Raw genomic sequence first — 218,334 nt, forward strand, 5'->3', positions numbered from 1 at the left:
GATCTGGGTGCCTGCACTGCACATGGAGGCCGCTAACACAGACCAGTCAGCGACGGCAGAGAAGCAGAGAAAACTCTTGTCAGGTATGTGTGGGTGTGTATAACAGTGTGGATGGGCCACATGCAATCAGTTGAAGGCCTTAAGGGCAAATATACACATATACATATATATGCTTTTAAAATAATTCTTTAAATTAAGACTTCCTTTTTTTTCAGAGATGTTTTTTGTTCAGAACACAATTGAGCAGAAGGGACAAAGATTTTCCATACCCTTCCTGCCCTCACACACATAGAGACTTTCTTATTATCAACACCTCCTACCAGCGTGGCACATTGGCTGAGGGAGGACAAGGGACACATCATTATCACCCAAAGTCCATAGTTTATCTTAGGGTTCATGCTGGTGTTGCACATTCTATGGGTTTGGAGAAATGTACAATGACATGGAACCACCACTGTGGTATCCTACAGAGAATTCTAACACCCCTAAAAATCCTCTGTGCTCTGTGTACTCGTTCCCCACCCCCAAACCCCGGGCAACCCAACCCCTGATCTTTTTACTGTCCCCATAGTTTTGCCATTTCCAGGCACCGTAGAGTTAGAATCATGCAGTATGTATGTAGCCTTTTCTGACTGGCTTCTTTCACTTAGTGATATGAATTTAAGTTCCTCCATGCCTCTTCATGGCTTGATAGCTCATTTCTGAGAGAGAGGGATTTATTTGAAGGAACTGGCTCATGCAGTTTTGGGAGGTGGCAAGTCTGAAATCTGCAGAGCAGGCTGGCAGGCTAGAAACCCTGCAGAAGTCAATGCTGCAGTCTTGAGTGCAAAGACAGTCTGGAAGCAGAATTCTTCCTCTTGTGGAAGTCTCTGCTCTTAAGACCTTCCAGTGATTGGATGAATTCCGTCCACATTAGGGAGGGTAATCTGCTTTGTTCAAAGTGTACTCAGGGTTCATCACATATAAAAATCGCCTTCACAGCAACATCTAGACTTGTGTTTGACCAGAGAACTGGACACCATAGCGTAGCCAATGTGACACATAAAATTAACCATCACAACCCCCAAGAGAGGACAGCAGTCAGTTAGAAAAAGACTCAGAACCTATCTCTCCCAGCTGGCTACCCTAATGTACCCAGGAAACTGAAGTACAGAAGAGCAGGGAGCCTCCAAGGTAGACCAGAAGCCCTCTCCTCCATTCGAGGTGAAACAGAAAAGAGAGGAAAACACAGAACAAGCTCCATCTACCTCCACATCCCTACACCATAAGCCTGGTGAGTTCCGGGGTGGGGAGGGCAGCAAGTGGAGGGAACAAGGCACATAGTTTAAACAGGAGCTATAAACAGCACTGGGCTTGTATCACAGAAAATGACTTTGAAATGATGAACTCTTTCTGGGACGTCTCTAAGGGACAGGAAAGGAAGATGCAAGACAAATGGGTGAAGGAAGGCATGGATGGAGCAAAAGAAACAATTTTATGTTTAGACCTCACTGTACTGACATTAATTAATCAAAATGGCAGTATCTTGTTTAAGAGATTCAAGTTCATGTTTTATATTCCATTGTGTTGACACCATTAAACTGGTAATATATTGTCTGAGAGACCCCCAAGTTAGGACACACTGGTTTAATTCATTCCTGTCACTGTTACCATAAGAAAGGCAGGTGAGGGGAAGAAAATGAAGAAAGGCAGGTGAGGGGGGAAATACAGCTTAGTGGTTGAGTGCATGCTTAGCATGCACAAGGTCCTGGGTTCAATCCCCAGTATCCTCTAAAAATGAAGAAAGAAATAAACCTAATTACTGACTCCCCCCCCAAAAGAAAGGCAGGTGAGCAGAGGAAAACCTTTTTTAAATGTATGCATATGACTAAAAATAGAAAAATATTATTTTTATTCCAATAACTAATTGGATGTGAGTTTATTTTCTCAGGTATTAGGTTTAGGAAAAATGTCTTTGAAGAATCTGTAGAGAGTTGATGGTGGCTGGGGGCTTTCATGCCATGCCAGGCCTTAAATCTAAAACCTGGAACCAGGGAAAAATCATATTTGTGATGCTGTGTGGCTCCACTCACTCTAAAACTCTGTTCTGTATAAATTTCTACAAATCTCCAAAGATCAAAGGGAAACAGTACAGAGTGTAACCAAGATACATTCCAGGAAAGAGAATTAGAATTTATATCCAGCCCTTATTATCCAATTGTTCATGTCTTTAGGGCTATAACACTTAAAAGGGAAGCATGGCCAAGGAACATTTTAAAGAGGAAATTGGGATGATAATGAGGACATTTAAAATCTCCCACTCTTGTCCTTCTTGTTTCAACTAGCAGCTTGACTGAGATTTATAGAATAGTTACTGTAAAAAGCACAGAATTAAACTCTGAAGGAAAAAGGAAGGAGCGCCCAGCAGGGCTTAGATCTGCTGCCAGGAATTTATTCTAAACATAGTACTGGATAAACAGTCACGTCTGCGTGGCTCACTGCTGTATCGCTGACACCTAGAACTAGTAATTAGCCTGATTCAGGTGCTCAAAATAATTTTTTTCCAATGACCACACGAACAAATGGATCCATGTCAAAGGTGCTGCCCGTGTTACAAAGACAGCGTGCCTAAGCTAACCATGCAGACATGTGTCGCCTCTGTTCCTAACTTAACAGCTAACAGCCCCACTTTCCTCTTGCAGCACCGAGCACCTGCCATGCTCGAGGCTCTGTGTTGAGTGCAGGGAGACAAGAGGCAACAAGGAGCCCTGGCAAATCAACGTCTCATCTCACCGACTCGCCCTCAGAGACACCAGCCAAGTAAGCAGGTAACAGGTGGCCAGGAGGGTAAACGCTAGCACAGGAGGGGCAGGGAGGGCCGGGGAGCACGAGTCGTCATGACGGAGCTCTGATTGAGTGGGACGACGCTGCCCCCTCCCAGCCGCCCCTAGAGCTAGCCGTGGGGAGCAGACTGCCTGCAGCTACAGGTGCCGGGGAGGCTGCTGAAAGGGCTCTGACTCACTCTGTGACTGTGTCTGGGTCTGAATTTGTAAAGGGGACCGAGTGATGAGGTGGAGAGACTGATGCTGTTGGAAGAATTTATTACTTACAGTTCCCAAGAGGAGGGGGCTCACCGGGCCCCGGAGGGCCCTGTGGGGAAGCACCAGTTTCAGTCAGGACGCAGAAGCAGGAGCAAGGGGAAAGCACAGGCCGCAGCCTTGATTGTGTTTTCCGGGGGAAAAGCAAGCTGAGGGTTGGCCCCTTGAACAGTTCCAGCGGGCTTTGGGGCCTAGGGCTCTCCTTCGTTGTCTGGCGCCTGGCCCTGGACTGATTAGGGCAAGGGAAATGTTGGCTTGGCGTGGGAGAGCGAGATAAAGGAAGTGGCTCAGCGTCTGGGCTCTGGATCACAGGGGAGACGCAAACAACTCGGCCGTTAGTTTAATCTAGTGATTAATGGATGCCAACTAGACAAATACAAAATCTAAAACACTTCGCCTGTAGGGTGGATTGATGACTGGGACGTCAGCCTGGACCATGAGGGGACCCATGCTAGGATGGGGTTAGAGAGGAGCCTGGGTCCCCATGACTGCAAAGCTGCCAAACAGCCCTGGGCCATCTATCTCCACACTCAGTTCACAGGAGAAAGAAATCGAATTTCCACCGTGTTAAGCCACAGTAGTCAGGCCTCTGCACTGAGCAGCCAAAAATCATCCTGAATGATAAAGAAGCCTAACTCAAATAGGGTAAATCAGCGAAGGCTGGCCTGGGGAGGTAACATCAAAGGCGGGATGTGGGCAGACAAAACAAAGAGGTGAAGAGTATTGGGTTCGGGGAACCAGAGTGAGTGAAGAGGCCTGGGGATGGGAGGGGTGTCTCATGCTGGGGGGAAGGAAGTGTCGAGCCTCCAACCCAACGCAGCCCCCTGGAGCCGGGGAGGGCGTGGGAGGCGGGGTGGAGATGAGTGAGGAAGCCACGGAGACAGCAGGGGCAGAACCATAAAGAAGACCTTCCACACCCGATTAAGGGGCTTAGCTTTAATGATGCTAGGATGCCGTCAAAGGACTTCCAGCATGGGAGTGACGGGACTGGATTGGCCTGAACTTTCTGGCTGTTCTGTGGGAAACCGATCAGAGGCGGAAGCTAGCTGAATGCAAGGAGACCATGTAGGAGGCTGCTCAGGGTGACTGATTCATCCTGGTTTGCCCGGGACTTTTCCAATTTTAGCACCGGGAGTTCTGCAAGCTGGGAACCTCTCTCTCCACCCACTGCCCCTGGCCAACAGGGATATCTGGTCACCCCAAGGCTGCTGCAGGACTCCAGGTGAGAACTGTGGTGGTAGGGACGAAGACACGGGGCGGCTCTGGATTACCTCACATTGAGACGAGAGCCACTCACTCAGAAATCACACCACACTCAGCCATAGAAAAGAACGAAGCCATGCCATTTGCAGCAACACGGATTGTCATACTAAGTGAAGTAAGTCAGAAAAAGACAAATATCATATCATATCTCTTATATATGGAATCTTTAAAAAATGATACAAGTGAACTTATTTACAGAATAGAAACAGACTTGCAGACATTGAAAACAAACTTACGGTTACCAAAGGGGAAGGGGGGCAGGGATAAATTAGTAAAACTTTGGGATTAACAGATACACACTACTACATATAAAATAGATAAACAACAAGGTCCTACTGTATAGCAGAGGGAACTATATTCAATATCTTGCAATAAACTATAATGGAAAAGAATCTGTAAAAAATTATTTTACATATATTTACATATGTAAGTGAATCACTTTGCTGTGCACCTGCACCTAATACAACATTGTAAACCAACTATGCTTCAATTAAAAAAAAGAAAAAGGAAAGAAAGAAAAGAACTCTCACCAGGGAACCCTTTGTGAGCAGAAAGCTAGGTAGGCAGAGCTACAAAGCCACCAAATTGCAGGAAGAGGACAAATCATGATGGTCAAGGTCTAAAGAAATTCCTTTTCTCAAATAAAAAATAACATTTTGCTTTGGATGTGAAAAATCTTATTCAAAGTCCCTTTTATTCTTGCTTTCCTGTTAGAATTACTCTCATTTGATGGGTGACGTTATTTGACCTGTTCACGGCCAGGACACTGAGAACTTAATGGAGCCCCTAGGAGTTCTGACCCCCTGTTCTAACACCACGATCATCTTTTAAATAAGAGTGATGTAGATACATAAGCTTCCAAACACTTAGGAATTCTGTCTGGCTTCAGCTGATCCGTCCAGGTCTTGTCTCATATTTTATAATGCTTCCCTGGAGATGTCTGGAGTTCTTGAGAAAGCTGTATCAAGATGAATAGTGTTTAATTATTATTTTATTTACATAGTTTATACACTCCCTGGAAGCCAAAAGAAAAATAACTGCAATAATTCATCTGAGAATTATAGCAAAGGGAAAAAAATGGCATAAGGTCACAGAATCTAGGAGGTTTTGCTGTGCAGCAAAATGTTTTATGGGGGTGTCAGTTGTTTGCTGTCAAGTAACTAAGTTTATTACAAAACACAGAGGAAATGTTTGAGATAAAATTGGACTAAGACTTCAAGATAAACTGTTTTGGAATTTGTATTGGTAGAAATGGAATAAATAGTGGAAGGGTAGTTGATTTAATGGGAGACGAATGATACTTAGGAATTTTATTTCAATCATCACTTAGTTGGCCAAACCAATTCTAAAAATGTATTTTGGAGGGAATGCAGTATAAAAAGTGCTAATTTAGTTTTAATTGTCTCAGCGACACCTAACCAATAGATCTCCAAGTATTAGCATTTGAAATCACAGAGTTAAATGCATCAATCACCACATACTTGTCTAAAACCTGCTGTGCTCCACTAGCAGGAATTTCTAAACTGAAAAATGTTTGGTGAGAGAAGAAAGGGGAGGCCTGTCTGGGGGTGTTTGTGGACAGGGCCTAGAAGGAGCATACATCACTTCCACCCATATTTCATGGTCCAAACTCAGGCATAACTCACTTAACTGCACGGAAACCTGGGAAGTATGATCTAGACGTGTGTGCAGAGGGAAGGGACTGGGTTTGGTGAATTTCTGTTCAATCTGCATTCAGTAGAGCACCTGGCCTGTGCTCCACACTCAGTAACTGTTTGTTGAACATCTGTCTGGTCTGAGGTCTCAAAGCCAGGTCCAAGTGCTACAGCTTCTTCCCCGCGAGGCCATGCTGTCTGCCGTGACACCAGCCTGCACATTTGTCACTCACGTGTTTAAACAATTAGAGGAAAAGGAGCCCAGTGACAAACTTCTGCATCAGCAAAACTAATCAGACCACATAGCGGACTCTGCCGTTGGATGCTAACCCTGTAATGAAGGCAAGACGCAGAAGTGAGAGCAGGTCGCAGTCTGAGCCCTACGAGGGGTTGTGTAAGGAGGAGTGGGGAGGAGGCAAAGGGCCACGTGAGCAAACACAATCAACTGAGGTCTTCTCCGTCTTGAAAGAAGTTTAGCTTTGGATTCCTGTTTGCATTTTCAAACTATTTTATTTCAAAACATTTTACTGAGGTATAGTTGATTTACAATGTTGTGTTAATTTCTGGTGTACAGCATAGTGATTCAGATACATACATATATATATTCCTTTTCATGTTCTTTTTCATTACAGACTATTAAAAGGTATCGAATATAGTTCCCTGTGCTATACAGTAGGACCTTGCTATTTATTAATTTTGTATGCTAGTTAGTATCTGCAAATCCTGAACTCCCAATTTATCCCTTCCCACCCTTTTCCCTCCTGGTAACTACAAGTTTCTCTTCTATGTCTGTGAATCTGTTTCTGTTTTGTAAATAAGTCCATTTGTCTCATTTTTTAAGATCTATATCACATGATATTTTTCTTTCTCTGTCTGACTTAATTTAACTTAGTATGACAATCTCCAGGTCCATCTATGTTGCTGCAAATGGCATATTTTATTCTTTTTATGGCTGAGTAGTATTCCTGTGTGTGTGTGTGTGTGTGTGTGTGTGTGTGTTTACCATACCTTGTTTATCCAATCATCTGTCAATGGACATTTAGGTTGCTTCCATGTCTTGGTTTTGTGAGCTATTTTTGGAGGAAAGCAGACCTTATATGTTAGTGTCATGGGTAGAAGCTCCAACTCTAGAGTCAAGACAGTTAGGGGTGGGTAGATTCCTAGCACTACTACCTACTCAATCTGGAACCAGCAACCCAAGCTCTGTGCCTTGGTTTCCTGGATGTGAAATTGGGCTAATAATTGTACCTACTTCAGAAGGTTGTTGTGAGGATTAAATGAGTTTTTACATGGAGAGTAGTTAGCAAGGTGCCTGGAATACAGTAAGCTTTAGTTGTGTTGGCCATTATTATTATTATTATTATTATTATTACTACTACTACTACTACTACTACTACTACTACTACTACTACTACTACTACTACTATTCACTAGAGGAATCTGGTCTCATGGGGCCAGAAGGCAGGTGGCCTCCTCCTCCCTCCTTTATGCCACTCCAGACTATTTCTCCTCCACTTTCTTGTAAAAAGTCCCCATCCTTTGAGGTGCATGCCATCCCACTATGCCCTTGTCCCTACCTCATCGTGGACATCTACCCAGGGCTGCAGCTACCCTCTGGGTGAACACAGCCCCATGCTAGGGTGCCTGGCTCTTTGAGTGGAGTGTGGGCTGGGCTTCAGCTCCAGGCTGCCCAGGTGGGCAGAGCACACGCACCCGAGTACAGGGCATCCTGCATCTGCCAAGCACCAGCTCTCTCTCCCATAGAATTGAAGGCTCTGGCCCCTGGTTTACAGTCTTCCCCTCTAGCACATTTGTCATCATCCCAGGTGACCTCCCATCCATGTGGACAACTCATCCAAGTCTCTGCCTCTCAATCCCTCGGCCCTTCTTGCGACCCTCCCCCCAACACCTCTATGCCTGCCTCCAGAGCAGCCTCCCTGGCCCAGCGTCACCCTCTGTCTGTCAACTCCATCATCCACATGGGCTGCTGAGCAGACTGGCTACCCACAGAGACCCGACAGGCCATCTCAGGGGGCCCCTCAGTCCCACCTGAGAGAAGATACCACACCTACACACGGATGCTTGTGCCTCTGGAGATACCTGGGGTTTTAGTGGAGCAATTGTCTTTAGAGGACAGGGGTGCTGTTCTTCTGAGATTCTGTGACCCTCTTGCCAAGGACACTCTCCTTCTGGGGCCCAGGGCCACATGGCAGACCAGTTAGGAGGGAACAGCCCCCTTAGCTCTGGACAGAATCCAGCCCTGCTCTGTTCCTGCTGGACGGGTGGGGTTTGGAAGCACCGGGAGCCCAGCCCTGGGGCTAGGTGCAAATGAGGCTCCTCTGAGCTGCCTGGGCACCAGTGGGCGTCGTCAGAGCAAGAGGGAAGGAGTGGGAACGGGAGGGATGTGACGAGCCTGACGCTGACAGGCTAGTTGTCAGCAGGAAGAGGCTCCTCTTTCCTTCAGGTAATGGGCGGGGACACACAAGAGGAAGGAAGTCCCCTAGAAGCCAGAGCAGGAGTGTGGGACTAGTGCTACTGATGTGACTCAGAACCTGGTGACATTTGGGTCTCATGGTGAGAGCACCCTAGGATACAGCTTTCCATGTCTGGTTCTAAGGCCCAGGGAAGGCGGAGTGCCTGTTTCTTAATCTACTTGGGTTGTGGGGATGTGGCACAAAGTAGTTATCTGGAAATGGGCTGAAAGACCTCTACTAGCTGTTCCAGATGGCCCCCAGCACCACTCACGTGAGGCAGTCCTCCTCGCCCAGTCTCAGCCCAGCCCGGGTGCCATATTGGAATTGCTAGCATCAGAGCTGAGGGGTTCCTCCCATGTCTCAGCGAGGTCGTCTCCTGGTCTCTATACAGAGTATTAGGGCTCTCTCCTCCTGTTCTGCTCTGCACTGTCCCTAAACCTAAAAGAAACATGAAATGTTCTCGACCATGCATCCACCCGCAAACAACGTGGACTGCCACTGGCTCCTTAGAAGCGGGTATGTTTTTCTTCTCAAACACTACAAAACAAATGTTTACTGATTTTTTAACTTCTGAAATACCTCATGATATCCGCCAATCTTGCACAGTGTGTCAGTTCCTGAGAGATCGTAATGAAGAATGTATTGGTTAGGTAGTTTAGATAGAAAATGAGCACTGGGCAGGGGGCGAGGAAGGGGAAAGGAACAACCCAGAACATAAGGAACCTGAGCTGTCAATCAACCAGAGCACAGGGTACCTGAGCTGTCAATCAATGAATCAATTAGTTAATCATTCATCATGAAACCAGGATAAACAAAGGAATGGCGCCATTTTTCCTCTCTTGGACTGGCCCACTGCCAGTTCTCGGGAGGGTACTATTTTTTTACTTCACTAATAAAAATTTTGCTTATATCATGCTTTTTGTCTCTCATCAAAAACTCTTTTTTTCAGGTGACTAAGAATCAAGGTAATTCTCATTTCCATTTTCCTGGTAACATATTGATGTTACATTGAAAAAAAAAAAGTGGCAAGGAAATTGTTACCAAAAAAACAATTCCAAAAAAACTGTAATATTAAGTAAACTGTAAAATAAAAATTGCCACATAATGAGCATTTTTCTTGGAATAACAAAGTCTTAGTGAAAAGGCAGCAAAGAGCTGAGTTAAATGAGAAAGACATTTGAAGTTGAAACGGCATATTTCTTTGCTTTAAATCTTTTAGCCAATTAAAAAAAATTTATATATATATAAATTTATGAGGAATTCAAAGGGGCCATTTGCAACATGATAAGCAAAAGACACTTTGAGGAGTATCATGGATTCACTTAATTTATTAAAATATGTATTTATCATATTTTCATTAACTCACAAAACATCCTTTTCTCTCTAAAGATGATGAACCTAAGTAACTTGGCACAGGTGGTGCCGAAGTAAGTTGAGTTCTTCAGGAATTTTTCGCTTAGTGATTATCTGAGCACTTAAAAAATTTGTCTAATATTGTTTTGAAATAATTTCCCCTCTCATTATAGCACAATTCACTTTTTTATCTTTGGTTTTTTTAAGTAAACTTTATTTTTTAGAACCATTTAGATGTACAGAAGAATTATGAATATAACCCAGAGGGTTCCTATGTACCACACACTCAGTTTCACCACTTTTAACATCTTACATTAGTACATTTGTCCTCATTAATGAACCAGTCTCGGAACATTACTGCTAACTGAAGTACACACTTTGTTCAGATGCCCTTAGTTCTTCCCTAATGTCCTTTTCCTGTTATAAGATCCCATCCAGGGACCACGTTATATTTAATTTAATCTCCTCTTAGCTGTGACAGTTTCTCATTTTCCTTGTTTTTGAGGACCTTTATGTTTTGAGAATTACTGGTTGGGGATTTTGCAGAATGTCTCTCATTTGAGATTCAGTGATGCTTTTCTCATGATGGGGTCAGGGTTACGAGTGAGGGGGATGCAGACCACAGCAGTGAGTGTCTGTCTCCTTACATCACATCAAAGGTAGGTACACACCATGCAGTTTATTACTGTTGATGCTGACCTTGAGCGCCTGGCTAGGGTCGTGTTTGCCAGGCTTTCTCGGAGTCACTCTCTTCCCCCACTTTCTATACTGTGCTCTTTGGAAGGAGCTGCCCGCCTTCACAGAGGGGGAGTTTTGCTCCATCCCCTTGTGGGCGGAGAATCCACAGAAAACTATTAGGAATTTTCTGTACCAGGGGATTTATCTCTTCTCCCTCATTTGTTTATTTATTCAGTCATTTGTTTATATCAGTATGGACTCTTGGATACCAGCACAGTTCATTTTTTAAAGTACAGATACATTTTTTTCCTCACGGGGAGAACAGGAAAGGCTGCCAAACATTTCCATAAACAAAGTGCCCTCAGCCTTTTCTCAAGCACATCTTGGGAATGTGTTAAATCCTCCGTGTCGCCAGGGACTTGGCCTGGGTGGAGAGAGATTGCTTGGTGTAATCACTAAATGAGAATACCCTTGTGAAGACGCCCCGGTAGGTGCTTACTCTAAATCCCTTATTTCAAGAAGTCCTAACATGCGCCACATTTGCAACAACACAGATGGAACTTGAGGGCATTATGCCAAGTGAAATATGCCGGGCAGGGCAAGACAAAATACTGTATGATCTCCCTTACGTGCAGGGTGTAAAAACAAAACGAAACTGACAGACTAACAGGAGATCAGACTTGTGGTTACCAGGGAGGTCGGTGGTGGGAGGGGGACAGGGAGTGAGGCGGTCAAAGACACAAACTTCCAGGGACAAGATAAATGAGAACCAGCAACGTAACATACAGTGTCTGTAGCTAACACTGATGCATGATACACGGGAAAGTTGTTACGAGAGTAAATTCTAAGAGTTCTCATTACAGGGAGAATTTTTTTTCCTTTTTTCTTTTCTTCTCTCTTTTCTTTTTATAGTAGCTGTATGAGAAGATGGATGTTAGCTGAACCTATTGTGGTAATCATTTCACAATATAGGTTAATCAAGCCATCAGGCTGTATGCCTCCAACTGACACAGTGATGTTTTCAAACGTATCACTGTATCAGAGTGATATACTGACAACTGTTTTTCAATAAAATTAGGAAAAAACTTGTAAAAAAAACTGCTTAAATCCTTCATTTCAAGAAAATGAAATTCAAATGTATTCTTTGTTTCTAAGTATTATTTAAACCACAGCAAAAGAGAAACAAAGCAATGTGTTCAAACAAACAAACCACCTCCCTTAGGATATAAAAGCGAAAATAAGACACACCACCACCACCAGTGCTCGGGGATGATCTGCACAGCGAGAAAGGGCGGAGAGGCAGCAACTGTCTGGCCCCACAGCTCTCCCGGGCCCTCAGAGTCCTGAGTGCCTAATAACTTAGTGTCACTGCAGGCCATTCCAAGTCCTCAGGCCATTCAGCCTCCCCACAAAGCTCCTGGCTGTCAGGGCGACCCCACCGGCAGCGCTGCCTCCGATATCCATGGCCTGTCGTGGGCCTGGGCACGGTCACGGGCCTGGGCACCGTCACTAGGCCTCTCCTGGCCTCTGCTCTCTCCAGGCTGCCCACTACCTCCAGCACCTCCGGCTGGCTTTTCTCAGCCTGCGCTCCACGCTGACAGAGAGCTGGCCCTCCCCTCCCAGTCTCTCCTCCTTACTGGTTTTGCACAGTAATGCTCTGTGGAGACAGAGTTCTAGCCCTGACACCGATGATCTGTGTGACTCTGGGTAAGTTGCTTCACTTCTCTGGGCCTGTTTCTCAAGTGTAACATGAAGACACTGGTTCAAGTCAGCTCCAAACACCTTCCAGCTCTGAAATACCATGATCGGGTTAAATCCTTAAGAGCTGGGATAATACTGTTTCCTAATTCTCTGGCAAACTGGCTGAAACAGCAACGCAGTGGTTGAACGTCCTCTTACCTTTCCCTCGGTTCCCACTTCTGCCCGGGGGCGTTTTTAATGGTTGTCTGTGTGTACTCAGATATAATAAATTGTGTTTCATTTTCTTTAAGAAGTATGCTGTCTTGATTTTGCCATCAAATTGGTGTCTTTTTTTAAAGTGGGGTTTTCATGGTGATGGTTTCTAGCTTTTTTCCCAGGACTCATTTCCTGAGTTGCAAATGTTGACTCTTTCAAGGAGGAAAATAGGACGAGGGAGGGCTGTGCAGGAAGCTTGAGTCTGTATCTGTAACATTTTATTTCTTTAGAAAAAACAGGGAGCGGAGACAGCAAAATCTTAGAATGTGATGGAATCTGAGGGACAAATACAAACATTGTTAGTTACATGATTGTGAATATTTTTCACTCTACTCACATCATTTTCTTAAGAATAAAAACTTCACTTCTCATATCTTTCTTTTTCCTTTTGTTGGCCTTTTAATTATCTGGTATTTGAAAACGGATAGACAGTTCAAACAGGGCGGAAGAGATAAAGCAGACCCCCTATCTAAGTTCCTTCTTTCCCTCCACAGCTCTTCTGAGGTCCCATTATTTGGTCTTAGTTGGTCTCCTATGGGAACTTTTCAGCCGACTCTCTGGTGCCTTAGCTAGAAAGTGACGCTTTGGTGCACTTAATCCACTACTTTTTAATGCTTTGCTTATGCAACAACCCACCTTTTTCTCCTCGGCGCACTGACATCCTGTATCTCAGGATGGGCAAGTTCACTGTGCTAACAACCCGACAAGTCATTTTTTGCCCACAGTGGGTTGGCTGTGGCTCTGAGCCATGTCGTTGTCACTCTGGGATACTGACGGAGTGGTCTTAACCTGTCACGTTGCCTATTTCCAGGTAGAGGAGTAATAACCTGGTAACCATCGTCGAATTCTTAAAACTTCCACCCACGTGGCTTCTGACCGTATTTTATTGGCTAAAGCAAGTCACTGGGGACTCCTGAGCTCAAGAGGGCAAGGATGTCTAATCTTCCTGGAGGGAGGGACACCATGGAAAGGGAAGCAGACTTGGGCAAACGGTTCAGTAGAACCATCTACCATACCTTTAGGAAATATTTCTTCTGCTGAATTGGAACTTTCATCTCTCAGCTGACAGACAACCTTTCTGTGATCTCACCTGCTGATGCTGCCCGATTCCAGCAGTGCTGCCTCTTAAGGAACAATCTGTACAAGACTTTAAATATTTCACTGCATTCTAGCCCTTATTAATTTATAACCATGGATGGAAAATGGAAAATTAAAGTGCTGATATGAGTCATATGGAACACAGGTCTCATAAACTTCAAACCCTGGAGAGGAATCCTTGGCTGTGCCGGAAGCGGGGAATATCTCAATCAGAGGTTCCCCGGACAATCTAAGCTAACTGACTCTGCTCTTTTGCGAAGGAAACAAATTAAGAAACTTGTAAAAAGCTAGAGCAATATCATCAAAGCTTGTGTTTAAAAGTTGTAATTAGAAAGATTTTTCACTCTCTGGGAACAGACACTGTTGTATGAACTTTGGGACATTCCAGTTTTTTATATATAATTTTTTTTTCAGGAACATATTAGGTAGGGCCTACCTGTATTAGCTGACATTTTTACTGGGTGCTTCATGCATGTGCTCTGTTTCCTCAGATTGGAAATCCCTGAGGACAGGATCTATGGTGCCTCACGGAGAGCAGAATGCATTTAAGTTCTGCAGAGGGACCATCCTGTGTCAAACCCTGGCACCAACACTGCCTGGCAGCAGGACTGAGCCAGTGACTTACAGCCTCTGACCCTCAAGTTTTCTCATCTGAAAAAATGGAGATTTTAATGCTTAGCTCATGGGATTGTTGTAAGCTTGACCTAAAACATGAGCAGGTGCTACATCATGTTAATTTTGTCTAAATCTACCATTGACGACATTTACTGTGTGCCAGGCATGTAACATGTTTTATTTTGTGATAACCTCCCAGCAACTATAACAGCAGAATTATCATTCACATTTTGTAAAAGTCAGGGAGCTGAAGAGATTCTATATCAATTTCTCGTGTACAGCATAACGTTTCAGTCATACATATACATACATATATTTGTTTTCATATTCTTTTTCATTATAGGTTGCCACAAGATATCAAATATAGTTCCCTGTGCCATACAGAAGGAACTCATGCCTTTTTATTACAAAATTCTACAAACTGAAAAAGCGGTGATGAACAACTGGTCTTCCTGTTTCATGACCTAAGGCATTGCAAGATCCTATCTCTCTATATCTTGAAAGAAGATAAATTATCCTTGATAACATTTCAGGGTTAGATGTCCCATTGCCCTCAATTCATTCCCTCCCTTCCGTGCTCCTTTGCGTGTGCGGCAAAATAAAGAAATAAACCTAATCCCCCCATGCCCGCGCCCCCCAAAAAGATTTGTTTCTTTCACTGGTGGGACATAACGCAAAGACACTCGGACATATGAAAGGCAGGACTCCGCTACTGAAATCTCCACAGGGGAGAAGGTGGCCAGGCAGGGCCACGTGGGGGCCGCACCCCGCACAGCAAGGTGGAATCGCAGGAAGCCGCTTCTGTGCGGCAAGCGGGGTGAGATTAGCGAGGCTCTGAGGCTTCCTGGGATGCGGGTGTTTTGAATAACTGCGAACCCGGGGAAAAGGGCGCCACCCAGGGTATTAGGTATCCGAGGAGGCTGGCCTTGCGTAAGTGTGAATTGTCCCGTGGCTTGTTAGAGCCTGATAAGGGATGTCGTCTGGGTGGGGACTTAGCAAACTGCCTGCGAAGATGAACTGAGAGTTTTCAGCCATGGCTTCAAAACTGGGTCAGGGAGGCACTTATGAAATATTTTATTACAGCACGCCATCCGCTGCACTACGTTGTGTGAGATATCTAGAATGGCTTCTGCTTTCCTGTGCCTGAACTCTGACGGCTACAGATGTGTGTGCTTGCATTCCAAATCTTTAAACATTGATAAATTCTACTGAGTGCCATGTTAATATGGCCATTAATCAGAATACTGTGGCCCCATTGTTAGCCGGACTATGCACCGCAAATGACTCCCTCTGCCCATCTTTGTTGTCTCATTGTATTATGTTTCTTGGAGACAGGGATTGTGTCTTAGGCTCTCTTTCTCACCACCTCTAGTCCAGAACCTGACCAAACCCCACATGTGTTCTTTAATAAATATATGATTCATTACCTGGGTCTCAGAACGTATCAATCACCATTTTGGACTTCCTTCTTGGCTGCAGTTCAGGGCTGGAGCCAGCTCCACGTTCTGACCTTCCCAGTCCTGACCCCTGACTGGGACAAGATCCAGATTCTTTAATGAATCATCTGGCATCCTACTTACTTGCTTCCACACGCTCTTATAAAATTGGCATTGATCGCAGCCTCCATAAAGCACTTCTTTGTTATCTGACAGAAACAAGAGACAGCTCTCACGTTTTTTGGTTGGTGTTTAGTTTTGTTTTTAATTTCTAAGAGGGCTATGGGGACTATCCCTAGGGCCACTTCATGGGCGTGTGACCTGGGCCATAGCACATGGTCCCACGCCTGGTTTTATGTCCCACTGTTGCCATCTTGAAATTCTTAACACTCTTTAAACAAGAGGCCCCCACATTTTCAGTTTGCACTGGACTCCCTCCACCCCAAGTTATGTGGTGGGTCCTGCCTATCTCATTTGTCTGCATCTTAGCTCATGACATTAATTTTTCAAGTCATATGGATTTAATATTTATGAAACCCTCAGTGAATTAGAATTTCCCCCATTTTCCTCAAAAATAGACTCCAAACCTCTCAGTGTAGTGTGGCATTAAAAGCTTTTCATCTTCCCCTACCTCTACTGACACCCCTAAAACTTCCTTAGCCCCATCTCTCTCTCCTCTGCCTCTTTTCCCTCCAAATGTTAACTCCCAACTATTGTACTATGTGCTATTTCTAAACTTGTGAGTTCGCCAGCTGCTGGGAATATCCTGTTCCCATCCTGCCCGGGATGGTCCTCTGTCTCTCTCCCTGGTTGACTCCAATTTATCCTACAGGTTGGAATTTAGATGTCACCACCTCTGGGAAGTCCTCCCTGACCTTCCCAAACCTGAGATATGGGGCTCTCATAGCCCCCTGTGCTAAACAGATCCTAGCATATCCTTAGCTTGCTAGGATGTTTTTCTGTTAATTTCTCTATCTCCCTTGTTAAATTGTGAGCTCCTTATAGACAGAGATATGTCGTGTTCTGAGGTGGCAGCCAGGCTCAGTTCCAAGGAGTAATAAGATCCCTCTCATCGAGTGAATGAATGAAGGAAGGAATGAATGGGTCCCTGGTTTATGTGGCGAATGCATGAGGAGACTTATGAGGTTTTCTTTCATCCCACTAGGAGAGCAGTACTTTCATTATTGAAGAAGACATTTCACAGCCTGCTCTGGCAGAGGCATAGGGATTCCTTTTCCAGTGCATCTAGGGAGGGCGTTGACCCACTCCCCCCTGATTTTTGTTCTTTCCAGGACAGTTAGATAGTAGCTCTTTGAATTTCTCAGCTTTGAGAGGGGTCCTGAAGTCTCTCCTGGGACCGCCCCTTGTCCAGTTCATGGAGGTAGCTCAGGTGAGACCTTCTCTACCCTAGAGGACTGTCTGGCTCAATACAACTCCCAGATCAAGTGTTTCTTCCTTCACCTTTCCTAGTCTATGTTCTAGTCACCCTCCACCCAGCCCCACTGAAACACTAACTCCCTACAGTTTTCATGTAATTAATCCCTCCCTGCTTTCCCACTGCATTTTGTTTTTACCTGTAAGGATACTGGCGCATGGTCTGACTTAACATTGCGTGACTTGTGAAACAGACTAGTCGATACACTTTGGAAGCAGGAGCAGAATGTTCAAATCTTTGTGGACTTTGTATGTCTCTGTGACTTCCACACAGTCACCACTCTAATTAACATGGCGCAATTTGGATCTGTAAAAGAAAGACTGAAATACACTCATCTTAGAAAAGAGCTCTGACAAAGGAAAGAGAGTGGCATTATCTGATGGAAAGAAAAATCTCCCCCAACTCACTGAAAAACACCTGAACTTGGAAGAAGGGGGCCAGGGGAGGATCAGGAAGAGAAAAACTGGAGAAGAAGAAGACAAAGGAAAGGACCTGATGACAAAGAGGTTGTAAGCTCTAAAGTCCTAGAGGTAAGAAGGGTTTAACGTTTGATAATGAAGGCACCACGGAGAGACTGAAGACTGGAGAGGAGGGATGAGCAAATTGCAGGGCAACCTGACCAAGGTCGTGGAGGCTGTTTTCCTTTGCCCCAGAGAAAAGGAGCAAGCGTGGCCCCAGACGCTCAGGCTCCACGGGATGAAAACAAAGTGACTCGTCTAAATAGCTGTCCTACTGCAATCAATGCTCCAGTTAAATATGGCGCTGTTTGAAAACGAGTGACCAGCTGTGACCAAGTTCCTTGGGAAGCTGTGACTTCCTTGGGAAGCCTCCGGTCCTTCTTTTGCAGCAAAACCCCATAGTCTCTTGCATCCAAATAAATACAACTTCAGAGACACTGACGTTAAGTTTTATTCAACAAACCTGGCTCACAGACGTATCATTTTTCTCTCTCCCTCGCTCCTTTCTCTGGCTAGGTTTTCTCTACTCGCTCTCTCTCCCTAGCTAAAGCAATTTGGCAAGTGTCTTGCAGTTTGGATCTTGAGCAGGAGGTTCTCTGAAATATAAACTTTTCTTGAATCAATGAGTTATTTGCCTAATGAGCCTGAAATTCTGGTGGGAGGGCATAGCTATGGAAACTTGCTGGGAGTTTGAATTTGAAAAGTTGCATTCCCCATCCTGATTCTCTGTTTCATTCCTTCTCAGAGTACAAACGCTGGTCCTATAGCTGGTTAAAAGTGGCTATGAGCATGACTAAATATTAAGTGGAAGATCTGTTATTATTATGAAAATGATCTCTTATGTGGAAAAAAACCGAACTTTGCAGTGAGAAAACTAAACAAAAACTGAGCTTTTCTTCTTCAGTATTTCTGATTAACTCCCACAATCATGTTACGAGATCCAGCATTTGAGTCCTCTCCACAGCTGATCAGCAAAGCCAATTTATGGGCACCCGGTTGTGGTGAAAAGAGTATTGGTAGACCAGAACTCCCTGACAGCTTTCAGGGAAGGATTTTTAGAGGCAACATTTGGGTTGAGGGCTATGGGGGGCATGGCTTTCTTCTGATTGGTTGGTAGTGAGGTAACAGGGCGACGTTTCATGAATATTAATCATCTGGGGTCCTGTGCTTTATAAAGTTAGCACTAGTCACATCCTCCAACGCAGAAGGGGGAGCATATGTCTTAGTTTCTGTGTTACAACTCAAAGATATGTGTCAGATTGTTTTGTATATCCTTTAAGAGGAACTAGGAGTCCTTTTTATCACTGAACTATTATCACTACTTTTTTTACTTAACAGCTTTTCCTTTGTTTCTGCATTCCCTCACTTCCCTAATTAGTAACTGCTTATACCTGCTCTTTGGAACTCAGGGAAGGCTTAGGAGACAAGCCTTTTCACACAAATAAGAAACGGGGGACACAGAGGCGGTTTCTGTACTCAGGAGGGCCCTGCAGGATCCTGCTTGGTTTTAATGTTTATTATTTCCGATTAAGGGCCCGCATCTGACATCTCTGGAGATGACTCTTGGGTCCCTCAGGATCCAGGTTTAAGTGACACAGTAAGAATGTTACAGCTTTACAACTTTGTAAAACTAACCAGTCTTGCACTTAAACAGCCTTATCTAATATTCTTTTTCCTTCCTCTATAATCTGTCTTTGAGAAATGTAAATCCAACCAGTTTTCCTCTTGTTCCAAGTTTGAAACTTTGACATGCTATAATAATCTTAACTTGTCTGAGATGCTTGGCTTAAAAAGTCATTAGAGGCTAACCCAGAACAAGGGCGCTTCCAGACAAAACAGCAGATGGGAAGAAATAACCCCAGACTGGAGTTCTGTCTTTCAGCATCTAGTAGTGCTCTGTGTTGTACCTTGCAGATGTTACCTGAAAAACTGGGTTCACTTCTTGGTGAGCATCAAGCCAAAAGACACAATCAAGTCAAAGATCAGGAGAAGGAAAGATTTATTACTTTATTTATTACTGAGAACACCCTACTTGCTGCAAGGGTCTTTCTCAAAGCAGCAAAATTGGGGGAGTTCATGCATATTCATAAAGAGGCTTGGGCAGTCTGGTCCCAGAGTTCAAGGCTGAGTTGATTGAAGTCCTGAGAGTCAGAGAAAGTCAGCGTCACCATTCCTTAGGTTCCAGTTGATTTGGTGGTTGAGCTCTGAGGGGGGTTTAAATCCTTCAAAATAGCTCAAGAAGTGCCTTAAGCTAGTCCTTATCATTGGAACAGAACTGAATCTTTACAATTGATTTGTTATCTTTGCTATTGTTACTTCTCTTGCCTGATAACAGTTTGTTCTTTTGGTCCCATAAGATTATATTATTCTTAAAATTCTTACTATTCTTGTCCCATAAGACCTGTTCAAAGACAAGCACTGTGGCCAGGCTTACATTACAAAATAGCTCAGGCCCAAAATGGCTTCTCTTATGTCAAGAACGCCAGGCCTGGTTCTCTTTAAACATAGATGTCTCCGCCCCAATCCACTTACACAGAGACCTTGTGGCAGTAATTGGCTTGACGACTGTTTCTTTAGAGTTACAGTCATGATTAAAAATGCTAGGAAGCACAGCGAGGACGTCCTTGACACACGTCCTGTTTTCTGGGAAAAGATTACTACCACAGTAATTGAGCTATGAAGCAGAGACAAATTGCTCTTGGCAGCTTCAGCAGTGGTTCAAAGTACTGCAATTGACCGGAATCACCCCTACTGCTTTCCCTCCTTCAGTCTGCAAGATAAGGGCGATGGCATTGCACCTACAGATTATCTGCAAGATTCGAGTGCAATGAGAGAAACCCACAAGCAGCTGGACTATAACGGGATCTCAAACCCGTGACAGAGTTACACAAATGACCAAATGAAAGAGGAAAGGCCGGGAACTCCGCTGAGGGCCCACTCTGAGACCAGCGAAGGGTGCAAGACGATTTATTTATTTATACCCGTCCCGCGGCGCCAGCAGCTGGCCGGAGCCCGCGGTGACATCACGGCCCAGGCGCGGATCACGTGGTCCGAGGACCGCCCCGCCCCCTTCGGCTGCACCTCCTCCTCCCGCCGCCCACGCAGCGCAGGGTCCGGCCCGCGGTAGCCGCTCGGAGCTCTCCAGGCAGGAGCCAGTGCGAGGGCCGGCGGGCGGCAGACGGCGAGCGAAGCCGGGAGCCGAAGTGGTTGCCAGGGCAGCCGAAAAGCCCCCGGAGCGGCGCGGCGGGCCCAGAGCGACGCGGCCGAACCTCCTGCAAACTTGGGCGCGCGCTCGCGCCACTGCGCGGGCGGCCGGAGCGATGAAGATGGTGGCCCCCTGGACGCGGTTCTACTCCAACAGCTGCTGCCTGTGCTGCCATGTCCGCACCGGCACCATCCTGCTCGGCATCTGGTACCTGGTGAGCGCGGCCGGTCGCGGCCAGACCCGGGGCGCACCTGCCGGGGAGGAGCGCCGGCGGCCTGAGTCCCCGGAGACCCTGGCCCGCGCCCCAGCCTTGCTTTTCACGCCCCCTACTTGGCTCCTGGTTCGGCCTCGGGGTGGGCTGACGCCGGCGCTAATCCGCCTAAAGTTGTATTATTAGAAACTTAATTCTCTGGGTGAGCCTGCCCGCGAGGCCCCCGGCTCGGCCAACCTGTGGCGGGGGTGCGGTCAGGGCCCGGAGCTCGGGGGCGTTTCGGGGGTGCTGCTGGGCCGGGGGCGCGGAGAGCAGGAGGCGCCCGAACGCCCTCCGCCCCCGGCCGGCTGTGGTTTCCGGTGAAAGTGCACTTGGTGGTCGGAGAAGTCTGATCCTGTCTGCGGAGCACGTGTTTCCCTTTCTTTCTTCCTAGCCCCCGTTGGGCTTTGTGTTTCCACGGGTCCCGACAGCCGTCGAGGCGCAGACTGGGCACCCTGTGCTGCCCCTAGTCGTCGGGCGGGGTCGCGGACCCGCCGGCCCTTTCTCTCTGCCCGCATCTCGCCTCGGGTTTGCTGTCGGGTCCCCGAGGCACGCTCCCACCCGGAGTTGAAATGATTGGGGGTTCTTTATCCACGCGTTGCAAAGCTCTCACTCTGGAATGGATTTGCTTGTGGTTTACTGCGTTTCAGTCTGCCCGGGGCAGCCATTTTACACCCACTTACTTCCTGACCATTTACAGGTGATCCCGGTGTACCTTAATAAACGACATCGCAGGCAAACCTGATTTTTTTTTTTTCGGTTGGAGCTTTTAAGATCTTATTTGTATGGGAAGCAGTGGTTGTCAGGGGCAGGGAGAAAACCTGATGGAGTCTTGCCCTGTGCCAGCCCCAGGTTGAGCGTTGACACCCCAGGACTGCACTAACACTGACTCGGATTCCACTGCATTTTGGTTTTTGAGACATCATGATGGAGAGTTAGACCCGCGCCACTTTGCGGTGAATACCTACCTCTGCATCGTGAGAAAGTACCTTAAAAGGGGTAGTAAGGTGCCATTTAGAACTTTTTAGTGGGAAACAGTTCTTATTTTCAAAGACATGAGAGTGTTTTGGTCTGTTCGTATTCAGTTTGTGTGTGTGTGTGTGTGTGATGGAATATGGACGTTACGTCGAATTGTGAACTCGTTTATTGTGGGTCATTTTAAGCGGAACATCCCCCTCGCCCCCCAGACATATGGTGTTCTCTGCGCTATTTTATAGTTTCAAGTTTCCTTTAGTCTGTACCTGTCACAGGCCACGCAATAGAAGTATTTGGCCTTAAAAGCTTTCCAGCAGATCTTTGGTATGTATGTATGCAGTGTGAATGCAGATGAAACATCTGCGTATTGGCTCAATTCTGATTTTGCTAAAAACTAAGAAATCTTTACAAAAATTTAAAATTACGGCAAAAGGATGGTAGATCGCTTCGAAATACTGTTTTTATGGATGGTCCAGACAGATAATTTTATACACGTCTTGTGTCCTCCTTGAAAATGTTTAAATCTGCAGACTTGCAAGTACTTCAGTGAATGTAATTTGTAAAATCTAGGGCACTGCATTAGGCAAATGTACTACATGATCTACAGGGAAGATAAATCTACTTGAGCCCTGTTCTTGGCTGTAATCCAACCAGACGGCATTGCTGTGGTAAGGGAGTATTCTGCAAGCTTTGTCTATGGTTTGAGCATGCTCTTTGGGGAAAGTAGTTATTGGTATGCATGTTTTAGCATTTGGAAATACATGGCTTTTTGAAATTAGAAAGCTTTCTAGCAGATATGAATAAGAATACCACTTCAGGCAGATCTAACATATGGGAAACCTAGTATTGGTCATCTTTATGGAAAGACTTTTGCATTTCACAAAACAATTGAAACTTTTAAAAATGAATTTCCCTCATACCTTTAAATATAATTTGATTATCCAAAACTTTGATTTACATGAACGTTTTTAAGATAAGGGAGCTGAAGAACAGGGCATGTATTTCTTCCTCCTTCTCCTAACCCGTCACTCCACCAGCCGTCTGGACGGGATGGAGTCACTTATCAGGAAGGGGTAGAGTTTTCAGGAAAAAAAAGAGTAGAGGTATAGATAGATATTCAAAAAAGAATCCACTAGAAAGACTCTTCCTTAAACTAATAAATGACGGCCTGCCGTGCCAGGTAGGTCAAGTGGATCTTTTTTAATGCATTTTCTGACCGGTTCCTACATGACCGTCCTGGGTGCCAGATACTATACTAGATATGTTGACTTCAAAAAAAAAAAAAAAAGAACAAGGTAAGAGCTGTGAGTTGAGTTTATTTGGTGACTTCCTGAGGAATCTAGCTCAGAAGACAGACTCACAGATAGTCTGAAGGGGTCAGGATGGAACCGGGATATTTGATTTTTTTTTTTTTTTTGCTGGAAAAAATCCGTAGTCCAACATCAAAAGATGACTGCTCATCATAAAGAACAGACACCTCAAGTTAAAGATTTTAGTGCGTTTCTATGTGTGGGAAGATGCAAGAATCTGGGCCCACTGAAATTTTTCCTTAGCTAAAAACCATCAAAGCACAAAAGGCTTCCTTTTTTCCTGCATCCTGAATTCCCCTCAGGTCCACCGTCGGTGGGTGACTGCAGGGGCTAATGCAGATCCTTGTAGAACCGGAATGGCAGGCAACATTTTTCTTTACAGTGCTTTGCATAAGCTTAATTTTATTCCCGGTAAGGTAGATTTTCTTATTCCCATTTTATAGATGAGAAAACTTAGGCGAAGAGAGCTCAGGTGATTTACATAAGGTTGGCTTAGGTTGTGTGTGTGTTTTGTTTTGTTGCCTTGGAATTGTAAAGGTTTCCTTCAGTCCAGTATAAAAGCATATTGATTTCAGCTATTTATCCTAGAAATCGATTTCTGTTTGGCTTTGTTTTGTTTTTTCGTTTTTTTATTGAGACATAATCTACGTAGGGTGAAATTCACAGATATTAAGTGTACAGTTCACTGAATTGACAAATGCATGCACCTTTATAACCCACAGCCCTAGAGACCATTTCCCAAACCCCAGGGAGTTCCCTTGTGCCTCTTCCCAGTGGGTCCCCTCCGCAGACACCTCACCCCACCCCATAGGTGAGTTGTGCCTATTCATATAAATGGTGTTATACTTTATGTATTGGTTTGTATTGGGTTTCTTTCACTTAGCATAATGTTTTTAATTCATTCAGGGTTTTGAAGCGTATCAACAGATTGTGCCTTTTTATTGCAGAGTATTGTGTGAGCATTCCACTAGTCTGCTTCTCCATTTGCCAGATGATGGACATTTGGGTTGTTTCCCGTTTGGGGCTATTATGGATAAATCTGCTCTGAACATTCGTGTTTTTGTTTTTTTTTTTAAAAGAATGAAATTTTGCCATTTGCAGCAACGTGGATGGACCTGGAGGGCATCATGCTAAATGAAATACGGCAGACAAACACCGCACAACATCATTTATATGTGAAATCTAAAAATACAACAAACTAATGAATAGAGCAAAAAAGAAGCAGACTCACAGATAGAACAAACCAGTGGTGACCAGTGGGGAGACAGAAGAGGGGAGGGGCAAGATAGGGGTAGGGGGAAAAAAAAACCAAGAAGCACACAGTGCTGTCCTGGAGGGTGTGTGTCTAGTGCTGAGCGAGGTGAGGGTCACCACCGGGTTCTTACTTGTATTTTTGATTTGGTGGGTCTTGCAACGTTACAGTTTCCCTCGCCAATGACCTTCTGCGGTACTGAGTGGCTGTAGGACATGGCAGTGTGTGTCTGAGAACAACGCTGCTCTGAACATTCTTGCAAAAGACTTTGTGAACATATGTTTTTATTTCTCTTGAGTAAATACCTAGGAGTGGAATTGCCCGTCATTGGGTAGATGTGTGTTTAACTTTATAAGAAACTGCCAAGCGGTTTTCCAAGTTGCCATTTTACGTACACGCCAGGCAGCAGTGTGTGAAGTTCCCGTGGGCTTGGAGTGGTGGCTCTGGTGGCTTCAGTTTGCATTTCCCGGGGACTAATAAGGTGGAACAGTTTGTCTTTGTTGGCCAGTTATCTTTCTTCCTTTGTGAAGTGCTGTTTACTGCCCCCCCCCCCTTTTTTCGGATTTTGTCTTTCTTTTCTTACTGATTTGTAAGGACTCGATATTTTGGATACCAGTCCTTTGTTAAGTGCATCTTTTATGAGTATTTTCTCTCTGGATGTGACTTGCCCAGTCATTTTCATAATGGTACATTTTGATGAATAGGAGTTTCTAATTTCAATTACATTTAATTTGTCACATTTTTCTTTCATGGTCAGTATTTTCTATGTTCTAAGAAGCCTTTGCCTATCCCCCACCGTAAAGATATTTTGTGTTTTCTTCAGAAGCTTTATGGCTTTTATATTTACATCTGTTATCTAAAATTAAGTTTTGTGTTACAACATGAGATAGAGGTTTTCATTTATTTTAACACCTTTATTGTGGTATGATTCCTGTACAGTAAACTACACATATTTCAGATGTACAATTTGGTGAATTTAGATAGATGTATACACCAATGAAGCCACCACCACAATCAAGATAGCTGACATTTCCATCACTCCCCAAGAGGTGCAAATTTCAAACTCCCAATTTATCCCTTCCCACCCCCTTTACCCACTGTATTTATTTTAAAGGCAGTTTAATCATCACATCTAAAAGTTGATTTATTATATGTCCTTTAATAACTGCATACATTTTTAAAAAGACAAGTAAGTGCTTATCCATCTTCACAGAGAATGAGGACTGACTTGTCCTCGCTTCCAGAGGAATCATGACATGAAAGAAATACTTAAAGCACACTGATTGCTATGCAGGCTTCCGGGGTTCCTCTTTCTTCAGCAAAACTTAATATTCTAAGCCTGAATCCATTAAGTTCCTCCTCAAATTTGCCCAGACTCTAGTCTCTCTCTCCCCCTCTACCTAGACTCCCCAGCTAGTTGCCTCTGGTCCCCTTGCATCTCAGTCTCTTCCTTTACTCCATTCCCCTGGCCTGTTGATTTTTGCTCTCCCTCCTGACTGCCTTCTTATTCTGTCCTGTTCTTACTCTTGCTACCATTTCCCTTATTTAGCACTCACTTGACTATTATAATAGTATCGTAACTGGTCTCCCTGCTTCTAGCCTTGCTATCAATAGTCCATTCTTTTCAGTCTGTTACAAATGCAATTCCCAGAGGTTTTTTTTCCTCAAACACAAATATGAGCTTGTTATCCTCCTCCTAGAAATGTTGGCTCACTGTCTCAGGGAGATGGATTTCAGGAGCTGTCTGTTTCAAGTCAGCTTAAATTGGCTTACACAGTTAACAGATGGAGTAACTTCCACCGTAACTCTTTCCCCCTTTCTCCCATCCCTCCCCCCTTTCAGGTTATCTTCCTGCATTTGCCAAATACTTTAAGCCCTGAGGCCTTAGATTCATTCTAATTTGACAAACTTATGTTATCTGTCCACCCCTGAAACAAACAGGCCAGGGTTATGTGCCTAGAATATACTGATGAATTTAGGTCCGGGACATTCCCCTGACCCTGAACTATTGGTTAGGGGGGAATGGAACCCTTGGGGTGGGATTAATTTAAAACTCCAGGTTGAGGGCAGCGGGATGAGGAATTGGAGGCTGTTACTGGGAGGAGGAGGAAAGAATGTTTGGAGGACAATAAAAAATACTTGCTACCCTCCTTACGCTGAAGTCCACATATGTTATGGAATATGTTTTGCCATCGGGACCTGAATTTCTCCCTACACACTCAAGCATTCTTTTTTCTTTATAATTTCTTTCATCATTTTATCATGTGATTTTCTTAGTGTGTTTTTAAAAAGTAGGGCTGATAATTGGAAGAATCTGTCATTGACAACTGGGATATTCTCCTTTGTGCAAATCATCCTTTTTATTATCCCAAGTGTATTTTAGGAAGTTAGTCATTCAGCAACTACATACTGAATGCCTCTTTGTGCCAGACACTATTCAGTAGGGGAGTTGGCCATATATCAGATTATAAAGGATGAAAGAGTTCAGAGTAGCTGGTCTCATTGGCTTTATGACCTGGCCTGTCAAATAATCAGCTAGTTCACTTTGAAAATCACAGCTTGCTTGTGTACCCTAGCCTGGTGGGCTCTTTCTGTATCCTTAGAAGTTCTGGTGCAAAGCTATTGATTTTTGTCTGGATAGTAATACTGGATAGTAAAACCGACGTCTTGTATTTGTGGAGTGATTGATAGTTTTCAGTGGACTTTCACATTTGTTCTTATTTAGACCTCAAAGCAACCCTGGGCTCAGGCACAATAGGTGGTGATATGCTCAGTTAAGATGAATAGCTTCTTCCCAGCGGTCACATTCTACAAGGAGAATCTGTAAGTCCAGGGAGAAATATGGGCTAATTCATAATACTTACATAATCTTTATTACCTAGTATTTTCCCTACCATGTTAGATTGTAAAAGACCGAAATTCTAAGCTAAAGAGTAAGAATTTTCTTCTGTAGGCAGTGGAGGGGGCACTGAAGGGGTTATAGGGTGAAAGCAGTTTTTAAGGATGGTTGAAAAGGCAGGTTGAAGACGGATGGCTGGGAAATCAGCGAGGGAGTGTTAAGTCTTCCAGACATGAGATGAAGGAGTGCCAGTTCTTCCTAGCACGAGTCTCATTTGCTAATGGTGCAAATAATAGGATGGGAGCTTTTATCAGTTAGTGAATGATACAAGTCTCTCTTGCCATCAAGACTTTCTCCATCTGAATTTAGGAATCGAACGGATTTGGATAGAGCGGGATACTGGAGTTTTGAGAGATGTCTCATGAGCCCCTTTTTAGAGCACAGGCCCTCCCCATGTAGAGAATCCAGGAAAGTTGTATGAAATATTGTCTGGTGAAGATTTCAGTGGTAGTTAATAAAACTTTTTTAGCTTTTGTTGCATGTTACAATAGATGTTCATCAGAACATTTTAAAGACAACTGACCAAGAAATACAGATTGCCATCAAAGCAATTTTATTAATATCAATTTCTCTGGGACCCACTTTAGATATATCAGGTATTAAAGTGGTTAACATGAGTTTTGCACCAAGATGTGTATATATTAACTAAAGGTGTAATATATTTGTTTTGTTGACTCACTTTGAATCTTCACCATAAAAGAAGAAGTCGCAGTTGTCTCTTGCATGTACCCCTTTTGGGGCAGATAGAATATTGTTCATAAAGGGATGCTGGTGGAAGTAATGGATGAGCTCTAGCAGCATAACTCACTGCTGTCTCCACTTCCTCTGAGCTTCCTTGAGTCTAAATAGAGCTTATGCAGCCTTGATGAGAGTTCTTAAAGAGCTATAAACTGGTTTTTTACTTGAAGCAAAATAAAAGTTAAGCAAAGATCACACTTCTTCATTTGCTCCTGACAAACTTTTAGAGGTTAAAAGTCTCCTCTTTGCAGTTGCAGCTTCCAAGGGAAAGTTATTTCTCAGGGACGTGTGTAGGGGCCAAAAACTGCTTGAGAATTACAGTTTCAGGTTATTAGTTAAGCTGAGTGTTTATTTCTTAACCTTGGGCTGCTAAAGTTACATAGCTGGTTCTGTGGTGAGAGATGGTGAAGCAGTAACATTTGGCACAAGTAGGCACTGACATCTTTGTTGACTAACAGTAGAGGACTGGGGGTTGCAGAAATGGAGGTGTTACAAGTTGGAAAAAAAGAATCACTTAGCGGGTCACCTAAGTGAGGCCAAATGAGATGCACTGGAGTCTGGTCTTTCCTTAGTGAGCCCTCAACCTTGTTGGACCAGAGATTGGATTTTGTCAATATCCTCATGTGGAATGGCTGATTCAAGCTGACTAAATTTGCAGTAGATGGACTAAAACCAGAATGCCAATTTATTAATATTCGATGGGGAAGTATAATCCTAGTCAAGACAAATGCTCCTGTCCTTAGCCCTGTATGCATTATTTTTCTGTAGCGGGCACTAAATGATGACTGTCAGTGATTTGAGTACTTACAGCTTTTCGTTAAGACCTGGTGAGGCCAACTTCAGTGTGTCTTCTTCCAGCTATGCTTAAAGAGAAGGATTTGCTTCTTGGATAATCCTTTTGAGGTCTTAATTTTTGATCTAGCATGACTCTGCCTCCTTTACCTTTTAAGGTAGCACTAGATTAGCTGATACCTGTTCTTTTTTATGTTAATATTAGCTTTAACGCCTGTGTTTGCTATGGTACGGATAAAGTGTTGTAACAGAGATACAAAAGATGCATTTTGTTTCTTGCTGTGTTAATAGTAGGGGAGGATTGGCAGACTATTCCAGGAGGCCATTCCTTCCGAGACCCAAGCTGGTCGAGCAGCCGTGCCATCCTGAATGTGCGACTTCTCTGGTTCAAGGGGGCTACTTCCTTTATCCTCATCTGTGTGGTTGGAGGTAGCTCACCAGCACCATGTTTGTGTTCGGGCCTGCTGGAGGGGAGAGAGGGCACCTGGAAGACAAGCAGCTTCATCTTTTTTAAAGGATGTGAAATGGAAATTGTACAGATTGCTTTCACTTACGACCCAGTAGCCAAAGATAAGACATATGACCTAGCTGCAAGGGAGGCTGGGAGATGTCCTCTTTAGCTGGGCATTGGTATCTCCAAATAAGCCTGTTACTGTGAAAGAAGAGGAGAACCAGTTTGAGGGGCATCTGCTAACTGACCTGACAAAGGACACCAGCACTAACTACGAGAGGCTTTAATTCCAGTCTGCAAAACACTACTTATTAGTTCTCAGTACTTCAATTTTCCTCTCTAAACTGGAGTTAATAATTCTAGCAATAAATAATTGTAAGTAATTATTTAAAAATACCACAAAACAATTTAAACAAGTCATAAAATAGTTACAACTATGGATCAAACTAAGTAGTATTCAAATGCAAATGTATTTTCCCCAAGGTGTGCTGCATTAATGGAGTTCTTAATTGAGTGTTAAAAATTTTTTTTAAAGATAAAATGAAGAGTAGCATTTTCACTATAAAAGCTCATGTTTTCATCTAGTAAAGCATGAAATGCAGCTGGTTTATGGATTAGAAAACTGTAACTGGGCTTATGGGTAAGGACTTCCTATCTCAGAAGAAAATAATTGTTAAAGATTTAAAAAGGAATGTTGATACTCATCCAGTTTCTTTCTTCCCTCCTTTCTTCATTCCTCCTTCTTTATCAGATTTGAGAATGTCCTGTGTGTTAGGAACTGTGCTGAGTGCTGGCAATACAATGATGGTTCATGATAGACCCAATCCTTGACAACATGGCGTCTGTGGTCTAGTAGAGGAAATTAACAGTAATTAACATGTATTAATTAGTAGTCACACAAATAAATATTGCAACATAATTGTGGTAAGTGCTGCAAAGGATCGTGTGGGGCACTGTGATAAGGCATGTGGGAGAGTTTGGGGATGAGTGGCTGTGTTGGAGAGCCTGGCATTCTCTGTCTTTAACCAGAGAAATCACCCCATTTACATTAACAGTGATAATATATTAGGGCTTATTTCACTCATTGTTTGTTTTTCTCTCCTTGGCATCTTTCACATTACCTGAATTTTTCTTATCCATTTTTTTGCCTGTTTGCTATTTTTCATTTCTATTATTTTAGTGGTTCACTCAAAAAAAAAAAACTTTGTTTTTAAATGGAGGTACTGGGGATTGAACCCAGGACCTCATGCATGCTAAGCTTGTGCTCTACCACTGAGCTATACCCTCCCCCACTCAAGAAATTTTAACATGTGTATTTATCAAAGTCTAGACTTAATAATATCTTTGTCTTTCTTTTGAATAATACAAGTCCTCTAAGTCCAATCATTTCTTACCTTTTAGTGTCTATTTTTTAAGCTCCCCAAAACTTGGAGCTATACAATCCATGTTTGCTTCGTTACCCACATATTTACACTTCTTTGTTCATTCTCTGTCTCTCTCTCTTTTTTTTTTTTTTTTTGCAGTCACTGTAATTTTTACTTAAAAAATGGATATTTTAGTGTGGAAAGTACATGATCCATCATTTTCTTTTGTACCTCAGACCTGCAGTCTAGGATCTGTCCTTCTCTTCTGTCTGCATATTAAAAAAACTTCCTTTAGTGAGGATCTGTTGGTGGCAAACTCTGACAGTTGTTCTTTGAAAATATCTCTGGCTCTCATTCTTGAAAGGTATTTCAATCCTTGCTTGACAGTTAGTGTCCCTTAACACAGCGAAGCTCTCCTTCACTGTCTCTTGACTTCTGCTTTGCTGCTGAGAGGTTGGCTGTCAGTCTTACTGACCTTTATTCCTGAGTTAGGGCAGGTCTTGTGGTTCTACGTGAGTAACAAGCTGGGGATGGTACTAACGCCGCAGGTCAGCCGAGCACACTTTTGGTAGCAGTGGCTTGTGGGCCCACTCATTTCTGGTGCTAATTTCATTTTCTTAGAATCTTGCCCATGTAGTTAAAACTTTGACTGTTAGTTTTTATTCCTTCAAAAAGTATTGAACAGGACAAGTAACTGAAGGCTTGGTGAAAAGAGTCAATGTGTAGTTATGAGGAAGAAGCTTTAATAACAGAAACACCACAGAGCTTTTAGGAAAATGTTTTCAAAATTTAGTAAAATTTAAATAGGTATTTTCTTTGATTCTTTTGTTATTTTTACCTGAGAATATTTCTTTGCCTAGTTTTTGTTTTTTCTCTGTCAGCAGTTTAGAAACTAAGTGGAAGTTTCTCAGATAATGTTAATATTTGTTTTAAAGTAATTATGTAAATTTGTTTTAAAGTAAGTATGTAAATAATTTGTGAATTTACGTTAGTAACAGTTAATTAATAATTTACTAGATAATCTTTTCGTTAGTTTACTTTGAGAATAGCTAAGAACAGTGATCTTCAGAGGCTGTCTACGTTTGAAGCAGTCTAATGCTACTTTCTTTTATTGGAAAGTAACAATATCAGATATTAACTTCACCTTTAAGAATGTTCCATTACCGAGATTCATAGTAAAGAATATTTGTCTCTGCTTAAAAGAATATAGTAATATTTCTGGCACACACTTTATGTATGGAAAGGAGAAGATATTATTCAACAATCAGCCTTATGATTACAGAACATTTCTTTGTCTACATATAGTTAAATTATATCATTGCATTTTATTTTGGCAAGACTTTAAAAATTTAGCTGTCAACTTATACTTTAGCAGATTTTCATTCTAAATTACAAACCATATGTGTAAACTAGAAGTGTATTTTTTGTCTTTAATTTCAAAATTTGTTTTTGTTTTTGGGTGTATTTAATGTATTGCTATTTTCGTAAGCAAAAAATTTAGTTCTAAAATACAGTGTAGTAATACTCTTCTTGAATGGAATGCAGAATTTATATTCTAATGGTTAAGTCTGTGACTGCCTCTTTCTTTAGCAAAGACACTGTGTTATGAGTTTCACTTTTGTCTTTGGTGAATAGCTACAGGAATTTTCTTTTTTATATTAAAACTAAACAGGGAGAAAGTAATATAATTGCTTTAAACAGTCTTTAAAAGCACAGGGCACATCAGAACACAAAGAACACCGGATTTGCTGCACTAAAAAATTAGTTTAGCCATTTAGCACTTTACATTTCTCTTCTTTTTTCCATATGTCGGCCTTCTGACCCTCTAGTAATTGACCCTTCTTTCTGCACAGTTTAGCTCTCCATAGCCCACTGTAAACTAGGCTTCTAGAGGAGGTCTAGCTCTTTATACTCAGAGATCCAGAATGTTCTTTAGGGTATAAAAGGGAACACGGCTGTTCTCCCCATCCATGCCCCCCTCCCAAGTCTCCCAGTGGCTCTCTGAACAGCCCTCTTTCTGGCCTCTGCAAGAGGACCATCCTTTGCTTTCTGTCCACCGTCCAGACATCTTTCTCATTATTCTGAGAGCATTTAGTGGTGTCTCAGCCCGGGAGAGAGGATCAGAACCCGACCGAGTCCATTCAGGGAAACTGGGATTGCTGCTGCTGGGGTGGCAAGTCGGTTTTACTGTGCTTGTCAGCCTCCTGGCACATTGCGAGTGGAACACTCCCTGAACAGAACCCCGAGCCTGCTGCCAGGGGGTTGTTTGAGGGCCTGGTGAACTGGGTGTGTTGGCTTCTTGGGCAGAACCTGGGTGGCTGGAAAGCGCATGTGTGGCGTTTGTAATCAAAGGACCAATGATTGCGTCTCGGCTGCAAGCATGACCTGGTGCAGGTTTCCCCTGCAGTCTGAGAGTCCTCATCTGTAGAATGGCAGTGATAATCACACCACGAGGAGGGAGGGTATAGCTCAAATGGTAGAGCACTTGCCTAGCATGCATGAGGTTGTGGGTTCAATCCTCAGTACCTCCTCTGAAGATAAATAAATAAACAAATCTAATTACCTCCCCCTAGCAAAAAAAAAAAAAAATCACACCACGTAGGGGAGGCAAAACTGCTTCAGTGATGTAAGTCAAAGTGTGCAGTGGTGGTGGTCTCCTGATTTAATCCATCACCCATGAAGAAGACGTGCCCTAACGATGGCAGTGTGGGCTGCAGGGTGAATCAGAATGACTTCATTGAATTTGGGGGGGAATTCTCTAATGCATTTTCTAAATTTTGCCTGTTGAAATGGCTCTAATAAAAGATACAACTTCCATTTTAGTGCTTAAACCTTCTCCTGCACAGTGTATAACCTAGAGGAGTCAGAGCTTCTACAGTTGAAACCATTGGCTGAAATTATAATTCAACTCAAAGGACTACCAAGAGTCGCTCATTTTTATGTTTTTATTTCGTTGGACTTTCTCTTAACACCTAATTCTTAGTCACTTAGTCTAATTCCCTGAAAGTACTTGTGCTGTAATTTTTGTCTCTCAAGACTTCCAAAAGTCTGTGACTTTCTCGTGTTAAGAAACTCATCTTCCTGTGAAGGCCTTCGACTGCCCAAGCCACCAGTAAAGCTGAATTCCTTTCCACTTTAAGTGGAACAGCTAATTTATTTGACTGTGTTACCCACTAGATGATAGTCTACCTTGAGGGAGGAATAATGTATATTGATGTTAGCACAGTGCCTGGCATTTATTTGTAGCCTAATAGATAATTTTTGAACGATTCAATAGATGAATTAATGAATGTTTAGCATTTATCCTACATTTTACTGGGCTGCTGTTGTGTGTTTACTCCCTGGGCTACCAGTACTTGAGGGCAGGGACCATGCCTTATTCATCTTACTCTTCATATTCATCCTTTTGAAGGAGGATGAATAAAATGGCCGAACTTAGGCGAACAGATTGCTCATTCTTACGCTTTCTTTTAAAACAGTCAACTAACCTGACTGACCGGTTGCTACTCACAGTTCCAGACCCATTGTTAAAACTAAAGCTATTGATCTCACTGTTTCTACTTTATTCCAGTAACTGAAAGTAATAATCACACTTGGTCTCTGAGTCCTCACATAATCACAGGACTGTAACCTTACAAAATAGCCTGAATTACCAAGAAGACCACGCTTTGAGTGCTTACGAGATAAAGAAACCTAATGCTGGCCTCTGTAGAATTGGTCTCCTGGAGGCATCATGTTGCCACTCAAAGTCTTCTGATGAGAAAATGAATCTGTTGCTTGTTATAGATGCTTTATTGACTGAGCTATGGCTGTAGAGCCACCCACCCCGTCCCCAAGGTGGGGTCACAGTGTTGAAGGCACCAGCCTGCTGTGAGTCCCCTTTGCCCAGCAAAGCAATAAAATTGCCTCTTTTCTTCTCAGCTCCAAGACCTTGTCTCTGGGTTATTTGGCTCGTCAGGGACGGGGGGGCCGATCTTTAGACATCATTTTATAACCCATTGTCAAGCAGAGTGTTGGGCACATAGTGGATGAGCTGATTTGGTCAGTTTCTTAGGCGGGGTGGGATTTTATGGTAGATCTGATTTTCCCCAGAATATATTCAGCACAGTTGTTTGAATTGACATAGCACGTGTGAGAGATTTATTTTAATATCAGAACAGGGCCATGCAGACAGGGGCTTATTTGAATAAAAAGCACGTTTGGATCAATTCTAAAATTTGATTTAAATAAATTTCAATTAAAAAGTCTAAAATTAATTTCACCTTGATTTGCCCATTGAAGTTGGACCCAAGTGAAAGGCACATCTGCTGTTAGTAGTTTTTAGAAAAGATTTCCAAATACTGGAGTATAAAAACTAGCCAGCTGTCTGAAAACAGCATATCAGATTATAATTTATATGTGTATTTTTATTTTTAACCATTTTGACTGTGAATATGGCACACATACAGAAAGTGCACAAAATATAAACACCTTGGTTATCACTAAGCAAACGCTACCACGCAACTCTGACTGTTCTCTAAGATGACCCTGGAGGTTACAATATACATCCTTGACTTTTAAAAATCTTGTATTAATTGGTACTTTAATTCTCTTCTTGGACAATGCAGACACCATCGATCAGTTCTGTTCCAATCATCCTCTTGATCTATATGCTGTTATTGTGTGTTTTGATTCTGTTTGTATTTTGCACTCACAAGTCATTATTATTGTTGTTAATATTTGTTAGTAGTATTCACAGTTGCCAACATAATCATCATTCTGTTGTTCCTAATTTCTTTGTACATCTTCAGTCTTCCATCTGGTATCATTTTTCTTTTGGCCAAAGAACAACTTTTAATACCTTCTTTACTGCTGAGCTGTTGGTGACAAATTCCCTTGGTTTTGTCTGAAAATATCTTTGTTTCATGTTCGTCCTCGAAGAATAGGGTTCTTTTTTTGATTTTTTGCTTAATATAAAGTTGTAAGCTGTCCTTTCACCCCTAGCATTTTGTAGATATTAACTCCATTGTTTTCTGGCTGCTTTTGTTTTTATTAAAGCCAACTGTCTAAATAGGTTAAATTCATCCACTAAGTTCTTGATTTAGCTACTGTATTTTTTTCATTTTAGAGTTTCAATTCTTAAAAAAAAAAACTACTCTCATATCCCTTTTTCTCTTTCTTTGTTTTCTTTTCTTTCTTTTCTTTATGTGATTAAAGTTCCCTGCTGCGATTCTTGTTTGGTTTTTTCTTATCTCCTTGAATATTGTAAACATAATCACTTTCAGCATCCAGAGCACCTGTGGCCTGTTCCTGTTGGCAGCTTCTGCTGGTTCTTGTTCTTAGCCTCCTGCCTTCTCCTGTTTGTTTCTTGTATTCTGGACATTGTGTTTGAAAAAATTGAAGAATCAGTCTGAGGCGTGGGATGAAATCTTTCTCCAATAAGTATTTTAATAGCTTCTCACAGGGGCATAGCAACTGGCAATCCCCACATTCCAGTTTCAGCATTCACATGAGGCCAGGCTGGGCTGTGTCTTCTCTGGTTCTCCTGACTCCAGTGGTGAGGCCCTTATGAGGGCTTATGACAAAGCCCGGGGGAATTCTGCCCTCCACCCCCACCCTCACCCCCATCCAGCAGGCCTGTGCACCAGCTCTCAACTCCCTGGCCCAGCAAGACGGTCAAGGGTGCTCTCAAGCTCTCATCCATCTCTTCTGGAATCAGCAAATGCCCTCAGGGGTATTTCTGCGTTCTGCTGGATCTTGGCCTGTAATCCATCACTGACTTAGCTGTCTAATGCCTTTCACTTGTGTTTTGTCCAAATTTTCTGGTTGCCCTCGGCGAGAAGGTTGGTTTGTATTACCTAGTTCACCATTACTGCAAGTGGCAGCTCTCTTGATTATTTTTATTTCTCTCTGACTCTTCTCCTCTGATACACCTCTTCCCAAGTTTTGATGGGAATGCCCGGCCAGACCTGCTTATTAGTTGGTCATCTTCTTCCTAGTAGTTGTTTCCCTTTAGAGAATCAGGCTTAATAATGATATTCTGTATCATATTTTATATTAAAAATATTTTTGAAGCTTGAAATAATTTTTCCCGATTATAAAAACAACTGTGCTCACGTTAGACACTCAGGAAAATGCAAAAAAAGATATAATGTAATTAAAGGAACAAGGTGTCCGCAGACCTCCCACGTGGTTTATAACATTGTTTTCGTGTTTGCAGTCTGATTTATACATGTGAACATAAATTATAAATTGGAATAAAAAATGTTTATACTGCACTTACTGTTTAACATTATGCCATGAACATTTGCTTGTTTTTTCTTTATTTAAAAAAATTTGGGGGGCTTTGGAGAAGGTAATTAGGTTTTTATTTATTTATTTTAAGGAGGTACTGGGAATTAAACCCAGGACCTTATGCATGCTAAGCACGCACTGTACCACGGAGCTATAACCTTCCCCCTTGTCGTTAATATTTTTTAAACGTGATTTTTCATGCTTGCGTAGCATTCTCTTATTTTGTTGTAATCTTATTTAGTCATTCTACTTCTGTTTCACATTTTCATTATTATAAATTAGTCTACAGTGATCATTTTTAGACATGACTTTCAGTGCAAAATTCTGATTGTTGTGTAATTATTATCTCAGTGGGTTTGAATGGTCTTAAGATTCTTATTGAGGCTTTTAAAAAGTGATCTGATAATTACATTTTACATTTTCATTTGTTTAGCTTCAAGCTGCAGATCTCACTGTTCATTTAGGGTCTGATACATGATTTAAGGGTGAAGAGCACTTTGGATCCCTGGAGAAGATGCAAGGGCCTGACACCACTCAAGTCATTGGACAGGCGTTGAATGTATTTACATGTGGAAATAACCGTTGTCAAGAACAAGGGAAAAATACGTGACAGCACAGGAACACTATGTAAATAAGAATGGGAACAGTTTGTACGTGACCTCCCAGAACACACAGGCAAGCCCACATGGAAGGGAGCGTTGCGCCTCTTTCTTTTACATTTAGATTAGCTGTGCTCATTGCACAATCTGCCCCTGGCAAGCCTTGCCATCTTCTTGGTTCCCATTTGTGGTGACGTTCATTCCTGGTCAGACTCGATGATTGGGTGATTGCCATTTTCTCTCTTTCGGGAAGTACTTCTCACCCACAGTTCTTGGAGGCTTTGGCTTGTGTTTGACCTCTTCCATCCGACCCTGTTTACCATGGCTAGTCCTGCCCCCGACCCCTTGCACAGACCTGGGCCCTCATGGGTGCTCCTGTCATCCTGCTGTATTCACATCCTCCGTGGTGTGCCACATTCCCATCCAGCAGTTGAGAGGTTTCATAGAATAACACAGGAACTATGTGCCAACACACAGACCTTCTATCATGAGAATTTCACCCTGTGATTAAAAGAGCACAGTGGTGAGTCATTTGTGATGTGTAATGACCCTCCCATCACATCTTTGTATTATCTATGCCTCCTTTCTCTGGACTGTCTCTTGAAGAGGAAGGGCAGCTGGAAGGGACCTTGGCCCCCGGACTGTGGTCTGTGGCTTGTGAGCACCGAGGGAAGGGCTGCAGGGCCAGAGCTACAGGGAAGAGGGTGATGGTTACTGGAGCAGCTGGAGCGCAGCCAAGTGTGGCAACCAGGACCCACTCTGGAGCAAGAAGAACACACCGAATCTGGAGCCAGCACTCTGACCCAGGAATGATGTGCTGTGTTCAGAGGCTGAGCAGGAGGAAGCACTGATGCACACGAGACTGCACCAGGCCGGTGGAAGTGGAGTTGGGAAACAAGACATGGAGGGAGGGCCTAAGGTTGCATGAAAAGGGGAGGCTCAGAGGCCGGATGGACAAGCTGAAAGCCTGATTATTCGGACATCCTGCAAGTACTTTTCCTATCTAAAATCAACCTTCTCATAGTCCTTCGAATGATCTTCCTTATTTCCGATTTTTTTGCACAGGCGACTTGGAATTTCAAAGTCTCGTTTGTTTTTTTTATCTTTGCATCTACTCACTTACTATGTCTCTAACAATTCTCCCTCCACGTGGAAGAGCCCTGAGAGTCAAACCTTGGCTCTGCCACGCGTAGATCTGAGACAGAGTCACTTAACGTCTCAGAGTAACACCTCAGACGACAGTCTATCAGGTTTGTCCCAAGAACTGGAGATGAGTGGACCCTCACTGCCTCTCAGCCAGACCCTTGGGACACCTTCCAGGTCAGTTTCCTGCCTCCATTCCAGCCTCCAGCTTGGCCCTCCTAATGATGGCTGATCACGTCATATCCCGCCTCAGAAACCTTTAAGGTTTCTTCATTAACTACTGAGATACAGCCCCCAGTTCCTATCCTGGCTTCGAGGACTCGCCACCACCTGACCCCAGCCTGCATTTCTGGTCTCATCCCCGAGCACTTCCCTTGGTCTGCTGTGTTCTAACCAAATTGAACTGCTTGCTATTTTTAGCACAGGCCCCTGTCCCAGTGGCCTTTCACAGACGTGAAATTATTCTTTTCCATGCCTCTCAGTTTCCAAAATTTTCTCACGTCTCCAGTCCCTGTCCAAATGCTCCTGTGTCTGCTGCACGCCCCTGTGACTCCAGGCTCAGCCTCAGGCTTCAGTGACATCTTTCTCTGAATTTCCATTATTCTTTCTCTGAACTCTTATCCTGCTTAACTGCTTTGTGCTTTCTGTTGTTTGGGTTCATGATTTATTTATCCTCTTGTTCTAAATCCGGGAGAGTTCTTCCTGAGCACTTAGCAAAGTACCTACTCCGTTTTAGGCAATGAATAAATGTATAATAAGTAAACCAGGTGAGGGGGACACTGACAAGCTGATCAGGAGCTGACGGGCCTGTTGGCACTGGGAGGACAGGACCACAGCTGCACAGCGCTGTCTCGGAAGACCTGCAGCCAGGTAGATGTCCAACACCAGCACGAGCTTATGTAAGGGAACTAACTTGAGTCGCTGTTATATGCCTGTCACCCATCTGGGCATTTTACATAATTTAGTCATTTGAACCCCAATCAGATCACGTACTTCTCTTCCTTGATATTCTCCACTGACTTCTTGTTACACTTAGAATAAAATCCAGCTCTGAAGTGGCCCTACAGGATCCCCACATCCGGCGCTCATGCGCTAACCAGGCTCACTGCACGGCTTCCTCCCACTTCCATCTTTTCCTCTTTCCCTCCCTGCTCCACCCCTTGCTTCATTAAAGCTCCGTCCATGAATCCCAAATTTATGTGGGTTTTTTCTTTTTTTCTCCAAACCTTGATCACGGTGACAGCAGTGAGTGCCTTGCCTTTGTGTGGTGCTTTGCTTTTCAAGACACATTCTTAGCTTATTTCATCTGATCTTCTTTCAGTGCCTAATCTTTGGGCTGCCTTTTCCAGAGACGAGAATATAGAGGGAATAAAATGCCAAGAAAACTTGGTGATTTATCCGAGAGCATCTTTGCCAAGTCATCTGCCCGTTGTAGGGCCAACTCATGCTTTCCCATGGGCTGTAGATACTTTCTGAAGGGTTTTCTTCCACTGGAGGCTTGCTAATCACACTCTTTAAACCGTGCTATGAAGTTTCTTGGGTCTTTGGAGAGAAGTAAGAAAGTGGCTGTTCCAGTAGTCACGGTAGGAGGTCGTGACAGATAGGACAGGAAGAAGACTTGATCTTCGCTATGTACTTTTCTGTATATAGGAAAAAAGTTACCCACACATTTGTGATGTCCATTTAAATTAGTAATACACATGTGTGCTCTGGGAAATTGCCGTTCTCATTACTGTAACTTTTTTTCGAAAAGCAGTAAGGCCATAGTAGACACTTTGGAAAACAGAGGAAGGGACAAAAAGGTTATTCTGAATTCTGCAGCAATCCTTAAACAACCACTTGGGATTGCCACTTCAGAATGGGTTCTGGAGTGAGCGCTGTAAAACGAATCACCTGACTCTCCATTTGAACCTCTCCTGTAAGCAGGTATTTCGAAATACGATTTTTGTAGTAGGAAGTACCTTTAGTTACTGTGGTTAGTAAGGACTTTTCTCTATGTGTGAAGTTTATGCATCTTCCCATTTTGGTAAGAGTGAAACATAGAGCTCTGTCAGAGCTTTCTCAACTTAGGAAAAAGGAGAAATAATAACTGAGTCTCCAGTGGAGCCTCACCTAAACTCTGGAAAAGCTGCCCCCAACCTCAGCCCCATCAAGGCTGGTACATGTGCATAATATGCAGCCTGGGCAGGTAGGAGGGGGAAGGGACACAGAAGCGCACAGAGGAATGGCCAGAAGCCCGCAGCTGGTTGGACGTAAGGGATAAGGGAGATGGTAAGCCCAAAGATAACCAGGTTATCAGTATGAACAGGAGATTTCAAGAAATTAGGTTTTAGAATTGAAATTCCTGAATCCCAATCCTGTTTCTACAGTCTATTTGCCTGATCTTGGGCAGTGTTCTTAACCCCCGAGCCATCAGTTTTCTCGTTTATAAAACAGATAAAATTTAGCACCTACTTCATTAGGTTACTGGAGGGCTTAAGAGAGAGTCCACATAAAGCACTCAGCATAGTGCCTGAGTCTTTTCCACTGTTAATTATTAATGGTGATGCTTTTTTTTAAGATAGGGAACAAAAAAGGAGGAACAGAGGTGGGAGGTGTTGGGGAAGATGATTTCCGCTCACATGGGCTGAGTTTGAAGCACCTGATGGAAATGTATTCGGCAGTTTCTAGAAGATAGAAATGGGGTCCTGGGTAGAAAGGGGCTCCGCTGTGCTCCTGCAGGAGGGAGGATCCTGGCTCTGCCACTAAGTAGCTTTGCTCTCGTTCTCTGACGCTGTTTCCTAGATGGTCTCAAGGCTTTTATTGTCTGAACCTGCGACAAATGTACGATCACCGAACAGACTGGAGGTTGCTAGTTCACATGTGTGTGGCTATCTGGAGAGAGTTTTTCCAGCCACTGGCGTCCGGACTGCTGCATGCATGTTCCTTGCTCTAGGGTACCGAGCCCAGGGGGAGGGGAGGTGAAAAGCCAGCTGTCCCCTGCCCACCAAGCCATGTGCCCTTGGCTGCATGAATGGGTGGGCGGGGCTTAGTGTTGAAAGTGCATCAGCCCTTGGAGTTAAACTTCACGTGGTCAGTATAATTTTCTATTACAAGGAACATATACTGGGGTTATGGACTTTTTTCCCCTTTCTTTTTGCAGATCATCAATGCCGTGTTCCTGTTGATTCTGTTGAGTGCCCTGGCTGATCCAGATCAGTATCACTTTTCAAGTTCTGAACTAGGAGGTGACTTTGAGTTCATGGACGATGCCAGTAAGTACATCAGATAGCAACGGTAGATATTTTGGTATTTTCAAGGGCAGGGAATCCGGCTGCCAGTTCTTCCTCTTAAATGACAAATATTGATTCATGGGCCCATCTGAGCTGATACTTAACTCTCTCTCCATCATCACAAATCAGAACAGCAGATATTTATGTGTACTTGTATTCTGTCTCTATTCTAAGTGCAAGAGTTTCAATAAAATCTCCTTTATCTTTTTCTCATCTTGTGTTAACTTACCCGCTGTTTAAATTGCTGCCTTATGGTAATCTTCTAGGCTTTTTTGGCCTTTTTGGGAGGAGAGGGAGTCAGTGGCCGAGAGGAAGGTTCAAATGATAATGCATATTTTACTGGGTCTTCTGCTATGTTTCAGTATTTCCTTTTCCTCCAGGAGGTGATCGTCCTCCATTCTAGAAACTCTGCTGCTGGTTGTTTTGTTGCTTTTTCCAGATAAACAGAAACGTACACAGGGACGCAGGTGTGAGATGTGCAGGAAGAAAGCTATTAGGACCCAGCTCTAAGATCTTGGAAACCTGAACATTTTATAACTACAGTCAGGCTGTGTCCATGTGCACTGAAAGAGGCAGTGCTGTGCACACTGCCAGACAGGAGATCATGCAAATTCATTTTTCATTGGCTTGGCAGAACTTAAAGTGCATTTTAAAAAATGTGTCTGGAGCAAAGTGAGTAAGGGGGAGAGTGGCTGAAGATGCTGTTTTAGAGATAGACCAGGAGCATTCAGAAGACATGGTGAGTTGAGCTGTGTGGATTTTATTTTCAGGGTAAGAAAAAGCCACTCAGTGGTTTTTAATAATTCTGTGATTATGAACTGGTGCATTGTTTTCAGAAGATCCCTTTTGTTGCTGAATAAAGGTTGCATTTAGGGGACTGAATGTGTGAGTACGGAGGCCTGGAGACTGATTTGGAGCATGTTTTTCCGCCATCCCGGCTGCACTGGGGATGGGGAAGAAGGTGATGGGTTTGGAGGTGGGATTGACGGAACTTGCTGGTATAGGCAGTGAGGGAAAGGGAGGAATCAAGGATGGCCCGTACTTCCCAGCTTGTGTATATGACCTGCACCTTTACTGGAGTGAGAAAGTCTGGGGCCAGGAGAGGGAACACACCTTGGGAAGAAAACTCGACTGATTTAAGTGACTTAGCATAGTTGTTAGGAGCGTGGACTCTGAAGCCAGAGACCTGAATCCTGACCCTGTCGTGTATTAAATGTGTTAACATTGGGCTAATTACTTATCTTCATGTGGCTTAGGTTCCCCCTCTGAATAGAGGAATGATTATAGTATCTACCTTATGGGATTGTTGTGGTGGTTAAATCAGTTAGTATATGAAAAATGCTTGGAATGGGGTCTGGCCCGTAGTAAGTGCTCAGTATATTTCACCGTTTCACTAGCTGTTATTGGATAGGCATGTTTTAGTTGAAGTGGGTGAGCTATCTTAAAGTGGAGAGATAAAAATGTAGTTGGACGTGTGCGTCTGTAACCCAGACATCTGGGCTGAAGTAGATTTGAGGACATCAACTTAAAAATGGTATTTATGTTCGGGAGATAGTGAAGAGAAAAGGGAAGGATGGGGCTCTGAAGGAGCCCCAGTGTTAGAGGTCAGGAGGAGCCTGCGAACAGCTGGAAGTGAAGTAGATGGAAAACCAAGAGATGCTTTATGTCCTCTGGCTTCCACCACACTGCTTCACAATAGGTCCTGAGAAGTCAGGGGCATTATGTTATCCTGGGGTCCTTGTCACTGAGCCGTGACTTCTGCTGTAACATTGCTCATTCTCTCTACTCTGAATAACCCCATTCCTCTGATGAATTCCTCCAGAAAGGATAATGAGATCCATTAATATTAAATTAATACCTCTCTGCCTTCCTTCCCCTGAGTTAAAAGACTATATAAGCTATAAATATCATGTTTGATTGACATTTAGAAATAAATGCTCTTTCACTGCTTCCAGTAGCAGGATTCCTTTTCTAAGTAATAGAGGTTAGAAGAGAAGTTTTAAATGATACAGCTGCAGTTGTGTCTGCATCGGATAGTAACTCTGCCTGGCTTGTTCTGATTGCCAGAGATTAAGCTGGGTGGTGACTGCCTGACAGCACAGGCTTAATTTAGCTCACTTCAAAGGCTTGCTGGTACTTAAGACTCTAAAATAGTTATTGTTTTGTGGTGTCCTGGATATTAATTCCAGTGCATTTGTGGTTTCTCAGGTATTTCATATATTTGAAAGAAATGAATGAATAGTTTAAATCACGTGATTAAAAAGGTACAGAAGAATGAATATTCATTCACTTGAGTGAATTTTTTTTAACTTTTCCTCTTACATTTCCTTTTCGTATATTTTGATCTCTTTTTAGAAAAAAGTTTAGAAGCCAGGGGTCATCATGCCTGACAAATCTTTCTATATTTAATACACATGAGGGTTGAATTAAATAGTCCTTGAAATGAGTACAATCAGTTGCTTTAAATTGTGCTCGAAAAGTATGGTATATAGCAATTTTGACTTGTCTTTTTGGAATGGTGGTAGCCATCTTAAGATTTTATCCAGAAGGACAAAGCAGGGATGCATCTCGCTTTTCCATATGATCTTTTCCTAAAATGATCTGGTAGAAGAAAGCCAGGTTACTATTATTTATATCTAAATGGGACATACAGGAGACTCCACTGGGATAAAGAAAAAAATATAAAGATTTCTGTTTTCAAAAACACCTAACTCTTGCACATTTGTATTTTTACACATTTTTATATACAAATTAGTAATGATATGTATGTATAATTTATAAATAAACATCTGATCAAAAAATGGACTACACTAGGAAAGATGGGGAAACTGTTAGAGATTGGAGGAAACAAAGGATTCAAAACTACAGGTAGTATGAGACACTGGATAGGATTCTGGAACAGAAAAAGGATGTTAGGAGGCAAACACAAACAGGTGAAGTTCAGGTAAGTAGACTTCATGAAATTTTGTTTGTGAAGTTTTGATGCACTGGCAAAGAACCAACAGGAAGTGTCAGAGCAAAGCATAATGCCAAACAGTGGATCATCCAAATTAATTTCTGATTAATTTTGCAGCAGAATTGTCTTTCAAGCCAAACTTATTTTATTCACTGGGTGGATACACCTGGCCCCAGGAAGGGAATGGTCCAAAGAAAAACAATCATGAATTTATGTTTGTTACATGTAGGCACCTGACTTAGGATACAGACATTTATTGGAGAAAGGATGATCCTTACAGTAGATGGTTCTGGGTGAAATCAAGAAGAGAAAAAGAGATACTTTGAAAAAGAAGATATCCATATGATCAATAAGCATATGAAAATATTCTCCACATTATTAGTTGTAAAGGAAATGCAGATTACAAGCACAGTACTGAATCCCTACACCGCCCCAAATGGCACCATGAACAGAACGGACAGTGCCGCCTGTTGATGGCAGTGAAACCACCGGAATTCTCCAGCTGCAACCGGGAGTGTAAATCCCACAACCACTTTGGGAAAACTAAAGCTGAATATACATCCACCATATGACTCAGCAGTGTCTCTCCTAGTTATGCACCCTACCGAAGTGAATGCGTGTTGTCTATCATAAGCCATGCATAAAAATGGGCACAGTCTCTTTATCCATAATAGCCAAAGCCTGGAACAATCCACATTCCCACCAGTGGTAGCATGGACACAAATGGAGTGATCAGAGAAAGGGTACAAGCAGAGTGGGTGCTGGGACTCATTATAGTTCTCTGGGTATACTTACATATGTCTGTGTGTTTGAAAGTTTTGATAATAAAAGCTAAGAAATAGAAGGGGTAGAAATGATCAGCTGGTGCTTTCCATATGGCTCTTGACACCACATTGGAAAAGGCCCAGGCTGCCTACTGCTCTCTCTTCACAAATCCCCAACCCAGCTAGGTAGTCAGGCTGCAGAGCTCGCCTACTTGTGCATAACCATCCCAGCATCTTAAGGAAATAGACACACACACACAACTGCAGGGGAAGCGGAGCCATAGGGACCATCCTGGCCCTTTATTTTCATCCATCTACCCTCCCATCCTTCCATCTCTTTATCTTTTAAATCACATGGCTCAAGGTGGGAGGGTATAGCTCAGTGGTAGAGTGCATACTTAGCATGCACAAGGTGCTGGGTTCAATCCCCAGTACCTCCATTAAACCTAATTACCTTACCCCCACCCCCCAAAATTTTTTTTAATTAAAAAATTTCAAATAAAAAATAAATAAATCACATGGGTTAAGAAGGTTGCGTATTCTCTACCTTGAGTGTATCTTTTTTTTTTTAAAGGATAATGCAATGAATATTTTTAAGATCTTTTTACAAAGATGTAGGTATAAGAAGACCCCTAGGCTTTGTATTTTGCTCTCAGTAGCTCATACTGTTGCTGTGAATTCATCTGAAAATAGTTCTCCTCTAGACTTAATGGTGAGAATATACCCCAAATACTGTTGTCATGAATGGCAGTGCCAAAAATGTGACCAAAAATGAGAGAAGATTGAGCTATCAGCATGGCTTATGACTAGGCAAGTAAGATGTGGGAAGATAAGTCAAGTAGTTAGCTAGCTGGCTACTGCCACTTTCATGGGAAGGAAACAAATCCAAGAAATGTAAAGGGGCCATGGAATTAGAAGTAGATGATTTAAAACAAAGGCATTTCAGGGAACTCCTTTATATGCTTATTCTATGTCAATGATTAACTAAGTATCAGGAAAAGATTTCTAATTATGCCTTTTGTGGCCTGTGGAATAACTTTTATTAAGGTCCTTTTCAAATTACAACTGCGTTGGTAAGTCAGGAAGTTAATTTAGGGACGAGCATGACGTCAGTGTGCTCTGCCTGTGGGTTGGCAGGGCTGCTATGGGAAGGGTGTTCCTGTCACCGACCAGTACTTTCCTAATTGTGAAAATCCCTATGTTGTTATAGAACCAGTTCCTTGTTTGCGTGTGACATAATTAAAAGGAATGGATTTTAATTCCTCAGAGTAACTCTCGTGTTTACCGTGGTATGCTACACATTGTTTCAGAGGAGTTGGACTCTAGATTGCTAGGAGGTACAAGGTTTACTAGCCTGTTTTATCTGCTCTCTGTTTTTATTGGATTTACACTTTGGTTCTACCTAAGATATTTCACATGCTTGTGATATATTCCTCATCTCAAACCAACATTTCTCTATGGTATCTCATGGTGAATGGTGATAGGTTAGTTTATGACTTACATTTCATTTGTGCCTTTTAAAGTTCTCCTTTTTCTTTGAAAAAGATGGAAATTAAATCTTACATAATCATCACAGAATTTTTAGTTCTGGAGTGGCTTTCTTTTTTCCGCACTAGGACATATAATATTCAGTAAGATTTTGTGGTTTTTTTCTTCTATCTTAATATTTTATGTTAATAAAAGTTCTAATTATATATAACAGTCATTAATGAGATATTATACGTCTTTAAAAAAATACTAAGCCCTAGAAATCTGGAGTACATTTCAGTCTTAGGGCGCATCTCAATTCAGACTGACCACATTTCAAGTGCCCTGGACCCACATGTGGCATCTGTCACCTTCTCGGTGTTGGGGTTGCAGTAGTGAACGAGACATAGAAACTCCCTGTCCTCAGGGGCGTTTCTCTAGGAGAGGGAGACAGACAGGACACAAGTAACAAATGTAAGTAAGGTAACAGTGATCCGTGCTGTAAAGAAAATACAGCAGCCACATGGGCACGGCAGGAGGGGAGGCCCACGTTAGCTACAAGAGTCAGGGGAGATCTCTGGGAGGTGCTGACATTTGAGCTGAGACCTGAAAGGTGGAGCTAGTCATGTGGGAAAATGAGTGACGCTACGCCTGTTCAGTGGGACGTGCAAACACAAGGCCCTGAGATGGGGTGATGATACTTCTGTGTTTAGTGATCTAAACAGCATGGCTGGATTCCAGTGAGCAAGGAAGCATGGGATGAGGTGCAGTGAGATTGGTGGGGGATCTGTGTGTGCTCTAGAGTAAGCAGAGACATAAAGGCCCTGATGAGAAATTGAGATTTGATTTTAAACAAGATGGGAACCTTATGGAGAGTTTTAGTAGGGGCATGAGACACACATGAGTTTATAAAATACATGTTAGATACCTGTATGTTAAAAGAATACCTCATTTGTTATATATATAAAATTCAGTGGACCAGAAGACCAAACTTTTAAATATATAAACAGAGAGAGAGAGATAGAGATCGACCCGTCTATCGGTATATATTTATGGATGTATTTAATATCTATAACCAGTATCCCACTCCCTTTTTGAAATAAACTTGTGTGTAAATCAATCTCTTCTCTATAGACATATGTATGATTTAGGGAGATCATCTTTTGGGCACTTTGCTTCCATTAGCAACTGACTTCATAAATTCGAAAAGAACTCTGGTGGTTTACTTAGTATCAAGTTCTTGCTTATAATTGGTTTATTAAAAAAAAAAAAGCCTTTGAGGAGAGACCAAAAAAGTGTTGCAACAGAGGAGCTGCTCCTGATGGTCCGTCTGTCTTTCTCTTTGACAGACATGTTCATCGCCATCGCGATTTCTCTCCTCATGATCCTGATATGTGCCATGGCCACTTACGGAGCCTACAAGGTGAGCAGCTTTGAAATGAGGTCTGGGCCTTTCCCTCGGTCCCTCACATGTGCATTCTGTGCAGCTGTCTGTGAGCAGTAAGGAGTGATCACCCTCGGTTTCCTGTGAGAATCTTTGGAAGTTCAAGTCTCTTGTTAACGTTACGTGGGAAACCCCTGTTCTAGTCTCAGGAATGTTCGCTGGGGCTTCGCTGGTTGCCTGTTTCTGCTGGGCTTACCAGGTTGCCATCGTGACGTGCTTTAATGAATTTCTACTCCTCTGTTTCCCTTCAGATTAAGAAAACATTGCTCCAAATTCAAGAAAAGTAATGTTTTGCAACACCAAATGTTTAACGTCCTGTTCTCTCTTACGTGTAGCAACACGCTGCCTGGATCATCCCGTTCTTCTGTTACCAGATCTTCGATTTTGCCCTGAACACCTTGGTTGCAGTCACTGTGCTTGTTTATCCAAACTCCATCCAGGAGTACATACGACAGCTGGTATGAGACCTTCCCAGTTACCGTCTCTCTGGGGGGGAGCCTGGTTATGTCGGGAATATAAAGATGCAGAATTAGACATACACATACACATGTTAATTTGGATTTTGAACTTGCATCTGAGTTACTTTTTAGAGATTTTTGAATAAAGATAAGAATTTGCAGAAAATCTAAATATCAAGATGCTATATATAGACCATTGACTTCTAACTTTTTGTGTGGTAGGAGGGCAAAGATACGTGTTCACGTCTCACTCATGAATCTTCCTCTTATTTTTCTTCTTGAGAGTTATTGCTTAAAATATGAACAGACTGGCCTCTCCACCAACACACGTTCGTAGCTTTTTCATGAGTGGAAGCAGACTAGAAATGTTGTTGCGTCCTGAGATAGTAACTGTCTGCTTTAACCGACTGCTTCCTGATAAGCACAACTGTCCGATGCCCAAGGAGTAGCGTCCTGGTGATGAAAGAGATTTGCTAATGGAGCTCTTCTCTTTGCAGCCTCCCAACTTTCCTTATAAGGATGATATCATGTCAGTGAATCCTACCTGCTTGGTCCTTATTATTCTTCTGTTTATCAGCATTATGCTGACTTTTAAGGTAAGCGGGAAGATTTTACATATGGTGTAAATGTACTGAATGTTTTGATGAATGCCGAAGAAGTAAGCCAGCTTGTGCCAGTTCATTATCTTGCTTTAGATTTCTGAACTGCTTTTTGATTTCTTCACAATTCTTTTCTTCTCTTATCTGTATGAGAGAGAGAAACACTAACCAAACTTCCACAGGCCAACTGAGGGTTAATCCAAAATTTGGATGGGAGTAAATTAATACAGTGTTGTATGTTATGTAGCATGTATTCTGCACCATAGCAGCCATTACAGTGCCTCTGTACACATTCTTTGGTAATTTGTTTTTAAAATGTAATAGATTTTGAACATTATTCTGTAACCATCTATTATATGAATTTATCATGTTTGTAAATTACTTATGGGACATTGAGACAGTTTCTACTTTTTCACTTACAAGTAGTGCTGCGACGAATATATTTAAGTTAAAAACATCTTTTATATGCATATACATTTATTTCCTCCAGATATATTTCTTAAAATTAGAGAGTATGCATAATTTGAAGGTTTCTGGTAGGCTGCCAAACTGATCTCCCCAGAAGTTGAACGACTTAACATTTCTGTCAGCAGCGTTCCCTTCACCCTCATCAACTGAGTGCTGTCTATTCTTTTTTGTCTTTGTAAACCTGATAATAAAAACATCATTATTTTTTGTAAGATCTGTGCTTGTGTGCTACTAATAAGTAGAAGATTTTCAAATCATTATTAGACTTTGAACTTTAATTCTTTTTTTTTTCTCTCTGCCCCAAACCCTAACTTCTGAACTTTAATTCTTAATAAATCTTTTATTATCTTTATTTTGGCATCAGTGTACCCAGTTCTTTAAACATCAAGCCTCAGTAAGCTTGAGGAAGCTGCATTTAGGGAGCAAAGTCATTTTAAATAGTAATTTGATGAAAAGGAGTAGAAAGAAAATGACTCATTGCAAGTCGTTTGGGTTTGCATTTTCCCCCACAAAGCACACTTGGCGTGTTTTGATATTGCATGTATGGTTTAGTGGTCGAGGATTTGGGCAAATTGCGAATGTTGTACACAGATGTTGAGGCTTACCGCCCCTGCAGCTCGCACACCCCGTCCCTACTTCCTGGCCCCTCAGCCAGCCCCAGCCCACCCAGGCCGAGCGCAGTGCCCCTGGCAGAAGGCTGCAAGCTCTCAAATCCCACTCATCGCCGTCTGCCATTCAAGGGTAGATTTGCCTTTAGCTTCAGCCTGTTTTTGGTCCTTTGGCCATGCCTTCAGATAGACTATGTCTGTGTATGTTTAGTCCAGACTTTATCATTTTGACCTGCAAGAAGTTTAGTCTGACCAAGCTGCCTTGTGCCATTACCCAGAAGCTCAGAAGCTGGACCCTTTCACTGCCCTTAAAAAAGACATTTTATTTATAGACATTTACATTTTTATTGGAAATGCTTACTTGAGATTTTGAGTCAGAGCACCTAGATGTAGCTTCTGTCCCTGCTGTATCCAGCTGTGTGACCTTGTTAGAGCAGGCAGATAGCTAGATATGAGCAGTGAAAGGGGGACACAGACCAAATGGCAGGAATTGGGCAGAAAGGAGGGGCACAGGCCAAATGCAGGAAACCACACATCATGGAAGCACCAGGGGTCCCTGGGCAGAGAAAGAAAAGCAGGAACCTTTGGGCTGATAAGGGATCACACCTTTTGGGGTGATGAGTGGCCTGAAGATGAACAAAGAAAGTGAGAAAAGGCAGGAATCTCCAGTGTCCGAATGTAACCTTTTGCTCATTATGTCCTCATTTCAATAAAATTAGCCTTGCAGATCAGAAGTGCCCATCATGCATCGACGCCATGACACTTCCGATCCAGACTAAATAAGGACAGAAATCCCTCCTCCCTTTGGGAAGGTGGAATTGGGATGATAATCAGGGAATACGACCCCAAACCCTGCCCTCCCCAATGAATATTCCGCCCATTCATTTTTACACCCTATGTAGCTAACTTGCCAAAGAAGCTCAGGGCAGCCCCTCACCTGAGCTTGCCCTCTCTCCCCCTGAGAGTGTACCATCCATCCTGTAGTAAATCCTCACTTTACTTTTTTAACCACTACATCTTGTCTTTGAACTCTTTCTGGATGGGACAAGAACCTGGAAGACCGGTTTCATCTACTGGCAACAACCTGAGCCTCGGTTTCCTCATTTACTAGGTAGTAATAGCTGAGAAAACGTTCTGCAGGGTGACTGGAGATCAGTGAGGGAACAGGTGGAAAGATGCATCATTCATTTATTTCTTCAGTAGATATTTACGGAGGGTCTCCTGTGAACCAGGCCGTGTTCTCAGTGCTGGGGTTTGGTAGTGAATAAGAAAAATCCCTGCCCTGTGTGCTTTTATAGACTGCAACACACTGCTGTTTATTATAATGATCTACTCAAAGGCATCATACAAATTGTTCACAGCACTCTCTCTTGTGAATAACTTGTTAATGTTTAATTATTTGCACATCTGTCTCCTCTACTAACCAGATTGCATTTCCTTGAGAACACATACTGGACCTTCGTTTTTCTTTTTTTTTTTTTGGTAATTTTTTTTTTTTTAATTGAGTTATAGTCAGTGTAGTGTTGTGTTGGGCCTTCATTTTTCTGTCCCTCAAAGAGACTCAGTAATTATTAGCTGAAATAAATATGAATACACATATATGTTGTGGTTTCACATATCAGTTTACCTGGTTAATAGTTTTTACAACCTAAATTCTCTGTAATAAGGTTTCTCACTTATAGGTTCCCTGGGAGCCCAAATTGGGGTGTGTCAGTTTCACTCTGTCCTTAGTAAAGGGAATAACGCTTACCACCAACTCTGCAAATAGGCATAATTTGTCAGTGCAAGTTTATTTGAGAAACAGGACAAATATTTAATTCTTTATTCAAGATTACAGACATGGCAAATAAGAAATGAGGTCATTGAAATAAGTTATTGGGTTTTTAGAGACAGGCCAGAGGTTTTTCTCCTGTTGGGGTGTTTAGTGAGTGAATGTATTGGGTGTTACAAGAGGCCCTTGAGAACTCTGGGCATGTGAGGCTCCAGACACTGGCTACTTCCTCACACTGTTCACCCTTCAGTTACAGATTTGTCATTTTACAGGCCTCACATCAGAAAGAGTTCTTGCTTAAAGAACTTCCTGTTCACTGCTGAAATAATGGATGACTAGTTAGTCTTCATACGTAGTACATAACAGAGTATGTCCAAACATTCCTTTTTTATTTGTGTTAAAATTCTCAATGAGTCTAGGGCCTTTCTTGTTTGTTTGTTTGTTTGTTTGTTTAACTAAAGAAGTAGTAGCATTATTGAGTTAACTGAAGATTGAGTAAATTGAACATACTGTGTAACATTGTTCAAGAAAAATGCCCTCTCCAGCTCTCCCTGTCTCACTGTGGATCTCTGGATTCAGATTATAGCCATTCAGAAAACATTTTACAAAATAACATTGTACATTTCCATCTTGATGTCATCACAGAAAATTTAAATATCAGAAATAATCATCACCAAGGATGAATGCAGCTGAAGACAGCATTCTGAGTACACAGTGGAACATTTACCTCACTCTCCTGAAAACTGTTGACAGGCACCCCCTTTTGTTGCTAAATGTCTTTTTTGTAAAATAACTTTCTTGAGATATAATTCACATATCATAAAATTCCCCCATTTAAATAAGTGAACGATTCAGCGGCGTTTAGTACATTGGTACTAATTGTGTGCATTACTTGATGTACTAATTCAGCACGTTGGTGGTTGGTGGACTTCTAGAACGTGTTTACCACTCGATGCTAGTCCTTACCCCCACCTCCTGCCCCCGGCAACCACTAATCTGCTCTTGGTCTCTATGGATTTGCCTGTTCTGGACATTTCAGATAAATGGAATCACACAGTATGTGGTGCCTGGCTTCTTTGACTTTGCATAATGTTCTCAAGGTTCATCCATGCTGTAGCACTTAACAGAACTTCTTTTACTGTTGTTGAATAATATTCCATTGAATGAATACCCCACTCCTAAGCTGACCGACATTTGGATTGTTTCTACTCTTTCACTATTATGAATAATATTGATGTGACTATTTGTGCACAGGTTTTTGTGTGGTCGTATGTTTTCATTTCTCCTGGTCGTATACTTTGGAGTGGAGTTGCCAGGTCATTTGGTAACGGTTTAACTTTTTGAGGAACTCCTAAACTGTTTTCCAGATTGACACCATCTTACATCCCCACCAGCAGTGTAGGAGGGTTCCACTTTCTCCACATCTTTAAACTTCTTTTAATTAAAGAATTTTTAAGCTAGAAAGGAGTTTGAAATCATTTAGTTCTAATCTAATTACACATGATTGGAAGGAAAGTGCAAAGAGTTCATAGTTTAAACATCTCCCATGAGCTCATGCTTTATTTCCAATGTGTCCTTATTCTGGACATTAATTTTAATTGTCTTCTTGGATATTTCATTATGAAAATAGAAATGTTTTAGTGAATTTTATTGACCATGAAGTGAATTTATGTGCTATGAACCTTTTCTTAAAAAGTTGACTTGTATAATGAAATCATATGGTGGGGGAGGATATAGCTCAGTGGTAGAGTGTATGCTTAACATGCACAAGGTCCTGGGTTCAATCCCCAGTACTGCCATCAAAACAAATAAATAAACCTAAATATCTCTCCCCCCCCCCAAAAAAAAACAAGGTAAGAATGCTCACTCTTATCACTTTGGTTCAGCAGTGCGGGAATTACTAGCAAGAACAATCAGGTAATGAAAATAAGTAAAAGGCATCTAAATCAGGAAGAAATAAAATTATTTTTTTAAAAAATCATATAATGATGTAGAATAAAAATCCCAAAGATCCAGAGTTAAAATGTCATGAGAACGGGGTTAATAAGTTGATTGTTCTGTGACTTTGGGGGCAATAGATGCTTGTGGTGATTGCTCCTTTCACCTGCCTCTTCTTGGAAATTGTTCTGTTTTCAGCCCCACCCTTCCCCGCCACCTACTGCATGGTGTGATAGAATGAGGCTGTAGTATCACCCTGTGCCAGAAAGTTGCCATACCCAACATTAGTGATTTTAAAGGCTTTTGGTTTAGTAGAGTTAATGTGTGCATTTATAATTGATGTAAATAAACGTTTTGTAATATGGCTTTATCCATGGTGATATTTGAAACTGTCTAAAGTTTGAAAATTAAAGATCTAATCATCACTACTTACTTACAGGGTTACTTGATTAGCTGTGTTTGGAACTGCTACCGATACATCAATGGCAGGAACTCCTCCGATGTCCTGGTTTATGTTACCAGCAATGACACTACGGTAGGTGTGAAGTCACTTAACCAGGAGATCTCCAGGCATCCACTCTGTGATGACTTCTAGATGTTTGCTACTTTTTTACTGTTGTTGAAACATTTATGAACTCCTGAGTAATCAGAAGGATTCATAGTTGAATGAAGTGTGTTTTGTTTTCCTTACAGGATATTGAAATTTAGATGGTTCAACTTCTGGTTCATTTTTTAAAATATTAGGGATAGATAACATATGTACCTCTCCACATTTATGTATATTATTATTAAACCATAGTAGATAATTCTAGGCAGCAGTTCTACGTAGTATGACTATACTCTCTCACTAGACTTGTGAAATTAAGCTTAAAAATGTAATTTTATAGGTAGAAAGATAAGAATGGAGTAGATTATTGTGTCTTTAAAACGCCCTGCATTTGAAAAGCTTGGTAAAAGAATTTAGATGACCTCTGCTCTGCTACTAAATTATTCATACTTATATTTTCAAAACCCATCAAATATGATTTTGGGAAACATACCTTCACCGGAAGAGTCCTCAAAATCATTTGTGCTTTATGTAAATTATTGTGCCTGACTCATGGTAAAAGTCTACATCCACTAGGCACTAACTTCCTGTGTCTCCATCACGGTGCCCGACGTGGTACTCGGTACAAGTAAGTGCTCAAGAGGTGGTTGATGGAAGGGATGGTAATGGGTGACGTGAACATGTGGGAGGATCCAGGTGGACAGGATTGGCAGGGAAAGGATGGACCGGACAGGGGAAAAGATAGATATAAGTGGTGTGTCAGTTCTAAACTGGAACGGAGTTTTTATTTGGTTTCCTTTTTAAGTTGTGGTGACTTGCTCACTCTCTGGGCTTACAGACGTAATTTAACCTGTCTCTGACTTGACATCCCTGTGTATAAAATGGGAATAAAACAACTTCGTACTTACATTAAATGCACAGGTGCAAGCTGGTGTCACTGAGAACCAGGTGGGATACCTGAGAGGAAAGCATTTTATACGTGAATAGTTTTCCTAAGGCCTCAGCAAACAGATGCACGTGAGCAGATCGGATGCACACAGCCCAGCACACCTAGGTGCCAAGGGGGCCTCTGTGAGGGCTTCGCAGCATCCTGCGTGCCGGACACAGAAAACATGTGTCCTGCCTGACCCTTTAAAGAATCCCTCCTGGGTCAGTAAGACTCTCTGAAGAAATAGCTGTTCATAATTATTGTAATTTTGATAAAATTACTGGCTTAAATTTTTTTTTCCTTCTCTGAGTTTCTGGGTATTTAGTTATCTATAAGTATTTTTCTGCCTTTTCTTTAAAAAGATATCTCAGAGTACATTTATTGTCCTGCTAAACTAACAAAAAATTGAAAAAGTTTGAGATTTTTGAGCTTAAGGAACAAGTAAAGTTGCTAAATAAGCGAAACACATCAGCATCTTGTCCTAAATATTATAATGCGTAGGACTGAATAAAACGTCCATCTTTGGAAAGTGTCTCAGAGAAGAGAATGCCCTTACAGCACACGTTTGTTTTGGTGTGCTTCTGGTGGTGGTTTTTTCAGTGCTTTCCAACGGATCGTGTGTGTCTTTGATAGTAACAAGACAGAAAGGTAAAAAGGTACATGTTGTATAGATGTGCCTCAAGTCAAAGGATGTTCCGAAATTTGTAGAAATTGGGGTGGTTAGAGAATTTAAGAACCAGAATGTGAGTCCCTAAAATGCATCCAGCTAGCTTTTTAGAGGAAGCTTTTATTTCCCCCTCTTTGAGAGATTCAAAATTAGGTGTGGAATAACAGGTAAGATTTATTTAGGCTAATGTGCACTCAAAGATAGTCGTGCTTATCAACTGGACATCCCAGCTCTTTTTTTTTTCTTTTTTGAGGAGGGAGATAATTAGCTTTATTTATTTGATGGAGGCACTGGGGATTGAACCCAGGACCTTGTGCATGCTAAGCATGCGCCCTACCACTGAGCTGTACTCTCCCCTCCACCCAGCTCTTCTAATAATAGTCCTCTTTTCTTCAGAAAGGCTTCCAGCTTGGCAGTAGTTTTACTACAACTGGGATCTGGGAGCATGGACTAGTGCCCGCTGTGATCGTCTCCCGGTGTGTTGACAGGAGGTCCTGGGGAATTGCTTGGTGATGGTTGTTGGTCATTAACTTCTCAGTCATCTTGACCAACTTGCCGTTTTTAAGCCAAGCAAGCTGAGTTACTAATAATGTTTCTGCTTTCTCAAAGTCCCTGGTGAACTTTGTTTTCTTTTCCCCCTTTAAAAAAAAAGAATGGTATTCCTGGGGAAGGGAGATTTATCATTTCTCATAACTGGCTCGCACTGATGGTCCACTTCAAATACAGGAGTAGATCACCGCCTGAAGTCTCGGCTTTCTGATGGGATTTTTAAAAAATGGTATTGCGGGTATTTTTCTAGAGTCCTATTTCTCTCTCTCTCTCTCTGTCTCTTTTTTTTTTTAACATTTTTTTATTGAGTAATAGTCATTTTACAATGTTGTGTCAAATTCCAGTGTAGAGCACAATTTTTCACTTATGCATGAACATACATATATTCATTGTTACGGTTTTTTTTGCTGTGAGCTACCGTAAGATCTTGTATACATTTCCCTGTGCTGTACAGTGTAATCTTGCTCATCTGTTCTACGTTTTGAGATCCCAGTCTGTCCCTTCCCACCCCCTGCTCCCTTGGCAACCACAAGTTTGTATTCTATGTCTATGAATCTGTTTCTGTTTCGTATTTGTTTTTTTTTAGATTCCACATATGAGCGATCTCATATGGTTTTTTTCTTTCTCTTTCTGGCTTACTTCACTTAGAATGACATTCTCCAGGAACATCTAGAGTCCTTATTATATCTAAAATAGTTCCTTAATATCATAAATATCCAGTAAGTGTTCAGATTTCAGTCAGCTATTGTTACTCTTCCTAGCAGTATATTTGAAACAGGATTTGTGGGTCAATATGTATTTTCAGACTTTAAAGAAGAAACTACTTTGGCCCACATCCTGGACTTTACTGATCGCACACCTGTAATGTAGTTCTCCGTATTCCCAGTAAATTAATAGTTGGAGCCAGAGGCTTCCTGTGTTCATATTCTCATATTCTCTTTTTTCCCCACTTTTTTATTTTTGCAACATTACAGTTGATGATTTGTTCTTCCATCAGAAGGTAGATAATGTCTGGTTGATTCTGTCTTTTGGGATTTCAGCAACCATTGCTATCATTGCTTCACTAGGAATGGCAATATGATGACATTCTGTCATTTCTTTTTCACTTATTAGCCGGAATATTTCTAAAAAGAGAAACTTTCCCTTGTGTACTGTTTGGTTGCCCAGCAGTACTTGGAAATGGATAAATACTTGGTTTTGTTCTCCTTATTTATCAATTTCAGAATGCCAAGTTGGTCCATCTTCTCTGGTGATGACCCGTGAGGTTTTTTTTTTTAAAGTAATAAATGAACTAATGAAAAGAGGACTATTATTAGAATTGGGATGTTTGCTACAGCTGTTTTGTTAAAGTGCAGCTGTTTTGATGAATTTTGTTAGTAAGCCTAAATAAAACACCTGTTATTCCATATCCACTTTAAGACTTTCTAACGGTCAAAACAAAATCTTCCTCTGCAAAGCTAAGACATTGTAGTTAATATCCTTATTAATGCTCAAAACATGCCCCCTCTGGCCCGTTGGAGCCTCTTCGGGTTGGCGTCCGAGTCTTCCTGCCCCACCCGGGAGTCTGCTGGTCTCCTTGCTGTCTGCGACATTGTTCTGGGCTCACCGTGTCCGTGCCCCGTCCCAGACCTGGAATCAGCCGTTTCTTCACAGAGCCCTGCTTCCTTTCAGTGGAGACCATAATCTGTATTTCTAGGGTTGAAAAATAGATTTTTTTAAAAGCAGGGTTCTGTATATTTAAAGATTGTTTTGACTAGTACTAAAGGAGTTCATGGTAGCTTTCTAACTTAAAAAAACAAAACCACAAATATACTGGAGCCTCAGTCTGAGACCCTGAATGGGGTTGGAAGGGTGTAGTCCTGCCACTTTCCCAGGTCTCAGGATCTTCCTGGTGTGTGATAATGTGTGTTTCTCTCTTGTCCACATCTTTATTGGGAATCCACATGGACATAATAACAAGTTGTCTTTCGCTTCCTGTCAAGTATGAGGCCAGATGGCTTTTCTCCCAGGCCGAAGAGTCTCAGGGTGACCTCTTTGGAAGGATACTGGAGCTCTTATTGGTAGAAAATAAATGTGCTGCTTTTTTCTTTTCTAAAACAGTACGCATTATTAGCCAGATACCTACTTTTCCAAGTACTACTCAGGGAGAACAGATAAGAGTTATTACGTATTGGAGATCATTCTGTGGGTTAATCTCTCCAGTTTCCTAACTAAACCAAAGCAAAAACCTTTGAAAGAAATGCCTTAAGACAGTTAGGTCCCATAACCTATGATGAAAAAGAATATGAAAATGAATGTATGTATGTATATGTATGACGGAACTATTACGCTGTACACCAGAAACTGACACAACATTGTAAAGTGACTGTACTTCAATTAAAAAGAAAAGAAAAACACAGCTAGGTCCCACAAGCTCTGAGTTCATAATGCCTTAAGGTCTTGCGTTTTTCATGATGCCCTTTCTTAGGCCAAAAGAAATACCTAGCTCTTCATTTCATTCAGTCAACTCCGGACAACTTCAGAGTAGGAGTTAGTGTAGTATCTAACAGACATTTTGTGCTTTTTTCCCCTTGAAAATTTAAAATATCCCACAGTGTCCTGTTAGGTCACTGCCGCACAGGTTAGGGACCTTAGGGAGATGCAACCTTCCCTTTGGAACATTGTTACAGAGATTACATTCTGGATATATACTCCATAGTACCACATCCTCTCCCCTACCTTCATCAAAATCTGGCCTTAAGAGAAAAGAACATTAAAATACTAAACTTGTGGAATACAGACACAGATTTCTTTCACATTCAAATTTATGCAAATTGAGATTTTAAAAACTCTTACTCTTCTAATACCAGTGAAGACTCTGAGTCTTACCCAGTGTTTTGTTAAGTCTGTGAGGAGGGAACCTGGTACGTTTGGAATTGGGGCACTTTAAAAGCAGTGAGATTAATATTTATCCAAAACAGTGTCTGAAATTCTAATTCCAGATAAAAGAATCATAGTCTTGGGCAAATGTAGGAAAATTCCGAACTATTAGGAAAATTCTAAACTTCACGGAGTCTGTGATGCCATCTCCCGCTGCGGGTACTAATCTTGGCTAACAATGTATACAGGCTTCTTGTTTTGACTTCAAGAAGTGTTTTGCCGTGTGGGGCTGCCTTTGGAGCCTGACTGCTTGAAAACACAGTTAAGACAAAAGTCAGGGACCCGGTGAAGGCCATGTTCTCTGCCCAGCAGTCATTCCCCAGTAGATTGTCACTGAGGGACTGAGATTAATTAAGGCTGACCGAGGGCTGTTAAAAAGCCACAGAACAAATTATCAGTTGACGGAGAAGAGGGGATGGATTTAGTAGAGTGTCTCAACAACTCAAAAATTGTGCGTAAAAAATCCATTTTCCCCCTTCCCGTTGCTTTTAAAAATGAGGTGGATGCTTCCTCGGTATAGGTTGAACGTGGTTAGAAACAAGTTCTTGACTAGTTCATAGGAGCTGTGTTTATTCACACCCTGAACGAAAGGGGAGGGAATGAACTAAACTGACAGCAGGAGAGATTTGGAGTTAGACTTCAGAAGTTCCTTCATCCCTGAGAAACTAGATTGTCACCAATCAGGCATCATCTTGCGGACTTTTCAGAAAAGTCATAACTGGCTTTCTGAAAGGACTTCACTTAAAGGCTGGTTACCAGGCTGGCTCTTAAGATCCCCTTCAGTCCTGGGCATTTCAGATTCATGTACATTAAACATACCCCACAGACAAAACAAACCTCTCACCACTGTCATCTGCTGGTGTGAGCCAGGGGTCCAGGAGGCAGTAAGGAGGTGGGTGGGGGGAGGAAGGTTCCCCAATACCAGGACTTCAAGAGGGTTTGAGACTCCATCCGGCAATGTATTGGCTTCCGAAGCTTCTGAACTACTAACACTAGAATACAAAAGGGAGATATTATTTGTAATATCTCAATTTTGGGATCTGTTTTCCCCAAAATTTGTTATTTGTATGATTTCTCTAAGCTTTTATTTTCCTTTTGAATTTTAAAAATGTGAGAGGTTGATATAGACTTGGTAAAATCCCAAATAAACAGAGAGAGAGCAGCCTGGAGACCATTCCCATGGCCAAGAGCACTTTGCCGATGGAGATGCAGTTCGGATGCAGGGCAGTGGCAGAGGGAGTGAGGCTGGGAGGAGGGGCAGAGAGAGCCGTAGCAGTGATGTCACGTAGCAGTGATAGTGAGAGGGGTGTGACGTGAGCATGATTCTCCAGGATGTCTCTTGTCTGTGACTGTAACTTAAAACGTCAGATCACTTACCTGAAGGGTGGGGCCAGACCTTGAGAGGTAGCTGGTCCAGCCCTCCTCTCAGCAGTGTTCCCACAAGTGTCATCCGGCTGAGAATTCCAGAGACACTCTGCTCTTCTCTGCTGCTCTCTCTCCTGCTTTGTAGCGTCTTTGTTGTGGGTTTCCCCCCAGACTCTAGGTGGTGGTTGCCATCTGCCAGGCTCTGTGCCAAGTGTTTTGCGAATATGAAGTCAGTCTCACGAGAGTGCTTGAAGTAGATTCCTTCAATAAAGAAGAGGCGATGGAGGCACCAAGTGGGTAACCTCCCAAGATCCCACAGCTGGTGGGTGGCAGGAGGGGGATCACGACCTCTGCCGCCTGGCTCCGGGCTGCTCTTTCCCTGCCACCTTCCTCCCAGGCGGTCCTCTGTGTGGACGGCAGCCAGGACCGTGTGTTCTCCCGCTGGTGCTGGTGGGGGTCTGACCGGGAGGAGGGGTGAAGCAGGAAAACTTTTCATTTAGGTGATTCTTCTCAAGTAAAGTCACAAACTTTCAAAACAGTGGGATTTTTTTTTTATTTGTTTGCTCATTTTTGCTTTTTAGCGGAGTGAAGGGAATGGGAGAATGGCTTAAAGAAAGAGGTGGGAGTAGGTAAAAGTAATCTTGGTGACACCAAGGCAGCTGCCTTACTTGAAAGTTGTACTAAACAGCCCTGCTTCCTATAACTCAGCCCCATGCATTTTCCTACTATCTTTATATGCCCACACCGCTTCAGACAGATTGCCTGTTGGTTTTAATAAAAAAGCATCGTGGTTAGGATTGGATTGGATGCCTGCTGGGGTTTCCTCTGGAAAGCTTTTCTCCTGCTTTAATGTGGGTTCCATGGTTCGAGCTGACAGTGCATGACATTAACTCAGCTCCTATTTCTTTCCTTCCTTCAACAAAATAATAGCATTTGAAAAAATACCCTAATCTGGAAATGATCTCTGACCCATATAACTTTCCAGTTATTTCACCCAGAGAACATCTGGAACAGTCAAATCAACACACAGATATTTGAGACCTTCAAGTTATGGAGGAACAGCTCAAATAAACCCAGTTTTCATTGTGAACCTGGCAGAAAGGATATTAATCAGTTGCTAAATTGTAATCCTCCTATAGTAGCAAGTGAGAAGAATTTACACAGCTTTGCAGTGAACCAAGGATCAAGTCGCCCTCTGTTTTCAGTGCGTTGTACTTTAAAACACGCTCAGAGCTTATTTCTTAGTTTATGACGCTTGTCCAAGATAGAATCATGTTGATTTACTCTAGGGACAAAGGAGATGTTAAATTTTATATTTTTAACAGTCTAAGAAAGGTTTCTGCGAATGTATCTTAAGGAAGTAGTTTTTTAAAAAATGTGTAAGATACTCATGCAGCCTTGTTTTTAATAGCAAAGTATCCAATCTTATTGTCTAATAATTGGGGACCAGTTTGATTAAATAAGGGTATATCTACTTGATAAAATGTCCTTATTGCCACAAAAATTAATAGAAGCAGTGTAACAGCAGAAGAAAGCCTTACAATGTTTTAAAAAGCAGAATAGAAAAGTTTGTAATACAGTTAACGGCTCTGAAGAAACAAAGCTTATAGACACAGATTAGATTGTAATAGAAAATTAAGCAATTGATTTGTTGAATACTAGAGATCAAAGTGGAAGATATTTCTCCCTTTCCATTAATTGGAGGGAAGTGTGTGGGGAAGGGAGAGCTGGTAAAATGGGAATATGAGCTCTGAGGTTCTGAGCAGTCCCTCCAGCCAGAGTGCCCTGGCAGCAGCTGAGCACAGCTGGTTGGCAGACCCTGGAAGGACTGGTGCAGAACCCAGGAGGAGACGTGCGTAGTAGGTGGCTGGAGACTCGGAGAGGAAGCAGCTGAGATGGGGTTACCCTGGGATGCCCGTGATAGGGTTACCATGGTGATAGGTCACAGTTCATTCCCTCTACTTCCTCAATAGTTAGATATTTTTATTTTAGATAAAAATATAACTTTTTAGACATATTTGTTTCAATAAAGTTATATATCTATGTATTTAGATATAATTACTTTAAATATAGTTATTTGGACATTAGATATTTAAGTGCTCAGGACCAGTTTAACTTTCAGTTTGGGCTACTGCACCATTTTGGTGTTTCCTGCCAAAATATTTTACCAGTGAGAATTTTTTGACCCCATTTGAAAGATTTGAATTATGGCCTCTATATTATGAATGTAATCTATGAAAGAATTTGAGTAGTTTCTCTGCTGAGAATTATGGGATAAAATGACTTCCTCCTGTAATATCAAATGAGGACAATTTATCATAGTTTTGCAGTGAATTGAGAATAAAATCACTTTCTATCTTATTTGTCTTTGGAAATTACTCCTTTCATAGGCAGGGGAAAGTTTCTCACTAGAGTCCTCCAAATTTGTGCATGTTCTCTCTGACTCTCCTGGTATGTTGAATTCACTGAATACAAGATGCCGTTGGTTGTAAATCGCACCATTATTTTAGGTACCTCTTATCGGAAGGTGCTGTCAGTTACTTGGCACAGCTTAAAGTCAGATGTTAAAATGTACAAAAATGTGTGCCTTAGAATAAAAAATGCATGGTTACAGGTATGTTTCCTTATGTGTACAGTCCTTATATAAAGCTAGGGGACAGTTATTCGAAATGCCTGAGGATCAGCCCAGATTTGCTGCTTGTGATGATCCCATCCCAGATGCCCAGATGGGTATTTCAGTTAATCGTGGAGGTTCATGATTCACCCGCCTCCCCTTTTCTGTTTGGCCTGAGTAAAGGAAGCTCACATCTAATAGGCAGAGGTGTGTGACCAGTTTAAGACAAGCATTTAATGTAAACACTGCCTGTGTTCAGCAGGATACATTGTAGACTATTTAGAGGTGTAACAAATGGTTGAAGAAGAGAAAATAAATATTTTGGCTACTTGGGATTAATTTAAATGGACCTTTGGAAGACTTCAGTGCCTCCGAATGACGGGATTGGGGATCCTTCCACATCTGACATCGCATCTTCTAACATCAGAATTCAGGATAATGCTTTTCCTTTGCACAGGCAGATCTATAAGAGCCAGATAGTAAATATTTTCAGCTTTGCAGGTCATATGGTCTCTGTCATAACTATTCAATCCTGCTGTTGTAGTGTGAGAGCAGCTGTAAACAATACGTAAACAAGCAAGTGTGGCTGTGTTCCAACAAAACTTTATTTATGGATGCTGAAATTTGAATTTTATGTAATTCTCACATACCACAAAACATTTTTCTTTTAAACCATTTAAAAAAAATGTAAAAACCATTCTTAGATCTCAGGCAAAACAAAAAACAGGCGGCAGGCCAGACTTGGCCCTCGTAGCTCACAGACCTCTGCCTGCGTGGAAATTTAAGCCACGTCTTCTAGGCGTTGGTAGGACAACTATTTGAACCATCCCAGAGAATTTAATAACCCTACTTAGGACCTGGGTAGAGCTGTATCAAATCTTTTGGCTCTTTTTAAGGTTATCTTTTTCCTGAAATAAAGAATAAAGAAAGTTTTTATTCTCCCACATCTATTATTTTCCCAACAGGTCTAAATCAGGCTTATATTTATATTTAACAGTTGTAGTGGAAATCAGTGAGCATAATTTGCCTACAAAGTATGTGGTAATGTGTTGAAAAACAGTAGCTAAAGCTCTTATAGGCTAAGATAATAGACTATCTTTTATACAAAGATCCATTCTGTAAAGTCCAATTTTAGTTTTACTACCAGAAAAAGTAACACACCCCTCCGTCTCCTCCTAACCTCTTTCCCGCTCTCTCTATACCTCTCTGTCTACATATGTATGTATCTATCCATCCGTCTATATATAGAAATAAAAACTTGCTAACCCAGTGAATTTCCATTTTGCCTTACTCCTGGGGCATTTTAACATTTAGTTGTCTTATTTCGCATTATGCTCAATACTGCAAGCCATCTCATCCTTTCACAACTGTGTGGAATATAAAGTTAAGAGTTGTTGAGCCTTTGTGCCTGCCATGGACTTGGGCTTATTCACCTCATTAACCTTGTGAGAGAGACTGGTATCGTCCCCACTTACAGGAGAGCAAGATGAGGCTTGAAGAGGTAAGCGACTGGCCCAAGGCCTCGGAGTTGGGAAGCGGTGGACCCGGCCCACGCTCCCGGCCACTTCCCCGGGGCACCCGTCTTGTCAGCGTGGCGACAGAGAAAATTGCAGTATTTGTGCGGCACACTGTTGTGAATGGACACTGGTCCAGAAGCTCCGTACTTCACCGTAGAAGATAAATTCTGTCCATCAGGCTCCTCACCAGCACATCAGCTCTCTGCTTAAAGCGTCAGTCAGGGCGATGTCCTCAGTGCTGGGAGGGAGCACAGTGTGACCGACATTTGTAGATGATGTGAACGGACGGTATGTAATAAGTCATGTCTTCCTCTCTCTTATCTCAGTTGAAGGAAATAGCTTAGATGATGTGGACCAGCTCGGCTTCGCGCCCACGCCCTCAGCCGTCCAGCGGTCATCCCCAGAGAGCGCTGCAGGGCTCACTCCATTCCTTCCGTATCTGCTGCTTTTCTTAGATTCTGGCGACTGGCCGCAGTGTCCACTCCGTCACCCACGCCTGTAACTGAGGGGTCATCCTTAAAGCTGTTGGGAAGAGGCTTTTAGCCTCCCGTCTCGAGCTTGACTTTCTCTCTGGTTTTCTCTCTCGGTTGCTGCCAGATTGATCTAAAACATAAATCCGTTTTTGTCATCCCTGCATTTAAACATCTCCGGGGCTTCTGCTGTTGATTACTGCAGCGTTTCTCAGCTGTGCTGTCACTCCACTTTGCCATGAGACAGTCGTTTGTGACTTATTTAAAATGTACGTTTGCCTGTGGTTTGCTTTTTTTTCCTCCTTTGAATAAATAAGAACAGACTTAGGATCATCCCTGCGGCAACGTCAGACTCAGCTGCTTGCTTGTAATATTTTCTTGAAGCCAGAGGGGGGAGTAGGGTGGTAACTTACCCTGCTGAGTCCATCTTACTTGTGAGGCAGCTCTGAGGGACTGTCTGATGTGTCACCAGCAGTGCAGGGGGGGGCAGCACACGAGCTGTTGAGCTTTCATGAACACCGTGCCCCTTGCTTCCCACCCACTACCCTCAAAGGAGCTAAAAAGCAAAAGGAAAGAAGTCTCCATTTATAGTGGTATTTTTCTTTATTTTTTCCATGCTTTGGAGGGAGAGAAGGGCAGTTGATCTTGTGAAAACAAACCTGTGTATGCCCACGGGAGCCTCTCACATCTGAACTTTACCCCCTCACGTGGGAAGACCACCAGTTGTCGAAGGACGTCCCCCTTCCTGGCGTTGCTTTCAAGGCCAGTTGGGATCTTGTCTCTCGTTCCAGGCTCATCCCTTGTAATCCTGCTTCACATGCCCGGCTTTCCAGCTAAATCAAACCACCCACCCCTTTGCACGTGTGCCTTAGTCTTTCGGAACAGTTCACAGGTGCTCCCCCTCTCCTGGGGTGAGCATCCTCCTCCAGCCTCAGTCTTCATCTTCATCCCTGCCTCCCCAGCACCTGGGACCACAGCTGACCTCTGCTGGGCATTCAGGTGTCCTGCGGTGGAGACTGAATGAACGGACGTGAGGTTTCAACCAAATGCACTCTGGACTTCAGAATTGTAACTGCGTAAGGGGTGCCCACGCCTCTGGCAGACTTTTAGCCTGCAGTAAAAACAATGTCTTTTTTGTCTCCTTTCTCATCATTCAGTTACTTTTGTTAAGTTTGGTGAAGGAGGAGGCAGGGGTAAGGACGGAGGGATGGCTGGGAAATCAGCTGGGGAGGTGAATGTTGGGTTCCACTCCCAGCCTTTGAGGTCGAAGGACTCATGGTTCTTCAGCAGGACCTTATGACATATCCTTCATCGTCAGGACCAGAACTGTTTTCAGGATTCCTGAGAGAGAGAGAGAGAGAAGGAGAGGGTCTGTGTCAAGTACGTGGTTATTTCAGTGACCTTCCCTCGGCTTCTGTCAGCCATCTGCTTGCTTCAACGTGTGTGGCTCCAAGCAGCTCAAATGTTAGCCTCTCACACCTTCTGCAGCCACCAGAGCTGAGGAGGGAAAAAGAATGCCTTTTCTAACCCACGTGAATACATTTGTGAGCTGAATGTTAACTGGTGCTGCTTCTTACGGAAGGTGCAGTTGAACTAGTTGGGCAAAATATTCCTGCTTTAATTATCTTGCTGGAGTTGGAGAATTGCTGCTTTTTATTGAGTGCCCCGGTGCTCAGCCTGTACTCGGTGCACTGGCCGGGGTGGGGGGTAACCGCGCTTAAATCCTTGCAGCAGTCTTCTGAGGATCTCTGTGACAGTCTCCACTTTCAGGTGTGGAAGCTGAGGTTCAGGCAGATTTACTGACTTACCCAGGACCCCAGGGTTCATAAAACACAGAGCTGGAACTTGAACCCGGGTCTAATGTCAGAGTTTGTGTTTGACTGTCCGCCACCACAGTGCCTCCAGAATTTGACCACGGCCATCCAGCAAAAATGGTAGAGCGCAAATTTGGACCCACCTCTGTCTAAGAAGCAGTGCTGAGAAAGGAATATGGAAGTGTAGGTCTCCTTTAGAAGCTTTTTGGAGAGGAGGAAGGTAAATGTACACAAGACAGTTAATAGTACAAGATGGCATATAGTTTAATTGAAGAGCCAGTTAGGTAAGTGCTTCCGGGGAGTGATTCTGAGTCTGAGTTGAGAGCGCTGTGCTGTGATTACTGCCGTGTCCAGTGTTACGGCTTCATATTATCGATAAAGAATATGGATGTATCTAACTGTGTTGTTTTTATTTCAAAACTTACTGTGCTACAATTGCGCAGCATAATTAAGAGGAGAAGACAGTGGCTGAGGCTGGACTGTTTCAGATCCCCATGTTGGAAGTGAATTTAACCTGAATCTTGGGTTGTTTGGGCGTTGTATGCAGTGACATGAGAAAGAAAACATTCCAGGAGAGAAAAACCACAGGGAAAAGGCGTCTGATTGGTTATGAGCTTGCTGTGCTGGTGGGAGTAAATCAGGCGGGAGAGGGCCAGGTCCCGGGCTGCCGCTGGCCTGGGCACGAGGGTGCGATGAACGGGTGTTAGATGAGGGAGTTGTTCGTTTCCTGGGGGGCCCCTCATGGCATCGTAGCTCTCTAGTTTCCACTGGTGTTAGAGGTGCTCCAGATCATGTTGTAATGTGGGGTTGGGTCTCCCAGGACCCGAGGAGAGTCTCCAGCAGGCGAGGGGCCCGGTCCTGAGCAGCTGCTCTGTGGAAGCACATTTGCTTCCCCGGCAGTAGCTTCCCACAGCCCGGCCACCCCGGGTCGCTTTGTCCCTGCCTGCGCTGCTCGCGCCCGGCCCCTGCCGCCCTTCCTCGCATAGGGAGTTGCATCTTTGGCAAGTCAGGCTCGATTTCCAGGCGCCTGTAAAATCTCACATCAAACACACAACTCACCTGCTGGCTGAGAAGCAAGAGGAACAAGGTAGCTCCGAGCCTGCGCACCGTCCTCAGGTTGAAAGTTGCCCCTTGATGACCGCCTTCCTCTTTCCTTCAAGACCGCCATCATTATTCGTCTATTTTGAAAATACGACTTTTGTTTTTGACACCGCATCACATGCCCGTCACGAAAAGTCTGGGCAGTGGTGACTGTCATTCTCAGTGGTGCTCTGCCTTCTCTGGGCCTCCTCCTCTTCCACCTCGGCAGTTAGCACCAGCAACTCTTTTCCTTGTTTCTCCTGATATTTACCCACCGTACTGTAAAATAGTATGTCTGCATCACTAATTTTTTGGTGATCGGTTTGAGGTATCTTTTGAGCTGTTGTGGAATAGGATTTAACCTTCGTTCTCCTCCCTGTGTTCTCCACTGCCCTCTTCCTCCTCATCCAGCCACATCACAGGTTTTGGTTGCATCACTGGTCAGCGTTGACCATGACCGCGTGCATGCGTGTTCAGTGCAGAGCTCTGTCACGACCATTCCCTGCCTTGTACAATTTTTGTTTTTCTGAAGAAGACACTTGCCTTGCTTTTTCAGCTGGCCACGTTTGTAATCTTTTACCTCACCTCGATCCTTTTTAGGCTATCAGATCTCTCAATTACCTGTTAATATTTTCCAAATGTGTGACTCTGAGAAATCATCACATTTCTCTTTCTTTGATGGGGCTTCTGCTCCTGTTGCAGGCTGGGCACACCGCCATCATCCTGAGCCTTGATTTCATTTTAACTTCCCTCCCACCTATGAGGATGCGGGGCCAGCAAACAGACTTCTGGTGCAATTTACCTTGTGTCTTGTACTGCCCTCCCCCCAGTCCTGGACCCCAGAATCTCTGGACAGTTCTCTGAGAATCTGGTGAGAGCTCTGACCCTCTCCCCAGGAACATAAATGCACACACATAAGACCTGGTACGTAATTTTGTGAATGTCTAAAGATATTTATTATATAACTTATATATAATACTTTGGGGAGTGTAATCCTAGCAACTGTAGAATTCCAAATAAGCCTTTCGTGGCCTAACTCTGATATTACAGTAGCGCTCTAACCCTAGTCTCCAAACATTTCTTGTTTTTCCCAATAAATAGTTCTTTCCTCTTGAGCTTTTTATCATTTCTTAGTATTTGATGGGATGAATTAGTTTTCCGAATTTTACCAACTTGCAGATTTATGGCCAACACTTCTGTTCCAGGATGTTCCATTTTATAGCCTTTGATGTTAATGTATGTCTCGCTCCAACTGTGCTGTACGTTGATGTAGCTAAGAATGACGTTTCCTCCGTAACCCTCAGAATATTTGAGTTGAATTGAAATGAGTGGTGAGCTTCTTTCCCACCTGCACGTGGGTCTGGCATGACAAGCCCCAGTTAAAGAGGTGCTGCAGAGACAGACGCTAATCTTCCCAATGAACAGGTGCCTCCTGGGGTCATCGACTAGCGGCGTCTTCCATCTGTGTGCAAGAGAGTCACACCATCACACACTCTGCAGTTGAGATCCTATCACGACAAACTCCAAGGGTCTATATTTAGATTAGAATTTGGTTGTACGGACTGTTGCTTGAAGTGAAGTGGTGTGTGGCTGAGACATGATGCCTCTGTGTTTAGCTGCACATTGGGTGGCTGCTGTTTACCAGACAGTAAAGTAAGACATGATCTGTATTTTTAGTCCTCAGAGATTGTCTTTTGGCATTTATTGTGAATGATTAAATTTTTTAAAATAAAAGGCTGAGCTTAACTGAAAGCCCACTTCTGAAAATGTAAAAATGATTGCATTTCCATCAGTTTTGTTGTATGGCCTCGTAACTGGCATACTCTATCTTAATTGACCCTACAGTTGTTTTCTCAGATTTCCAAATACTTCGTTGATCTAAGTAGAAAAGCATCTTCTTTTTTTTCAAGAAAATTTTGTGTTTAATCATCTGTGGACATTTTGGGGGAGTTTAAGTGTTGTTTCTCGCTCAGAAGAAAAAAAATATGGATATGATAGCTGATTTTGCAGCCTTTCAAGTAGCTCCACTGTGTTTTAGGGTGATCTTCTCCAAGGATAATGACAGCTAGGAGTCATGATTGTTCAAGGAGGCGTGGAGCTTAGTGCAGAAGCGCAGTCCTGCGAATTCTAGTATCTCTGTTGCTGATCACAGCTGCCTCTGCTGGTTGTGAGTTACCACATCTAACACGCACGCACACACGTCCTGGAGCTCACGCAGGCGCAGACCAGAGCTGTGGCTTTGTTGCAGAGAATACATTTTGTTCCTCAGCTCCAGCTGAGACTCGTGGGCTTCCTAATGGAGGCGCTGCTGCTTGAGCCTGGACAGAGCTCCTTGAGGTGGACACAAGGCCCTCTCCACACTCTAGCCTGTCTTTCCAGCCTCTTGTGCACAGCATTCTCCCCTGAGGGTTCACATCGCAGCCCCTCGCTTTCCAGAAAGAGCTCTGCTTCCAGCTTCCTGCCCTTTGCCCGTGCTCCGGCCTCTGCCCTCTGTGCCGTCTGCTTTGCTGCTGATCCTGCTTGTCCCCCTGAGGGCCGTCCTCACCTTCCAGCCTAAATCAGTTGTCCCTGTCTGCTCTTTAACGTCTTGTCTCCACCCATGCGTCGCTCACTCATTTTTGCCCGTTGTCCCCACCTCTGCCCTCCCTCAGCTGTAAGCTCCTCAGCAGATGGAGAGGTGCGTTCAGGTTGGTGGAGGCATGACCGAGCACCTTCTAGGTACAGGTGATGGTTTGTTGGATGCAAGAGCCAGTGGTCCTTTTGTGGGCAGAACACTGGGAACACTTCCTGGCCTTGGACAGGTGTCGTGTGCTGAATGCGCCCCGGGCTCCTTCCCTTCCAGCTCTGGCAGCTGACTCTACCTTGGGTCGTGCCTGATACGAAGTACTCAGGACACAGCTGCAACATTCGGGAACGATTCCCGGGCCTGCTGGCACTCTCATGTGGTGCTGTGCCAGCTGCCACTTACCACCATGCAGCTCCCGAGTGCCCCTTTCAGCCTGTTTGGAGCTGGCCTTATGAAGATTTCCCCTTCACCAGCCACTCTGCCATTAAGCCTGTGGGTAGAGGGCGCTGGAGGAGGAAAGGGTTTCCTTTCCTGGTTCCTGTGTGCCCTGCAGTGTTGGGATCTTGTTGGGAGTGTCCCCTGGGGCAGAGGGCAGGGCAGCAGCAACAGCAGAAGGACCTTCTTTTCCTGATGGCTTGTCCAGTGCACGCGCATGCGCGCGCACACACACACACCTGTAGGCAGTTTCCAGGGCGAGTGGTGCACCCCCCTTCCCACCATGAACAGCCCCTCTGCAGCAGCACCCAGCGTCCCAGCAGATGGTTCACTGGCTCTGGCCTGGTTCTACCCAGAAAACTTTTCTACCGCCCAGTGGGTTTTAACCACACCCTCTCCAACAGTGTCTGATTCCCAGCCTTAGGGAGGTGACCCCTTGGAGTTTGTTCCTTCCTCGAGTACCCTCACTCAGCGCTAATATTCATCAGAGTTCTTTTTCCCATTCTCCATGCCTCCAATCTCCTGTTAATAACTCTTTATTAAACTTTCTCTGTTCAAACCACTGGGTGTTTTCTGTCTCCTGATTCGACCCTAACCAGTACAGATGCCCCCTGCCTCGAATGTTTTTAGTGCCCTCCCTCTAGGAGCCAAGGGGACAGATAAATGAAAATTCATGGAATTGATAAAAATATTTACTCCAAGTAATGTGCATGATAGGTAAAGTAACAAAGCGTGGTTTTGTTTTGCTCTGTTTCTTTTGTGCATATTCTTTCCCTTTCCACAAAGCCCTTAATTTGGGTAAGGTCTTAATTCATCTTATCTCCGAATTCCTAAGAGCAGGAACTGCCTTTTATCTTACTGACTTTGTACCCGCGATGATAATTGCTAGTTGACTGAATAAAGGCTGATCATACTGAGTTGATATCTCTCTGTTTTGTAAATAAGAGTTCATTAACAATTACACGCAATTGTTTTTGTCCTTGAAGTGTGAACAGAGAGGTGATCAACCAGCTTAGTGCTGATTCTTGCTCATTCCTCTCTGCTACTTGCAGATGACATATCTGCCGTGTCGGGTGTGCATCATGCAGCGTGCTGGGTATTTTACAGACCACTGATTCTCAGCCCTCCCTGTCATACATAGACATGGAAATTGAGATTAGCTAACTTAGCCCTGGCAATGCTCCTAAGAGGTGGCTGAGTTCTGCTTCAGTCCAGGTTGATACCACAGCCCTAATATTTTCTGCTCTGCTGCCCGGATCTTACCGTGAGTGGTCCTCTGGCCAGTGCGGGGCCTGCCTTTGTGTGCACTCACATACTCGTCACCCAGGAGCCTCTTTTCCTCTTCAGAGCCTCCACCAACTTCCTTGTCCTGGAGACCAGCCCTCTGGTACACAGCCATCCAGGTACAAGTGGGCAGGGTTTGGAAAACTCAGAAAGGGCCAAAAATCTCCTCCCCTTTGCTGCTTTAAGGATTCAAAGTCTGTCGTCAGAGTCTAGTCACTTGTGGGAAAATTGGTACAGGTTATGGGAAAAGTTCAGTTAAAATTAAAGCTCAGGGGAATGTGTGTGCATCTTTAAACATGAACCCTCGTCCTCTCTTCTTCTCAGGTGCTGTTACCTCCGTACGATGACGCCACTGTGAACGGCGCTGCCAAGGAGCCACCGCCACCTTATGTGTCCGCCTGAGCGCGAGAGTGACAGCCACAGCTTGGAGACTCTGCATCGGAGCAATAGTCCTTTCACGTTCCTTCTGAGATGAGCTCGCCGAGCTTCTTTGTGGCTGAAATGCTACAGTTAAAAATTTTAGATGTTAAGTTGAAACATACGCTTTAGCTGGAGCACTGTGATAGTCCCTGTAGCATTCCTTCTGTGGGTGGGGGTGGGGCTCCCCAGTCTTCCCCCGGCTCTGACACTCCCCAGCAATCTCCATGAACCTTGAGTCCTGGGAGCCTGTTTGCTGTACATGCTGAGCCCTAGAGTTGAAGAATTTGTGACACTTTTCTCTCCGTTCCCTCTTTCTCTTTTGAAAGTATAAAAATCAGAATTAGTGCTTTTCTTAGGCCATTCCAGTACTTAGAACAAACCCTTAGGAGAACAGAAATGTTGATTTGCAAGGAGTCCATATATATATATATATATATATATATATATATATATATATATATATATGCATACATAAAACAAGAATTTCCTTAGCTCCTTTGTGAATTTGCTGGTCAAGGATTTTTGTCCATGGGGTAAATTGAGGCCCTTTGACAGTCCCCGGCTGTGCGACCAGTCAGTCACCACACCGGTGCCTGGGGTCGGGGGGTGGCGTGTTGGAGGGGACCTGATGTGTTTGGTACTGCGTGGTGTCAGGTCCTCTCTTCCGCTGGGTTTCCCATCCCCGCTCAGATCACTAAATATTCTGCCTGCCCCAGCCTGATTCCGGGAGGGCATCCATCGTCCTCTGTCAAGTGGAATTGCTGATAGGGATTTACCAAAAGATAAGAAGAAAGGTTTTCTTCTCTCCCTTCAGGCCACCTCCTACTACTCTGAACTTTGAGTATGCCTCGTCATCTTTTAAAATGAGTGTAAAACAGTCTTTCAAAAAATGAGAGTGGGGAGAATGCTTTCCCTGTAAAATGCCCTTATCTTGACAGCCCGAGTTTCAGGGGACTTTTATATTTTCGTATGTTCAAAAGTCATAGCCCTCCTGTTTGTTCGTTTTTGAATGTGCTGTATGTACATGAAGGCTGTTGCAATAAAAGTGAGATCTGCCCACATCCAAGAAAACAGCCTTTTGACTGCGTGATGATTGTGCCTGGGAACCTCCTCACCTGTGTGGGGCTGCGCACATGCACGGTTCGGCCCGAGGAGGAGGCTTAATGGCTTGTCTCACACGTGTGTGTTTTTTAGTATTTCATCACTGATAAAAATCAGAGCATCTCAGGCCAAGAGAAGTGGAGAGGAGCGGGCGTGAGCTGCCAGCATGCCGAGCCCCGCCTCTGCCAGGCTCGGCCACTTTGCATGTGGTTGCGTTATGTCCACCGCGCACTGGTAACAAGCAGTTCAGGTTTTACTATGTTCCATTTTGGGGAGATCAAAATAAGAGAGGTTTTGGTTTGTTCCAGAATGGGTACTTCAGATCATTTGGAAATGTAAAGAAAATAAAATGAGCAGTGAGGGGAGATTTTTATCCCTAAGAATCAGTCTCTGTCGGTTTGGTTTTTTTTTTTTTTTTTTGGAAACTGTCTCATTAGTATTCCTTATAAACTCAACCTCAGAAATTCTGTTCCTTGAAGCTTAATGCCCATAAGATTCACGCTAAGTCAAACACCTGAAGGGTCGTTAGGGATGGAAAAGGCCTGTCACTGGGGTAGTTTGATCCCTGTGAAAGGCACATAGGAAATCAGTTACTTGCGTCTCACTCCCCGTGATTTTCCAGCGCTTTGCCTAATAATTTTTACAAGATGAAGAATGGCACCTGGTAAAGAGGAGAAAAGTGCTGGTTTTGAGACTCTATGTAGGGTCCTCGGAGAGGGTCTTGTTCACATGACACTCAGCACCACTGACACCAAGGTGGCACTTCATACTCGGATCCCACAGGTGCTGATGCTGCAGGCTTTCCTGATGGAGGAACAGCCCAGGCTGAGCTCCAAAGCTGCCCCCGCCGTTACTCTGCAAAGCCCTATTTTAAGGTCGTGGACAGTCAGCCCAGCACCATGAGGTGTGCAGATGGGCCCACCATGAGCAGCCCATGTAGGAGGGAGAGTTTGCAGTCTGTTTGCTGGGCAGAGGGGAAGGGGAAGACACACCTTTGGCTTAGATGGGGTACGTTCACCCTAGAAACCAAGCTTCCATTGAACAAGCCAGTCAGGTTTCCAGAAAGCTAAGTCATGTGGAAGATCTAAGGCCAACAGACAGGTTGCCCTCCCTTACTGGCACCTTCTTCCTACATAAGCTTGTGCAGCCGCTCCCCTGAGTCTGATGTCCTTGTCCCTGCCTCCACCCCGTCCTGTTGTCCCGGAGAATGCAAGGCAGATTCCCTCTCCCGTCCTTTATGCCGCCCCACCCACCATTTTTTTCTTTCCCTCTTTCTTTTTTTTTAACTCTCCTGGCCCTGAACATTTGTTAGGTTGACTGCTTAACCACACCACACAGCATGTCATCAGTTCGTTAATCAACAGTACTTCCCAGTCATGATCTCAATAAACCATATTTATAGACCATAACCATTAAAGTTAACTCTGTAGAGGAATGTGTTGTATTTGAAATAGTCATCACTGGAGGAAAAATCCTGCTGAGCGAACTGAACTTAGGTGATAGAGGGAAATTGAAACTATAAAAACATTATTTCCATTAAAAAAAATAACGTTAGCTTTTGCAGCCAGTCCAGAAACCAACTTAAATATCATTAAATACTATTGGTGCTGGTCATGTAGGCAGACTCCTGTGTTCTGGAGGGAAGAGGGCAGGTGTCTTTGCCAAGGTATTGAAAGAGTAACTCATGTGAAAGGGCTGCTAGTGTAAACCAAATGCCAAAAGCAGGGCGGGTGGCAGTGTGGAATGAGATGGGGGCAGCTCAGATCCGTGTTCTAAAAGGGAAGGAAAAAGGAGGCATTGCAAGGATGTCTCCACACCCAAGGAATCGCTTAAAGTGTTTCTGCGAGCTGGCCAAGTTTTCTGCCGAATGACTGGTGTATGGAAGCCAGCCAGATCTGCGACCTTCTGCCCAGAAGCCTGTGCACGCCTTCTGTAGATTGGAGTACAAAGACAGCAGAAGAGAGAAGCTATCGCTTGGCCAACCCAGAAATGACATCAAAGAAAAAGTTTTAGCTCTCTCTCTCTACCCATCAATCTGACCCTAATTAGCAAAAAACACCTGCCACTTCAGAGTGAAGAGTTTGGCTTTAAACAGCAGGAGGGACTAAAAGTTTAATTTGTTTTGTTTTATCCCATCTAAAACTTACACATGCTTTTTAAAAAGCCATTAACAGTACAAACAAGACCGAACAAGTTTTTACTTATTAAGTAGACTTATTAAGATGGGAATCTCTCGAACTCAGCAAACATGTGTATTCCTTGGTGTTTGTCAAGACATCCAGAGTATAATTTTGCTCTAAATAGAGAAAGAGAATCTGGAAAGGAACTGTGTGACCCTGGGTGGATTGGGCACAATTAGCCAGCAGCGAGGGGCTGAGACAAGTTTCTCTCAGGCAAGGCTAGGGTTGAATGTGTCATCACAGTCTCTGCTGCCTGCTGGTCGCACGTCCAGGCCTGTGGCATCTCAGCTGCTGCAGTGAAGAGTGCACAGCAACAGGTCCCGGATTCCTGGGATCCTCAGTTTGGGGCATCCAATCTAGACCTTCTAAAGGGCTGCTGCGGCTTCCATCTGTGGTCTCTCCACCGAAGGAAATCCCGGCTCCAGGAACACGAGGGAACAGTGGGTCTGTTCTCCGCACAACTGACTGGCGACAGCACAAAGGACTTGTGTGGTGGGGATACCCCTCCAACCCAGCGTGGCGGCCTCTGTGTGATGTCACTTCTCCCCCAGTATTCATTTTAGCTAAATGTCTGTATCTGTGACTATTCTAATTTCACGGTTTTACTTTCACAAGATCTTTAATTCTTTTAACTTTAGGTCTTTTGAATTAAATTTATCTTTCCTGCATATCCTGCATTAAGTCCCCTTCAATAAATAATAATGGCCGCTCTAACCCTGCTTTTGTCAATATGCCCAATTTTCTCTTTTTTTTCCCACATGAGGAAGTTTGGATTTTATTTAGAGTGAGATGAGAGGTCAATGGAGGATTTTAAGCAGAAGTGGGACATATGACTTTCCTTATTTTTTTTAATTGGAGTATGTTTGATTTACAATGTTGTGTTGATTTCTGGTGTACAGCCTAGTGATTTATATATATATATATGTATATTTTTTCATATCCTTTTTCAGTATAGGTTATCACACAATATTGAATACAGTTCTTGGTGCCATATAGTAGAACCTTATTGTTTGTCTATTTTATATATAATAGTTTATATCTGCTAATCCCAAACTCCTAATTTATTCCTCCCTCCTTTCCCCTTTGGTAACCATAGTTTGTTTTCTATGTCTGTAAGTCTGTTTCTATTTTGTAAGTAAGTTCATTTGTGTCTTTTTTTAGATTCCACATGTAAATGATATCATATGGTATTTGTCTTTCTCTGATTTACTTCACTCAGTATGATAATCTCTAGGTCCATCCATGTTGCTACAAATGGCATTATTTCTTTTTATGGCTGAGTAGTATTCCATTGTATATATAATACCACAACTTCTTTATCCAGTCATCTGTTGATGTACACTTAGGTTGCTTCCATGTCTTGGCTGTTGTAAATAATGCTGCTGTGAACATTAGGGTGCAGTATCTTTTCAAATTAAGAGTTTCCTCAGGATATATGCCCTGGAGTGGGATTGCTGTATCACAGATAACTCTATTTTTAGTTTTTTAAAGAGTCCATACCGTTTTCCCTAGTGGCTCCGCCAGTCTTCTCTATCTTGATGGCCTCTTGACTCTTCCTATTCACTGTGCCCGAGATGGAAATTGGCCCCTCCCCCCCAGATCTCCTGTTGAGCCCTAAATCTGCTAGTGGCCTCCCTGTCATTCCAGTCACCCCAACTTGAGATCATAGGTCCTCTTTGCCTGTCCCTGTCTCACTCCCCCCATATCTAATCAGTCCCCACCCTGTGGCTTCTACCTTTTTATCAGACAGAATGACATTTACTGCTCACTGAGCCCTTTCCATGCCCCAGCCGTGCTGCTAAGCACTTTACACACATTAACGCTTTACCTCCATTTCTCAGATGAGGAGACAGACTTTTAAAGGAAAATAACTGATCCTAAGTTTCCACAATAAGTGGCAGAGCCAGGATTTAGATGCCCACTGAGTCCATCTAAGTGGGGGTTGTATCTTTGAGATATCTAGAATTTCTGAATTTTTTCCCTAACCTCTCAGTTCTTACCAACAAGGTTGATTTCTGATAATTGGGGTTAAAACATCCCAAGAAGGAAAGCAAGTCATGCAAAGCTGTGCAAACTTTGTAAACTTGGGGTGGATTTTTTTTAACTAGAGGTCTGTGTTGTACAAGTGAAGCTTCAATTTTCTATTTAACGAGACTGAAAAATGTTCTGCAAATACCAGCTTTTCTTATTATGAAGAATGTATTCAGGTAGGAAGAAAGAGCAACTGAGGTGGGCCTTTTAGAGTGGCTGTTTTAAGTGAGTGATTTTCCTTGGAGGAAATTAGGCACCATTTTAAACCTCGCTGGTTTATCTTTAAGAAGGATATGTATTGTCAGTCACACCAGAGGTGAGTAGAACAGAGATGTAATACATTTGCCTTATCCCGGAGGAATCTTTGGGGCCTTGGGACCCAACTCCCTTCCCTGCCCTTGCCCCAGAAAGCCTATGTCCCGGTTTCTGTTTTCACACGTATCAGAGGCAGAACAGAGCAGTCCTCTCCCGTGCGGCTGTAGGCTTTCTTCTGCCCTGCGAGGTTAAAGCCCCGCAGCATCTGTGTCCTTCAGTGCCAGCTTCCTTACACATCTTAGTAGCAAATCCAGGTATGACTTGGGCATCAGGAAACACTGTAAACTTGTGGGGTTTTTTTTTAATTACATAAGTAAAGCATTGCAAGAACAAATAGAAAAGAAAGCCAATAACTCATCCTTGGGGGTCTTAGCTTGAAAGTCACTTCCTTCTGGAAGCTTTCTATGACTGACTAGTCTGGGAGGGATTTATTTTGTATTCTCTCATAGCATACCAAGTCATAGCATCCCAATCAAGGCACATCTTACACTTTGGTTCCTGCCTGTAATCTCCCAATAGATAAGAAACTCAAACAGAGTCTGTATCTGTGTTCCTTAGTGTCCTGTCCATGCCTGGCACTTGTGTGGCAAATAGAAGGAACTCGAAAATAGGTACTAGAATAAAAAGCAAATAAGTATACAAGAGGAATTAAAACCACTTGTAATCCCATGGCGATTGTGACAAATTCTTAGCAACTCAGTGGGGCTCAAGTTCCCCAGAGACCACGTCTCCCAGAAGAGCTTACTGGAAAAAAATCTCATTCCCAGGTTAGTCCGTGCAAGGAAACAAAGGGAGACCCCGCCTGCAGCAGACCCGCCAGCGAGGTTACTGTGGGGTGGGGACGGGGGGCGGACATCTTTTCTTCCAGAAGTTGTAAAGGTGATCGGCAGAGCCCAGCAACACGGTAATAAAAGGATCGATCTCTGAATTAAGATGAAAGGACGGCTAAGATGAGAGACCTGCTGATGCTCTGCTCCAATTTGCAGTGCAAAGGAAACAGCATCCTTAGCTCTTATGACTCTCGTGATCAAGTTCATTTTATGTGAGCTTAATTCAGCAGGGCTCAGAATTAAAAATTAAGTCACTAGATGTGCCTCTCCCTTGAACTTTCTCTTTTTCCTTTCTTACTAAGAAATCATTGTGTTGTTAAAACAGTGACCAAATCTGAGCCCCTGCAGAACTCTGAGGCTTTGGGGACACAGGGAAAATTCTGAACAGCCAACATGCAACTAAAGCACAGCTGATGTGTTCTCTGGGCACCTCAGATTGAAATTAAAGCCCTGAAAGACAATGTGTGATAAAGCCTGTTTGTCTTTCAGCTTTTACAAGAATCTCACAAGATTCCAACAGCAAAGCCTTGTGCATTTCCCTATGCCAGGGACCAAGACATTCGTACAGAAGTTCCCACCAGCAGGCAAGTTCTGCAATGTAAAACAGGGATCAGAGGGGGGTGCAACCTCCAGAAAGGTGTGCAAAAGCACAGAAACAGAAGCTAAGGAAGGGTGCAAAAAGCCATTCCTGCCCAAGTGTGAGAGACCTGGTTCCAGGAAGGTGAGAATTCAAGGAAGTTGTGCAAACAAGGAAGAAAATTCTGGTTCAAAAAGATTGAACATGTTTATGAGGACTCAGAATTATAACCTGCCCTCTTCCCAGAAACCAAAACTTTGTTAAGATGTAATTCACATGCCATAGGATTCACTAATTTAAAGTGTATAATTAAATGGTTCTTAATATTATTCATAGTTATGCAGCCATCACCACAATCAGTTTTAGAACATTTCCATTACCCCAGAAGAAACTCTGCACCCATGAATAGTCACTCCCTGCACCCATGAATAGTCACTCCCCCTCTCCCCCACCCTCCCAGCTCCAAGCAACCACTAATTTGCTTTCTGTCTTGATGGATTTCCCTGTTCTGGACATGCAATCATACAGTATATGGTATTTGGTGATTGACTCTCACTTGGCAATGCTGTTTTCTAGGTTTCTCCATTTTTGTAGCACAAATCAGCATTTCATTCCTTTTCATTGCCAAATAATATTCCATTTTTCTTATCCATCCATCAGTTGGTGCACATGCGGATTGTTTCCCCTTTTTGGCTCTTATGAATAACGCTGCTATCAACATTTGTGCACAAGTCTCTGTGTTGGCATATGTTTTCATTTCTCTTCGGCATACATCTAGGAGTGGAATTGCTGGGTCCTATGGTAACTCTATGCTTAACTTATTGAGAAGCTTCTAAACTCTTTCCTACAGTGGCTTCACCATTTTACATTCCCACCAACAGCATACGAGTGTTCCAGTTCCTCCACAGCCTTGCCAACACTTGCTTTTGCCCATCTTTTTTATTATAGCCATCCTAGTGAGTGTGAAGGGACGTCTTGCAGCTTTGACATGCACTTCTCTGGTGGCAAATGATGTTGAGCAACTTTTCACTTGCTTATATTCATTTGAATGTCTTCTTTGGAGAAGTGTCTCTTCGGGAACTTTGTCCACTTATTAATTTTTAATTATTGAATTGTAAGAGTCCTTTGTATATCCTAGATACAAGTCTCTTATGAGTCTATGATTTGTAAAAAAAATTTCCCCATTCTGTGAGTTGTCTTTTCTTTGACGGTGTCCATCGAAGACAAAAGTTTTTAATTCTGATGAATCCAATTCATCTATTTTTCCTTTGTCATTTGTGCTTTGGAAGTCACATCCAAGAAACCATTGCCTAATACAAAGTCATCAAGATTTACTTCTAGGTTTCCTTCTAAGAGCTTAATAGCTTTAGCTCTTAGATTTAGGTCTTGATCCATTTTGAATTAATTTTTGTATGTAGTATGAGGTAAGGGTCCAACTTAATTCTTTTCCATGTGGCTATCCAGTTGTCCCAACACAAATTGAAATTCCTCCCCTCATTGAATAGTCTTGGCACCTTTGTTGAAAATCAATTAACAGTAAACGTGAGGGCTTAGTTTTGAAGTCTCCATTATAGTCCATTGGATTTTTAAGTCTGTCTTTATGCTGGCACTACATTGTTTCGATTACTGCAGCTTTGTAGTTAAGTTTTAAAGTTAGCAAGTGTAGGTCCTCCAACTTTGTTCTTTCTCGAGATTGTTTTAGCTACTCTGGGTCTCTTGAATTTCCATATGAACTTTAGCATCAGCTTGTTAATTTCTGTAAAGAAGCCAGCTGGGGTTTTGATAGGGATCGTGCTGGTTCTGCAGATCAGTTAAGGAAGTATTGTCATCTTAACAATATTAAGTCTTTCACTCCATGAACATGGAATGTCTTTCCACTTATTTGGATCTCCTTTAATCTCTTTCAACAATGTTTTATAGTTTTTGGAGTATAGGTTTTGTACTTTTTTTTGTTGTTAAATTCCTTTTCTAAGTGACTTACTCTTTTTGATGCTATTTTCAATGAAATTGTTTTCTTAATTTCATTTCCAGATTGTATAGAAATACAATTGATTGCTGTCTGTTGATCTTGTTTTCTGCAACCTTGCTGAACTTTGTTCTAATAGTTTTTCAGTAGATTTCTTAGGATTTCTACCTACTAGATCATGTCTTCTGCACATAGAGATAGTCTTACTTCTTTCTTTCCAATCTGGATGCCTTTTATTTCATTTTCTTGTCTTGGCTAGAACTTCCGGTGCAGTGTTAAATGGAAGTGGCTAAAGTGGGGAGGGTATAGCTCAGAGGTAGAGTGTGTTCTTAGCATGCACAAGGTCCTGGGTTCAATACCCAGTACCTCCATTTTTAAAAATTAAATAAATAAATAAACCTAATTACTTCCCCTCTACCCCTCAAAAAGAAATGGTGAGACAGCACGTCCTTGTCTTGTTCCTGATCCTACAGGAGAAGTTTGCAGTCTTCCACCATTCAGTATGATGTTAGTAGTGTATTTTTTTGCAGATGCCCTTTATCAGATTGAGAAAGTCCCCTAATACTTCTAGTTTCTTGAGTGTTTCTATGACAAGGGACCATGGAATTTTGTCAAATGCTTTTTCTGCATCTGTTGTGGAGATCATGGGAGCTTGGTCTTTTACTCTGTTGATATGGTGTATTACAGTGATTTTCAAAAATCGTTCTGACATATTATCTGTTCCATAGAGAGGCTGGGGCTAAACATGGAGTGGTGCAAGTCCACGCCCTCTCATGAGACCTGGCCAGGGATGCTGAGCTGTCTGAGAACTTTTGCTCTCACTAAAGAAACTTTCAGCTCTTTCACACTTAGGTTTATTGCACCTTCTTTTCAACATCTTTTTGTTCACAGATAGTATACATGTAGCCAGTAATGTTCTGGCACTTTCTATCCTTGGAAATTGCTTTGTCAATTCTCGTCTTAAATGAGTCAAGACGTTTCCATTGCTTCTTTTCAGAGAGTGCTTTATAACAAAAAATTGTTCGCTTTATGGGATTACATCTTATTTTTCTCCATCTTATGATTTATCATGGCTCTCAGCAGATTACTGCTTTATTCCTTATTCTTTCCATTGGATCATCTGTAGTGTTTTCCCTTCTGTTGGACCCCGGTAATAACCACGCCCTAGTTATTTTTTCAGCAAAATAGAACATGGAAAACTCCTGACTTCTGATATTTTTGTTATTCTTTGATTACCATTTATTATAATTAGGGTTTTTTTGGGTTTGTTTGTTTTGGGGTGTTTTTTTTTGGAGTGGGTGTAATTAGGTTTATTTGTTTATTTCTTTTTAATGGAGGTACTGAGGATTGAACCCAGGACCTTGTACACGCTAAGCACGCACTCTTACCACTGAGCTATACCCTCTCCATTGAGTCACCACTTATGAAGCTCTGCCAGCATGCTGCAGGATTTTATAGGGCAGATACACATACTCGTTGCCCAAGTATCTTGCAATCTTATTTAGCACGAGGCAACCGAGGTAGACACAGACTAAGTAACAGCATTACAAGATGGTAGGTCGTTTAGAATCACAGGGATGAGGCTATTGGCTTCTAACAGCAGGCCACGTTGGGCCAATTCCTGGGCTTAAGGAGGAAAGAAGCAGCAATCTGTGTTGCTGAATGATGCTTCCATGCACAGCAGGTCCATCCTCCACTGCAAAAGTGGAAACCAGTCTCCAGGGAGACGGGCAATGTTTCTGCCTTGTCAATATCCAAGGAAACAAGTCAGATTTCCACTTAGTCTTGACCGTGTTTTAAGGCTCCCCACTCCATCCTATTATCCTATCCTTGATATGTAGCCTCATCAGCCTGATTCCACAAAAACTACTCCAAACTCCAGGTTAAAGCCACAGCAGCCCCGTGTCTTCCACAGCACAGCACAGGAAAGATCTGTGAACTAGCTAAAGGCCTGGTCCCTGCCCTCAGGAGCTCATGGTCCAAGTTCAAGATCACATAAAAACATTTGAGTCCTCTTTGAAATGTGTATTGTTTTCCCGAAAAAAAAAATTTGACTTGCTGTAGTTTTTTTCCTGATCAATTTCATCCTGTCTCTCCAAGGTGGGATGGTATGTTTATTTAGAAATCATTTCACTTGGAATGATGCTGCCATCAGCCAGCCCCTCCTCAAGGTGCCTCTCTGGACATGGAACCAGCTATCCACATTGATGGGGCATCCAGAAGGAAGCACTGTCCCACATAAGGGGGTTCCTTCTCCTAGGCTGGAGTGGAAACTCAGTCACTGCCTTGCAATGCTCACCTCTCTACCTAATCTCCAGCTCTGACCTATTGGCAGCTGGCCCAAAGGGATGATGGCCCCTTTCCCAGGTGAGATGCCCTGCCCTTCCACTTGAGTGGGAGGGGATGAGCTCCAACAGTTTACATGGGACACAAACATCATCAATTATCTACAGAAACACCATGAATGTGAGGTGGCATTGCAGTTTTAGGTAAGTCCTCATTTGTGTCCTATGGAGCTGCCCATTGCGGTCCTATCTTGAAGTCCTAAGTGATGTTTCTATTTTCAAGATTTATTTTAGGGTCTAAGTCTGTGAGCCAACCTGTCTGCTCTTTGGTTTCCTTATATTCTGGTGCTCTTCTGTTTGACAAAGTCTCATTTATTCTGCCCTTTAGGAAGGATTCTAATGCAAAACCAAACAAAACAACATTCTAATGTTTACAAGGAATGAATGAATGCTTATGGCAAAAATCTACCTGTGAAATTTTGTTTTTATTGTTTTGTTTTGTTTTGTTTTGGTGGAGGTACTGGGGATTGAATCCAGGACCTCATGCATGCTAAACAGGGGGTCTACCACTGAGCTATTTCCTTCCCCCCAAAATCTGTATTTCAGGCTATTCCCGAATGTGAGGCCTGGGTTGAATGTTGCATACCCCTCTCCCCTGCCACACTGCTCCACAACAGACCCCCTGTGGAGACAGAGAAGTGAGTTGAATCCAGTAGAGCTACCGAGGTGTAAGTAGTTTAAGTAGTTAAAAATTCTAACTAACTTATGAATTCTAAGATACTATACACCCTCGTTCTTGTTTGCTTGCAGGACTTCTCCTGTGAGAACTGGAAATCACAGCCCCACACTTCTTCTGAATAGGGTTCTCTACACTAAAGGCAAATTTCGGCTTTTCCCAGCAGCCTTTATTATTTTCAACTTGCATTCACCCTGAAGGTAACTGGGAAATTGTCATTGCTTTTTTCTGACTTATATTTCAGGATATTGAACTCACTTTTGCGTCTCTTTTTTTTTTTTTTTTTTCTGGCAGACCTGAAGATCGTTCCACAAGGTAGAATAACTCATTGACCTATTTGACTTGGCCCCAGGCTTGCTCTGTACAAAGATTTCCTCTTCTGAAAGATTCTAATTGAACTCCCTGGAGAAAAACACCCATCTTAGTTAGCGTCCACCAGAATGACTGAAATTTGTTACTAAATTAAAATTCTTTAAAATTGGGAAGGATTTCAGAACTGCTATTGTTTTCCTGGTAAATTACTGGATCCTCCTGGTGTCTTGGAATAAGGCAACACATTTAAACTGTAAGTTTCCATGAACTGTAAGTCAAATTCCCCAGCTCTTAGGGGATTTTCACTGGACCAGACTCAGGAAGAATTTTCATCTGTGGGATCCAAGACTTAAGAGACCAAACACTTCCTGAGGACTCTCCTCTGCTTTCTGACCCCCACCTACCTCCTCTCAAAGACAAAAAATTTTCTGATCAGTGCAGGCAGCCAAGAGTGCCCAGTGGGCCTAAGGTGCAGGGTAAGGGAACAAGGGAACATGAATCCAAGATTCTTTCTTGGCATTGATACCACTGAGTTGCCCAAGGGCTTGAGTATATTAACTCCTTACCTTATGGCTAGAATTTTAATTACCCACCTAGAGCTTTCCTGAAGAACTGATATTGTACATAGTGTCCGGTCATATTCCAGAAACCAACTCTATCATCAAATAGGAGTGCTGGTTCAGAGTGAAGGCAACCAAGATTACTTAAGTTATCAGACTCTGGCACACCCAGAGGTTTTGAAACTTGTTAGGTCTGCTGCCTCTGACCCGCAGCTTGTTAAAACCTGAACGGAGTGGTTGGGTTAATGGTTTGGGGCTAGAGATTTGGAGCAGTTATTAGGAGGTGCCCCGGCCTGTTGTGCAGACCCCACACTCCCCAGCTGGCCAGAAGCAGGGTGAGCAGGTAGAAGGGCTGGGCCAGGCCCTTTCCCTGCCTCTAGCCGATGGTCCTCTGCATCCCTCCAAAGTTCCCTGGGGAGGGATGGGGGTGTCCAAGGACATGTTCCCCCACTTCACAAAATTGCAAACATCTTCATGCATAATTTCAAAAGTCTTGCCCGGACTAGACTTTCTCTGCTCCTTCAGGGTAGAAACCTTGTCTCCTTTCCGCCCTGGCATCCTTACTCTCCTCCCCGCCCTAGGGCCTGGTCTCTGGCCAGTGGACGACGCACCGTTAATATGAATTGGCACTTGTGGGGTGTTCTGGGCACTGCCAAGAGAGCTTCTGGCACTTGTCACCAATTATCCCAATTCTCACCTTTTTTTTCCTTCATCGTCGTCGTCGATGGACGCCTCTGGCAGATCATGACCCCTAGTTCAGTAAACAGGACCCCTGTCCTGCCTTCCTTCCCCCAGGAGATGCTCTCCTACCGTCCCCACCCCAACCCACCCCCCTCCGCCAGCCCCCAAAGCTCCTTGCTGTTCTGAGCCTGCGTCTCAGGAGCCCGAGCCCTGGAGTCCGATCCCCGCCTGGGCTTGCGGACTGACCGCAAGAGCGGAGCGAGGTGGCGGCAGGCAGGGCGCGCGGCCAGGGTGTCCCGCTCCCGGGGCCCGGGGTTGCCTGAAGGGTGGGGCCGCCCTGGAGGCCGCTCCCTTTCCGCGCCTTCTCTATCCCCAAAGAGGACACCCCTCCTCCCGCCGGCCGGCTCCCCACCCTCCGCGGCGCCGCCTCCCCCGCCGCCCGCCTGCCCGCCCGCCCGCGCTGGCCCAGAGCCGCCCAGGCAGCCAGCGAGCGAGGGGAGCGCTCTGGGATGGGACTTGGAGGAAGCGGCGAAGGAGGAGACAGCGGCAGCGGCTCGGGCTTCTTCCTCGGCTCCCACGCGCGACCCCTGAGGAGAGCCGTGCCTCTTGGAGCGGCGAGGCGGCCAGCGAGGAAGACCCGGGCGACTGCGCCCCTGTCTCTCTTCCCAGGCGCCGGCGGCGGCGGCTGCAGGTGAGCGGGGCGCGCTCTCCTCGGGGCCTTGCCCGGCCCCGCGGCCCCGAGGCGCAGACAGACCGACCGGCCCACCGACTGACAGACGGAGAGACCGGCAGAGCCGGGGCGCCGACGCACGCGGGCGCTGCCCCCCAGACCCGCGCGCCGGCTCCGCGCGGCCCCTCCCGCCCCGGGGCTAGTGGCTCCCGGCCCCTCCGGGCAGGGCGCGAGAGGGAGGGCGGCGCTGCCGGACCCCCGGCCCGGAGAAGTCGGGCCGCCCCGGGCGGGCGAGCTCGGCGCGCTCCCTGCGCGGGGCGCACCGCTCGGCAGCCACCCCACAGTGTCCCGTGGGGGCGCTGTGCCCCGCCGCGGGGACGCCCAGACCTGGTGTCCGAGCCGGGAAAGCGAGACTTGTTGAGCGGGGACCGGGTGTGATTCCTACTCAGCTGGCGAGCGGCTCGGTTCCGACCCCCACCTTGGTCGGCTATTTTCATGCCCGTCTGCATTTTGTTCTTGGTTCCCTATGGCAGCTAAAGCTCCAGCTTCCCTACATTGTGGAGAAAGGCAAGAAAGGGGAGGGCATTTTGTGGCAGTTGCTGGAAAACCCGAGGACAGTTTGGAGAGAGAACAGAAAAACGGTGATCTTGTGCCTTTGAGGTCTCCGGGGCTGAACGCACGGGAACGTAGCTGCTGTGGATCACATACTCCCGCCCTGCACAAACCCCACTAAGTTTCAAATTGTCATAAATCAAGGAGCCAGGATGTATCTGCACCAAGTGCATTTAATTGTCTTCATCAGTGGGGCAGCCGAAAAACAGCCAAGAGGCTGCGGGGGCCCGTGGTCAAGAACAGAGACTCTGAGGTTGCCCTGCTTAGGTTCAGACTCTGGCTGTGGGTGAAGCTTACAGCTTGGTAACCTCGGGGTTACCCAACTTCTCTATGCCTCACTTTCTCCATCTGTCTAATGGGGATGATAATACCGACAGGGCTGTGAGGATTAAAGTCCTTAGAGCAGTTCCAGGCATCCTGTTAGGTGGTGAGTTCCAACACCTGTCTCTCCAGAACGCCCAGGGTTCTGTAAGCAGTCACTGTCTCTCCAGCTCAGGAAGACAGGCTCTGCATGAGTACATGAAGGTGGTAAATAATCCGAATGTGTTTAACGGGCCTTTTCCATGCAGGAGGGCATCCTACATGGAGTTGCCTGCCTGCTTCCCACAGCACAGCCTCAGAAGACTGCGTCGAGGTACCAAGAAGGGTTTATGGTCTGGAAAGTTTCCTCCCAGCTCCTAAAGCTGGTCCCTTGGGATCCCCTGTTGAGAAGGCGCATATCTGTGGCTCTTCACCTTCTATTTTCCTATCTGTTCATACTTTTATTCCTGCCAGTAGTATTCAGTGAGGGCCTCGTGTTGCCAGGTCTCTCTCTCTCTCTTTTTTTTTTTCTTTAAACAAATCAGGCTCCAGTGTTCCTTGCTCTAGAGCCCAGGACCCCAGGCTGGAGGCACTGAAGCCTGAGCTCAGTGGTGGGAGGTGTCATAGCAGAGTCCACCCTCGAGCTATCCTCGGATGGTTGTCATGGCCCTGAGTGCTCACTAGCAACACCATATATCCCTGTTCAGCAAGATGTTGTTGAAATGAGGCCCAGGATCTAAAGTAAAGGACATAGATGATTGCTCCTTGAAAGAGAAGGAATAAGAGGGTCATTGGAGGTACTAGAAAGAAATCTCACAGTTTTCCTGGAAACAGCCCTGGCTGGTGCCTAAGAGAAGGCAAGGGGTGAGGCAGGTGGGGACAAAGGAAGGGGGAGAGGGAGTGCCGGTGTGAACGTGGCCTGCACGAGGTGTCAGGCGTGCAGTGGGGTGGGCGATGAGAGAGGACACGCTGGGACTCAGGGGTGAGCAGCTGAGTTTCAGACCAGCCACGTGGGCCAGCGTCTCCAGTGCTTTCGTGGGACGGGACTCGCTGCCCTCTGGATTTTAGCATGTGCGTTTAAGAGAGCCCTTTCCTGGGACTCTTAGTCTTCAAGGAACCTCTGGGGCTCCCCTGATGAACATGCATGTGAGAATAAAGAGGGGAAGAAGGAGGGGAAGGGTAAAGAAGGGGAAGAAAGAGGCTGGAATGCCAAGGAGAGAGCAGAGGCTGTCATCACTGTTGCTAGTAAATGGTGCCAGGGAGGCCCCTCCAAGGGACCAGTTGCCACTTGGAGCTCCAGCTGTGAGGTCATCTTTGAACCCTGCCATGTGGCTGGGCAGACGGCCACCACTGCCTTACCCGGCAGGACCTGGAAGGGGACTCAGAGAGAAAGGCAGGGCTGGGCTTCATTCCAGAGGCCTCAGTCTCAGTAGTTGGTGGTAATGATGATGATGTGATGAGAGGTAGTTGGGATATAACCCTGATCTTGGCACCTGAAGGACTTGGGTTCCCATCTCAACTGTGCCACTCACCACCTGCAAGGATTTTGGTAAGTTACTAGACTCCCTGCCTCAATTTCTACATCGTAAATGGGAATAGAATTCTTGGGAGAATTATATTAGTTAACACCCGTGAAGTGTTTAGGACAATGACTAGCTCAGAAAGTGCTCAATATTTATTACCTATACTTATGGTTGTTATTCTGAGCCTCAGTTTTATCATCCGTCAAATGGGCATGATACCATCTATGTCATAGGGTTGTTGTGAGGATTCAATGGGATAACATGAATCCATCCTCCAGTGTGTAGGATACAGTAATGCTCAGAGTGAGTTTGTTGAAAATAAGATTCCTCCCCAAATCTATGCATGTAAAGTCAGTGGCTGAGCAGGCAAACTAGCTAACATTTTTTGAGGTTCTTTTAAGAGTACTGTCAGAGGAAACTACTGTTGGAGAATGTGGCTCACCCCCCATTGGAATACCCATTGCTATTCTAGGTTATTATATCAGTTTCTTATTGCTGCTGTGGCAGATTACCACAAACTTAGTGCCTAAAACAACACAAATTTATTGTCCTTCAGTTCTGGAGGGCAGAAGTCTGAAACAGGTCTCGCTGGGCTGAAATCAAGGGAAAAACCTGTTGCCTTTTCTGGCTTTTAAAAGCTGCCTATGTTTCTTGGCTCCTGGTCTTTTCTCCCATCTTCAAAGCACAGCAGCTTCCAGTCCTCCCCTCCCTTCTCTCTTCTCTCCCCATCTTCTCCCTCCCCCCTTTCTCTCTCTTATAAAGACCCTTGGATTACACTGGGCCCACTTGGATGATCCAGGCTAATGTCTCCATCTCAAGAGTCTTAGCCTAATCACTTCTGCAAAGTCCCTTTTGCCACAGAGGGACACATTCACAGATTCCGGGATGATTAGGTCACAAACATCTTTTGAGGTGCTATTCTGCCCCTAATAAACAGCTACTATTAGAGAAAATGATGTAAATCAAAGAATTTTATCTCACTTCTGTTTAGGGCTTATCCCTGCACATTCTCAGTTAAGTTTGTTTTCACCTTCCTTAAAGATGAGAGGCTCAAGACCACAGGGATCAAGGCTATGGGTCAAATCTTTTGTGAGATCTGGGTTTCTTCAAACTCAGTTCTGAAGCCGCTGCTTTGCCATCAGAATGGCCTCCTTTTCCCCAACAACAGCATTTGCTGACTTTTCTAGCTCCTTCTTCTCCTCCATTTCCTGTGAAATACAAAGAATGCCCTCACCCCCAAGATCTCTAAGAAATCACCACCTCCCTGAGATTCCCAGACAGTATTCGTTTCCCATCGCTGCTGTAATAAGTTACCACAAACTTAGTGACAAGTTTATTGTCTTATGGTTCTGGACGCCAAAAGTCTGAAATGGTTCCCACTGGGTGTTCTCGTTCCTCTTGGAGGCTTTAGGAGAGAATCCATTTCCTTGCCTTTTCCAGCTTCTAGACTCTTCCTCATTGTTTGGCCTGTGCCTCCTGGCATCTTCAAAGCCAGCCGTGTCAGGCTGAGTCCCTCTCATGCTGTCTTCCTCTTCTGTTTTTAAGGACCCTGGTGATTGCATTGGCCTCACCCAGATAATGCAGGGTACTCTCCCTGTTTTTCAAGCCAGCTGATTAGCAACCACAATTCCCCTTTGCTGTAACATAACATCTTCACAGGTTCTGGGATTAGGATGTGGACATCTTTGGGAGGCCATTATTCTGCCCACCGCAGGGCTTGAGAAGGTGGTCCAGATCAGGGCCAGCTGGGCAGCCTCATCTTACTAACATCCCCTTCCAGAATGTGCCCAACAACCCACTGAAGAGAGAGCATCTGTTAAACTCTCTGCAAAATCCCTGCCATAGCTCCCACCTCTCCCACAGCATGATCAGAGAGCAACAGAGGCAGAAGTAGTACCACACACTTTATTTTTTAAGTAAATTTTTAATCAAAGAAACATATAAAAAGATGCATAACCATAAGGGAACAGTTCAATGGATCTTTTGTAAAGTGAACACTCTCATGTGAACACCTCCCAGATCAGTACCTGAGAAGCCCCCCTTGTACTCCCAATTAATTATCACCTCCCCCTGAAAGTAACTGCTATTCCAGCTCCTACCACCATACATTACTGTTGCCTGTTTTTTTAAAGTAAACTTTTTACTGAAGCACACATACAGAAAAGTGCACAAATCAGGGGTGCAGCTGGGTTATTCTTCCTAAATGTGTAGCTGGCATTCTGATTAATCAGCAGAGCATTTCCAGCACCCCACAGTCCACCCCCATGCCTCCTTCTGTGCACTGACACCTCAGGTGTAACCACTCTCCTGACTCCTATGATTGTAGATTCGTTTTGTCCATTTTTGAATTTTGTTTTGTTCAGTGTTAGGTTTGTAAATTTATGATGTTGCAAGAAGCGTGAATTCACTCTTTTCTGTCGTTGTATAATGTCACATTATATGACTCCACCACAATGTATCTGCTCTGTTGTTAAAGTTGTTTCCACTCACACTTCATTTTAAAAGGGAATGACTACCTACTCATAGCTCAATCGTCATAAACTCAATCCAGCCAGCAGAGAGTAAGAGCCATTGTATGGTGCTAGAGGCTGGAATGGAGGGGTAATGACTGTGTGTGTGTATTGGTGTGTTGGTGGAGTGGGTGGGGGAGTTACTGAAGGTTAGGTTATGGGACTTTGAATGCTAAGTTAAGGAATCAGGATTTTATTGGATTGGTATGCAGAAGTCACTGACAGTCTTTGAACAAGAGCATGGTAAATATGGTATTGTGTTGGAAAGACTGAATTCAGTGCTGGTGCCAGATGGATTCAATAGGAGAGACTTAGAGTCAGTCTGTTAATTAGGATTATGTTCAACTCCAAGTTACAGAAAAAACTGAAACGACAGTGGCTTGAAAAAGGAAGTTTGTGTTCTAGAAGCCTGGAGACAGTGTGTCCAAAGGGAGAATGGGGTCAGGGACCCACCCTCCTGTGCTCCATTGCTTTCACCATGCAGCATAGCTTCCATTTCTCTGATGCCTCATGGTTCAAAACGACTGCTGGGTCTCCAGCCAGGATGTCCTTATTCCAGCCAGCAGGAGGGAAAAAACAGGGTGGTCATTCACCCCACCCTTTTCAGAAGGACACTTCTCAGAGGTTGTACACATCATGTCCACTTCCATCCCCCTGGTGCACATGTGGTCACCTGGCAGGGGGGCAGGGAAGACTGGGCATCATGGTCTTTATTCCAGCCCATCACGTATCCTAGAAAGTGGGGCTCTATTACTAAAGAAGGAGGGGAGGGTATTGGAGGACAACTAGCAGGGTTGCCGAGACCTCTGTAGTTTCTCCAGTGTGAATAAGGGCCAGGCTTAGGGCTGTGACTTTGATATGGACAGAAAGGGAAGGAGACATGAGAGACAGCACGTGGCAGGACGTGGTGCTTGATTGGATGGAAGAGAGAGAAGATACAGTAGGAAAGATCACATATACCAAACTATGTGGTGAGGGGTCTTTCCCCAGAAAATAATGCCTTGGAAAGGAGGAAATTGCCCTATATCTGAGTGCTTGCAAATTCTCTCAAGGTACAGGGAGCTCTGTCAAATATTTTGAACAAAGTACTGTTTGGAAGACACATTAGCTTGAAACGTCCTCAGCCAATGGGCTAATTTTGGATACATATAGATGTATCTTTCACAATTGCAAGGGTTGGATGACACTGGATAGGACACTTTAAAGAGCAGCACAATAAGTAAGTTGCAGAGATGGTAAATGTATGCCTCCAGGGCATGTAAACAAACCCAGCTGTCTTCGTGTTGTAAAAGTGGGAGCTGGTGGTCTGAGATAAAATTTCCAGTGGCAGCATCATATGTAGATTCAGAAAGTGCTATATCTCAGACAATTTAGACAGAAGTGAAGATGTCAGAAGACTCAAAAAACATCGTTAGTGCTGACAAAATACTGATATGAGAGAGGCAATCATTTGAAAACTGTTTTATGAAGTAAGAGAGAGAAAATATTGTAAGAAACATTTTTCATGAATAGCATTAGTTCTAAACTAATATATGTTTTATAAATTTTAAATGTTTTGCATATGCATGTATGGCTAAATTGATACTTTATTTTTATTCTTTTTTATTTACTTATTTTTTGTATTATTTTATTAATTTTTGGCAGGAGGAGAATTAGAGAGATGGGAGCATTGCTGGCATTGGGGGAGCAGTCAGGAGGGCTGGAGAGGGGAGCCATGCAGAGGCGGGACCGTCAGGGTTTGTCCACCCATGAATGTGATGGTGATGCAAGGAAGACCTGGAAGCTGGGGCCAAGTTTCCGGCATGGGTGGCTGAGGAGATGGAGTTACCTTGACTGTGAAAGGGCTTCAGTGGAAGCAGCTGAATTTGTATCTGGAAAGGCAGAGCTGGCGATCAGGCCTTCACAACTGGATGAAAATCACTGACAGGCAACGTCAGGTCCACCATCTAAATGTCTAACATTTTGAGCCTTGAGTCCTAGCAGAGGTTGGGTTCCATTTGCCGGCCCTGCGGGAGCTGGGGATTCAGGTCCGAGGTGGGAGCCAGGAAGGTACAGCCTCTGAGGCTACTGTAGCCCCAGGGCCTGGTGACTGACCCCTGTGAACACAGACTAGTTCGTGTACAAGGTCAGTGGGCCGATGGAGCAGACGAAGCATTGAACCTGATGTCTAAGAGCTTTCAAAATTGGAGAGGGTACTTAAAATCCCTTCTTTAACAAGAAGGCTGACAGCCTGAGCGATGGCGGGGGTCGAGTCTTGGCTCCGCCACTTCACGAGCTCTGAGGCCTTGGACAGCATCTTTCTATCTGTGGGTCTGGGTGGTCCGTCTGTGAAATCGGGAGCTTGTCCACCTCACAGGATGAAATCGGGAGCTTGTCCACCTCACAGGATGATTATAGGGCTCCAATAAGATAATAATACACAAAGTGCTCACTTCTCTGCCTGGCCATCGCAGGCACATAAAAATATCAGTGCCTTACCCCTTCTCTCTTCTTGTCCAGAGACAGGGTTTGTCGCCTGGGAGGGTGTCAAGCCCAGCCTTCCAAGGACGGCAGGGTGGCACGGGCCTGTGCTCTGGTTTAGGCTGAGAAGCGCTGCTTCCAGACCATGCCTCTCATTTTATGGCTGGCTAACTAAAGCCCAGAGTTACATCACCTAACTGAGGTCACGCAGCGTGCGGTAACAGGGCCAGGCTCTCCCGTCAAGGCCCACGCACGTCATGTTGGCTCTGGTGGGATTCTCCTCGCCTGTCCATTTACTTGGAACAGTGATGCTCAGAAGAACTCATAGCTAAGAGGGTCTGAACAATCCCCTTCTCTCTCTCTTCCCCCACCCTCTTGGTAGAGTGAAAAGACTCATTGTCCCATGGGGAGGAGAAAAGTTGCTAGAACAAGTCAAAGCTGCTGTATTTTTTTTATTTAATATTCACTCCATGCCCCCAAATGCTTCATGGAATCTGTCCTGATTGAATTAACCTCTATTTCTCAGCACAACAATCCTTCTCATATGCCCCTGTATGAAAGGAACTGCTTCTCAAACGTCATGCTGTTTTTCCAGTTAGAATTGGCTTCTGCTCCTGTTCTTCAAATGTGAGCAGCTGTAAATGCGGAACCGAGGAACAGTGATTAATGCAGGCTACGTGCACTGACTTTTCTTTTTCCTTGTTTCACTGCCATTGCATTTGTTAAAAAGTCTACCTTGTCTGACATTACTATAGCCGCACCAGTTTTCTGTTGAATTATATGTAGTATCCTTTTCCCTATCTTTTTCGTTTCTTTTAAACAGCTCTTTTAAAGTATGACTTCCAAGAATAAAACTCATCACTTTTAAGTGTACAATTTGATGGGTTCTGACAAATGTATAGAGCCGTGTAACCACCACCATAATCGTGGTGCAAACATTTCCATCACCCCCCAAATTGCCCTCATGCCCCTTTGTAACTGACCCTCTTCTCCCATCCCAACCCCGGGAACCACTGATCTTTGTGTCATGGAGTGTTTTCCTTTATTGAATATTATATAAATAGGAACATTCAGTATGGATTCTTTTTGTGTCTGGCTGCTTTCACTCAGCCTAATTATTTTGAGATTCATCCAGTACCTCATTCCTTTCATTGCTGAGTAGTATTCCACTGTATGGATGGACCACAGTTTATTTATATGTTCATTAACATATGGCCATTTGGGTTGTTTTCAGTTTTTAGCTTTTACAAAGAAACCCTCTATGAGCATCTGAGGATTAGACTTTGTGTGTGTGTGTTTTTATATCTTTTGGGTAAATACCTAAAATCAGGGTGGCTGGTTTGCCCAGTTTGCCCAGGACTGATGAGTTTGATGGGAGGAAGGACTCTCAGTGCTAAAACACAGGGAGTTCTGGACAAATGAGGCCAGCTGGTCACCCTGTGCTGTATCATTTGGGAAGTGTATGTTTAACTGTATGAAGGACTGCCAAATTGTTTTCCAAAGTGGCTGTACCATTTTGCTTTTTTACCAGCAACGTATTAGGATTCTAGTTTTTCACATCTTTGCCAACGCTTGGTTTTATCAGTCTTTTTAATTTTAGCTATTTTAGTGGAATTTGTCATGGAATCTCATTGTGGTTTAATTTGCATTTTTCTAATGACTAAGAATGTGGAACTTTTTTTTTATATGTTTATTTGTCATCTAAATGCACCTATCCTCAGGGACTTTTGGTTAGCAATGGTGACTGGAAAACGCAAACACTTCCTGAAATCCACAGTAAACCGAAGCCACGTGAAACGGTATTTGTTTTTGAAAATGATAATTATCCACCGCAGTATGTTCTAAATGGTTGGGTTTAATTGAAAATGTATCAGGATGGATGTGGGCCTTGAGAGTATGTTGTGTATGTTGAAAGAAGTAAACGTGGACTTTGTATTTGCTCAGTTGGGAGAAATAAGCACATCATTAAAATAATAAATCAGATATAAATGACATAACACCCTTAGAATGTCATATAAAATGTGATAAATGCCATGGAAGCTTGAAAGTAAATAGTAGGTTTAAGATCAGAAAAAGAGGCGAAATATTCTGTTTTCTCTCTGTTCTAAAAAGGAATCTCCCAGTTTAAGCTATGAAAAGGGACCAGTCCAATTAGTAAAGAGTTTAATTTGTCTGTAAGGGGGTGGGCATTAGTTATCCGTAACGAGCTAACACTGTCTGAAGCTTCACCTCTTTATTAGTGGCATAACGTTGGGCAAATGACTTAACTTCTCTGGTTCCCGTAAGAATTAAATGACTTAATACATTTAAAGTGCTTGGCCCGGTGCCCAGCGCATAGTAAGCGCTGAGTAAACGTGCTATTTTCAATATAACTTTAATGTATAGTGAAAAGTGAGCTAGCTCAACCCAGTAAGTGTGAAAAACTGTGGACTTTGAAGGTCGACAGGCCTGGGTTCATCTCCAGGTCAATTCCTGAAAGCAATTTGCTGAACAAACAGTTCACTGAATTATTGAGTATTATTTTTTCACGTTTTGGGAAATGGTCCCTTCCCCTGCCCTGCCCTGTTCCCACCTCTTACAGTGAAACAGCTATGGCCTTTCATGAATTCACTTCTGGGGACTTGGTTCGCAGCTAACCAAGTTTTCTGCTAATTAATGAACTGGCAAATTAGCCTCTTACCCTGGGGTTTGAAACTAGCCTCTTAGCCTACTTTGCCATTTACTTTAGCTGGGTGACCTAGGTCAAGTGACTAAACTTCTCTGAGCCTCAGTTTCCTCATCTCCAAAAAGCAGAGATAATAGTTCTGATTTCTGCAAGATATGTATGAGGATTAAATGAAATCAATTGGGTGAAATTGTCAAGCATAAGATGAAGATTTAGTAAAAATTTTACATGCAAATGATCTCCCTTAAATGCTGTTCCTCCTTAAACATTCCCTCCTCCCCACCTAATTTATATACATTAATAAATTGCTATGACACCCATTATAACGATAGAAAATAGAAGAAAAATGCATTTAAACCTAGTCCCAGGATACTACCTTCTCCGTGAGGGTTTGCAGGCAGAGTAGTCTTGACATTATTCACCAGGTGGCAAGTACCTTTCTCATCCCATGTGAAACGCTGAATTTGGTCATCCTGGGAGAGCCTGGATCTATCTGACCATGTCACTTCCCTGCTCAGAATCTTTTCTCCTGGAGCCTTCACACCAGCTACTCTCCAGGACCAGTATAGAAAACAAATGAAGTCTGGTAAAGACTGCTACTCTGGTTGAAACTCCCTCACCCCTGTGGAAACCTGAAACTTAGCTTGGGGTTAAAACTCTTCATGCGTCTGAGAGCTTCTTGTTCAGCATCAACTTTGGTCCCGTTCTTCTCTGGCCCCCTAGCTCTTTTGCAGGTTTGCTTGTCCCCACTGCCGCACGTGTGCCGGGCACTATGCTGAATGCTTTAGTTGCATAGATTAAGTTGCTCAGTTAACTAACATTGTTCCATATTCCCATAAGGCTTGGGGAGGTTATGTAGCTTGCCCAAGGTCACACACAGTTAGCAAGTATCATAGCCAGGATTCAAAGCCAGGCAGTCTGGTGCCACAGTCTAAGCCCTTAACCGCAGTACCATGTCCCTCTTAATAGACGTATTTGGGAGGCAGGGAGGCTGGGAGGCAGGGAGGCTGAGATGCTGGGAGGCTAAGTCATGTGACCTTATGTCAGCTGTTTACGAATTCCTTGGGAACTTATATATATTAATTTGTACCATCCACTAGTATTAGACTAAAGGAGTATTGTTACTCGGAATCCTCAGATACAGTTTTTCCTTTTTCAAATCCAAGATATAGAATGTGATTATGAATAATTGCTAATAAACTTGATTGAAAAGAAACTTCAGGATAGATTTTTTTACCCCTTCAAGTTTTCCATTCAGTCTTATAGTGACGAAAATGATGAAGAATTCCAGCTATGCATGCCCTGATCGGAGTATCCAAGAACCTACCAATGGGTCTAAGGGTCACACACACAAATGACATTTTAAGTACAAGTGGCCTGTCTGATACGAGGGAATTGGGCTGTGGGTCCCCAGCATCTAGCGTCCAGGAAGACCCGGAAACCTCACCCAGCCTTCTCCTCCTGTTGTGTTTGTCACAGCCTTGCCCCTCTTCCTCTTCTTGAAGATGGAAAAGATGTTGGTGGGCTGCTTTCTGCTGATCCTCGGACAGATCCTCCTCCTCCCCGCTGAGGCCAGGGAGCGGCCTCCTTCCAGGACCAGCTCCAGAGGGAGACACGCTCGGACCCACCCTCAGACGGCCCTCCTGGGTGAGTGACGGGGGCTCCACCTACGGAAGCAAGAAGAGGTGGCCAAGGGCGGGCCTCCAGACCAGGGGATGGATGTCAGCCCTGGGTCCCCTGTTGGGTGTGCGGTGGGGAGAGGGCATCCTGTTGGCAATGTGTGCATCTCGAGTTGAGGAAGTGCTTGTCCAGGGGTTTTCGGATGAAATTAAACCTCTTCTATTTCAAAGCTTTTCATTTCATCTGAAGCTCCTGACTTTTCTCCGATAAGCAAGGGCAAGATTTTTCATTTGAAAAGGTTCTGGTTGGACTTACGTGGACATGGGTGTTAGGAGAATTTTTTGTTGGATTTGTCTGGCTAATGCGTGTTAATAATGCTTCCCTGCACGGCAGCGTGGGAAGGAGAGCAGGCAGGCTCGTGGAAGGTGGGAGCGGGCACAGAAGAGGGGTGGGGACGTGATAAACTGAATCAAGATATGAAGATAGAAAATGCCAGAGCTCTGTTACACTCACTCAGTGAACATGCTTTCTGCAGGTGATATTTTTTTCTTTCTCTGAGAGAAAGGAAAGGTCATGAAAACACACTGAATATAGGTAAGTGGGCCTGATTCTCAAAATGGGCTCTGGTTAGTCTAGGATGCAACAGGAAGGCTGGCCAGTGGAAAGGCAATGGACTTTGGTGTAGCCCTGAGCTCATAGACCTGGCTTTGCCACTTACCAAGTGTGTGTTCTTGGGTCACCTCCCTGAAGTTCAGTTTTCTCATCCGTAAAGTAGGACTGTTAATGCTGACCTGGGGATATTTTTGGAGGAGGAAGTAAGCTAATTGATGTATGTAGATTATAGGGATGCAGTGAGTGAAAGCTTTATCATGACTATCATTCCATGAATTTATTCTCTGAAACTGTGTTTTTTATTTGTATCTCATTGGCCAGCCCCTAGAATCTGACCCCCCACGAAGGCCACTGAGAGAGAGAACCGCTCAGTGCCTGGTAGCCTCAGCATCCAAAATGACAGTCAGAGACCAGAGGAACAAAAGCCCTGTTTTGAGAGGTCAGAATCTTGATGGTGTTGACGTGAACTGGTGGGAGAGGAGTGAGGATGGAGCCTGGAGGTGGGTCATGCCATTGGGGCCGCCATGTCTATATGGCAGGTGGTCTGAGCTGGCAGCAAGCCCAGAGAGGCCATGATCCCGGGCCCTCCATGTCTTTCGTCTCCTGAGAATCTATTTCCATAGTGACATAAACATATGATTTCTGCAAAAGTGGAAAGGACTGGGGGATGTTTGGTACACTGATTAAAGGGCTTTTGAAAAACAAATTTCAAGATAATAGATAGATAGGGAGGTGGAGGAGGCGTGTATGTGTGTTTGTGTGGTGTGGGTGTGGCTGTGGGTGTGTGTGACTGGGAGAGAGACAGGGAAGGAGGGAGAGCTGGAAATGCCTGATTCCTAGAACACCAGTTGGGTTTCTGATGGGGCTGCTTTTGGAATGAGCCACCACATACTTAGCTAGAAAAGCATACTCCTCCTGGCGCCAAATATCTCTACCCCCACCCCTGCCTCTCTCCCTTTCTCTCTCTCTCTCTCTCACACACACACACACACACACGCTGTGTCTCCCCTAGTTGTCCGCACCCACTGTCCTCTCCTTTTCCCTGAGCTCAGGCTCTGAAGGAGAAGCCCCTTGCCTTCAAGGTAAGAGATCCTGTTTTGCCACGGGCATCAACCCTGCATCCAGTATCCTCCCCTCCCCTGCACCAGTCTCCATTTCTCATTTTGTCAGGGAATGTGTCAGGAACAAAGAGGTGGATGGAATATGGCCCTGGGGAGTGGCCTGGCTGCTCCCTGGGCTGCTGGAAGGCTGCTTGACTTGGGAACATGGTGGGTGAGTGAAAATCATGAAACTGAAGGCAAACATCATGACTCTGGCCTGGATTTGCAAGTACAATCTGCTTTCGGTCTAACATTGACAGTGAACAAAGGTTGACCTTCTGAAGGGGGTCCCCAAACCACACTTTGAAAACAGCTGATTTAGGGAAGTGTTCCCAGTGAAGGTCAAGACTATGTGGAGTCCTGAGGATGAGCTGGTGGGTGAGGAGTGAGGATGGAGCCTGGAGGTGGGTCATGCCATTGGGGCCGCCATGTCTATATGGCAGGTGGTCTGAGCTGGCAGCAAGCCCAGAGAGGCCAGGCAGGAACCAGCTCACTTAGGACCTCAGGGGGCTTCAACAAAGAGTTTGGGTTTCATGCTGCGGGGGTGGAGGTCTTTAGCTGGCAGCAGTCGTGATCACTGCTGAGTCCCTTTCTACCCACTGTGCCATCGGGACCGCCTCAGCCATCCCGAGCTGGGGCAAAGGGCAGGGAGTGCTTGCACTCCCAGACCACCATGAAAATGAACGAGCGCATGCTCCATCCCAAAGACCCTTCAAGGCAACTATGCCAGCGGGTAGATTTGGGGCAGCAGGGTGTGCTGTGCCCAGAGTGTAAGCTCATGGACACCTCAGACTCTTCCCTCTGCACCCACCCTGTATTAGGACCCCGTCCCCTTCCAGACTTCTCCCGAGGGTCTCCTCAAGGTGGCGCTAACTGGAAGTCATGTTGCTCCACACCCCTAAGTACTGCCTGCTTTGCTTGAGCGCGTTTTTTCTCTTTATTATATCACTGTCACATTGGGGTGGACCTGTCGCCAGGGCAACCAGTGGGGCACATCAGCCTTTTTGGAAACCTTAACCCTCCTTGCCCAAACTCCCACTGAATCCGTGACTCCCCTCACTCCTGGAGTGACAGTACACAGGCAAATGTCTGCGCTTCTGCCCTCCCCCCCAATGTCCCCGCACCCCCCCCCCCGCTTTCCTCTGTCTTTTGCAAGGTCTTCTTAATGAGTGCCATCTTTTCTAAATTTACCAACCTAGCTCATTTTATTTCTACTAACTAATCCGGAAACCTTTTCCTTTCTTTATAATAGATTCCCCTTTGGATCAATAGCACCCACGAAGAATTCATGTTTGTGGGTTTTTTTATTTTTAATAAATTTTTGTTTATCTCTTTTTAGTTCTTTTTTTTTAATAGAACCACACACTCTACCACTGAGCTATATCCCCTCCCCTGAGGTCTGTGTTTTAAAAGAGCACTTTGCGGCAGTATGAAAGTAGATTCCAGAAGTGGGCAGTGGAGATTTAAAAGAAGGCTGGCCCCAAGGTGTGGTCCCGGGATGGTGGGAGCTGACCCACCCCCTCACCCCGGAAAATATTCCAGAGGTGTTTGGGGGTAGAAGTCACAGAATTTAACGACATTTCTCCATAACAGTTAATTTACTATTTAAAAATTAAGCTGATGGGGACAATCCAAGAACTGACTGTGTACAGCCCCAAATTCTGTTCCTGGGAAATCACAGCACGTGAGGAAGCATTTGTTTCCAGTTCTGCATATGTCTCTAATTAGACCTGACATCCACAGGAGTAAAAATGCAATGTGTTTCACGTAAGGACCCGAAACCTCCTAAATTAGCAATGTGACTGTAGGAGCTGGCTGGCGTAGAGAATTCAGCGTAAGAATGTCTTGCTCTGTGTTGCCAATGGAGGTTTTCACCTGGGTTGATAATTATTAACATTTTCAAGCATGGGCTACCAGTAGATGAATTTTCACATCCTGAAACAATCCCTAATTGACATTTATTGGCATCCTCGGTGAGGGAGGAAAAGCAGATGCCAGAAGCCATCTGAGTTGCTGGCTTCTGGAAGGACAGACCCATTGAGGCCACCAGTCTTACATGCCCTGAAGCCACTTTGTCCTGGATACAACTTTTGCCTCCTTCCCTGAGCTTTCCGGGGCTTTGTTCACCCTCCACCTACCTGGAGCGTCCTTCCTTGGCCAAGGCCTAATATCAGTCAGGTCCAGGCCAAATGCCACTTGCTCCCCCTCCCAGCCAGGCAGGACCCTCACATCCCCGCCACCTGCACTGTAGGTCCTCTGCTAAGGTGCCAACTCTGTCAGCCTTATATCGCGAGGGGTAATAGTGGCACCTACCCACGATTCCTACTCCGGTTATTTTTGTATTCACCTTGTTTTTACCATTAGATGGTAAACCCCTGAAGAAAGGGACTGAGTGTTTTTCATGTCTCATAGCATCTCTGGAGACTCTCTCACTTCACTGAGCCCCTGCGTGAGTAAAGATGCGCTAGCTCACTTGATCTGTGAAAAAAAAAAAAAAAGACGAAACGCTGTGAGGTGGTTATTGGTTTATCTTGTTTTCAGACAAAGAAGCCAAGGCGAAGAGAATAAAGCAATTTAGCAAACTTGTTAGGGATTCTGAAAACCTAGAAAGAAAAGGCGCCCCTAGCCCTCGCTCCGGGAGAGGATGCATGGCTTAGGAAATGTGTGTTTGAGCAAAGAAAAAGGCATCTCACACTCGAGCTTGCTCCCTGACCAGGAGTTTTGAGCAGACCATGACATGTCCATCGGATCTGGAGCTGCTGCTGCTGGTTCCACCCTGGCTGCTGACCTCACGCCTGGGCTTTGGTCCCGCTCACAGTGGAAGCTCCGTGTGTGTTGGACCACTGAGAGGATGAGACAGACAGGTGGCTGATTTCATCCTCGTGTGGATTCCAGTCTTGACCCGACACCTACCTAGCAAGTGACTCTGGGCAAGCCACTTTTCCTCTCTCATGTATTCACCTGTAAAGGGAGGTGGCAGAAGTCAGGGATCCTTCAGGTCTCATCTAGTACGTGATGACAGCTCCGATTCCCGCCTTTCAGTTGTCCTTTCTCTGGCTCCCATAGTGAAACCCCTATGTAATCTTCGGCTTTCTTTCCTTTTCTCCAGGTGGGAGGGAGAAGTTTTGAGACAGAAGGGGTAGAGGCAGTAGAATCAGACAGGGGAACAGGGGTGAGACAGTAGGATCAGGAAACCGAGCAGTGGTCCTCAGACTTCACTGTGCATCAGAAGCTCCTGGAAGGCTTGTGACACACAGACTGCTGGTTCCCATGCCCACAATGTTTGATTTAGTAGGTCTGGGTTGGGGCCTGATAAATTGCATTTCTGGAGACCTCAGTTTGAGAACCACTGTGAGGAGAAAACTAGGAGGTGGGGTGGGGATGGGCAGGAGGAAGAGATCTTAGGAAGAGATGCTGTGGGGCAGCAGCCAGAGAGACAATGCAGGACGAATGACATTTGCTGAGAAAACTGCAGCTGGAGAGTATGAACAAACCGTGAGCACCGGGTCAACCCTTTCTGGGGCTTTGAGAATAAGCTGCTAGCCTTTTTCCACCCCGGGGGAAGTTAGCAAAGAGGGGTCTCGAGCCTCTTATAGCACAGCGATGAACACACATCTAAAGAATCCAGTGGCTGATGTGTGGCTTTATTGTCAGAACTGATAATGAAAATGAAAGTTGATGCATAGAGCTTATCGAATATTTTTAACTATAGCAAAGGCTTTAAAAAAAAATCCTGTGAAGTAAAATCGCTCCCCATCTTTATCCCTCCTCTGTGATACAGTCGGGGCGGAAATATGGACCGGCTGGAGGGACTGTTGTGGCTGCTGCTCAGCCCAGAGGCATTAAGTACGGGCTCTGTGCTCTGTGCTCTGTTTTCCATGTAAATGCACGTCTCAGTCATCATTCATTTTTTATCAACTGTGTAAAGTGAATTCTTCATTCCTATCTTGTGATTAATACCAGGAAAACCCCCAAAAGCATAGTATATGACTTCTAACAAGCCACAGAATTAAAAGCTTTCCTAGCCAATGAATAAATAATTTGCTTTTTTTTTCTCCTACAGACTCTCTCCTCTTCTCTAGTAAACTCTTTACCGCCTTCCTTTCCTATAACTCTCCTTTATCGCCTCCCCTCCATTCTCTCCCTTCCTCCTTTCCTTGTTCATCTCTGGGATGGTCTATCCTCAGCTTGCTCATATGTTTGGCAGCTGCAGTGTGTGGGTGGGTGGGGGTGGGGGCCATTCCCTTAGCCACTGTTCTTTCCTCCTCTTTGATGGCTGGTGCTCTTGGAGGGTGAAGTATACAACCTTCCCTCTCTGGAGCCAATCATGTCCCAGGTCTCCCTACCTGATGATAATTATGATAATGATGGTAAAGATGGCTGCTCCTTTTTTTTTGTTTTCGGAAGTATTTACTGTGTACTGGGCACTGTGCTAAGCAGTTTACCCTTCACTCCTCATGGTATTATTATGCCCATTTTACAGATGAAGAAACTGAGGCTTAGAGAGGTAAAATGTTTTGCTCAAGGTCATGCACCACTGAGCAGCAGGGGTGGGTTTGGAGAAGCCATCTTAACGTTTCCTCTCCTCCAACCCTTTTCTACAACCCTACCTCCTCTGTTTCATCCAGCCAAATTGGGCTCGCCTTTCAGGTCTCGGTGGGAAGCATCCCTAATCTACTAGGCTGGGATTTAAGACCCCAACAACATATTCCCGCAGTTTGCCGTATGTCCCAGCTCCTCACTTGTCAGCCTGTAGGGCGACTGCCTGCGTAGTTGTCCGTGTTGAACAGGAAATGCTTAGTGACGTGCCAGGTACACCCACGGGCTCTCTGAGGATACCCAGAGAAGGAGAAAGTGAACCAACAAATGAGCAAAGAGGAAAGTCTCTAGAGAGGAGCCATGGGGCTAGAGAATGTTACCGAATCCAGGGCTTGTGGAGAACTGAAAGACCTGAGGATGTTTAGTTTAAAAACAAAGAAAGAAAAAGATGAAGGGCTCTCTACAGGCTGTGTTACAGCAGAGCTTAGACTTGTTCTGAAGGCCTTAAAGAGGAGCTGCAGACGCAAGTACCTGTGCTTTCCTTAAGGAAACAGATTTTTTTTCCGTATGAAATGTTCTAGCCATCAGATTAGCCCAGGAAATGAACTGCCTCCTCTGGCATGAAGGATATTGATGGCCTTATGTGCAGGGTGTTGAGTAAACCTCTCATCTGCAAACCGTCACATTCCAGGGTTCTGGGGAGGTGCCTGCAGAATTAGGAAATGAACCCAAAGATGAGGACTTTCTCCCCTATTAAAAACAAAAGCTAAGTATTTGCTTTCCAAGAAAAATCTGCCTTAGGAGACTTTAAAATAACATTTTTTTAAAACAAGGGAGAAACTGGGAAAATTTCAGGGACTGGAAACAATTTGTTGAATCCCTGGGTTTCACTTCTGGCCATGTGAACTGAGTGAAAGAATGATCACAGGTAAATTGCCTTAGCTTTTTTGGTTAATTTATGTAGAGCCTACAGTCAACAAAAAATCACCTAACCTTTATTACAGGTGACTTAGTATCATATAGCAGACTTATTTTTTTAACCTAAGTGGAGGAATTTAAATTTTTTTGTATTAAATTTTATCTTCTTCATTTAGGTTCATCATTCTTTCTTATTTACTTATTTACTTATTTTAATTGGAGTATAGTCACTTTCCAATGTTGTGTCAATTTCTGGTGTACAGCATAATGTTTCAGTCACACATACATATATTCCTTTTCATATTCTTTTTCATCATCGGTTACTGCAAGATATTGAATATAGTTCCCTAAGCTATGTATTTTATATATTGTTTATCTATTTTATATAGAGTAGGTAGTATCTGCAAACCTCAAACCCCCAATGTATCCCTTAAAAATATGGAACGCTTCATGAATTTGCATGTCATCCTTTCGCAGGGACCATGCTAATCTCTGTATTACTCCAATTTTAGTATATGTGCTGTTTTCATTCTTGACTAATACGGTTTTCCTCTTTAGCTTTGCAAGTTAGAATTATTTGCAAATTTGATGAGAAGTGTTCTGTGTCTTCTCCAAGTCCTCACTGAAAATATTAAAAGATGTTTTATATCTTTTGCAATGATCATGAAGAATAATCATCTTCACTTTAAAAAACTTCATGTCTAAATATTTAATAGATACTGAAAATACAAGGAAAGTTAGTTCAAAAGATGCCTGAATAATCACCCTATAAGCATGTCTTGTATTCTTGAGAGGAAATATTTTTGAGACTTGAGTTGTATATTAGTTTGCTAGGGCTGCCATCACAAAGTGGCACAAACTGGGTGGCTTAAGCATCAGAAATTTTTCTCATGATTCTGAAAGCTAGAAATCCCAGATCAAGATGCCAGCTTATTCGATTCTTGGTGAGGCTTCTCATCTGGGCTAACAGGTGGTCGCCATCTCCCCGTATCCTCACATGGTCTTCCCTCTGTACGTTTCTGCGTCTACATTCCCTCTTCTTTTTTTTTAAACACATTTCTTTTGGTATGGTTCCTACACAGTAAGCTACATGCATTTCAGATGTACCATTTGGTGAATTTTGATAGATGTATACACTGATGATACCACCACCACAATCAAGACAGCTAACATTTCCATCACTCCCCAAGAGGTGCAATTTTCAAATTCTCAATTTATCCCTTCCCACCCCCTTTACCCCCTGGTAACCATAAGTTTGTTCTCTATGTCTGTGAGTCTGTTTTTATTTTGTAGATAGGTTCACTTGTGTCCTCTTTTTTAGATTCCACATATAAGCAATATCATATGGCATTTTTCTTTCTCTTTCTGGCTTACTTCTCTTTGAATGATGATCTCCAGGTCCATCCATGTTGCTGCAGATGGCATTATTTTATTCATTTTTTATGGCTGAGTAGTATTCCCTTGTGTATATATACACCACAGCTTCTTTATCCAGTCATCTGTCAATGGACATTTGGGCTGTTCACATTTCCCCTTCTTAGAAGGACCTCAGTCATATTGGATTAGAGACTGCTGTAATAATCTCATTTAACCTTTATCACCTCTTTAAAGATCCCCCATTTCCAAAGACAGTCACATTCTGAGGAACTAGACTTCAACTTGGGAATTTTGGGGGGTGCAGTTCAGCCCTTAACAAGTTGCTTTGCTTTCCACTTGTCCAGTTTGTGGAGGACTGTATGTCTTCTTTGACATGTTCCTAAATGGCCTCTTTTTCCTTTCCGATTCACTTTATCTGCCCATTTCAGGGTGATGTAACTGTTACTGACGTACGCTGGGGAAGCGGAGTGGTACTGACTAATTTACCATCTTGTATTTCTGAGTCTTTAAAAGGCAGGTCGGACAAGCACAATGGCTTGGGCAGCCAACACCCTCGGGCTGCACATGGGAAACCCGTGCAATCTAGCCAGGATGTGAAACCAAGTCCGAGGAAGATCTTTCAGAAGCCAGGAATTAAAACCACTAGCTCAGAAAAGCCTCCTTTCAGTATATCCAGAGGAGGCTGATTTATAGGCAAGAATGAAAGGAGGGCGGTGTGTATATTTTGGCGGCTCAGAGGATGGTGAGGCCGGAAAAGGAGGAGGGAGAAGTTATCGTAAGCCCACAGCCAGCCAAGGAGTAAGAACATCAAAGAGAAAGCTGGACAGCCAGATGTACAAAGAGCCGATGCAGGGGAAGGGTCGGGGGAGAAACAGGAGGAATGTAAGCATCTCACCACTTGGGCTCAGAGCCAGGAGGGGCTTTGGAAAGGCTCGATGGCGTACGTGCAGCCTGGGCCATTTGGCCATGAGAAGCCCTGGGAGGGTGAGCCCCACAGGCTTTTAAAGTCAGGTTGGACCATGAAGTAAAACCGTGGAGGAATCCTGTCCAAGGGGCTCAGACCTGGCCAAGCCTGCGAGAGGCTGCTTTCCATCTCCAGCTCTTAATTCCCCAGCCCCGACCCTGGGCTTTCTTCCAGTCTACTCCATCCATTCATTGAATAAATATGTTCTGAGAGTCCCCATGTTCCAAGCACTGTGCTCAGCCTGGTACAAGATGAAGAATCCTTACATCTCTGGGACTTGTTGATGAGGTGGCCAGGGAGGAATCCCCACCTCCTAGGGCTACCATTCACCCGAATGTACTGGTACCATATCCTGTGGCTGTCCTGTGTGATTGTCCCAACCACTGAAGGAAGTGTCTCCTTCACTCCTCTCTTCCAGTCAGGCTTGAATTTGTCTCCAAAATGAAGCGGAATAGGAAGACCATCAGTTTTACCTCGCTGTTTTTCTATACCAAAATAGTTTAGTTCTAATACCTTATGTTTTGTTTCATAATGTGCCTCGGTTTTATCATTTATTCATCCACTAAAGGAATGTGCATTGAGTATCTATACGATGCACAGCATCGTTTGGATACCAGCGATACTGCAGAGTCAGGCCAGGTCACGTCTGTCTCACTACTTGCCATGCTTTAGGGTTTGGTACAAATTCCACAGTTTCCGGCAGCATGGGTCTTGTGTGGGAGATTTACTTGGGATCAGTGAGAGAAAAACGTCCTCAAGAGCTAGTAAATCTTGCTCATAAAACCATCTGGGCTTGATGCCTCTGTAGAGAGGATATATTTGACAACTAATTCAATTTCTTTAAGAGTCATTAGTCTGTTTGGGTTTTCTATTTCTCTTGAGTCTATTTGATAATTGGCATTTTCCTTTAAAATGGTTCGATTTGTCTGTATTTTCATACGTTATAGTTTATAACACTACATTTTAACACAGGGGCATGGTATCCTTTAACAAAAGGTGCCCTGTGTTTCGTTCCCATCGTTCACAAAGCTCTGAGCCAAAAGTCTGAAGAAACATTGAGCCCTGGGTGACGGGTGTGCGGGGGATGGGGGAAGATGTCTTCAAGGACTCGGGTTTCCCTGATACTACCTGGCATTTGTTGAGAAAGCTTTGCAGTTTTACAAAGCGCCTAATGCTTACCTTACCTCCCTTTCCCTCACAAAACCTGTGAGAGGGAGATTTTATAATAATCCCCAGCTACGGAGAAGAAAAAAATCTGTTCGGAGAGGTTAATTTATCCGTGACATTCAGATAAAGCCAGAATTCACTCCTAGATCATACCATTTTAATTAGAAGGGAGTTTAGAAATCATCTAGTTGAGAAGTTTTTAACTTGGGGTCCAAAGATCCCTTGGGTAGACTTCAGTGAGTCCATAATTTGGATGGGAAGAAAAAGAACATCCTTTCCCCCTAACCTCTGACTGCAATTTAGCATTTCCTTCTATTGTCATTGTAAACCACAAACCACAGGAATAGTAGCCGTGCTGTCTCACCAACAGATCACAGATCTGTTCGTGGTCATAGTTGTCAGAGATAACCCAAAATAGTGCTTACTCTCACCACTACTTCAAAATTACACTCGTTAGTAACACACCTATCGATCTTGTTATTTAATGTTATTTTTTAAAGTACATATGTAGGGGGTGGAATTAGGAGTTTGGGATTAATAGATATACACTACTATATATAAAACAGATAAACAACAAGGACATACTGTGTAGCACAGGGAACTATATTCAGTATCTTGTAATAACCTGTAATGGAAAAGAATCTGAAAGAGAATATATATATGTGTATAACTGAATCACTTTGCTGTACACCTGAAACTAACACAACATTGTAAGTCAACCATACTTCAACTGAAAAAATAATTTAAAAAATAAAGTACATATTTTACTGTATTCCCAATTTTTAAAAATATCTTGATTCACTGAGGTTGGCCTCCTGTCTTATCCTTTGCATTTATTTATTTGTTTGTTTATTTATTGTCATAATATATACATAACATAAAATTATCCATTTTAACCAGTTTAAAGTGCACAATTCAGTGGCATTAAGTATGTTTACATTGTTGCGCAACCAGCATCACTATTTCCAGAACGTTTTTTCATCATCCCAAACAGGAACTTTATCATCATCCCATTAAGAAATAACTCCCCACCCCTCTCCCTTCATCCCCCAGTAATTTCTTTTCTACTTTCTGTCTCTGTGTTGCATAGTCTAGCTACCTCATGTAAGTGGAATGATGTAATAATGTTTGTTCTTTTGTGTCTGACTTTTTTCAGTAGCATAACGTTTTTAAGGTTCATGCATTTTACAGCATGTATCAGAACTTCATTCTTTTTATGGCTGGGTAATATTCTGTTATATGTATACACTGCATTTTGTTTATCCATTCTTCTGTTGATGGATGCCTGGATTGTTCCCACCTTTTGGCAAATTGAATAATGTTGCTATGAACATTGGCACACAGTGTCTTTTTGAGTCCCTGCTCTCAGTTTTTTTGGAAGGATGGAATTGCTGGGAAACATGGTAATTCTATGTTCAGCTTTTCTGAAAAACTGCCAAACTGTATTCCATAGCAGTCTCACCATTTTGCATTCCCACCAACAATGCACAAGGGTTCCAATTTCTCCACATCCTTGTCAACACTTGTTATTCTCCATTTTTTTTCCTAATAGCCAACCTAGTGGGTAATGCATTTTATTTTAGACATCTAACAACTGTATTCTGAGACAGGGTCATGGGCTTCTTCAGACTGCTATGGAAGTTCCTGGTACAAATAAGGGTTAAGAGTGAGGGAACTAGAGCCCAGAAATATTGTTACTGGTTCAAAGTGAAGTAATTGACCAGCAGCAACCTAGGGCTTAATCCCAAGTCTTCTGGGGCTCAGGGGAGCCCTTACCCCTCTTACCACATGGTCTGTTCCCATGCAGATGTTTGCCTCAGCCAGTGGTCAGACTGAGTCAGGGCTGGAACCAAGCCATCAACCAACTAGCCACTGAAGTCGAGGCCAGCCCCAGACAAAGACGAGACGGACATAATCCTTGTCTACAAACCGCTGCAACATAAAACTGCCACACACAACCACAGCAGCTATATCTTTATTCATTCAACAAACATTGGGTGCCTTGTATGAGATCAAACTCCGAGTTCAGTTGGAGAGTCTATGAGGCATCCAAGGGGCCATCCCTTGGAGATGCTCAACTGGCTCAGATTAAAGTTCAGGAGGGAGAAATAACCCTGCTTGTTTCCTTTAAATACAGAATGGTGTCCTGAGCTGAGCTGTCATTTCTTGATCAGGAGCCTCTAGTTCTTTCCGCACAGGTGGCCTAAGATGGCTTCTTTTGTCCTGACAGTCTCATGGCCCCATTTTCTTACTGACCTTCCAATCAGCTATGGCTCCTGGACCTTCCCATGCTTGTCAGCTTGGTTTTACAAATGATTGTAGCTAACTTTTCGCAAGCGTGAATTCTGGCTTTCCATGGTGTGACCATGAGTAAGTAACGGAACCACCCGAAACCCCAGTTGTCTCATTTGTGAGGAGGGGATGATAATGGTACCTCCCTCACAGAGTGGGAAAGAGGATGGAATGAGGTCATGAAGATAAAGGGCTTGGCACAGAGCCTGGCACGGAGTTAGCATTCTAAGTGTTTGTTGCTGTTACTGTCGATTTTTAAATTTATTATTAAAAAACACTTTGTACATTGCAAAGTGGTGTTAACAGCTCCCACGCTACAATGAGGTCTTTAAAACTAGGAATTAGGTCTTTTCATCTCTGGGTCTGAAGCATCTGTCCTAGTAGCTTCTCAATACATGTGTACTGAATAAATGAATGAATAAGAGATGACATTTATTAATATTATTAGTATTAGTAATTTTGTTTATCTATTTGATCAACTACCGATTTAAATAAAAAATAGCAATTTTTTCCCTTTCAACCTTAAATCAGGTATTGATCTTAGAAAAGAATGTCTGAAAAATAGATTAGCAAAACAATTTAATAAATTTTATTTTTAAAATGTCAAAAGTTGTACCATCAGATTCATTCGTTCATACACAGAACACATTTTTGTTGAGAAGCTACTCTGCAGCAGGCTTGGTACCAGGAGTGAAATCTCTGGGTATTGGGTAGGGTGCAATTGTTATAAGCTAACAGTGCTTTTATTAAAAGATATTTGGATATCTTACAATAAGCCTGGAGATCAGTGATTCCTAGGTCATGGGAGTGGCTCAGCTTTATCACTGAGACCAGGGTTCTGTCCAGCTTTCAACTGCATCATCCCAGGAGGTTGGCTTTCCTTTCTTAGGCTTCTGCCTTTATAGTCACAAGATGGCTGCTGCAGCTCCAAACATCACATCCTTCCATGGTCATGGTCAAGGCAGGAAGAGAACTGGGGTGGAGGGAAGAGGGCTTTTTCATCCCTTCAATCACTCCTTTTATCAGAGACCAAACTCTTCAGTAGACTTTCCTTTCCTCCCCACTGGCCAAAACTGGATTGCACGCCTACTCACTGACCTAGTCTGGAGATTGGGATCACTGGGCTTTGTCCAGTAAAGAGTCATTCCTGGTGAAGGATGGAAACTGTCCTCGCAGAGCTCCTGGTCACTTTCTTGCCGCTTAGAATCTTAGTGAGGAAACAGGAAGGGGATGGGGAGAGAAATGAAATTTAAGTAGGCAACTACTAATGTCATCCAGTCTGCGGTGTTAAGCCATTTTCTTGAAGGTGGGGAGGGGACAGTCGCTGAATCCAGGGGAAGAATGTCCCAGGCTTGCCTGAAGCATTTAGAACAGCAATGCCAGTGTAGTGTGACTCTGGGAAGTAACATGGGGGCCTTGATGGGCCGTTGTTAGGACCTTGACTTTTCTCTGTGAGAGATAGAAACCACCGGAGGGTTTTAAGCAAAGGAGTAACATGATGTCACGTGTGTTTAAAGGATTGCTTTGGCTGCAGGATTGAAAACAGACTGTAGAGGGGCAAAGTCAAAGTCCATTTAGGAGACTAACACTGTCATCCAGGCGAGGGATGTTGGTGGAGGTGATCACCTCTGGAGTATAATGAAGAACTAAGAATTATTTTCTTTTGTGGCAATTTCCCCCAAATCTTCTTGGACAGTACCGGTTGCTGGGAATTTAGGGATACAACCTGCAGCTGCAACTAGGGAACATTAATGTAATATAAAGCCATGCAGGCTGGCTCCCTTCTAGAGCTGTGTGCATACATTTGTTGTTTCCTGTAGATTAATCATAAAGAAGATAAGAAACTAGACTAAGATTCCTGGATTCAAATTCTGGTTCTACCACTTACTAGCTGTGTGACCTGCACAAATCGCTCTAAACTCTCCAAGCCACAGTTTCCCCACGTTAAATGGGGACAGTAGATTACTGTGAGAAGTAATGAGTTAGTAATTTTACAACGTTTAGCCTTATATTGATATACAGCCATTGCTCAATAAATATTAGCTGTCATTATAGATAGGGATGTAACTGTTTTAAAGGTCAAGGAACATCTCTATTTAATTTATTTAAAAACATAGCATACTAGAGCTGGAAAGGAACTGAGACATTATTTAGTCCAACCCTAGAGATCAAAGTAACACATTCTTCTCCCCCAAAAAAGGTTATGTGGCCAGTATCACCAGGCTGGTGGCAGAACGGGGACCAGAACATGGGTCTTTGGGCTTCCAGTCTAGTGCTTTCTTTGCTATGTCATGTTGCCTCCATGTAGCTCTCAACACAATGGTGGAAAAAATAGTAATTACAAAAAATGATTATTTGACTGTTACTTTGTGCCAGGCTCCATTCTAAATACTTTACACATATTCACTTTAATCCTTATGATAACCCTCTGAAGCAGGTACAATCATTGTCTCCTCTTGTAGAAGAGGAAACTGTAGGTTAGAGAGAGCAAAAAACCTTCTCAGGATGGAGAATGTGTATAGTGTCGGGGAATGTGGACAGCCTGGGAGTCAGGAGGCCACCCCACCATGACCCCATGTGACCCTCTCCATCAGGAGAATAGGGAAGTTGAATCCAGTCTTTAAAGTCTCTTTTCAGCTTTAGAATTTGCATATCCTAAACACGTTGTGATGAGCAAATCTGTAAGAAATACCATTGCAGTTCATTAAACTTGCTGTCTTATTAACTTCTTTTCATCTTAATGATCAGCTGCAAGAAAGACTATTTGTAGAACAGCTTAGAAACTGAAGTCACACAGGCTGGGAGGGATTCCTAAAATGTTATTTCTGGCTTCCATAGCAACCCTAATATTGGGCGTTAAGCTTAATGGAGTCAACTACAGCAGCGGGAGCCAAGTGTTCACTTGAGCACCGTGAATGATGAGGAAACAAATTGCTGCCTCATTTGCTTTCCCTTTGTGTAATATACTGTCTCAGTGTATTTTAGGGAGTGAAAACCTAAGCCAAGTTAGGGAAGAATGGAGGAAATGAAGCATCATATCAAAGTGGAGAGAGAGGACCAGTTTCCAAATGAATTGGAGATGAGAACAATCTAAGTGCCTGGGAGAGTCACTGGGGAAGAGGAGGGTTGGGGTAGGCATGCAGGGGCTTCAGGGAGGAGGGGAGAGTTGGCCCCACTTTCACAAAGCTTGGAGGGACTGGACCTTCAGGTGAGCTTTGTGAAGAGGATTGAGCATGCCCAGTTGTATTTTTTTTGTTCCAATGTGTTTGGAGTTTTCAGCGGGAACCCACTGTGGATGAGTCAGGCATCAAGAAGGGAGAGATGTTGAGGAGTTGAAGGGACCATTAGGGCCAGCGCAGGAAACAAATCCCTCTAGGTATTTTAAACAGAAAGGGATTTCATACAGGGAATTAGGTGCTTATATACTTATTGGAAAGGTTAGAGGAGTGGGAGCTCAGAGCCATCACATAAAAACCCGTTGCTGGGACCAAGATGCTGTTGCCATCATACCACATCTATGAAGCGGGTGAGCAGACCCTAGAACATCAAGTCCGTGTTTCTACAACCTCACTTTCCAGTAGAAACACTCTCCACCTCGCTTCCTCCTCTGTGAGTGCATCTAATTGGTGTTACCTATTTCTCACCCAGGACCCTAGCTGCAAGGGAGTTGGGAACTGTGTTTCTAGCCTTTTTAGCTTCTGCAGTCCTGGAAAACTCATAGAAAGAGGTGAGCGTTCATGCTGTGTGCCAAGCGACATTCAATCAATTGCTATTTCATTTGAAACTTGAATTAATTGGGGAGAGCAATAGTAATAGAGGAATTGGACACCTAAGAGGGATGAGTTGGAAGGTCCCAACTGCTGACCTAAACTATCTGCTCCATCAGCTGAAAGTCCTTCAGGTAGACTCACTCCAGGGCTAGAAAACAAAGGGGCAGAAACTCAACTCCTAAAGACAAAGGAGTTGTCTTAAAATTCTCTCTGGTGCCTTCTCTATAATCTATACATAGGGGACACTTATTAACACTTGAGACCAGGCTGGGAACTCCGGTGGGAGAGGAAGCAAGGGGGCAGGCCTGAAGAGACTGGCTTTGGGTTGGGCCAGGGACAGAGAAGATTGAAATCTGGGCTGAGTCAGGAGCCCTTGGAATGTGCCCTAAAGGAGGTTGGGCACATTAAAAACCCTTCAGTGGTTCCCCATTGGCTCCTTAACGGGGTCCAGACTTGTTGATAGGAGGCATGTGCAGCCCTCTCTGTCATCCCTATCCTGTCCTTTAAGATGGAGCCATACCACCCCACCTGCATTACCCGTGCACACAGCACCCTGCTCTGTTCTGGCCTCCGGGCCTTTGCTCACGCTGACCCTTTGCCTCAGGTGCCCACCCCAAGTCTGCCTAGCCAGTACCTGCTCACCCTTTAACTATAGAATAATATTATAAAACAGTATAACACGGTGCCCATCAGCTTCTTTAGAAATCTCCCCATGCGCCATCTTGGGATCGTGCTCTCCTCCAGGCTCTAGTTGCCCATGCTTTTTATGAATCTTAGGAAGCTGTCTTCTCTACAAGATGGTAAGCTTCTCCCATGCTGAGGTTGGCTCTTGTGCTGTATCCCCAGCGCCTGGTCCAGAGAGAAGGGTCCTACAGTGTATGCATAACTCAACCAAACTGCGATGATGAGACAAGTGTCTCCAGAGACAAACTTTGCCTTGGCAGGTACGGGGCTGCGGCACCTTCCGCCCCTGCCTCCGGACAACCTGCGTTGCTATGCACAGGTCTCTGCTCTGTCCGCTCCTTCCATTTGCTGAACTCTCAGGAAGCAGATAAGGCAATTGCTCAACTTACTAAATTAAAATACTCCCAGGGGTCAAATGCCAGTTCACTTTTTAAAAGCCGCCTACACTGTTTTTCACTTTGTAGAGAGAAGAAATCCCTGTTTCCCAGGACTTTCTGTACTGTTTTGTACTAGGGGGCTGGCTGGCTGGCTCTGTGTGTGTGTGTGTGTGTGTGTGTGTATGTGTGTGTGTGTGTGTGTTTATGTGTGTGTGTGTGTGAGTGTCTGTGTGTGTGTGTGTGTAGATTACAATTTTAAGATATGAGTCATTTCTCAATTTGAGAAAGGAAGAAAGATGGTGAGGAGGGTTTTGATAGAGAATACCAAGCCGATTCTGTATCTATTCGGTCAGCTCAGTGAGTTTTAAAATCATTGACTATTTCAGGACTTCTTTATACTTCTCTTTCTCAATTAAGAGAAAGTCTGTTGGTCAGAAAAACTCTGAGAGAAGATGTGAGGGGCTTTTTTTTTTTTTTTTTTTACTGAAACTTTTTTTAGTGAAACAAGCAAACTGCTTTACCTTGCAAGGAAATTCAATTCATTGGAAACTGTTTTTTTTTTTTTTTTCCCTTCAGGGCTAAACTGGGGCAGCTTTCTCTTTGGCTCCCTCACTAAGAAAATTGTCCAGGGTTCTGGAAACCACAGTTGTTGAACTTCATATGATGTCTCTTTTCTTTCAGCTCATGTAACAGTTACGAGAGGAGACTGCTGTGATGTGGCATGTTTTTTCTTGCTGCTTCTTTTCTTTTCCGTTTTTCTGGTTCATTGGTACACCCTCCCCGAGGGCCTTAGAGGACTGTGTTCCTCCAGGAATTTATGACAGTCAGCAGGGACAACAGAAATTTGAGCTGGTGTCAAACCAGGATCCCTCGGGGCGCCACTGGTCCATTTTGTCTCCGGTTTGTGGTGCCCCATTGCTAAACAAAGATGCAGGCTCATTCACCAGAACCTTCCTTTAAATAAAAACAAAAGCAAAAACAAACTCATCTTGACATTGGCAAGTATATTTTGTGTAAAAACTTTCCTGCTTGACTTTCACAGGCAGACAGAATCCATCCTGCCAGTGCCTCGCCCACCACACCCACCTCTCTGTTCTGCAGGTGCTCTTTTTGGTGATGGCGGGTTAAAGTGTACACAGATCAAATCTGACAACTCGTGGATTTCAGCGTTTGTTAACTTTGGTTCTGCTTGTAGGTGTCAGAAGGAAGTTAATAGGATGAAGGCTGATATTCAGACCATATCTTGGGTGTTCTTGAAGGAAGCACCTGAATGGTATAAACTGGCACTGAAAGCAGGTGTATGTAGGGGGAAGACCACAGAAATCACCTCCATCTGAATGTCTGCTGTTACTTTAATCCTCGGTAATTGGGCAAGAGATGGAAGTGTCTTTGGTCTGTATCTTTGCTGGATTCATGCCTCCTTATTCAGAACCATGCCCTCTAGTGACTGTTCTTTGTGATTGAGAGTTCAGCTGTTCTGGCTGAGCGTATGTTATGCTTACTAAATAAGAACTCATTTTCCTTGCCTCATTCCTCAGCCTTCTGTATGCTTGTCTCACTGACCCCTGGACTGTAAGCACCCTGAGGCCAGGGACTGCATCTTATGTGTCAACATCCCCAGGGCACCAGCATGGTATAGGCACACCTCGTTTTGCTGTGCTTCACCTTATTGAACTCCACAGATACTGCGTTTTCTGTTTTGTTTTGTTTTTTTTTTTTTTACAAATTGAAGGCCTGTGGCAACCCTGCCTCGCACAGGTCTATTGGTGCCATTTTTCCAAAGGCATTTGCTCACTTCGTGTCTCTATGTCGCATCTTGGTAATTCTTGCAATATTTCAAACTTTTTCATTATTATTATACTTGTTATGGTGATCTGTGATCAGTAATCTCCTATGTTCTATTGCAAAAAGATTACAACATGGTGAAGGCTCAGATGATGGTTAGCGTCTTTTAGTAATAAAGAATTTTTTAAGGTATGTACATATTTTAGACATAATGCTATTGCACACTTAATAGACTACAGCATAGTGTAAACTAAGTTACCTGTACTGGGAAGCTAAAAACTTCCTGTGATTCACTGTATGATGGTATTTGCTCTATTGCTGTGGTCTGGCACCAAACCTGCAATACTCTGAGATATGCCTGCATTTTGCCCGTAGTGCCTTCAGTTCATGGCCTTCTATGTGCAGCTCTGAGCCAGGCATCCATGATGTGAGGATCAGTAGGAAAGACCCAGTTGCGATCTCAGAGGTTTGCCTTACAGTTTGGTGGGGCTTGTAGGCCAGTAAATACAGTATTTGGGGAATGCCATCACTGCCCATTGTTACTAACTGTGCTACTGTCATCACTAGCTGGGGATGCAGAAGGCACTTGTGGACTCTAGTAGGTGCAGCGTTTGTGCTTGTAGGTGTTGGAAAGAGCTTAATAAAATAAAGGTGAAACTCTGGGACTGAAGGTGCCTTAACGCCGCCAGGGCACTGGCCCAGGGCAGAGGGTGAAGAGGACATTGCACGCAGGGGAGTGTGTTGTGAACTGAGCTTTAACTCCTGAGTCTCATTCAAGTCTCTGCAGCCGGTCCTGCCAGATATTAACTGGGATTTAATGTGTTAACTGGTGACTGGAGGGGTAACTTCATAAGCGCTTTTCTGGGACACTTTTCTGTTCAGAGGAGACTCTTCATGCTAGGTCACCTGCTGAGGACCAGAGGCTAAAAATGCAGGTAACTAGAATCAGATGGGCTTGGGTGGGAAATCCCTGTCCCTGCCCACTCCTCCTCTTCATGCCCGTGGACTTGTTACTTAGCCTCTCTAAGCCTCAGAACCCTCACCTGTAAGTTGGGGGTAATAATGGTGCCTACCTTATTTATTTTCTGATCCTAATTGAAAGCCGGGACACAACTGACATGAACATGATCCAACAGTGGAACAGAATGTGGATCAGAACACAGGAGAGAACCCAGGATGTAAGGTTTCCGTATTTACCAGATCGTGCCTGGTCTCAGGGAGGAGGGTGCTGGGGCACAGGAAAGGGTCTCTTCTGGACACTTGCTCCATGGCAGATGGTCTCTCAGGCTCACGTGCCCTTTGGGGTGGAGTCTTCAGATCTGCCTAAGAGTCACCTGGAACAATTCTCAGTGAAGATTCCTGGGCCCGAGCACCAGAGATTCTCATTCACTGGATCTAGGGTGCTGCCCAGGATTTGGAGTTTTAAATAAGTACCTCTGGCATTTCTGATGTCACCAGGACACTGAGGATCTCTACTGTAGGCTGTTCTTTATCGCACTTCCACTGACCAGCTCCTCCAGCCCACTCCAGCTCGTGGAGGGGTGTCTGCAACTTCTCTCTTACTTCCCTGGTACCCCTCCCAGCCACATATGCACATCGAAGGAAAGAAGCCAAGACCCCGACTGAGCATCTATGGACATTGCACTCTGCAGGGTACCAGGGATTCATAGAAGACTACATGTGGCCAGTAGCTCCATACACGAGATGCTCATAGGTGACCAAGGGCCAAGTCTTAAGCTGAGGAGGCAGCTGAGAGAGGATGGTGTGTGGGGAACTATAAACCATCAGATATCGCTGGATATAAGGTTTAGGGCAGGGAGCAGTGGGCGTGTCCAGGAGGCTAAAGAGTTCATTAGTTCCTTCTCCCATGAACATCAGAACATCAGTGACCTCGCTGTCAGTGGCTCTTAGGATGGTGGCTTTTGAAGAAATTGTTTTGGGGAGTGGGTATACCTCAGTAGTAGACTTCATGTTTAGCATGCACCAGGTCCTGAGTTTTATACTCAGTACCTCCATAAAAAAAAAAAAAGGAAAGAAAAAAACCCAAAGAACTTACTTTGATGAAACAGCATCCTGTGGCTCATTTATACTGAGAATTCACAGCTGCCAAAATCAGCTACTATGACTCTGATTGATGAAACTCACCAAAATATTCATTCATAGGAAAGTTCTGCTTCAAAGAGGGGCAGAGTGAGGTCTATTTGTTGGGAGAGTCTTTCTACTCTCCCAGGCCAGGAAAACCATTGATGAGATGATGGGGCATTAAGGTCGGGAGCGATCTAATGGCAATGAGTGGAGAGAGTGTCTGGTTGGCATATCAAATTTGTGTCACAATCCTCCTCCAGGCACTGGATGGTGGGAACACGTGGTGCTGGGCTGAGAGGAATCCTGTGGCTGAACTTTGATTCTGAGGCTGGAATTGAATAGTGAGGGGAGGGGTCTCACAGGTGCTGGGGCTGGGGAACTTGGGGTCAACGCACAAGGGTTGGGATTTGCTGTCCTGGCTCGAGATTTTATCATGTGACTGGCTGTCAATCCAGATGTCCCCTTTCTATGGTTTACACAGTTGATTTTTCGGAACCTTATATGTAGGGCTTGACATCTATACCACTTAGGTTTCCTCTTGTTAGTTTTGACTCATTATTCCTGCCCTCAGAAATCCTTTCTGGTCCCGACTCTGTGATTCCTTCCAGCATTGTATGCAGTGGTGAAGAAAGAACCACGAGGGCCCCTGGAATTTGGAAAACTGTTTGGAAAATGTTACCAAGTGGGGAGTGATTTTCTAATGAGTCCACGATACGTCTTCAATCCCATTAAGAAGTCCAGGGTGTCTCCCTAATATAATCTAATCAGTACTTCAAGATACTCCCCAGGGGTTCTTGGGGAAGATGTGAGCAGAGCGTGATTGATTCAAAATAGCCATAGCTCAACGGCTGCTTTGTAAAATGTCTGGCGTGAGGCCATGCAGCAGCTGGAGACTGACTGAAGGAAATAGAGAAGAATTGAAATGTGGTCCTTTCAGCCCTGGCCAAGGACCATGATGCCCCTGTCAAGTGCCCTAATTACAGGGGAGTTGCAGGTAAAGTTACACTGCAGGAAAAATCAAAAGTAGTCCAAACTGCCTCTGAAATATCCATGAAATTAACCTGTAAACCCCAGGGCACGTGTGGACAGAACACATGAGGTGGCCCCAGGAGCCACATCTCGGGTGTCTGTGGACACAAGCTCACTGTGATGACATGATGGTGGGTGTTACACGGTAGCCTTCTCTCTCAGTCTAACGTCTCGCTCTCTGTCTGTCTTTGATGAGCCCATATAGTTCAAATGCTTATGGGATGCAGTTTCCTTGAATTCTGATGTGCTATTTTATATTCTTATAATGGAGAATGCATACCACTTGTACAGTTTGAGGGGACTATTTCTTAAAAATTTCTGTTTCCTTTGCTCTGACCCCATGCCCAGCAGCAGCGTCTGCCGTAAGTGTGGCTTTAGCTGGAAGTTCATGTGCAGACCGTTGATGGGGCCAGCCTTCTCATTTCTCATTGAAAAGTAGTAAGTTAGCATGAATTATCAGATAATGTCTCAGAAGTATGATTAGACCTTTCTTCAGTTTCCCAGCAGTGGATGAAATTGAGTACTTCAGCCTTTGTTGTGGAGCACCAGACTCTAAAACCAGATGGGCAAGATGATTCTATTTCATGATCTGTAGGTCCCTGCTGGGCGGGGTTGAAAGGTTCCTGAGGCTGCGTCCAGGCTGAGTGGGAGAGGGCCAGAATTGATTTTTGGTTAGTAATGTCTGCCAGGGACAGGGGGAAAAACAAGGCATTGCTAAGTCTGCCCTGGAGCCTGGTTACCACTCAGAGGTAGTCAGCCTTGCTCTCCCTTTGTCTGAGCACTCTATTTATCTTTTTTGTCTGCCTATTTGTTATTATTTGTATGCTTGCTGTTCACAAATGGAAATCTTTCCTTCACTGTCTTTCCAGAGCCGGACACACAATATATACTCATTAAATATTCATTCAGTGATTGGCTTAACCTAAACTGTTCTACTTAACTCATCTACATATGTGGAATCTGCATTTCTTCCTCACGGGCATCAATTATTTGCCTTGCTGAGATCCAAACTATAGATTTCCTCTAATTCTCCTGATCTGTCCCATCTCAGAATAAAAACCTAAATTGTGCACTTTTCCCCCTTTTTAATCTCCTGCTGGCTCTTAATCATCAAGTTCTCTCTCCTTCTCTCCTCTCTCTCTTTCCCTCTCTATTTTTATAATCATAAAAATGCTTTAATTTTTCTTCCTTTAAAAACTTCAGTGAGCTAGTTTTTTTCTCTGTCCCTTCATGGCATTTGAATCATGTTCCATAGTACTTCTTTCTTCTTTTTTTAAAAATTTATTATAGTATAGTCAGTTATAATGAGTCAATTTCTGGAGTGCAGCATAATGTTTCAGTCATACAGCATAATGTTTCAGTCATACATATACAGATAAATATTTGTTTTCATATTCTTTTCCATTGTAGGTTACTACAAGATACTGAATATAGTTCATAGTGTTTCTAGTCACTATTAGAGAATTTTTAAAAACTGCCACTTTCTCCAACATTACTCTTGTCATTAATTCACATGAATGATCTCTCGATAGCTTTGACTTCCTTTCCTCCCGTATTTTTGTCCTCTATCATATCTCAGCCATTTACTTCTCTTACCATACTCCTGCCCCGTGATTATAATGACTGCAGTCCCTTCATAATCTCAGTTTCAACCTCCGATTTTCCCAGCTCACCCCTTCTAGGACTCCAACTTCAACAATCCTGTGACTTTATCTAGTCCTTTGACCCTGCTGCTTTTTCTGTCCTTCAACTCCTCATACCTTCGACTTCCTTTTCCCTGAGTTTAATTCCATAGGAAACCATTACAGTCTCTCTGTCGGCTGTCTTTGCCACGCTCCTGATTCATCACTCTCTTGGCTAAATGACAGCCCTGGTAAAACCAGCTGCTGCCTGCTTCCACCTACACTTGTGCAGCCGAGGGTAGCTGGAGCAAAACACACAGCCATGTTATCAGCCCCCCTTCAATTTCATGCTTGCCACCCCCAATTGGCCTTTATTGCCACCCAGAAATCATACTCTAGTCCCCTGGTCCATTTGCTCTTGCCCTGTCCTACAAGTTATTACTTTTTCCCCCCTTGTATCATTACATTTTTCACAGTTTTTTTTTAAGTGCCCACAAACCATGTACTTGTGGGAACTTTGCTGGGAATCGTTATGAAGCATCACATTTTCTGCAATCCATTTCCCTCCTCCACCCTGCCCTGTGGTCCAGACCATGTTCCTCCCATTCTCCACAGCCCCTCAAAGATCGGGGACCTCTGCTTTCCATCATCCCTGCCCCAAACTTCAGTCTCCCAGGGCTCTGCTGAAGCACACGTCAAGTGAATGAGACTGTGAACAACTAGCAGCCTAATTTCCTGGGCCGCTGCTATTCAGGGAGGCAAGCATCTGTCTTCATCATTTTATTAAATAAAAAAAAATATAAATAAGCATTTAGCAGGGGAGAAGGAGTTGGCAGGAGGTGGGCAAGTTTGGGCCATGGCTTTCAGGCCCCGATTCCAGGGAAGGAAGGAACTGACCCCAGAGAGCCAGCGCAGTCCTGGTGCATCTTGAGTATGCCAGAAACGGCAGGTCCAGAAGGACAGAATCCTTTCTGAGCATCACTTGGTGGTTAGGAGCATGGGCCATGGAGCCAGACAAGATGGGTTTGGACCTCGGCTCCTCTGCTCACTAAGTGTGAGGCTCTGAGCTAGGTGTCTAACGTTACTAGGCATGTACTATGTAACACAAAAAGGCACTGACAGATCTCAAGTATTGCCTGTTTTAGAAGCCTGAAGCCAGTAAGACGAAATCCAGTATCAAGAATTTGAAACAAATTACCTTGCCTGGAAGGACTGTAAAGAAAACGTTAGGTGGTTTGGCCAGAGCATTATTAGAGCAGCATGTGTTAACTAAATTCTCTGGTTTTCAAAAATTTGAATTGTAATACAAATGTTTGAGGTGCTATTTCAATTTTCAGTAGCATAGAGGATCTTATTCAAATTTGAGTACTTTTGGAAAACAACAACAACAACAACATAGCTTTCAGTCCCTGATTCCAGGGAAGGAAAGAACTAACCCCAGAGAACTATGTTCTCATCTGTGAAATGGGAATAGTGCCTATTTACTAAGTTGAGTGTGAAGAATAAATAAGCCATTCTATGTAAAAGTACTCAGAACAGGGCCAAGTATTTATGAAGTGCTCAATAAACAGTAGCTGTAAATTATTATCATATTCTCTCTTTTGAGTCTCATGATAGCCCTGGGAGGTATTATTACTCTCATTTCACAGAAGAAGAGACTGAGGGTCAAAGAGGTTAAAGAGAAGCTGAAGACCACATGGACAGAAAGTGGCGAGAGCAGGATTGCACTGAGATCAAAGGACTCTACTGCTGTTTCACTGAGCATCTCAGAGCCCCTTTCAGGCCCCAGATGAAATTATTTTACCCTTGTCATAACGACTCACAGACTTTCCTTCTCCAAACGTTCTCTGACCTCTCCCGGCAGATGGTACCAATTACTTACTGTACAATTACACGGCCATGATTGAATTTAGCCGGAGTAAGGAAGACCGATTAGTGACACATCTGCGATCCTGAGAGGAAGGAAACAGTTCCAGGGTTGCACACTGTAATCCTGCTGGGGTGGAAATGGTGCTTAAAATTGTTCTGGCTCCAGGTCATCTTCTCTGTAGGAGGAAGAGACACTTGTTTGCCTAACGAGTAGGCTTTGGAGTCAAGCTGACAGAACTGGAAGTGCTGTTCACAGGGTTCAGACCTTCACTTTTTGGTTTAAAGGATGATGTTTTCTGATGTGCCCAGGAATCCTCTTCCCACTGCCTTGGAAACTCTGCCGTGAGGAGTGAGAAGGAAGATCGTGTGTGTTCTTCTCGCAGGCTAAGGAGACCAGGATGCTGTTGATCGGAACTAGTACGTGAGAGGAACACACACAGAGGAGAGTCCGTTTTCTGGAAACATCTCTCATCTGTCCCCATGTGGAGAAACTGGGGGGCCCTTCACTGCAGATATGCCAGAATGCCCCAAGGATTGACAGTGCTCGTATTGCGTTGCCAGTAATATTGAGAATGTTCCAAGGTGCCCCCCAACCGTGAGATGATGGAAAGGCACCAGGATAGTCCCAGGTCTGAGCCTAATGAGTCATCAGGCCTTGTGGAGGCAGAGTCTCCTCTGTGAGCCCCAGTTTCCCCTTCTGCAAAGTGAGTAACTTGGACTCTGTTTAGGACCACTCTTCCCTCCAAGCTCTAAGATTTTATTAGTCTGTGAGTCCAAGGACCAAAAGTCTGCAGCTCTATTAACAGGACCCAGACCTGCTCTAGAACTTTTGACTTTGTGGTTTTAATCCATCTCCTCCAACTGTCTGCTGTGACTCAATGCCTTCCACCTGAAGTCTTGATCCACCACCCAGAATTCCATTTAATTCCTCAAATGCTGACTGGAGACTATATTCCCAGCTACAGGACTACACAGATGACTAGTCTCCCACTTTGGGGAATTCACAGTGATCTAGTAAGGTCAAGACTTGTCAGAACGTCCCTGCTCCAGAAATCTCCCTGGTACCTAAACTAGTGGTTTCTCAGACTGTGGTCCTCAGACCAGTGGAACTGATTTCACCGGGAACTTGCTGGAAATGCACATTTTCATGTGCCACCCTAGACCTACAGAAGCAGAAAGTCTGGGAGTGTGGCCCCTAATCTTAGTTTGTTTTTGGCTTTTGTTTTTGTTTTTTAATTTTTTTCTTCTTTTTTCTTTCTTTTCGTTGCTTTTTTCCTAATTTCTTTTTTCCTCCTTTTTATTCTTGTTTTCATTTTATTTTATTAAAAAATTTTTAAATTTATGTATTTTTGATCTTTGATTTTAACAAGTCTTCCTGGGAACTGGGAGGCACCTCGAGCTTAAGAACCACTGACCCTGCTCTTTCAGGGACCAGCTGCAGAGCTGTGCTTCTGAGCTTTCCAGGGGCCTGAGGAGACGTCCTGGAGAGAACTCGGTCACTTGGGCTGCCGGGACTCGCTGTTTTCAACGCACAGTCACAGCTCCCTTGGAACCTTCAACACCATTTCGAACCTTTGTGGTATTTTTGTAAATGCCAGGCATTGTGAAAACGACCCACTTGTTTTGATGGGAACTAATCCATTTTAGCCCATAATCCCCCATAGAACTCCCAGGCTTCCCTTTAAATTAATTGTGATGCTTGCTGGGATGTTGACACCATGGCTAAGATCCACAATAAAAACCCCAGCCCCAGGAGGACCCCTGCTTCTGAAGATCTCCAGAGGAGAGTTCTTGGGGGGTCCGTCTGTGGTCTCCCTCCCTCCCTCCCATCCAAGGAGCCTTCCATTAATATCCTCCACTAGGCAGGGTCTGGGCCTGGTTCCAGTCCTCCTCAGCAGGTGGAGATCTTTGGGTCACATTCCCCTTGCAATGAGTTCAGACTGAAGGGTGGGGTGGGGTGGCCCCTGGGGAGGGGCCAGCCTCTGTCCTGGGACCTGCAGGTCTGTCATATGACCCAGGGCCATATGCTAGACCATAGGCATCTTTGTGAAAATTAGAAAAAGGCACCCCCTCCAGGTACCTCCCGGGTGGATGCAGTGCCTGGGACTCAGGGCTGGGCTGGATTTCAGGCCCCCTCCCTTCCTTGGGCAGGTGCCTGTGTGCAGCACAAACTACACAGCCATAAGCCACAGCCTTGCCCCTCCCCAGCCTGGGCCTGGCACAGAGGAAGGTGGAAGAAGGAGAGGAGTTGGGGTCATGTGGGCAGAGGGGAACCTGCATATGCAGCTCCCATGCTTTGGGAGTTCCCATATGTGGGGCTTCAAGCCATGCTTTTTACCTGTGGTGTTTCCTTAAATTCTCATGAGCACCCGGTGAGGTGGGTTATCTCCATATAGGTTTTCTTTTTCTAAATTCAAAGCGATTTTTCAAACTCTCAGCACCTTCACTTTCTCCTCTCTCCAATGGGTATGGCACTCCTAGCTCTTTTCGCCAAGAGCTTGTTCTGAAAATCAGAGGAGACCAAGTGGTGAAAGCTCTGTGGAATAAAGATTTTAAAGCACCCTACAAATGTCAGGTTTTATATTATCCCTTGGTTTTCGAAGGCAGCTTCTGGGGGCTCTGGCTTGAGAAACTCACTTTAGGTTCACACAATCCCCAGTGTTATATATAGGGGCCACAGAGGGTTTGTTTTCTGCCATGATGCTTGCCTGTGGGGGTGCTCCCCCCCCAAAATTGTTGGACTTGTGAGGCTGCAGTGGACGAGGTGTGTGTGCAGAGGCTCGGGGGCAAGTCACGGGCTGGCAGGCCGGCCTGGACGGCACAGCCCAGGGGCCTCTCCCCTTCTCATTTTAATGACTGGGTTCACTGCTTCATTTCTGGCTTTCTCTCTCTTTCTCGCAGCTGCAGTGATTGGGATTTAGGGCAAGCATTTGAGAGCCCTTTTCTAATCCGTGTCAAATCCAGATTTAGCTGTGAAGTCTGGGAAGGGGTAAGGGGGGTGAGGGAGGAGGGGCTGGATCAGCAGCTCAGAATATGTGAGAAATTCCAACAGGAACACCCAGCCTCCACCATCTGAGGCAAGAGGCCTCTCATCTTGTTCAGTCTCATCCTCTTCCCAGAATGCCTTCTTGCTTAAGTGCTTACGGGATAAGCATGGTGATTGTGGTGGTAAGGGAGAGACTCTGACATTTGCTTTTTTCCAATTTAACTGTGTTGACTCTTGAAATGTTTCTTGGCCAGGTACCTCCTCCACTTTCACTACTGCCCTCACCCCTCACCCCCCGTTGAGACTGAATTCCCTTCTCAGCCAGATTAGTGCAACAATTGTCTGAACATTCCATCTTGCAAACCCCTGCCCGATTCTATTGACTTTTTTTTTGCTGTTTTTAAAAATTGAGGTATAGCTGATGTACAGTATTATATAAGTTACAGGTGTACAACATAGTGGGTCATAGCTGTTAAAGTTTATACTCCATTTACAGTTGTTATAAAACATGGGCTATAATCCCTGTGTTGTACAATATATCCTTGTAGCTTATTTTATACCTAATGAGTTGTTCCTGTTACTCACCTGCCTCTATACTGCATCTCCTCCCTTCCCTCTTGCCACTGGTAAGCATTAGTTTGTTCTCTGTATCTGTGAATACACTTTTTTTTTTGTTATAGTCACTAGTTTGTTGTATTTTTTAGATTCCACTTTTAAGTGATATACAGTATTTGTCTTTCTCTGTCTGACTTATTTCACTTAGCATAATGCCCTCCAAGTTCATCCCTGTTGTTGCAAATGGCAACATTTTGTTCTTTTTTATGGCTGAGTAGTATTCCGTTGTATATCTATACCACATCTTCTTTATCCAGTCATCTGTTGATGGATACTTAGGTTGCTTCCATACCTTGGCAATTATAAATAATGCTGCTATGAACATTGGGGTGTATGTTTCTTTTTGAATTAGTGGTTTGTTTGTTTTTTGATATATATACCCAGGCGTGGAATTGCTGGGTTATATGGTAATTCTATTTTTGTTTTTTGAGGAACCTCCATACTGTTTTCTGCAGTGGCTGCACTAAATTACATCTCCACCAATAATGTATGAAGTTTCCCGTTTCTCCACATCCTCTCCACCAACCTCTGCCCGACTCAATTGACTTTTTATTACCTAATTTCCCTATCGAAGCGATAAGTTAGGTAATATAATGCTAATCATATTATGCCTATCACTTGTGGCACGATTTACAAATGTCTCAGCCTGAATTAAAGTCCTTTTGTAACTGGTTTCAAGCTACTCCTTAATTCTCATCTGTAATTCCTAGCAGTGTGTTAATCACATTTTTTTATTTTTGATTGCATTCATGCCATTTGGGGCTTTTGTTCATGTGTCTGTCTCCATGTGTTCCAAACACTGTACATCTCTAAAACCAGTTCATGTCCTGTCTCCTTGACCCCAGCCCATTAACATCCCTGTTCTCTGAACATCTACTATCAGCATCACATAGTTTTATACCAGTTGGCTCTTCTTTCATTGTTCAGTGAGTTAAGTCTCCCCGGGTAGGCAGTAGACTCCTTGACATGGGTCCCTGTCCTAAGCTTCCATACTCCCTGCAGGATCCAGCCAAGCTTCTGTCCTGCGCAGTAAGTAATAAAGTCATGTTGACCTGGTTCAGGTGTTTGCCCACCTAAAAACTTCATTGATGACTTTCTAGAAACTGAAGTTCACTTATCTTGTAAAAAGAAATAGTTTCTGTTTGTATCCAGTACTCATGATCACCCAGTCAGGCACATATACGCCCTGACAACATTCCTGAGTGGGGAAGAAAAACGATGAAGATTGGAGGTTTGAAAGGTTGTCCCCAGCCCTAGGATTTCCCACAGCAGCCAACCTGCACTGGGTCCTTGACACTCTTCTAATGCATCTTCCCTCCCCTCTTTCCCCAGAGAGCTCCTGTGAGAACAAGCGGGCAGACCTGGTCTTCATCATCGACAGCTCCCGCAGCGTCAACACCCACGACTACGCCGAGGTCAAGGAGTTCATCGTGGACATCTTGCAGTTCTTGGACATTGGCCCTGATGTCACCCGAGTGGGCCTGATCCAATATGGCAGCACCGTCAAGAACGAGTTCTCCCTCAAGACCTTCAAGAGGAAGTCCGAGGTGGAGCGGGCCGTCAAGAGGATGAGGCATCTGTCCACGGGCACCATGACGGGGCTGGCCATCCAGTACGCCCTGAACATCGCGTTCTCAGAAGCAGAGGGGGCCCGGCCCCTGAGGGAGAACGTGCCGCGGGTCATAATGATCGTGACGGATGGGAGGCCCCAGGACTCGGTGGCTGAGGTGGCTGCAAAGGCCCGGGACACGGGCATCCTGATCTTTGCCATCGGCGTGGGCCAAGTGGACTTCAACACGCTGAAGGCCATCGGGAGCGAGCCCCACGAGGACCACGTCTTCCTGGTGGCCAACTTCAGCCAGATGGAGTCGCTGACCTCGGTGTTCCAGAAGAAGTTGTGCAGTAAGTCCTGTTCCTCTGTGGCTCTTCTCGGGGAATCATTAGGATTCATCTGCCAGTGTTCATTCTGTGCTGCCTCCTCCCAGGTACTGTGCTGGCAAGAGGTGTTTAGCAAAGGCCAAGGTAGACACAGTGTTCTCTCGGGGCTTACACTCTGGCCACAGAGACAGATATTAAGGATACAATTCACAAATAAATAACTGCAGTCGTAGAATTCAGGGCAGGACCTGACCTAGGCCAGGGGGCCCAGGGAGATTTCCCTGGGGAAGGGACATTTCAACTCAAACTGCAGTGTGAAAGCAGGTTGGTGGTTTTTCTCTAGCGCATTGGATTGTCCTGGCATTCCCTAAGTTGGAATTCACAAGTTGGGGTAAGCATGGGAATGGGAGGGCAAAATCATAACATAACTTCTTCTCAGATGGTGTGGAATACCAAGCATTTTTGCCCCATGGTGGTGCTAGCAGTAAATATTTTCTCAACCCAGAAAGAGGCCCAGAGTACGGGGCCCAGACGACCACAATGGGCTCCTGGCGCCTTCCCACCTGGTAAGATGGCAGCTGCCTCCTGGCTCCTTCTGCAAGGATGTGCCTCCCTAAGTACTTGAGCTGTATTCTTCTGCTTTCAGGGTCTCCTTCCTCATCTTGCTTTTTAAAAATGTTTTATTTATTTACTTATTGGAGGGGGAGATAATTAGATTTGTTTGTTTATTTTTTTTCCTTTAAATAGAGGTACTGGGGGTTTAACCGAGGACCTCATGCATGCTGAGCATGCACTCTACCACCGAGCTACCCCCAGTCTTGCTTTCTAACCCTACTGTCCACAAGGCTTCTCTCTCCCTTCCTTGCCAGGCTCCTCCCAGTTACCTCCAACCCGAGCTCCTGCCTCAGATTTTCCAGTAGGTCAACGTGCCCTCTCCCCAGTATCCTGTTTCTGCACTGTCTTCCCATCCTTTCCTCCTCCAGGAGGGCAGGGGCCCAGGGTGCCAACCCAGGCTCCATGCTAGTCCCTGGAAGTGTGCCCCCGACCTGGTAAATGGAGTCCAGTCCTGCCTTGCCCACCATCATTTGTCCCAGTCCTCTGGAACTGCCATGCTTCTTTGATGGGAAAACAAAAGCAAATATCTATTCTGAAATGACTAGTATTTCCCTGGAGTATGAGTGGAGAATGAGCTTAAGGAACCAGAGGACCAGTTCTCAGAATGTGACAAAGCCTAGAATCCGCCCACCCCATCCCCCACCCCATCCCCCACCAGCCCCATGGAAGTCTCAAGGAAGAACGATGTGCTTTTGATGTGTCTTTAAAAAAAAAAAAAATCCTCTGCTGAAAACGAACTTCAAAAAGCAGAGACCCCATTGTTTCTTGACTCCCAAATCAAAAGGTTTACTTAAAAAATCAATGTCATGAAGGAAAAAAGAACCTTTTTCTCTGCAACGTCACTTGGAAGCTGTTCAGAAGTGCCATTTTCCCTGGCGCCACAGAGGGGCTGTGTGGCTGTGACGTGCCGTGGCCTGAGTCCCCTGGAAAGCTTCGACCTGTAGAATGCACTGCAAACATTTTTAAGGTTTATGACTTTAAATGACTTCTGCAGGATTTATGTTCCCCCTTTCCTGGAAATATTAAAAAAGAAATTGGTTCCGTAACAGTTTTGACTGGTTTAGTCACTTGTCTTGGAAAATGTTAATGGAGGACTTCTTTTAGAAGTGCTCTGAATTTATCAGCAAATGGAAAGGTAATACTAAGAGGCTGAGGAGGTGGGCTTGGGCTTGTTCATAGAAGAACCTTCTCTGTGCTTTATGGCCAGGCAGCAAAATTAAAAGGCAGTTTGTTTCCCCCCTCCCCCTGCCCTTTTTTCTGTAATCTAAAACCTCTAAGAAAGCATCAGTTATTATGTCATTCGTTCATTCGTTAGGGGCCGAGAACCAAATCCCTCTTCCCACGCCGCAGAAGACCAGCTTCTCTCTGCATCGCAAGGCTCTGCTGAGCAGACTTGTCAACTATCTTGAAAGGTTAATGAGACCCCAGGGCATCTGTATCAACTGTGCAGTAAAGATCGCAATAACTAACATTTACAAAGCACTTTCTCTTGTGTTTTCGCACTTGATCCTCATGAAAATCTGGGGAGGCAGCAGAATGCTATACCTCCCTTTTACACGACTGTAAACTTGTTAAGTGAATCCCCCAAGGACAAGCAGCCAGGAGACAGTAGGTTCTGCTTCCAAACCTCTTGCTCATTTCACTCCCCTTCGTGCTGGAAGTTGCAAATTCCTCTCCTAAGGTAAATGCTTTTCTGAAGGCAGCCTCCGCAACCAGGCAGGCTAGGGACACAGGTTCTGAGGTTGACATTCACCTCAGAGGTTGATGGGGAGCTACTACAGGGTGGGAAGGGGCAGATTAGAGTCTCGATGGCCCCACCTGCCAGCAGTACAGATACTGAACAAATCTGTAAAATGGGAATTTTTACCTGTGGAGAGTAGATGTGTGAACAGGCATTAAACCTGGAGAGCCCCATTCGGCGTGTACCATCTTGTATATGATTACAGTCCAATACGCAGAGGACCAGTGGGCTAGGCAGATGATTTCAGCTTTGATCTGCACTCCCGTGATCAGACAACAGTGATGACAATCTTCCACTGCAGGTGGCAGTTCTCTGAGGTTACAGAAGTCTCATTTTTTCCCTTAAGCATTTATTGAGCTACACTCTGATAATAACAGCTAATTTTGACCTTGGTTACATACTTTCCATACATTGTTTCATTGAAATAGCAGCCCTGTGACTCAGGTACTATTATTGTCCCCATTTTACAGAAATAGAAACTGAGGCTTAGAAATGATAAGCAACTTCAAGTAGCAGAGTTGGAGTCTATCTGGTCCAGAGCTCTTAAGCTCTACATGCCAAGCCAGATGGTTTCAGGTTGGTGGGAAGATGCTCTCATCACAGAGAGATGGGATGTTAGCTATACCAAGTGTGCACGTCAGAGGCCTTGGAAAGTCACCTGGCACTGGAGCACCTCTGATCAAAGAATGCCTGGGTCTGCCTAGGGAGTCCAGAAGAGCTTTAAAGAGGAGATAATAATAAGATTTATTGATATTAGTATGTGCATGTGCTATTTTGAGCTATTAGCATATGGTAACTCATTTTATTCTTAACAGCAAACCTATGAAATAGGTGCTCCTATAATTCCCACTTTACAGAAGAGGACATTGAGATCCAAAGAGGTTCAATAACTTGTCCAAGGTCACACAGCACTAAGTGGTAGAGTTGAGATGTGAACCCAAGCATTCTGGCTCAGAACCTACATCTTAACTGCTATGTGCTACACAGACTTGAAAGATGAGTAGTCTACTGGCTAGAGATGTATAGGGAGGGGGACTGCAGTAAGCTAGGGAAAGAATGATAGTTTTCAATAGTTTTTTTTTCTATTTCATTTAAAAGCAGAAGCAAAAATGAAATAAGTCCAGATTCCCCGTTAACTTCATGACCTTCTAAGGAGACGCAACTCACAGCCTGAAAAATGCTGATGAGGGGCTAGGCAGGGAAGTGGAGGTCATGGAGCACCTAGAGAAGGGATTTCAGAGGAAAGGACCGAGGCTCCTGTGCTCAAGGTGGAACTGAACAGCTGCTGGACCAGGGGACTGGTGGAGGTGATCTCTAGGTGTGATCAAGGCAGAAAACTTCATTGTACAATTAAGAGGAGATTAGGCTCTGGAGCCAGACTGACCTTGAGTGGGACTCCTGTCTCTGTCTCTTACTGGCTGTGTGGACGTGAACTTGGGACATGAACAGTGGTAGCTTTATACCCATGGACAGTGAATTCCCACCCCAGCCACAGGGACTCCTGAGGTTGGATTCTCAGGCCACCCTCAGACCACCAGAGGAACTTGGAGGCCAGTTGTCCTGTGAATGGAGGCGCTGTCTACAAGATGACCAAAATCTATCCATTCTTGGGCCTGCCATTTTTGCCACCCAGTGAGTGAGGACCCTGAATTTAGGGGCTGAAAAAATGCGTATCTATCCTGAGCCTTCTAGACAAAGCTGCTTTTAATTAACCTCTTGGTATCTGCTTTATCAGCTTAACCTGGTATTTGACACCCAGAGGCTGGTTGTTCCTATGCAAACAGCCCCACCCCCCAGACCATGTACAACTGAAGGCCCTAACAGTGTCTCTAAGATACACCTTCCATCAACTGGCCTGGGCAAAGTCCACACTTACTGCCCATTCGAGGTCCTGTTGCTAAGTGGAAGGCCAGGCTGACTACAACAGGCCTTGGCCTTAGGTACCTGTACCCAGCAACTGTTCCTTGCAAGATGCCCAGTCAGCCCACCACTCCTTTAGTCAATAACACATTCATTAATAAACATTTATGAATATTCATATTGCCTAGTTAGAAATCCAATCCTACCAATGACGTAGTCTGCTGATTAGTGACTCCTTCCCCTGAACACAAAGCCTTGACCCAGCTTCAATGCACAGGGCCTTCTGAGATGTGAGACCACCTGCGGGCCAGTGGAGGAGGCAGAAATCATGTCCCTGCTTCAGTCACATCACAGACTCCTGCTGCCCCCCGGGAGAGCAAGGCCTTAGGGCCAGATGCTCTCAGTATCACCCATCACTCATCTGTAGAATTCTACAGGTGGAAAATTTTTATACTATCTTGGTAAAAATGTTAGGGATTCTTTGGGTTGAAAGTAACAGAAATTCCACTTGAACTAGCTTGAGGAGAGGGGACTGTGTTATATTCCTCATGGAAGTGAGGAGAAGAGTGAGTGACAGTCCTGCCTTCTGTCCATCTCCACCCTCTGCTTCCCCCTGGACTTCTCTGGTCCATGCACAGAGAGCAGCACCCGGTCAGCCCCCAGATACACCTGCCCTCGGTATAAGCCCCCTCTTTCTCAATTCTAGTGCCTCAGTGCCAAGAAAAGACTCTGATTGTCAAACCTTGTGTATCCAACAACAGCCAGGAGGGGAGCTGCCTCACACCAACACAGCAGCCCTCCAGTCATCATGCTTTTTAAATGAGAAGGAAGGGCAGTTTCTAAAAAAAAGGGTGCTACACTGACAACATAATAAGTCTGTACTGAAGGTCCCTAGACACCATTCATACCTTTATTCTACAGGTAGAGAAATAAGCCAAAGAGCTACTCAACTCACCTGAACTTGCCTCACTTGTTCAAGGCAGAGGCGGACTGAAACACAGGTCTCCTGGCTTCTTCTTCTTTTTTTTTTTTTTAGTGGCGGTACTGGGGATTGAACCCAGGACCTTGTGCATGCTAAGCACACAGTCTACCTCTGAGCTATACCCTCCCCGACTCCTGGCCTCTGATCCAGTGCTGTCACCATCACACCAAGTTCCTGGTCCCAGTTTCTTTTGTAGTGCATGGTATAGTCACCTGGTTCTAATTTCTTTCATGGTACATGGCCAAAACAAGCCTTAGTAACGAGCTGTCACTCCAAAACCCTATGCAGTAGTTCTTTGAATGTCTCCATTTGACAGGTGAAGAAGGAGTTCAGAGAAATTAAGTGATTCATGCCAGGTCATGGGGAAGCTCAGCTTTAGTCTGTTTCCAGAAGCCTTCCTCTTCACCTCTGTGCTGCCTGCTGCCCAGCAGATAACTTCTCTGCCGCACATCTCCTCTCTAAATAGTTATCTGTCGGGGTCCCGGTGAGAAGACGGGCACCAGGCTCATCACCCGGGCCTCGTACCGGAAGATAACGGCTGCGTCGCTGGTTGCCTAGACTTTAGGCTTCCTTGATTATGGAGGAAAACAGTGACACGCTGGGAGCTGCCCAGAAACACCTCTGTGCCCGTGGGAAATTTGACTCCAGCAACCTAGGAAAAGAAGACGGCCTTCCAGAGTGCAGAGCAAATGCAGATTAAAAACAGGATAATGATTTTTCCCTCTTAATACTGTCAAAAACTTAAAGTTTGATAGTCCTGAGCACTGAAGTTCTGAGGGGGCTGGGAATCATTACTCTCCATTGCTGGTGTGAGCGACCTTGCAAGGCAATTAGGTCATATATAATTATTATTTTATTTTATTTTATTTTATTTCTCTTTTTTCATTAAATTCTTCTTTGGGGGGTAATTAGATCTATTTATTTATTTAATGGTGGTACTGGGGATTGAACCCAGGACCTTGTGCATGCTAAGCATGCACTCTACCACTAAGCTCTACTCACCACACCAATATCATATATCTTTAAAGTAGGACCCTGTTCAAAAAATAAATAAATAAATACATAAAATAAAGTAGGACCCTGTCCTAGAGAAACAGTTGCACATGTGCTCCAGGAAATGTGTTTGAGAATGTTCATCATGGCATTGGGAAAATGTGGGGACTGCTCAAATGTGGCCTGGTGGGGAGATGGCTAAATAAAACAAGGAATGGTCCGTTGACCAATGGACAAAGCAATGAAAAGGAATAAACCAGATCTAATGTATTTGATCAAATCTAAGATGTACAGTTGATTTTCATTATTCCTGGTAATTATATTCTACATGTCACGGTGACACTTAATTAGCAAGTACTGAACCATTGCTTCTAGGGGAAATACGGAGTTAGGTTCCTGTGAGCCTCTGGTCCAACACTGTCAACTGATCAATACATAATCTTGCTTTATGTGTGTTTCTGTTTAAAGACACTTTATTTAATATATGTTGTTGATTTATCAACATTGAACTCACAGCCGACAGCAGTATCACTCATGCCTGAATGAAATTTACCAAAACACATATTTTCTCCATGAGGCACACCACAGCCTGCTTGCACTTAGGAACACCAGACACACTTCACTTCAGCCAACACCAGCACTTCAACACTATGTTTGGGGCCATTTTAAGCAGCAAAACCACCAACAAAAAGCACGAGAATGCAAAAAGTGTGAGGGTGTCCAAAAATGATAATGAAAGCACCATGAGTATTGATTTTGCAAGTGTAGGCAAACTTGCAAGTATGGAACCTGTGAATAATGAGGACCAACTGTATGTGTCCTACATTTCACACCCCTGAGATTGGGTGCATCTTAGATTCCATGAAAGATAGTAGATAGCAACAGAGATAGAATCTGCGATTAATGTTGAGTGAAAAGTCAAGTTGAAGATTGATGACTGTAGGATGAAACCAGGTATATAAAATAAAACAATAGTCCACCAGGCTTCCTTTTTTCTACGTATGGTTAACGTGTATCAGGCATTCCCCGGGCAATTTGCTGAGCACTTTATCATCTTAATTATTTTAACCCTTACAAGGCCCTATTTTTGCCCCCATATAATGTAAAGAAGTTAAGAGAATTGCCCATGATCACAGAAACATAATTCTTTCACTGAATTAAAAATGATTGGATTTAATCTATTAACTTTCCTGGTGTTATTTGCATCTTAACAGGAGCTAAAACACAGGCAATGATAAACTCAGAAGAATCATTCTATACTGTTATGAAATTAAAAAGTTTTACTTTCACTTATTGCTCACCGTATTTCTTACTTAGAAGTAAAAAGATACATATGCTTAAGATACACCACTGATTTCATCAGTAGCTGAGTTTTCCTCAGCGCTGGGTTAATGGGATTGTTCTTAGCTTTTGAAAGCCTCTTTTGTTTTAGCTTCATAAAAATCTGTTCCTACATGTGGACATCCTTTTTGTTTATGAGAACACTTGCATAACTTGTACTGTGTTTATACTCATGCTTGTTAATTTTAAATATGTTCCAGTTGAATTATATTGAGTAAAGTCATAAATAAAGATGTAAAAAACAATAAGGATTTTCATGAGCTCCAGAAAGACTTATGCAAGAATCCGTGTATCTGAAAGCTAAAGTACTTCAGAAACGAAATGCAGAGATATTTCAAATTGCAACATAAAGATTATGGAAACATGGAACATATGAATGCATTTTTTACTCCAAAAATTTTTATGGCACTTTTGCATATAAAAAATTTCATTACTCTTGGGATTTATGATCCGGAGAAACTGTTGATTCTTTACCTCATCCTCATTAAAATAGCTTTTCCTCTTAATCCATTGCTGCCTAGCAAAAGTTCACACATTAGACAAAGCCCTCTCTTGTATCTGCAAACTTTCTGATCCCTCTGCCCACTAATTGGATATTAGTAATTGAACTGTGGAATTTCTGGGGTCTGTAGGTCACTTTTGACCTGTTTTTAGCTGTATATCAGCAATTTTATATGGCTCGGCCTAACGTCATTTTCCTTTGACCCTCCATAGCCCTTTATGTATATATTGCTGATGGCGTTTATGTAAAGCTGTCTTGTCCGATCAGAGGCTGGAAACAACCTTGAGGGCAGTGACTGCAGCTTGTTTCTCTTTGGGTCCTGCTCGTTCCTTCATGTGGGTTCTGGATGAATGTCTGCGGGTGGGTGGAGACAGAGAAGGCGTCATCATCGCCTGAACTTGCTATGTCTTCCCTTCCAGCGGTCCACATGTGCAGCATCCTGGAGCATAACTGTGCCCACTTCTGCATCAATACTCCTGGCTCATACGTCTGCAGGTGCAAACAAGGGTACATCCTCAACGCGGATCAGACGACGTGCAGAAGTAAGATTGCTTTGCTGATGTATCTGTACTGTCCTCCTCTGCGCTCCCACTCTCTCTTCTTTTATCTGGGCCTGTTTAATTCGCCTGTGGCCCCTCACCCAACCAAGTGGAAAGGACAGAAAGGAGGTTTTGTGACTCGTATGCTTTGTGTTGACCCCGCCCCATACTCTGCCTTCGCAGCACCGAGGCTGGAGCCGGGCGCATAGTAGGCTATCAGGAGGAGTTTGGAAGATCGTTGGAGGCCCCTTCTCAGAAATCCTTTCTTGAATTCAGGAGCTGCTGTCCTTCACTTCCAAGCTGCTCTTTAGGGGGAACCGCTGAAGAGCCTTTTTATCCACAGTCTCTGTTAACTGTGCCCTGAGGAATTATTTCTTTTATTCTTTTCCCTGAAGCGTGGATTTAGGATGAGCTGTTTACATCAACTGGTAACGATTGTTCAAGTTGTTTTAGAGGTGTGCAGGGATCTGTTTGCTTTGCTAAGGGACAATATATATGTCTCCTAAATAAAATAAGGGCAAACAGATAGAAAGTGTTAATAGAACTCAGTCTCTTTTTTTGGCCAAACCCCAAAACAAGACAATATACTGACATTTGAGGTGCATGAGGTGATCCGCCTCCTCGAGGAGAGAATTACCCATACGCTGAGTGTTGTGCCTAATCTTTTTTTTTTTTCAAGTTATAAATAAAGCCACTGTATTATCCCAGAGACAACCCAGCTTCCTCAAGACGTGAGGCAGACCAACCCACATAGAGGCAAGTAAAACTCAGCTAATCTGACATGTAGGTCATGCAAATACGTAATTGCTATTATACGACATGGTAAGCAATTAAGCATTCATGGAAAGCAGTTTGCACAAATGGCAGTCATTAGAATCACATTTATAGAGCCAAGCCACGTTTTCCTTTTGTCTTCTCACTTTTCATTGGGTTGAGAGTGGTTGGCTAGGGGCCTCCGTGCCCTTCAGGATCAGGGAACATCTGCTCAGCTCCTCCAGTCCTGTGAACTGTAGAAGCCCAAAGCCCGCAGGCTCGATGAACCCTGGGGGCCCGGGGTTCTCAGACCCTAGGGTCCCAGGTGGTTTGTTGAGTGTAGCCTGAATCACCCTGCTTTTCTTCTTGAACCCTGACCCTTCTTCAGTTTCCACAACAAAAATCACTCATACCATATGCTCATGGGTTTAAAAGAATTCACAGGATGACTGAGGGAGCCCAGGCCAGGTCACCTCACACACTGCTCAGCAAACAACCTCAACCTCTTCTCAGACATGCCCCATCCTCTCCAGGCACCTCCCTCCCTAGGGCTTCTCAGCAGAGCGCTCAGCCTCCCTCCACCCTGCTGACCCCTATCCTGCCCTTCCCTTCTCCAGAGCACAAGAAATTCCTCTTCTTGTCTCCTGCACTAGTGACCCACTGGGATCCGGGCATCTGCCGATGTCCATTTTCCATTTACCATGGGCTGGCTTTGTCAAGCCAGAGGAATTTTGAGACCAACAAATAAAAAATAATGAGTTCTCCCACTGATGTCATGAGCTGGGCCTTCCCCCACGCACTGGGTTTGCCAACCCCTGCCTGGTCCCACCTCAAGTCCTGAGGCCCCAAGCTCTCCCAGGTGTTGGTCTGGCCTTGGGTCCTCCTGTTCTAGGGCTGTGGGTGCAAAAAGTGTGGTGCAGAAATTGCCCGAAGAGGGGAGGGTGTAGCTCAGTGGTAGGGTGTGTGCTTAACATGCGCGAGGTCCTGGGTTCAATCCCCAGTATCTCCATTAAAAAAATTTTTTAAACAAATTAATAAACCTAATTACCACCCCCACCCAAAAAAAAGCTTAAAAAAAAAAAGAAATTGGGCTTCAGACAGACTGATTGGGTGAAAGGGCAAGGAGGCTCGGGTTAGGGAGGGGCCTGAACCCAGGGATAAGCTGACCCCTGGCCTCACCCGCCCCTGGAGATTCAGAGTCAACAGGTCTGGGGTAGGACCTTGGAGTCTGCATCTGCCGTGAACTTCTGACTTAGGTTGCTGCCACACTTTGAGACACTTTGACATTCACTGTCAGAAGGCCAGGGGGCTGGAGGGTGGGGCTGCGAGGTGAGGGAGCCAGGCAGGAGCTGGACCAGGGCTCTGCCTTCCCAACTACCCTGCCCTCCAATCACCTGGAAGCCATTAAACTACCTTTATTGTCAGCACCAGACTTAGCTTACTACACCCAGTCATAAAAAGCAGTTCTCTCTCTCCCAGGAAAAGATAATAATAATAACCCTTCTGCTTGCATACTTGATATTGTTCACCAGTGGCCTTGTGGAAAGATCGGGGCCTGCAGGGTCTGCAGACTTGACATTCCAACTGTGTCAGTCTCCTGCTGAGCTGGTTATTTCAACTCCTTGACTCAACTTCCTCACCATTAAAATGGGAAGGGTGGTAACAAAGTAATGCCTGTCTCATCGATAAGGCCTTGTTATCTCATAGATAAGTCCATGATTTTGGTCCGGTGGACACGTTAAAAGTTGTGCCAAGGGAAGGTTGGGCCCTACCATGACCTCTGTTTCTGAGCTGCTTGCAGGGACCTGTCCCTGCCAACACGTAGAGACTCGGTGGGCCTGGAGAGAAATGAGACACAGCTATTTCCAGTTTTGAGCCTTTAAGATGTGCCAGGCCCCATGCAAATTCCTGGAAATCGGGGGTGGGGGTGGGGAGGGTATAGCTCAAGTGATAAAGTATGTTCTTAGCATGCACAAGGGCCTGGCTCCAATCCCCAGTACCTCCTCTAAAAATAAAATAAATAAACCTAGCTACCAGCACACACACCCCCCCCCCCCCAAATTCCTGGAAATCAGATTGTGACTTAAACAGCAATGCTCTGGCTCTCTTGGAGCCCACATTCCAGCCTGGGAGTAAAGCAAGTAAACAACCAAGTTGATTGCAGCCCAAAGTGATTGCAGCCCCTGCCCCTCTCGGTGTGTGCTTCCCACAAGGTCAGGCCTGACTATAGCCACTTATTGAGTGTTTACCATGTGCCGGCAGCTCTCATGAGTGCTCTATATTTGTCATCTCATTTAATTCAAACAATGAGCTCTTAAAGCAGGTTTAGCATTCTCAGTTTATAGGTAAGGAAAATAAGGAACCAGAAAAAGATTAGACAATTTACTCAAGGTCATATGGCTAGTAATGAGACCAAACCAGAATCCAAATCCTGTTATGCATGACTCCATAGTCCTAGCTCTTATACACCATTCCACACTGTCTGTGATCCATCAGGTGCCAGGCAACCCTGCAGCCAGAGAAACTCCTCCAAGCCCGGGGGATAGGCAAGTTCAAAGGCTCACTGAATCCAGGGGAGACTTAGAACTAGTTCACCAAGACTAACCTTCAAATGATTGATTTTCATTCCGCAAGTCACTCCCAACTGCTGTGATACTGTCATTGTACAGAATGATTGTGAGAGGGACTCTTAGGGGATGGCCTTCAAACACACATACACACATACACTGTACCCACCATTTTCTATTCATACCCTACCTGTGTGGAGAGAGGAGGCAGACACGGCTGATTTATAGGTTCTTTGGGTGGAAATGGACCTTGGTTATCAGTTTTAGCTCCCTCTCCACTTAACCCAAGAATTCTATTTCTTCCTGGTGTCCCAGAGTGACGGTGCATGTCCAACCATCATTGCCCATCTGGGACACCGCGTCATTACAAAGCACCTGTATCCCTCCCTAGAGTGTGGATCAGTGGTTGAGCTGAAATCCTACTCTCTGTAATTCCCACCTTTGATCCCATTTTTGCTATCTGAAGCCATATACTAAAAACTTTGTTTCCTTTCCCAAATAAATACAGAACACCCTTTGATTATTGAAAAGTGTAACCCTCCCACCCATTCATTTTCTGTTTGTCAGGGGAGGCATGAACACATCTTTAGATGACCTGGATTTGGGTCTCTTCACTGTCTAGATAACCTTCTGGACGCCAGTTAGTCAGTGTCTCAAAAGGTACCCTTTCATTTAAACACTAGGTCAAGCACATTAAATAATCTTACCTTCAAAGTTTTGCCCATATGGACAGTTTGGAATGTCCTGGAGGCAACATTGTGGATTCTTCTGTCCTCCAAAAAAGTCTTCCCCAGCCAATACCACCATGAGATACATGCAAAAGTGTTATCATAGTGCAAAGCCCCTAGAGCTCAACAGAAGTTTATCTTCTTCCCTGTCCCCATTTACAAAAACAAGGGGAAAATCCACATAAAGTGCCTTCACATTCTATCCCCTTCCCCTTGAACTCTTTTCCCACTCACAAGAAAGAACTTTATCTTGTTTTCTCTTCTTTCTTAATTTTTTTAAATAAAGAATTTTTCCCTTTCTTTGACTCCCTTCTAGAATATTTAGTCTATCTGGAAGAATAATGAAAATGCAACATTTTAGAAAACTTCACTTGGCAAGACAATGGAAACTTTCTTGTCCAGCTTTGTCATTTTTTCTCTCTCAGGAACCATACCAAATGCATTTTACAGCTTTCATTCTTCAGATATGTTCCTGACGTTATTTTCCCAAGCAACTAGGTGATTTAATAGCTTTTATATTAGAGTTTAATCAAGGGGCATAATCCAGAAAAAAAAAAGTCGCATTATTAGGAAAAGAAAACTACAGCCAACATTACTCATAAATGTAGATGCAAAAATTCTTAAAAACTTAGCAAATAGAATTTATATATTCCATATAATCAGGACCAAATGGGGTTTATCATAAGAATGCAAGGTTGGTTTGGCTTAACAGTCAAAAATCAATCAATGTATGACATTATACTACACATAGAAAATCCTAAACGTGCCATCAGGAAACTACTAGAGCTTATCAATGAATTCAGTAAAGCTGCAGGATACAAAATTAATATACAAGAATCTGTTACATTTCTATACACCAACAATGAACTATCAGAAAGAGAAATTTAGGAACAATCCCATTTACCATTGCATCAAAAAATATGAAATATACCTAGGAATAAACCTACCTAAGGAGGTAAAAGACCTATACTCGCAAAACTATAAGACGCTGATGAAAGAAACTGAAGATGACACAAACACATGGAAAGATATACTGGGTTCTTGGATTGGAAGAATTAATATTGTTAATATGATCATATTACCCAAAGCAATCTACAGATTCAATGCAGTGAGTTGAATTAGTCACTAAGGAAATACAAATTAAAGCCACAATTAGATACTATTATACTTCCACCAGATTGGATACATTTTAAAATATAAAACATGCCAATATTGGCAAAGCTGGGAACAGAATTATTGTCTTGCCTGGCAGGAATGGAAAATGGTTCAACCACTTTGGAAAACAGTTTAGCAGCTTCTTACAAGGTTAAATGTGTACCTACTATAACACCCAGCCATTCCACTTTTAGGTACTTACCCAAAAGAAATTAAAATTTATGTCCAAAGATTTGAACACAAATGTTTATAGCAGCTTCACTTATAATAACCCAAATCTGGAAACAATTCAAACAAAGCTACAAACAAATTCACATCAGCAGGTGACTGGATAACAAATTGTGAGATATGCATACAATGTCATACTACTAGGCAATGCACAGAATGAACTATTGACACATGCAGGAAGCTGCAAGTCTCAAAATAACCACATGGAATGAAAGAAACGAGATAAAAAAAGAGTATGTGCTGTAGGATTCCATTTATATATAATTTTAGAAAGTGGTAACTAATCTATGTGACAGCGATCAGCAGATTAGTGGTTGCCTAGGGCTGGGGGAGTGGAGGAGGTGGAGGATGGATTACCAAGGGGCACTAGGGAAACTTTGGGGGTTTGGAGGTGAGGAATATGTTACCATCTTGATTATGGTGATGATATGCTGATATGTCAAATTTATCATAGTCTACATACTGTAACATGTATAGTTATTGTATGTCAAGTATTACTCAATTATATATATGTATGTATCAGAACAAGATGGTTTTGGAAGGTAAGTGGTGCTGAGTCAGAAGGCTGCAAGAGAAGAGATTGGTGAATGAGTCATGGAACAATCAGTTGAAGATGCTGGAGAGGAGAGGGTTTTTCTAGCAAGTCAAAGAAGAGAAGAGAATGTAGGGCTTGTGTTTTTGGGGAATGCTAACTAGAACAGACTTCCTGTATCAAATAGTTTGTTGAGGGCATTAGCAGGGGATGAAGAAAGGAACGTAAGCTGGAACAAATTATGAAGTGATGTGATTCTCAACATGAGTTCCATCTATGGTCTTTGGTGGGTAGGGATGCTGAACACAGGGTGTCAAAGGGAAAACCACATTTTAGTGGATTGAGTCTGGCAGTGATAGATACATAGGAGTAGAATTAGGTGGAGCATCAAGGCAGAAATGCCATTCATTCATTCATTCATTCATTCATTTATTCATTCAGTTCTTATTTTTTCCTCTCTATGGGCCAGGCAGTCTTAAGGAGTGTAGGAGAAAAGGGAGTGTTTCTCTTGTAAGTTTGAGACCCAGGAAACACACTCAGATCTTGGCTTCCCTTGTGCTCAGCACATACTGAGCAGAATATGGAAGATGCAATCAGTTTAAATCAATTCAGTGCATGTGTTTCTGGCGTCCATGGAATTAATTAGATCACAGCACTAATCCCAGGGAGGAGTTTATGACCTCCGATGGGGAATGGTGGATAAAGAGGTGTTAGTAGAATTGAAACTGATAAATAGCTTCAGAGAGGAAACCTGGTTTTGTGGGAAAAGCAGTGAGTTCGGGCAAGAGCCCACACAAGTGGTTGGGTGCAGCTGGAAGTGAGGGTTAGAGTTCAGGGAAAACGCCTGGTTGGATGTGCTGGGTGGTGTGCTAACTGGCCCTGATATGGATGGAATCTTGGAGGGAGAAAGACAGTGTAGAGAGGGGAGGTCAAGGTCCGAGCCTCGGGCGGCCCCCAGTTAGCGGGCAGAGCGAGCGCGCAAGGGCGAGCAGACTGCGCACGCGCACACGAGCGGGCGGCCTTCAGCGGCGGGGTCGAGGGCCCTGGCCTGCGGTGCTGCTGAGTAGAAGCCGCGGGAGTTCGGTTCTGGAGCCTCCTCTTAACCCCAGCTCCTGGACCCGGGAACTCCGAGATCATTACGTGCAGTTTGCTCACCCTCTGGCTGTGCCAAGGCATAGGGTTAAAAAATAATAACAATAAAGGAATCAAGGGTGAGTAGCGCCCCATGGGAGACTCGGGCTGACCAAACGTGAGTGGAGACTGCCAGTTGGGAAAGAATTGTTTCTTATCTAGGGGAAGTGAGTGTGAACCTCATACAGCGTCTTCTCTGGTTTCGTATTTTCACCAGCACCTAGACAGTGGTTCTCAAAGTGTGGTGCCCAGACAGCCGCCTCCGCTTTGCGGGGAAACTCGTTCGGAAGGCAAACTCCCAGGCTCTGCCCCAGACCTACTGAACCAGGGACTGGAGGGGTGCGGCCTGGGAGCGTCTGCTTTAACAAGCCCTCCAGCGGATTATGATCTAAGCTCAAGTTTGAAAACCACTGACCTAGCTGTCTTAAACTAGATCTCTCCCTGGGAGATTCCTCTCCACGGGGAGGTCATATTAAAAACGTGATGGTGTGACCGCCCGTTTGGAATTTGCCAAGCCCTACTGCAAGACTTCGGCATTATTCGTTTATTTATTATTTTGATCAACCTCATTCTGTCAGATTTACTTATGTTTTCAGGCTTTATTTGGGAGATCCCCCCCCCCCCGTTTTTTTCTCTTCTTAAAGGAAAACCAAAATCTTGCTAGTGATTGGGAGACTTGATTGAAAAAGAATGAAACTCTTGGGGGAGAGGAGGATGCAAGGCCAGCTGGAGTTTGCCTGTAAGGACAGGTTTGTTTTTCTGGGTGACTTTGGGTTGGTTTTGTTTCTTCCAGTGTAAAAGCACAAGGCTGATGACTCACATTTACTGTTGAAAGTCTTTAAATCCAAACTGCAGCTGTCAAAATAAGATGAGGGCTTTCAGACATGATGGTAAAAGTGGGGGATGGTCCCCAAAATGCAGGCTTGGGTTTTGCTGGGTTTTGCCTGCTTTTGTCCTAACTCCAAGCGTGCTTTTCAGTTGAAGCAGGCAAAACTCCCGTTGTTTCCCAGTTGAGTGAAATAACAGCTCTAATGCATTTCTCTTCTCTCTCACTGTGATAGGTAATTTCTGATTTCTACCTCTCAGGCTAAATAACAACAGGAGCTGTAAAAAAATAGAGCGTGTCATTAAAGGTGTTCATTTTGCTTTTACTCCAAAGGAGAGATTAAACTGTCGTTGGTGTCAACAGTGTGCAGTGTGGCTGGTCTAAACTTTTGAAAAGTCAGTAAAAACCCTCTGATTTCGCCCAGGATGATGTCAGCCACAGCAGCCGCAGTCTTTGTCCCGTGCTCCTCGTCCAATGTAACCAGATGAAAGTTTTCCAAGTTCTCTGGGCCGAGGCACTGGGCCAGGGCTTCAGGATCACACATGACGGAAGGCACTTAAATCTCGGGTGCCTCTGAGCCTCAGGGGATATGCTGGGGAGGGATTTATTTGTGCACAGCCCTGGGGCTCTTAGTTATCAAATCCTCGCTGATTTATTTCACTTGGGAAGACTGAGCAGCTGTAATTAACATCCCTCCCCAAATTCTCCAGGAAATGAGAGGAGCAAGCAGATTTTGCTGTCAGCTGTGTGCTAACATCTGCCCTCTGGCAGGGCATTGTTTGAGTTTGTTGAGCTGTTTTGTTATAAAATTCAAAATTGCCTGGTTTGCTGTGTTGAATCAATTCAGTATAGAACTCACAAACCAAAACTTAGTCACAGATACCTTGACGTCATTGAAAGAAAGCTGAATCTAGTGGCCATATGTGGGGGGTTTCAGAGGCACCCAATAAAGTGGTATTATATTAGAATTGTGACGTAGGCAAAATTTGGTTGGGGTCCACCTCTCCTCCGTATTTAACTAGACCTACACCACCAAGACGTTTCTTTACCCCAGTCTGGGAAAGAAGGAGGCTAATATCTGTGAGTACCTACCTACCGTCTGTCAGGTGCTTTATCATCTATATTATCTCATTTAACTCTGCGATAAGATGTTTTCTCCACTTAATTGTTTAATCTCTATGAAAATTCAATCTCATAGAAATCACTTATGTGAAGTCACATAAGTCACCTCGCTGAAGCCAGGTCTGGCTCCAAAGGCAGGATTCTTTTCATTCTATCCGATTGCGTCCCTTATTCTCTCCCTGAAGAAACATAACTGCCCTTAATCTCCTCCAGGGCTCAATTCCCTTGATCCCTACTTTTTCATATTACCTCCCTCAGGTCCTTGTGTAAAATAATCTTCTTTGTGAAACCAGCTTCTGACCGCACTAATTAAAATAGAAGCTCCCTTCCCTCCACACTCCCAGCTCACCTTTCCTACTTAGTTTTGTTCCTCAGCACTTAGAAGCTCTAACATAATATATAGTGTCACCTGTTTGTTACTTATGTCTGGCCCCTATCCGTGGTGTGCTGGTGAATGTTCGACAACCAGCTCTCCAGGGAGAAAAGCTCCGGTTTGTGATGTTCACCAGTTCCCGTGGTGTCAATACTACCACCGTGACTGATTCCAGGTGACCCACTTGGCCTTGCTGAACGCAGAGTTGGGAAGAGGTGAGCACAGTCTGTTGTGTGAGTCAGTAGGAGCCGGCTCCCCACATGAGTATCAGCTCCTTGGGGACAGGGATCGATTGAATTTTTTTCTCTGTCGTTTTCCCAGCACTTTGAACAGTTTGATGAGTGAATGAATGAATGAATTCAGTCATTTAAATATATTTTAAAAAATTGATCTGATGCCAGACACCATGCTAGATATTTAAGCTAGAGGGCTAAACAGAACAAGCACTGCCCTCCCATCACAGGGGGAGGAGATGTTAGATTATCAGTGGGAAATTAAGTGTTAAATTCTAACTGTGGAAAGGGAAACTATGACCTCTAACAGGGAGTAATCAGATAAGAGTACTCCCCCACCTACCCAGCCCCACTGCCCCCGCCCTGAGCACTCCAGCCTGGAGACTGTCTGGTCAAATCAACAGGTGTCACTCAGCACCTGCTGTGTGAAGTGCGTGGTATCACACAGACACCCTGAGGAACACTTATCCTGTCCCTCTCAGAGCTTGTAGCCTGGGTGAGACTGATGAGAGAGCAACCCCTGACAATCCTGTATTTCAGGGATTGGGTCCATTCGTCCATTCACAAGTACTTACTGAGCACCTGCCAGGTGCCATGCTGGGTACCAGCAGTGCCGCAGACAGCAAGGCAGCCAGTTCCTTAGCTGTCCTGACAATTCTGTTGTCCGCAGCTGAAGGCTGGCTCCCTGATGTCACTGTACTCTTCTGGCATAGGAGTATCTCTTGCTGGGGACGAGGAGAGATACAGAGACTCGGGAGTTTTGTTCACATCTCACTCGTCTTCCCAGGACCCCATTTCTGATGGAGATAGTTTTAGGATTCTAGGAACATCCCTGTTGGGAAGCAGGGGGTATGGGTCTTTGTCACTGTTCATTCAGATGAATATTATGGGGCACCAACTCCATGCCCTATGACACTGAGGAATCAAAACTGAGTCAGACCAGCTCACGTTCCAGTGGGGCAGACAGACCTGTGATCAGGTCCTTTTAATCAATGTGTAAGTGCTCTAGTGGAGCCATGGGTATAGTGCTAGAGGAGCCCAGGGGAAGGAGATTCTTAAGTCCAGCCAACCTGGAGAAGGCTTCCTGGAGGAGGTGACATCGGACTGAAGTCAGTAGCCATGAGTGGGGGTCACGGGGTAGAGAAAGCTTGGAAGAGTAATGGGAATTCTGAACCCAGTGCTTTCCCCATCCCCCACAGTTTTATCACCCTTCAGTTCAATCCTTCCAAGCTGTGAGAAAAAGAAGAGCTGTTTTTCTTAGGAGTTAAGGAATCATCCAAAAACATCTGTACTTGTTTCCAATGGAAGTGACCACTGCCAGAAAAACAGCAAAATTGTTTTGTCAGAACCTAGTCCGTATTTATTCCTTTGTCTTTGTTTGATTAAATTAATCCCTCAATGGTTTTCTTTGGGATGATACAGATCACTAGGGGCCATAAATCTCCACTGATGCTCTAAAAGCAGTATGAAAGGCCTGCGGCCAGCTGGCAGGCCTGCTGTTTGTGGGATCGCCCTTCTGGAACGTGAGCCGCGATCCCCCTGTTCCTACCACACTTCACACCCTCACGTTGTGTCCGGGGTCTTTCAGCCACTTGGAGAGGGGACCAGGGACAGCAGAAATGATGAGATTTGTTTGAAAGAGGGCTCTGAGCCTGGCAGACCCAGTTGATAAAGGGGGAGGCTGAGACCTTCCTCTGGGCACCTTCCCCTCCAGTGATTGTGAGGACTTTTTATCCTACAGGTCGGGTGACTCAAACCTGGCTGCACGCTGGAGTCATCTGGCGGCTTTAACAAAGGCTACTGTCTGCATCCCACCTCCTGCTGTTAAGGCAGGTTGGGTGGCCTGAGCCATCAGAAGGTCCCCAGATGGTTCCGATGGACAGCCGAGGTGGTGCACTGCTGCTCTGGTGGACGGAACCTTGCAGTGATTCATAGCTGTTCTGTCCTGGAAGGAATAAGCATCTCCTTGCCTCTCTACCTACCCCGTCGGGGGATGTCTTGGGGAAAAAAAAGGTTACTGCATCAAGGTCCTGGTTCATTGCTTTTAAAATGCTACTTTCAAAGGAGTTCTTTTGTAACTTGCTGATGTTTTTTTATAATAAAAGCTCTTGTTAGAAAATTCAAAAACATCATTATAAATAAGAGGAAAAAATTACTTATACTCCCACCACTCCTTCGTAACCACTGTTAGGCAGGGTTCCTGCTGGACACAGAGAGGAGGCAGAGCAGCAGCGGAGGCTAAGACGGGGGACCCAGGTGGAGAAGCTCCCGCTCCTCACCTGCAGAGATGAGCTTGGAATCTGGCGGGGGAGGGGGATAGTTCATTCCAGTGTACTGCGGTGTCATTTTCTAGCCAGAGTACCCTGACATGCACTGATAGCCAATGGATGTAGCCAAAAGCTCCGAAGAACATTTGGAGGTCCTCATGTCAAGAGGTTAATATTCCCATCAGTGTGCAAGCAAACCAAAGCTACTTTGGCATGGAACTCAGAAAGCTATTACTGTTCCCAAACAAAGCCATGATGTTCACTTATCTGTGCTGGAAATTCTTTAAATTTCCCAGAGCTAAAAATAAAAAACCTGTGATGCAACCAGCATTATCCTTCCAAAGCACAGCTCAGGTGACATGGCCCAGCGCCCTTTTTAAGGCTTTTACCTGGAGTGGTCCCCACTGCCTGCGGAAGGGAGCGCAGACCACACAGCCTGCTTTCAGGCCCTCTGCCATCTGGTGTCAGTTGTCCTTCTGATGCTCCCTCTGGCTATTTGCCTTGGAATTCCCGGAGTGGGATTCAGCTCCCACGCCTGTCCTGCTTTCCTCCATTTCTGCACATTTACCGTCACTCCTCCCCCAGCCCAGGGGCCACTTCCCTTCCTCTGTTCTCCCGCTGGATCCAGCCTGGGCTGGCAGTGACCCATCCCCGTCCTGAACTTCCATTGTATTGGCAGCACCTCTCTTAGGGGTTTCTATCGTGTTCTGTTTTGTATTTTCGTTATTTAGGTGCATCTGATGGCCGCTCTGACCTCTCCAGTCCTCAGATGGGGCTAGTTTGCTCCACTTGAGGGAGCACCTTTGCTCTCACTGTTCTTTCCATCAGAAACACTCTTGTATATATTTAAAGTTATACTTGACATCTGATGTTATTCTAGTTTGAGGTGTACAACACAGTAATCCAATATTTTTATACATTATGAAATAATCACCATGGTAAGTCCAGTTACCATCTGTTACCACACAGAGTTATTACAGTATTATTGACTGTTTTCCCTATGTGTGCAGTACATCCCTGGGACTTACTTATTTTATAGCTGGAGTTTTGTACCTCCTGATCCCCTTCTATTTCATCCATACCCACCCCATCCTCTCTGGCAACCGCTTTCCGTATCTATGAGTCTGTTTCTGCTTTGTTATGTTTATTCATTTTTTTTTAAGATTCCACATGTAAGTGAGAACATATGGTATTTGTCTTTCTCTGTCTGACTTATTTCACTTAGCATAACACCCTCAGGGTCCATCCATGTCACAAAAGGCAAAAGCTCACTTTTTATGGCTAAGTAATATTCCACTGATTATATGTAGCATATCTTCTTTATCCAGTCATCTGTCGATAGACACTTAGGTTGCTTCCATATTTTGGCTATTGTAAATAATGCTACAGTGAACATAGGGGTGCAGATATCTTTTTGAATTAGTGTTTTTGTTTTCTTTGGATAAATTCCACTTCTGGGTTTTTATCAGAAACACTCTCCCTAGAACATCACATTACTAACCTCTAGAATACAAGCTGCATGATGGCAGGAGCCCCTTTATCTGTTTGGGTCAGCACTGCATCCCCAGTGCCTGGGACAAAGTAGGTGCTTCATTGATTGAATAAATGAAGAGTAACCTATGATTCAGATTTTTCTTAGATCTCTGTATTAGGCTTGTAACTAACAGTAAATTTTGTCATTCTTTAATTATTCACTATAATTTTTGCATGAACTGAAGTTTTTTTTCTGGTTATTGCTAATTTTCTTATGTCTAGATTCATGAGAAAGCTAAATTCCAATTTTCCAATTGGAAATCCAATATAGAAATACCCTGGTAAGAGAGAAATTTTCATCTATAATTTTTCATCTACTTTGTTGATTTGGGAGTGAAAATAATTCTTTTAGCATTTTAAAACCAGAATCCTTATTTGTGAAATCTTATTTTAATCTTATGATGTGGCTTTTTTTTAATGTAATGCATCTAATAGAATTGATGAATACATCAGCTTTTATCTTTTTATCAATTTGGTATTTTATATTTATCTAAAAGCATAATAAACTATAAAACCCAAAGACCTAAGAGATTACATTAAAGTGTAGCCATTTGATTCAGGGATTAATCAAGCTTTCTAATAAATTGAGTTTTTACCACAGCTGTCATAGTGATAACTTTTAACTAGAGGGGAAAAAAAATTTAATATATTCAGTCCCTTTAATGCTCTCTGATTTTCTCCAGCTTTAATGGTAATGTAACCGGAAGAGCTAGTCATAAAACCAAGCCATTCTCTTTGCTAAAAAATCATCTTGTTTCTTCAAAGAAGAGACTGAGTTGATGATGGACTGAAAATGCCTTTAACCTTTTTGTCTTCTGATACATTCTTAGTTCCACGGGAGTAAATGCACTCCTGTGAATGTAGTCTTACGTTGTGTTTGAATAAATAATCAGGGCTCTGCATTTTGTGGACACCTTATAAATATCTGAGCAAAATAGGACTGTTAATAGCCATACATTCATTTGTCCTTACTAATCTTTGTTACTTCCCCCTACCCACCTTTGGCTTCCCATTTTCCTCATTTATTTCTGGGATGAATAAATAGAGCAAAAAGAGGATTTTCAAAGGTCCTCCTGATAGAGAAATGGAATGAGGAAAAATTGTGTCCAAAGAGATGGATGCAGACTCGGGAGTTTGGGGCTCTTCTCAACATGCCGCGTTTCTGGTGGAGCAGCCGGTCTTTTCACTGTGCTCTCTCATCTTCCCTATCTGCAAAGTGTCAGCGACAGCACCGCGTTATCTCGGTGTAAATCGGAGAGGCTCTGATTACAGAGTCTTTTAGTTCTCAGAGAGCAGGAATGGTAATTGATGCAGACCAGCCCACATGCCTGCTCCTGATAACTTCCAGTCCTCAAGAACCATCCAGATGTTTTCGGAACACTTTCATTGACATGGGGTTAATTCAAATTGATGTTTATTTAAAATTATTTAGTGCATTTAATGGAGATGAATAATTCCAGCTTTGAAAAATATGGGGTTTTATTTTATTGAAGTATAGTCAATTTACAATGTGTTAATTTCTGGCGTACAGCATACTGATGTGTTTGAAAAGCATGTTCTTATTTATTCATAGAAACTCAGTCCCATGTTAACAGTGTGACCTCAGGGTGGGGGACTGCAGGTATGGGGATTATAAGCGGCTTTTGTTTTTTTCACTATGCTCCTATAACTCTTTCAATGTTTTTAAGTTATTTTAACAAGTGCTATAGAGTTGCTTTTTGATGGCCCTGTGTTGAGGGTCACCTCCTTCAGAGCCATATTCTAACAGTCTGGCTTTGCCCCAGTCCAGGATCTGTGTGCGGTGGAGGACCACGGCTGTGAGCAGCTCTGCGTGAACCTGCTGGGCTCCTTTGCCTGCCAGTGCTACAGCGGCTACAGCCTGGCCGAGGACGGGAAGAGGTGTGTGGGTGAGTATTCCGTCCAGCCTTGCTTGTTGAGGAAGCACATGTTAAGCTAGTAAGGAAGGAGAGGGTGGCCCCCAAGTATCCAATTGCCCTCCTTTGAGTTTCAGCAGAGTGCTTGAAGTTCCCTGGTCTAGCTGTCAGTCAAAATTTGAACTTGAAAGACTTCATTTATGACTGAGGTTAGCATTTTCTCATTCTGGGTCCTCAGCAAAAGGCTGATTATAATATGATAATCTACGTAAAGATAATTATCCAATACTGATTCTCTTAGAAAGGACTGGGCAGATTTCCCTTCAGTTTGGAGGGTATGTTTGCGATGGCCTGACGTCAGCATAGCCCGTGTGTTGTACATGAAGTTCATCCACTGGTGGGCGAGGCTGCTGAGACACAGGCAGCCTTCCTAAGGACGGATCTGCAGCTCAGTGGCAGGTTCCCGTGACCATCACCAGGTATACGAGCCCAGCTGTGGGTAGTAAGACACCATAGTCAGAGAAAACAAACAGCAGCCTCAAACGCTGGCCCCAGGTCAGAAGTCTCAGGCAGTGCTTGGAACTGAGGGTACCGACTTGCAGTCAGCTGAGTGACTTCCCCCTTAGGTGACTCCACATTGCATTGGACCAGTGAGAGGGAGTGGGGTGGCATCTCATTTCTTCAGTAATGGATAATGGTTCTCCTCAGCACCTGAAGGGCAGGCCAGCAAATCCCCAGTATGCATGTGGTACCTCTCAGTTTGTCTACAAAGCTCTTTAAACTTGCATAACCTTAGAGGGAGGGTAATAGCTCAGTGGTAGAGCATATGCTTAGCATGCATTAGGTCCTGGGTTCTAATCCCCAGTACCACCATTTAAAAAAAAGCAAAAAACTTGCACAACCTCACTCATCTTTCCACCAGCAAACAGTGTCTGGCAAATAGTAGGTGTTCAATAACCTGAGCTGGATACTTATGAGGCAGAAAATTTGGAAGGAAAAGGACTTGACTGACATAGGACCTGGAACCTACATTTTCTTTTTTTTCAGGGGACCTGTTAGGCCTTGCTTCCCACAAACAGTGAATAATTAATTTTTGCACGTAGAACTTACATTCTGATTCTAAGCTAAGGATGTGGAAGGAAAAAGCGGTAAAATAAGGGTAGTTGGTGGCCTGTCCTTTGCAGGTGTTGATGAGGATAAAATGGGTTGGTTGGTTTGTTTTGAAACACTGATGGAGATGAAAACCACCCTCATCAGTAGTCCACAAATAGAGCTGGTCTCCTAATCCTTAGAGCTGGTTTTTTCCCCTTATTCTGTTGAGGTTGATTCAGTGATAGGTGGCAGGGCACCGCATCAACTAACACTGGCAAAAAAAGAAGCTGGAAATACCAGCTTTTTTTTTTTTGCTTCATTAATTTTTATGATGCAAGTAATCTATTTTCATTGAGGAATATAAACAGATGAGAAAATCACTACTAATAGCTTGTTGTATTTTCTGCTAGACCTTTCCCCATATAAGTATCTACTTTAGAACATTTTGTTCATGTTTAACAAAATGATGTGGCACTCTGTTTTGTTTTGCATGTATATTTTTCCCTTACCAATTGTTAAATGGGTAGAAACTTTGGGTGCCGTTGGGTCAGAAGGAAATCAGGCCATTGGAAGTAAGAGGCCAGTGGATGAGCCTCAGGAACCAGGATGAACGTGCCTTGTTAATTAGAGTGAGGGAAGGAACAAGGAGGGCCCGGTGCTTGTGTGAGTGACAGGGAGGAGATGGGGCCATGGCTGGGGCAGGAGGCCTGCCTTGGCCCTTGGGAAACTGGAGGGCAGTGAGGAGCCCAGTTCTCTGGGTGTTGCCAAATAATTGCCTAATGGTCATATGTAATAGAAATCCTTTGAGTCTCAGGGTTTTGCTGTAACTTCTGGGGTCTGACATTTACTGAAGAGCAACAAGCATGAGAGTAGATGCCGCGGTTGCCAGGGAGCTGTTGTGGGCTGTGTTTGTTAGAGACGGGCATTTCTCCGGCTGCTGCTGTCAGCGTCTGGTCGAATGTCTGTCTTTCCTTGGAGACGGGTCCAAGCAGAAGAATGGGAGAATGGGAGAGACTGTGTGTGACCCCAGCCTCATCCATTGGATGTTCTTATTCTCACCCTCTTCAACCAAGTGCCTGACCTCTTAAAGGCTGGGAGTGAGACGGTGAAGTGGTGGTGGACCTTGTTGCCAGTTGCCTTGGTTAGGGAGACTGAATACATTTTCAGGTCACTTGCTGCTTGATGGGGCTGTGCTGAGTGCAAAGCAAATGATGGCGATCATAGATGCTGCAGAAGGTCAGAGAAGTGGGACATCCTCATGACTAGGATGGGGAAGAACGGGGTGAGGAAGGAAGGGTAGCAACTGGATGGGTGTCCAAGGCAAGGGGAGACGTGCAGGATGGTGACGATGGAGAGGTAGCAATGATCTCAAAGTCTGAGGGCTAAGACCAGGCTTGGAGGGCCAGGTGGAGAGCTGGTAAGTCAGAGAGAGACTGTCACAGTGAGAACGCCAAGTTGAAAGCTAAACCAGCAGCCCGGTCTGAAGATATCCATCAGAAGGGACTTGTCAAAGATGATGACACCAGGTATCAGACTTAGAACAGGAGATTTTGAGGAGAAACAAAGGCTCGTAGGGACTCTGAAAGCATTCCATTAGCCCCTGGTCTGGGCGGGCAGGGAAAAAAGTTCATGAGCCGAAAACCAAACAAACAAACAAAAAAGCAGAGAGAAGCTTATAAAACTAAATATAGATCTCAGCATTAACAGCTGAACAAAGAAAGGAATTAAAACATTTTAATTAAAAAATCATGAGTGGATGATAATGTGTGTAGAAATGGAATGAATGAATATGGGGACCATAATCCCAGTTAATCCAGGAGGATCCTAGTTTATAGCTGTTGGCTCAGTTCTCAATAGCACTCTCACTTTCAGGGAGGTTCTGGTTTGGACGATAAATTCTGGAATCACCCTAGTTAAGGCCAGTCTGACAAACAGTTGAGGAGATCAGCTCTGTTAAAGCAGAGAATTCCTGCAGGTGTGAAGTAGGAGATGAAGTTGAAGATATTAGGTGGAACCATCGTGATCAGAGCTTTGAAAACAGGCTAAAGAGTATGGACTTTATCTCTGACAAAGAGACACTAAAGGGTTTCTAATTGGGACTGATAAATGCAAAACCTCATTTTAGGAAAGTTAATCTTGTGGTGAAGGATGGGTTCCAGGAGGAAGATGGGGAGGGATGGAAAGATCAGTTAGGAGATTATAAACATCCTCTGGTGACAGGTGACAGGAGCCAGGATTTGAGTAGGACTGTAGAAATGGAGAGAGAAAGAGTGAGGGATGAAAGAAATGCTATAAATCGAGAGGAGAAGGAAAACCACAACTGACGCCTGGGTTTGAGCTTCCGTGACTCTGAGAGTGAAAGCAACAGTGATGAAATTCCAGAGCAGCGGGAACAGATTTTTTAAAAAGATAATGAGTAGCTTTAGACCAGGTGGGTTGGAAGTGGGGATGAGGCACCAAGAAGGACACGTGGAGAGGGAGCAGAAAGCAGTACTAACGCCACGAGGAGGGTGTGGCACCAGTGATGCAGGCAGGAGGCAGCACAGTCCATTTCCTTCTGAATTTTAATTTCCATTTCAAGTGTTCATTTGTGTGTTGGTTTTGAAAGCATCTGGACCTTCAGTACAGTAAGACCTGGGCTCAAATCCCAGTTCTGCTACTTGCTAATCATGGGTCATTTTATTTCTGAGCCTTGGTTTTCTCATCTATGATGTAGAGTAATAATACATACATCATGGAGTTTGTAGAATTAAATAAGATAATGAGTAGTGTTCCTAAGACACATTAGGCAATTGTTACTATTATTATTATTATTATTATTATTATTATTATTATTATTATTATTATTACAACACATTATTATCATCATTTCCTGGGTTCCATGAAGTGTGGAGCTGGGGAAAGTGAAGGCCTGAGCTGTAGGAACATGCAGGGAGCAGGAGGGAGACAGACGGGCAGGAAGCGTGTCTGCGAAGGAGCAGCCTAAGATGGGGGTGGAGGAGTTGGGGAGAGGTGGTCGAGAGAATCAGAAGCTATGAAATATGATGGGAAGGAGAATTTCTAGGCCAGGTCAGTATTAGTGTCATGCCCCAGCGAGGCCAGATGGAACAGAACTTAAGAGAAGGAGCCATCGAGTTGAGTCATGGATTCATCTCAGCCAACATTTCCAGACTCCCTGCCAGGCACCCTCTGGGCATTAGGGACACAGACATGACCAGGAGGCCATTGATAATGATCAAGACGGAGGGGGTAAAGGGTAGATTTAAAGGGGCTAGGGGGTCAGAAAGTGGGGACAGCAAGTCTAAGCTCTTTACTAAAAGAAGTTTGGTAGAAATTTATGACCAGCTACTGATGAATGGATGCACTGGGAATACTTTGACTCATCCCCGAATTATGACTGTGACCTGCATGAAAATTCAGTTCCTAGCCAGATTCAGGACTTTTTAGACAACATTTCCACACTTCTGAGTTAGTGGAATGTTAGAGTCCCATTTCCCCAACTGCTCATTTCACTCTAGATACTGAATTTATTTCAGCATCCAGGTGGTCAAGGGTGGATTACTGACTAAGATCCTCACTTTGCTTTAGTTGAGTCCTGGTATTTATAATCCATCAGCTTCCACTAAAGCTGTGTTAATGTCCATCCCAAACTATACATTTTCAAAGACCATTTACGTCTGTCCTTGAGGGTGAATTTTCTGCTGTACTTGCTCACCTGATGTTCACTGACTGCCTTGTCTTTTGGGGTAACTTTGGTCCTCTTTGCATCTTATCCACCCAAGCAGATTGTAAACCCTTAGGGGCAGAAGCCAATTCCTGTACTTTTCATCTTTCACAGGGTAGACTTGCAAAATGTTTTTCTTCAATCATTGACTGAGGTGGAGTGATCACAATCTCAAGCATTCATTTCCTTGATTGGTTTTTAAATTACAAAATCAGTTTTTTGCTTATTTAAAAAAAAATCAGAGGACCGATGTATGTAAAATCAAAACCTGGAAGACATTCCTCCTCAATTTCAATTCCTGGAGATAATCACCACTAAGGCTTGGCTTCTCTTTCCTGCCTTTCTTCCAAGATGTCTTACCATCTCAAGATGCTGTTTGATTGTCATTACCATCCAGGGTTTAGCACAATGCCTGACGCATAGTAATTGCCCAGTAAATGATTATGGAACAACTGAATGGCATTAAGGTATCTCTTTACTCCCCAAATCAACCTTATCTGATTAGGGAGGCAGTGTGATAAAAATATAATCTACATTTATGGAATGTTACTAAGTCCTAGGACCTGTTTGAAATATTTAATTTTATTTTTTTAGTGGAGGTCCTGGGGATTGAACCCAGGACCTCGTGCATGCTAAGCATGTGCTCTACGACTGATCTATATCCCTCCCGCCATTTGAAATATTTTACATATAATTGCAACAACCCTTTGAGGTAGGTACTGTTCTTATCCACATTTTATAGGTCTCTTGACCTCTCTGTTTCAGTGGCTTCATCTGTAAATTGAGGATAACAATAATACCTACCTCTAAGGGTTGTTGTGAGGGTGAGGTGAGCTAATGTATGTGAAACACTTGGAAAAGTACTATACATGGACAATTGATAAATACTAGTTGAATCTGAATTTCTCTATCCTTTGTGAATTTTTGTCTTCTTACGAATGTTTGCATTTAATAATACATCAAACATATGGTACATTTAAAAAATCATATTGAGGTCCATACCCAGAATGATGGTGGCACATAGCATGGGGATTTAGCCTGGTGTTACTGCTGCTTTCAAAGCTTTCTTCCTATATTCTCCCATATTAAGTACCCTCCGTGAGGAGGGAATGGATGATATTTAAGCTGGCAACAAGGGATGGGAGGATCAGTTTTTATATGGAAAGGTCAGATTTTTAATTGGTCAGCTTATTCCTCACGACTGAAGCATAACCTCCCCCATCCCCCGATATAAGAATTTCTCCCTGTATTAGTTTGCCAGAGCTGCCATAACGAAATATCACAGTGAGTGGTCTAAGCAATAGAAATTTATTTTCTCGCAGTTCCGGAGGCTGGAAGTCCAAGGTCAGGGTGTCAGCAGGGTTGGTTTCTTCTGAGTCTTCTGTCCTTGGCTTGCTGCCTCTGCATATGGTCTTTGTTCTGTTCTCGTGCATCCGTGGTGCCTCTTTGTGTATCCAGATTTCCACTTCTTATAAGGACACCAGTCACATTGGATTAGGATCCACCCTAACGACCTCATTTTAACTTAATCACCTCTTTAAAGGTCCTGTCTTCAAATGCAGTCACATTCTGACCTGTTAGGAACTAGGACTTCAACAATTGAGTTTAGGGTCAGGGAGACACAATTCAGCCCAGAGCATTTCCCTGTGTTATTAAAATATGTATAACTGAGTCGCTTTGCTGTACACCCGAAACTAACACTGTGAATTAACTACACTTCAATAAAAAAATAAAACAAAATAAACCTGTAGGAAACTCTCTGAGTTTTAAAATCCTGCATAAAGAAACCCCACCGTGCCCTGGGTACGAGAGGCTTTGTGAGTCTGACTCTGTGTGTATCTTACATATACTCAGCAAGTAAATTGATTCTACCATTTCTCTAAATGAAAAGTTTGGTTTTTCTTACTCTGTCATCAACAAACATTAAAACCCAAATGCTTCTCTTTAAAATATCCGGTTTCTACCAAGGAGCTTCTCTTGTGGACTGATCCCTGCTGAGGAAACCTAGGAATGTGACCAAATTGTCAATGACACTTTATTATTAAATGTGTTTTATTATTATTTATTTATATTTATTATTACTTATATTATTATTTTATTATTTAATTTATTATTATTAAATTTATTCAGTCTTAAGCTTTATTACCTTGCACCAAATATAGTTTATCTGTGGAGACAGCTAAGCAATTTCTCACGTTTTAGGCTGAACACAGCGAGATTGGCTTCAGATTCTGACATCTTAGCACTTTGTGATCTGGAGAGCTGAAGAGCTACTGCCAGGGAATTACTCTTTCTGTTTGTAGGATGTAGAATTTCAGGCATAACGACCAAGAAAGATGAAGTAGTTTAGGACTTGGAACAACAGAGGCATCTCCGAGGTACACGCAAAAGTCCCCGCTGTACACCTGCCCCCTAAACTTGGCCTCTCTTTTTGCAAGTACAGTTCTGCAACCAAGGAAGTTAGGCGAAGAACTCAAAACTTGCCGCAAAGGAGGTCAGAGATGGACTGGAACTCTCTCACCCTTAGAAAGCTTTTAGGTTCACGTGCCCGGAACTGGGATTGTCTAGCATGTGACGATGTACTGATGGCCTCACTGCTGTCCCCAGCTCCCTGGCAGTGAGCCAGTGGCCGGCCCTCAAATCAAAATGGGATTTGACACCTTTGGGTTTTATGGGCCTCAGTCTTGGAACCCAGGAATGCTGGAATCCTGCCTTGCCATTCTCTTCTCTCCCCTTCTGTTCCTCAGAGAGCTGTGCACACAAAAAACAAACCCAGCGTGAGAATCAAAGTCCAGGAGAAGCTTCTTATTCTGTAAGATTGGCTGATTGAGGGAAAATGTCGTTCAAAGAGTAGAATCATAAAAAAAAAAGCATCTCCAAACCTACCTTAAGCATTTTAATTTTCTTTGAAACACATAAAGGTACTTTTAATAAAAATTACCTTTAATTACAGTTTCAGAAATTACTAATTTTAAGTTCATTTAAAATATATATGATTTTTAAAATAATTGGTGTCCACTTTTTTTTATGGAGTCATTTTTAAATTTTTATTTCTTTATTTTTTTTTGAGGGGTGGTAATTAGGTTTTTTTTTTAACTTATTTAATGGAGGTGCTGGGGATTGAACCCAGGACCTCCTGCATGGTAAGCACACACTCTACCACTGAGCTATACCCTCCCCAACCAAAAATATATGATTTTTAAAAATATTTCTTGCATAAATCATACCCATAATGTGTTATCTGTGGGTTTCAATTTTGATTTCTTTAAACTGGAGCAAGAATTTGAAGACTTCTATAAAGCAATCTAAGGGCAGAATCTATAAAGTTTGGTGAAACTGCCCCCAGTCCTTCCCATGTTTCATCTGTGCCTGTTTCTAGAGCAATTTTGCTTAACAGATTACCTTAAGCTTTCCAAAGCTTTCAATTTAGTTTTTATTTTAAAAAATTCAATTCATTTTAGTGCTTGCTTATATCGAGTTGGTTTTTATACTATTTAAATTAATTATAATAACATGTATAAATGGCATATAGAGGTCTGGAAACAAAAACAACTTTGACTCTTTTTAAGAGCAGTTTTCAAATTTTAACATGCATCAGAATCACCTGGAGAGCTTGTCAAAACACATCTTCCTGGGCCCTGTACACAGAGTTTCTGATTCAGTAGGTCTACGGTGGGGCCTGAGAATTTGCATTACTAATAAGCTCTCAAGGGATGATGGTTGCAGCTGGTTCACCAGCATACTTAGAGACCTGATGCTTTATAAGCTACAGTCAGTTAGTAGGAAAAGTACATGGGCACTCTAGAGCGCAAGTGTTGCATCAAGGCTGTTTATAAGTATACAACCCAGCCGACTCGAGAAGTGCACAGATGTTCTAAAGCACAGGTGTTCCAACTGCCTTGAGCATTTAGCATGTTCTGGGCAATAGGTCCCATATTTTCAGAAGGAATGAAAAGCAGTGATTGATCAGGAGTTGGTTAAGTGGAGGTCAGTTAAAAGAGCTTCTTCACTGCAACTTTATTAACACCTGATCCAACACTGGATGCCTTGTTCTAGAGCATTCTGGAAAAAAAGCGAAGTTGGAGTATATGGCTTAGACTTTAGTCTAAGCAAAGCTTCTAGTCTCTCCCCAGTCTAATATGAGGCCAGAGTGCTCAGGTGTCTCTCTGAGGGACAGAGATGGCTGGGCCCAGAGACTACACCCCATGGTGTATATAAGAGGAAGTTCAAGAAAGAGGTAGAGTCTGAGTTCCTTCCTTTTAGGTACAGCGACCTCCCTACTCATCTTTGGGGTGCCGTCAATGTCCTGGAACTTGGCAGTCAGATAGATTAGCAGCTCTTCTCTTTGGAAGGGATACTGACAAATGGGTGGCCTCATGTGGGACTGGCTGATTGACGGCAGATGCCCACGTTGGGGGTTGGAGATTTTCAAGATGGTAAATCAGGCCCAGCATGAGGAGGTGGGAGGTGGGGAGTGCCTCCTGCTAACACAGGCTAGTGTGGCCCACAGCATGGCCCACTCCTGTGACATGCAGACTGGGGCACGTGCCAGGGCTCGGTATCCTTGACCTCTGTGCCCTCAGTGTCCTCAGTTATTTGTTTAGTGATACATTGGTTCTTGAAAGATGAGCCATTCACTTTTAGAAGGATTTGGGGCTAGCGCAATATTTATGTTATGACTCAACTCCAGCAACTGGCTCATGTCCATGACATTCAGATCCTGAGACTGTGTGAATGCACTGTTCCCACCAAAGTGGCTTCTGTATTAAACCCACAAATTATCAGGCACTATTAGAACTCTTTAGGGAATGAATTTACAAAAAATGATACTTATAACAGAAATTTAATGAAGCCTGGCAGCAAAAGAATCAACACAACACACGTTATTACCCTTTACAAATCTTTAGCTTTTCTTTTTGTGTCTTTTGATTAATATCTTAATATGTCATTATCTTCTCAATGCATAGTTTTGCTTTAATTTGCAGGTCCCATTTCCTTGTTATTCTTTACAAATTTTTGATATTAAAATATCCTAAAACATTATATAGAGGGAAACATTTTTTTAAGAAAAAAAATCACCCATAATTCTACCGCCTTAATAACAGCACACATTCTTATTTCTAATTTTCAGGCATTGTCATATAACTCTCTTCTACCTGGATTTAATGACTGTACATATACAACTTTCAGATCTGCTTTTTTCACCATATTATATTTGTCTTTTTATTGACAATTATGTTAGAATTATAATGGTAACAAACTACCTAATGCCCAAAACTGAACTCCTAATCTTCCCCGACAAAACCCACTCTACCCGCATCTCCCCATCCCTGAGCCAGCCTTAATCCCTCTCTTTCCCTTGCCTCACCTCTGATCCAACAGGAATTCTATTGGCCCCACTTTCAACATAAACCTGCTGTATTTGTTTCCTCGGGCTGTATTGTTACTAAACCATTTATCCTTATTAAATAGTCACCTTATTTTCCAGACTTTTTTACTGTTTTATTTTATTTTACTTATTTTTTGATTAATGGAGATACCAGGGATTGAACCCGGGACCTCGAGTATGCTAAGCACGCATTCTGCCTCTGAGCTATACCCCCCTACCACCCTCCAGAATTTTTTGTCATTGTAAATAATACTGCTATAAATAGCTTATTCCAATAGTTAATTTCCTCCTTTTTTCAGTTACTGCTTTGGTCACATTTCCCGAGTGAACATTATCAAATGTCCTTCCAGAAGAATTTTTATCAGTTTATCAGGCCTCCCACTGTTAATAACTCTGTTTTCACGCTGTCTTGCCACCATTGGGTTTTATCTTGTCTTCACTTTTGTAGCTTAATAATTGTAAATGTGCCTTGTGGTTGTTTTGATTTGCATTTCTTTAACTTTTAAATAAAGTTGTTCCTGTGTTCTTCAGTATCTTCTGATACTAATTGTCTGATCCAGGCTCCTGCTTTTTGGGTGGAGGCGGGGAAGGCCCTAGATTCACGTTTATTTATCCATGCTCTTTTTGGGGCAACAGTATGAATCCTTACTTATATTTGTTACAAGTATGCTTCCATACTGCTATGCCCCTTACCTCTTTGTGTTCCTACTCATTCTGTGTTTTAATCTCCACAGCTGTGGACTACTGTGCCACAGAAGACCACGGATGCGAACATGAGTGTGTAAATGCCGATGGCTCCTACTTTTGCCGGTGCCCCAAAGGATTTGCTCTTAACTCAGATAAAAAGACATGCACAAGTAAGTTACACGCATACACAAAATTTTTTTTGCTGCTATTACAATAAGCACTGCAGCCATGGAAATCTCCCAGGTGTATACATCTTCCAAATACAGGACTATGTGCTAGGGTGGGAGTGGGAGTCTTATACCTTCTGCCCTATTCTTTCTTTGTCAGGCCTTTCTTAACTTGTCCTGAGACGTAGCCCACTCTATCTCCACGCCACCCTTCACAGCATCTGGCGAAGTATGTATCTTTACTTACAGACCACACGTGGGAGGGTTTCTCCAGCATCTGCTGAGCGCGCTGACAATCAGACCCTCTTACTTCATGCTGGCTCAGCCGGGCTGTGCCCACCAGTATTTACAGGGCTTAAGAAATACTTTCATTGAAGCTTTGTGGCTTGTGGGCTTCAGCTCTGACTCCACACAAGGACAGGAAAAATCGCTGAGCCGAAAGGAGTTGACTGGTTTCTCCTGGGTGGGGGAGGGCTATGTGCCGAGAACACCTCATTTTTGTTTTTGTTTTTTAATGTTTGGCCTGTTTAGCTCTGTTTGATTTTAACTGTACACGTACAAATCAGAATTAATTTGAGCTTTGCGCATCTAACTATGACAGCGTATAAATGGAGGGTGGTCATTAGTTTCGCAAAATGATTCTAAAAGCATTCTTTTAAATGTAAAGATGTGTCAGAACACTTAAGGGATTGCGTATGGATTATTACCATCCTATAGAGAGGTTCACTTGAGAAAAGCTTGTTTTTAAAGTATTAGGGCCCAGCATTTTCATTATTTTTTTTTACTTTATTACAGTGTTTTGTTTTGTTGGGGTGGGTAATTAGGTTTACGTATTTATTTATTTTAATGGATATACTGGGGATTGAACACAAGACCTCGTGCAGGCTAAGTATGCACTCTACCACTGAGTTATACCTTCCCCAAGGCCCAGCATTTTTAAAAAGTGAAGCTTAATAACGATTTAGAATAAATCACCTCTGAAACATACATCAGTGAGAAAATAGGACTTCATAAAAAGTTTGTATACTCCCAGACTTCCCAAATACAACTATTATATAAAGCAGGATATGCCTGTCCAGTTTTTAAAAAGTATTCCCCCCGCTGAACTCCTAAAACATAAACTTGCTCTTCAGTCCCTAAATATTAACAGTTTACAAACACCAGAGCTGGCGGCAGGGGTGGAGTAGGGAAGTGTAAGGGACACAGGAGGTCAGAACATACATTTCTGGAGCCCAAACCACATGCTGATAGCAGTGAATAAGGCCAGGTCCTTCCTGGAGAAGATCTTGGCTGAGTATTAATGGCAGGGCTGTCATTCATCAGGCAAAGAGGGGTGAGATGGAGGTAACCAGGAGGAGGGAAGATGTGCAGAGATATCAGCCAGACTCATCTCCTCGCCTGGCACAAGACTGTTGTATGGTTGTTCATTGCAAGAATAAGTGAATTTGTGAATGGACCGTTCTGTTCCTAGTCTCCCTTCCCTTCTGGATATTCTGAGTTATAAACCAGCAGGCTGGGCTGTGGCGGTGTTTGGGGAGTTGTGGTTGCTGGGCTGATGAGTCAGTTCTCCCCATCAAAGGGGAGGCATGTGCTGCTGGGCAGCCTCGGCCTCTGTTCAAATCCCTGCTCATCTGCTTTTTTGCTGGATGAGCTTGGGCAAGTTATTTATGCCTCAGTTTCCTCAGTTTTAACCGGGTAGATCATACTGCCTACTTCATAGTGTTGTCTTGAAGACTAAATAAGAGGATTCATAAAAACCATTTAACAAATCACCTGGTGCCAAGCAAATTCTTTTAAGGGATGACACTGGCTTCAAAGACTTTAAATGGGTATTTATTGAGCATATACCACGTGCCTGAGTTAAGTTTAATAGTGCACAAAAAATTCAAGACTTGGCCCCCACCTTCCACCAGAGGCTGGTGGGAACACGAGCCACACAGAGCAGCTCAGTCATCTGCAAGGTGTTACAGGACTGAAGGCTCACAGTGTGATATGTACGAGTGAAGGGAAGGAGGAGACCAGCTGGACCAGAAGAGGTGCGGCTGCTGCCGCCACCCTGGGATGAGGCCTGGAGGAACACGCATCTTCTAGCCAGGCTCCTTCCTGCCTCTGCAGAACTCCCTCCTTGGCTAGGGTTACCTGACTTCCACCCCCACCCCAGTTCTCAGAGCCTCACCGTCACCCCCATACTGTGCTCAGCCTGTCCCCTATCCCAGAATCTCATGGGATGTGGAGGATTACATGCCCCAGGATTGTGCAAACAAGGGGACCCTGGAAGGAGACCCTGGAAGCAGAGCAGGGGGATGGGGAGAGGAGTTCTGGCTGAAACTCAGAAGAGGGACTGGTCCAGCTGTGAGGTCTCACTGACTCGGCTCAGAGCCCCATAGTTCAGCTGTCTTCAGACCTGTTGGAGTCAAGACCCAGAAGCGGGTCACCCCATGCGTGGGCAGAGAAGAGTGTGGGGCATTCCAAAGGGTCTGGGCAAACAGCATCTGGGAGATGTGTCCTCCAGAAGAGCCCCCTTCCTACTGTGCTGGGGGCAGGGCAGGGAGCCAGACCTGGGGAGAAGCCTGGCAAGAGAAAGAAGACCCTCAGAGTACTTGGAAGGCTGGGAGAACAGAGGATAAGGCAGTCCAGCTGTGAGACCGGAGACACTTGGCAGTGCTCCAGAGCTGCGGAGGGACAGGAGTCCGAACTGAGAAGGAGGGAGCAGTTAAGACAGCAGAAACACGGGATGGAGGTAGAAGCTCAGAATGAAGGCAGGCATCCCTGTTGGTAATTAATGAGGCATCACATCAGCTTCCAGCCAAGTCAGAGCCTGGCTGCTGCTGTGAGGTTGAGAGATTAAAAAAAATTTTTTTTTCTACTCCTCATAAACTTACAAAAAATGAAATAAAAGATAGTTCCTTAAATTTTAGTCTCTATTTTTAACCAAAAGTGTATTTGAAAAGTTCAACCAATTAGGAAGTGTGCAACTATTGCCTAAAAAAAGTAAACTAGTCAATGTAGTCCACCAAGCATGATTAATTTATGATTAAGCCCAAATGTACATAATAGAGCTTTATGTTTCTGGACAAATAATACACTTAAAAATGTGCATAGTGCTCAAAAAAGCACCACTTTTATTAACTGACTTACATCAGAAACTAGATGGCTCATTTAATAAATGTGTGGTCAGAAAAAACTGATGGACTTAGTAACTATTTGATGTCAAAGATTCAGATTCCAGAAGAGATACATGAAGTTTACGAGGGTGGCCTAATGTGTCAAAAGAACAAAAATAAACTGTAATATCAGAGACTACATATTCATTTCTGTATGCTCTTTATACTTAACCAATGTTTATAGACTAAATCACAATAAGTAAATTATTTTTTTAAAAATGCACCACCATATCAACTCCTTACCCTAAAGAAATGCATATAAATCTATCAGAATATTTTCTAGAGGGGAGAAGGGTAGAAATATGCAGGTACCATCAATTTGCAAAATATTGGCAACTTTTCTTTACTTTGGTAAAATACGTATAATGTAAAATTTACCATTGTAACCATTTTTAAGTGTACAATTCTGTGGCATTAAACACATTCACGTTGTTGTACAACCATCACCACCCTCCAGCTACAGCACTTTTTCATCTCCCTAAACTGAAACTGTCCCCATTAAATAATAATTCCCACTCCTCCATTCTTTGCCCAGCCCCTGGCAGCCACCATTCTACTTTCTATCTCTATGAATTTGGCTACTCCAGGTATGTCATGTAAGTGGAATAATAATATTTGGCCTTTTGTGACTGGCTTATTTCATTTAGCATAATATCCTCAAGGTTCATCCATGATGTGGCATGTGTCAGAATTTCTACCTTGTTTAGTGCCGACTAATATTCCATTGTGTGTATAGGCCATATTTTGTTTATTCATTCACTTGAGTTGCTTCCACATTTCAGTTATTGTGAATAGTGCTGCTATGAACATTGATGTACATGTATCTGTTCAAGTCCTTGCTTTTAACTGCTGGGTATATACTTAAAAGTGAAACTGCTGGATCACATGGAGGCAAAAATTTTAGCGGTCTAAATGAACCATTACCCCTGAGCTGGAATGAGAACATTCCCAGATGTTCAGGGTCTTTTCATGGGAAGGATAGAGGACTCCAGTCTGCTGGACAGGGATTCGTGTCTTTGGCGTCAAGCGGACTGTGGGTTTCAGATCTGCTGCTCAAGCATCTAACACCTATAATGTTCAGCAGAGACAATTGTGGATGTCATATTTTGCACCTCACTGTTTATTCCTTGCTGACTTTGAGATCACTATCCTCATTATTTTTCAGACCTCATTGATAACTTGGTTGACATTTCCATCCTTATTTTTCAAATAGAAGTGCTTTCACAAAATACTAAATATTTGTACTTGCATGAAGAGTGAAAAACAGATGAAGAAAATAATTTTTTTACTGAATCAGCTACAGAAGAACTAGAATGCACCAGTCTTTGGGTTTCCTGGCTAGCTTGTTAAGCTGCGGAGCCCCACTGTCTTCCTGCAGCCATGCCACTGACCTTTGTGAGCCCTGTGTGCGTGAATCAGAGACCCTTGGTTGGAAGTTCAGCCTACTTCTAGCCCAACCACCTATCCTACAATATCTTCACTATGTCATCATCCAGCCTCTACTTGAATAACCCTACTGACAGGATACTCACTACCCCACGTGCAGTGCATTCCACTTTGTACAGCTCTGACTCTTAGAAAGTGATTCCTTAAACTGAACTGTTATCTACTTCCTTGCACTTTGAGACCAACAGAACAAATTAAGCTTCTCGCATTTTCTTGGTCATGAAGAATGAGTCATATCAGAATAATTTTATTTCGCTTAGTAGACTAGCCAGGCATGGAAAATGTGGGAGCAATGATCCAGACTTTAATAGACCTTTGACAATTTGCTAATGAGATTCCCGTGCCCCAGATGGAGAAATGTGTGCTGGATGGAAGAATCATTGGTTGGGTTTGTAACTGGCTGAATATCTCAGCTGAGATCGTCCTGGAGGGAAGTTTTTAAACTGCCTGGTGGAAGAAGCATCCGGGAGGGTATGCGAGCTGTCTTCTGTTCTAAGTGATCCAGGTTGATTCTTAGTGGGCAATGTTTACACATCTAAACTTTCACAAAACACTCCATTAAGAGTAATACCAAGAACCATTTACTTATTCAACAGATATCTGTTCAACACCTACTGTGTGCCAGATACCTTTGTAGACACTGGGAATGCAGTGGTAAATACAACAGACCAAAGACTTCTGTCCCAGTGGAGCTGATACCTATCAGAGCAGGGTAACAGAGGATTACGGGTCTCAACAAGAAAGTGATGTTTGCTCAAAGACTTGAAGGCACTGAGGGAAGGATGAGATTTCTGAAGCAGAAGAAACAGTGCTGGTGCAAAGGTCCTGAGGCAGAAACTGTGATGCCTGGCAACGTTGAGGGACAGCAGGAGGTTGATATGACTAGAATAGAGTGAGAGGTGGTGAGGTAGGTGTAGTCCATAGAGATGTAGCTTGTCCTCTCCACAATAATACATTTGCTTCCTATCTCCCCAAATTCCAGTGACACCTGGGAGCTCATCGTCACTCCCCTACTCTGAGATCCCAAACTGGCTTTGTTTGTTTGCCTGTATTTTGTGTGTTGTATATAGACATCAGAAGCTGTACATATTGTTCCCAGCAATGTTCCCTGATTATTTTCTTCTCCAAATTACCAGGCACCTCCCACACTGTTCTTTTTTCTATTTTATTTCTGCCATTTTCCATGGCAACTAGTTTCACAATTGTGTATGTGTATATTTATTTTTAATACCTTTTCTAATTGCAACAATAATATAGACTCCTTGTAGGAAACTGGACAGTATAGAAATTAAATTGTATAAAATGAAATAATCTGTAATGATTAAACAAATGGGGTAAAATAACAATAGATGAATCTGGGTAGAGAGCAGATAGGCATTTCTTGTACCTGTCTACCTGTAGTTTTATGTTTGCAAACTTCTGTAAATATAAGATCATTTCCATAAAGTTTTTTAAAAATACCTTTATATGTGATTGTGGTATTACAGTTATAGTCATTTTTTAAGTTTATTCTATTTATTTTTTGGTGAGGGGAGGTAATTAGGTTTATTTAGCATTTATTTATTCTTAGAGGAAGTATTGGGAATTGAACCCAGGACCTCATGCTTGCAAAGCATGCACTCTACCACTGAGCTATGCCCTCCTCCCCTTGCAGTTATATTCTTTAAAGATGTCCAGTTTTTTTAGGATACATTATGAAATATTTATGGAAAAAATTATATAACATCTGGGATTTGCCTTCAAGTAATACAGACTCTTAGCACGGGGGCTGGGAGTGGACAGGAAACAGGGTCAATCAGAGATTGAGTCTCTTGAGGCCAAGTGATATGTACATGGATTTATTATACTAGTCTCTCCATTTTTGTATATGTTTAAAATTTCCATGACTCTAATTTGGGAAGAATTGGCATCTTCTCAATGTTATTTCTTTCAAGAACATTGTATGCCTTTATCTTACTCACTTTGTTTCCTTTGGTACAGGCTGGGAAAACTCTCATTTTCACCAAATTCTTCATTATGAAAATGATCTATGTAGTTCATATGTTATTTAAAACCATAAAAATCCTCATCAAAGCAAGAAGACTCTTCTTAGGACCCCAATGGTGGCCACTTATTTCAAGCAATTTTAGAGAATGCATCCACGTTCCACTATAGCAAAATACTTGGTGCAGACCTTTGAATAGCAGTCCCTTTTCATATCTAAAAAAAATGTATACAAATAAAATCTCATTATTAAAAATTCCATGCGACCATTTTTCCCTGAACATTTTGGTTTAAATTAATGTGTACCTAGAGATCAATATTCCCTGGCTGTGAACCCTGGAGATGATTTAAATTTACATGTAAATGCAGTTAAAAATTCAGCTAAGCTTTCTCTTCCCAGCCTGTGACACCACTTAACAACACCCAGTCAGACTCTCATTTTAGTGGCTCTGACTTGAACCAGGACCAGGAAAGCATCTTCACAAATTTGTTTGTTGCATAACCATTTTGTAACATATCAAGAAATTTCTCTACCCAGGAAATAGCTTCATTGAGAGATCCCTCCATGGCTTGAGTGTTTGAGGTCACAGAAATTTATCTGTTTAGGAAAAGTTAAGACTGCAGATCCCTTGGTTTTCCTATGCTAGATTTATAGTTTTGTCCATCACTATGATTTTTCTTTCTTCCCAGAGATAGACTACTGTGCCTCGCTGAGCCATGGATGCCAGCATGAGTGTGTGAACACGGATGATTCCTATTCCTGCCGCTGCCTGAAAGGCTTCACCCTGAATCCGGATCAGAAAACCTGCAGAAGTAAGTGGCGCTGGGGTTGGAGAAGGGCTTGTTGTGTGGGTTCCCTGCTGGGTGTTCCCTTTCCTTGCACATCTCAAGCAGGTATACGTGTACTTAGCATTTGTGTTTACTAACATTTTTTTCTGCCCTTTACTGTACCTTTTGTCTCACCTGACCCTGTGATGGGGATGAATTTTAGAGACTGAATAGACTGGGTCTGCCCATTGGATTCATTCAGCGTAGTTGAGGGCCAAGCTGAAGCTCCCAACTGTCTGAAATGAGGGTGCACCCCCTTTCCTCCTTACCTGCGCAACATGTATTTGGAACTTGGAGAAAGAACAGCCTGGGCCCGGACATGGGGGGAAAAGAACTCGTTTCTTCTAGTCCTACCTGATAAGATGCTTGATGGCTGCTAAGAAGGGGGAAGTTGTAGCTCTCTTCTCTTTGATATGAAGGAAGAAAAAATATACGACTCTGAGGTATCTCTGCAGCATTCAAGAGGTACATTGGAGGGGATGGGGTATAGCCCAGTGATAGAGGGTATGCTTAGCATGTGCGAGGTACTGGGTTCAATCCCCAGTACTTCCACTGAAAAGATTAATAATAATTTTTATTATATTATTTATTTATTATATTATTATAATAAATTATTATTATATTATTGTTATATTATTATATTATTATTATTATTAAACCTAAAATTTTCTTTTTAAAGAAGTACATTGGTGTCAGCAGGATGATATTAAGGATGTGCTGAGTGACTCAGATGTCTGTCATATGACATCTCAGAGGGCTTGACCTGGGATCTAGAGCATGGGATCTTTCTAAGAGATCTGTCCCAGGGCAAGCCCTAGAATGGGAAGTCCACAAGGACAGAGATCCTTCTCTTTTTCTTGTTTTTGAATCCTCAGCACCTCAAAGCGTTTGGTATATGTTGGTGAGACACTGTATTTATTGAATGAATAAATGAATGAATAAGTGGGTCTCAGATTTATCCTGGAGAAACTGCAACCATCACAGAATTACTCAATCTTGTTAGAAAGATGGCGCTATGGAGGCATGCAGGTTGTGGATTTTTTCAAAATGCATTCCCGAAGTCAGTCCACACTTAGGCACACGGAATTGTCCGCGTTCTCCCGACAGTGTCAGTGGAACTCCCATTTATAAATATATTCTTCTGTGTGCTCCTTCACACACTTCTTCCTGGTGATATGTACAGCAGGGTTATATATCACAGGACCAGATTTTCAAAAGTTTGACCATGTATCTTTCTTAAAAAGCACTGCGGGCTATAGAACTAAACTCACAAGCTGCAATCTGCTTACAGCACGTGTTAACTTAAACACTCACTCTAATACGTGTTAACCCTTGTACAGTGGCAGATGGTGGCAGGGCCCAGATTTGGAAATTGAGCCTCTCTTATAAAAGATAATTCCCACCACCTGGATGCAAACCCTGGAAACATTCAAGCATTAGATGGGAATTTTAACGAGAGCGTTCAGAATGTGAAAACAATTAGACGGACTATTTTCCATTAGACCACACATGCATGCCGTATGCGGGAGAGGCTGGCTCTCTGGCCTGGCCGCTCCTCCCTGTGCTATTTACACCTTTTTAAAGGGTGAGAGTGTCGGTGGCTGACTACGCCCAGGGATAATCACTCACAGGTGGACTCATTTGTGGACCAAAATCTCTTACATGGGGGATCATGAGATCTGGTTTGACTCAGACACTCGTGGTCGCAAGCTTCATTGTGTGTGTGTTGCTGATGGAGGGAGAAGGAAACGAGTCAAGCATGTGGTCATCAGTGGAGAGGAATTGGTTCGAAGTGCTGCATCTCTTACCAGTCATCTAAGATCCCCTCACCCTCTGCCACTCCCCCCACATCCTGCCAAGGCAGCGCATGCATTGCATCGTTATCGAGGGAGGAGGCAGGCCAAGGACAGAAGGATGTGGAGCAGAAGGGACCATTTGGGGATAGTTTGACTGCCACAAATCAGCCCACAGATGGCCTGTCTGCAGGCTGGGGTCCAGCCCAGAGTCTCTAACGCTCATTCATATATATTCCATGATAGATCCATTTCCTCTTTAGCCAGGTGCCCTACTTTTTCATCCAAGAAAAATGAAATTTGTTTCTAAAACCTGATGTCCTCATCGGCCCTTCTCGCAACATCCTGCCTCGTGCTTACTTTTTCCATTGTCTTTGCTGCAAACCCAGCCCTCGATTCCCAAGGTCAGCCTCTTACAGCCGCCCCTGCCTTAATGTCTGCACTCCGTGGATTATAGCAGACAGCTGTAAACGGAAAGTGAGCGCTCACCATCTCTCTGGAGCATTATGTGGAAGAGAGAAGCAAAGAAATCGGGTTGAAAATCTGGAGCTTGTTATTAGGAGGCTGAGGATCTTGACAGCACTGAAGATCTTGAGCCCAGGGTACAGCCATTTACATTTAATGGGCAGTTGATGGATGGGGGCTATTTTCAAATCTAATAAGAAATCTGTTTTTCAAAGAAATTAGATGTCATCCAATTAAACTGGAAAAAAAAACAACTGCTGAAGGCAGAATCCTACTGAAGAAAACACCCTTGGCCCAGATTTGTTCTTCCTCCTCATCCAGGCACAATTTCTTTTTCTGGAAAGCGCTGTCATCGACTTAAAGCATAAATTATTAAGGCAGCGATGCAGAGCACAGGCACAGGGAGTGGCCTGGCTGTCTAGGGGCGCCCCAGGGTGCACTTGGAGGTGAGTGTGACCCGTGTGCTGGGCTCCAGGACTGCTCATGCTGGCACCGCGGCTGGTGCTCCCTGTCACTGGGGACAGCACGCTCTAAACAGGAGGGTGGGCCCCACAGGTTGAACTGAGCCGGGGGACACAAGAGCCAGTCTTGGCAGTGTCACTCAGGCTGGCCATGTGACTCTGAACGCGCTGCTTTGCCTCTCTCGACTCTGATTTCCTAAACCGAAGGAACATGATTTTTTTTAATTGAAGTATTGTCAGTTTGCAATGATGTGTCAATTACTGGTGCACATCATGATTTTCTGCTTTAGTATTTTGTAGCCTGGCCAGTTTTTCTAAAGCCTACTATCTGTGCTACTCAGTTGGCATTACAGTTTACTGTCGGGGTCACTGATCTTTCATACTTTTATGTCTTACCTTCTCAGTGAGGAGTCCAGCAAGTTAGCACTCATAAGCGCTGTTTCATTAGTCATCTGACAGTCTTGCCGTCTGACTTTGCAGGGTTAATGGACACTCTGGGCTTTGCCAGATAAAGCTGTACCCATGTGTAGCTCTTCACAGTTAGTGAGGAGCCTCGACCAGATGAGGGGGGTGTAGCCGGTGCTCAGTAAATACTGACTGAATGAATAAATGAGTCCGTGAATAGCCAAGTAACTTGAAGGATTGTGACTCAGGCATGGAAAGAAGGCAAAGATCTACAGTCAGACATCTGCTGTAAGGAACAACACACAGAAGAGTCATTTTTGAATTGCTGTGTGCCAGATAGCTGAGTGATAACCTCTTTAAGAATCTATATGTTTTTCAACTTAATTATTGTGTGTAAATCTTAAAGACAATGCTGGCCTTCTAAAAACTATAGTAACATATACATAACAATATTTACCCTATTAACCATTTTGACGTGTACAGTTCAGTGGTATTAAGTACCTTCATGTTGTTGTGCAGCCATCACCACCATCCAGCTCCAGAAATTTAGCATCTCCCCAAACTGAAGCTCTATTGATTCTCTGTCCCCCAGCCCCTGGCAGCCACCATTCTGTCTTTTGTCTCTTTGAATGTGCCTATTCTAGGTACCTCACATAAATGGAATAATAAAGTTTGTCCTTCTGTAACTAGCTTATTTCACTTAGCATAATGTCTTCAAGGTTCACCATACGTGGCATATGTTAGAATATCCTTCCTTTTTCAAGGCTGAATAGTATTCCACATTATGTATATACCACACTTTGCTTACCCATCCATCTGTCAGTAGACACTTGGGTTGCTTCCACCTTTTGGCCATTGTGAACAATGCTGCTATGAACGTGAATATACATGCAAGGATCTATTTGAGTCCCTGCTTTCAGTTCTTTTGAGTATAAACCCAGAACTGGGATTGCTGCGTCATTGGTGATTCTATGTTTAATTTTTGTTTTGTTTTTGTTTTGGGGAGGAAGTAATTAGGTTTGTCTGTTTGTTTGTTTGTTGATTTTATTTTCTTAATAGAAGTACTTGGTACTGAACCCAGGGCCTCATGCGTGCTAAGCACATACTCTACCACTGAGCTATAGCCTCCCCTGTATGTTTAATTTTTTAAGGAACTTCCATACTGTTTTCCATAGTGGCTAAATGCTGGCTTTTTGAAACAGCGTTTACCAAAAATAATTTCACCTTTCTCTGCTGGTGCAATGAAGTGATTCCTGCAGGCCCCATGCTGTGTGGCCCCAGACCGTGGGCCCTTTGTGTGCTGTGTCTGTTGGCTTAGCTCTTTGTGTGGCTGTTCGCATGTGGCCTGTGTATTCATGCCAGGCCTCTTTTTCTCCACTGAAGCTCGTTACTTGTTCCCTGGCATTTAGTTCTGTTCCGCACAGGTCAGGCTGTTGATGAGTTCCCGGTTGATAGAGGGAAACTGCGCACAGCTAACAGTACTCCTCTCCTCATGCAGAAGGGGTGAGGCATGGAGAGAGGACCCAAGGATCCACGACTCTCGTGGTGGCATCTCTTCTCTTAGGCCAGCGCCTGTGTGTCATAGGAGTTCTCTCCCTGTGCTCAGTCTGCAGCCATGGGAAGTTCCTTCCACCTGCCACATGGGAGGCACTTCACAGACCCTTGAAGGGATGGGTTTGAGGTCCCTTGGGTATGGGTTTCATTTCATTTCTTTTCATACATCTTTGTCCTCTCTGGAAGGAAAATCTTTCCTGAGAGTCCCCATAAACTTCTTATGTCTCACTGGTGAGAACCAGGCGTATTCCCATCTCTAGACCGATTACTGACAAAGGAGAGCGTGGTTGCCAGGCTGGCTTAGACCAGTCATGACTCATGCCTTGGGGGTCAGGGTTCTTATTTCAAGAAGACAGGCTAATGGTTGTTGGCAAGGCAACCAGCCGTGTCTGCCACATCCCCGGAGGCGGTGGGGGGTGGATAACAATGCAGTTAAACGGATCCAGCTCAGCTACTGAGGTTGGTGGTGCCCATCTCCCTGCAGTATCAGTCTCATTAAGGCCCTCCACAAGCTCCCTTTATTTCCCTTTATAGTTCTCGATCTCCCCTGCTCTGTGTCAGGGGTCTTGTGGTTTTTAGCATCTTCTACAAAGGAGTGAAATTTCTGATTGGTTTCTGGTTATAACGCTGCTTCCATCACTGGCAGAAACACAGCCTGAATAGAGGTGAGTGTCACCAGAGGCCAGGACTCCAATGACCTGGGCCAGCATCACAGGTCAGACCTCCCTAGTTTCTTGATATGAACACTGTCGTGATCTCACACGAGTAAGGTTAAGCATTTGGACCCCTCTTAATGTAACTGCCTTTTCCTGCCTCTCTTATATGGATGGGTATCTTGCAAGATCAGCTTTTGTTTATTCTGCCTTGTGCTGTCTGAGGTCATTGTCAGATGTCAGCTCCCTACCTGCTTTCAGCCTTAGTGATCAGGTTAACTGAAGAAGAGACTGAATTTTCCCAGCTTTTCCATCTCTCTTGGGAAGGGATAGGCTGAAAGCGTTGTCCGTCAGACAGCTTTTAGGCCATCAGAGCAGGGAAAGAGCTGTGCTGGAGAATGTGGAGGTACACTTCAGGTGCCAGGTTCTCTTTCAGACAAGCTCGTGGAGAGCCAAAGCTGTTTTCGCTGTCCCACAGAGCATCTCATTTACTGAACATTTACTGTCAGAGGCTGACCTGACCCTGGGAGAAGCCCGGAGCCTGAACGAGGGTCTGCCCTTTCTTTCTTCAGGGATCAACTACTGTGCGCTGAACAAGCCCGGCTGTGAGCATGAGTGCATCAACACAGAAGAGGGCTACTACTGCCGCTGCCGCCGGGGATACACCCTGGACCCCAACGGCAAGACCTGCAGCCGTGAGTGTTGCTGGGGCAGGGGCTCTGACGGGAGGGCCGGCTTCACACACAGGCCTGGGCTCGCTAGCAGCCGGTCACTCCGGAAGCTCCTGGGTTTCCTGTGAGCCTGATGGTCTGACAGCCTTAACCATCCTTGCTTCAGTTTCATCATCCATAAAATGGGACTATTCATGCTACCTACCTCATAGATTGGATTGTGAGGATTGAAAGAATCAATACACATAAGACACTTATAAAAGTGCTGCTGAGCATGTAATAAGCACCCAATAAAAATCAGCTAATAATTTTATTTGCTACTGAGAGCATTGATTAAGTCAGACCAGCCTACCTTCAAATCCAAGCTCTACCACATACTAGATGTGTGACCCTGGGCAAGTTATTTAAGATCAGCAAGCTTTGATTTCCCCACCTGTTTAAAGAGGTGAAGATAGTAATAGTATTGATCTCCTAGAATTGTTCAGGGAAATAATCGGGGCCATTTCAATCACTTAGCACAGTGCCTGGCTCAGGGAAATTAAATGATACAATTTAATTTTTAAATGCAATTAGAGATAAATGCAAATTATCTTTAAATGCAATGAAAGGTAACAGTTCCTTCTGATCACGGAGCCTGGGAAAGTGACCAGTGCTGGCCTCAGGTTAGGACAACAGACTGGAGGAGACAGACCTCAGACAGCACATGGAGAACCACAGAGCTGATCTGAGGGCAGAGCTGAGAGACATGGGACTTTTTATGAAGCCTTTTCTTACTTTTCTTGTGTAAGAGGCACAACAAAGCTCCACTTGGTGATGTAAATGCATGGAAACTTGCTGGCTTTGCCAGCTGGGTGGTTCCATCATTTTTTATGAGGCATCATCTCCATTGGTCCAGGCCAGCAAGGGTTGGGGCATGTGACACTGTGGTAGATGCCTGTGACCCTAGTGTGCTGGGAGAGGGGCTCCTTGACACGGCCAGCACAGAAGGAGCCCTTTGTGTGGCTTTCCAGCAAGTAGCACATCTGCTCCAGTTTGGGGGACAGAGATAGATTGTGAATGAGAACAGTGCAGCTGTTCAGCATTTGGACTTTAAACTGCCACGAGGGGAAGTTTCACAGATGAAGTACTAGGTAGAGAGCAGTTTTGGGGAAAACCTGTGCCCCCTAGTCTTCGGAGGGAATAGAGTGCCTCGATGAGTTTTTCTAAGGATTGACCTTGGAATTCAAAGAATTTTTGCACCAGGAAGTTGGCACTGCTCTGCATTTGCCTCTGGATGTCCCTGAGTCCTTGTGAGAAGCCACTGGGGAGCAAGAGTCCTTCCATTCTGGTCCACCAAGGAGATGCCCTGGTGAAGATGGATCTGTATACAGCCTGCCTTCTTTCGGGAGGGAGGGGTCTGCCAGCTAACAGCTCTGGCAGGTATCCCATGGCAGGCTGGGCATGACCCAGATGAGGCACCTAGAATCCCAGGGGCCACGACCTGCCTCTCCTTCCCAGCATGCCTTGGGGGAGCCTAGCAGCACTCAGAGGAGGGTCTGGAAGAGATGGAGCCATTCTGTCTCTCTGGGATCTAGCAGGAAGGACTATCTAATCAGCTTCAAGAAAGTATAAAGCAAGCCATTTCTTCGGAGGAGTCCCCAGAGAAAGCCCTGGTGTCCTGTTCCCCATGGGGGCCCAGGGAGCCCCAGGCCATTGGGACAGGAAGCCTTTCGAGACACTGCTGTGAGCGCTTTCCAGGCGCTCACTCGCTTTTCTGCATCAGAGACTTACGAGCCACCTACATTCTCATCCCTATTAAAGATGGGGAAACTGTGGCGCAAAAATTAAGTAAGTTTCCCAGGGTCACACGATTGGTAAGTGTTAGAACCAGGATGTGAATACAGGCTTCTGGCTCCTGAGAGCCTGCAAGGATGCTTTTTTTAAAAGATAGATGGTGGTGAAAGTGTGGGAAATTTTTTCTTTTTTTTTTTTTGCAGTAGGCACATCCACTGGTAGAATGTTCCAGAAGGCACCAGTTCCAGGCCCTGTGGGGGTCAAAGAGGCCCACCTGATGGCCCTTGCACAAGGCCTCCAGTGTCTCTCCAGCCTCCGGGTGTGCATTTTCGCCATCAAGGAAATCTGGGAGGCAGCCTGCAGGGCTGTCTTGTGGGAGCCGTTCACCACAGCTGTGTGTCTGTTACCCTAGCAGGCCAGCTGTGCAGGCTCGGGTGCCAGGATCGGCCACACAGGCAGGCCTTGGCTTTGGTTTGCTTTCTGAATCCGGGTGTCCTGTTTATGGGGGATAACAGCGCTTCTCCTTTTTCATTTTCAGATATAACGAAACTACACAATTAATTCTTTCCCCGCAATATACTTAATCCTAATAAGCTACTTTTCGAGGGCTTTAGACAAATCAACTGCTCGACTTCTCACCACGATCCTCTAAGAAAGCAGTCCTCATCGCTGTTTCTCAAGTCACGATATGGTGGCAGAGAGGCCAGATGACTGCCTAGCATCTGACGGCTGGGAAGTGGTGGTGGTGAGATTTGAGCCCAAGTGGTTTGGTGCAGAGCCCTCATCCTGAGGCACCGCTCTGTCAGCTGTGCCGCTTTGGGCCAGCGACTTGACCTTGCTGAGCCTGGCTCTCCTCTCGGTGCGATGGGGATGGTACCTGCTCTCAGCGTTGCCCCAGGATTGCAGGTGATGTGTGCCCAGTCCCTGGCCTAGAGGGCTGCTGTCTCTACCACAGAGGACAGGAGTTGTATGAGCATTACTCTTCAAAGCAAAACAAACAAATAAGGCTGATTTTCCAAATAAACGAGGCCAGTGGCACAGGGTAGAACAAAATCTTCCATGTAGCTCTTTTTGACACCAATGAAATAAAGTAGCCCTGCAGGGGCTCCCTGGGAGGTTTTTGTGTTTTAATCCCCCCTTGCTGGTGGGCATTGCCCCCGTGGGTAACTTTATGATTTTGATCTCGTGTGATTGACGTAGGGGTGGACCACTGCGCGGAGCAGGACCATGGCTGTGAGCAGCTGTGTCTGAACACGGAGGAGTCCTTCCTGTGCCAGTGCTCGGAAGGCTTCCTCATCAACGAGGACCTCAAGACCTGCTCCCGTGAGTCCCTTCATGCTTCCCTTACAGGGAAAATGTTTGCACCAAGTGTGGGAAATGTGACCACTGCCCTTTGCTCCGGGAAGATCGTGGGGCTGTCCACTGGGGACTGCTGCCTTTCCAGGGCAGGGGTGTGAGGTCGAGGGCGGAGATAAGGACGGCAGTAGCTTGATTCCCATCCTCGGCATCCGGAGGCCTCGCTGACATCTCACCTGCCTCCCGGTTTTGCAGGGGTGGATTATTGCTTGCTGAGCGACCACGGTTGTGAATACTCCTGCGTCAACACAGACAGATCCTTCGTCTGCCAGTGTCCCAAGGGACATGTGCTCCGCAGTGATGGGAAAACCTGTGCCAGTGAGTGTCCTGAGGTCTAGCGACACATGAGACTTGGCGATCATGGGTGGGGGGCCCTGAGGACAGAACCACCAGTCCCTGGGTTTCGCTGGCCGAGTGTGAATGTGCGTAGACACCTCTCCCAGTGATTTCTGTGCTGGTGGCTCTTTCTCCCACTCCCTGAATTGGCTTTTTCCTCTGCTTGTCTGCCTTGCGGTCATTTTCAAGCTGGACAGAGCCTGTTTCTTGGCTTTCTCGTCTCTACCTCCAATCTAGCAGAAAGTGGTGTAGCCAGCCGGCATCCCACGCGAGTCTTAATAATGTGGTCCCCTAACTGCCTGCGGACATCTGTTGGGGGCTGCCTGCTAAGCACGTGCATTCTCGAGGGCTGGTAACTCCCTGGAATCCCGATCTTCTGATGAGGAAACTGCAGCTCAGATTGAGTGAAGAGCTTAAGGTTACCAGCTTCTAAGTGGTGGGTTCAGACTCTAGACTATGTGACTGCAAAATCAGTTCTGGGAGAGGAAGGGGAGGCTCCTGCGGAAGCTCCCCCCACCCCCACTCTGGATAATCTGGCAGCAGATGGTGAGGTTGGCAGTGGTGTCTCCTGGGTACATACTTCCCTGCAGCTGGTCTCAATTCCTGTCTTCATTACTTAAAAAAAAAAAGCTCCCAGACATCCCTCTCTTCTTCCCTCAAGAACGCTGTTTTCTGCCCTGCAGTCCTGTTTCTGAGTGCACCAAGACAGACTAAAAAGATAGTCATGTTGAGAGATGGGATCAGAAATGGAGGAAAAGGATTATAATGTACCTTCCCTATCCTCCTGGTCTTTCTGGTTCTAGGGCCCAGTTCCCTCATCGCTGATACAACTGTGGCTGCAACCTAATTTATCCATCTTTTTATATCATCAGTTCACTTGGGCAGGTGAGCTGAGTGCCCAGCTGGGTGTGCCTCTCTAACCATGCAGCCTGTGAGAAAATGTTTCCCCATTTGGGATAGATTTTTGAGTTTTAAGACTGGCTTGTGGCTGCCTGCCCAACTGCCTCCCAGCCTGCTGCTCCAGCCAGCACAGCCAGCCCAGGGAGGGGCTGGGCATAGGGGGCGCAGAAAGAGGGCAGGTGTGTCGAAATTACATCTGCATTTGACTGCATGCCAAAGCCAGATGCACGGTTTTTAATAGGTTTAATTCTCATCATCTTAGATTATTCGTGCCTTTCTTTTGTCCTCCTTATTACTATGATAATCAAGAGCTGACTATATAAAATGGTTGCAGGACTTTTAAGAAGTTCTCATGGCCCTTCCAAGCTACTCCTCTTTATGATCGCGTGCCCCCTCCCTCCCTCCCAACATACACATCTGGGTTATGGCCACTGACACTTTTAAATGTTGCCTGTTTTCTCATTTATAATGTGTGTGTGTGACAAATGATACAGTGATATTATCCCTGTGAGAAAATGTTCAACAGAGCAATTAGAAGTGAATTTTGATTTGTATATATTTATGTATGTTGTGTCTATATGAGATGTGAGATGATCAGATGGGTTAGAATTATCCTATCCTCAGGCAATGGTGGGACATAAGAGATGCATTTTACCCACCACCTGATACATATCCGTTGAGCTTGAAGACTGTCTGTCCCAGGATGATTCCATCTGGCACCCTGGCCTGTGATAATGGGCTGTGTTTCCAGTGTGGCCGTAGTTACCTGGGGGTTGGGATGTATGTCTCCCAGCTCTATGCCAGATGACATGACTGCATCTTTTTAGTGAAGTTTTCTGGGCTCTGGATGGGGAGCCAGTTGTGGTTTGGCCAGGCCTGGCTCAGCAGATCAGGATGACCTTGGCCCTTCATGAAGGCAGCCTCTCCTTAGAGCCTTGAGAGCTGGTGGCCTGAACAACACTTCACTCACTTTCCAGAAGGTTCTGTGAAGCATGGAGAGCAGACCCAGGTTCCCAGGGCCTTGGAAGAAAGTGGACACTCTTATCTCTGTACCCCTGCAGGCCCCTTGGGCTCTCTGGCCCCTGAGTGAAGCCCATCCTCCCTTCCTCTCGGTCCCCTGGCCCCCAAGCTGCAATGGCTCGTAGGAGTCTTCCCTGCCTTGGAGAGTGGGTTCCGCAGGCTTGGGGGTGAGGTGGGGAGGGGAATGGGGGAGTCTCTTCCACAAGCTGCATCTGAAGGCCTCCTCTTCTCTCTGGCTCCTAGAAGTTTCCCTGAGCTAGACCTCGCACAAGGGCATCCCAGCACCAGGGAAGGCTGTGGAGGCTGGATGTACACGGAGCACACAGCCCACTGGCCTGCGAGCTCCTGGAGATCAGAAACCAGGTCTTATTTGGAGCCTGAGTTCCAGGCCTGGCCCCCAGGAGATGTGAATGAGAGAGTGAATGGACAGAAGCCGCCTACTTGCCTTCTCTCCTGTGGCACCTGGCACAGGGTCCACCCCTGCTCAGTGACCTTCAGTCGCCCTCTATTGTCTCCTCAAATATGTTTCCAATTAAGCTTCTGATTTGGCAGTGTCAGAGAACCCCCCTCCTCCACCTCCTGAGCCCCACCCCAGGTCTTCCCTGCTCCCTCTGGTTCTTTGGGGTAGGGTAGGGACACCCAGCTCTCCTCTTCTCTGAGCACGTCCTGTACCTCCAGCCCCTCCTGTCTCCACTGAGGACCACCTCCCTATCCCGTCCCCACTGGTGGAACCTGGCCCAAGGCCAACATCACCCCCATAGAGAACTTCTTGCCCTCCTTGCCAACTGGGAGCCACTCTGCTCCAGCCCCTGCAGGCAGGCTCCATTAGGATTTCTTGTGGCCCCATATGTGCACAGATCTAGATTTGTGATGGAGTAGAAAGAACACTGAATTAAGAGCCCGAAGATTGAATTTAAATCTTGGGGCTTCCACACCGGGCAAGGGAATTGACCCTCTCGGGCTGGTTGCTCATCTGTAAGCTGGGAGTGATCATTTCTGCCTCTTTCTTAGGGCCACTGTGTGACACGGGGAGAGACATTCAAGCTTTGGGGGGCTTGTAAATTGCCTTGAACCCTCTGGTATTCTTGTTCTGATCTTACCTCCCACCGTTAGACTGCCCCGCACTGAGGAGAGGGCTGAGGTAGCAGCCTGCCTTGCTGCCTGGACACCCAGCTCCCAGGGCCAGGCCAGCTCCCCTTGCAGGACCCCAGAGATGGACCATCTTGGGAGAAGTCAGACTCAGGAGCCCAGGGACTACCTTCTTCTAGCAAGTGGAGGACACTGGTGGGGATCTGAGCCACAAGCATAGAGTACTGGGAATTCTGGCTGGGAATACTCCTACTCTGGCCACCAGAGGTGGGTGTCCAAAGAAAGACCTTTTCAGACCTGATGTCTCTCTGCTTGATTCTGAAGGGCAGAAGCAACCCTGAGCAAGGAGGAGGAATGTACTAGTCTGCTCGGGCTGCCATCACAAAATGCCATAGGCTGGGTGGCTTAAACAACAGAAATCTATTTTCTTACAGTTCTGGAGACTGAAAGTCCAAGACCAAGGTGCCAGTGTGGTCACATTCTGGTAAGAACCCTCCTGTTGGCTTGCAGATGGCTGCCTTCTCGCTGTGTCCTCCCAAGACGGACAGAGAATAAGCCCTTCTGTGCCTCTTCTTAGAAGGGCACTAATCCAATCAGGGGCCCCACCCTCACGACCTCGCCTGTCCCTGATCACCTCCCAAGGGCCCCATCTCCAAATACCACCCCACTGGGGGTTAGGGCTTCAACCTATGAATCTGGGCGTGGGGCCAGGGTTGGGAGGGACGCGATTCAGCCCATAGCAGAGAGTGAGGGGACCTTTACCCTTGTCTGTTCACATTAGAGATTTTGCGGAACTGAGAGCTTAGGGCTCTTTCTTTCTTTTGTGGGAAACAGGCGCAGGGAGGAAACTGGTACCCCCAAGCTGACCCCGGGGATCAGTGACAGAGTCAGGACTGGAACCCGGGTCTCCTGATCTTGAGATCTCTTGCCCAGTGTGACATACCCTCTGAAAATACATCTCAGTTCAGCTGCTTCTGGTCTGAGAAAAAGTCTGCAGAGTTATCAAATGAATGGCTGCTCCTAGTTTTATTATTTAAAAAAAAAAGCAGCGAATTGTGTAATTCTCTCTTGGCCTTGGTCACCCTCTTGGCAGGCAGCCACTATGGCTTTCTCCCTCTGGGACTGGGGTTGGTTTTAATGGCCTTCTCCGTGGAGCCCCAGACACAGGATCACTGTCCGTCATCGCCACAGAGGTGTGAGTCTTCGGAACACATTACCCTATGATTTCTGCACCACAGACATGCGTGAGTCACCAGATGTGGAATCCAGACGTGAGGAGCACAGGCTGTTCCTGTGTGGGGGCCTGTTAGACCTGGGCCTAAAAACCTGTGCTGCATCCTGGAACTTCTGAGCATCTTGATCACAAATCACAGACCCCATTCACGATGAGGGTTTCACTAACATGTAGACCCCTCTCCTTATGTGTTTAAAAAAAAAAAGACCCTTCTGCCCTTCTTTTAGAGGGAAAATGTTTTCTTCCTGCATCCTGAGATTTCTCCTAAGTCTTCTTGTCCATTTCACTTGAGTGCTGACTCCCAGAGAGAAGTCTGTCCTCACTCTTATCTCTGGATTTGAGCCTAAGTACTTCCTTAAGCTTTTGATTCATGGATTCTCAGTCTCCGCAGTATTTACCACGTACCTGCATTGTGCTGGTCATATTGTGCTGGGTACTGGGCATCCCTGGGGTTGATGCAGGTTCAGTTTCTGCCCTGACAAAATTTAAAGCTTCTCAGGGAGAGACATTAAGGATTTATCATCCGTTCCATGTGACAAGAGTCAAGATGTGGGAAGAAGAGGTGTCACAGGGGAATGCGGCAGGCAGACCCTCACTTAGACTTAAGAAGGTCTCCTGAGAAAGAGATGTTTGATGTGACACCTAGAGATGGAGGGAGGGAGCTAGCCAGCGAGGGAGGGTGTTATGGAGTGAAAGTTTGTGTCCCCCACAAATTCACGTGTTGAAAGTCTAACCCCCAAAGGTGACGGTGTTAGGAGGAGGGGCCTTTGGGAGGTGATTAGGTCGTGAGGGTGGAGCCTTTGCGAATGGGATTCGTGCCCACAGAGCTCTCCAGCCACTTTCGCCATGTGAGGATACAGGAAGTCTGTGACCCCGAAGAGGGCTCTCACCCAACCTCGCTGGCACCCTTGTCTCAGACTTCCAGCCTCCAGAACTGTGAGCAATACATTTCTGTTGTTTATAAGCCGCTGGTCTGTGGTATTTTGTTACAGTAGCTCGAATGGAGTAAGACAGAGCAGGGCAGTCTTTGCAGGCTTAGGAAGCAGCACATGTAAACCAGGGTCCAGAGAATGCATTGAAGGAAGCTGACTACACCGAGTGCTGAGTACTGAGTGCTGAGTACCGAGTGCTGAGTACTGAGTGCTGAGTACCGAGTGCTGAGTACTGAGTGCTGAGTGCAAGAGGCAGGCTGGAGAGAGGTGAGCCTGGAGAAGCTGCTGGGACAGATCACCTGCAGCATTTAGAGTTACTTTAAACTTTTTGGAGGCCAGGCCTCCCTTGAGAAAACTATTTTATTTTGTCTCCCAGGAATCTCCCAGCCTATCTGAGCAGACTCTGCTGAACTAGGATGACCACTGGACGTGCAGCTGGACCAGGGGACATGGAGGTGATAGATCTGTAATCTAATTGCCCCTCTGCCTGCAGCACAGGGGACACTCATGTCCAGGGAGACATCTGGAAGAGGTGGAGGAGGAAGGAGAGGAGAGGAATGGCTGTGCGGAGTCCTGTGCAGGGAGGCTCCTGGCTTGGTAGTGAGGTACAAGGTACTAAAAGAAAGTTCTCAGCCCGGGGAGCGTGGCTGAGATGAGGCTGCAGGGTAGGTCCTGCAAGCCTCACCAGCGATTCTGTGTGCCATCCACAGACTCTCAGGAAGCATTCAAGGGTCTCAGGCAGAGGGAGGGAGTGATGTGAGCAGAGCCACGTTTTGTAAGAAGGACTCAGGCTAAGTCGGGGAGAAGGGAGTGGAAGCAGGTGTGTGGAGACGCAGTTAGTAAGTGATGCAACAGCCCAAGAGAAAGATGATGGCGTTGGGTTCGTGATGGTGGGGGTGCAGAATAATCCGGACACTTGGGAAGGTCTCTGAACAAAAGTTCTGGGTCCACTGCCAGCATCTCACCCCTGGTGGTTTATTGGAATCATCTGTGGGGCTTTTAAACCATCCAAAAGCCCAGGCAGCACCTTAGAGCCCTGAAACAGAGACTCTTACGTTGATTGGTGGAACCTCCTTGGAGGACAGTTTGAAAGCATGTATCCACTTGTAAATGTTCATACCCTTTAAGTAGGCAATTCCACTTCTAGGTGTTTCTCTTTCAGATATGCATCCACCTTGTATGCAGAACTATTGGCATGAATACCCATTGCAATAATGTTTGTAACGGCAAAGACTGGGAACGACCTAAGTGTCCTTCCAGTAAGAAATTGGTTAAATGAATTACGGTGCAGCCTTTAAAAATAAAGATGTAGGGTATCAAAGAGAGAGAATTGTATTTTTATGAGATTTTTGTTGTTGATTAAATTTTATTTTATTTTTAGAATGGGTGAAAGGTTTGTATGATTTTAAAATAAAAACAATATAAAAAGACATATGTTAAGAAGTTAGGCTCCTACCAGAGCCCTTTGCCTCCCTCCACCTCCCATCAGTAACTGGTGGCAGGCAGCCTCTGGGATGGCCCCTGGCGATCCCCAGCTCCTGAATTCACACATATGCCTTGCCTCCTTTGCTGTTGGGCTCTATGACAACAGCATATAGAAATCACAATTGTATGTCACGTCTCCAAGTAAGTTATAAAAGACACTGTGGCTGCCTTCTTGAGAGCTCGCTCTCACTTCTTGAATCACTCAGTCTGGGGGAAGCCATGCTAGGAGCAGCCCTGTGGAGAGGCCCACAGCCAGTGAGAAACTGGGGCCAATACATACACGAGTGAGCTCGGAAGCAGATCCTCCAGCTCCAGCTGAGCGTTGAGATCAGTGCAGCCTCAGTGGACAGCTTGACCGCAGCCACAAGAGAGACCCTGAGCCTGAGCCAGAACCTCCCAGCTAAGCCACTCCTGGAGTCCAGGCCCTCAGGAACTGTGTGAGATAATGAATGTTGCTTTAAGCTGCCAAGTTTGGGAGTAGCTTGTTTCATAGCAACGGATAGCCAATATTCAATTTTTATTACTGTATTATTTATCCTTTGTGTTTCTTTATGTGAATAAAAGCCAATACAGATATCTATTTTTATTTTTCCCTTTCCTTACACACACACACAAAATGGTACACTGTATGCCCCATTCTCTACCTTTTTTCCCCTTCTCTCAATGATATTTATTGGAGATTTCTTCAAATCATCATCACATAGAGAACTTCCTCATTCTGTTTGTTTGTTTGTTTGTTTTAATGGAGGTACTGGGGATTGAACCCAGACCCCTGTGCATGCTAAGCACGCGCTCTACCACTGAGCTATGCCCTCCCAACATCATTCTTTCTATAGCTGTTTAATGTCTCATCGTGTAGAATATTTGTTCAGTTTGTCTCATGACCAGCTGTGGGCACTTGGGTTGCTTCCCACTTTTCATTATTATAAACAGTGCTGCCATGAATACCTTGGAAGTGTATCCCTTCATATGGTGCCAGGGTATCTGCAGGAGAGAATTCCAGCAGTGAAGTTGCTGGGTCAAAGGTACATTTTGTAATTTTGGTAGATATTGCCAGATAGCCCTCCATCGGGGAAATCTGCCCTTAATTTGTTTGAATTTTGAATCATGGACCTGAATTTGCCTCTAAAATAATCTTGCAGGTGACTGATGCTCAGAGGTTGAGAACTCACCACTGTCCTACTCTCTCTTGATGAGATGCTATGAGAGGGTAAGGAGGGGTGAGGTTAAAAACCCTAACTCTCTACCTGCTTTTAAATCATGCGGAAAGCCCAGGAGAGCTCAGAATCAGGGCTGGGAGCTCCTGGGATAGTCTGCAGCCCAGGGTGAAGACGCCCCTGTGAACAGTGGCTTCAGGCGCAGCAGGCCCCCGATAAAGGAAAGTGGTGCCTGTCTGCCAGGTACAGACTCAGACCATCAAGGCTCAGCTCGGGAGGGCCTGGGGCCAGTGGCCTTGCAGGGTCTGTGCGGGAAGACTCACCCACTCTTCCAAATGACAGTCTGAGGTGGATCTAAAGGGACAGGACAGGGCATTGGGAAGCCCCCAAAAGAAGGGGTGTGTTGGGGGCCAGGGGAGGGTCTGTCTGGATGATGGCTTGACGAGGCTGGCCTGAAAGCGATATAGCTATTTTATTATGCTGGAAAATGCAGTATCCTTAATATAAATTCATGGTTGAGGAAAAAAACGCTCACCTCCACAGCCAGCCAGCTGTCTCTGTTATGGATCACTCAATTGTATTTCCACTCAGCACTACGAGAGGAATTACCCCAAGCCATCGGGAAATGTTCTGTATTAATAATGAGTCTAGGTTGTGCCCAGAGAAGTAAGTCATATTTAGAGTAAGGAGGAGTGTCCTACTCTGCTTTGACTGTCTTCTGCAGTTATAATTTTAGTTAATGTAACACTTTCCCGTTGTTCAAAGATTTTGGCAGTGCTTCTGCCCAAACGAAGACGAGCAAAATTCCCTTCATGTTTGAAAGCTTACTTTAGAGCAACGTAGTGTGGTTGGGGAAAGCATGGGATTTATTATCAGAAGATTACGTTTTTAATCTGGTGCTGTCACTTATTAGCAATTGATGTTGGCAAGACATTAGTTTTCCCAAACTAGTTTCCCTGGTGGGTAAATGAGAATAACAGCAGCTGCTTTAATTAACCCATAGAGTGGTTCCCAGGACTCCCTTCAAAAAAAAAAAACAAAAAACTGCAAAAATATCTTAGAAAAAAGTATATGGTCTGACCATAAAAGTGATTATGTGCTTTGGAGCATTTATTTAATACCCTCAAAGCATGTCCATTGTAGAAATTCTACTCAATCTAAAATGATTGAGGTGACTCTCAGAATTATGTTTGGTTCTTATAAAAAGTCACTTTCCACCTGTCCTCAGTATCAGGTTTTTAAAATGTCTGCCTGGTTTTCACAAGTTCATAAACCCGCTCCCACAGAAGCTGTCCTACACGTATGGGTGGCAACGCAGTTCATTTTTCAGTTGCTGAGTCCCGTAACCTCAGGGTCATCCATGACTTTTCTGTTATATCCGTGTGAAGATGAACTCTTTATATCAACCCATCAGCAAAGCTTATATGCTCTACCTTCAAAATATAGCCATAATCTGACCCCTCTCACCAGCCTGTGTTGGCCACCAGGGTTAGTGCAATAGGTTTCTTTCTGCTCCCCACGCATCAGCCTTACCTGCACCCCATTCTGTACACAGTGGTCCTTTTACAATAAAGTCAGTTCGTGTCACTCCACTGCTCAAAACCCTCCAGCGGCCCCTTCTCACTCACATGCGACCATTGCCCTTGGATCCCACGTGGTCTGTGCCTGCTCATCCCCTGCCTGGTCCCCCTGGTCTCCTTGCCTTTCCTGAAATGTGCCAAGTTACTCCACCACTGCCACTTGCAGATGCTTTTCTTCCTGGGGGATGCTGTTCTTTCCAGATACCACGCACTCTCTTTCTTCAGGGCTCTGCTCACCTTCTCTGACTACAGCGTGAAAGAATAAGCAGCCTTCCCCGTGCCCCAAGCCAGCGGGCACTCTCTGTCCCCTTATCCTGCTTTTCTGCATAGCACCTTCCCCATCTGACTTACATATTTGTCTGTCTTTTGTCTTTCCCCCTCTTTCATCCCACCCCTGCTGCCACGTGTAAGCTTCACAAAAGCAAAAACTTGGTTTTATTCATTGTCACATCCCCAGAGCCTAAAAGGGTGCCTGACTTGGAGAGAAGGCACTCATGAAATATTCCATGACTGAATGAACGAACGGATGGATGACCTAAGTGGGACACCTGCATGAATGCATAAGCAGATATATAGATAAGTTGACATGACAGTTATATGATAACCAATGAAGTGGAATATTTTCTAATATTTATAAGCCATTTATATCTCTTCTTTTGTGAATTGTCTTTTCATGTCTTTTTCTTCATTTTTCCTAAGGAGATGATCATATTGTTTTATTTCATGTGCTCTTTATGTATTAAGAATTTTTGCTCATAGACATGCTTCCTATTTTGAAATGTGCCCTGTGGGATGAAGTACGGCTTTCAACTAAGGTGCCTGAAATATCTTAGAAGATTGAATAAATCACTAATGTATGAATCATTTTTTTCTGTTTCTCTAATTCCAATTGGATTCTCAGAATTGGACCCTTGTGCTTTGGGGAACCATGGTTGTGAGCATTTGTGTGTAAGCAGCAGAGACTCTTTTGTGTGCCGATGCTTTGAAGGATATATACTCCGCGGAGATGGGAAAACCTGCAGAAGTAAGTTTTTACTGGAGTTGGCTCATGTTACTATGTCTGACTTCTGCATGAAATCTACCACCCTGATCTCTGTGTAAATCAGTTACTGTCAAAAACCACAAGACCACTAAATGTAATGTGGGATCCTGGATCAGAAAAACTGACATCAGGTGAAAACTAAGGAAATGTAAATAAACTAAGCACTTTGGTTGATAGTACTGTATCAGTACTGGTCCATTAATTGTAATAAATGTATCGCATGCATGTGAGATGTTAATAATAGTGGAAACTGGGTGTGGGGTTTATGGGAACTCTATACTATCTTCAGTTTTTCTGCAGATCTAAAAAACTGTCCTAAAAAAAATAAAGCTCCTTTTTAATAAAGGAAACAAATGGACAAATGAAGAATCAATGCCAGAGCTACAACTAAAGGCACTCATTTTTGCCCCGTGGCAAGGAAGAGAGGGTTGGCAGTGTGCTCTCATGGAAAGATACCCAGTCTGAAATCCAGGATTCTGTCAGCTTCCAGCTCTGCCATTTATTCTCTGGGCAAGTTCCTTACCTTCTCAGAGCCTCTGTTTCTTTGTCTTTAATACTGTTGTCATTATTGTTTATCGTGGCACAAATCCCTCTTAGAAACCACTTTATGGTGAGGCCATTCTTATATCTCAGAAAGCAAGGCCTTGTAGATGGGACCAAAACACGTCTCTGTATCATCAGAGGGGACTGTGTAATCGTGAGCAAATGATTTCCACCCCTGTCAGCCGTCTTTTTCTCAGGCTTCTCCAAGCACTTTACAAAGAGCAACTTGTATTGACACATTTGAAGACAAGATGGGTAACTGGAATTATTACTCTCTATTTTTAGAAAGGAATGGTAAGGCTCGAAGAGGCTCAGTGATTCTCCAATGTCATATGTCAGGGCAAAAGGCAAAATTAGACTTCAGTGCCACTAATCTAAATTGAAGTTTAATCTCCTAAGTAATCATACCAGCAGTGCTTCCTTTCTGAGATCACAAGCTGCCTCTGCAGAAAGCGGATGATGGATTGCATTTTTATGAGACACTGAAGTAGGTGCTGATGAATGATGGTGGCGATGACAGGAAGTTTGGAGAGTTAGCCCAAATTAGAGCTGCTGAACTTCTCCCCCAAGTCTGCTTCCCCCCACCCCATGGATCACTGAGCTCAGGTGGCTGAGATGGTTGGATCCTCCCAGGTGAAGCCCAGGGAGATTTTACACTGGTGGAATGATTTTAACTTGCTCTGTTGTCCTCAGAGAGAGATGTCTGCCAAGCAGTAGACCATGGCTGTGAACACATTTGTGTGAACAGTGACAAATCATACATCTGCAAGTGTTTGGAGGGATTTCGCCTCGCCGAGGATGGGAAGCACTGCAGAAGTAAGTGGCTTCACGGTAGAGGTAGACTTTTATGGCTGTTGAACTTGGACAGTTACAGAATTTCACTTGATACTGAAAGTCTTCCTTTATTTCAGTGTCACTATTATGAGTTTCTGCTCTGGGTGCTCTGAAAGTGTTGTGCAAGTGATCAGGACAATAGATGTTAAGTTCTTTAGGACTTTCTCAGTCAAGTCCTGGGTTGTTAGGCTCTGTGCTGCTTTTCACTTCCTCCCAGCTGTAGGCCCTTTCCGCAGGACTTGTGTGGGTGCCTAGAGCCTAGCACAGTGGCTGGTCGTTGGATGGGATTATAATCTCTGCCAGCAATCACTGTGAAGATCAGAGGATAATTATTGTGCTGTTTCTTCTTGGAAAACCTTATAAGTAAGGGCAGAAGGTGGGAGAAAGCCCAGAGGGATTTTCTGTGGGTCTTTATATCCATTCTCTCTATCATTTGCTTCTGCAGGTCACTCAGAATAGATCGAGAGTTTACGTAGAAGGTGTCTGAGGGTTCTCCAGAGAAACAGAACCAATAAAATGTATGTGTGTTTGTATGTGTGTGTGTGTGTGTGTGTGTAGATAGGTAGGTAGAGAATCTGCAGGGCAGCCTCACAGGCTGGCTACCCAGGGAAGAACTGATGTTGCAGCTCTAATCCAAAGGCAATCTGGTTTGTAAATAAGTTCATTTCTGTTATTTTTTAAAATTCCACATATAAATGATATCATATGATATTTTTCTTTCTCTATCAAATTTAGTTAATATGATAATCTCTAGGTCCATCCATTTGCTGCAAATGGTATTATTTCATTCTTTTATATGCCTGAGTAATATTCCATTGTATATGTATATACCACATCTTCTTTATCCACTCATCTGTTTGTGGATATTTAGGTTGGGATTTGCAGATACTATTACATATAAAATAAACAACAGAGAACTATATTCAATATTTTATAATAACCTACAATGAAAAAGAATCTGAAAGAGTATATATATATATATTTTTTCTTTTTAATATATAAGACTGAATCACTATATGTATACCAGAAACTAACACAACATTGTAAATTAACTATACTTCAATTTCAAAATAATTAATTAATTAATTAATTTAAAGCAAAATAAAACAAACAGGCAGTCTGGAAGCAGAATTCCTTCTTCACCAGAGGAATTCAGTTTTTTTCCTCTGACAGCCTTCAAGATAAGGCCCACCCACATTATGGAAGATAATCTGCTTTCAAAGTCTTCTGATTTAAATGTTAATCTCTTCTAAAAAAATACCTTCACAGCAAGATCTAGACTGGTGTTTGACCAAACAACTGGAGACTATAGCCTAGCCAAGGTGACACATGAAATGAACTGTCACGTCTCCCAAAGGAAGGGACGGGGACACCCGAGCTCAGTGAGGTGGACAGTGAACGAGCACAGGGTCGGGATTCCCCTCCACTGTGGTTCTGAGCTGTGAGTCCCTACTTGGGTGGGGGGCGGGGGGGACGAGCTGTTAATCCCTACTTTTGGGGGTTTTGACCCTGTCTACTTCCTTTTGTGATGCTCTGGTCCAGGAGGCAGGATGGCCCTTTTTTTAAGGCAAAATAAATTCATTTGCTGTTGAGGTTGATTTGGGGGGATTTCCTCGCAGGTTCCTGAGATAACTGGCGACCTCCTCAGGCCAATACAGCAGGGTTGGAGAGAACTCACAGCTCATTTTCCACCAGGAAGAGGGGCTCCTACCATTAGCAAGAAGTTCTGTTTGAAAAACTGACTCCTGGGATGCCCATGGGACCCTGGCCCAATTCCACAGGGCTCCCTGCACGATCCTGTGTTTTGCCTTCATACTGTGGTGTCCTTCTGCGGAGACCATGGCTGCAGTTCTGCCCATCCTGTCTGCCTGAGCCGTCTGTTCATGCTTCTGCTTCTGTAAGCGGGGGTGTACACACATGCACCATTGCTTCATTCACCATACTTTTTGCTCAATAAATTGAGCTGTTGTACCAAGGTATAACTTCTCCCTCTGGAATTCGATCACTAAATCAAATCCCACTGTTGCCACTTCCAGAAGGATCTGTAGTCACTGATGCCAATTTTGTCAGAAGCTTCTCCTTTTAGGAAGCTAATGACAGGAAAGAACCAGAGGACCACACGCTCTCCTGCCGTGGAGGAGCACTCAGGACACACGCTGCCTCGGCTAGGTCATCTCCTGGCTCTATGACCTTGGGCAGTGCGCTGAAACTTCCCGAGTTTCTTCATTTATACTTTGGGTACAATTATCCCTGCCCTGCTCTTTCCACAGGATGTTGTGAAGATTAAAGGGCTGTGGCTACTTTGAAGAGTTGAAAGTACCTCACACACGAGAAATGTTCATTAGACAATTAAAGCTGGTGTGTTGGGACGTCTCTGGGGGGAAAGCAGTATCTTGGGGAAATCAAAACCCAAAGCACATCAAGCAGTTCTAAAAATTAATAATCAGTTGAGGACACCCGATCCACCCATCATCTTCCCATTCAGGTTCGTGGGAACTAGAGCTCTCTGACAGACTCCCTTTACCATGCCCTGTTCTGAGTATTAGACCGAAAGGGGGGATGTTAGGAAGTTTGAACAGAGGTGTTTTTTCTTTAAATGGATTACTTCTGTGATGTGTCCTAACGTGACTGTTCAGTCCAGCTCGCTTCTACACTGATGGGGTTGCTTAACTTCCTATGTCTCCCTTAGGGAAGGATGTCTGCAAATCGACCCAACATGGCTGTGAACACATTTGCGTTAATCGTGGCAATTCCTACATCTGCAAATGCTCAGAGGGATTTATTCTAGCCGAGGATGGAAGACGGTGCAAAAGTAAGTAATTTGAACTTGGCTTTCTGCTTTAATTTGGTTTGGGAGCAATTGTTTTCTGGAGTATTTGCAGGAAATAAATCCCCCACCTGTGGTTCTACCATAGATACAAATGTGTGTGCATCAATATGGGATGGAGGAGAGAGCGCTTAACTGCGCTTGTGAAAACACTTATGGTTTTAGTTGACAGTAAGTTCACTGTTAGCTAAAAGGCTAGAATGATCCTAGCTGAGTAAGAATACCTGGAATGAGGGAGAAAAGACTTGTACTTTTAAACTTAAAAAACAATAGCTGCAGTTGCATCTTGAGAGAATTATTTTACAATCTCAGAGGAGAGAACTTTCTAAATATGACATGAAACATAAAAGCCATAAAGGAAAAGAAAAGGTAAAATGTATAGTGAGAGATTAAAGCTACAATACATTCTTTTTACCTCTTATCAGAGATCAGAAAGTTTGATGATTCCTTATATTGGCAAAGGTATATTGTGATAGGCAATTATAAATTTCTCACTAGATGTCTGAATTGGTACAACTTTTAGGAGGGCAATTTGGCAATATTTTAAAGGCAGTTCTGCTTCTAGGAGTTTGTCACTCAAATGAGTGTATGTATTGACAAAGCTATATATATATATATATATATATGGGGATATTCTATGCAGCATTATTGGTAGCAGTGAAAAATGGAAAATAAGATAAATGTCTATCCATAAGATACTGGTTGATCTATACAAGGGTGCATCTATACAAGGGAATACTGTACAGCCATTAAAAGGAATGAAGCAGCTCTAGACATATCCTCAAGATATTTTAGGTGAAAAAAACATGGTGCTGAATGGCTTTTATAGTTTGGTACCACTTATATATTTTGCAAAAGCTCCCTCTAACATACATGCCCTTTCAGTATAGATGTATAGGTAAATATAGATACACTTTGTAATGTTTGAACTTTGTTCCATGTAATTTTTTTAAGAAAAAAATAAAAGAGAATAGAGATGAACAAGATTTAGAAAGCATCATGATGAGGAAGTTCAGTACGATGTCAAGTGAAAAGTAAAGGAAGAAACTGGGGATCTTTGTAGAAAAAAGACTTGAGGTACCATTCAAATAACAAAGTGACAGTCAACTTAACCTTTTTTTTTTTTTTGGCTGAGTTAGGTAATTAGGTTTATTTATTTATTTTTGAGTGGCAGAACTGGGGATTGAACACAGGACCTCGTGCATGCTAAGCACCCATTCTACCACTGAGCTATACCCTCCCCTACTTAGCCTTTATCAATACGACACCCCCTCAACACCCAAGGAAAGAAAGGACATGGGGGAGAAGCTGCAGCTCAGCATGAGGACAAAGACACTTTCTCTCAGAGAATCTGTGTGATTAGTTATGATCATGAGCTTTGGGTCAGACAGACCTGGATTTGAACCCCCTATTCATACACTTGGGTGACCTTGGAGAAATTATTTAACTTCTCTTGAGTCTCAGTTTCTTCATTTAATATAAGGATAATGCCTCACAGCATCGTCATGAGGAATATCTGACCTCATGTACGTAAAGGAGCTTAGCCCGCTGCTGGCACATTCTGAGTGTTCGACAAATGCTAGCTACCGTGACCGTCAACAGCAGAGCTGTCCACAGACGGGCCTTCACTGGTGAAGTGGAGAGTTCCGCATCAGGAGAGGTGTCCAGGCCCAGGCTGAGTGATGGCCACTGGTAGGGATGCAGTAAAGATGTGAGCAGCGGGAAGACTGGACTAGTGACCTTTAAAGGTCTTGTCCAACCCTGAAATTCTGGAACTCTGTGAAAATTAAGTTCTGAAAGCAAATCACAGCTCCGTTTCAGTCTCATTACTTAATTACCAAAAGAAAATGTCCAAGGAAAGCTGAGTGATCTTCCTACAAACAAGCAGCCATCAAGGGAAACTGTCATTTTTCCTAGATCTGAAAGCCGGAGTCTGGCACCTCTCGCCACGATGCTCTTACACTCTACCTACTCCTGGCGAAGCCTTCTGCACCCCTGTGTGTGTGGAGGCTGGTTTTGTTCTGTAATAAAAGAGCATATGGGGGAGGAGACAAAACATTCATTGCTGGAAAATTATTCCAATATTCCTGGAATCTGCTGGAGAGCCACGTGCACACTGTCTGAGATTCTTTTTTCGGTTGATTCAGAAAAAGGCTACGAATGAAAATGAAGCACCTTCTGTCCTGTGTATTATCGAAAGAGTAAAGGTCGTTCTCCAAAGTGGTTATTATGCCTCCAGTTGAAACTTACTTTTCTTCTACTCTTTGCATAAATGATTTTTGATCATTTAACTATCTCACTTTCCTTTTGTTCCTGTAGAATGCACTGAAGGCCCAGTGGACCTGGTCTTTGTGATCGATGGATCCAAGAGCCTCGGAGAAGAGAATTTTGAGATTGTGAAGCAGTTTGTGACTGGAATTATAGATTCCTTGGCGATTTCCCCCAAAGCCACTCGGGTGGGGCTGCTCCAATATTCCACACAGGTCCGCACAGAGTTTACCCTGAGAAACTTCAGCTCGGCCAAAGACATGAAGAAAGCCGTGGCCCACATGAAGTACATGGGCAAAGGCTCTATGACTGGGCTGGCCCTGAAACACATGTTTGAAAGAAGTTTTACCCAAGTAGAAGGGGCCAGGCCTCTCTTTGCACGGGTGCCCAGAGTGGCCATTGTGTTCACAGACGGACGGGCTCAGGATGACGTCTCTGAGTGGGCCAGTAAGGCCAAGGCCAATGGTAATAAGGGATGGGGGTGTGGTTTACACCACTCAAGGCTCCGATGGTTTCTTAAACTCACTTGGTGTTCGCATGGGGCCATAGAGTGAGATTCATCGAGCGGACAGAAAGGCTTCCTGTCACTGCCATATACACCTTTACTAAACTGCCACCTAGTGGCCTTAAAGGGACCCCACAGGAGTTAAAGGAGTTACGGAAGCACAAGTCTTGCAGACTGGCTGATTAGTCTGCACACAGACCACACCTGAGGAAGCATCTACTGCGATTTACTAGCCAGGCTATGACCTCCAGAGCAGAGAATCAATCCCGGGCGTTTAACCACAGAGAAACACAGAGAAACACACAACAGTTCCCTAACACTGGTCTGGTTACTTTAGAATAACCTGAAAAGCTTGATAAAAATAGACTCCTGGTGGGAGGAACTTTTACTGGTACTTTTTTTTTTTTAAAGCAATGCTTCCAGCAAACACTCTGAGAGAGCAGCAGACTTAGGAAAATGAATACTCATGTGCTTCCTGGGGGCAAAAGTTAGTTTTTGAGAAAGTCAAAATGTCAGATGAGATCATGACCCTAAGCTCTTGCTGCTCAGGAAAGCTCTTCTCTGAGGCTTGTCTGACCCCGTGTACAATGCAGAGGGGACTTGAGGTTACTTTAGTTGTGTATAGATGACAAGTGTGGAGGAGTATGGCTCTTGGCGAAAGGAAGCCCAAAAGCTAAGATGGTTGTGGAGACAGCTTGAGAAACAGTGTCTGGATTCCTAGGGGAGATGAGAAAACTGGAGGTTGTGAAGCAGTTTGCTCGAGAGCTAGTTTCTTTAAGAACTTACCGAGGGCACATTGCTTTAGCAGGTCTTATGGGGCAAAGACTATGCATGGGCCAGGGCTCCATCCAAGATACAAGGATTCAGTGCCTCCATCAGGCCTGGGCCATAGTACGTGTGTGGCTAATCCTTGCTGAGTCAGTGAACAAAGGATGAAAGCACTGCAGCCCCACCGGTGAACTCGGTCCCTCCTCACAGGAAGGCTGGCTCACATCAACACGCAGTCTCTGTAGAGGCGGCCGTTTTGATACTGCTTACTTCACTCTTCACTCTCTTTTCCTGGGCCCAGTAGAGCAGTAGCCACGAAGAGTCCTGCCCGAGTCATCGGGGCAGAGTAAACCTGGCGGCTTACACCCAGTTCCCATTTCTAGGCTAGCTTGCCAGAGCTCGTGTCAAACCATGGGCCCCTCTGGCCTGCATCCTTGAGCTGTACGGGGGAAAGCACCTTGCCTCCGGAGACGGTGGTTGGCCCTTTTGTCTCACTGAGACGAATCTGCCTTACTTTCTTCCCCACTCAGGTTTCCATGAATCACCCAAAGGCAGGTGGTGGGAGGAACAGATGTTTATTTGGTTCTTGAATCAACAAGATTCATCTGAAGTGCTATCCTCTAATGAACTTAATTACGCCTATGTATAGCTGACACAATCTTAAAATAGTGTTATCCTTTTTAGGAAGTTGTGCACAAAGTCACTGGGCTCCCAGACAAATATGCTAAACTTGGCTATTGACCTTACATAGACTTTAGAAGAAGGCATAACTCTTGCCCCTTGGCTTAAAGAGCCATTTTATGTTTGTTTTTTTAAAAAATCTAATCTAATGTATTAGCCAGAATAAGATATCAGTCCTGAAAAATGTTGAAAATCAAGCGGAACTAAATTCTTATTGTGTTTTACTTTCAAATGAAAATTTGAGGGGTCTAATGATTAATTTTGTTTAGAAGCTTTTGGAGCAGTCTCATCTCCCTGTGAAAACCTAAGGTTGATACTTCCCAGTGGTCTGCAGAGTCTCCCTTTCAGCTCAGCACCTCCACACGACGCTTTGTCCTCCCCCGAGGGGTGGGCAGAGTACAGCTTCACTTGGCCCCAGGTCACTTAAGGTTCCTGTCTGTATTTCTGAGAAGTAGAAACTAGGTTACAAGGTCATAAATTGATCCGTTTCTTAGAATTCTCCCAGAAGAGACTCCCATTTAGCAAGCCATAAGGTAAGTGCTCTATTATACTTCACCCACAAGGTTAATTCAGGGAAAAGTTGAACATTTGTCCAGTGACCTTGTCCAGAGCTGAGCAACAGGTTGGTGGGCTAGACCCCAGCACCCTCGATGCCTCACCTTCCTCTCTTGAATCCATCTCTTTTGCTCATAAGGCCAAAATAAAAATGGTGGGAAAAAAGGAGGTTGATGTGGGGCCCTCAAGTCACACCACTTAATACCTAGCCGACTTTGGGTGCAGCGCATACAACTTCCAGGTCCTGGGAGCACAGCCCTTAACTAGTCTGTTCTTAATCTGCTTCGCATCTTAGGTATAACCATGTATGCTGTCGGAGTAGGAAAAGCCATTGAGGAAGAACTGCAAGAGATTGCCTCTGAGCCCACGAACAAGCATCTCTTCTATGCCGAAGACTTCAGCGCCATGGGCGACATAAGTGACAAACTACAGAAAGGCATATGTGAAGGTACTATAGCTTCCCTCTAGGAAAGAGACCTTAGTAAACAGGGCAGCACAAACTTGAATGAGCTCAACCCATTCCTTCAAAGGGCTCAGAAAAGTGTCTCCCTCGGGGGCAGGGCCAGTGACGCCTGGAAACACTAAGCACAAAAGGTGGAACAGGGAGAGAGAAGACAAGGTAACAGCTAACATTGCTGGAGGGCTTGCTCTGTGCCGAGAGGCATCAGTGTTCTGACACACCAGCATGCTTAATCCTCACAAGAACCCCACGGAGATGATCGTTTAACCAAGAAACCACCGTTCTATAAATCAGGAAGGCTGATGCGCAGCTTTGGGATATGTCAGTAATTGGAGTGGAAAGGGATGACAGTCCTTTCAAGCCCACTGCTGAAAATTTAAAGAATGCCTTCCTGCATGGACTACTTCTGTTTACAGAACATTAGATGGCCCTTTAGGGTTGGGGTTTTCTCATGCATAAGAGCCGCCAGGCTTTTCTCCATTTCGCTGTTGTGTGCCGGCTGTGCTCACACGTTAGCAGTTTGCCCATTTTCCCTTTTCTTCCTGTCCCGGGTTCGGTTGCCGGTAAAACCCATCTCAGTGATGTGTCTTACTCGTCCACAGGGAAGAACAGAGATGAAGAGGGCCGAGCAGGGAAGGCCTTTCAGATTTCTAATGAAGCTGGGTGATGTTTTGCCTCTAGGCGGTTTCATCCACGTGCCTCACGTGAAGCTGCTGCGGCTGCAACTGACTCCTTGCACAAGCTTACCTTTCTTTCCCACCCTGCCTTCTAGACAGAACGTTTTGGGGGACATTCTTAAGAAGATGCATTTAAGGGGTCCAGGCGTCTCTTACCAGAGAGAACCGCTCTAGAATGGTCTTGGATTATTGTGGTAACCAATTGCTTTTTTCAATCAGTGGTGTTCCAAATCAAACTGGAATATTCAGGGTGGTGGCAGGCAAGCAAGGAGTTGGCCTGGGACCAGTTTCCTAAAGCACACACACACACACACACACAGGTAGACAGTTGTCACTCTCTGGTCATCTCTTCCCTCTCAGCTCTGGAAGACTCTGATGGAAGACAGGACTCCCCCGCAGGGGAGCTGCCAAAGAGGGTCCGCCAGCCAACAGGTACATTTTTTTTGAAAGCAGTATTTTTAGACTGTTTGGTATATGCCTTCATCAGGGTTCCCCAGACAAAAGTTGTAAAGTGTAAGTCAGAAAGATTTGAATTTTGTGAACTATGGCTTTTTTCCCCCTCCATCATGTTGGAAGCATTTACTCTATATGTTAAGCCACAGTTGGTAATAGCCTCCTCCCTGCTCAGTCTTTCTCCCACAGTATGTCCCAAACTAAAGCTATGCACCCCATTCTAGGAATACCAGGTACCTTGCTCTGACAGCTGATTGCTGTTTTATAACCATGACCATGTTAAACAGGTTTGACTTCAGTTTTCTTTCTCTCTACAGAATCTGAGCCAGTCACCATAAATATCCGAGACCTACTTTCCTGTTCTAATTTTGCAGTGCAACACAGATATCTGTTTGAAGAAGACAATCTTGCACGGTCTACACAAAACCTTTTCCATTCGACAAAATCTTCAGGTAATTCCAAGTAAAATATTACTATAAGGTAACTTGGTACCAGCCTCTCAACTTGCCAACAAACTCAGCTTAAAGGAGTACGGGAAAGGAGGAAGTAGGACAGGGGAAAAGAGAACTTTAGAAAAATGAGAACTAAAACAATAAACTAAAATGGGGTAGTCTACCCCCAGTCCACAGGAAAGGCCACTTCCAGTGCTGGAAGCATATACGGCCCTTTCCTGGCATTTACTGGGGCTGGCTGCCTGGAAAGAAGTTGAACATTTCTCTCATTAGGGTTTCCTCCATGTGCTGATTCAGTCCTATTTTTATGTGTCTGAGAAGTCTGGTGGGCTACAAAGGTGAACAGTTTCCATCTGCTTTCTCAGGAAGGCCTTTGGAAGAAAAACACGATCAATGCAAATGTGAAAACCTTATAATGTTCCAGAACCTTGCAAATGAAGAAGTAAGAAAATTAACGCAGCGCTATATCCTTTTCTAGTATTATGCCTCTATATAGTATGCAAAGAATATTATCAAAACTTCAAGAAATTCTGTATGTGGGTATGTATCAAATGAAGTCATTTCCATGGTCAAAGAGTGAACTCCGGGAAAGGCTTTTTCTTAAGCAGCCTGATAGGTGCTTGAGAGCTGAGGGCAAGCCAAGCTTCGTGGCAAGGGTCAAGCATTTATTTGCTGAGGTTCTGGGGAGTTTAGCAGTAAGGCCATTCAGTATGCAAAGTAAAGAAACACCAGACTTATCAACTCCCTCTCTGCTGGGAGGAAATGAATGATACATAACAAGTCTTAAGTGCATCAAAGATACAGTACGTATGGGCAAGGGGTGTTGTTAGAATGAAGAGGTTTCAAACTCCACCTCAACTCCAAACCTTCCCTTCGGTCTCAAGCCACACTAGCCATATTTTGATCAGTGTATAGTTTCTAGAGGACTGGGGTTGGATTTTTGTTTGGCAGCAGAGATCTTTTGTATCAGCACTCTTAAGATGAAACATTCTACCAAAGGAACAGCAGGATCCAATGATTCATTAAAACAATATTACAAATAAAGGGAATGTTTTGGGATAATGGAGAAATGAGGATTCAGTGCTTCTCACTGAACACCCTGCCATCTGCTCTGAACTTAAAATTATAGTAAGCTTACTAAAGCTGCCTGATATGTATCTCAAGATGCATCAGCTAGTCCAAAGGGAAATGGTTTAATTCTCAACTTTTTCTGTGCCAATGGGCTTATAAGATAAGGAACGGCATATAGCCATTCCCCTCCTGAAAGTGAGAAATAGGCTTCCCTGAGTAAAATAATCTCACTGGTTAATAGATGATGAATACATGCTCTCATTCTGCCAGTGAAGGGTGGGTGGAGGGTATTAAGGAGCTTCAGGGAGGAAGACAAATGCTCCTTCTAATTTCTGCTCTGCCTTTTCCCAGCCCACCTCTGAGGGTTTGACTGCACCAGAGATTAAGGAAGCTACATATAAAAGAGCATAGGTCAGATGTCTTCAAGGCCCTGTCTGGCATCACGGGTGAAAACTCCTCATCTTCTTCTCTTCTGATGTCTATCTTACTTTCCAAGGCCTACTCCTTTTGTTCTCTTCATCACATTCCCAACATCAGTTTGGCTCCCAGAGGTGTGCTATGGCAAACTAATGTATAAGCAACAGGGGCATGAGTAGAATTAAAATTTAAAAAAAAAAAAATTGAACAGAGCTATCTGAGCTTAATGTTAACAAAGCATTTAACCCACTGAAGATGTATAGTCTTGATGGCATGTGCTCAAGAGTTACTGTAAGTCAGGATTTTAAAATAATTAACAGAAATGGGGGAAAAAAAGCTGTGTTTTTTAGGACACAAATTCTTATGTAGATAATTCAAGTTATATTTGAATGTAAAAACAGGCAATTCAGATTCCTCTTCCTTAATTTGAGATTTACTAGAAGAAATGACACAAAGAATGGAAGCCCTGGAAAATCGCCTGAGATATAGATGAAGATTCAGAATGCTCTATATATCTGAACGTCATTGTATCAAGGGTTACAGTGAAAGCAGTTCAGAACCCCAAAAGCTCAGACTATCATTCATTCTGGAAGGTTGTAGAAGTAAAATGTTACTAGTACTGAGAAAGCTGGTTTGCTAAAGAACAAAGTCGAAAAGTACACACTAACTTGTATAAATTTATTGAGAAAAAAAATCTTTCAGAATCCTAAATTTTACCGAGAACAAATAAGCTATGCAAGATACTCTGTAACATACTGTGGACACGATTTGCTTTTGCCTTGTCCTGCCTTAGTGTTGCGATCTCACCTGACTAATAAAATAAAGTTTGCACAGTCTTACTTCTGTAGAACACTGGCCATGGGAAAACTATTTTTTTTGTGTGTCAGACTTTACCTTGATATATGTATATGGATGTATGCTTAAAATCACAGAACATATGTACTTGTGTAACAAGTTGGATTTTTTAATACAGTATTAAAATTCACTTCAAAGAATGGTTTGTAAGATTCTTAGTTTAAATGCAAGGTATGTATATAAATAGCCAAAATGCATATTAAAAATGTTGACTCTTACAGATAATTAGGAGAATGCAGGTTAAAACAGTGTACCAAAAAAAAAAAAAAAACAGTGTAGCAAAAGTTAGCACGTCTGACACGACCCCTTGAAGTCGACAGAGTCAAAGGAGACTCCAAGTGTATCAGTTCAAGGCACTCAGAGGAGCAAGAAACACTACAGGTGGCAGCTTAAGAAATGAAGACCCTCATAAATGACATCCTTTCTGGAGGCCAAATGATGCTTTACAAATACCTTGAATAAGCTTATGTTTGTTTAAATATATCAAGACAAGTGTTACCATCAAAATGTCTCCCCCAAAAGGGCAGTGTGGCAGGGTGGGAATAACATCTCCTAGGCCTCAGTCTCTTACCTGAAAAATAATGATTCTTTCCACATATAAAAGCTGTGATTCAAAGTACTAAACCTTCATTTATATTCATATCTGAGTCATCCAAGTGATCCTGAAAACAGGTTTTCATTAGTACAAAGTACTGATTTGGGCTGGTATTACCTTTTGAGATGTAATCACAGTGCAGGTGTTGCCTCCAGTTGACTCAAACCCGTCTCTGTTGAGTCCCAGCTCCCTCTAGTGGCTCTGGACTGTGCACATACACACACACACACTGCCCAGCCACCTCCCCCACTTCACCCCCCAGCACTTTGGCTATTCGGTTTTCTACTTTTTCCAACTTGGGGAAGAAAATGCTGTCAATGGGAGACAAAGCCTCCAGTCCATCCATCAAACTTACATACTAACCCAAGATATTTAACTGAAATAGTGTCTAAAATTTGAAATAGTTCTCCATTTTCCTTGTTTGGCTCTGTATTTCTCAGGTGTAAAGGTTTTGTTTTCCAGTTTCATTATTTGTATGACTGTCCCAAGCCTTGATTTCCTCATCTATCTAATGATATTACTATCTCATTGGTTTATCATAAGAATTGAATGGGTTAACATGTACAGTACTTAGTAAAGTGTTTAACACATTTTAAATGCTCAGTACTAGCTATTACGTTTTTATTCTTTAGCAGCCAAGAGTACTGGACCCGAGAATGGTCCTTTAAGTTTATGTTAAGTGAATGAATGGATTCTTTGCTTACTTTACCTGAGTTAAGTACTCTGGCATATTCCAAAATTATCTTTTGAAGCAAACAGGTAGGAGGTAATCAATGTAATGGTAAATGTACAGACATTCAAGACCTACTATCAAGATGAAGATAAAATTCACAAGCATATAAAAGCCAAAACCTGTCAATGAGAAATGTTTTTAACTCCCCAAAGTCATTACTGACTTTGGTTTTAAACTTCTATGTGCTCATCACCTAAGTGTCATCAAGTTGAAAATGTTGAGTTCCTGTCCTCTATGACCTTAGTGAGACAGATGGGATTAATTAATGCCATTAAAAAGCATCTATGGTAATTCAGAGGCACCCAATCCAGACTAGAAGAGAATGATGGGGTAGACCTGTGAACAGAGGGTATGGGGGAAACCAGATGCCACTGCGGGCAGTGGGCGTGCAAGCCTAAGGTGTAGCTGGCAGCAGAGCGCTAAGGGAGCAGGTCAGAGAGAACTGTTTTCTGTGAACTAGGTGGTCATCTTCTAGAAGCCCAACCAACTGCGTACACCACCAGCCTCGTGTGGCTTCTTCCCCACACACCACGTGCTCCTGCTGCCTGTGCCACACTGACTGCAGTCAGCGCACCCCACAATGTCCGACCCCTTCTTTGGGGCTCTCCTCTCTCTAGGCCCAGCAAGTAGCACAGCATAGGTATGGATTAAATCCAGCTGGCTGAAATTTCCTGCAATCCCCTGCTTATCAGGGCTTCCCACATTACTTTCGTTGTAATTAGAAAAATGTGTTTTAAAAATGCCCCCTTATCTGGTGCAGCCACTATGGAAAACAGTATGGGAATTCCTTAAAAAACTAATAACTTAAATAACTAAATTCCTTAAAAAACTAAAAACTGTGTATAGTTTACCATATGATCCAACAGTCAATCCCACTCTTGGGCATATATCTGGAGGAAACTCTTCAAAGAGATACATGCACCCCAATGTTCACAGCAGCATTATTTACAATAGCCAAGACATGGAAGCAACCTACATGTCCACTGACAGATGACTGGATAAAGATGTGGTCTACACATACAATGGATACTACTCAGCCATCAAAGAGAATGAAATAATTCCATTTGCAGCAACATGGATGGACTTTCAATTTTAACTCCTTTCTTGCTCAAACAATGGTGAGTGCACAAAAAGCACATATAAAGAAAAGGTAAAAGCCAAAGGATCTTACAGCATATTATCACCACTTAGAAGGGCCCTAGAAATTATAAATTACTTTTCTAAAAACCATCATTCCAAAATGCCTGCAGCCAGAGTCATGCAACAGAACTTTTACAAAGAAATGGTACCCCAGCAGTTACAGTATTAAATTCTTCAGGTACCACCCACCCCTTAAGAAATTAACTGAAACCAGTCAACCTGGAAGGAAAAATCCAAAAATGACCCAAATAGCATGACAGGTCAATTTTAAAGGAGAAATTGATCAAGTGAGTGGAAAATATGGTCACAAACTTCCTTAACCAAAAGATAAATCTTTTGAACCATGGAAACAGACTAATTAACATTAGAAATCAGCAGTACTTTAACCAAGCAATTCTTACCAAAGATGAAGATTTTATAACTCTGTGGCTCTTAAGCAAGAGATGCTGTAAAAATGTGAGGTGGCCCTTGTGGGTAGTGTTATAATGACATGGAGGGGAAAGCAGGAATGAGAAGTATCAAGTAGCAGCCACAATCCTCCACCACAAAGAACTGTCCTGTCAAAAAATGTTAGTGCACCCTAATGGGGAAAATCTGTAAATGAGCTGGTAAGAAAATACTGGTTAGTAACAGCTAGACTCTCCAAATTACATCCACTTTAGACATCAACTAAAATCATGCAATGTTGAGCCTGAAAAAGACCATTTCCTCCACCAGTGAAACAGAATTTGACCTACCTGTGGCTATTATGAAACTGTTAAGTAGCCTTCTGATTCCAAGTTCAATACTCAACTTTCTTGATAGCGTAATGAAGACATCCACATCTCCCAAGTCTTACTCCTCTACCATCAAAAACTGCCTACACAAGTTAAATGATTCTAAGACAGTCATTTCTGACACTTCTGCAGCCTTAGAGCCCAACACAAATTGCGTAAGGTATACCCCAACAGCCACGTTCCACACTGCGGATCACTAGAAAAGTGACTGTATTAAGCCACTATTTTCACCCAAACTAAGTCCTTTGCTGTCCCAAAGGGTGTTATCAAATGTATGAAAAAGGTTACGTGGAACACTCTTGGGAGCTATAGTACGCAGTTTCCCCCTGAATCTGAACACCAAACCTACTTCACAGTATTGTCTTTTAGGACTGAAATTATATAAAACACACTTTGCAAACTGTGGACTTACTGAAGATTTGGGATTTTCTGAAGTTGTCCAAGTACATTTCTTCTACCCTAATAACTGTAAATCCTTAGGTTAGATCATCTTGCTTCATTAAAGTTCAACAGTCTCAGGCTGTGAAAATCTTTGCATTGAGGGAACATATTTCATCTAATTCTCTTTGCTACTCAGATTTGGTGGATTTAAACTTGACTGTAAATTGCAATTCTGGTTAAATTCTGGGTATTGATCCTTGCTGCCTGACATACTCCAATATAAAATGACAACATTCTGAGACTAAAATTATAAAAATTACATCTCTTAAAAAACCTAGTATAGGAAAGGAATTCAGTGCACTACCTTGACAAAAACAGGAAAAGAGAAACTGGGATGTCTAGCTCTTAGCCCACAAGTCTTGCCACTACATCTAACTGTCTCATCCTCTCCAATCCTAGCCTCAAGAAAGTGTAGTGAAACAAAAAGAAATAAAGAAAAAAATTGAAATACCGTACTTTTAAATCAAGCTCTGATGTATTTTATTAAAGAAAAACTGTGCACAATTTACTTTTCACCAGTCTGTTCTGGCATGCTCCTAATAATATCAGAATCACCTAGAAAATAAAACACAGTAGTTTTACAATTTAGCTAATGGCACCTGGTAATCATCAAGTTAACAATGGTTATCTTAAAAATTTATTACACTAGCTGTGCTATCATTTCTTGAGTTGGTCAGATACCTAGAGTCACAGACATTCCCCACGTAAGATGCATCATATAAATCAGACTTGGTTTATCACAAGCATTTATAAAACCAGACCTAGGTGAAGAACTAGATCTGGGGACACATGCATGGTCTTAATATAGCGAATGTTTAGCCTGCCCTGATTATTACAAAATCAGAACAGCGAGAATATTCGCAGTATTTTATGAATTAATTAAAAACTTGCAAGTTCAAAACATGATATGATGTGTATTTGTAGGCTCTTCTCTTTCTCAACCTATTTTTACCTGTCTGTTCTCAGCCAGCCAGTAACGGTTCTGTCTTCTACTATTTCACCTGATTATCCTCCCCCTCTATAATTTTACCTCTTACCAAGGTCCTAAGTCATCATTTCTTAAGTGCTGCATGAAATGAAACTCATGATCTCAAAGCAAAAAGAATTTCATGTATAACAAAGCCAGTTATGTGCTGACATTCATTATCAATTCTCTTTGAGATAAAACTGCAGGATATCCCCTGCTATGACTAAATTCTCAGCATCTGAACCTAAAACCAAACACGTCTGTATAGCAAGAAATACCTGTATTACATTACAAAGGAAAGTTATTTTATAATTTAAAAAGCATACCTGGATCAATGATAGCCAGTGTGCATACTCTGTAGTATTTTCCACAGGCTGTGCCCAGTTCAATATTATTTCCACTGTAGTGATGGACACCAGTTTTGGCCAACATGGCGTAATACTCTATTTCAGATTTCCTTCAGGAAAAAAAAAAAGACATATAAATACCATACCAAGTGACCCAGATTAAATGTTACTTCTCTGATTAGCTCTAATGTTGGTAAGACCTTCAAACAGTAAGCCAATTACTCGTTAAGAACATTATCATATCCATAAACCATCCTTCCTTATATCCCTTACAAAGGTGGGACAACTAATAAATCTGTGCTCCTGGAAAAGAGTAGGAGACAAAATAAAAGCATTATTTACTTAGCATTTACTTCCTGATAGACACTTTACATTATATAATTCCCATGACAACTCCTAAGCCATTTCTATCACCCCCTGGTGCTCTGAATCCTAGATGGAGAATATTAGAGACATACCTAGATACTGCAGGCTCATTCCAGACCACTGCAATAAATCGAATACTGTAATAAACCTAGTCGCAGGAATTTTTTTTTGTTTCCCAGTGCATATAAAAGTTATGTTTACCTTATACTTGTCTGTTAGGTGTGCAACAGCATTATGTCTTAACCAATGTACATATATTAATTAAAAAAATACTTTATTGCTTAAAAAAAAAGCTGATCATCACCTGAACCTTCAGGGAGTTGTAGTAGCAACATCAAAGATCACGGGATCACCATAACAAGTAATAAAGAAATAGTGTGAAATATCCCGAGAATTACCAAAATGTGACACAGACATTAAGTGAGCAAATGCTGGAAAAACAGCATCTACAGACTTAATGCAGGGTTGCCACAAACCTTCAATTTGTAAAAAACGCAGATCTACCAAGCACAATAAAACCAGGTATGCCTTATGCCTGTACTTAACCAGAGTTAACATTTCTGTGTCCACTGAGTAGGTGGATATTAATCATTTTACAAATATGAAGGGAGTCCTAATACATTGTTGCCACTGTAGCGTTTCTACACTAGAACAAGTTCATAAAAGTTAAAAAAATGACCAAACAGGCAGGACATATGGAAAAACAAATTCTGTGTCTGCGATGCCCTCAAACTTTGACGTTCTGTGGTTTCTACCCCTTCTGCCCCACATTTCTCCCAAAGAGAACCCGGTACAAGGAGAGAACATGAAGGGGAGAAAAAAAAAAAATGAAGAGCCAAACAACAACAACCATTAAGTCATTCTGTAAGCGTTCGCTTGTACTGCAAATTTTACAAGATACCCCGCTCACGCTACCCAGATTGCCGGTTTACATTCGTAGATATCCACTCACGACCAATTTGCAGTGGGCGACACACAAACCCAGGTTCTTTCGATTACCTTAAAGCCGGGCAGTTGTTGGCAAGGATGACCAGTTTCGCTTTGCCTTGTCTGATCATTTTCAGAGTCTGCTTGTACCCCAGCACGTACTTTCCACTTTTCATAACAAGTTGGAGTCTAGAGTTGATCGACTCCAGCGACTTTTTCTACAAAGCAAACATTAAACGCGGACTTCAAGTCCTTGTTTGTAACTGCTCAAAACTGGATCCAGCTTCCAGGAAGCTGGGCCCCTTTAAAAAAAACAAAGCCTCCCAAATCGCGAATCCCAAAATCATTGAGAGGGTCTCTCGGGTTCCTTTTGGAGCCCTCCAAGGGCCAGCGGGCACGCTGTCTGCCCAGTGTGCTCAGACCTGCCCGCCCCGGCCGAGACGCCTCTCTCCACGTGAATAGGCTTCCGGCCCTGGCCCGCTTCACTCACCGTCTTCTTTGCGGCCACCATCTTCCTGCCTTAGGTGCGGGACGAGTCCCAACCTAGAACACAGAGGACAAGACAGGGAAGTTTAGGATCCGGAGCGCCAAACGGCAACTCTCTGAACTGCCCCCCGCTGCCTAAACCTCAGCCCAGCGGAGCCCACTCACCAAGAGCAGCCGCCAAGATGGCCGGGGAACAAGAAAGGAAAGAGTTCCCACAATGCCAAGCTCTTCCCCGTGGAGCCGGGACCCCGCGACCGGAAGCGGAAGCAATTCGCAAGCGGAAGGAGCGGGCCAAGAAGGCGGGCCGCCGCAGGTTGTTACAGGTACTTCTAGTTAGAAAGGCAGTGGGACAGTCCGCTCCTGTCGGCTGCGGTCCTTAAACCTCACCGTAGTATGTGGTTCTGCTGCTGCGAGCTGCGGACTGAGGAACGGACGAAAGTGGAACCGGGCTGGAATTGGAGGAGGCGATTGAGAGTGAGGTGGGAGGGGCGATGCCGGTCCCTCAGAGAGCGGTGGCGTCCCGCGCTGGGTCCTCTAAACTCGCCACCTTTGTGGCTATGTCAGTGTGAACTTGTAAGCTGAAATTTCACAGACAGCGATAAGCAGGTCTCATTTAAAAACTTTTTATTGTGAACATTGGACCTTGATATAAATGTCCAGTAACGGATCATTCAAAATATTAGACACAGAAAGTCTTTCCCCACCACCACCATCCCCCCCCCCCGACAAAAAAGTAAAAATCAGACCAGTAGGTAAGCTGTCATCGTTATCAACTTTTAGGAATCTAAAATACAAGAACAGTCACACTTGCACATGAGAATAAGGATATTTATTTCAGCATTTTTTTAAAAATGGGGGGGTAGTTAGGTTTATTTATTTATTACTTTGAGAGGAATTACTGGGGATTGAACCCAGGACCCTGTGCATGCCAAGCATGTAGCTCCACCCTCCACGGGGGGAGCTACACCCCCCCCTTCAGCATTACTTTTGATAGCAAAAAAACAAAAACAAAAACCGTTAAATATTCATTCTTCTTAACTAATATATGTGTTTGTATATGCATAGAAAATTCAAGTCTGGAAAGTTAGTCATCAAAACTTATCTCTGGATGAGAGATGAGAAGAGTAGGTGGTGAGGAGAGAATGTTTCACCTGATTCAGAATCATTGAAATCTGACTCCTGGGCCCCACCGATTTCTTCTGTGGAAGAAATCTTTGGTTGTGGGGCCTGGGAATCTGAGTTTAATAAGCAGCTTCCATGATTCTTATGGGTATTATATGATACCAAATTTAAGATTCTTAATATATGTCCTCACTCATACTTTAAACAAAGGCCTTAGTTGCTTTCTGGCATGCATCTTTCCATGGCTTTGTATTGGAAGCCAGGGAAACCCAAAGTACTCATTTATTCATACATTCAAATGTATGAATCATGACAACCTAATGAGAATTCTTCCTGGGGAATCTTTACAGATTTTGCCATATCTCTTTGGAGCTAGATTTAGGGTCTTGGTTTTTCTATTTAATACCTACACGACTTTGGTCATATTGTCTTAACTTCTCTAATCTTCAGTTTCCTCATCAAAAAACTGGAATAATGTCTACCTCATGGTATTGTTGTGAGGATCACAGTAAGTGTAATAGTTTAAAAGCATCTAACACAAGGGCATGTACAGAATAAGTGTGCTGTGGATGTTAGTTCTCTTGCTCAATCCCACTCCTACCTCCCCAGCCTCCCCACTGCAGCCACCCACCCACACCTAAAATCATTCACAACATCACAAAACATAAACACTAGGGGAAGAAACACTTGCCATGCAACAAACCACAGTCAAATCCTTTGGCTCGTGAAGATTTTGTAAATATTTCCACACTTGTATTTATTAGAGCAGAAGTTGGCAGACTTCTCTGTAGAGAGCCAAATACTAAAGATTTTAAGTTTTCTGGCCCTGTGGTCTCTGTGGCAACTACTTAACTCTGCTGTTGTAACACAAGAGCAGCCACAGACAGTATGTAAATGAATGTGCATTGCCGTGTTCCAATAAAATCTAATTTACAAAGGATTTGGCCTTCAGGCCATAGTTTGTTGACCCCTGTATTAGAAGATTTTTATCACTTTTACTAAAAATAGCTGCTTTTAAGTCATACCATAATTATAAAGAGATATATGTTCAAGTATTTATGGATGAAGTGTCATGATATCTGCAACTTAACTTTCAAATTGTTAAAATAAACGTAGATAAACAGGTAGAGCAAATGCAGCAGCAACGTGTTAACAACTATTGAATTTAAAGTGGAGGACATACAGGTAGTCAAACTATTCAACTTTTTGTGAGTTTGAAAATCTTCATTCCAATGTATATGTATATGTTTCAGAAAGAACTCTGCCATCCAGACATTTTATTTTGTCTGGATGCTCATCTGCAGCATTTCAGAGTGATTTTGAAAGAATACCAACATGTAAATGTGACAGGACAGAATTAAGACAAGCCTCTCCTTTTGTTTTCCTTCATCAAAATTGCTGCTCCAAGTTTCTGAGAATTCTGCAGGCACCTGCATTTATTGTGCTTCTGGTTTTGTACTTGCTGTGAGAATGAGAAGTGACAGGCTGCATTTCTTGTTAGAGCAGATACTAATAAGTTCATCTGATATTCATTGGTTCAGTACACTGGCCCATCCCTTATTGTTAAGCAGTGAAATCTTTCATATTCATTATCATCAACTATTACTTATTCAGTGTCCAGGTTGGGAAGCAGCCCATTAATAATTTGGAATTCTATTTATCTAATTTAGCCTTCATATTCTTAAGTAATCCTGGACATTAAACCTGCTTAGAAATATTGTGGGGAGAGGGAGGGACAGTGAATCCAAGTGAAAAGACCCTGTGAACTCATTGAATGTTGGTGGCCTTTCAACTAACTAAATCCACATATGGCGACACACAAATTCTGAACCTGCAGAGGACAAGAGGGAATGAATGCTACCAATTCCTCCCTTCCTGCCTCCAGAATAATGGAGAATCCAAAATATTTCTCCTCGAGGTATACCTCGTTCTGTTCAGACTGGGAATACTCCAGATGGCACTGGGTTAAAAATAGGCCAGAGTGGGGAGTGGGTATAGCTCAGTGGTAGAGCGTGTGCTGGGTTCAATCCCCAGTATGTCCATTAAAAAAATAAAATAAAATAAGATAAGGACACTTTCTCCTATTTTCTTAAAAATCATTTTTCCATTTCTCAAAAAGGTTAAGAGCTCAGAGTGTCTGGAATTTTTAACCATATGCTTCAAAAAGCATATGTGTTTTAATATCTTGGCTACAGAGAACCCAGAGCACATTTTTCACTATTGCAGAGGAGTGATGCTTTTGGAAAGCAGAATGGTGTCTATAAAGGTTGGTCTTTTGCTTACTTTATGTTTATTAGAGTCAGTTTTGGAAATTTTAGTATAAATGGGATTCCTGTGTTTCTAAGTGTTCACAAAAGTATGACATTTTACATATTATTTTCAACAATTTGAAAAGTCTGCCATGTACTTTTATCCTTAATAAAGCTGTAATGCACAGGCTAAGGATTTTTTTTTTTTTTGCTTTTAAGTAGAACTTAATCAACTTCATACTGTAACACTGCATGTCATGGTGATCAGAAAATGTCACTGATTACTTAATGGAGAAATAGATAATAAACGCAGTTTTGTGACAACATCAAAACATGGGTATGTCAAAGGAAAACGATAAAAGGAGTCCTCGAAGGTAAAAAGATTTAACTATGCCTTCAAGATATAACACCTTTAAAATCACAGTATCAGCAAATGAACTTACTTACAAAACAGAAATAGACTCACAAACATAGAAAACACACTTATGGTTACCAAAGGGGAAGGGGGTGAGGGATAAATTAGAAGTTTGGAATTAACAGAAACATACTACTATATATAAAATAGATAAACAACAAGGACCTACTACTGTATTGCACAGGAAACTATATCAAATATCTTGTAATAACCTATAATGGAAAATAATCTAAAAAACTATATATATATATATATATATCATTGAATCACTTTGCTGTACACCTGAAACTAACACATTGGAAATCAACTATACTTCAATAATAAAATAAAACTAAAATGAATATTTTAACATCTTCTTTTGACAAGATATTAGAAATTAAGTTATCACCATTGTTATATAATATTCTGGAGGCTATTGCCACTGAAATAAGAAAAGGAAAATAAAATGTTCAACTATCCCCAAAAACCACAGTATCAGTTATGATCCAGTATTATCAAGATATGACTAAATGAATAAGACAGAACAGGTGATTGCTAAGAATGAGAGTGGTCTGGGAAAGGGAAGTTAGAGTAAGCATTGTATATTATCCTGGATACTTACGTTGTAAGCAACAGAAACAAACTAGCTCAGTTAAGCAGAAGAGTTTGTAGTTCACCAAATGAACGAGAAGCCTGGAGAGCAAGACCCAGATCTTTGCATACTGGTTATTGGGGAAGCAGCACCACTTATTAGTCACTGGTTCAAAGCACACTCTCCAAACCACAGGATGGCATCCCAACCTTCAAAGGTGCTTTATCTTGGCTATGCCATAACTGAGTGCCATCCCATCATTCTATAGGTCTAGCTTCGT

General features: G+C 43.8%; 3 protein-coding genes, 1 long non-coding RNA gene and 4 other non-coding genes across 10 annotated transcripts; 2 read left to right on the forward strand and 6 right to left on the reverse strand.

Annotated features, from left to right (window-relative positions):
- Positions 1–20,570: 20,570 nt before the first annotated feature.
- LAPTM4B (lysosomal protein transmembrane 4 beta) lies at positions 20,571–73,966 on the forward strand. The gene is made up of 7 exons (XM_031691188.2): positions 20,571–20,917; positions 41,892–42,003; positions 48,558–48,631; positions 48,988–49,110; positions 49,608–49,706; positions 54,934–55,029; positions 73,574–73,966. The coding sequence occupies exons 1-7, from the start codon at positions 20,819–20,821 to the stop codon at positions 73,649–73,651; spliced, it is 681 nt and encodes a 226-aa protein (XP_031547048.1). The 5' UTR covers positions 20,571–20,818; the 3' UTR covers positions 73,652–73,966.
- A 13,822-nt stretch (positions 73,967–87,788) lies between these two features.
- MATN2 (matrilin 2) lies at positions 87,789–206,699 on the forward strand. Of its 2 annotated transcripts, none has more exons than XM_031691185.2 (19): positions 87,789–87,934; positions 99,463–99,630; positions 130,727–131,296; positions 139,726–139,848; positions 155,078–155,200; positions 166,107–166,229; positions 173,510–173,632; positions 179,551–179,673; positions 182,623–182,745; positions 182,974–183,096; positions 193,413–193,535; positions 194,790–194,912; positions 197,620–197,742; positions 200,077–200,490; positions 202,830–202,982; positions 204,032–204,103; positions 204,442–204,576; positions 204,942–205,040; positions 206,502–206,699. In XM_031691185.2, exons 2-19 carry the CDS (start codon positions 99,489–99,491, stop codon positions 206,555–206,557), a joined length of 2,871 nt encoding a protein of 956 aa, XP_031547045.2. In that variant the 5' UTR covers positions 87,789–87,934; positions 99,463–99,488; the 3' UTR covers positions 206,558–206,699. The 2 variants fall into 2 exon arrangements, with proteins under 2 accessions (XP_031547045.2, XP_072805595.1); XM_072949494.1 differs by having other exon boundaries at positions 204,499–204,576.
- Positions 107,205–107,315, reverse strand: LOC116285631 (U6 spliceosomal RNA). Its single transcript, XR_004195323.2, has one exon. It is a non-coding gene; the product is annotated as a U6 spliceosomal RNA (small nuclear RNA).
- Positions 113,356–120,315, reverse strand: LOC140689203 (uncharacterized). Its single transcript, XR_012064086.1, has 3 exons — positions 120,262–120,315; positions 113,671–113,779; positions 113,356–113,545 (listed from the first exon to the last, which is right to left on the reverse strand). It is a non-coding gene; the product is annotated as an uncharacterized lncRNA (long non-coding RNA).
- On the reverse strand, positions 163,089–163,161 carry TRNAG-ACC (transfer RNA glycine (anticodon ACC)). The gene has a single exon. It is a non-coding gene; the product is annotated as a tRNA-Gly (tRNA).
- On the reverse strand, positions 172,407–172,479 carry TRNAA-UGC (transfer RNA alanine (anticodon UGC)). The gene has a single exon. It is a non-coding gene; the product is annotated as a tRNA-Ala (tRNA).
- Positions 206,700–211,067: 4,368 nt separating the features above from the next.
- Positions 211,068–214,065, reverse strand: RPL30 (ribosomal protein L30). 2 transcript variants are annotated; one of them, XM_006198040.3, is made up of 5 exons: positions 213,863–214,065; positions 213,702–213,754; positions 213,284–213,429; positions 211,898–212,028; positions 211,068–211,159 (listed from the first exon to the last, which is right to left on the reverse strand). In XM_006198040.3, the coding sequence occupies exons 2-5, from the start codon at positions 213,720–213,722 to the stop codon at positions 211,110–211,112; spliced, it is 348 nt and encodes a 115-aa protein (XP_006198102.1). In that variant the 5' UTR covers positions 213,723–213,754; positions 213,863–214,065; the 3' UTR covers positions 211,068–211,109. The 2 variants fall into 2 exon arrangements, with proteins under 2 accessions (XP_006198102.1, XP_072805597.1); XM_072949496.1 differs by lacking the exon at positions 213,863–214,065 and having other exon boundaries at positions 213,702–213,856.
- LOC116285635 (small nucleolar RNA SNORA72) lies at positions 211,337–211,468 on the reverse strand. Its single transcript, XR_004195327.1, has one exon. It is a non-coding gene; the product is annotated as a small nucleolar RNA SNORA72 (small nucleolar RNA).
- Positions 214,066–218,334: the final 4,269 nt, after the last annotated feature.

This window comes from Vicugna pacos, chromosome 25 (genome assembly GCF_048564905.1).
Source record: "Vicugna pacos chromosome 25, VicPac4, whole genome shotgun sequence".
Taxonomy (NCBI): Eukaryota; Metazoa; Chordata; class Mammalia; order Artiodactyla; family Camelidae; genus Vicugna; species Vicugna pacos.

Coding starts and splice junctions, on each gene's coding strand:
- LAPTM4B (XM_031691188.2), top strand. CDS start 20,819: ATGAAGATGGTGGCCCCCTGGACGCGGTTCTACTCCAACAGCTGCTGC. Junction 20,918..41,891: donor TGCTCGGCATCTGGTACCTG/GTGAGCGCGGCC, acceptor TTCTTTTTGCAG/ATCATCAATGCCGTGTTCCT. Junction 49,111..49,607: donor AGGAGTACATACGACAGCTG/GTATGAGACCTT, acceptor TTCTCTTTGCAG/CCTCCCAACTTTCCTTATAA.
- MATN2 (XM_031691185.2), top strand. CDS start 99,489: ATGGAAAAGATGTTGGTGGGCTGCTTTCTGCTGATCCTCGGACAGATC. Junction 139,849..155,077: donor GGATCAGACGACGTGCAGAA/GTAAGATTGCTT, acceptor GCTTTGCCCCAG/TCCAGGATCTGTGTGCGGTG. Junction 179,674..182,622: donor CAACGGCAAGACCTGCAGCC/GTGAGTGTTGCT, acceptor TGATTGACGTAG/GGGTGGACCACTGCGCGGAG.
- RPL30 (XM_006198040.3), bottom strand. CDS start 213,722: ATGGTGGCCGCAAAGAAGACG. Junction 213,430..213,701: donor TGGTGGCCGCAAAGAAGACG/GTGAGTGAAGCG, acceptor TTTGCTTTGTAG/AAAAAGTCGCTGGAGTCGAT. Junction 212,029..213,283: donor AACAACTGCCCGGCTTTAAG/GTAATCGAAAGA, acceptor TTTTTCCTGAAG/GAAATCTGAAATAGAGTATT.